General features: G+C 40.9%; 1 protein-coding gene and 1 pseudogene across 1 annotated transcript; both read right to left on the bottom strand.

Annotated features, from left to right (window-relative positions):
- Positions 1-131,851: 131,851 nt before the first annotated feature.
- Positions 131,852-258,417, bottom strand: LOC140453682 (protein tyrosine phosphatase type IVA 2-like). The gene is made up of 6 exons (XM_072548606.1): positions 258,249-258,417; positions 171,291-171,873; positions 163,445-163,537; positions 137,675-137,805; positions 134,382-134,456; positions 131,852-132,346 (listed from the first exon to the last, which is right to left on the bottom strand). Exons 2-6 carry the CDS (start codon positions 171,384-171,386, stop codon positions 132,235-132,237), a joined length of 507 nt encoding a protein of 168 aa, XP_072404707.1. The 5' UTR covers positions 171,387-171,873; positions 258,249-258,417; the 3' UTR covers positions 131,852-132,234.
- On the bottom strand, positions 243,200-246,500 carry LOC140453266 (RNA-binding protein with multiple splicing 2 pseudogene; annotated as a pseudogene).
- Positions 258,418-288,358: the final 29,941 nt, after the last annotated feature.

Raw genomic sequence — 288,358 nt, 5'->3', positions numbered from 1 at the left:
ACTTCCCTCAGTCTCCTAATGCAATCCAACACAAATGGTTTCTTAGTGCTATTGAACAAAGCCTCGAGAAACAAAAAGCCTTTGTTCGAACTCTCCTGAATCTGTTACTTATCAGAGCAATCTTCAGGGCACTGTTAAATTGGGATAACTGCTCCACCACTGCACGCATTTTCAGCTTGTACTTTTATTGGAGAATGAGTCAGCTCTCACTTCACTTAACCAAAAGAATGAACTAGTTGCTGACGAGATGCTGGAACATCCTGCTATTGCTGAAACATGACTGGAGTTATCTCTTGTGTATTTACTTTCCTCTATTATCTGTCATTTGTTTTCAATCTTCACCTATTTTTCTTTACATTTACCAAGAAAATGAAAGCTCAGCACCATTTGAGTTGGGTACTTCTCAAATAACACATCAGCTGAAATGAGGTGAGTTCTGGTTCATATACAGTACAGCATACACATCAGCAAAGTCCTGATGACCTGTTTCTGTACCGCAAGTTCTATCTATTCATAAAAACAAGCAGAAATTAATGTGCAATGTGTTCTGCTTTTATTCCTAATCCAATTCCAAAATCACACGTTAAAATTACAGGTTTTTATTCACATGTATGGAAATGCCATTAAAATATATTCTCTATCCGTGTACTGTACAGTTACATGTCAAATATTCACAGTTTCATCAAAAAATAAATTTGAGCACCTGATAAGAAATGTGCTCAGGTGTCAGCAACTGGGGTACAAACAAGTGATAAATCAGCAAGTTTTACGATTGATTGCTTGACGATTAGTATGTGTTTTTCTATATATTAGTAGTCTCTCGCCTACAAATGTTTATACAAAAGTGCCATTTTTGTATTCTTTACAAAACTTGAAAGGCTTAACTATCTGTCCAAACTGTCATCAATTTGCCAAAATTAAAACAGGGAAAAAAAAGCTTCATGCTCTAAATGATTTCTCATTCAGAATAACAATGTTGTCCATCTACAACATTTTACTACAGACCTCAACCCAGAATCTGAGTTTAACTGATCCATCGCTAATGCAGAGATGGATCAGTTCTGCTAGAATTATAATTAAACAGCAGCAGCAAAAAAATTGTGTTTAATCATAAAGTTTTTGATGATTTTCTGGTAAAGGAAATACCACTGGCAAGAACTAAACTTGTTGAAAGAAAGCACAACAGGAGGGGTATCTACAATCAGTCATTTCCATCACTCCAGTGAAATCTGTTTTTAAAGATAATCCATTTAATTCAAGAGTAAAGAATTTGCTCACTTGAGATAACACTCGCTAGTTTAAGAACTGGACATGCTGGAGGATGTTGCTCCTCCAAAATGTGAGCCTACCTTTCTTCTGGTACTGACAGATCCTACACTTGTAGCATTTTCAGATTCGCTTTCTATCTTGGAGTTTGAACAACTACATTGTTTTCAGCTGTGATCTGATTTGGTGTCACTGTTCAACAAGTTAATGCACACTTGTGGCTGCTTATAAGTAGTTACACATTTCTTTATAAAATAATGTTGGAAATGACATAATTAAAACAAAAATATTTTGAAAACAGAAGAGTGTTGGAGTCTGACTTAGTCTAAATGACTTTCTAATATTTCAGCTTGTTAATTCTGACCACTGCATCACCAGGGTCATAGCTTTCAGGACTCCTACAAAAGTAAAAGGAATACTCAGTGGAGGATATATTGCCCTATTTAAACCAGATGGTCAATAAGGAAAATGAAGGAAAAAACTTATTCTTACGAATGAGTGACAGCTGCTTAAAACAGCACAGGTTAAACAAAATATTAAATTTTTCTACTTTGTGATACGTTCCATTTAAAACTCTTTGCAAAGCATACCAACATTAAATAATAAACAGCAATATTTTAAAAATAATAGCATTAAACAGAACATCCAGCAATTCTTGATCCATATCAAAATGTACTTGAAAACCACTGCGAAAAAAAGACATGGCCCGTTACACATTGATGAGCTCCCTGCCACTGACAATACCTGTTGATCACTCCCTTGGCAAGCACAGAGCCTCAAACACACACACACTCACACAGCCTCTCATTATTGCACAATGTCTCATACACACTGTCCCACATTCAAACACATCCACGTTCCCTCACTGTCAAACACACATACAGATATACTGTATCTGTATATACAGTATATACAGCTTACTGATATAAAAACATTTCCATAGTCATAAAAACAATTGCTCAGATAGACTCATGAGCATAGATGAGTAAATAATTAACTTCTTAATAATAAACTGTTTTTACATATGACTAAACTGAGATGTGGGATATTTGCCTGTTAAACCTTGGAAGCCTGTTCTATTGGAGAAATGCAATCAGCAGTGGTAGTCTGTTGAAAAGATGGGCTGAATTGCCTAGAAAAATAAGAAAATTTGCCAGTGATCCTGGTCCCTGTATAGGTTTCAGTCACTAGTAGCAAACATCTCGATGCTACCAAGCAGTGACAGGTCTGTGTGCATATTTCACACACATTACACCAGCTCAGGTGTAAACAATGTTCAGTCTGAAGCCTATTTTCACAGTACAGATGAAATTACAAAACATAAATTAAGGACCAATAACAGAAGAGTGCTTAGGATTTTTGACACTTCTTGTATATGTTTAAAAACAATTAAAATATCAAGCTCAAAACACAAGTTTTTAAATATCTCTAACTATTTTAAAGAAAAAGAACCAACATTTTTCTTCAATGAGGAATTCAAATTAAAAAATACTGGAAAACCATCCAGGAAAACATTCTCAATAGAAAATTCACAAATGCTGACTTGACATCTGTGACATATCTGGATTTTAAATATATGTCTCTACACCAGCTGGGAGCATTCTCACACCCCCCGTCCATTTACTTTTCTTTCATTACTCCCAGAAGGATTTGACAACTGCAGCATGCCAAAAACTGAAATTTTACCCAGTGTGTGCTTTCGACTGTCTCAATCACCTTTGACATTATTTATATTAGCCAGGCAAGCTTTAAGCAATCAAAGTAACATTGTCTTTAAAATAAAAGAAATCTGAAAATGATTGACAAATTGAACCATTAAGTACAACAATCAAAACTCCCCTAATTAATATCTAAAACAGCACGGCTTCTTTTTTTTACGCAGTCCTGCCAATGAAACTCTTATTTTGTAGAGAATCTCTCCTTCTAAGATCAAATTTGAGTTTAATGGTAATAATAGGTTTTGAATTGGGACATTTTTAACAAACATGGTTTAAAGTACTAAAATAAATTACCATTACAACAAGATAGATCAGTATATTGGTCTTAGTAAAAATGGCTTGTCATAAAGCTTTTAGCCAGTGATTTCCATTGCCTACCTCATTATTGCAATCCCATTTAACACTTGATTTCTGCTGTGCATTTTTTATCTTATTCTTTCATATCACTAAAGGATTTTTATCAAACCTATCCAGTTGACTCATCCAACTACTTTATGATCCTATTTCCTGTCACTCCATTTGCTAAAATGCACTATTGGACCTTACGAGACTCTATCACTGCAGTATGAGAGAACGCCTGAGAACATTGTTGGACCTGACATGTGTCCATGTGTACATTTGTATAATGCTGATGATGGATGGGACAATAGGGAGAGAACGAATGTGGTCTTGGAAGTTGGTGCAATTCTGCATCTATTCCAGTTTCATCATAAAAATTAAACTTAAAGGGAAAAATAGAAGTTGATCTATTTTGAAATGGAGCCTCAACTTGTTCCATTGTCACTTCATCAGAGAGCAAAGCAGGAAGGGGAACTCTAGGTTCTAGATTCAAGGTTCCGCTGTGGCCAAGATGTTGAAAGTTATTGGGTATCTGAGGTGAGTGTAATGGAAGTGGACTAACAGATCTAGGAATATGTTCAGAACCTTCCTGACTTGCTGTGGTGTTATGTTGATCTTCATGTGGACCCATTTGGATCTGAAGCTCAGTGGCTAGACTGCTGTCACTAGTAGATAGAAGACAGTTCAAAACTTCAGCGCAGCAAGAGATTGTGGAGTGCAGTTGGTTACAATCTTCATGTTGTGAAAATACGCTCACTGGTACATTTTTGAATAACTTATCCAGTTCTTTAATGTAGGTTGGCATGTCTTGTGAGTACTGGGCATTCACAGCTCCATCAGCCTCTTGATCATTTATCAGTTCATTCCTTTCTATCTTTGACTCATCTTCTTGTTGAAGCGTTGAATTCAACTGGGTCTCACTGCATAGAAAGTTTTCAGGTAAGATGTCTGCTGGTTTAAAATGAGCTAACAGGTTTGTTTCAATGTTGAACATTTTACTTCTTGTCATGCTCTCACTTTCTTTCCCTGCAACATGATGTTCTAGCTCATTTGTGTCAAAGTTCTCATTTTGTCCATCATCCACCCAGTCATCCAGAAAATCAGAAGCTCCAAATATATTTCCTATCCCATCTGACTCCTGATCTTGTCCAGTCCAGCAGGAGGACTGACATATCTCAACAGCAAGGTTATCTGCTAAGTCAGTAGAGGAGGACTGTTCTTCAGTGGACAATAGGTTTCCAGACAGCAAATCTAGTGGCTTGTCTTGACATTCCCTTGGTTGTGTGAAGGGCAAGGTGGGTAATATTGGCAGGGTGCATGGTTGGGCTCCCCGTTTAGCTGAAGAGTAGTCAGAAAGGTGCTCTTTGTTGATGTTTTCAGTGCATTTTTGTCTACATTTGTTTTCTTGAAAGTACCTATCAGTCCTTCCTCTACATTCATAAAGCTTCCTGAAGATACTTGATGAGTGTTGCTTCTTGGGGAAAGTTAACGCCAGCAACAGATCTGAGTGTGATGATTCCAAACCTGTTAAAGACAATAACAGAGTTTGGTAAAATATTTTCTTCCACAAACTTTAAATCCACTTTTCCTACAGATTGAATAGGACTATTTTTTTAAGAAGTCCACCATGAGTTACTCTATTTCATGTCCAATGAAGTTAAACTGACTCTCAATTGTGAAAGGTGCTAAAATAAACGGAGGTTTCCTTTACTATATTCTCAAGTTTGCTGACACTTGGACATTCTTCTCAGGCATCAGGCACTTAAACCAAAACCCAGTAAAGCGAGTATGACAGAGGATTTAGAGGTAAAAACAATGACTGCAGATTCTGGGTTAGAGTGGTGGTGGAAATGCACAGCAGTTCAGGCAGCATCCATGGAGCAGGAAAATCAACATTTCGGGCAAAAGCCCTTCATCAGGAATAGAGGATTTAAAGGTGTGAAACTAACTTATAACCCCTCAAGTGTGGAAATCACACACTTGCAAATCTTGTTAAAATACTGAACCAAACGTTCCCAGTTACAGTGGATGTTTCCACAAAATAAATAATTCACGGATGTGTTTTGTTTAAGGAACAGCAAGGAAAGCTTTGGAATAAAAATTAGTGAAAGCTAGAAATGGCTGCCAATGACTGAATATACAGGCAAAAAAAGGAAAACTGAGTGATCAGAAACTCGTATCAAAGGAGGTTGAGAAGGGACTGACTCTACGGGCTTGAAGAGTCTGGGCAGTTGGTAGTCAGATTCAGAAGCAGTGACATATGATTGTTGGCACTAGTAATTGTTTTCTGGGAAGATTTCATCCATGGTAGCCATAGAAGAGGAAGTTGAAAAATGGGACAAGATTTTACAGATGTAACAAGTGGTGGAAAGTTTTAAGCACAATGAAACAGTGGACAGAAATGGCCCGCCAGTTCCCTGTTTTAGTAGCTGGTGAGGCTATTCAATAAATTAAGTTTAATTGCAGGATCAGGTTACGCAATCGGTGGAAAAATATTCACAACATGGTACATGAAGGAAACAGTGCAAGAAAAATATAATAACAGACCAAACACAGAGGTAGAGCTCACCTCAAAACTACCTTCACAGTGGAGAGGCACAAAATAGAATAATGCAGCCAGGCAGAATGCCATCAAAAAGGAGAAAGAGTTGTTGTCAGTGAACCAAGGCTTGGATACTAACATTCAGAACCAAGATGAAGGAAAATGTTTTGTTCATTTTAATGGGCGAGGACATAGGTAGGAGAAACTGGTGTGGGGCCATCAGAGTGGAGAAATTAATTGGAGAGAATGAAAGATCATGGGATGAAGAGGAAAATAGAAACAGAAGTAGAAAGGATCTTCCATGAAGTAGAAATGAGTGCAATGAGAGGTGGATGTAGATCCAGCTGAGGTAACCAAATTGAAGCAGAGGATGTCCATGAGGCTTACACAATGGAAGGGATTTAGTGGGATAGGAGAAAGAAAGTTAAGCGTTTGGTAAGACACATGGCTATTATAAACTGTTATAAGATTTATAATAAATTTATGGCTATCACAAGGGGACATAGCTTTAAAGTGAGGGTTGATAGATATAGAACAGATGTCAGATGCAATTTCTTTACTCAGAGAATAGTAGGGGCGTGGTACGCACTGCCTGCAACAGTAGTAGATTCGCCAACTTTAAGGGCATTTAAATGGTCACTAGATAGGCATATGGATGAGATTGGAATAGTTTAGGTTAGATAGGCTTCAGATTAGTTTCACAGGTCGGCACAACATCAAAGGCTGAAGGCCTGTACTGCGCTGTAATGTTCTATGTTCTGTTCTAAGATGGCATGAAGATGTGTGACCCAAATATCAATCTATAACATCAATGACTGAACCAACACACATCTATCTTGAACATTTGAAAATTATGCTTTCCAAAACAACGATACTGGATACAACAGTTGCATTCGTAAGGAAAGGGAGGTTTGGATGGAGAAAACCAGTCTACAATATTTTCACAGAGTTTACATGATCCAGTTTTGTATGATAAAGCCACTAAGTTCTGAATATAAAGGTTCTGAGACAACTTTCCAGAGGAGCAATTGCCTTTTGCCCTCTCTCTGAAGGCTCTCTTGTCAAAACTGTGCAAGTTGAAGACACTCAAAGGCACCATCACCTCTCATGAAGGGTTCCTAAAGATTTTAGAATCTATCTTATTGACTTCAGAAAAGGGACTTGAGTCAGTTTGATGCAGCAAGACGTCCTAGTGTCAACAGTCTATGTATGCTGACAGTGTTCAGCTACAAATTATCATTTGGAATGATCCATGAATAATTACTTTTCTATTCATTCAAGGGTTTGGACCAGCACTTATTACCCATCCCTAGTTGCCCTTGAGAACATAGTGGCAACCTGTATCCTTGAACTGCTCTAATTCATTTGGTGTAAGTACACCAACAATGCTGTTATGAAGGAGGTTCCAAGATTTTGATCCAGTGACAGTGAAGGAATGGTAATATATTTCCAAGTCAGGGTGGTGATTGGCATGGAGCAGAATTTTTAAACAATGGTGTTCCCATGTATCTGATGTTCTTGTATTCCTAGACAAGTAATGGTTGTGAATTTAGAAGGTACTGTCTAAGGAGCCTTGGTGAATTTCTGCACCTTGCAATTGGAACATGCTCCTGCTATTGTGTATTGGCTGCAGGGAGGGTGAATATGAATGTGGTGCCAATCAAGTGGCTGTTTTGTCCTGAATGACGTCAAACCTCTTGAGTATTGTTGGAGCTGCTCCCATCCAAGCAATAATCCATAGGTAATATTCCATCCCACCCCTAACTTGTGCCTTGCAGGTGGTAACCATGATTTGGGGAGGCAGGAAATGAGTTAATCACTGCAGCATTCCTTGCCCTTCACTTGCTCTTGTAACCATAATATTTTTTATAGTTTGTCCAATTCTATTTCTGGTCAATATTAAGCTCCACCATTTTGTAGCTGAAGGATTCAGTGATGGAAATGCCATTCAATGTCAAGGGGTTATTGTTAGATTTTCTTTTTTGGTAATGGTTACTACCTGCAACTTTTGTAGCATGAATGTTACTTGCCTCTTGTCAGCCCAAATCTGGATACCGTCCAGGTTTTGCTGCATTTGGACATGGAATTACTTCAGTATCTGAGGAAATCACAATTGGAATCCTGTAAAATCATCAGCAAACATCCCGACTTCTGATCTTACGATGTAGGGAAGGTCATTGATGACACTTCAGCCTTGGATGGTACCCTAAGGAATTAATGGGATCTTATGGTGATAATGGCCCTACCTCTGAGGCAGGAGGCTCAAGTTCAAGTCCCACCTGCTCCCAAGGTGATAACATTTCTACACAGGTTGACTGGAAAATATTAACCCTGAGAAATTTCTGCAGTGATGTCCAGGAGTTGATATGACTGACCTTCAAAAACCACTACCATCATGCTTTGTGCTAAGTATGGTCCCAAACAGTGGAGAGTTTGCACTGTTGTGATGGGTATCCTTTCCACACTGTAATTAATCTAATCTAATCTAAATACAGATGGGGATATTTGTGGAGCCTTCTCCCCCTCCTCCTGAGTTGTACTATCAATTTTCCCATATATGGGGTATGTTTTGTGTGGATGTGTATTAGATTGTGTGTGGATTGATTTATCTGGCGCAGCCTTCTTCTGCACTGTAACAATTTAGTGAAACTGAGTTTTTTTATATATGTATATATTTGCACAATCTGAACTGTTTTGTTGATAAACTTTGCATCTTTGCTTGAGTAAATTTTATTTGAAATGAATGAATTATTTATTAACTTGTTTTAACTTGTTTCTGATACTGAATTAAATAGTTTAATATCTATACATCACCATCAATTTTAAATTCACACATTTTATGACCATTGTAGCAACAGGAGTAGGAAAGGAATCAATTCACCCCATTAACCTCAGTCATAATAAAGGTTAAAATGAGTTTGGAAAAGATAATGCAACTGAGTTTTTCAAACATGAGAACAGTGTAAGTGAACCTTAACAGCTACAACATTACAAAAACAAAAATCAAAGATTAACAACTATGACAATATCAAAAAGTGAGTGGGTGACAGTCCTGCCTCTGAATCAAATAGTCATGTGTTTAAATCTTACACCAGAAACTTGAGCATATAATCTAGGCTGACCCCTCAATGTAGTGCTGCTCTGTTGGAGGATGTGTTTCAGATGAAAGGTTAATGACTTATCCTATTTCATCTCTGAGGTGAATGGTAAAGCTCATATGGCATTATTTTCAAGAAGAACAGATAGGTTCTCTCCAGTGGCCAGCTCAATATTTATCCCTCAGTCTACATCAATGAAACAGGTGATCTGGTCAGTTATCTCTTTGCCGGTTGTCAGCCAGTTGCTGTGCACAAAATGGCTGCCACAAATGGGTAGTCCAATGGAAACAGCTACATAAATGCAAGTTTGTTTCTCTTCATGAAAAATGTGAGAAATATCTAGTTCTACTTCTCTGGCATGTTACATTTAGTGATACCAATGTTGCAATCAATATAAGGATAAGAATATAATGAATATAAAGATCAATATAAGAAAGGTCTTACCTGGACCACTGAGAGGCGGCAGCCTGGATGGAATTTTCTGTAACGCAGGAAGAGGTATGAGATACATGCTATTAGGTGACTTCCGCTCAAGTACCACAGCACCATACTTCTGCCGGCTGTTTAAATATGAGTAATATAAGGAGTAAGGGCAGACATCTCCTCTAGTAGCAGGTTTAAAACGTACAAGGCACATTTCCTAGAGGACAATAAACATTAGAAAAATATCATTAAATCAATGACAGCGCATTTTATAGAATATAGAACATAGAACAGTACAGTACGTTACAGGCCCTTTGGCCCTCGATGTTGTGCTAGCCGTTTATCCTAATCTAAGATCAGACTAACCTACATACCGTTCATTGTACTATCTTCCATATGCCTATCCAAGAGTTGCTTAAATGTCCCTAATGTATCCAGCTCTACTAGCACTGCTAGCAGTGCATTCCACATACCCACCACTCTCTGAGTAAAGAATCTACCTCTGACATCTCTCCTAAACCTTCCTCCAATTATCTTAAAATTGTGCCCCCTCATGATAGACATTTTCGCCATGGGAAAGAGTCTCGGGCTATCCTCTTTCTCCATGCCTTTCAACATCTTATACAGTTCTATCAAGTCAACTCTCATCCTTCTTTGCACCAATGAGAAAAGCCCTCAACTTTTCTTCATAAGACATGCCCTCCAGTCCAGGCAACATCCTAGTAAATCTTCTCTGTACCCTCTCTAAAGCTTCCATATCTTCCCTATAATGAGGCGACCAGAACTGAACACAATATTCCAAGTATGGTCTAACCAAAACTTTATAGAGCTGCAGCAATCCTCATGGCTCTTTAAGTAGAGTGTATGGTGCTGGAAAAGCACAGCAGATCAGGCAGCATCCGAGGAGCAGGAGCATCAGTATTTTGGGCAAAAGTCGTCAGGAATTTTGCCTGAAATGTTGGTTCTCCTGCTCCTCGGATGCTGCCTGACCTGCTGTGCTTTTCCAAAACCACACTCTCGACTCTGATCTCCAGCATCTGCATCCTCACTTTCTCCTCATGGCTCTTAAACTCAATCCGCCGGCTAATGAAAACCAACACACCATATGCCTTTTCAACAACCCTATCAATCTGGGTGGCAACTTTGAGGGATACATGGACGCAGAACCCAAGATCCCTCTGTTCCTCCACACTGTGAAGAATCCTGCCTTTAACCATGTATTCTGCATTCAAATTCGACCTTCCAAAGTTAATCACTTCACACTTTTCCAGGTTGAACTCCATCTGCCACTTCTCAGCCCAGTTCTACATCCTGCCAATGTTGCAACCTACAACAGCCCTCCACACTCCAGCAACCTTTGTTTCATCGGCAAAATTACTAACCAACCCTTCCACTTCCTCATCCAAGTCATTTATAAACAATCACAAAGAGCAGAGGTTCCAGAACCGATCCCTGCGGCTAATATAATTACCTTCAAAAGGAACACAGGAAGATAAGGAGGAGTAGGTCATTCAACCTCTCTAATTTTCTGTCATTCAATTAGGCCATGGATGAGTTGCACTTCAACTTAATTTGCCTATCTTTATTATAGAGCAATACAGCTGTACAGCATAGAAACAGACCCTTTGGTCCAACACAGCAATGCTCACCACATATCCTAAATAAATCTAGTCCCATTTGCCAGCATTTAGCCCATTTCCCTATAAACCCTTCCTGTTCATTTACCCATCCAGATGCCTTTTAAATGTTGTAATTGTACTAGCCTCCACCACTTCCTCTGGCAGCTCATTCCATACTCGCATCACACTCTGCATGAAAAGGTTGTCCCTCGGCTCCCTTTTAAATCTTTCCCCTCTCACCTTAAACCTATGCCCTCTTGTTTTGGACCACCCCATCTCGGGGAAAAGAACTTAGTTATTTACTCTATCCATGCCCTTCATGACTTTATAAACCTCTATAAGGTCACCCCTCAGTTTCCAACGCTCCAGGGAAAACAGCCCCACCCTTTTCAGCCTCTCCCTACAGCTCAAACCCTCCAACCCTGGCAGCATTCTTGTAAATCTTTTCTGAACCCTTTCACGTTTCACAACATCCTTTCTATAGCAAGAGGACCAAAATTTAATGCAGTATTCCAAAATGTTGGTTCTTTAAAATTAAATCATGAAATGGGTTGTTTTTAATGTGCGATTTTTATATAGTAGAAGGTCACAGAAGAACATAACTATTGCAATAAACAAGAAATAATTGTATGAGCATTTGTATTTTGCTTGTTCTTACATCTTGAAACCTCTGTAAAGTCACTGGACTAGTAATCCAGAGAGTCAAGCTAACACTCTAAAGATACAGGGTCAAACTGCACAACAACAAATGGAATTTACATTTACTTAATAAGATCTGAAATTAAAAAGCTAGTCTCAGTAATGATGATCACAAAACCCATAAAAATCTGTCTGGTTTATTAATGTCCTTTAGAGAAGGAAATCTGCCATGCTTACTTAGTCTAGCCTACATGTGACACCAGATTCCAGAAAAGTGACTTACTTCTAACTGCTCTCTGAACCAGGCTGGCAAGCCAATCAGTTCAAGGACAATTAGGGAATGAGCAACAAATGCTGGCTTTGCAAGTGATGCCCACATTCCAATAAAGAACAAAAATAAGGAACAAAGAGCAACTTAATCACAGCAGGCATATTTAGCCAACTGATAAAGTAGAGAAACAGAATTTATTTGTACAATTACATGAAGTACATCTTGTAAGAGCACCTTGTATGATTTTAAATTGGGTTTAGTTGCTGGGCAGATCTAGTATCACACTATCTTTGGTAAACAGTCAGAAGAAAATACATTTACTACAAAATTAGTGCCTTTTCTTCCAAATTCTGAATTTAAAACTGGGTTGAAATTTCATTAATGCAATAATATTTTATTGAATAAAGGAACAGTTTCATCTAAAATCACTTAGAACTAAACAAGTAAATGAACTTACATTCATTTGAGCTTTTCACTTCAGAAATCTGAAAACACATCATATTCAATGATGTATCATCAAATTGTAATTACTACTCTTGTTTGGAAGTGCGGGTACAATTAGTACACAAGGTCACATGATCAGCAATGTGATAGATGACCAGTAACGTACTTTAATTATTCCCTTGGTTGGAGTGGGGAGGAAAGAGTTAAAAGGTCTATAAAGACAGCATTGCCAAAAGCACAGCACTCTCACAGTTAACAGACTGCATACGGCAGGGCACTGAAGGGGGACTTGAACTCACAACCTCATGACTCAAAGTGAGAATGACACCACTGAGCCAAGGATAACACCTTACACCCCACTGGGCTGAGGAGAAAATAAATTGCTTACCCTTGTAATTGGGAGTGTAAAATGTTGTCACAAAAAACAGCAATTCAAAATCATGACTTAAAGAGAAGACATTTTGAATTTGCATTCAAATGAGCAGTTGGAATTTACCAATTCTCCTCCTTCTGAGCTTGGAATGCCCTCAGGAATGATTGAACCACAAATGTATCCTTTCATACTCAAACAAAAGATGTTTTAAACTCAGTCTGGAGAACTTCAATGTACTCAGTACCTAAATTTCTTTTGGGACAGAACTCTAGATTTCCACAACCTTTTGTAATTGTGCACATTATATAAGTCAATGAGTTTGAGTTTGTTTTTGATTGCTGCAACCTTTTTGTTTGATTAGATTCCCTACAGTGTGGAAACAGGCCCTTCGGCCCAACCAGTCCACACCGACCTTCCGAAGAGCAACCCACCCAGACCCATTTCCCCTTGACTAATGCAGTACGGGCAATTTAGCATGGCCAATTCACCTTACCTGCACATCTTTGGACTGTGGGAGGAAACCAGAGCACCTGGAGGAGACCCACGCAGACACGGGGAGAATGTGCAAACTCCACAAGTCACCCGAGGGTGGAATCAAACATGGGACCCTGGTGCTGTGAGGCTGCAGTGCTAACCACTAAGCCACTGTGCCACCCATAAGAATAAGCGTGGGCTTTGACAAAGATTCTCTCCTTCCATATGTGTCCACTCCAATCACAATCCGCAATTACTATTCCAAAGTGGAATGAGTGGTCTTAAAGCCAAAACAATATGCTTTAAAATTAGCTTGGAGCCCCTGGGCAGGATGAGTCAGGCTCAGAATTGTGAGATGCAATTTTAGCTCAGATACTAAAGTAAATTACTAAGAAAGAAAATAATTAATATCAGGGTCATGCTGCTAGAAACATTGATGGAGACTAGAATCTAGACTCATTTAAAGAAAAGCTTGATGCTATAGTGGGACTTTGATAGTGTTGCCATTCTGGAACAATGAGGCCAAATGGATCAAAGTCCAAAGAACCTGCCTCATTTAAACTCATCTGGAGAATGCATTCCAATTTTACTGAGCATTTATTCATTTATTGTGAGGATATCACAATTCTAATGGAAAACGCAATACGTTTTGATGCCCATTGCTTTGCTTCTTGTGATTCTAAGCTGTCAGTCCGAGATATTTTTGCAAAGCTAACAGTTCTGCTGTTTTCTTCTCAATTAATTTTAAAAAAGTTAAGACATTCAGGTCAGAGGAGAACAGAATAAATGGCTTTTTAAACCTTTTTGACCTCAAACTGGGCATGAAAAAGCTGCACCTGATTAAATTCCGAACAAAATCAGTTTTCTCCTCAAGTTCAATCTGATCCATCTCTCCATTTATAAGTAGCTGTAGGTAATGCAGAATTGAACACTTCATGCTACTTTACAAAAGAATCCTACTCCTCCAACACTGATTTTTGCTAAAAGCAACTCCAAAGAGGTATCCAAGAATCCAGAGTTTGAGCAGGTTAGGTATGGATGCATCAGATGTGACATTGCAGAGTCTCTCTCTGTCTCGGAAGCTAATAAATTTATATTTGCAGTCAACTTTTGGTTATATGTCCTTATTTTTTAAAAAATGTAAAGTTCAATATGTCCATAGCTAATCTGGAGTTTTATAATCTGTGGCCATAACAATATCCAGCATATCTCTCCAGCCTTCAGGGCTACTCTAATCCTACCACAGGAATTTCTTTGTCTTCGGTCTGAATATTCATTGAGAATCTTTGAACCTCCTTGCCACACAGAGTTGTGCAACAAGAGCCTTTGTGCATATTTAAGGCTAAGATATATTGTTGGTCAATAGGGGAAATCAAGGGTTGTAGGTAAAAGGTAGGAAAGTGGACATGAAGAATGTTGGATCCACCATGATCCTATGATTGGTGGAGAAGACTCAAGCGGCCGAATGGCTTACTCCTTACTCTGAGCTAAAAAAATGACTGCAGATGCTGGAAACCAGATTATGGATTAGTGGTGCTGGAAGAGCACAGCAGTTCAGGCAGCATCCAAAATAAGCTTATCTCTCCACGCTTCAGGCTCACTGCCTTTATTCCTGATGAAGGGCTTTTGCCCGAAATGTCGATTTCGAAGCTACTTGGATGCTGCCTGAACTGCTGTGCACTTACTCCTTACTCTGTTAATTTTTATGGATTTACTGATTGTGTGATATTGAAAGAATGTTTCTTCTTATGGGAAAGCCTAGAACTAGGGATCATAGTTTTAAAATAAGGGTTCACCCATTTAAAACAGATCAGAAAACATTTTCTTCACTCAGAGGGTTCAGAATCTTTAGAATTCCCTTCCTCAAAGGGCAGCAGATGCAGAATCTTTTATATTTTTAAGGCGCAATTAGATTATTCTCTTGAGAATCAAGAATCTAAATACTGGTGTGGATATGCAGGAGTGTAAAGTTGAGGTTAAAATCAGATCAGGCCTGAATGGCAGAGCAGGCCCAAAGAACTTAGTGGCTTAGTCTCAATCTTCATCGGTCTGTTTGAAATTCTCTCATCAAAGGAAGTAGCTTCTCCATATCTATCCTACCCAATCCTTTTAACATTTTAAGCACCTCAGTCAGATTACCCCTCAGTGTTCCATATACAAGGGAATACATATCAGGTTATCTCATCTCTTCTCATGATTAAATCTAATCCCAGTATCATTTGGGTGAATTTGTACTGCACCAACTCCAATATCTTTCCTGAATAGTTCCAGGGATGAGAAACTTCCTGGAAATGTGATGAAGGCATGTTCAACGGAGGCACTTAAGGTCATTGGACAATTATTTTGATGAAAATAACATGCAAGGATATGGGGGAAAAGCAGAGAATTGGTACTAGTTAATAATGCACATTTGAATAGCCAACATAGTCCAGATGGGCTGAATGGCTTTGTTCTGGCCCAAATGAACTCAGTACTCCGAATCAGCCAAGGCTGATGTACAGGTGAAGCACAACTTGAACAATTTAAGGTCTCCCCTAAGAGGAAGCAATGGCCTACTGGTGTTATCGCTGGACTGTTAATCCGGACACCTAGGTAATGTCCTGCAGACCCAGGTTTAAATCTCGTCACAGCAAATGGTGGAATTTGAATTCAACAAAAATCTGGAATTAAGGGTCTGATGATGACCATGAATCCATTGTCGATTGTTGGAAAAACTCACCTGGTTCACTAACATCCTTCAGGGAAGGAAAATGCCATCCTTACCTGGTCTGGCCTACATGTGACTCCAGACCCACAGTAATGCCCTCTGGGCAATTAGGGATGGGCAATAAATGCTGGCAACGTCCGCATCCCATGAATGAATTTTTTAAAATTCAATTTCAGCTCCCTACAGTTAAAGCCCAAAATTTAACTTGCATCTTTGGGGTTTTTACTTACACCTGTGTACTCATTTAATGATTTCCATGCATGAAATCAAATTCTTTGCTCTTCAATATTTCTAGTTCCTCACCATTTGGAAAATATCATGATTTATCTTTCTTACACATAAGTTGGAGGTTGAGTGGTGACCTTAAAGAAGTTTATAAATTCATGACAGGCATGGCCTGCTTTCCAGGGAAGGGGAGTCCAAACCTAGAGGGCATAGATTTAAGGTGAGAGGGCAAAGATTTAAAAAAAGCAACTTTCTCATGCAGATGCCTTTTAAATGTTATAATTGTACAAGCTTATATAGAATGAACTGCCAGAGGAAGTGGTGAAGGCTGGCACAGTTACAATATTTAAAAGGCATCTGGATGTGTAAACGAACAGAAAGAATTTAGAGGGAAATGGGCCAAATACTGGCAAATGGGACTAATTTAGGATATCCGATTAGCATGGACGAGTTGGACCAAAAGGTCTGTTCCATGCTGTACATATCTATGATTCTAAGTTGATGATCTCACACTTGCCTGCTTAAACTCTATTGATAGAATCCCTAGTGTGGAAACAGGCCATTCTGCCCAATGGATCCATACCAAGCCTCCAAAGAGCATCCCACCCAAACCCATCCCCCTATCTTATCCCTGCACTTCCCATGGCTAACACATCTAACCTACATCCTTGAACAGTACGGGTAATTTACATAGCCAATCCACCAAACTCGCACATTTTTGGATTGTGGAAGGGAGCCGAAGCACCTGGCGGAAACCCACGCAGACATGAGGAGAATGTGCAAACTCCACATAGACTGTTACCCGAGGGTGGAATTGAACCTGGGTCCCTGGCATTGTGAGGTAGCAGTGCTAACCACTAAGCCACCAAAAGCACTTGCGTGGACCTGTTGCAATTCTTTTCCAGCACATGGACACTAGAGCTTCTGACGGCAGGGACACTGTCAATATACCACTGCATTTATATTTGCTATAGTCTTGTCCATTCATTTTTCAAGCCCAAGGTCATTATAGAATCAAATGTTTTCTTCAAAGATTCATTAATTTAACAACACAAAGTACGTACCAACTGAGAAGATTCAGATTGGTGATAATTGAAACTCTCAAAATACAGAAAGCTGTAAACCTGTGTCAAACATGAAAGCTTAGCCTCAATATCCACAATATTCAATAGTTAATGATTGGGTGACACACACCTGGTTTGTAGGCAAGTCTCCAATACTAAGAAAAAGCTACAAGGTAAGTATAGTCAGTCAATCCTGTTTAATCCGAAACTCTGCACAACTCTTTAGAATTCTCAACCATCCAAATGTTTATCAAGGACTGATTTACAGCGGTGCAATCTCCATTCATTAAACAAGAAGGCTTATGCTGTAACTTTGATACTTAAGCAAGGGAACAGAGCAGTTTTGTAATGTTCTTGTTTTCTTGAAAACTGACAACACTTGTTTTGTCAAGGAAGAAACACTTTCCAAAATGAGCAACTAAAGGTCACAGCTTCCTCAGTTGCCTCACTCCTTCAATACTTCCTGTTATTAATATAACCTAGAATTAGATCCCCTCTGTTAGTAGCTACTTAACTTTCTCAGTCTATCTCATTTATACTGGTTGCTGTTGTAAGGCATCCCCATAATTCAATGTGTTGACCCAAATTTCATTGCAATCTCTTAGTCTACTTTCCCTCAGTGAAAAGAAGGTTAAAGGGTCACTTTATACAATCAGAGTCTAAACACAATAGAATAAGGCCACTCAATCCTTCATCTGTGATAACTCTTTAGATGTGTTATTCAATTAGGACTACTTCTGGCTCTTTCCCAATAGCGATGCAATTTTCTTCCCTCAACATATTTATCCAAATCCCCTTTTCATGTCACCACTGAATCTGTTTCCACCACCCTTTCAGATATTGAAATCCAGACAATAACCCAAATAAAAGTCTCCTCACGTGACCATTTGTTATTTTTCTAATTACCTCAAATCTGTTCCCTCTGGTAACACATCACTCTGAGCATTCACCTATGTCAGTCCCAGCTCCTGCAGATGTACATATTACAACAGCAATTCCTTTCCGATTAGTTTTTCATGATTCCCAAGTGTCACAGTGCAGTTTACATGTTTACACAGTAAATACATCACCCTAGTCCCAGAGGATCTTAGGGCTTCTCTCTCCTTCAAGGTAGACAACTGGTTTAGCCTGAGGATCACAATTCAGGCAAGGGCTGAGCTTGAGAAGGCAGGACTTTCATGGGGACCTCAGCCAGTACACGAATTGAACCCATGCAGTTGGCACGACTCTGCATTGCAAACCAGCTATCCAGACAACTAACCAAACCAACCCTTTCACATAGTACACATTTATTAAAGAGAATAATTCCTCCCTTCTGAAACAGTACAGTGGTGTGTTCCTCAGAACAAGTCCCTGTACATGTATAATGTATAAATGAATGGAAGCAATTCAACCTTGACTGGTACTGCACAGCTTGTGCGTCAGCATATCCTGTATCTATATAGTACACACTGGGATAAAAGAGATAAAACTATATGACTTGTACGTTTCTGAGCATGAATTCCTGTGTGAATACACTACACATCAGGTAAAAAGAAACAATTCACTCTTTCTTGGTACTGGGACACACAGATTATGCAGAATCATTGACACTTGCAATCACAACACTGAGTTTTACAGGTCAAAAATTACCTTTTTCCCAGAACAGTGCAACCTGTCCACAGAATCCCAAATTAGTTCAGGCAGAACACACTTTCCTACAGTGATGGTAGTGGATAAAGCCTAGTGGAAAGAGAGCAGCAATAATTAAGGAGAGGATTGTAACCACTGCAGATGCAGTAAATGGGCCAGAAATAGAAGGCTGCCACTTAGGGAGTAATGTTAGCTCCCTTACCCAGTAAGATTAGTGCATACAACAGGTTAAAATCAGGCCAAATTCATTTACAAGCTTGAGACCTCACCATCCCCACTTGGTGAAACTGTACTGACACTGCAGTTGGCCAAGCTTCCCATTGCAACCAAGTGAGGTCTGCATTCAACTGCAACGGTTTAACATATTATTGGGAAATCCTGGCAAATGTCAATGACACCAATCACAGCACAGCAACTAAAAGTCAGGATAAGTAAAACATTCTGTTACTTGGAGAGGAAAAAAATCATTTTCTCTCTTTCCTCCCCCAGCATTTAACTTACATCTGAAATCATTCCATCAGGTCTCTTGTGCTACCAGCTATCCCTTCAACTCTACCGCCCTAAGAAGTGGATCGAGAGCCAAACTTAGTAAGAACTCAAGAAGTGCCATTCAAATGAGATGTAGCCTCAATATGTCCAAAGCTCCCAGGTACGTCTCCATAAAAAGTCAAAATCAAAATCACAGGCTGGAGAATTCTGCAGCCATTGGCCATGTCACCTGGTTTAAAGTTTGGACTTGAACTTGCCTGCACGTGGCCATCCTGAGCTAATTTTATGGGTGTCAACTCTTTAATTCCAACAGCACAGTGCGGCATGGTGACTCAGCGGTTAGCACTGCTGCCTCACTGTGCCAGGGACCCAAGTTCAATTCCAACCTCAGACGACTGTCTGTGTGGAGTTTGCACATTCTCCCAGTCTCTGTATGGGTTTCCTCCAGTTTCATCCCACAGTCCAAAAATGTGCAGGTTAGGTGAATTGGCCAAGTTAAATTGCCCATACTGTTCAGGGATGTGTAGGTTAGGTGCGTTAGTAAGGGGAAAAATGTAGGATAATGGGTCTGGGTGGGATACTTTCAGATGGTCAGTGTGAACTTGTTGGGCCAAAGGGCCTGTTTCCACACTGTAGGGATTCTAAATTATAATTCTAAAAAAAAATGCTTAGCATGAAAGGGAGTGGTGGCTCCTCTTGGGATTGCAGGATTGTTCCCCCAAAAGCATTACTACTAGAGATTAGAAGGTGAGGGAGAGGTGGTTTCATCAGGCACTGGCAGAGCCTGGGCTGGTAGATGTGGGCTGTTATTGAGAGGGCAAGGGAGTAAGTGACAGCAGTTGTTACCACATGGAGAAAAAGTAGGTTTCCAATGGAATAGAGGGGACCCCATTCCAGCTCCAAGCAAGGCTGACAGGGATCACTTTCACATATGCCCTCTGCAACTCCTGCCTTTCATAAAACACCTGAGAGATAACTTAAGTGGCTATTAATGGTCAATAAATTGACCAAAAAGCAAGTAGGCTACACAATGGCCCTTCTGTCACTAATGAAATAGTAGCAGAGGCTGGTGAGCAGTGGATTCAATGTACCTGCTATTACAATCAAATTCCCCCCAACCACTCCACTTCCATTTCCACTAATTCCACCCTTACAAGAACAGGCAAGGAGTCAAGGATCAATGAAGTGAAATGAAGACTGAATGGAATTTGCTATGACTGAGGATTCAGCATACAGGGCAAAACAAGTGCTGCTTTTAACATCCTTTATCAGCAGCCTGAAGTCGATGAGTTTTCTTCTTTTGTCTCCTAGCCAGGAGAACTGTGATTAATGTAGCTGTTTTCATGAATTAAATAAGTAGGTTGACATGGCAGAAATATAAGAGTGTATCTGAGTGTCAGGTCAATGGTCCAACATGTTCCTGAGATCAGTCATCACCAGAGAGTCAAGTTAACAATTAACTGCTTATTTTTGGGCTGCATGAGGGCACTGCCAGGATCTGCCCAGTGGTGAATGGTCTGCTTACTGAGGACACCATCTAGCAGGTGCTTGGAGACAACTTCTTGGTCGGGGAATACACCCCTCCATGAGGCCTCCTGTTCTCAGCCCACTGGCTACACCCTTACAAATGAAATGTCATGGAACAATGGGCCTTAGCTGTATCTACAGACAATTCTGTGACTTGGAAGCTGTGGCAAGAGTTTATTTTCTAAAATTGTAAACCTCTTCAGAGGGAACTTCAAGATGGAAGTGCCTCCACCTTTAGCTGCCAGGGCTGCCATTCACTATAGGTTCCAGGTCTCTATTACGGTCTGCAAGCTCAGAAATGCCATTCTTAATTTGACAGTGATTTCAGATATGCCAATTAGGAAGTCATCTCTCAGGTGATCACATTCACAGTAAGTTCAGTGTGTGGGACTGGAAATGCTTTTCAGACAAAATGCAAACCTCAATTAATTTTGAAGGTCATAGGGTTCCATCAGGGATAGGTAGAGTGTTATACAAAAGTGGGGGGTTGGAGTTGGGTTGGGTTTGGGATTGAGATGATTGAAATTGTATAAGGCATACAAAGCACTATGCTAATGAAAGATATGCAAGGAAACAAATATTTCCTGTTTGCAAAACTCACCCAGCGCTCCATACATTTCAGATTATGAGATCAGATTCGCTACAGTGTGGAAACAGGCCCTTCGGTCCAACAAGTCCACACCGGCCCTCCGAAGAGTAACCCACCACCCCCTTGACTAATGCACCTAACAACTATGGACAATTCAGCATAGCCAATTCACCTGGCCTGCATATCTTTGGAATGTAGGAGTACCCAGAGTAAACCCATGCAAACACAGGGAGAATATGCAAACTCTTCACAGACAGTCGCCCAAGGCTGGAATCGAACCTGGGACCCTGGTGCTGTGAGGCAGCAGTGCTAACCACTGAGCCACCATGCCACCCTGGATGATATCAGCTTGTTGAACCTTTAAACTCTCCCATAATTTGCAATTGTCAACATAACAAGTCCAAACTCTCAAGTCTTCAAGTGTAAGGCAGTACAACATGTAAACTCTATCACCTTGTAATTGTAATGGTTTGTACCTTTGTGAGATGATCCGTGAGACCAAGCACCGGATATGCTTTCACCAAAAATTGTTTCATATTTGACATCTGGATAAATCCCTTCCAAACAGCATGGGTTTGAGGATGAAATCTATATTAATAATACACATTTTAAAAATAAATATAAATAGTTTGCCCTAGAGGTATTATGTCAAGGCAAGTGATGTTAATTGTTTTGAAGATTTAAAAGTATGTTTGGTACTAAACCACAATTGCTTGCCCCAAATTTTTTAATGTTTCTATATAAAGGTTCTGAAAAACTCCTGTACTTACCATGAACATTGTTGTATCTAAACTGTTTGTGTTATTGCAGCATCAGCAATGGTTAAATTGGTCTATACATACTGATGGATGCCCTAGACTGGAGGTACTCCATCACCTCATCCATAGAAACACTGAAGTGCTGGGGCATTTTTTATGAGAAAGACTAAGATAATGGCCTGAGAGAGGATTACTATTGTAAAAATATTTGATAGGGTAGGTATACAAAGGACATTTCTATCAGGAGACCAGAACTGAAGGTGATAAATATAAGCTCATGGCAGAGAATTCATGAGAAAATTTCTTTACTCAGAAATTAGTTAAAAATGTAGAAATTGCTATCACAATGTGTTATATGGCTGTTTAGATGCACCAACTGGAAGATAGGTAAACACGAGTGAAAACGTAGAAGGACACATTGATCAGTTTAAATGAAGATGGGGAGGCTTGTGTGAAGTATGAACATCAGCATGGATCTGTTGAAGTAAATGACTTGAGTCTGTACTGCAAATATTATTCAAAACTATTCAAATTTTGTAAGTTGAATCTGTGTACTAGAAGACATGCAGAATGTTTCTGATTAAACAAAAACATTTGGCTTTATAATAGGATGTAGTAGTTTAGAGTACACTGAGAACAACTATACTAAACATTAGATACTGTGCAAATTTCCCGTCATTTATATGCTTTGATCCTAATTTGAGGAATGCACTTGACACCAGCAACCCAGGCCCATAGCACAACACATTATTGCAAGACGGAAAGAGTAAGTATCAGGTGACTGTGGCAGGAATTCAGCTTCTCTGCAGGCAGGAATAGGAGGAGAGTTGCGCACAACAAAATTTGTGGCCTACCTAGCAGTCTTTTGAGTGGCTATCAATGCCAACTGCCACTAAAAAAAATGATAAAAATCGCACAACACCAGGTTCTCGTCCAACAGTTGGACTATAACCTGGTGTTGTGCGATTTATAACTTTGTCCACCCCAGTCAACATCGGTACCTCCAAATCATAAAAAAAACTGGTAAGAGTGGAAGGACAGAGTGAGATCAGGGCTGGCTGCAATGTGGAACAAGTGCAAACCTTTCCATAACTTTGCAATACATTCAATCTCCCATTCATATTTCCACATGGTCAGAAGTATTCAGATGGACAAACCAGAATCATTATCCGATTCCCTCCTGTCCAACACCTCTCCCTACTTAGAAGCTGAAACAGATGGGTCTGTCTCTGATGAATAACATCACAAAATATAGTCACTGCATTAGTTTCTAATTCTCTTTTCTACATGGAACAAATACAAATAAGGCTAGAATTTTTCAGTCACCAATTTCTTCAATTCATATCTAGGCTGTAAGTACACATCTAATCACTGATCTATAGCTGTCGTATGAGGTTCTTGATGAGAAAGTTTCCCTCCATGTATGTATCTGTTAGTTTAATTTCTAATTAAACGTTTATATACAATTACAGGGTTTCAAATTTAAATAAGGTGGGTCAAATGTTATCTCTAGAACCCAACAGCAGAGACGTGACAAAAACGATATTGCACAGTTTTAACTTGGTAGAGGTGCCTTTTATTGAGTCGCAGTTTGAAACCACCTGACCTAACTTATGTCCCAGCCTAATTCGATACAAGTGATACAAAGATGATTATTTAACAATTTCTAGCCAGTTAGCCTAAGGGAGCAGCCAAGTCAGGCAAAATAAATATGTGACATAGTTAGCTCAGATGTGTTCATAACTTTTTTTGAATTTAACAGAATCATGGAGTGTTTAATAAATTTTTATCAGTACATATCTAAACATTTTTCAGATAAAGACTAGAGGACACCTCACGTAAATCCTATAATTGAAATGACAGACAGAAGAAACCCTGAGAATGAATTATAGACCAGTCAGCTTAAACAAAGTAGGAAAATAATGGAATCACTTGGAAAGAACAGAATATATCATTTAGAAATGAATAGTACACAAATGAATCATCAAGATGGATTGCAAAAGGAAAATTCTTGCTTAACCAGCTTTAGCATAGTCTTGAGATGACAGATCTTAATACTGCAGATGTAATCTAACTGAATTTACAAGAGGACTTCAATAAGAAGCCCCGTAATAATATAACAAGGTCAGAGAATGTAGAGTTAGGAACAAGTGATAGAATGCTTTGCTGGCTGCCTTCATGACAGAAAACAGAGAATGAGAGCAAAGTACAGTTAATCAGAGTGGCAGTAGGATTGACAGGATTGCTGGGATCACATAACATTTAACATTTATGTTAATATTTACATAAGTAACTTGGACTTTGGAATCAGAGACATAATTTCTGAAGTTATAGATTTTGCAAAAGTGAAGGGAACAGTTAATACTGACGAAGGCTACAAGAAATTACAGGAAGGCATTAATAAATCTGCAGCATAGGCAAATAATGTTGTGGTTCTGTTCGCCGAGCTGGGAATTTGTGTTGCAGACGTTTCGTCCCCTGTCTAGGTGACATCCTCAGTGCTTGGGAGCCTCCTGTGATGCGCTTCTTTTAGAGTGGGGTTTTCTCCCCTTTTTTTTACTTTTATGTTATTATACTTAGTTATTACCTGCTTTATAGTTTTATATGTTTATACGTGGTATTATCGTTACTAAATGTATCTAGGTGTTGGTATGGGTGGGGGGGGTAGGGTACTCACTGTTAACTTTAGCTTTATAGTACACTTGAATTTTTCTATTTTATTATGGGGTGCCTGGGTCGAGAGTGGGGCACTGTTTGGGAGAGGATACGATGGGTTTTCAGATAGGAAGTGATGCCCCCTGGAAGCAAGGGGGAAAATCTCCTTTTACATATGTTTTTCTTTATTTAGAAATAGTTTTTTACTATTTTGGCATGAGTGTATTCAAGAATCTCTATTTTTGTGAATTTTCTATGGTCTATGCTCGGGGTGTTTGGATGGGGTTCTTCCTCCCAGGGGGTCTCGGACTTGCCTGAACGATCATGGTTAGTCATTCGATTAAATGGTGCACCTGGAATGTCAAAGGGAGTAATTCGCCAATCAAAAGGAAGAAAATACTATCAAACCTCAAAAAAGAAAGGGTTGATATAGCTCTCTTACAGGAGACACATTTACTGGATAAAGAACACTTGAAATTACAACAGGGTGGATTTGATCAGGCCTTCTTTTCATCCTTCAGTTCAAAAGGTAGGGGATTAGTTATTCTCATTCGGAAGAATCTCTCTTTCAAAATCTTAAATCAGATAAAAGATGAATCTGGATGGTACATACTGATTAAAGCCCTTATAAATGGAGAGGAATATGGGATTTTGAATCTTCATTGTCCCCCGGCACATCCTTTTAAATTTATAATGGAAGCATTCTCCAAACTGATGCTCTCGGGGCTTGTTACACAATTATACGAGGAGATTTTAATTACATTATGGACCCGGAGATAGACAGGATACCCAAGAGTACTGCGGGTAGATCCCCCAGATCCAGGCAATTGGCAGATTTGAATAAAGAGCTAGGATTAGCAGATGTGTGGAGATGCCTCCACCTGCAAGGCAGAGATTTCTCTTTTTATTCTAATCCACATAAGTGTCACATTAGAATTGATATGTTTTTTGCCCCTTCGACCTTTTTGAATTCCATATTATACTGCAAAGTAGGTAATATAATAATTTCTGATCAAACTACAGTATAAATGGAAATCAAGACTAGGAACAATGAGAGGGCACCCCTGACATTGGCGTATGGATTCTTTCTTAATGAAGAATAGTAAATTCGTAAAATACTTCTCTCAAGAATTCAAAACTTTTTTGGCTAGTAACCCGTTGACGATGTGGGAGACCATTAAGGCTTATGTGCGGAGTCAGCTCATTTCATATTCGGCGACCCAGAAAAAACAAAAGTGAGAACAACAGCATCTACTCGAGGCTCGCTTAAAGGCAGCTGAGACAGCGTACGTTGATAGGCCCTCGGTTGCTAAATTACAAAGGATTACGGCCCTTAGGACAGCCCTGAATACTGCGCTTACCCAAACGGCAAAGAGGGAAATATTATTTGCAAAGCAACAATTATATGAATATGGCGATAAGCCTGGCAGATACCTAGCGTTTCTCGCAAAGAACAAAAAGGCCCCTCAAGCTATCACGTCCATCAGGGAAAGTGCTGGTACTCTGACTTACGATCATAAAAGGATCAACACAATCTTCAGAAAGTTTTACTTTGATTTGTATAAATCGCAGGATTGTGAAGATAGGGCCAGGAAGATGGAGTCCTTTTTTAAAAGCCTGGCCTTTCCGGACCTAACCCCGGAACAGGTGTCGATTCTGAATGCTCCCCTAACAATCCAGGAAGTACTTGATGCAATCAGGCAGCTTCAGAGCGTTAAAGCACCTGGCCCAGATGGATTCCAGGGGGGGATCCAAGATGGCGGCGACCCAACAAGTCTGAGTCTACAGTGTTCCTCCCAAGACTTGGGCAAAGTGGGTCACCCACCTCCACCACACTCACCAAATCATTCAAAATAGTTTTTACTTAATGTAATTAGTTGCTTAGTACTGAATTTAAACAATTGATTTACCTAGGGTGGCGAGCCTCGCAGAAATAATCTCTAAACTCGATGCGAAGATCGACGCCTTTATTGAAGAGTCCCACAGCCGATGGGACTCACTCTCGGCCGCACTACAAAAGCACAACCAAGACATCAAGGAAATTGAGCGCCAAGTCGGAGGGGTGGAGCTAAAAGCCGCGACCTCCGAGACTACAGCAGAATCAGCCGTGGATTGGGTCCTGACTCTCAAGCAGCAAGTCCGGACCTTAGAGAATCACATTGACAACCTCGAACAGTGCCTTCCACAGCTTTTAAATCTGGAGGCTGGATCAGGCCAGGTAAGGGTGGAATGGGCCTACCAGGTTGCAATACGCGGGCCCGGCTCGAACCAGCACCCTCGCCTGGTCCTGTTCCGGCTGCAGAGCTATAAGGAGAGGCAGATGCTCTTAGAAGTTTCTAGAAACTTGGGAAAGATCCCCAAACCATGATTTATAAAGGATCCAAGATTATGTTATTCCAGGACTTTTCCCCAGCTCTGATCCGAAAGAGGAAGGCAGTTGATGAAGCGAAGAAGTGTTTAAGGGATGTAAATATTCAGTACTCCTTGTGCTACCCAGCGACGCTACGCTTTAACCATGAAGGGGTCCATGTATAACTTCGGATCGCCGGAAAAGGCCAAGGAATTTTTGAACTCTCTTAGATAAATTGTAAGAGTTAATTGATGTTGCTTTGCTCTCCCCCCACTCCGGCTTACATCCCCCTTTTTTTATACTAATCCCTTTTTTTTAAACCTTACTGTTTAATATTATCTTCGGGGGTTGGGGAGAGGGATTTATTTATTTGTTCTCTACTTTGCGATTTTCTCCCTTTTTCCGGGGGGTCTAGTTAATGTTGTTGGGGGGAGGTGGTTACCTTATCCTGTTTTATTTCTGTCTTTAGGAGCGGGGTTGTTTTCCCCTGTTATTTTGTATTATTATATTTAATTATTACTTGTTGAGGCTGTAATTTTATAGTTATATATGTTTATACATGGTATTAATATTACCAAATATATCCAGGTGTTGGTGTGGGTGTGGTGGGGGTAGGGTACTCACTGTTAACTACCGCTGTAGTATATTTGAATTTTCTTCATCCTACCGAGGAGCGCCTGGGTCAAGGGTGGGGCACTGGTTGGGAGAGGATACGACGGACTTTTGAAAAGGAATTGATACGCCCTGGAAACAAGGGGGAAAATCTCCATTTAAATACTTTTGTTTTATTTAGAAATAGTTTTTTATTATTTTGATGTGAGTGTATTAAAGAGCCTTTATTTTTGTAAATTTTATATGCTCTATGCTCGGGATGTTCTGGATAGGGTTTCCCCTCCCGAGGGGTCTCGGATTTGCCTGGACGATTATGGTTGATCAGTCGGTTAAGTGGTGCACCTGGAATGTCAAGGGGAGTAATTCGCCAGTCAAAAGGAAGAAAATATTATCAAACCCCAAGAAAGAAAGGGTTGATATAGCTCTCCTACAGGAGACACACTTATTGGATAAAGAACACTTGAAATTACAACAGTGTGGATTTGATCAGGTCTTTCTTTCTTCTTTCAGCTCAAAAAGCAGGAGAGTTGTTATTCTTATTCGGAAGAATTTCCCTTTCAAAATCCTAAATCAGATAAAAGACGAATCTGGACGATATATTCTGATTAAAGCCCTTATAAATGGAGAGGAATATGGGATCTTAAATTTGCGTTGCCCCCCGGCACATCCTTTTAAATTTATAATGGAAGCCTTCTCAAAATTGATGGCTCTCGGTGCTCATCATACAATTATAGGGGGAGATTTTAATTGTATTATGGATCCGGAAATAGATAGGATTCCCAAGAGTATTGCAGGAGTATCTCCCAGATCTAGACAATTGATGGATTTGAATAAAGAATTAGAACTAGTAGATGTATGGAGATGCCTTCATCCACAGGCTTCTTTTTACTCCAATCCACATAAATGTCATACCAGAATCGATATGTTTTTTGCCCCCTCGATTTTTTAAAATCCATATCATCCTGTAAAATAGGCAGTATAGCAATTTCTGATCACGCTGCTGTATATATGGAAATCAAGGCGAGGAACAATGAGACATCCCCCCAGTATTGGCATAAGGACCCCTTTCTGATGAAAGGTAGTAAATTTATAAAGTACTTCGCTCAAGAATTTAAAACTTTTTTAGAAATTAATTCAGGTACAGCTAGCAACCCATCAATGATGTGGGAGACCATCAAAGCTTACGCGCGAAGTTTGATCATCTCATACTCAGCGACCCAGAAAAAATTAAAGGGAGAACAACAGCGTCTGCTCGAAGCTCACTTAAAAGCAGCTGAAACAGTATACACTGATAGACCTTCTATTATCAAATTACAAAGGACTACGGCCCTTAGGACAGCTCTAAACACCACGCTTACCCAAACGGTAAGAGGGAAATATTTGCAGAACAAAGGTTATATGAATTTGGTGATAAACCGGGTAGATACTTAGCAGTTCTTGCAAAAAAAAAGACCCCTCAAACTATCACGTCTATCAAGGAAAATACGGGTATTCTGACTCATGATCATAAAAGGATTAACGCAATCTTTAGAAAATTTTATTCTGATTTATATAAATCGCAGTATTGCGAAGACAGGACTAGGAGGATGCAGTCATTTTTAAAAAACTTGACCTTTCCGGACCGAACTCCGGAACAGGTATCGGTCTCGAATGTTCCCTTAACAAGCCAAGAAATACTTGACGCAATCAGGCAACTTTAGAGCGATAAGGCGCCTGGCCCAGATGGCTTTCAAGTTGAATTCTATAAAGAATTTACAGGAATATTGGCTGGTCCACTTATGGACATGTATAACTATTCATACAGTCAGGGTTATCTCCCGCCTTCGCTGAAAGAGGCGAATATCTCTCATCCTCAAAAAAGGAAAGGACTCAGAAGATTGCACATCATACAGACCAATATTCTTGCTAAATGTAGATTTTAAAATCCTATCTAAAACGTTAGCATTGAGGCTAGAAAGGGTATTGCCACATATCATAAAGGAGGATCAGACGGGGTTTATTAAGGGCCGTAGATCATCCAATAATGTTAGAAGGATTTTGAATGTGATTCAAACCTGCCATCAGGGAAAGATACCAGGAGCAGTAGTCTCATTAGACGAGGAAAAGGCATTCGACAGGGTTGAATGGTCATATTTGTTTTACACATTGGAAAGGTTTGGCGTTGGAAAGGTGTTTACCAAATGGGTCTCAAAACTGTATAGTGACCCCAAAGCAGTTGTGATTACCAATGGATTAGGCTCGGATAGCTTCAGTGTGGATAGGAGCTGCCGTCAGGGATGTTCTCTTTCGCCATTGCTACTTACGCTAATAATTGAGCCACTAGCAGAAGCTATATGGACTGATCCTAATATAACGGCCCCGAGAATTGGTACATTGATATGCAGATGATGTTCTTCTATTTCTCAGTAATCCCCTGATGTCCGTGCCTTGCTTAATCCAAGTTATTAATACATTTAGTGTACTTTCAGGCTATAAAATTAATTTCTCAAAATCGGAGAATATGCCAATGCTATGGCCTTGCTAGTATATCCCATCTATTGGACGGATCCCACTTTCCCTTTCGGTGGTCCCTGGAGGGTTTCTTATATTTAGGCATTTTTATCAACCCAGTATTTGGTCAGTTATACAAGGCTAACTTTGTGCATTTACTGGAGAGGATAAGGCAGGACCTCCAGCGATGGGGAGACCTTCCAATTTCCTGGCTGGGTAGAATAGCACTAATTAAAATGAATGTCCTGCCCTGCCTCCTATACCCTATGAGAATGCTTCCAGTGAGGCTGCCGAGGCTGGCACTACGTAAATTATATGGCTGGTTGGGTTCCTTCATCTGGAATCACAGACGGCCCCTCATTTAGCTGAAGAAGCTACAGTTTCCACAGGCGAGGGGAGGATTGGATTTCCCAGATTTTAGGAAATATCAGTTAAGTTCCCTATTAAGTTACATAGCTGATTGGGTCTTGTCTGACCCGCAATCAATCTGGCTGGATATCGAGGCTTCTCAAGTAAAATGCCCACTTATTAACCTTTTATTTTCAGGCAAGAGGAAAATCATCACGGATCACTGTAAAAACCCTATAATACTAAACACAATTAAAGCTTGGAATATAATGCGGCAAAATGAGGGCAACTCACATAAAACATCCCCCTATGCTCCGATAGCGGGAGCATGGGGATTTCAATCGGGGCTTACAGATGTCACTTTCAAACTCTGGAGATCCAGGGGTATCTCATGTTTAGGGGATCTGTTTAAAGAAGGGGTCCTGATGTCTTTTGAACAGCTGCGTCAGAAATTTGGATTACCTAATGGAGACATTTTTCGATACTTCCAAATTCGAGACTAGATACAGAAGAAGACTACGTTATCAGATAGTCTTTATAAATCAGATAGAGAACATAGAGTGCTATGGCCAATGGGGGTATCTTCCGTCAGCACTATTTATCATTTACTACATGATGAAGTATCGGGAGATATGATAATCAGCTTAAAACACGGGATCAGGATTTGGGACTGGAAATCTCTATAGAAACTTTGAATGACATTTGGGAAAACACCAGAAGAATCACCATCTGCAACAGAACACAGGCCATTCAGTTAAAGATACTTCATAGGGCCCATATAGCACTGGACCAATTGGCAAAATTTAAGGCAGGAGCATCTCCAATGTGTCCCAAATATAAAATAGAGGTGGGCACTCTTGTACATTGCTTATGGACCTGTCATCAGATCCGTAGATATTGGACTAAAGTAGCAAGCGCTCTGACAGAAATCTTAGGAACAGAAATTAGAGTGGACCCTGTATCTCTCCTTTTGGGCTTTTCGAACTTACCCTCCCAGGATATGCACGGGAAGAGATTATTTTCTATTCTCTCTTCCTGTGCAAGGAAAAATATTTTGGTAAACTGGGTGGCTGAGGGCCCCCTGGACTTTCGAATTGGCATAGATTAATCATGGACTGTATTCCCCTTGACTTCCTTACAAATATGGTGCACCGAAAGACCGCATTATTCCATAAAATATGGCAGCCCTTCTTGAATTACATAAATACAGATATTTCAACCATCCTAACAACGGCTTTTATTTAATTGAGATGGCGAACCTGGCTAGTCCGGGGCCCCTTGGGAGAGGAATCCCGCACGAATACGGGTTTTGTTACGATTTGATGTTAATACATTCCGAGCATGTATCTCACTACCCAATTTCTGTGTTATCCGTTGGTTTTTTTTCTCTTCTTTGAATAATGTAAGAGACTTAATTATACACTCTGGTTAGTTGTAGGTTAGATTAATAGTTTAGACTTGGGTTTTTTTTATTTGTAAACTTGTAAAGATATCTATTTTTAAAAAATGGATTTCAGGTTGAATTCTACAAAGAGTTTCCAGGAGTATTAGCTGGTCCACTTATGGACATTTACAACTACTCATATCGTCAGGGCTGCCTCCTGCCTTCATTGAGAGAAGCAAACATTTCTCTCATTCTTAAAAAAGGAAAGGACCCAGAAGATTGCACATCATACAGATCAATATCTTTGCTAAATGTAGATTTTAAAATTCTTTCTAAAACATTAGCACTGAGGCTGGAGAGGGTATTGCCATATATCATAAAAGAGGACCAGATGGAGTTTATCAAGGACCGTAGATCATCTAATAATATTAGAAGGGTTTTGAAGTTTGTCATCGGGAAAGAATGAGTTGCTGGAAAAGCGCAGCAGCTGCCTGACCTGCTGTGCTTTTCCAGCAACACATTTTCAGCTCTGATCTCCAGCATCTGCAGTCCTCACTTTCTCCATCAGGAAAGAATACTAGGAATAGTATCTCGTTGGATGCAGAGAAGGCATTTGACAGGGTTGAATGGTCATACCTGTTCTATACACTGGAAAGGTTTGGCATTGGAAAGGTATTTGCTAAATGGGTCTCAACATTTATAATGAGCCCAAAGCAGCCGTGATCACCAATGGTTTAGGCTCGGATAGCTTCAGTGTGGGTCGGGGCTGCCGTCAGGGATGTCCTCTCTCACTGTTACTATTCACGCTAAACTGGATGGACTTTAAGAGTTCTAGAAGGCAGCCCACCACCATTTTCTCAAGAGCAATTCATGTTGTGCAAAAATGCTGGCCTAACCTTTCCTTTGAATGAATAAAAATAATTCTTAAACTACCTTATACAGCTACCTTATTAAAGATCATAATGTGCATCAAGAAAGGGTCTGAAAGTTTCCCATTTCAATACCAAAAAAAATGTGGAATCTATTTTTTAGTACAGTATATATTTTCAGTAAAACATCTCTCACTGAAAAATACTAGGCTTTGATGCCATAGATTAATTTGTTTCTTTTCTATCTTCTTGTTCTGCCTCTTTGGGGAATTTCAGAAATACCTCTCTCTGAAAGTCATCTCCATGCAGAAGTGCCAATTTTTCCATCAACTGATTTACATTCCTTTGAATATGTGACCTAAAGATCTACAAAGATTTTCAGGATTATTTTTCTTGCTGTGAAAGAGTCCATTCTGACATCGCTTTTACCCAGTCATTTTCAAAACTTCATTCAGAGAGTGGTAAGGTGAGAGTGGAATGCCCTACCTGCTAATATAGTTAACTCAGCCACCATTTGGGAGATTTAAACAATCCTTGGATAAGCACATGGATAATGATGGGATAGTGTAGGGGAACAAGCTGAGAATAGTTCACAGGTCGGTGCAACACATTGAGGGCCGAAGGGCCTTTTCTGCACTGTATTGTTCTGTGTTCTAAAACCCTAAGCTATTTATCATGCCCATCAGTAAGAATGTTTTCTGCACAAATCCATCTGTGCCACAGAACTGGCTGTCTCCTAACTTGTACTTCAGAATGAACACCAAATTATTTCCAAATACTACTCTTGTTGTTTTGCCCCACTTATCCGTTTTCCTCCTGTTCACCTGCAGCCACCAAAACTTCACGAGAAGTTGTTTTTAGTCCCATTTTCTGAATGTTCCATGGGCCTCATTTGATCATGTAATGTATTGAAACTAAAGTCTCTTTCTTGCACAAACATGAGAACTGCTTGAGAAACTCAGTAGGTCTGGCAGCAATTGTGAAGACAGAAACAAAGTTAACATTTTGAGTCCAGTTTGACATCTTCAGAATTGTTCTGAAGAGGTCATATCAGACTCAAAATGACCCATGTCCCCAGGACATTAGTATGGGTCTGTATTAATGGGCCAGTGGCAATACTAATATGCTGTCACATCCACTTAAGTACCAGTACAATTCGTTCTAATTGATCATAATCATAATCTTCAACCTTAGAATTGTGTGTTATTTGTTGTTTTGAAGATCCTGCTTTTCTGCAGTGGGCAGTTCATCATGAATGATAATTTAGGTCACATCTGGAATACTTGTTACCTGTTCACTGAGCATTCCTGGGGTTCAATTCCATAATCTGCTGTTCCAATCCTACCCTCTGCTGTGGTATCCAAATCTACTAAAGATGCTTTCATTCACATTCATTCTGGCTGTAATGCTTCCACTGCACTAATGCTTGCACCCAAAATCTGAACTATCTTGAAAAGTTAAATCAAGAAGTCCTCAATTTTTTATGAGGCTGCAAAATTCACTCATTGTTCCATTTAGGCTGCCAGAAATAACTGCATCCCCAAGGATATTTATTAAAGCAGCACACATCTGATCCAACAGGAACTCTCGCTCTGAGAACCATATCTCAGTTACAACCAGAAGCCTGTCCATATGTGACAACCGAACATAATCCAGCAAACTAAGTGAATTTAAATGAACCAGAGTTTTCTAATTTTTTTTTCAACTCTTTATTATCTGTTAAGGTGCAGATGATATATTCTTCCACAAAACAATTTGATAGATTCTTTTGAATCTTTCAAAGTCTGACCATGCTTCATATACATCCAATAAATAGTTTTCTTGTAAACTTAATCCATGAATTTGCTATAACCCAAACATTTATTAGTTAAAGCCTAAACTTTCATGTAGTGCTGTGAAGTCCTGCTGCTTCTTGAAAATGTGAAGAGATACACGTTAAACTCAGTAGCTAAATAAATCAAAACAAAAATTGGTTTTTATTTCTCCAGGCATGTTATTGGGAAAGTGTGAACTCTTGCAGAGGCCAGGTTCATTTTCAATGGCAGTCTGAGGCACAGAGATCAAAGTATATCAGAATGAAAGAGTTAAAGATGCTAAAAGTGGGAATGTGCACAAAGAACACACCTTTCAAAATGAGATATATATTTATTGAACACACCACTCTCCCAAAATAGAATACCCCACCTGAGATGCATCTCCCAAAATTACAGTACCTTTCCAAAAGCAGAACCATTCTCCTAAATACATCACTCCAACAGGCAACTACTGAAATGAAAGCAGTTATCCAAAGGATTTCTTGCCCAATAAAAAGCAGCACCTAGGCAACAAAAAGTAACTTTTCTAAAAGCAACCATCTACCCTAAACTCAGACACCTACTGCCCTACGAAACAGAATAACTTGCTATAGGTTCAGGAAATCTCCTAAAATATGAAACCTCTCCTAAAACAGGACGTGTCTACAGAATCAGAACATCTCCCAGAATAGAACTAATCTGCAAAAAAACAGGACACAGCTACAGTAATAGAACACAATTCCAGAAATAGAACATAGCTGCCAAAATGAAACACCTCACCAAAAATGAGGTACAATCTGCAGAACATTTCTACAGAAACAGAATACAGTTCTAAAAATAGAACACTGTGCCAGAAATAGAATGGCTTCAAAATGGAACTTGTCTTCAGAAATGGAAATTAGTTCCAGACTCAATGCAATTGCAGAGATTTTGGAAATGAATCACATTTATGTACCACCTTTCATGTCCTTGGGATGTCCCAGAGCACTTCACAGCTGCAGAAGGGAAGAACGTGTATTTACACGGTGCTTTTCATTGCCTCAGGACATCCTTAGCACTCTGTAGCCAATCAATTAAAATGAGTGAATGTTAATGCAGCGATACACATCTTCGGCACTTTTCTGCTGGGTGCCAGACGTCCTGGTGACTGTATAGGGTATTCTAAACTTCAAAACTTCCTTCAACAATTAATCTCAATCAAAAGAGCTTGTCAAGGCAATGTTAAATGACTGACAACCATTTAAGGTCTGTGTGAAACAGTGACCCATCCATTCTCACCTGCTTGAACATTGATCACTGATCACAAGACTATAACAAAAACCTAGGAGAAAGTGAGGACTGCAGATGCTGGAGATCAGAGCTTAAAAATGTGTTGCTGGAAAAGCGCAACAGGTCAGGCAGCATCAAAAGAGCAGGAGAATCAACGTTTCGGGCATAAGCCCTCCTTCAAGAATGAAGAAGGGTTTATTCTTCGGGCATAAGCCCTTTCCTGAAGAAGGGCTTATGCCCGAAACGTTGATTCTCCTGCTCCTTTGATGCTGCCTGACCTGCTGCGCTTTTCCAGCAACACATTTCATATCCCAAAAACCTAATCACTATTAGGCAAAGTATTCTCAGAGTTTATACAGTATTTTTTAAAAAGTCTTATTTTCTCACTGGAAGTATGGCTGGTGTTCCTGGCTCATGACAAAGGACATATAATTGATCATTGATCTATATCTATTTGGCAAGGAAAAGAATACTTAGTTCCCAGGAGATAATCAAAAAGCACTGATTACGGTAATTAAAAAATTACTACTGAAATAATCCATTTCTTACAAAACTGATTTTACTTTCCCATTGAAATCAAAGAAAAATCAGATTACTTCTATAGTAACACCTTACATGCAGCTTTACACTTCAAATATACAAAGTTAAAAGGAGGAGTAGCGCTCCAAAAGCTAGCATTTCCACATAAACCTGTTGGACTACAACCTAGTATTGTGTGATTGTTAACTTTGTCTCTAAGAAGATCTTGTACAAATGCTTTCCAAATCCTTTTACTGAACATGTCCATCCAGCCATTTAGCTCTCTCCTCTTGCACTCTATAGCATCTGACTCTTGTCAAAGCAACACCACAAGAGAGCCAGTCTACATATGTCTCAAGAAAGTACCTAATGTAAATAGTTGCAACAGTTGCATTTGCTTTATTGTGAACTCTTATTAAAGTTAATATTATTGTGTAAACTCTGGAAGGGGTGGGCAAATATTTAAATATGGAACGAAGTTCTGAAAAGAGCCTTTTATAAAGTGGTAACATTTTGCTACCATTAAATAATGTGCTAAATGTATTTGGTAGTGATGGAGAGATGCAAATTAGTTTAAGCTTTATGGATTTTAGTCTCGACTCTTTTAAAAAAAGCCTAAATAAACAGCACAATTTCCTTTTTAGAAGAATTTTTAAAAAATTTCTGAAAAAAACAAATGTGTTGACAACGGTTAAGGAAATAAATTACCAAAGTGTAATGGTTTCAGTTGTGAAAATTTCTAGACTAGGAGTTTTGGTTCAAAATCCGTTATTCAAAACAGAAGCAACGAAGGTCTCAGTTATGAGAGTCAAATAAAAAGGTTCTATAGAACACAAGACCAGAACTAAAAATAAGTAGTTATTTATGTGAGTTTTAATTATATGTAATCTGATGGTGTTGGAGACTAGATGGGATTTTGTTTTGCCAAGTATTTGAAGACTTTTAAACTCTCCTACATAAAAATCATTTGGTTCTTTTTGTGTTATTATTGTTTAAAACAGGAATAAAAAGCTTAACATATGAAGAACTTCTGAAGAACCTCTGTGTCTATGCTCAATGGAGTTTTGAAGGATATGAAGGGATCTATTTGAAACTTACAGAATACTCAATGGCCTGGACAGTGTAGATGGTGGGAAGATGTTTCCATTGGTCGGACAGACTAGGACGTGAGGGCATAAGCTTAGAGTAAAGGGAAGACCTTTTAGAAGGGAAATAGGAGAAACTTCTTCAGTCAGAGTGTGGTGAATCTATGGAATTCACTGCCACAAAAGGCTATGGAGGCCAGGTCATTGAGTATATTTAAGATTGAGATAGATAGTTTCTTGAGTATCAAAGGGATCAAGGATTACGGGAAGAAAGTGGAAGAATAGGGTTGAGAAATTTACCAACCATGATTGAATGGCAAAGAGACTCAACGGGCTGAATGGCCTACTTTCTGCTCCTATATCTTATGGCCTGATAAAACCACATCTGCAGCCTTGTATATAATACTTCAGTGAAAGACCACCATGGCAAATTCAAAGAAAAGAACAAATTATGATTCATCAAGCCAGGTTTCTTTCTAGGGTTTGCTCTTTTCCATATTAACATCAGCTGAGATCACATCTAGTCTCCAACACCATCAGGTTACATATAATTAAAATTCAAATAAATAACTACTTATTATTAGTTCTGGTCTTGTGTTCGACAGAACCTTTTTATTTGACTCTCATAACTCTAAAGCAAGCTCCAGTGAAAACTCTGGCTACTCATGTAGATGGCCAAAAGGCCAGTTTTGATATGCAGATCAAAAGTGCCCTCAATCCTCCATGGCAACCAGTTAATAAACACTCACCATCCTTTCTCAGGATATACCTTTCACTATGCTTTTCCCTGATCCTTCATATATAATCCAACATGGATTAGGATATCCACTTTTCCGAACTAGCTACAAGAGTTTTGTTGAATCAACATTATGAAGTCCATTGGACTATGGCAACTATTTATAAGACCCATCAATACTACATAGCTCACTATAGAGACTGTTAGGAGCACAGTAACCCCAGGTCTATATTCTACACACTCCTTCTTTACACTAACCAAGTCCTTTTGGCATGATTACAGTGGTAATGCTGACTCCACTCCATCAATTATTAACTCTATCAGACATATATACAATATCCAACACACCCCAAGTTCCTCAATTATTATAAAGTTCTACTTTTGTTTATACCTTTACATTTACTCATCTTTGTTAAAAATGTTAACTTTACAAATTTAGATTATCTGGAGGTTTTTCTGTTCTCTCCAAATGTGTTCCCTTTGGAATAGGAAGAATAACTATTTGTTAGGTAGAAGGTAGTTGATTTGAAACAAAAACTGAAGTTGCAGGAAAAGCTCAGCAGTCTAACAGCATCTGTGAAAAGAAATCAAAGATAACATTCCGGGTCCGGTGACCCTTCCTCAAAACTACCTCAGGTAGTTGATTTGGGCCGTCTTCTGGAAGATCTGAGGTCTGTAGTTCTCTCTTCAACCAAAGGGTGTTTAACTTCTGGTATTTCTTTTGGAGAGCACTTCAATGTTAGATATCTATTCTTTATTGCTGTCAATGTAGTAGATGCTACAGCAACTGACAGTTTTCTCTGTAGTCTCTGGCATCTTAACACATTGTTTGTCTTAGTCGCATCTTGCGTTGGGTTATGTGCTGTCAGTGGAATTTCTGTTTCATTCAGACATTACTTTGGGTTGAAATAGATAAACATGTTACTTCCACTTCTTAAATATTTTGGACATTCTCTTTCGCTCTAGGAAATTGAATTATTGTTGAACCCAGCTTGTTCACGCTCTCAATTTCGTTCCCTGGAGGTTCATTATTGCTTTATCTGATAACCTTTATTGTTATTGCTAATCAACGTAACTAACCTGAGGAGGTTCTGCTTTTTGTTGAGGTTCCAGAGACCAGCAAAATCTTCTACTGGCATTCCTTTTGACATCATGGAGCAGATTTTCCAAGGAGTGACAATCCCATACAGACTGCCACTCCACTCCTTCTTTCTCACTGTAAGGATGACCTCTGAATTTCTGCCAGGAGATTCCAATCAGAGATCCTTCAGAAATGTGAATCTGTACAACAAATCTTAGAGGTCCCTTGTAATGCAGGATAGTTGAGGGAAGGCAAACTTCCCATTTTTCAGCTGTCTGTGGTCATATTCTATAACTTAAAGACTCAGCATCACTGTCAGCTACTTTGACAGATTCTGTGAAAGGGTAAGTACATGAGGTAAATGTGAGGTAAAGGTACCATGTGGGTAGGGTCAATACCCAGGTCAAAGACTTCTCGATTGTGAGGTACATAAAGAGTTTTTAACATTTTATGCCCAGAAGAAAGAAAGTTGAAAGTTGCATTGTGGAGAGAAGCATGTTGCCATTTCTTTTCATGATGGCTTCCAAGGGTCTATTTGGTTTGCAGTGCTAGATAAACCAGCCACTAGGGAGCCGTAACAAAAAGAGGCTCTTGTCTTAATAAAATGTAATTTATTACATGACATCAATTATGTAGAAATTACATTAACTAATTAAATATCATTACAAAAGACTATTGGGAACACAACAGCCCAGGTCTGGGTCCTATAAGCTCCTTCTTTACTTGACTAAATCCCCATAATGTCATAGAACAGAGAGAAGTACACCACAGGACAGGCCATTCGGCCTTCGATGGTGTGCTAGCCTTTTATCCTACTCTAAGATCAGACTATCCTACATGCTGAGTGTTGGCAGGTGGGACTAGATTGGATTGGGATATCTGGTTGGCATGGATGAGTTGGACCGAAGGGTCTTTTTCCATGCTGTACATCTCTATGACTCTATACCTTTCATTGTACTTCCTTCTGGATGCCTATCCAAGAGTCGCTTAAACATCCCTAAGGTCTCTGACCCGACTAGCACTGCTGGCAGTGCATTCCACGAACCCACCACTCTCTCTGTAAAGAACTTACCTCTGACATCTCCCGTATATTTTCCTCCAATTCCCTTCAAATTATGCCCCCTCATCACAGACATTTCCACCACGGGAAAAGGTCTCTGGCTATTGATGCCTCTCAACAGCATGTTCACCCCTATCAAGTCACCTCTCATCCTCCATTGCTCCAATGAGAAAAGCCCTAGCTCCCTCAACCTTTCTTCATAAGGCATGCCCTCCAGTTGAGTTAGCATCCTGGTAAATCTCCTCTGCACCCTCGCTAAAGCTTCCATACCTTTCCTATAATGAGGCGACCAGAATTGAATACAATATTCCAAGTGTGGTCTAACCAGGGTCGTTATACAGCTGCAGCATAACCTCACATCTCTTAAACTCAATCCCACTGCTACTGAAAGCCAACACACCATACGCCTTCTTAACAACACTATCAACTTGGCTGGCAATTTTGAGGCATCGATAGACATGGACCCTAAGATCCCTCTGTTCCTCCACAATGCCAAAACCCCTGCCTTGAACCCTGTATTCTGCATTCAAATGCGACCTTTCACAGTGAATCACTTCACACTTTTCCAGATTGAACTCCATCTGCCACTTCAGTGCAATCCTGCATCCTGTCAATGTCCCGTTACAACCTACAACAGCCCTCCACGCTATCTACAACTCCACCAAACTTTGTGTCATCAGCAAACTTGCTGACCCTCTCTTCCACTTTCTCATCCAAGTCATTTATAAAAATCACAAAGAGCACAGGTCCTAGAATAAATCTCTGCAGAACACCACTGGCTACCAAGCTCCAAGCTGAATACTTTCCATCTGTGATGTTTGAGAAGGTTTGTAGCTCTGGTTGAGGTTTAGGTTGTAAGTTTGCTTGCTGAGCTGGAAAGTTTGTTTTCAGACATTTTGGCACCATGCTAGGTGACATCATCAGTGAGCCTCTGGTGAAGCACCGGTGTTATATACCACTTTCTATTTATGTGTTTTGGTCTCTCAATCATCTGGCACTCATACATAGAGAGAAATTGTTTATGCTCATAAATGAACTGAGAACCAGATGGCACAGTTTTCAAGTATTTAGCAAAAGAAAGAAGTATGAGGTTTGAAAGAACTTCTTCACTCAGCAAGTAGTTAAGGTATGGAATGCACTGCCTGAAAAGGTGTTGGAACAGGTTCAACTGAGGCATGCAAGAAGGCATTGGATGATTATTTCAATAGAAATGATGTGCAGGATTACAGGGAAAAGACAAAAGATTGGCACTTAGTTAAAATGCTCATAGAGCCAGTGCCTACATAGTGAACCAAATGGCCTCAATCTACACCATGACAATACTGTGAATTTATGACACCTATAAAAAGTGTTTGCTTTGTTCTCACAAGAAAACATGTACAAACCGATACCTCTTGAATGCTGCAGGATACTTGGTGGGGTTCGGTAATCCAGCTGTATTTTCCATTTGTGAGACACATTTTGATTCTAACAAAGTACGCTCATCAACTGAAATGTCTGGAGCCAAATTCAAAAGATTGGAAGCCATGCAAGATTCTTTTGCTCTTCTTACTCTACTCTTCACAGGTGCAGCCAGTGGAGCTAAAAAGGAAAAGCAATTTTGAAAAAAATTCTTAACTTGCTTCCGATTTCACAAATGTTTCATTTTTATCTGTCCTATCTGGCGAGACAGTCCCATGAAATGTCCTTGGCAAACAGGATTCAAGAAAATCCCAAGGTGTTTTACATATATATGTGAAGCAAGAGGGTGGCTAAGGAAAGTGTACATCCACTCAAGGACAAAGGAGGAGATTAATACATGGGCTAGAAGAAATGGATGAGGTATGTAACGAGTATTTGCACCAGGATTCACAAAGGAGAAAGACATGGTGGACAGCAAGTCTAGGGGGATACATTGATGTTCTGGGGTATGTAGTTATAAAACAGCAGGTGGTTGCTGTTTTGAAATACATTAAGGTAGACAAGTCCTCAGAACCCTGATGGTAATCATCCCAGAATACTGAGGCAGGCTATGGAGGAAATCGTTGGGGCCTTGTACAAAATCTTTATATGCTCTTTAGTCACTGGAGAGATCCCAAAGGATTAGACAATAGACAATGTTGTTCCCTTGTTTAAGAAGGGCAGAGACATAATCTGGGAAATTACAAACTGGTAAACCTTATGTCAGTAGTAGGGAAATTATTCAAGCGGTTCCTAGGGACACGATTTGATCACATTTGGAAAAATATGGACTTATTAGCAACATGGCTTTGTGTAGCAAAGGTCGTGTCTCACAATATTGATCAAGTTTTTTTGAGAAAATGACAAAGATGATTGATGAGGGCAGGGTGGTGGATGCCTACATAGACTTTAGCAAGGCCTCTGACCAGGTCCCTTATAGCAGGCTGATCCAGAAGGTAAAGTCACATAGGATTGGGTGAGTTGGTAAGATGGATGCAGAACTGGCTTGGTCACAGAAGACAGAGAATAGCAACGGAGACGTGCTTCTCTGACTGGAGATCTGTGATTAGTAGCACTGGAATCAGTGCTGGAATCCGTGTTGTTTGTAATATGTATAATTAATTTGGAGGAGAGTAGGTGGCATGATTAGAAAGTTTACAGGAGACACAAAGATTGGGGGAGCTGCAGACACTGAGGAGGATTGCCAGAAGACACAGCAGGATACAGACAGGCTGGAGACTTGTGCGGAGAAATGGCAGATGGAAATTAATCTGGACAAATGCAAGATTATGCATTTTGGAAGGTCTAATGCAGGAGGGATATATACAATAAATGGCAGCATTGGAAGCATTAACATACAGAGAGATTTAGGCGTACATGTCCACAGTTTCCTGAAAGTGGCAACACAAGAGGGTGAAGTGGTCAAGATGGCATATGGCACACTGGTCTTCATCGGTCAAGGCAGAGAGAATAAACATTGACAAGTCATATACACCTGGAATACTGTGTACAGTTCTGATCACCACACAATGGGATGGATGAGGACAGGATACAGAAAAGCATTACCAGGATGTTGCTTAGTTTGGAAGGTATTATCTTTGAGGAAAGATTGGACAAACTTTGATTGTTTTTACTTGAACATCAGACACTGAGGGGGCGATCTGACAGAAGTGCACAAAATTATAAAAGTTACGAATAGAATGGATAGTTGGACACATTTTTTTTCCAATGGATAGAAATATTAATTATTAGGGGACATGGGTTGAAGGTAAAAGGGGAAAGGAGATGTGACAGGCAAGTTTTTTTTTTAACACAGAAGGTCCTAAGTGCTTGGAATATGCTGCCAGAGGAGATGGTAGGAGCAGATACAATACCACTATCTAAGAGGCATTTTAACAAGATACATGAATAGGCAGGGAGTAGAGGGACCATGCAGAGGCAAAAGGTTTTTAAGTTTTGAAAGGTGTCATGTGTCGCTGCAGGCCTGGTGGGCCAAATGGCCTGTTCTTGTGTTGAACTGTTCTTTGTTCTTTGCATTCCCTGCTTTCTGTTATTTGTCCGTGATTCTGCATATTGCACAGGCTGTCAATCTGTTGTTAGCATGTGGACAGGAGGTTGTAGCATGTTTTTTTAAGAGACAGGGCTTCTACTCCCTTAGCCACCAAGATTTTGACATGGATCTGTGCTGTCAGTGTCATGTCCACAACCCCACACCCTTCCTGCCTCTCATTTATACTGGAGCCATGACCATAACTATGGATAAAAACAATGACTGCAGATGCTGGAAACCAGATTCTGGATTAGTGGTGCTGGAAGAGCACAGCAGTTCAGGCAGCATGAAGCTACTTGGATGCTGCCTGAACTGTTGTGCTCTTCCACCACCACTAATTCATAACTATGGATATGCATTCAATGCATGAGTTCACCCAGTCAATCAGAGTTAAGTCACAATTTGACTACATACTCTCCAAACCACAACTCCATATGCTGGAACAAAAGAATACCATTCAGCCTTTCAAGCACTCTGCACCATTTAGTTAGGTCACATTCCATATCTTATCTCTACCCAACTCAGCTCCATATTTTTTACAATCCATTCTCAGTTCTCAGTCTTAAAAGCTCCAACTGACTCTCAATATCTCAATCTTTCTGGGGAGATATTTCTAGATTCCACTAAGATGTGAGAGAAACTATGCTTCCAAATTTGTTGGTTAGCTCAGTTGGTTAGATGATGGCAGTATGATGCCAAATGGTGCCAATGGTGTAGACTCACATACCAGCCATCAGACAGTTATAAACTAAGACTGTGACTCTGAAGTCTAATAATTGGATCTCAGAGTAAAACTGTGCAAAATGATTAACAGATAATGTGAAGCTGTTGATTTCCTACCTATCAGGTTGGAATAAGATCACCCTTTGGTGTTTCCCATGAGGAGGCATGAGTAAGATTAGAGGGAGCTAGGAGGCTGCACTCTCTCACATCATCAGAGTAGCTCTCAAAATGGCATGATGAAACACACTTTCAGAATCACTAAAACCGACAGAATCCAAGCAACCCATAAAACAGGGTGTAATGTTTTTCACTGAGAGTTACACATCATGTCGGGTGATTTATCTGATGTTTCGATACTGGCTTTTCTGCTGTGGCACTTTCAGTTTGCAGTTTTACACACACACACACACACACAAAATTATCACTCAAATACAGAAAGGCAACTCTGGTGGACACATGAGCTACACAGTTCTAAAAGGACTAAATTGTTGTCTTATACCCACTGTGGACTTCATTTTTCAGGCACTGACACAGCAAGACACACAAGCTATCTGTAGACAACAGTAGATTGTTATCTTTTACCAATTCCAAACTGGTTGGGAAATCTGCAGCAGCTACCAATGAGGTGGCATCAGTCAGTTCGAGAAAAGTATAAGCATGATTACATGTTCTGAGAGGTTGCTACTTCTGCTACCTGAACAGATCTGACAATTAGGGTCCAGCAGGTGGCTTCTGTGTTGATGTGTAGTGTCTATTATGCTGTTTTTCTCAGACACTGATAATTCTGCATGACCAAAGGATTTTGGCGATGTGTCCTGCAGGGAAAATAAGTCTATTAGAATCATTTATCATCTTCAATAAGTTTACATGATTAATACTTTTCAATTAATGGCAGGATTTTCTACAACAAGTATGTCATATTTCTTCTCTATATGCTTGGATAAAGATCTAGAGATTTCAAATTGATCCACAATCTGAAGAAACAACACCAAGAATCTCCCAAAGAAAGAAAGCACTTTCTAAACATTAATATTTTTAGCTTCATATTGGTGGTCCTGTCATCTCCAATTCAGAAGGTTAAGAATTCAAATCCCAGTCCAGAACATGAGACACAAAAATCAAATTCAGTATTGAGCAACTGTGAGGGTTGCTGTTTTTCAGATGGGTGTTAAACCCAAGTTTGTCTGCCCTTTCTGATGACAGCAAAATATCACGTGGCACTACTTTGAAGAAAGCAGAAGGGTTACCTTGATATCCTAATCGATATATATTCATCAATCAACACCACAAAACAGATTATCTGGTCATTCTCACCAGAGTTTTCAGTGTGCAAATTGGTTGCTGAATTTCCTATATTACAACAGTGACTACACTTTGTCATTACTATGGGTCAGAACCCTTGGGGTACAATGGGACACAATTAATTTGTAATTGTAAGTTTGTTTTCCTTAGAGAGTAGTAACACAAGCAAAAATAGCTGCAGATATAAATTATGTTTGTTTGGAGAGAGACCCAAGGAATATCACACTTAGAGATGGGAAGGAAACTTCCAACAACAATCTTTCAAAAGTGGGAAAGATAAATTAAAACAGACAGAACTGTCATTTCTTGCAATTAAAAACATAACAAGGGCTGATGACATCCTGCATATTTTGTGTATTTTTTTCCCTCTGAAGGGAAGGACAAGGATTAAAAAGTCAGCTTCATTTCTACTATGGGAATAAACATTCTCTGTGTGCCAGTGGACTATGGAACCCATGTGTACTAGTCTGGATTCAAGTTGAATAATTTAACAGTTGAATAATTATCCCCTAGTCACCCCTGTGTTGCAGGCAAAGGGATTATCTCACTCCGAGTGGTAGCAGTCAGCTAGATAGTTAGCCAGACAAAAGGGGAGAACAAAAATACTTTCTAGCCACCCTGAATGCTTGAATTCAATCACAATTGAAAGATATCAGAACAACAAAATTTCAAACAATCTGCAAAACTAAAGATTTTGAAATTTATATGTTCAACTTTCAATGATGACATTACCAGTAACCACCAGTGCAAGGGTCACTTTATTCAGCGGTCCAACTGTCCAAATGTTTGTGAACAATTCAGAGACTTATACATCTATTTTGCAAACTCTTTTATCTTTTTCATCTCATCTTTTTCTATGTGTACTACATTCCTAATTCTTCTCATGTTCGATAATTTATTAACTTTTTTTAGTTAATTCAAGGATGCTTGGTTAAATTGACTTCTCCTAAAAGAAAGTTCATTGGGGTCTGGGAGAAAGGTATATATCCGAGACAGGATCTGTTTCTAAATTAAGTCTTTTGCAACCGGATTGGGTGGATGAATAAAAAAGGGGAGCCAGTTTATCCCTCCTCAGCAAAGGAACTTAACAGTTTGGGATATCCTGATTAGAACTGTAAAATCTGAGGAACCTCACCTGAGGTCTGGATATAATAATTTCAAAAGTACTTTATCAGTTGTAAAGCACTTTGAGAAGTATAATGGTTTTGACTACATAAATACAAGACTTCCGATATTTATTTTAAACAAATCAGCATCTGGTAACTGTGACTCCCCCACAGTTATAATCACAACTCTCCTTTAGCACTATAATGCTGGATGATACTTACAGGAGTATGCTATTCAGCATGATAAGCATGTTTTACAATGCAGTCAGATCATCTGTACTTCATCTCCACTTGCCTAACTTTGTTTAATATCCCATGACTACCTTGCTGAACAAAGCGTTTTAAACTCTTATGTCATTGCACCCATCCCTACCTCAGTATATCATAAACACAGTACAATCACACACTCTTCCCCTGATATTTCTGGGAAAACAAGATGCAGTCACAGCTTTTATTTTATCAAAGTGACACTTCGGTTGTATAGAATCTTGATCAGACTCTCTATAATCCATGGCTATTGGGGGGATAAATTTCATTGGGTAAAAGTATCAAGAGAGATAGAGAAAAGGCAAGTAAACAGAGTTGAAGTGTCTATTTATCCAGAAGTAAATGGCAGGGCAGGCTTGAGTAATTATTTCGGAGTGGCCTATTCCTGTTTCTGTAAAATGTGAATTGCACAAAGCATCCCACAGGAAATGTATTCACATCTGAAATATTTACTGCAACTTCCCTTCTTTCTTTTCCACACGTCACCTTTCCACAATCTATTCGGAGCAAAAGAGAATCCCCTTAATATCTCTGTATCATACCCAGTATGATGCAGAAATGCTTCCATTACTGAAGGAAGGCATTTACTGTAAAGGCTTTGTTTACTGAAAGAGAATATTACTGTAAGTTGTCTGTTGTGATCAAATACTTTATTTAAACTTAGTGATCTATTTTTAACTATGTTCCAATTTAGCAGCAAGCACATAATATCGAAAAGTATGTTGCATACAAATAATCATATTCTGCAAAAGTTACGTGTGTACATACTTATTACAGCATAGATTCCACATTAAATACAGAGGGAATAATTCTGAGATTTGGATTTGACTTTTTGACCTCAACAGAAGTCTAAATTTGGAGAGATTTGCAAACGATGGTTCTGTCCAATTGCTATACTGTCCAAAGTCAAAATAACATTCAATTAAATTTCGAGGAGATAATTACTTAGTAGTACAGAACTCGAGTATTGCTGGAATGTTGCATTTTGCTATTATCTGGACAGATGTAAGTAGGTCAACTCTCAAAAGAAGCAACAACCGATACTGTATAACAAATAGGGTGCTGACTGATGGACAAGTGGACTTTGACTGGTTAACATTTCATTGTCAAGGAGGAAACTCACATCTCAAATCTTCTGCTTAAATTTTAAAATAGTAAGTAAACACTGCATCAAACAGCACAGCTCTTCAAACAGACTAAGTAATGATAATACTGTATACATTAGGCCATGCCTCCAAATCCTGAAATCACTGTATTGAACATTACAAATGATTCTATGATTTGGTAACACTTACTGAACAAGCTGAGTGCGCCAAGAATTACATTAACAATCAATTTACGATGATTAGTTGCAGGCAGAATATGGGTCACTTACATTTGCTAGAAACTACCTATATTATTACATAAGGTCTGGACTTCTTCAATCTAAAGGAATTGGTCCAGGCATTATGGCTTTTCAAATAAACAAATGGAGATTCCGGTTTCCTTGTGCATTCTGTGTGGCACTTCTCAGCCAACCAGAGAAAACTTTCTTTTTTTAAAGTTTACGCAAAGCTTTACATTGTACCAGAGAACAGTTATTCTCTATTGCAATGTCTTGGTCCCCTGCCAAACACCCTGTATAAATCAGCACCCTGTATAAATTGTTCTCTTTGACACTTCTCATGCCTGTATCTTGATGAGTGGAAGATAAAAAGGCTTAAAGCATATTTCTATTTTAGTTTATGCGATATCGGGCAGCACATTGACACAGAGTGTTACAAATCATATCAGTGTCTGAATATCAAAATATGGGGCTAATTATAAAACCCACAAATAGATGGTTTGATGTTGGATGAGATGTTAAAATTTTTAAAATCTCACTTCTGAGTTTAGCAGAAAGGAATGGGGAACTAGCAGTCACTTACTCCTGGGTGGCAGGGTGGCCTGATTTACGTTGAAACTTATATCAGGTATACAGATTCAATACTGTTGGTTGTGTTTCTCAGGTTTCAGGAAATCAAACAGTTTAAAGATGACAAGAACTGCTTCAAACAAAAGTTTAAGAGCCCTCAAAATACAGTATGTCAGCTGGTGGTGAACAAGTAGTTTGCCTGGCTCACCAGTTACCTTGTTCAGACACCATCACACACCACACCACTGCTTTCCCATCCTCTCTTCACAACTCACTCTCTCATTCAAACCTCTGCACACAAAAGGGCTATCTAGCTTCCCTGCACTAGACATCCTCAGGTGGGCAATCAGGCGCCCTCTCCACAATCTCTGTTAGCTTCAGGATCTTTACTCCAGGCTGTTCCACTGTATTCCCAGCTTGATTGAGGACTGAGCCTGGCAATCATGCTTACTTCTGATAGGGATCCCCACAAGAAATGTTGTAGAGATAATATTCTACAGTATGCAGGGAAGGAAATCTCAGCTTTCCAACCAATACTTCATCCCCTGCTTAATAAATCTGCTAACACTGGGTCCACATTGGAACTGGTGGGCACCAATGATGGTAAGACTTCACTCTTGCTCAGTTTCCTCTGCCAGTTCCCACGTCTGTGTGTTCACCATCTCAGATTGGATGTTCCATGCTAACTTTGATAATTGAGACCCTTTTAAATATGAATAGGAAGGGTTTGGAGAGATATGGGCCAGGTGCTGGCAGGTGGGACTAGATTGGGTTGGGATATCTGGTCAGCATGGACGGATTGGACTGAAGGGTCTGTTTCCATGCTGTACATTTCTATGACTCTATGATTCTTTAAAATCCTTCTACAAACATACGAACAAGGAACAAAAGTAGGCCACTTGGCCTTTTAGCCTGTTCAATAAGATCATAGCTTATCTAATTTTACCCCTCAACTCTACATTCTTGCATAGCCACAGTAATCTTTCAGCCATTTGGTAACCAAAAATCTAACAATCTCTGCCTATAAAAAAAGGCATGCTCCAGTGAATCACAGTAAAAACTGGAGGAGGAAAATCACATCTTCGGACTTGGTACTATAAACCTTCTGGACTTAATACTGAGTTCAACACCTTCAGACTGTGAACTCACTCCTATTTTGTCCCTTTCTTTTAGCTTTATTATTGTATTCTCTGTCACCATGTCCTCTCTTCCCTCCCTCACTCCAGTGGGACCATCTGTTCTTTCCAATTTGGCAGCTAGACACACCATTGTTCTGCTATTCTCACATTCTGATCACTTAATCTACCATCAGCACCCTTTGTCCCCCAGCACTCCACCCCCACACTATTGTGTAAATCCTGCCCCCTGTACACTTTGTCAGTTCTGATGAAGAGTCAACTAGACTCGAAACATTAGCTTGCTCTCTCTCCACAGATGCTGCCTGACCTGCTGAGATTTCCAGCATTTTTTGTTTTCTTCAGGATTCTCACATGTTTCAATTAAGTCACCTCTGACATTCTAAACTCCATAGGATACAGATCTAGGCTGTCTAGCCTTTCCTTAAAAGGCAATCAGCTCAGTGGGCTAGGAGTAACAGGAGTATATTCCTTAATCTATAAACAGTCCAGGATGAGATGACCACTGTAACATCCACTCACCACCATCTTCAACTCAATGTCACATTCATCCACTTCCCCCTTGATCTATGATGAACCCCACCTGATCCCAGATACCCCAATGATACACATCTCAGTCACCTCAATTTCTCAGCCCCTTACCCATTCCAAACTATTTCCTTATGAACTGACTGCGCTCTGTACTCTCAGATCCAAATGTGACTTTGTGATTAAGCCTGCTGACAAGAATGGTGCTGTTGTCATCTAGCAGACTGACCTCTACATTAAAGATGTCGAGTCGAAGAGTGTGGTGCTGGAAAAGCGCAGCCGGTCAGGCAGCATCCGAGGAGCAAGAGAATCGATGTTTACATTACAGATGCTGACCATCAGCTCTTAACTACCTCCTCCTACCTACCCCGAACTATAACCATAGAACATCAGGCTACTGATCCACAATGGTCATTAACCTCTTGTCATCTCCCCTGACAGTGCCTCCAAGCTAAGTCTTCTAACCCTGCACAATTCCCTTCTACCACTTTCTTAAAATCCACAAATAGGACTCATTGTTTCTGCCTGCACCTGCCTCACAGAACTCATCTCATCCTATCTTGGCATGGTTTTTCTCTCCTTTTCTCCAGTCGCTTCCCACTTACATCCATGATTCCTCTCACGCTTTATTTCAATTTCAGAATTACCAGTTTGTGGGCTCCAGCCATCTCTTCTTTACCATGGACCATCCCCCCCATCAGGATCGACTCAGGGCTCTTCACCTTTTCCTGAGAAAAAGGCCTGAACCGACCCAATTTACCACCACTCTCCTCCACTTGGCCGAGCTCGTCTTCACTTTGAACAACTTCTCTTTTAACTCATCTGTCTTTCTTCAGGCCAAAGAGGTGATCATGGGAATTCTCATGGGTCCCAAAAATGTCTGTCGCTTTGTGGGGTAAATGGAACAATCCTTGTTGCAGTCCTACTCCAGCCCCCATCCACAATGATTTATCAATGAAATCATTGGTCTGCTCCCCTCTCTCATCCAGAATTGGAGAAGTTTATCAATTTTGGTGCCAATTTCCACTCAGCTTTCACCTTCATTTGGTCCATTTCTAATTCTTCCCTTCTCTTCCTTGACAACACTGTTTCCATTTCAGGGAATAAGCCACTATAAACCAACTGCCTCACACAATTACCATAACTATACATTGTCACATCCTACTCACTGTAAAGACTTTATTCCATTTCCGCAGTTCCTCCATCTCCATTGCTTCTGATGATGCCAATTTCAACAGGGATGCCTCAGAAATGTCCACCTTCTTTCTCAACCGAGGATACCCCAACACCGCAGTTAACAGGGATCTCAGCTGGGTTTGACCCATCTCCCACACTTCAGCCTTCACCGCCTCTCTTCCGGCCCACAACAGTGATAGGGTCCCCAATATGTCCTTACCTACTGTCTCACCAGCATCCGCATACACAGGGTCATTGGCTGCCATTTCCTTTACCTCCAGTGGGATGCGACCACGAGACACATATTCCCTTTCCACCATTGTCAGGCTGTTGGAAGGATCATTCCCTCCAGGACATGCTGGACCACTCATCCTTGACTCCCAATAACCACCCATGGCACCTTCTCCTGCAACCACAGAAGGTGTAAACCTGCCCATTTACTTTCTCCCTCCTCAGTATCTAAGGGCCTAAATACACCTTCCAGGTGAAACAGCCATTTTCCTGCACTTCATTCTATCCAGTCTACTGCATTCACTGCTCACATTGTGGTCTCCTGTACATTGGGGAAACAAAGCGTAAAATGGGTGACTGGTTTGCAGAACACCTATGTTGTCTCTGCAAAAAAAGCTCAAGCTTCCTGTTACCTGCCACTTCAACATGGAACCTTGCTCCCTGGCCAAATCTCTGATTCAGGCTTGGTGCAGTGCTCCAGCAAAGCTTTGTACAAGCTGGAAAATTGGCACTTCATTTGCTGCTTGGGAACTCTACAACCTTCTGGTCTCAATATTTTAAGACATGGGACATGTCCTTACCTCACTTCGCCACATACCAAGTCTTGTCATCACATTGTCTGCTATTACAGGAGGTTCACTAGGTTGATTCCGGAGTTGAAGGGGTTGACTTATAAGGAGAGAGTAAGAACACTGGGATTATATTCATTGGAAATTAAAAGAACGGGGGACAGGGGGGAATCTTATAGAAACATTTAAATTTATGAAGGGAATAGATACGATAGAAGTGGACAGGATGTTTCCACTACTGGATTAGTGGTGCTGGAAGAGCACAGCAGTTCAGGCAGCATCCAACGAGCAGCCGAACTGCTGTGCTCTTCCAGCACCACTAATCCAGTATTTGATTTTCAGCATCTGCAGTCATTGTTTTTACCAGGATGTTTCCACTGGCAGGTGAAACTAGAACAAGAGGGCATAGCCTCAAAATTAGGGGGAGAAGATTTAGGACTGAATTGAGGATGAACTTCTTCACTCAGAGGGCTGTAAATTTGTGGAACTCTCTGTCCAGTGAAGAAGTTGAGGCTTCCTCATTGAATGTTTTCAAAGTTAAGGTAATCTTTTTGAACACATAAAGAATAAAGGGTTATTGGTAGAGGGTGGGTAAGTAGAGCTGAGGCCACAGAAAAATCAGCCATGATCTTATTGAATGGCAGAATAGGTGAACTTGCCATGTTAAATTGCCCATAGTGTTCAAGGATGTGTAGATTAGGTGCATTAGTTAGGGGTAAATGTAGGGTAATAAGGTAGGGGAATGGGTTACTCTTCAGAGGGTCGTTGTGGACTTGTTGGGCCAAATGGCTTGTTTCTAGACTGCAGGGATTCTATGATTGGGACTATTAGTGCCCAATAAGCCTACATTGACAGTCCGAAGAGTAACCCACCCAGACCCATTCCCCAACCCTATTATTCGATACTTCCTAATGCACCTAACCTACACAACCCTGAACACCATGGGCAATTTAGCATGCGAATTCACCTAACATGCATATCTTTGGACTGTGAGAGGAAACGCATGCACATGCAGGGAGAATGTGCAAACTCCACATAGACAGTAGCCCAAAGCTGGAATCGAAGCCGGCTCCCTGGCGCTGTAACGCAGCAGTGCTAACCACTGAGCCACCATGCCGCCCAATCAGCAGCCATTCGTTCTCCAAGGTTGACTATTATCCAATCCTTTGTCTGTCCAACTGTTCATAGACTCATAGAATTGCTACAGTGTGGAAACAGGCCATTTGGCCTAACAAGTCCACACCAACCCTCCAAGAGTAACCCATTTCCCTACCCTATTACTTTACATATATCCCTAACTAATGTACCTAACTTACACATCTTTGAACAGCATGGGCAATTTAGCATAACTAATTCACCTTACCTGCACATTTTTTTTCTTCTCTCTCTTTAGGCTCAATCACCACCTATTGTTTACTCTTCATCCCCTCCACCCACCCTATCTTCTGCATAAAAAGCTATGCCTTTTCTAACTGCTATTAGTTCTAAAGAAGGGTCACTGGACCCAAAACCTTAACTTGATTTCTCTCCACAGATGCTACCAGACCTGCTGAGATTTTCCAGCTATTTTTGTTTTTGTTGTAACACACATACTCTCTCCATCCTTAATCTTCAAATTCATTCACCAAACCCCAATCTTTGACTCCTTAAATCCGATCTCTGACTATTCCCACCCTCTAATCTTCTTGCTGGTGCACACTTTCCAACTGCTTTCCCACCCAAGATATAACCATCTGTCAATCAGGCTGACTGTTGGCAAGAAACCTATTGAAAAATAATTAATCAAGCCCTAGGAATAATTTAATCAGGCTGTCAAGAAAATACATACTTCCAAGTTTCTCATTCAGAAAACCTGTTCCCTCTCACAATTGGTTGCCCACAATATACTCATTATCCTGGTCATGATAAATCTCAGTTCTCCCAGGCCTTGAACCCAGAGTAGCATCTTTCATACAAGCCTTTCTTATCCTAGCAACAAAGGTGAGATATGTAATGTTTTAACCATGAATTACCTACCATTAAATCCTCAAGGGTTAAGTTCTGATCCAGATCTTTTTCAATTTCTATTTCTCCTTTATGTGTCAGTTTACTCAGTGGCTTTCTTTCGAATTCATCTGATTCTGTTGTAGTCAGTTTTATACTCTGCAAACGACAGTAATTGAAAATGAGGACATATCTAAGCTTCAGCACGTGATTATGGTACATTGGATGTAAATAAGAACCTGTGCCACAGCAGCCAAGGAAGATGAGGATTCAGGAATGGGTTACAGTGCAAAGCTGAGATATGCACAACGGTAAACAATTTATTCCACTACTATGTACTATTCACCCTTATAACACAATATGTGGTCTGAGGAAAATGATTGAATTCCAACTTATTACACTGCAAATCCACTCTGTTTAAACATCCTGCAACTCACTGTACTCATCCACATTAAACATAGTGCAGAAATTACTCTGATGGACATTTGAGTCTCTGACAGTACCCTGTGCTCTAGTGTATTACACTGGCATGCCTGCTATATTAAACACACCACAGTGATACATGATGTTATTCTTGATAAAACTACCAAATCAGAGAGTGGCTCAGGTAGTAATCTATTATCTTTTTAGTTATGCTTTTTAGTTTCACTCCTAGCTGTTCATACTCCCTTAGCAGAACCTCTGCCCTAGTTTTATCTGTGTTGCTGGTACCTACATGACCATGACCTCCCTGTGTAGCACTCACCTAGCTTTCATTACTTACATGTTTGTATTCACGCTTCCTCCATTCCATGAGCTCCAAGGAAGCAAGCTCTGTGGGACTCATTAGAACCAAACACTGAGGTGTGATATCACCTTGCAAAACCTGTCTAAACAAATGCTGTAATAAAAGCAGAAAACAGTGGCATTAATCAGTGAGAACTTCGCAGAAGATATTTTAACAGGAGCGAAGCTGCACAGGAGCGAACTGGAGGGCAGCCTGGGAAGGTGAATGATATAAAAACTTACTTCAGGGATTTACAGCCTTCACTTCAGGAGTGGAACTGAGTGGGATCGAACCAGAGAGCAGCCTAGGAGGGTAAGAGTCTCGATTCTGTGCACTTCAACTGAGTGACGTCAGAGGAAGGCTGTGATTTGATTGGCTAATAGGTTGCCTGCTAAATTTGAATCTGTGTTAAATTGAATCTTTTTAAAATTATTGGTTACAACTTGTGTTGAGATTGAGATAATAAGCACGGATATAAAATCAGTTAAAAAATTAAAAAAATTCCAAATTCATTAAATAAAATAAGGGTGGAGGGTCAAGTGATATGTTGCTCCTGTACGCTGTGAGAGCTGGTGAACCCCATTGTTGTTCCCAGTGACCACATCTGAAGTACGTGTTTATTGCTAGAGGAACTCTGGCATTGATGAGCTAGAGTCTGAGCTTCAGACATTGCAACATATCAGGGAGGGGAAGAGTTATCTGGACGGTGTTTCAGGAGACAGTCACAACCTTTAGACTAACTAATTCAAATGCAGCCAGTGATCAGGGACATCGGGATGTGGCTGTGAGTGTGGCAGGTAGAGGAATCCAAGAGGTAGAGTTGTAGGAACCTCAGCCCTTATCCTTGTCCAAAAGGCTCAAGAGTCTTCCTCCTGTGTGGACAGAAATAGGACTGCAGGGAGAATAAGCCAATTAATCACAGCACCGTGGTGCAGGGAGCCTTATAAGTAGGGGGAGAGAAGAGAAATATAGCTGTAATTGGGGATAATATATTTAGGGGTACAGACACTGTTCTCTGTGACCAGGATCAAGCGTCCCGAAGGTTTTGCTGTCTACCTGGTGCTCGAGTTCAGGATATCTCATCTCGGCTACAGAGGAACTTGGAATGGGAAGGTAAAGATCCAATGGTCATGGTCCATGTAGGTACCAACAACATAGATAAAACTAGGGCAGAGGTTCTGCTAAGGGATTATGAACAGCTAGGAGCTAAATTAAAAAGCAGAACCAAAAAGCTAATAGCCTCTGGAGTACTGCCTGAGCAACGAGCTAATTGGCACAGCATCAGTAAGATTAAGCAGGTAAATGTGTGATTTAAAGATTGGTGTGGGAGAAATGGATTTGAATATTTGGGACACTGCCACCAGTACTGGGGAAGAAGGGATGTGATCCCAATGGGACGGTCTTGATATGAATTGTGCTGGGACCAGAGTCCTACAAAATTGCATAGTTAGGACTAGTTTAAACTAAGTAGGGGGTGGGTGTTCAGTTGCAGGGGAATTTAGAAAACCCAAATTAAAGTAGGAGGTAAGAGTGCAGATCAGCGATGTGATGGATGGTTACCAGACGATAAAGGTGAGAGACAGAACAGGTGATACTTTATACATCAAGCAATTATAAAAAGTAGGGAAATGTACCAGCAGAATAGATTTGAAAGCTTTGTATCTAAATGCATGAAGCATTCAAAACAAAATGAACGAGTTAATGGTGTAAATAGGAACAAAAGGGTACGATTTGGTAATGATTAGTGAGACATGGTTACATGGAGACTAGGTCCTGGAATTGAAATGCAAGGGTACTCAGCATTTTGGAAAGATAGACTGAAAGGAAAAGGAGGTGGTAAAGCGTTGCTGGTGAAGGAAAGCATCAGTCCTGTAATGAGAAAAACTCCATAAGCATAGGAGATCGAGATGTGGAAAAAGTCTGGGTAGAAATAAGAAATAGCAAAGGGAAGAAGTACTTGGTGGGAGTAATTCAACAGGTTTCCAAACAGTCGTTCCGCACTGGCACACAGAATAAACCAGGAAATATTAGAGGCTTGCAAGAAAGGTACGACAACAATCATGGGGATATTAGCATGCACATACAATGGAAGAATCAAATTGGCAAGGGTGGCCTGGATGCAGAGTCCATTGAATGAATTGGATATTGTTTCTTGGAGCAGTATATTGTGGAACCAACCAGGGAGCAGGCTATTCTGGATTTGGTTATGTGTGATGAGGAGAGATGAATTGATGACACCATAGTTAAGGATCCTCCAGGGAGTAGTGACCATAATATGACAGAATTAAAAATTCTGTTTGGGCGTGAGAAAGTGGAGTGCCACAGCAGTGTTCTGGAATTAAACGAAGGAAATTACATAGGCATGAGGACAGATTTGGCACAAGTAGTTTGGGCAGGAAAGCTAAAAGGTAAGACAGCAGATGAGCACTGGCAGATATTTAAGGAACTATTTAATTCCTCACAATTAAAATATGTCCCAGTGAGGAAGAAATATAGTAAGGGAGCTTAAAAATGTCAATAGCTAAACAAGGAGACAAAGGACAATATAATGTCAAAAACTAAGGAATACCATATGGCAAAGGCCAGTGGCAGGCTGGAAGATTGAGAAACTTTCAAACATAAGCAAACAGATACTAAAAACGTTAATAAAAAGAGTTAAGACAAGGTACGAAAGTAAATTAGCACAGAATATCAAAAAGGATAGCAAAAGTTTCTATAGGTATATGAAGGGAAGAGAGTTGCGAAGGTGAATGATGGTCCTTTGGAAGATGAAACCGGAGAGTTAATAGTGGGGAACACTGAGATGGCAGGGATGCTAAATCAATACTGTGCCTTAGTTTTCAAAGTTAAGGACAGTAGTACCATTCCTATTGGAATGGGCAAGTCAGAGACAATAGAAAGGGTACAACAATATAGAACAATCAACATCAATAGGGAAAAGGTACTCAGCAAAATATTAGGATTGAGGGGAGACAGGTCCCCCAGGCCTGACAGCCTACATCCTACAGTATTAAAGGAAATGGTGGCAGAGATCGTGGATCCATTGGTTACAATATTCCAAAATTCCCTGGACATGGTAAAAGTTCCAGTGGATTAGAAAAATGCTAATATAACATCCTTATTCAAAAAGGGAGGGAGGCAATATGTGTGAAATTACAGACCAGTTGGTTTAACATCTGTTGCTGAAAAAGTGTTAGAATCAATCGCCAAGGAAACAATATCAGGACATTTGGAAAGTCAAATCACTGACCATCAGAAGTATCTAAGTTAGTTCGCTGAGCTTGAAGGTTTGTTTTCAGATGTTTTGTCACCATATTAGGTAACATCATCAATGAGAGTCTCCAGTGAAGCATCAACTATCCATCAGAGTCAGCATGGTTTTATGAAGGGCAAATCATGTTACACTAATTTGCTAAAGTTCTTTGAAGATGTAACAAGCAAAGTGGATAATGAGGATCCTATATATGTAATATCTGGACTTCCGGAAGACATTTGACAAGGTCCCACACAAAAGGTTGGATCATATGGGATTAGGGGTAATTTACTAGCTTGGATAGATGACTGATGGACAGAAGACAGAGGGTTAGGATAAATGAGTTTTTTTCTGGGTGGAGAAAGTGAGGAGCTGAAAATGTGTTGCTGGAAAAGCGCAGCAGATCAGGCAGCATCCAAGGGGCAGGAGAATCGACGTTTCAGGCATGAGCCCTTCTTCAGGGCTCATGCCCGAAATGTCAATTCTCCTGCTCCTTGGATGCTGCCCTGACCTGCTGCGCTTTTCCAGCAACACATTTTCAGTTTTTTTCTGGGTGGCAAGATGTAACTACTGGAGTGCCACAGGGCTCAGCCCTTGGACCCCAGCAACTTACAATCAACACTAACAGTTTGGATAGAGGGGTAGAAGGCTCTAAAGCAAAATTTGCAGATGACATAAAAATAGGTGGGACATTAAATTGCAATTAGGAAATAACCTTAAAAGTAGATATAGATAGGTCAAGAAGGTCTACCAAAACGTGGTAGATGGAGCTTAATGTGGATAAGTATGAGGTCATGCATTTTGGTCAAAAAAATGGGAAGGCTACCTATTATCTAAATGGGGAGAGACGTCGGGGTGCTCCGATGCAGAGGGATCTGGGTGTCCTCGTTCACAGAAACTAGCATGCAGATAGTAGATAATAAAGAAAGTGAAAGGAATGTTGGCTTTTATAGCTAAAGGAGAAAGTGAGGACTGCAGATGCTGGAGATCAGAGCTGAAAATGTATTGCTGGAAAAGCGCAGCAAGTCAAGCAGCATCCAAGGAGCAGGAGAATCAATGTTTCGGGCATGAGCCCTTCTTCTCCAGCATCTGCAGTCCTCAGAAGAAGGGCTCATGCCCAAAACGTCGATTCTCCTGCTCCTTGGATGCTGCCTGACCTGGTGTGCTTTTCCAGCAACACATTTTCAGCTTTTATAGCTAAAGGAATAGAATATAAAGGTAAGGATGTATTGTTGCAACTATGCAGACATTGGTAAGAACATACCTGGAGTACTTTGCACAGTTTTGGTCCCCTTATTTGATGAAAGGTGTAGTGGCATTGGAGGAAGCTCAGAGGAGATTCACTAGATTGATACCAGAAATGAGAGGTTTGTCGTATGAAAAGAGATTGCACAGTTTAGGCCTATACTCTTTGGAATTTAGAAGAATGAGGGGAGATCAAATTGATGTGTTCAAAATAATAAAAGGTACGGATAAAATAGATGCTTCCTCTTGTGGGGCATTTTAGAATGGGAGGTCATAGTCTTAGGATAAAGGGTAGGAAATTTTAAAAAGAATTGAAGAGAAACTACTTCTTTCAAAGGGTCGTCAATTTGTGGAATTTGCTATCCCAAAGTGCAGTGGATGCTGGCACAGTGAGTAAACTTAAGGAGGAGTTAGACAGATTTTTAATTGATAATGGGTTGAAGGGTTATGGGGAAAAGGCAGGAAAATGGGAATGAGAAGCATGATCAAATGGCAGGGTAGACTCAATGGGTCAAATGGCCTAATTCTGCTCCTAAACCTTATGAATTTAACAGCAGTTACAACTTACACCATGTTTCCACTGATTAGCCAATGCTATTAGTATCTGGTACTGATATTCAGATCCATAATTGACCAATGTAGATTTTTACAACCATATATCTCTTTCAGGATGGAGCAGAAATTGAGTCCAGCACTGTGGCAATGTAATGAGCAAGAGACAAACAGGTCCAAAGTACAGGGTCCACAAATACACCTGATGAACCCTAAGATTTTCTCAATTTCAGAGATACACGATGGGAGCATTTTTGCCCTATCCCCAATGTACTGATACTTTTACTTTGTAATAAGGTGCTTTAAAAACTTGCAAGAATAATATGGATCAAACTTCCCCTCCCCTGTCTCCTTGTAGGGTAATTAATGGTCTCTCTGCCTTCCAATTACATTGTGTGAGGTCTGCAAGTTTGTAGTAAAAATAATAGTAAAAATTGTTTCAATCCAAACAAGGAAAACCATAAAATTATGGAATATAAACAGGCTCTCTGCCACCTACACCACAATCCTCCCCCATTCCGTACCCTTCTCTGGGCCAGTGCTGCTCTAACATGAACTGTCTCAATTTCTCTGCTCTTCTCACACAAACTGGTTTACCTCCCTCTGGATATGCTATTTTCCATTGTCTTGGATCCAACCCAAACATCATTTAAACCCAGCATTTTTTCTCCTTAGCCAGTCTCTTCTTACTTAAACCTATGCTTTTTCCAATGCCCTACATAATTTCAACAACTTCTGGTTTGCTATGATAACATCCTTCATTTTAATATGGGCATTCAATCCTTCTGCACATCCAGCCCCCATCAGAATGGTCTCAGACCTCTTGCTTCTTCCTCAAACAGAGGTCCAACCAAATCACCATCATCCTTTCTGCCTGATTGAGCTTGATAACAATCTGAACAACTTTGCATTGAATTCCACTCACTTACTTCAAATAAAAGGTGTTGCTATGGCTATCCACATGGGACCTTGTGTTATGAAGTTCAAGGCATGTACTGTACCTTTAAGAGAGAGTGTTGTTTTGTTTTGACAGCTTACAAGTATTACACCTGTCATATGATTAGCTAATAGTCTCAGGGTGTACTGGAAAATTGAAAATATGTAATATTTGGCTGTCAAATAGATACCAGAGTTTGAATGCTATTTTGACAACAACTCAAATTTAGCCAGTTTAAATTATGCCCCACAATACTAAAACCCAATCGAGTTTGAATTTATTGTTTTGTCAACATTGAACCAATGATCCGATCCAAAATTGGTGATATAAAAAAACAGGCATTTTGAAAGTCAGACAGAATAACTGCCATTGTGACAGACTGCCATTCAAAAACATTCTCAATTAAGTGTACCGTTATCATATGAAAACTGTTTGCAATAAAAGATAGAAGACGAACCAGGGAGATCTTCAGCTGGAAGAAGACAGACACTGACAATGACAGCCGCTTTATGGTTCTGAAATTACGTTGAAGTAATTTTAGTAAATGCTTTTTTTATTGGAACAGTATACTGTTACAGAGTAGAAGGCAGATAATAAGCAGTTAAGAGAAAGGGGTCTTAGAGTTGTGAATAGTTGCTGTTTAGTGTTCATCTTTAGAGTTAAGGAATAAAATAATATTATTTTCATTACATATTGGGATTTGGGAGTTCTCTGTCACTCATATTTTAACATATCTGATGAGGGGTCAAGAGATTATACATATGTCAAAGAGGCTGTTTTGAGTGCTTATGAATTGGTACCAAAAGCATATAGACAGTAGTTCAGAAATATAAAGAACTTATGTTGGGTTCAAAAGAATTAAACAGAGTAATTTTGATAGATGGATATGGGCCTTAAAAATTGATAAGACCTGTGAGACTCCAAGAGAGGTTATTCTGCTAGAGGAGTTTAAAAACCTCACTTCCAGAGATGATGATAATTCATGTGAATGAACTGGAAGTTCAAGAAGTGAGAAGAGCAGCAGTGATGGCAGACAATATGCATTGGTGCATAAGGCAAAATTTAGCTTCCAGCAAGAATTTTATCTTATGAGGGATAGAAATTAGGAGAAGAGATCCTACATTACAAAACAAAGAGTAGAGCAAAATGGTAATAGTTTACCACAGGTTAAAAAAGCCCAAGAGTTATTAAAGAAGGGCATTGTGGGAATAGATGTGGTAAAACAGGCTAAGACAGTGGCATTAGTGAAAGTAGTAGAGGAAAGCTCAAGAAAAGATGAGGAGCTGCAGGAGAGTGCACAGCTTAGGCAGGGCTGGGCATGCAGTTAGTGCCTGATCTCTATAAAGACTTCGCCTCTGTGGGTAAAGTTTACTCAGAAAGAACAAGGGGAGAAGGGAAAAAGTTATAATTTTTTGAGAGATACAGGATCTATTCAGTCTCTAATAGTAAGAGATGAACATATTTGCAATCTTTCTGACCTGTTACCCAACAGAGTGGTAATTTGTGGGATAGACAGAACTGTAGTGTTCCCTTGTGTAAGATCAGGTTGGAATGCCAACTTAAGACTGGGGAAGTAACAGTGGGAATGATTGACAGAGTGTCAGTTCCAGGAATACAGTTTGTTCTTGGGAATGATTTAGCAGGATCCCAGATGGGAGTCACATCCTTGTTGTGTAGAAGCCAAAGGAAGACCAGGGAACTGAGGAGTTAAAAGAAAAATACCTTGGAATTTTTCCAAGCTGTATAATAACAAGATCCCACTATTGTAAGTCACAGCACGAAACAAAAACTAAAGAGAAAGACGAAGGAGTTGAGGTTCAGTTAGTGGACACCCTGTTTGATGTAATGGTGCAGGAACAGGCAGAGGGTCAGGTAGAAGTGTTCAGTCCTGAAAGGCTAATGGACTTACAACAGCAAGACAAGACAGTAAAAGATATAGATGCATACTCAGAAAAGAAATCAGAATGTATTCCTGAGGGTTATTATCTTAAAGATGAAATCCTAAGATGTAAATGGATACCACGGTAGGTTAGTGCATACAAGAAATGGGCGGACATGCAACATACTGTGTTGCTGGTAGCATACAGTCAGAAAGTGTTACGGGTAGCACATGAATTTCAAATAGGAGGTTACCTAGGTGTGAGGAAGACTCAGCCTAAGGTACAAAAGCATTTCTATTGACCTGGAATGCACAAGGATGAGGTAAACTTTTGCTGTATATGTCATACATGGAAAATGGAAGGTAGGCCACAGGCAATAATAAAACTAACACCTTTGCTGCCAATTCCTGCATTTGAAGAAGCTTTCACACTGGTTATGATTGACTGTGTAGGTTCCCTTCTGAAAACTAGAAGTGGTAACCAGTGCTTGCAAATGGATGTGTCTCCCAGGTTCCCGGAGACAATTCCATTATGGAGTATTAAGGCAAAAAGGGTCGTAGAGAAGTTAGTAGCTTTCTTCACATGTTATGGACCACACACAGTTACCCAGTCAGCCCAAGGGTCTAATTTTACTGCTGGGCTGTTTAAGGAATTCATAGATATCTTAGGCATACAGCACCTAGGGTCACAGAATCAGGGAGACGTACAGCACAGAAACAGACCCTTTGGTCCAACACATCCATGCCGACCAGATATCCCAACATAATCTAGTCCCATTTGCCAGCACTTGGCCCATATCCCTCTAAACCCTTCCTACCTATATACCCATATAGATGCCTTTTAAATGGTGTAACTACCAGCTTCCACCATTTCTTCTGGCAGCTCATTCCATACATGCACCACCCTCTGTATGAAGAAGTTGCCCCTTAGGTCCATTTTATATCTTTCCCCGCTCATCGTAAACCTATGCCCTCTAGTTCTGGACTTCCCCCACCCCAGGGAAAAGACTTTGTCTATTTATCCTATCCATGCCCCTCATGATTTTATAAACCTCTATAAGGTCACCCCTCAACCTCCGACTCTCCAGGTAGTACAGCCCCAGCTTATTTAGCCTCACCCCCTAGCTCAAAGCTTCCAACCCTGGCAACATCCTTGTAAATCTTTTCTGAACCCTTTCAAGTTTTACAATATATTTCCGACAGGAAGGAGGCCAGAACTGCACACAAAATTCCAAAAGGGGCCTAACCAATGTCCAGTACAGCCACAACATGACCTTGCAACTCCTTAAAGAGTTGTGGGTGGCACAGTGGTTAGCACTGCTGCCTCACAGCGCCAGAGACCCGGGTTCAATTCCTATCTCAGGGGACTGACTGTGTGGAGTTCGCTCATTCTCCCCGTGTCTGCGTGGGTTTCTTCCGGGTGCTCCGGTTTCCTCCCACAGTCACAAAGATGTGCAGGTCAGGTGAATTGGCCATGCTAAATTGTCTGTAGTGTTAGGTAAGGGGTAAATGTATGGGTGGTTTGCGCTTCGGCGGGTCAGTGTGGACTTTTTGGGCCAAAGGGCCTGTTTCCACACTGTAAAGTAATCTAATCTAATCCTCTACTCAATGCTCTGATCAATAAAGTATACCAAATGCCTTCTTCACTATCCTATCTATCTGCGACTCTACTTTCAAGGAGCTATGAACCTATACTCCAAGGTCTCTTTGTTCAGCAACACACCCCAGGTCCTTACTAATAAGTGTATAAGTCCTGCTCTGAATTGCTTTTCCAAAATGCAGCATCCCACATTTATCTAAATTAAACTCCATTTGCCATGACTCAGCCCACTGGCCCATCTGATCAAGATCCTATTGTACTCTGAAGTAATCTTCTTCACTGTCCACTACACCTTCAATTTTAGTATCATCTGCACCCTCACTAACTATACCTCCTATGTTCATATCCAAATCATTTATATAAATCAAGTGCATATCATCCTGAATCCCAGGGAGCTTTGGAAAGGTGGCGTCAGACCCTAAATACCATGTTAAGAGCGTACTGTCAGGATTACCCAAATGATTGCATTGCATTAGTACTGTTTGCCATTAGAAATGCTCCAAACAAATCTACTCAGTTTACTGCCTTTGAGTTAGTATTCAGACATGAAGCGAGAGGGCCTTTGAAATTAATTAAAGAGGAATTGACAGGACCTAAGTCGGAGATCTCACAATTGGATTATGTATCTGAGGCAAGGGAGAAATTAAATCAGGTAGGTGAGTTAACCTCAGGCGACTGACTGTGTGGAGTTTGCACGTTCTCCCCGTGTCTGCGTGGGTTTCCTCCGGGTGCTCCGGTTTCCTCCCACACTCCAAAGATGTGCAGGTCAGGTGAATTGGCCATGCTAAATTGCCCGTAGTGTTAGGTAAGGGGTAGATGTAGGGGTATGGGTGGGTTACGCTTCGGCGGGGCCGTGTGGACTTGTTGGGCCGAAGGGCCTGTTTCCACACTGTAAGTAATCTAATCTAATCTAATCTAAGCAGCACCTGAAGCAGTCACAGCATAGAATGATGCATGGGCAGATAAAAACTCTGAAATCCCATGGTGATGATGTATTAGTATTGTTACCAGTGGTAGGAGATCCATTCAAAACCAGGTTTAGTGGTCCCTATCAAATTATGAAACAGTGAGTCAGGTAAACTATCGAGTAAAAAGGCCTGACAGGAAAAGAACTATATCGAGTATGTCATATGAATATGCTGAAACCTTATTATAATAATGACAAGAAACTGGTGACATAGGTGTTGGTTATTGCTCCGCACAGTGAGGAATTAAATCTAGATGTCCTGGACTTTGATGTGCCTCAAAATATATTAAACCATGAGAACGTCCTTAAGGAGAGGGATAGGTTAGTACAGTATCTGTCTCGGGAGCAAAAAACCCAGTTGAAAAGTTTGTTGCAGCAGTATCAGGATATATGCAGGAATAAGATGGGGAGGACTAATATTGTTGTGCATGAGGTAGAAGTAGGGAATGCTGTTCCGATAAAACAACACCCCTACAGACTTAATCCTTTCAAAGCCACACAGATCTAGAAGGAAGTAGATGCAATGCTCAAAGAAGATATAATCAAACTGAGTCAGAGTGAGTGGAGTACACTGATCATGTTAGTTCCCAACCTGATGGGACTCTACAATTTTGGATGGACCATTGGAACCTCAATACCGTAACAAAATCAGACACATACCCAATACCAAGATTGGAGGACTGTCTAGGGAAAGTTGGACAAACCGGTTACATCACAAAGGTAGACTTAACTGCATGGTTATTGGTAGGTACCTTTATCAGAGTAAGCGAAATAACATTCTGTATTTGTCACTCCAAATGGGTTATATCAATTCAAAGTGATGCCTTTTGGAACGAAGCATGCACCAGTCATATTCCAAAGAGCCATGAACAGAGTTGTGGTTGGGTTAACAAACCATTATCTGGATGATGTCGTGATCTTTAGCAAGTCATGAAAAGATCACATCGTACAGTTGGCAGAGCTCTTTGAACGATTAAGAGAAGCAAAACTGGTAATAAACTTAAAGAAAACAGAATTTGCGAAGACAGAGGTGACATTCTTGGGACATAACATTTGTATCTGTTCAATGTTTTATATATGTGTGTGTGTGCAGAAATTCATATGAATTTCGATTAATGTTATTTCATTGTAACAGGATTAAGAATTAGAAAAAGAAGCCACCTTTTCTTATGATGGTTCATTTTTTCTTAAATGGGAGGTGTTATGAAGTTGAAGGTGTGTATTGTACCTTTAAGACACAGCAAATGCTGTTTTACACTGAGAATTTATCAGCACCTCTACATTTTTGCTATATCTCCTTCCTCTCTCAGCAAGGGCCATGATACAGATTCCCTTCTTCTCACCTTCCACCGTATCAGCCTTCATATTGAATAAATTATTCTCCACTATTTCCACAAACTCCAGTATGATACAACCACCAAACATATCTTCCCCTCACCTGCTTTTTCAACATTCCCTATGGACCATCCAGTACTTCTCAGTCCTCTCGAGGACTTTCTTCTCTACTAAATCTTTCTGTGCAAGTATAAAATGTGGTTTTCACCCCCTTTCTTCTCATTGTCCAAATCCCCAAACACTCTTTCCAAATGAAACAATGATTTACTCATACTGCTTTTAACTAAATATACCATGTTTGCTGCTCATGAAGTAGTCTGCTCTATCATGTGGACTCCAAATGCAAACTGGGCGATTGTTTTGCAAAGCACCACCATTAGCTTCCAATGGCTTATCATGTGAGTTCTCCACCTTGCTCCCATTGACCTTTCTGTCTTTTATAATTCTGCCTGTTATAATGTCACAGTGAAGTTCAAAGCACGTTTGAGAAACAGTACATTTTCTTTTTACTTAGGGTGTAGGTTTTCTCGCTGAGCTGTAGGTTTGATATCCAGACGTTTCATTACCTGGCTAGGTAACATCATCAGTGGCAACCTCCAAGTGACGCGAAGCTGTTGTCTCCTGCTTTCTATTTATATCTTTCTCCTGGATGGGGTTCCTGGGGTTTGTGGTGATGTCATTTCCTGTTCATTTTCTGAGGGGTTGATAGATGGCATCTAGATCTATGTGTTTGTTTATGGCGTTGTGGTTGGAGTGCCAGGCCTCTAGGAATTCTCTGGCATGCCTTTGCTTAGCCTGTCCCAGGACAGATGTGTTGTCCCAGTCGAAATGGTGTTTTTTTTTTCATCCGTGTGTAGGGCTACGAGGAAGAGAGGGTTGTATCTTTTTGTGGCTAGCTAGTGTTCGTGTATCCTGGTGACTAACTTTCTTTTTACTCTATACTCTCCAGCCTTTTGGACTCCACACTAAGTTCAATAATTTTAGACTTTAACTCTTGCCTCCATCCTGTTATTTGTTATCCTGTGCTTTTTTTTCCTGTTTTTTTTCATTCAGCATACTTGGCTGATGCTTGTACTTTGTTTAATCCTTCATACTGCATTTAGATTTTTTTAAGTAGCCATTTGGAAACTTTTGTTTCTTTAATGTATCCACTACTATGCCATTTCATTGGTACACCACTAAATTGTTTCATTTTTTAATTTCCCATGGCCTCAACCTATCACAGATCTGTTGTCAAAGCCTGTTACTGCTATCATCTGGGGACTGACATTTACCTGACAGAGACTAAACATCAATTCTCAGACACTTCTGATCACCCCAGACTATGACCCTCACCAATCAGCACCAAGTCATTACTTCAAGGATTGTCACTGACTTCATTTGCTCTTGACAGCTTTCCTTTCCAGCTTCCCAACTTATCAATCCCCAACTCTGTACAACTAGCCTCGACCTTATTCCCAAAATCAGGACTGTTCTGGCAGACCCATTCTTTCAAGCCTTGTTATTGCCAATTGAGCTTATGGGTTCCAATGTTGGTAACTTTTCGCTCACTGTCCAGCCTCTTCCCACCTACATTCACAATTCTGCGATGCCCAATGGCATTTCAATTATTTCCAGTTTCCAGACTCCATCAGGACAATTTTGAGAGGCTTTTTAAAAATGTATTCATTTTGTGGGATGTGTGCATTGCTGACTGACCAGCATTTATTGCCCACCCTTGTTGCCCTTGAGAAGGTGGTGGTGACCCGAATGGCCTATTCCTGTTCCAATTTTCTTTGTTTCTATATTTCAACATTAACTCCAGACTCCAGCATCCAGTCAAACATGGGCTGTTTACCACCAACATTCCCTCTCGGCAACACAGTAGCAGGTCAGTTCTAGACCTTGAAGGTCTATCCAGCCAGAAAAAAATGAGAGGGAATACTAATTACCACCCATCCCTTCAGCTAACATAGCAGCACTGTGGCGACAAGAACAGGTTAGAGGTTAGGAATCCTGTAGCATGTAACTCACCTTGTCACTACCAAAGTCTGTCCACCATCTACAAGGCAAAGTCAGGACAGCAAAGCTCCAAAAACATTCAAAAAGCTTGACACCATCCAGGTCAAAGGAGCCTGCTGGTTTGGTGCTGCATTCATCATCTTCAAGGTTCACTCCCTTCACCACTGATGCACAGTGGCATCAATGTTAACCATCCACAAGATCCATTGCAGTAACTCACCAAATTTCCTCTGACAATGTCTTCCAAACTGGAAAGCTGACCACCCAGAACAACAAGGTCAGCAGACATGGGGGAATACCACTGAATCAAAATCCTGGAAAGCCTTTCTTAAAGCACTATGGGTATTCTTACACCCCAAGGTCTGTTGCGGTTCATGAAGGTAGCTCACCACAACCTTCGCAGGAATAATCAAGATTAGTACTAAAGTATGGCCCAGACAACAGCAATCACATTGCAAGAACAATTTTCTTTTAAATGGGCTAGCAGACGAGCTTAGGTGCTGCACCCCAGACATAGACCTCAATTCTCCACTGCCTCATATCTCCCTTCTCCCAGCAACCTCAACAAAGGTAGCCAGGAAAATCCAGCCCAGCTTGAGTACATGGCTTATTTTATCACTCATGCAGATGCTTGCTTAAATCAACATGCACAGGCTTAATGAGGAACTCCTACACCCTTGTACTTCAAAGAAGCTAGAATGTAATTAATCCACAATCAAAGGCTGGTGGAACGTCAGGCCAGAAGTAGCCAATACAGTGTTATGTACCCATGTTAAGTATTTGAATCCAATAATCAAAACGTATGTAGCTATGTTGTAGCCCTTACCGTGTTTTTAGGATCTTTAAGGTTGAACATCAAACTCCTGTATTTGTTCTTGTATCTGGTATTAGTGCAGTAAAATAGCTTGAACAATTCCTTTTCAATGTCTGCCGACACAGCTCGCACAGCATTTTCATTTAAATTTAAATCACTGGTCTCTTGCAGCCTGATAAAGCAAATACAAACAAAACCTTCAGAATCTGGTCCTAAATTTAGCAGTTCATCAGTATAGTATTGGGAGAATGCTAGATTGTTACAATTAGGATGGGAGGAATGTGTTGGCAATCAAGTCCCCCTTTTCCAAGAGTCACCATTAGTATACAATTTTGATCCAATCACCAAAATGGATAATTGTTTTCCTTTTGAAACTGCTGTCCAAAATGAAAAAAGCTTTCACCAGATTTCTTTAATTCTCTCGAAAATAATCGATTTATTATAAAATAAAATAAAATCATTTTTAAAAACAAGTAGTAAAATTAGCTAACAAGTAGGCTATAATCAGGAATTTGAACTATATCCCCTGTTAATCACAAAACAACACACACAGCACAAAAGGCAGCACAAATCTGCAGATTTGATATTTAGAAAGGGATAAAGAAAAACACCCTAATTGGCCAGAAGTCTGGAAAACAAGAGATAGATTTCCACAAATTCTTCATGATTCTTGTTGATGAACATGTTGCTGATGACAACCACAGACTAATGGCAAATCTTCCAAGCAAGTTTTGGCTAGAAATCTGGAAACCCTGATTTCAAGTCTTTAGAAAATGATTTCAGTTCAGCTTGTCAGGGTTTACAACACTGTAAAGATATTAAGAGATGAAAACTTTATCAGATTCCCAAATACTTCAAACACAAGAGAATTTCAGGAGAGAGACTTGACTTTTCTGCAAGCTTTGGAGGTTGTTTTCTCTTCTGATTCATTAGGCTTTTGAAACAGAAACCAAGACCAGAAATGTGCTGCTAGATAGCCTTTAGAACAAGACTCTTCCAATTAAATGTTATAACCCCTATTTCATATTACCTAAAAAGCTTTGTTTGACTGTTTTTCCAAAGTCATTTGACTTTCTGTAATCAGCAGTGACTTTAAACCACATTAAACTACTGATCCCATTCCTTAGTAAACGTAGTTTAATCTAGAGCATGTCCAAATAAGTCAATATCTTCCAGTTTTTCATATAGTACATAAATATAGAGATGTAGTCCCAATACAGACACCATCTCTTGGTTGAGATGCTAAATCAAGATCCTGTCTCCTCTATAAGGTGGGTGTAAAGCATTACATGGTCTGATGTTGAAGAAAAAAAATAGTCCTTTGATTCTGCCCAATATTTATCTCCTAAGTAGCATTATCCCAGAAACAGATTATCTGGTCATTATCATATCTCTAGTTGTAAGTTTGCTATGCACAAATTAGCAACTCCACTTCCTACATTCCAACAGCAGTGACACTTCAAAAGTAGTTGCTTGACTGTAAAGAGATTTGGGACTGCACGTGGTTGAGAAAGGCAACATATTAATGCTGCTTTTTTTATATTTTAATGGTATCCTCACCATTTCTCTTGTCTAGTTTCCATCTCTGATTTACTATCCTTACCTAACTGAAATGGAATTGGCCATTTGCACTCTGTAATTAGACAGTAGTTGGTACATGAAACAACCTTACCAGTTGGTCAATAAACTGAAATGTTAAATTTGTGACCTGCTGAATGAGGGTGTTGACAGTCCATCAAAAGAGTCAAAGGGATAGTATAATACCTGAGAAAGCAGTATAATTTTTTTAAGTAATGTTCATTGATCATGCATCAGGAACATCTTGTTAAAGATTTGAATTTGATAACTCTTTTAGACACAAATCAGCATGGATGATTTTTCTCCTCATTTTGTAAACGTAAAAGACAAGCGTAATTGGCAACGGATATTAAAACATTTTACTTCAAGTATAAATTAGCTGAACAGTACTGATGCTGTTCATCCATATCGGCATCAATGGAGTATGACAACAAAATGCAGCCCCTCTCAATTCTTCAGTAAGAAAAAAACTTATATTGTCAGAGGTTTTGTGGGGACAGTGTCTCTACTTCTGAGCCAGAAACTCCAAATTTAATCCTCACTCCAGGGCTTGAGATGTGTTCATTTTGTCATTAAACAGGATATATGTTAACCTACAAATCCTTCCAATAAATGCCAATGGCAGATGAAAAAAAACAAATGATATTTCTAGTCAACCATGTGATGGGAAGAAAACAGGATCCTCTACCATCATTATTCATAACTACAGGACTACAAAACTAAAATGCATATTGTCACATCAACCTGGACTTTTTGGGGGAGGGGGCTTTTTGGTTTAGTTGGCTGGATGGCCAGTTTGGAGCAGATTGCTGCCAACAATGCAGTGTTTGACATCATTCAGGCTAGGGTGGATTTAAACATAGAAGATCTTGAGGGGACCCAAAAGGGGAAATGTGGAAAGGATGCTTCCCCTTTGCAGAAAAGCCAAGGAGTAAAACTGTATGTTCCCCACTCCCTCAAACAAAGTGAGCTAAAAAGCCCGAGAGAAACTGCAACCTATATAGCCAGGATGTGCTAAAGATGGACTAAATTAATAGGAAATGAAATTCAACCCCTCAATGGGAGGATGTCAGATGATCCAGCAGTCTCAGGAGTGGATTGTGGGTGCTGCTGGGCCCACACCTAATCCCACAAAGAAGGCCCAATGGATCTCCGGTACCATGTCTGTTAGGGCCATTGAGCAGGAAGCATTTGGTCACTTTGGGAAGGGAATAGTGATAGGGGTGGTGGTGTTGAGAGGTGGATTTTAAAATACATGCAGGAAACAAGGGTGAAGGTATGCTATCTTCTCAGGAGGAGGGACCCGATGTGCAAAAGACACCCTCCAAACGTAATAGAACAATGCCAACAGCAGAAAGTTAGACAGTTTTCCTTCCTTTGTAAAATACTTTTTTTAAAAAAATGGGCTGCCCACTCCAACCATATTATACTTCAAGCAGTATAGTACTGGGGTGAACTGAACTTTAAACAAGCTCAATTTACCCTTATTTATTTATTTACATACGCTGTGTAGGCTGCCGATTTCAACACCTGCACACCCTCCCTATTACAGGGGGACGTTTGGAAGAATGGTGGGTTGGGCACCTGCCCTATTTAACATGGTCACCCACTGAAAAAAAGACCCAACAAGGTATGTAAATCCAGTTCAGAACTATGGGATACTGTTTAAATACAAGTCATCACCTATGTAAGACAGAGATTAGGAGAATCTTTTTTTCTCAGAGGGTCATGGATCTGCAGAATTGTCTATCCACACAGAGCAATGGAGTTAGGGTCACTGAATATTTCTAAGGTAGAGACAGATAGATTCTTGACTAACAAGGGCATCAAAAGGTACAGCAGGTAGTCAGGAAAGTGGATTGAGGCCACAAACAAGTCAGCCATGACCTTGCTGAATGCTTCTAATTCATATGTTTGCAGACTTGACTGGCTCCTTCGCCCTTCACCAAAGGTCGAAGCTGTAGCACTTTGGGACAGACCGGCCTTTGGGCAGAGAACTATATGAGAAGGATAGTGCCTTTCATGACATTGGGGCGTTCCAAGGTATTTTACAGCCAATGAAGTATTTTTGAAGCGTAGTGTAGGAAGTGCAGCAGCCATTTTGCACACAGCTGAGTGATAAATATTGATTAGCATGGAAAATAGAACATAGAACATTACAGCGCAGTACAGGCCCTTCGGTCCTCAATGTTGCACCGCCCTGTCATACTAATCTGAAACCCATCCCACCTACACTATTCCATGTACATCCATATGTCTGTCCAATGATGACTTAAATGCTATTAAACTTGGCGAATCTACTACCGTTGCAGGCAAAGCATTCCATACCCTTACTACTCTCTGAGTAAAGAAACTACGTCTGACATCTGTCTTATACCTATCTCCCCTCACTTTAAAGTTGCGTCCCCTCGTGTTTGCCATCCCCATACTTGGAAAAAGGCTCTCCCCGTCCACCCTATCTAACCCTCTGATTATCTTGTATGTCTTTATTAAGTCACCTCTCAACCTTCTTATCTCTAGCGAGAACAGCCTCATGGCCCTCAGCCTTTCCTCGTAAGACATTCCTTCCATACCAGGAGAAAGTGAGGACTGCAGATACTGGAGATCAGAGCTGAAAATGTGTTGCTGGAAAAGCGCAGGTGGTCAGGCAGCATCCAAGGAACAGGAAAATCGACGTTTCGGGCATGATCCCTTCTCCATACTAGGCAACATACTAGTAAATCTCTTCTGCACCCTTTCCAAAGCTTCCACATCCTTCTTATAATGCAGTGACCAGAACTGTACACAATACTCCAAGTGTGGCCATACCAGAGCTTTGTACAGCTGCAGCATAACCTTCTGGTTCTGGAACTCATTCCCTCTATTAATAAAGGCCAAAACACTGTATGCCTTCTTAACAACCCTGTCAATCTGGGTGGCAACTTTCAGGAATCTGTGTACATTGACACCGAGATCTCTCTGCTCATCTGCACTCCCAAGAATCTTACCATTAGCCCAGTACTTTTCATTCCTATCACCTCACACTTGTCCACATTAAACTCCATTTGCCACCTCTCAGCCCAGCTCTGCATCCTATCTATGTCTCTCTGCAACCTACTACATCCTTCGTCACTATCTACAACTCCACCGAACTTAGTGTCGTCCGCAAATTTACTAACCCACCCTTCTAAGCCCTCATCCAGGTCATTTATAAAAATGACGAACAGCAGTGGACCCAACACCGACCCTTGCGGTACGCCGCCAGTAACTGGACACCAAGATGAACATGTTCCATCAACTACAACCCTCTGTTTTCTTTCAGCAAGCCAATTACTGATCCAAACTGCTATGTCTCCCACAATCCCATTCCTCTGCATTTTGTATAATAGCATACTGTGGGGAACCTTATCGAACGCCTTGCTGAAATCCATATACACCACATCAACCGGTTTACTCTCATCTACCTGTTTGGTCACTTTGTCAAAAAACTCAATAATATTCATTAGGCACGACCTACCCCTCACAAAACCGTGCTGACTGTCCCTGATCAGATTATTCTTTTCTAGATGGTTATATATCTCATCTCTTCTAACCTTTTACAACCCTTTCCCAACAACTGAAGTGAGACTCACCGGTCTGTAATTACCAAGGTTGTCTCTACTACCCTTTTTGAACAAGGGAACCACATTTGCTATCCTCCAGTCCTCAGGCACTATTCCTGTAGACAATGATGATTTGAAGATCAATGCCAAAGGCTCGGCAATCTCTTCCCTTGCTTCCCAGAGGATCCTAGGATAGATCCCATCCGGCCCAGGGGAATTGTCTATTTTCACACTCTGCAGTATTTCTAATACCTCTTCCTTGTGAACCTCAATCTCTTCTAGTCTTGTATTCATTGGAGTTTAGAAGATTAAGGGGAGACTTAATAGAGACGTACAAGATAATACATGGCTTGGAAAGGGTGGATGCTAGGAAATTGTTTCCGTTAGGTGAGGAGACTAGGACCCGTGGACACAGCCTTAGAATTAGAGGGGGTAAATTCAGAACAGAAATGCGGAGACATTTCTTCAGCCAGAGAGTGGTGGGCCTGTGGAATTCATTGCCACAGAGTGCAGTGGAGGCCGGGACGCTAAATGTGTTCAAGGCAGAGATTGATAGATTCTTGTTGTCTCGAGGAATTAAGGGCTACAGGGAGAATGCGGGTAAGTGGAGTTGAAATGCCCATCAGCCATGATTGAATGGCGGAGTGGACTCGATGGGCCGAATGGCGTTACTTCCACTCCTATGTCTTATAATCTTATAGTTTGGATGCAAGTATCTCTGTATCTTCCTCACCAAAATTTTCATTTTCTATAGTGAACACAGTCGAAAAATACTGCTGATTTTTAAAAAATAATCCAAACGACAGAACTTCTGAAAGGAATGAACTAGAATGTGGTTTAAACCCACTACTTTCTCACTTAAAAAAGGAAATGCTACCCACTTTACACGAGAAATCACTTGTATCAGTGGAATGATACATCAAATTAGCTTGATTATGTACAAAAACTAACAAAAAAACCTTCAAAAAATGACTGTTACAGGTGGTCTTGGCTACTGTGTCGGACTGGGTCATTATACCAGGTCCTCAAGTATGTTTGTTCTAATTTTGTTTTCTACTGCATGAACCTCTGAGTTCCATACATAGCAGTGACTTCTAAACCAGAAGTCAATGCTATGAACAGTGTCAGAGTGATGGACCCCACAGCAACTTAGACAGAATGTTGGTCATTACACTCACCTCCAAATATCAGTCATGTTACAGTACAAAAGAGCTTTCCCAGAGAAGAAACCTGAAGCGTAGGATTGTAACAAGGTCAGCCAGGTGGGCCTCATTGAATATGAGTTCCCTGATTGAACTAGATTAAATAGTGAGAATTAACATCCAAAACAGTAGTTAGCTCCAAGCTTTCCGAAAACCTTTACATTAACCTGTGTGTTTTGGGGTTATCTAGGATTTAAGCAAGGGTGTAACACTTAACTGATAAATCCGAGAAAATAAATTACAAACCTGTTTCAGAAAGAGAACTGGAAAAGTTACTTTTTTTGTGTGGACACATAACACATATATTTCACTATATTTTAGTATATGGTAACGTACCTATGTATCAGGATGTCCTTAAATGATGTGTACACAATAATCCTGATTTCTTCACTGGACAACTGAGGTATAGCTATGCGAGTAGTGGGAACAGTGCTGCTTTGATTGTTCCTTTGTCTACGTACAACATGCTGCTTTCGAACTGAACAGAAGGGAAACCTAAAATCAGAAAAGTCCTAAAAACTGCACAACAAAGAGCAAGACTGGGAACTTCCAGGTTAATACATAAGTACAATGATTCTGTCAGTTTTGCATCTTGGACTAGAATCCAAGCCGAGTAGCAGAATGGAAGTTTCCTTACTGTTGTCCGTACATATAATTCAGTGAAAATTAACAAGTAGCACATTCTGCGGCCAAATGAAATTTATAGAACCCCAGCTGACATTAATTTGGAATGAAACTTGACTCAATAGATCATAAGTTTTACTTTTACAGTTGATTACCACGGTGGTTAGTCACTGAACATATTTACTCGAGGCTGCAAATGTTCTTTTCTTTATTCATGCATGTGATGTGGCCATTTCTACCTGGCCAATATTTATTATCTGTTCCTAGCTGTCCTTGACAAGGTGGGGGTAAGCAGTCTTCTCAAACTGCTACAGTCCACGTGTTGTAGACCGACAATACCCTTGAAAGGGAATTCCGCACAAATTTCAACAAGAACAGAAGGTTATTACACAAAGAAAAATATCAGTCAATTTGAAAAGATCCTAACATAAACAGCAAAATTTTTTAAAAAACTTTTTCCCCTAGAATATCCCTTCTAGACATGCAATCGCAGAGAAATATCATTCCTATTTTAATTCTTTAATTCCGTGCCATAACTGGCTCTTTTGTTTTTCTCCTTAGTCTGCTGATACAGTTTTAAGTCTCTTTCTGATGGTATGAACTAATTTCCAGATGAGAACAAAAATATTTCTTCAAATACCTTACAAACTGCTTTGCTACTAGGGTGAAACTGCTCTTGTGAACTGCAAACCTGATTTTTGTGGCAGGATGAAACTGAAACTTGATTCTTCTGAACTTAACTCCTTAATTTTATTTACCCAGTAGCCTCAGGTAATAATCCTACGATTATTAGCTCTGGGTGGAAGGTCTATGGGCAATCTTCCTGACCCGTCAGCAATCAAGACCCTGAGTAGTCAATTAAGTCACTTCTAAGAGACAATTCATGTTATCACCCTGCTTAATCTGTTCCCAGCTGGCAAGGACTGTGGCAGCCCTGCTCAATTAGCAAACTGGCACAGCTTGCCTGGCATTCTGGTGGGGGAACACCATCCAACCCAACCTGGGGAAGAGTGGCAACTTGGATGTGGATGAGATGGGGATGGCTACTGAATTTCTGCCACTGCTCTTGCCTCCAGCTCTCCTGAAGCTTCCTCTTCCCCACAATCCCCATCCTGCAATTATTTCAGTCCCCAATAAATCACATAGATTGCTTGCTGCTCCAGGTCGCTGTGTAGCCAGCAGCCCCAGACTCTGAAGTTGTGCTGCTGCTCAGTGTCCACTGGTGTCTGATTCTTGGTTGGGAGTGGGGGTGGGTGGGTGGGTCCAGGGAGAAGTATCGGTCTCTCTGGAAGTGGGGCACCACAATGTTCTGGGAAACTGACAGACTTGTTTTCATTTACAATTAGGATCTGGGCATCACTGGCTAGGCTACTATTTATTGCCCATTGCTAATTGCCCTAACCATGGTGGTGATGAGCTGACACTCGATCCAACAGGCAATTCTCATTGGTGGTGGTGACAGTATTTGTTACAGGTCGGCCCCACACTTGGAAGACAAATTCAAGAATCATGGCCCCTTGTCCTAGTGTTAACAAAAATATAGTTCTCAGATAAAACAGAATGTGGAGAAACTCAGCAGGTCAATGGTGAGAAAAATAGAGTTAACATTTTGAGTCCAATATGATTCATTTGTACATAATGTCTTAATTTTAGATCTCCAGAATCTGCAGTACTTTATTTTTATTTTAGGTAATTCTTAAACTGTTTCCTATAACTGAACAAGACCAAACCCATTCATTAAAGGAACCAGTAACAATGCATGCAGTTATTAAGAAGCTTAAAAGCTGAAGTAGCTTCCATTTGTCTGTGAAACCCAACCCACAACAAACCAAGCCGGTGCTAAGGTCTCCAGTCAAAAACTGGACAGTAATGTCGCAGTAAATGAAATATCAATTCCGTGTGCACAGTAATGAACTGCTCCAAAGGAGTATTTCATGATTAGCTGTGTTACCTATTGCTTGGTCAGAGCAGAAGTCCGGTTGCTTGCATGGAACCTCTTCAAGTTCCTGATCCTTTTGGCATTGATCAAGTTCATTGGAACAACTGAATTTTGCCTCAAAATGCTGCTGAAGATTTTAAACAGAAATGAAGGATAAAGAGAATGAAAATTGCAGCAAAATAAAACGTAAGCAGTGAAACCCAGTATTTCTCCAAATCAGATTTCATGTTTGCATGTGAATGCCCAAGCATGCTTATATAGGTAAGGGTGTTGTAATCATCTCTATGGTGACCATCAACTTTGAAAAAGAAACTCAAACTTAAGGTTGATAACTAAAAGGATGAGATGACAAGATCTTAGGTTGAAGATTTTTACGGTAACAAACTAAAAGCATGATTAAGCAGACACTATTAATGCATGAGCTTATTCTTCAAACTTTTCTCATTACTTCTAACACTTTACTTTTACTTTAAAAATCCTACTTCACAGGTATACTCTGTAGTAAGTAGTCATTTAGTTTCTCCATACCCTGTCCAAAGTCATTCTTAGTTTCCAAAGGCTTACTTTCACTTCCTCTTTTCCCAGAACTGTCTTCCAAGGTGAAGGTTGCTTCTGCCAATTTACCTCTTGCACAAGCTTGGCAAATTTTCCAGCCTTGCTTGAAATCCTCACAAACTTTTATTCCAAGCATATACCCTCATATGCAATGATGCAGAGACTTTCAACCTTGACTACTTCCAATCTAGTGATTTCTTGTAAGCCAAGTGAATCTTGCAGTCATTTTTTGGCCAAATCAAATTTGCATCAAGTTTTTTGGGGTATTATTTGCCATGAAGACTACTAGATTTTCTCAGCCCATCTTGTCAAACTCGCTCAGTAAAAAGCTGCATGGCCCCATGGCATCCCTCATGTCAAATTTCTGCCCATCTACTTATGCATGCTCCAGCAACAAACTAGCCTCCTTTCCACCAATGCCATCCTTGAAAGGCCAACTCCAACCCCTACAATTTTCATGAAGTCAGGCCAACTAATCCTTGATTTGAGTTCACAGTTTCTCAAGCAAGTCATGAACCATAGTCTGAATTTGAGAACCTTTTGTAATGTGCCGTCAAAGAACTTACTCATATATCACTTTATGCAAACTCTGGTTCCCTCACTTACCATCCTCCCATATGCACTTTTCAACTAAGAGAAGAAATGCCACCAAATATGAGACTGCTAATTTTTAAACTGGGCCTCTAGCTTCAGATTCCCAGACAAAGAAAACCCCCTTCCAGTATCTGCTCTGTCAAGTTTCTTCAGATTCTTATATATTTCATTTACTAACTCTTCATTCTTCTAAGTACGAATTAGTACAGGTCCAACCTATTCAACCAGCTGTGTGAAGCTTCTCTGAACTGCTTCCAATACAATTTAGACAAGGAGACCAGAACAGTAGTCCAAATGCGGTGTTACCAGTGCTCTGTATTGTGGTAACAATATTTCTCTACTTTTATACTCCACCCCCTTGCAATTCTAAATTTCCATCTACCTTCCTAAGTCCCTAATGTACCTGCTCATCCATACTTTGTAATTAAGAACAAAAGAAGAACATACTTAGATGCATGAATAGGCCATTTGATTACTCAAGCCTACTCCACCTTTCTGTAAGATTATGACTAATCTGACTGTAGTCTCAGCTCCACTTTTGTCTACCATCCCATAAACCTCAAAAGCCTGGGTCAAAAATCTGTCCAACTCAGCCGTGAATATATTCAGTCACTCTGCCTCCACTACTCGCTTGAGAAGAGAGTTCCAAAGACTATTGACAATATAAGAGAAAAAAAATCTTTCAATTAAATGTGACACCTATATTTTTAAAAATGTATCCCCCTAATTTTAGACAACCCTTCAAGGGGCAACATTCCTCTCATTCTTCTGAATTCCAATGGGTATCAGCCAAGCTTTCTACATACCATAATTCTTTCATACCAGTAATCAATCACGTAAGCCTATTTTGATCTGTTTCTAAAGAATTTATATCCCTCCTTAAATATACTGTATACAATGTTCCAGATGCAAATTAAGTAAGGCCCTGTACACCTGCAGCAACATTCCCCTTCTTTAATATTCAAATCTCATTGTATTAACTGGGAATATTTCTTTGCCTTACTAATTTTTTGGCTGCACCTACATCTCTTTTTTTGTGTGATTTTATCCACATTACACCCCACCCCATTCACTTACCTTAACTATATCTCTCTGCAGATTCTTTGCACCTTCCATACAATTTTCTTTCACATCTATCTCTGAGTCATCAACAAAGACCCTTCGGTCCAACTCGTCCATGCCGACCAGATATCCCAACCCAATCTAGTCCCACCTGCCAGCACCTGGCCCATATCCCTCCAAACCCTTCCTATTCATACACCCATTCAAATGCCTTTTAAATGTTGCAATTGTACCAGCCTCCACCACTTCCTCTGGCAGCTCATTCCATACACATACCACCCTCTGAGTGAAAAAGTTGCCCCTTAGGTCTCTTTTACAACCTTCCCCTTTCACCCTAAATCTATGCCCTCTAGTTCTGGATTCCCAGACCCCAGGGAAAAGACTTTGTCTATTTATCATATCCATGCCCCTCATGATTTTATAAACCTCTATAAGGTCACCCTCAGCCTCTGACGCTCCAGGGAAAACAGCCCTAGCCTGTTTAGCCTCCCCCTATAGCTCAAATCCTCCAACCCTGGCAACATCCTTGTCAATCTTTTATGAACCCTTTCAAGTTACACAACATATTTCCGATAGGAAGGAGACCAGAATTGCATGCAATATTCCAACAGTGGCCTAACCAATGTCCTATACAGCTGCAACATGACCACGCAACTCCTAGTCCTGTACTCAATACTCTGACCAACAAAGGAAAGCATACCAAACACCTTCTTCACTATCCTATCTACCTGCGAATTCATTTTCAAGGAGCTATGAACCTGCACTCCAAGGTCTCTTTGCTCAGCAACACTTCCTATGACCTTACCGTTAAGTGTATAAGTCCTGCTAGGATTTGCTTTCCCAAAATGCAGCACCTCGCATTTATCTAAATTAAACTCCATCTGCCACTTGTCAGCCCATTGGCCCATCTGATCAAGATCCTGTTGTAAACTGAGGTAACCTTCTTCGCTGTCCATTACACCTCCATTTTTGGTGTCATCAGAAGCTTACTAACTATGTCTCTTATGGTCATATCCAAATCATTTATATAAATGATGAAAAGTAGTGGACCCAGCACAGATCCTTGTGGCACTCCACTGGTCACAGGCCTTTGTAATATTTTTGGTACCCTTTCTGGTATAACAACATCCTTCCTATACCAGGGTGGCCAGAATTGCACAGAGTATTCTAAAAGTGGCTTCACCAGTGTCCTGTACAGCCACAATATGACATCCCAACTCCAACACTCAATACTGTGACCAATGAAGGCAAGCATGCCAAACACCTTCTTCACCACGCTACCTACAACGCCATTTTCAAGGAACTATAAACCTGTACCACAGCACTTCCCAGGGCTTTACCATTAACTGTGTAATTCCTGTCCTGGTTTGCCTTTAGCCACTTCACAGCTCATTGTCCCAGCTGATCAAGATCTCTTTGTACTCTTAGATAATATTCTCCACAGTTCTTTAAATCACCATCTCTCTCAATTTACCGTCAGAAAGAGCACAGTTCAGTCCTGTATGTGGTTAACAACAGCAGAATCCACCCATGATCCCTTGTGAACTCACTGGCGCGTCTGCAGGATGGATAATAAAGTGAACCACTTCCCAAATATGGAGCAAATGAACGGCCTCTCCCTAGTCTGTATTTGTTGGTATGTCAGCAGGTAGGATGACTGAGTGAGCCCCACCCCACACTTGGAGCAAGTGAACTGTCCATCCTCCAGGTGAACTCGGTGTGCAAAAAGTGTGGATGAATCACTGAATCCCTTCCCACACCCACAGCAGATGAAGGCATTCAGCTGTAGCAGAGGATGTGCTGGAAAATTAAATCCATCTTCACACATTTAATACTCACACAAAGGTGATTTTACATGATATTACAATTACGTATCACGAGCATTAGCTGCACAAAAAAAAGGAAGAAACAGAGCTAACTTTTATCAACAGCACTGGTGATATAACTAGCTTGTCATCAAGATATACAGATCATGAAGATCCCAACTTTAATGCACTTTCTATGTTGAATATCTGACCTCAATGAGAAACTGGGTCATGCAACTGTGTTTGAGCTCAAGCTTTTAAGGTTTGGATGCATCAGCCAAGGTCTCAGCTCCCAACAGCTATGCAAGCATTGCTGGAAAGCAAATGCAATTCATAGTGACTTTGGGTTACGTTGTTAAATGGTCAACACCAGGTCGGTTCCCATGCGTCTCTCCCAATTTTCATTTCAATTAATGATGTATAGAGGACAGATAAATTGATAGCTCTCTTTCCATATTTTACCCAAAATCCTAAATGGTCCCATTAACTTTGAAGAAACTGATATTTACAGAAACTGGGCAACTGTAGGCAAAGAATTTTACCTTTTCATCAAAAGTCAGGTTGACACGAATGTGTGGATAATAGTAGAGTCAAAAATCCTACTAGACCGTGGCTTGCTCTCTCCTTAGAGAGAGATGACTGGTGGTGGTTTAATCTGAAGGTTAAATCTTCAGGCAAGGGCCAAGGGCAAGGACTGCACAAAACACTACATAATAAACAGGAAGACAGCTAACGATCCATATCCATGAACATCAACTAGCCACGAAATGACACGACCAGCTATCCTTAGTAGCCACACACACAGATGACAAGCAACATGAATTCGACTGGGACAACACTACCATTATAGGGCAAGCCAAACAAAGAACAGCCAGGGAATTCCTAGAGGCATGGCACTCATCCACAGACTCTATCAACAAACACATCGACCTGGACCCAATATACCGGCCACTACAACGGACAGCTGGAACTGACAACCGGAAGCGGCAGAGACAGGCCACTATAAATGCCGGAGGAAACAGCACAGAAGCGCTTCACAGGAGGCTCCCAAGCACTGAGGATGTCACCTAGACAGGGGACGAAACATTTGCAAGACAAATTCCCAGCTCGGCGAACAGAACCACAACAAGTAACAAAGAAGATTGATGAGGGCAGAGCAGTAGATGTGATCTATATGGACTTCAGTAAGGCATTCAACAAGGTTCCCCATGGGAGATTGATTAGCAAGGTTAGATCTCATGGAATACAGGGAGAACTAGCCATTTGGATACAGAACTGGCTCAAAGGTAGAAGACAGAAGGTGGTGGTGGAGGGTTGTTTTCAGACTGGAGGCCTGTGACCAGTGGAGTGCCACAAGGATCGGTGCTGGGCCCTCTACATTTTGTCATTTGCATAAATGATTTGGATGCGAGCATAAGAGGAATAGTTAGTAAGTTTGCAGATGACACCAAAATTGGAGGTGTAGTGGACAGCGAAGAAGATTACAACAGGATCTAGACCAGATGGGCCAATGGGCTGAGAGGTGCCAGATGGAGTTTAATTCAGTTAAATGCGAGGTGCTGCATTTTAGGAAAGCAAATCTTAGCAGGACTTCTATACTTAATGGTAAGGTCCTAGGGAATGTTGCTGAAAAAAGGGACCTTAGAATGCAGGCTCATAGCTCCTTGAAAGCGGAGTCGCAGATAGATAGGATAGTGAAGAAGGCGTTTGGTATGCTTTCCTTTATTGGTCAGAGTATTGAGTACAGGACTAGGAGTTGGGAGGTCATGTTGCAGCTGTACAGGTAATTAGTTAGGCCACTGTTGGAATATTACATGCAATTCTGGTCTCCTTCCTATTGGAAAGATGTTGTGAAACTTGAAAGGGTTCAGAAAAGATTTACAAGGATGTTGCCAGGGTTGGAGGATCTGAGCTACAGTGAGAAGCTGAACAGGCTGGGGCTGTTTTCCCTGGAGCATCAATGGCTGAGGGGTGACCTTATACAGGTTTACAAAATTATGAGGGGCATGGATAGGATAAATAGACAAAGTCTTTTCCCTGGGGTTGGGGAGTCCAGAACTAGAGGGCATAGGTTTAGGGTGAGAGGGGTAAGATATAAAAGAGACCTAAGGGGCAACTTTTTCACGCAGAGGGTCGTACGTGTATGGAATGAGCTACCAGAGGAAGTGGTGGAGGCTGGTACAGTTGCAACATTTAAGAGGCATTTGGATGAGTATATGAATAGGAAGGGTTTGGTGGGTTATGGGCCGGGTGCTGGCAGGTGGGACTAGATTGGGTTGGGATATCTGGTCAGCATTGGACGGGTTGGACCGAAGGGTCTGTTTCCATGCTGTACATCTCTATGACTCTAAGAGCCTTGAAACTTAGATTTTAAAAGACCTTTTCCATGTATCTAATCTCTCGTGTAGCACAGATTAGATTAAATCTCTTATTAATAAGAACAGCTAGAGTGTAAGTTAGTAACTATCAAGAACTAAATAGCACAGAAGGGTCCATTCAGCCCATTGCATCTATATTGACTGTTTGAAAGAACTAATTAGTCCCATTTGCCTGCTCTTGGCCCCAAACATTTTGCGCAAATTTCTTTTGAAAGCTACTATTGAAGTTGGTTCTATTATCTTTTCAAGTATTCTAGGTCATAAGAATTTGCTGCATTAAAAAAATTCTCCTATTTCTTTTACCAGTTATCTTATATCTGTCTTCCCTGGTTAGATATCCTCCTAACATGGAAACAGATTAATTCTCTTTATCTGCTAAATCTGTCCTTAACTTTTTCTTCTCTAAGGGGAACAATCATTACTACTTCTTGTACAAACCCCTTTATGGATCAGCACAGAGCCACTGTTACCACTCAAACTGTTGTTCCACGTCACTCTCTCAGATGTATCTTCCAGACACTGCAACAAGCCAGGCTGGATATCTGGGTCACAGGCTTTTAACAGTTGAATCACTGAAGACTTATACACCTGAAACAGAAAATGACAATTTGCAAATCGATCAACATAGTGAAAATGGTTTTTTGAACAAATTTCACCACCAGGACTGCCATAACCATAAAAATGTTATTATAATCACCCACTGAAAAGAAAGAACCCTGAAATTATATAGGACACCACAGGATATGATGCAGAGCTTGGTGTTCAAGCTCCACTGAGGCCTCCTCCTTTCTTTCCTCATTACATCAACCATCTATTCCGCTGCCTGACCTGCTGTGCTTTTCCACACTCTCGACTGTCATCTCTCAAATGTTTACCTACAGTACCCTTCAGTGCATCAATCTAAAGTCCAAATCAAGTTGTTAACAGCCTTAGTCTCAACACTGATTCCTAGTCCTTATGATATCTGCTGCTACTCTAAATAACTGCTTTATATAATAAAAGCAAAATACAATATTGCAGGTGATTGAAATTTTAAACAAACACAGACAACACTGGAGAAATTTGTAGTCTGACAGCATTTGTGGAAAGTGAAACAGAGGTAATGTTTCAAGTTCAGTATAACTCTTCTACAGAACTGCTGCTATCGCGTTCACTCTTCTTCATAACACTGTTTTCTGTTGGAAGCCAACTGGGAATCTATTCTGCAAGTTATGTGCCCGAACACAAGATAATGACATTTTCTGAATCAGGATTGAATAGAATTTGGTTATACCAGAGCTCAGCAAAAATTGAAACAAGTTGAAACAGAAATGAGGAAGTTGATTTACACATACACCTTCACATAAGTGACACTATGTCTACAGTCTTTGACTATCCTTTCAAATGCCTTTCCAGTGGTGTCCAGTTGGCAAATGGGATGAGATTAGGTTGGGATATCTGGTCGGCATGGATGAGTTGGACCAAAAGGTCTGTTTCTATGCTATACATCTCTATGACTCTATGAGTGGGATTATTCTCAGCTGGTTTCGTTCTTATCTACATAACTGTAGCCTGACTATCACTTGTAGTGGCTTCTCTTCCCACTCCCTCAGTATTACCTCTCTTGTCCGCTTGGTCCTCTCCTATTGTGGGATCGTGTTCAAACAATGATCGGAACTAGTGAGTGGCAAAAATAGCCTCTTTTATTCAGCAATCACAGCACAAGTTTGAGATGGCAATCAAATTCCGAAATTAAAAATCACACAACACCAGGTTATAGTCCAACAGGTTTAACTGGAAGCACACTAGCTTCCAATTAAACCTGTTGGACTATAACCTGGTGTTGTGTGATTTTTAACTTTGTACACCCCAGTCCAACACCGGCATCTCCAAATTCTGAAATGCAATTCTGACAAAAGCCACTTTATACACAGTTCTTAAATTTATTAAAATCTTATTATTTGGTTTATCTCTAGTATACAAAGATTTAAAGGGCTTCTATCCTTGGAGACAGGAGATGGGTTAAAACATGTGCTAATTGCTGGCTGCTACTTCTGATGGGATGTCTATCTGATCTGCTTGCATAATTAGGAAGTGTTAGTCCTTTTGTCTTTTAAGTCAGTAAATATTAGTAAAAATGCTAGGTCCATATGCTCTATAAATAAGTTAAAAATTGGACCTATACTTAATAAAAGAGTAAAGGATATTAAACTGATCACTGCAGCTGGGTTGTGAAATGTATTTATTATTTGCTGGTATGAGTTTCATTCATGTATGCAATTTCATGGAAGTGCTGTTTTGTCAGTTACTTTCTTCAAGGGATAATGGCCCAATTAATAGATATTTAACAGGTACTTAATCTACTCAGGTCCAGGAGATGGTTGGTAAATGCTGATTAACATTGTTTCGTGGAAACTTGATAGGGATGGTATTGTTCTGTATGCTACACTTATTCATAGGTAAACACTGCTTGTAGCAAGAGCTGATAAGGTGTGAAAGTGCACTAATGGGTTTGAAAGGGCTGTTTTTAATTTGGATACTACAGGTTCGTGGTTTTTATGAATGAATGAATGAAACCATGTTATATTAAAGGGTAATGAATGAATGAATGGCAACCTGGTGTTAATGAATATAGCGAGCTGGTGAGTGAGTTAATAAAGATAGCCTATAACACAATATCCTGTAACATAATATCTCACAATTTCTTATCCATGTTCCGCATTCCATAATATCAAAGAATGAAGCATTAAATCAGATCTGGAACTCAATATCGCAGAAGGCTATGGAGGCCAAGTCATTGAGTGTCTTTAAGACAGAGTCAGATTGGCTCTTGATTAGTAAGGGGATCAAGAGTTATGCTGAGAAAGCAGAAGAATGATGTTGAGAAACATATCAGCCACTATCAAAGGGTGGAGCAGACTCAATGGGACAAATGGCCTAATTCTGCTCTTAAATCTAATAGTTTTACGTGCACCAATGACACACAGTTCTACCTCGATACAATTCTCTCAACTCTTCCACTATTTCCAAATTATTAGACTACATATCTGACATTTATTATTGGATAAGCAGAAATTTCTTCCAATTAAATATTGGAACTGAAACCATTGTCTTCAGTCTCCACTGCAACACCATTCCCTACATATTGATTTCATTCCTTTCTCTGGTGACTGCCTCGGAATGAGCTGCACACCCAGGATGCAAGACTTCATGTTTTGTTTTGGCCCCAAGATGAGCTGGCAACAATATATTTTCACCATCACTAAAACTATTTAATTCTACTTCAGCAACAATGTCTAATTCTATAAATGCTATATAAGTACATCTTCTTGTTTTTCCCCAAATACCTCCAGCTCCAGCTTAAACACTTATCACATTTATTCACATTGTGCCTCCTCAAGTTGCTTGACTTTGCATTTTTCTGCATTCAATCAACTTTTGGCACAATTTCTCACCGAATTCCACCTGCAACTACAAAATTACTCAGAAGAACGTAGTAGTGTGCTGAACAGCTGTCTCACATTCATATATGACAGGGCTTTACAAGTTATTTTGTCATGCATATTTTTAAATAGTTTTACAATAAAACTAAGTTTCACATCAAAGAAATAAATATAAAAACAAACCAAGTTATCTGCATACACAACTTGAGAAATGTAAAAACAAACAGCAAAACAAAATCCCATCGATTCCCCAACTCCATCACTTCACAGTTACTTAAAAACCTGAGGATTTGCTTTCATAGAGTCCTATAGCACAGAGACAAGCCTCTTGGGCCAAACTGGTCCATGCCAAAATATCCATCCATGCTAACCCCATTTCTCTGCACTTGATCCGTTTCCTTCTAATCTTTTCCTATCCATGTATTTGTCCAAATGCCTTTGAAATGCTCTTTCAATGCCTCAACCAATTCTACTGGCAGCTCATTCCACATGTGTATCACCCTCTGTGTGAAATAGTTGCCCCTCATGTTCCCCTTTATTTTCTCCCCTCAAACCATAAACTGATGCCCTCTATTCCTCAATTCCCCAACCTTGGGAAAAAGACTGAGTGTGTTCACCGTATCTATGCCTCTCATGATACTCTACACCTCTACAAGGTCCCTCATCAGTCTCCTACGGTCTAAAGAAGAAAATCCTAGTTTGTCCAACCTCTCCCTATAACTCAAGCAACATCCTTGTAAATTTCTTCTGCACTCTTTCCAGTTTAATAACACCCTTCCCTATAACAAGGTGACCAAAACTGAACACAATACTCCAAGTGCAGCCTCAGCAATGTCCTGTATATCTGCAACATAACTTCCCAACTTCTATGCTCAATGCCCTGACTGATGAAGCCCAGTGCACCAAAAGACGTCTTCATTGCATTGTCCACCTGTGACTCCACTTTCAGAGAACTGTGAACCTGAACTCAAAGATCCCTCTGTTCCACTACACTCCTGAAGGCCCTACCATTCACCATGAAACTCCTACGTTGAATTGACTTTTCAAAATGGAAGACCTCACACTTATCTATATTAAACTCCATTTGCCATTTCTCGGCCCACTTCCCCAGCTGATCAAGGTCCTGCCGCAATTTCTAATAACCTTTCTCGTTGTCCTCAATACATGCTATTTTAGTGTCATTAGCAAACTTACTAATCATGCCTGGTACATTCTCATCTGATATAGATAATAAATAGTAATGGCCCAGCAGTGATCCCCTGAGCCACTCTACGAGTCAGGCCTCTAGTCCAACAAGCATCCTTCCACTATTACCCTCTGTTTCCTACCATCAAGCAAATTTGGATCCAATTTTCCAGCTTCCCCTGGATTCCATGTGATCTCACCTTCCAAAGCAGCCAAAGGGAGAGGGTGGACACTGCGTTATTACAAGAAATACACTTGGATGATGCAAAGCATTTGAATCTGCAATAGAATGGGAATGACCGGTTTTATTTTTCATCTTTCAATACGAGAATTAGAGGGGTGGTCATTTTACTTAGGAAGAATCTACCATTAAAGTTATTAGAGTGCATTAAAGACACACATGGGATATTTGTAATTCTTAAAGCTCTGATACACGGGGAAGAATACGGGATCTTAAATGTTTACTGTTCCCCCCCAGCCCACCCCTTAATTTCTTGATAGACAGACTTTCTAGACTGGTTAACCTTGCATCTCAGCATATTATTGTAGGAGGGGTTTTCAACTGTCTCACAGTCCCTACAATAGACAGTTTCCACCTATCCACTCCATCCTCTCCTCCTTGACCTATCACCTTCATCCCCTCCCCCACTCACCCATTGTACTCTATGCTACTTTCCCCCCACCCCCACCCTCCTCTAGTTTATTTCTCCACGCTTCAGGCTCACTGCCTTTATTCCTGATGAAGGGCTTTTGCCCGAAACGTCGATTTCGAAGCTACTTGGATGCTGCCTGAACTGCTGTGCTCTTCCAACACCACTAATCCAGAATCTGGTTTCCAGCATCTGCAGTCATTGTTTTTACCTACCAGATTGCCCAAAGGCCTACCGATATCTTCTTTGCAATCTAAACAATTAAGGGATTTGTCTGGTGAATTGTGGTTGGTAGATGTTTGGAGGCACCTTCATCCTACTGGCAGGGACTTTACGTTCTTTTTAAACAAATGCCGTAGCAGGATTGATCTTTTTCTGACCCCAGCAGCATATGTGGGCTCGATTGCATCATGTACAATTGGCAATAGCACTATTTCCAATCACGCCCCAGTGTATTTAATGATTAAGAGTTGGTAGGCTCGAGGCACTGGCAACTAGACCCCATCATCCTCAAGGTTAGCAAGTTTATTGAATTCTTTTCTACTGAGTTCATGGCTTTTCTTAGATATTAATTCAGGCTCAGCCAGTCGCCCATCCATTCTTTGGGAAACAGCTAAAGCCTAAGCTAGAAGGTTGGTTATTTCCTACTCAGCCAGTAAAAAGTGGCATACGGGTGAGCAGCAACACTTGCTCGAGGTGCATCTGAAAGTAGCTGTAAAGGCTAACTTTGACAGGCCCTCGCTGGTTAAACTGCAGAGGATCACAGCGCTTTGGTCTACGCTGAACTCCATGCTCACACAGCCAAGAAGGAGCTTACGTTTGCAAATCAAAGGCTGTTTCAGCATGGGGATAAGCCGGGCAAGTACCTAGCATACCTTGCTAGGAAAAGAAGTGCTCCCCAAGCCATTACCTTGATCAGAGAGGATACTGGAAATGTAACCTACGATTCTAAAAGGATTAATGTAGCATTCTGGAAATTTTACTCTGAATTATACCAATCTGAAAGCTGAGAGAGTGGGCAGGTTAGGATGGAATTTTGTTTTAAAGAATTTGGACCTTCCAGGAGTGACCCCTGAACAAGAGTCTGTCCTCAATGCCCCATTATCAGAGCAAGAAGTGCAGGAGTCTGTGAGGCAGCTCAGAATGGTAAAGCACTGTGTCCTGACAGAATCCCCAGCGAGTTCAATAAGAAATTTATAAGCATATTGTCAAGGCGAATGCTTAGGCGAACATCTCTGTCATTCTTAAAAAAGCGAAAGCCCCGGAGGACTGTGCTTCCTATAGGCCCATTTCACTCCTGAATGTCAACTTTAAAATCCTATCTAAGACTCTGACATTAAGACGAGAAACTGTACTGCCCTCCATCCTTAAGGAGGACCAGACAGGGTTCACAACAGGTCGCAGATCGACTGATGGTGTTATTGAGATTATTTAACATGATCCAAGCATGTCAACAGCAATTGGTACAGGCATTGGTGATCTCCTTAGATGAAGAAACGGCATTTGGCTGGGTCAGGTGGCCATATCATTTTCATACTTTGGAGCAGTTTGGCCTGGGAGAGACCTTCATTAGGTGGGTGGAGGTTTTGTATAGTGATCCTCTTGCTGAGGTCCTCACCGATGGTGTAGGGTCAAACAATTTTAATATTTGTAGGGGATAACACGGTGAGAACATGCTAACTCCACAAATTAATTTCTAATTCAAGATTTATATACCTTACTGAACCTAATTTCCTGGTTGTGGTGGTGGGATTTGAACTCGTGTCTCCTGAACCTCTGGATTACTGGTCCAGTTAGATAACTATCAATAAGAATTACCAATATATTATTAAACAGATACAGTTTCTGGGTTGAGAGAAAGTGGTCTGTTTATCGGAGTGCCTGACCTGCTGAACCTTGCTAACAGTTTTTATTGTTTATCACAACCTGTACTAACTTTGGTACAGTGTCTGTGAATTTAGTACATTGTCATTTACTGCACCAACTATCTTGGCAGCTTTTCTGAATAAGACATTCCATTTGGCACAGTGGCTCAGTTATTCGCACTGCTGTCTCACAGCATCATGGACCCAAGTCTTGGGCGGCTCTCTGTGATTCTCAGGCATATTCTTCCCATTTCTATGTGGGTTTCCTCCGGGTGCTCCCATTTCCACCCACAATCCAAAGATGTGCAGGTGCAGGTTAGGTGGATTGGTCATGGTAGAGAGGGTAGAGAAGTGGGTCTGGATGGGATGCTCATTGGAGGGTCGGTGAGGACTCATTGGGCCAAATAGCCTGCTTCCATACTGAAGGAATCTATGATTCTATGAATGCAGTTTCAACTGTGCTGTGGATCCTCACATAATAAGCTGCAACTTAAGATTCAGTCAAATTCATTTCAACTGGATAGAGGAAACTTTTATCACATTAGCTCATTTGCATTTAAATCCTGATCTGTGAGAAGAGAAATAATGCCGCAGCAACCCGGATCACCTTCAAAAGTAATCAATACAAATTTGCAACATTTACAAGATTTTACTTTTATATTGCTGATTTCAATGGTCCAATGCAGGATTGTAAATAGGTAGCTTTGGTTATTATGTCAGAAATATTAAATTTTACTGTTTCATTGTTAACTTTCTAAACACCACATGCAGAATGTGCCACAACCATTGGTATGTGATACTTCAAACACAATCTTTTTCTCATCTCTGCAGTTATGAAATGAATGATATTGCACCCTGACACTCAACTTGCCAACCATCTATGCTGAATTGTAATAGTTTCCCAATGGAAACTGTTGAGAAGTGTTCCCAGAAGTTGATCCTGATTCAATTTAAGAAAATATTTATGTCTGCTCATGCAATATTGAAATGCCAAATTTCTGCCAGAAGGGTCTCTGATGTATAAAGATTAATGTATAATACAGCATTAGCTGTATTAAAATAATTCCACAAGTGTAGAATTTTCCACCCAGGATCTTATGAGCGTGACATGAAGAGAACAAACTGTAATCTGCCTTCTATTAAACACATAATGTCTTCTAATCATGTTATTCAAACGGACGCAGACAAGCTATGGGCTCCATTGTCAATTAGCTTTAGATATAGCTTTAGATGCTGCAAAATGTCAGCAATCTTCTGTCCTGAAGAAGGATCACTGGGCCCAAAATGTTAACTCCGATTTCTGTCCACAAGATGCTGCCAGACCCGACTTGTTCAAGCAACATCTATTTGTGTTTCTGATTTCCAGCATCTGCAGTTCTTTTATTTTGTTTAAACAGTCTTGAGTAGCTGGCACAGTGGTTAGCACAGTTGCCTCACAGTGCCGGGGACCCAGGCTCAATTCCTGCTTTCGGTAACTGTCTGTGTGGAGTGTGCACATTTTCCTTACGTCTGTGTGGGTTAGCTCCGGTGCTCTAGTTTCCTCCCAGAGTCCAAAGATATGCAGATTAGGTAGATTGGCCGTGGGAAAAGCAGGATTACAGGGATAAGGGGGTGGGTCTGGGTGGTTTGCGTTGGGATTCTAAGATTTTGTCTAGTTACACTGTAGAAAGGGAACAAACCCAAATCTGGCCCACATCTGCCAATTCTTACAACACCAGGTGTCCAGTTTAACTTCCAAAATATAACAAAGAAAATTGGGTAGAAATAGGCTAAAAACAAATATGAAATACAAACAAAATCAAAGAGAAAGCAAACATAAATGGAGAACGACTTACATAGTATACAGGCAAGACTCCATTCCTACAGTGGCCAAGAACACCAGCCTGAATGAGAAAACGTGCATAGTATATTATTTGCAGGATAAAACAACATTGCACTAGTCTAATCAATAACATCTATCCCACCCACCATAACTAATAATCTGTCTTTCCAATTGCAATATAGTCCCACCTACTGTGACCAATAAACCAGTCACAACCATTGTAATTAAAAGGAGTGGTGATGGCGTTGTGGTATTGTTGATAGGCCTTTAATCCAGAGACACTGGTAATGTTCAAAGGACCTGGGTTCGAATTCCACGATGGCAGAAGGTGGAATTTGAACTGAATAAAAATCTGGAATTAAAAGTCTAATGATGACCATTGAGTTTCATAAAAACCATTCTGATTCTCTAATGCCCTTCATCTTTACCTGGTCCTCAGTTACCTAAAACCCCCAGCATTTCTAGTATAATCAATAACCCCAATCCCATCTACTGTAATCAATAACATTTGCCCCACATATTGTAGTGAATAGGTCTTTAAACCAAAGGGGTAGAAAGAGTCAAGTGATGGAAGGATTTTGAAATCTTCAAAGAATAAGTCAAGAGAATAGAACATTGTGCAGATTTTGTACAGTGGTTCAGAAAGCTTCAGTGATAATAGATGGCTATGATTGTCCAGATGTTCCTAGATTCTGATACAATTCCATTGGAAGTTAGCAAATATAACAACACTTGTTAAGAAAGGAGTGTAAGAGCTAGGGAATTCAGGTGGAATCTAGAACTAGAATGTACACTTTAAAAACAAGGAGCTCCCCATTTATGGCTGAAATGGGGAACAATATATATTCAAGGCTGAGTTAGATTTTTAATTGATAAGTGAGTTAATTTGGGCTGGTAGTAAAGTGAAGGTATGACCACAATCAAGTTAGCCATGATCTTATTGAGGTGAAGCAGACTTGCGAGGCTAGGTGGCCTACTCAGCCCTCCTAAATTTGTTTGGTCTTACAATCAAGGCAGGACGGCCAAACTTAACCATTGGAAAAATGATGGTATCTAGTCATAAAAAGTCTTAACGTGGACTCAAAAATTGCAGTATTATCAGACAGAACCATCATGGTTTTATAAAAAGAAAACTGTACCTGACAATCCCTCAGTTTTTATTGAGGATATAAATAGATGAAGAGGAGTCAGTGGAATTAATGTACGTGGATTTAAAAAAGTTTAAGTAGAGTGCCACTGTTGAAATCTTCATTTTTTGATATCATTTTTGGTTTATAGAATCATAGAAGCCCTGAGAGATGAAGGTGACCATTGGTCAAACAAGCAGCAGCTTGTTCTAAAAAGGACAAACAAATGGATATTTATTTATGAGATCAGACCTGGAAGTCATCTGGGTTAATTCTTATTGAAAAGTGTGGCACTGGAACAACACAGCAGGTCAGGCAGCATCCAAGGAGCAGGAGAATCGTCATTTCAGGCATAAGACCTTCTTCAAGAATGTGAAGCATGTGGGGTGGGGGGGACTGAGAAATGAAATGAACAGGAGGATGCTGGTGGGGCTGCTGGGAAGGTAGCTGAGAAGGCGATGGGTAGATGCAGGTGGGGGGTGATGGTGATAGATTGGAGGAGAGGGGGGAGCGGATAGGTGGGAAGGAAGATGATTCTGGATTAGTAATGCTGGAAGAGCACAGCAGTTCAGGTAGCATCCAAGGAGCAGCGAAATCGGCGCTTCGGGCAAAAGCCCTTCATCAGGAATAAAGGCAGAGAGCCTGAAGCATGGAGAGATAAGCTAGAGGAGGGTGGCAGTGGGGAGAAAGTAGCATAGAGTACAATAGGTGAGTGGGGAGGGGATGAAGGTGATAGGTCAGGGAGGAGAGGGTGGAGTGGATAGGTGGAAAAGGAGATAGGCAGGTAGGACAAGTCCGGACAAGTCATGGGGATAGTGCTGAGCTGGAAGTTTGGAACTAGGGTGAGGTGGGGGAAGGGGAAATGAGGAAACTGTTGAAGTCCACATTGATGCCCTGGGGTTGAAGTGTTCCGAGGCGGAAGATGAGGCGTTCTTCCTCCAGGTGTCTGGTGGTGAGGGAGCGGCGGTGAAGGAGGCCCAAGACTTCCATATCCTCGGAAGAGTGGGAGGGGGAGTTGAAATGTTGGGCCACGGGGCAGTGTGGTTGATTGGTGCGGGTGTCCCGAAGATGTTCCCTAAAGCGCTCTGCTAGGAGGCACCCAGTCTCCCCAATGTAGAGTTGATCGCATTGGGACCAACGGATACAATAAATGATATTAGTGGATGTGCAGGTAAAACTTTGATGGATGTGGAAGGCTTCTTTAGGGCCTTGGATAGAGGTGAGGGAGGAAGTGTGAGCGCAGGTTTTACAGTTCCTGCGGTGGCAGGGGAAGGTGCCAGGATGGGAGGGTGGGTTGTAGGGGAGCGTGGACCTGACCAGGTAGTCACGGAGGGAACGGTCTTTGCGGAAGGCGGAAAGGGGTGGGGAGGGAAATATATCCCTGGTGGTGGGGTCTTTTTGGAGATGGTGGAAATGTTGATGGACAGGTAGGACAGTTCAAGATGCAGTGCCAAGTTGAAGGACTGGATCTGGGATGATGTGAGGGTAGGGGAGATGAGGAAACTGGTGAAATTGACATTGATGCCACGTGATTGGAGGGTTCCAAGGCAGAAGATGAGGCGTTCTTCCTCCAGGTATCGGGTGGCTTGGATTTGGTGGTGGCGTTGGAGATGGCCCAGGACTTGCATATCCTTGGGAGAGTGGGATGGGGAGTTGAAGTGATCGGACACAGGGCGGTGGACTGTTTGGTGCATGTGTCCAACTGCAACAAGGTTAGAACCCACAGTCCTCACCTTCCACCCACACTAACCTCCGGATACAATGCATTATCCTCCGCCATATCTGCCACCTACAATCAGACCTCACCACCAGAGATATATTTCCTACGGACACCTATCACCATCAATTCCCATCTGTATCTACCTATTGCCTTCTCAGCTACCTTCCCCCCAGACCCACCCCACCCTTCCATTTATCTCTCAGTTCCCTTCCTCCACCCTCCTGAAGGGCTCATGCCTGAAATGTCAATTTTCCTGCTTCGTGGATGCTGCTGCTTCAGGACTATGGAATTCCAGCATTCCCACACTGCACAGAAAGCTCATTGAAATGCTTGGAGCATTACTCCCATTTCTCCAATTACTAATAAGACAGACAGTTTTTATATCTCAGGAAAGCAAAGAACATGGGGAGTGAGCATGTAAATGGAGGTGAAGTAGAGAATCAAGCATGATTGGTTTGAATGATGGTCTTGAGAAGTTGCACATTCTACTCCTGCATTTGTTTTGATCTTGTAACCTCAGTACTATTGATTGTCGTCAATAATCTAAATCCTGCCATTTAAAAAACTGTCTTTGAGATGTAAACACACTGGTGAGGCCAGCATTTGTTATTCGTACCTTTCTGTCCTCGATAAAGTGTTTCTGAGCTACTTCTTGAACTACTGAACTACTTGAATTACTAGATACATCCTAGTGCATTTTAGTGGCTTGATGGGCCATTTCAGGGGGCAGTTAGTCAACCACATTGCAATGGATCTAGAGTTTCATGTAGGCCACACCAGGTTGAGATGTCAGTTTTCCTGCCTGAAGGACTTTGGTGTATCAAATCGGCTTTTACAACAATTTATTAGTTGCAGGGTCACCAATAATGGGAAACTGGCATTTTATTTCAAATTGTTAATTAATTAAATTTAAACTTACCACTAGTGATTTAAATCACTAGCCATACTAGTGATTTAAATATAAGTCTCTGCAGCATTCATCCATTTCTCCGATCACCGGTCCTGTAACATTACCATGATGCAACCATACCCAAGTAATCAACATTCCACCTACTGTAATCAGTGACTCCAGTGCCCCACCTATTATAATCAATAATCTTAGTCATGAAATAACTCAAAATTTACAATCCAAAATTCAGCTTCCCAGCAGCAAACCGTAGACAAATTAAATAGTGTAACTCCAGGACCTGGTACACAGATGGATTTGATTAGTTTAAATTTAAGTTATTCTACTTCAGTTCATCAAATGATCATGAAGCAGGCACTTGCAATTCTTAGTAATGTCACTTGAGTTATTTGGTTTGCCTTACGTGAGCAAGAAAACAAAAATTACTCCTTTTGCAGTGAAACAATTTGATAAGTAACTTCCTTATCAAGTTACTTCATTTGCAATGGGGGTCAGCTACCTCAGTTGGCTGAATGGCTGGTTTGTGACACAGAGCGACAACAACAGCCTGGGTTCAATTCCAAGTCAGCTGGGGTTACCATGAGGGACCCTCCTTCTCAACCTCTCCCATCACCTGATGCGTGCTGACTCTCAGGCTAAACCAGCACCAGTAATCTCTCTCCAATGAGAGAGCAGCCCTATCATTCCAGTAGAATTATGAACTTTATCCTTACTTAATGTGCAATACCTTCTCTGTCTTGGGTGGCTCCACATTTGTTCGATCCTTCTCCCATTGATGGCTGGTCTCTAGACCTGGTTCTTCATGTGTATATTCAGACATCAGGCCTTTCACATTTAATTCCTCTTCTTCCAAGGAACCACATCCAATAAATACTGATCTCAGTTCCTTTATTCTCTGGCTGCAGTCAGGGTGGAACTTCTCAGTACAGCAATTTCTCTGAGATTCGGCGACCGTACTGTCTAAAACTTCCACTTTTGATGAATCCATTGCGTATACTACAGCCTGCAAGCTGCCTCGGTCTCTCTCTTCAGATGATGAGTTGGATGGGATGTTTTCTGCTGAATCAACTATTAATTCCCCACAAATTCCTTTCATATACATCGGAAATGTATCCGAGTCTGTCTCCATATTTCAGTAATTAAGATATTCTATTGCCTCTGGTTTAATAGATAATCCCTGAGAGTTTAAAAAAGGAAACAATAATTGCAGACGTTGAGGACAATTTATTGCCACAAATATTCTTGTAACCTTTCAATAAATTAATTTGTATTAGCAAGTCTCCAACCTCCCCTTTGGAGCTCATGTCTTACAAACAGCAGCCACAAGATTCAATGGGTCAATTTGTCAATAGGTAGTATCATAAGGGTGATGACTGCCATATTTCACAGACTGAGTTGTTTCAGCAGATGAATCAAACACAGAGAGTACTACAGAGACTCAGCAGATATGACAGCATCTGTACAATGTTTCAAGTAAAATGTAACTTTTTTTTGGAACTTCTTCCTGTCCTGAAGAGTCATACCAGACAGAACATAGAACATAGAACAATACAGCGCAGAACAGGCTCTTCTGCCCTCAATGTTTCAATAGCTGTGAACTATTCTCAGCTCGTCCCCCTACACTATCCCATCATCATCCATGTGCTTATCCAAGGATTGCTTAAATCTCCCTAATGTGGATGAGTTAACAGGCATTGGCATGTAGGGCATTCCATGCCCTTACCACTCTCTGAGTAAAGAACCTGCCTCTGACATTTGTCTTAAATCTATCACCCCTCAATTTGTAGTTATGCCCCCTCGTACAAGCTGTCTTCATCATCTTAGGAAAAAAGACTTTCACTGTCTACCCTATCTAATCCTCTGATCATTTAGTATGTCTCTATCAAATCCCCTCTTAGCCTTCTTCTTTCCAATGAGAACAGACCCAAGTCTCTCAGCCATTCCTCATAAGACCTTCCCTCCAGACTAGGCAACATCCTGGTAAATCTCCTCTGCACTGCCCCGGAACTCAATCCCTCTACCAATGAAACCTAATGCACGGTATGCCTTCTTAACAGCACTCTCAACCTGGGTGGCAACTTTCTATGTACGTGGACTCCAAAATCACTCTGCACATCCACACTATCAAGAATCTTTCCATTGACCCAGTACTCTGCCTTCCTGTTATTCTTCCCAGAGTGAATCACCTCACAGTTAGCTGCATTGAACTCCAATTGCCACCTCTCAGCCCAATTCTGCAGTTTATCCAAGTCCCCCTGCAACCTGTAACATTCTTCCAGACTGTCCAGTACTCCACCGATTTTAGTGTCGTCTGCAAATTTACTGATCCATCCACCTATGCCTGCATCTAAGTCAGTTATAAAAATGACAAACAGCAGTGGTGCCAAAACAGATCCTTGTGGCACACCACTAGTAACCGGACTCCAGGCTGAACGTTTTCCATCAACCACCATTCACTGCCTTCTTTCAGAAAGCTAGTTTCTAATCCAAACTGCTAAATCACCCTCAATCCCATGCCTCTGCATTTTCTCTAACAGCCTAACATGTGAAACCCTATCAAAGGCTTTACTAAAGTCCATGTATACCACGTCAACTGCCCTACCCTCATTTACATGCATGGTCACCTTCTCAAAATACTCAATGAGGTTTGTGAGACATGACCTGCCCTTGACGAAACCATGTTGACTGCCTGAAATCAAACTGTTGCTTGCTAGATGATTATAATTCCTATCTCTTATAATCCTTTCCAAAACCTTTCCTACAACAGAAGTAAGGCTCACTGGTCTATAATTACCTGGGTATCTATAATTACCTAATTACAACATTGACATACTGGTTAAAAGATGACAGAAAACATGAAGCAGTTGTAGCTGCACAACATTTGTAAGTCTCAGGTACAGTCACCAATCCGCAGCGAGGATGCAGAAAGCAAGCTAGCTGCGTGGGTGGTGCAGCCCATTGCGTTCATGGTGATGTTGCTTAAAGTTCCAAGACCTTTCCAAGTCATGTACAAAGGGACACCAGGCTCAAATATACAATAAATCTGGTTCCAAAGACACAACGCGAAGGTACAATATGATGTGACCAAGCAGAAAAGCATATGCAGCACGCTAGCAGCAACAAGGAGTGTGGCAGGGACTTTCATGCAACTGACATGAAACGTTAGTAGCAACACAGACCAGGGTGAAAATTCAAAGCAGAAGAACCTCTAACAGAAAACAAACAGGCTCTCCATTTGACATTGTCTACACAAAGTGTTACATTCACAAACATTTTACCACTATGAACATCATACAGTCCATGAAAATTGGAAAGTGCACACTTAAGGCTTACTCAACATGTGAGCTAGTGCAAACATCCTATAAGACATTATCCAGAAAGATACACAGCATTGGATTAAGAGAAAAAGGGAGGCTTATGGATGATATAGAGAGCTCACAACAGCAGAAATCCTACAGTATAGAATGTGCATATATAAAGGACATTAGGACAGCTAAACAGGAACATGAAAAGATATTGGCAGGTAACATAAAAGAAAATCCTAAATTGTTTTGCAGATACATTAAGGGTAAAAGGTTAACAACGGAAAAACTAAGGCCTATTCAGGACCAAAGACTTAATTTGAGCATGGAGTCAGAGAACGTAAGGTAGGGTTCTAAATGAATACTTTGTGTCGGTGTTCACTAGTGAGAGAAATTATGAGTACAGTATAGAACTCGGGGAGAAGGTCTGTGATAACATTTGAAGACATTAGCAGAGAGAGGAAGTCCTGAGTGGTTAGGCAAGTGGTTCCCCAATGGTGGGGAACCTATTGGAAGCAAACATAGGGGACAGGATGAATCTGCATTTGAAAAGGTAGGGATTAATCAATAACGGACACATGGTTTTGTTAAGGGGAGGTCATTTTTGTCCACATGTCTGAATAACTTGATTGAATTCTTTGAAGGAATGAGCAGGTGTGTAAATGAGGACAATGCCTTTTTTCAAAATTTACTTGTAGAATGTGGGCATCGCTGACTGGCAAGCATTTATTGCTGGTTTCTAATTGCCCTTGAGAAGGTGGTGGTAAGCTGCCCTCTTGAACCGTTGCAGACCATGTCATGTAGGTAGACGCACAATGCCCTCATGCAGGAAATTCCAGGGCATTTACCTTACAACAGTAAAGGAACAGTGATATATTTCCAAGTCAGGATAGTGAGGGAAACCTGCAGTTATGGCATTCCCATATGTCTACTTACTTTGTTATTCTGGATGGCAGGGGTTTGGAAGGTGCCAAGGATTGGTGGTGAATTTCTGCAATATGCCTTATAAATGGCACACAAGAGGGAACAGATGTTCATTTAAAACCAGCAATACTTGGAAAATGAACAGATTGAAGCCTATGAATTCAAAGACGCAGTGGACCATTTGGCCACTCCAGTCTGCTCCACTATTGGATAAGACCATGGCTGATCTGATTGTAGGTTGAATTAGAAGAGGAATCCATGAATCAGACCCAAAGGGATAGGAATACAGAGAACTTCAAAATTCAGTGCCAAAGGGATAGGGGCAGAGAAGCCACGTGGTATTAATTCGTTTGAATAGGTAATTGTTGAATGAAAGCTTATCGAACTAATTTCAAACTGCAAAAATATTGTTCATTTTGAATCTTTTACTGACTGGCCAGACGTCTTGGATGACAGTAACAATGTATGGCCAAGGAGGAGATCACAACACCCAGGAGCTCCTTCTCCATCCCAGTAACAAACTGACCTTCGACCCCGCTCCCTCCCCCAACCCCAACATATTCCATACTCTCTGCCCACCCCGCGCGCTTACCTTAACGGTCGCACCTCCACGTGCCGACTCCTTCCCGCCTCGTGGGCACATGATCTGCAGGGCCAGCCTCATTGGCGGAGCGGGGGGGGGGCTCGGTGATGTCATCGAGCCCTCGGGGCCGCGCCCCCGGAGGTCACTCACAGCGAAGTCCGCGGATGAAGAGATCCCGTCCGCGGGTGAGGGAATTCAAACTCTGGGACCAAAACCCAGTTCCCTGGCAAAATAATCCACCCCCCCCCCCGAGAACACGAATATAGTTCCCGGGAGAATCCAGCGCCCGGGGGCAAGGAAATCCACCCAGGCTAGAGAATCCAGCAAGACTGGAGTCAATGGGGAAAAGGGAGAGGGGGAATTTCTCTGCTGGTTCAAGTCATACCTAGCGCAAAGGAGGATGATTGATATCTCAGTAACCAGGACATCTTGGCAGGAGTTCTTCAGTGTACTGGACAATCATTTGCATCTGCTTCATCATCGACCTTCTCTGCGTGGTATGTTCACTGATGACTGCTCAACATTCAGCACTACTCACAACTTCTCAGGTGCTGAAGCAGTCCATATAGAAGCTTGGCGAAAGTGGGAACTGCAGATGCTGGAGGTCAGCGTCAAGTGTGTGGAGCTGGAAAAGCACAGCAGGTCAGGCAGCATCAGAGAAGCAGGAGGAGAATCGACACTTCGGGCAAAAGCCCTTCATCAGCAATTCCTGCTTCTCTGATGCTGCCTGACCTACTATGCTTTTCCAGCACCATATTCTTGACTCAAGCCTGAACAATCCACGAATGGTTTGGTGACTGTTGCTACAACCGCATGAAATCCTGTGGCAAATAACTTACTCCAAAGGCAGTCCCCCATCTGCAAGGAACGACTGGGAATGCCATAGTGTTAAAGGTTTAGATGGAGAGGAATTTCTTAAGTGTGTACAAGACAATTTTCTGATTCAGTATGTGGATGTACCTACTAGAGAAGGTGCAAAACTTGACCTACTCTTGGGAAATAAGGCAGGGCAGGTGACTGAGGTGTCAGTGGAGGAGCACTTTGGGGCCAGCGACCATAATTCTATTCGTTTTAAAATAGTGATGGAAAAGGATGGACCAGATCTAAAAGTTGAAGTTCTAAATTGGAGAAAGGCCAATTTTGACGGTATTAGGCAAGAACTTTTGAAAGCTGATTGGAGGCAGATGTTCACAGGTAAAGGGACGGCTGGAAAATGGGAAGCCTTCAGAAATGAGATAACAAGGATCCAGAGAAAGTATATTCCTGTCAGGGTGAAAGGAAAGGATGGTAGGTATAGGGAATGTTGGATGGCTAAAGAAATTGAGGGTTTGGTTAAGAAAAAGAAGGAAGCATATGTCAGGTAGAGACAGGATAGATCGACTGAATCCTTAGAAGAATATAAAGAAAGTAGGAGTATACTTAAGAGGGAAATCAGGAGGTCAAAACGGGGACATGAGATAGCTTTGGCAAATAGAATTAAGGAGAATCCAAAGGGATTTTACAAATATATTAAGGACAAAAGGGTAACTAGGGAGAGAATAGAGCCCTTCAAAGATCAGCAAGGTGACCTTTGTGTGGAGCCACAAAAACTGGGGGAGATACGAAATGAATATTTTGCATCAGTATTTACTGTGGAAAAGGATATGGAAGATATTGACTGTAGGGAAATAGATGGTGACATCTTGCAAAATGTCCATATTACAGAGGAGGAAGTGCTGGATGTCTTGAAACGGTTAAAGGTGGATAAATCCCCAGGACCTGATCAGGTGTACCCAAGAACTCTGTGGGAAGCTAGAGAAGTGATTGCTGGGCCTCCTGCTGAGACATTTGTATCCTCGATAGTCACAGGTGAGGTGCCGGAAGACTGCAGGTCAGCAAACGTGGTGCTACTGTTTAAGAAGGGCGGTAAAGACAAGCCAGGGAACTATTAACCGGTGAGCCTGACCTCTGTGATGGGCAAGTTGTTGGACGGAATCCTGAGGGACAGGATATACATGTATTTGGAAAGGCAAGGACTTATTCTGGATAGTCAACATGGCTTTGTGCATGGGAAATCATGTCTCACAAACTTGATTTGAGTTTTTTGAAGAAGTAACAAAGAAGATTGATAAGGGCAGAGCAGTAGATGTGATCTATATAGACTTCAGTAAGGCGTTTGACAAGGTTCCCCATGGGAGACTGATTAGCAAGGTTAGATCTCATGGAATACAGGGAGAACTAGCCATTTGGATACAGAACTGGGTCAAAGGTAGAAGACAAAGGGTGGTGGTGGAGGGTTGTTTTCAGACTGGAGGCTTGTGACCAGTGGAGTGCCACAAGGATCGGTGCTGGGCCCTCTACATTTTGTCATTTGCATAAATGATTTGGATGCGAGCATAAGAGGAACAGTTAGTAAGTTTGCAGATGACACCAAAATTGGAGGTGTAGTGGACGGCGAAGAAGGTTACCTCAGATTACAACAGGATCTGGACCAGATGGGCCAATGGGCTGAGAGGTGGCAGATGGAGTTCAATTCAGATAAATGCGAGGTGCTGCATTTTAGGAAAGCAAATCTTAGCAGGACTTCTATACTTAATGGTAAGGTCATAGGGAGTGTTGCTGAACAAAGAGACCTTGGAGTGCAGTTCATAGCTCCTTGAAAGTGGAGTCGCAGATTGATAGGATAGTGAAGAAGGCGTTTGGTATGCTTTCCTTTATTGGTCAGAGTATTGCATATAGGAGTCGGGAGGTCACGTTGCGGCTGTACAGGACATTGGTTAGGCCACTGTTGGAATATTGCATGTAATTCCTGTCTCCTTCCTATCGGAAAGGTGTTGTGAAACTTGAAAGGGTTCAGAAAGGATTTACAAGGATGTTGCCAGGGCTGGAGGATCTGAACTACAGGGAGAGGCTGAACAGGCTAGGGCTGTTTTCTCTGGAGTGTCGGAGGCTGATGGGTGACCTTATACAGGTTTACAAAATTTATGAGGGGCATGGATATGATAAATAGACAAAGTCGTTTCCCTGGGGTCAGGGAGTCCAGAACTAGAGGGCATAGGTTTAGGTTGAGAGGGGAAAGACATAAAAGAGACCTAAGGGGCAACATTTTCACGCAGAGGGTGGTACGTGTATGGAATGAGCTGCCAGAGGATGTGGTGGAGGCTGGTACAATTGCAACATTTATAAGGCATTTGGATAGGTATATGAATAGGAAGGGTTTGGAGGGATATGGGCTGGGTGCTGGCAGGTGGAACTAGATTGGGTTGGGATATCTGGTCGGCATGGACGGGTTAGACCGAAGGGTCTGTTTCCATGACTTTATGACTCTAAGTTAGGAGAGTGATGGTATACTCTTTGCTTCCCTAGATAAGTGCAGTTCCAACAACGTTCAAGAAGTTTAACACCATCCAGGACAAAGAAACCCACTTGCAGTACCTTAAGTTTTCTCCTCCACCACCGATGCTCAGTAACAGTAGTATGTACCATCAACAATATGCACTGCAGTCACATACTAAGGGTCATTCAATAGACCACAAGATCTGCAGCTACATGGGTGCACCAGCATTTTAGAGTTCTGCTCCAAGTCACTCACCATCCTGACTTGGAAATACATCCACTGTTCCTTATTGTTGCTAGATGAAAATCCTGAATTCCCTTCTTACCAGCGCTGTACCTGCCACCAAGGAATACAACAGTTCAAGAAGGCACTTATCACCATCACCCTATGGAAGGCAATAAAAGATGGCAATAAATGCTGACCTGGCCAGCGATGCTCACATCCTGTGAATAAATCTTCAACACTCCAGCCTGTGGCAGAAGTTACAATGATAGAATGTTTACCCCACCTCCCCTCCCCTCCCCTCCCCCCCATCTGCTCCAAATCATCATGGTTGAAAAGTCTTTTGGAAGCACTATTAAACCAATCTTTCATCTCAAGCAGGCATAAAGTTTTCCTGACATTATGTTAAAGGAGAGGAGGTAGGTTATCCAAAACTTTTCCCAACAATCCCTGACGAAATTATCACATTATTTGTGGGAGTTTACTGTGTACAAATGTTCTTTGATGGTTTATGTATAAATCCTTTCAAAATCCTTTGAATGTAAAGTTCTTTGGAGGTCATGAAAGTACAGTTTCATTTTCTTAAAAATGAATAACGACATCACCTCCACGTCAGTAACAGGTTAGTTGATTAAATTTCACATACTGCTCTGCTGATCTCCTTGCTGTATTGATACTACATCACTGGCTAAAAGTGACTCCACAGAAAACATTTATGGAGCCGTAAACCACTATTGAGATGCACAGACATTATGATGTCTTACCAACCCGATGACGTTCATGTTACTGTGATGGCCACATATTTGGTGGTGTATGAAGGTCAGCAGTCACTTGTGCATTTTGTTAGCAACAGTACTTTGACCTACTTAGACAAAGATAGAGAGTGGTTTTATCAATTATGGCTCTCCTCTGGAGATAATTATCATGAAGAACATTTCAGAGGAGGTATTTACTTTCTATTTGCCTAAAAAATGTTAACAACTCTATGGCCCTGCATTCAGGCATTTTAACAAAGCACAGCCAGGGCAGTGGGTAAGGAGGTTCTGTGTAGAGAGGAACTCCTAGTAAATCCTTCATTAGTTTTGCATTCTGCGGCAATGCTTGCAATTGATCAGGGACAATGGATACAAATTGGCTGGATTTCATGCAGGTAACAGGGATCCTGCCACATGGAGCGGAAGGCAGGGGGATTCCTTGAGCAGGCAGTGGGAATCAGGGCTCAGGTTTGTAGGCAGCAGCCAATTAGATGGCTGTAGTCATGGGCCCCACTGTGGGCAAAAGGTTCTTAAGAAGATGGACGCCTTCACCCCATTCCACAAAATCTGCTGAAATCTGATTGACTCTGCTTGTAGTGGAGGGCCCTTAACCTCTGATAAGAGGCCAGAGGCACTCAATTCTTCAGCCAAGCAGCTCGATTGCATGGGCGGGTCATCTATTACTTTTTCCATGTAAGGAAATGTGGCAGGTCATTTTGAAAGTCTTTTCACCTCCTAGCTGAAACCAGGGGCCGAATCCCAAATAGTGTGACAAGCTGAAAAGCAGGAGCTCTGAGGCAGCAATGGCTGACATGGAACTCTAGCCAAGTGAGAAGAGCTGTACAACTGTGCTCCAGTTCTCACTGAAGGGGGCCACAAAAATTTTCAACTCAAAATGAGTCACAGTGAGAAAATATTTGGGAAGCTCTGTCTGAATTTACCCACGAACAGCTGGTAAATTTCAGCCCAATACAGAATTCAGCAAGGTTAGAAAAGAGAAGATGCATTTATTTTATATTTGTGGAAAGTGAAACCAAAGTTTTGCCTTAACACTGAGCCTAAGTTGTAAACACTGCATGTATTTAATAATGGACTGTCTCTGTGGAAGTATTGTCTTTGGAAGCAAGGGATTGAAGCTACCTCATTCAAAGGTTTTAACCTTCCACTCTGGCAAAATTGCTTCTGTTGAAGGGATTTCTGGAATGTCACTTAATTAGAAGCTCTTGAAATAGTATGCCGTCATTGATTCAGTCTCGTCTAAGAAGAACAAAGATCTGTTTGGACTAGGCAAAGGAAATGAAAAAAATGTTGTTTGAAGTGCATCAAGGAGGTCGAGAATCCAATATCACTTGATTCAGTTTTGTTTTACATTTCCAAACAGACCGGTCTGTTTGAGTGGGGGAGGAAGAAAGCAGTTGCTGTAGTGTTGAATACATCAGATAAAATATTCCGCACTTGATCTGTCATATTATGAAGAAATACTTGAGGTTGGTACAGAAAGAAAGGTTCCTGGGGCCTACTCCTCAGTCGTAATGGGAGCACACTTTGCAACATTGTAGAATAAATCAAAGAATTGCAGATGCTGGAGATCTGAAACAAAAAAAAAATTGCTGGAGAAACTTAGCAGGTCTGGCAGCATCTATGGGAAGAAAGCAGAATTAATGTTCTGAGTCCGGTGACTCTTCATCAGAAGTTAGAAATCATCAGTTGCAATTTAATCATTGCATGCCCTAATGGATAAGGTGTGTGGTTCGTGAATTTATCAGGGGTTGAGTTCAAGTCCTGCTGCTCCATTTTTGAGGTGGCTCAGTGGTTAGTACAGCTGCCTAACAGCATCAGGGACCTAGGTTTGATTCTAGCCTTGGGGATAGTCTGTGTGGAGTTTGCACATTCTTCCCATGTCTGCATGCGTTTCCGCTGGGGGTTTGGGTTTCCTCCCATAATCCAAAGATGTACAGGTTAGGTGGATTGGCAATTTTAAAAATTGCCCTGCAGTGTGTACATTAGTCATGGTTAAAATAACTTTCAATTTCAGTTTTAGTTAACTAAATTCAAATATTACCATCTGCCCTGGTACAATTTGAACATGTTCCAAATCAATAGCCAAACTTCCAATCCAGTAACATTATCATCACACCATTATCTCCACTCTAAATGCCTGATGTGAACATTATAACAAAAGAATGTAGGATTATAGGACATTAGGAACATGAGGAGGTCATTCCAGTCCTTGATCTAGTTTTGCCATTTCATTAGATCAAGGTCGATTTATATTTTAAAATCCAACTACACACCTTGCTTCTGTAACCCTTGTTAAATAGTAAGTTATCAATTCCAGTTTAAAAGTTTTCAAGTTACCCTTCAACAGCATTTGATTACATAGTCCTTTGTGTAAAGAAATATCATCCCCCAAACACCAAACTTTAATTTGGAGTTATGCTTCCTTGCACTGATTCCTCCAATTCAGAGGAAATATTTTTTTCAGTATCAACCCAAACAGCTCCTTTTAATCATCTTAAACATCTTAATTAGATTAACCACTTAATATTCTGTATATTACTTGGTTTCTGATCCAGTAGGATAGCTACAAAATCCTGTGTACAGGGTGATAGCAAGATTTTCTGATGTTAAGAGAGCTGACAGTGAATTTATTAAACCAGCCTGTTTTTATTCCTCTTACATAAGGAAATAGATAATGAGTTTAACCTTCATCAATTCCAACAGTCTTCATGTCTCTTCTTTTAGAGTCATAGAGACGTACAACATGGAAACAGACCAGCTATCCTAACCTAATCTAGACCCATTTGCCAGCACTTGGCCCATTTCCCTCTAAACCCTTCCTATTCATATATCCATCCAGATGTCTTTTAAAATGCTGTAATTGTACCAGCCTCCACCACTTCCTCTTGCAGCTCATTCTATACACGCACCACCCTCCCCTCTGTGTGAAAAAGTTGCCCTTCAAGTCCCTTTTATATCTTTACCCTCTCACCCTAAACCTATGCCCTCCAGTTCTGGACTCCTCCACCCCAGGGAAAAGACCTTGTCTATTTATCCTATTTATGACCCTTATAATTTTATCAACCTTTAAAAGGTCACCCCTCAATCTCTGACGATCCAGGGAAAACAGCCCCAGCCGATTCAGCCTCTCCCTATAGCTCAAACCCTCCAAACCCTGGCAACATTCTTGTGAATCTTTTCTGGACCCTTTCAAGTTTCACAACATTCTTCCAATATGAAGGAGACCAGAATCGCGCACAATATTCTAAAAGTGGCTTAACCAATGTCCTATACACCGCAACATGACCTCCCAACTCCTATACTCAAGGCTCTGACCAATAAAGGAAAGCATACCAAATGCCTTCTTCATTATCCTATCTACCTGCCACTCTACTTTCAAGGAGCAATGAACCTGGACTCCAAGGTCTCTTTTGCAGCAACATTCCCCAAGACCTTACTATTAAGTGTATAAGTCCTGCTCTGATTCACTTTTCCAAAACCCAGCACCTTACATTTATCTAAAGTAAACTCCATCAGCCACTCCTCAGCCCATTGGCCCACCTGATCATGATCCTGTTGTACTCTGAGGTAACCTTCTTCGCTATCCACTGCACTTCCAATTTTGGTGTCATCTGCAAACTTACTAACTATACCACCTATGTTCACATCCAAATCATTTGTATAAATGACAAAAAGTAGTGGATTGAGCACGAATCCTCGTGGCACTCTACTGGTCACAGGCCTCTAGTCAGAAAAGCAACCTTCTACCATCACCCTCTGTCTTCTACCTTTGAGCCAGTTCTGTATTCAAATTTTAACATCCAAAATTTTATATTTTGAATGAAAATGAGAACGATCCATAGAAATGGTAACAAATCATTTTCAGATTATTTCTTAAACCATTAGAGAGCAACACATTCCCTCTCAAGGCCTTGGAAATGCTGAACTCCCAGGGCCTACTTTAGAAGAAATGAATTTTCCAATATTTCCAGCAGGTCCCACCACTGGTTGATTTGAAATATTATCTGCTGCTTTATTTTTATTTCCAATACCTGGCATCCACTGAATTTTGCTTCTGTGTAAGGGAGTTGTTTTGCTATCTGTATACAGAAGCATCAGGGGACATTCTGGTTGCTGCTGTCTGGGAGGTCTGGCCCTAAGGAATACAGCTGCTGGCCCCTGCAGACTAATAAAGTGCCTTTCCTGCCTTCAAAATCACCACCGTTGAGAACAGAATATTTTCCCCACAGGTTTGAATTGAAGTGAACAGTTCAATTCTCTGTTGCTTTTTACTTATATAGTTAGCTAGTTAATCCATAACAACTAAAAGAACTTCCTTGCAAACAACCAATCTCCCTTTTCGGTCCAAAGTTATTGAATATGTTGTCAGCTCCCAAATCCATTACCATCTGTTCTGGAATTTCACGTTTGAACCCCTCCAATCAAATTTCTGTATCTGTCAGATTACCAAAAGGGCTCTAACAAAATCTCAAATGACATCCTATGTGACTATGACAAAGGTAACATTGACCTCATCGACATTCTCAACTTGTCTGCAAGATATATATAATATAATTCACCTCTCATCATTCTTCACCAATGCCTCTCCACTGCCATCTAGCCGGTTGCTACTGCTCTTACCTAGTTTTATTCTTACCTGCCAAATTGTAGATAGAGCACTTAGGGAACTCAGGAGGACAAAAAGGGACACGAGATAGCTTTGGTAAAGAAGGATCCAAAGAGATTCTACAAATATATTAAAGGCAAAAAAGTAACTAGGGAGAGAATAGGGTCTTTTAAAGATCAATGAACCACAGCATAGAACCACAGCAGATGGGTGAGATCTTAAACAAATATTTCATGTCAGTCTTTACCATGGAACTGGCTGGGGAACTCAAGGAAATAAATGGTGATGTCTTGAAAAGAGTCCACATTTCAGAAGATATGGTGCTGGAAGTCTTAAAATGCAAAAAGGTGAAATGTCCTGGGACCTGATCAGGTGTAATTCAGAACATTGTGGGAAGCTGGGAAGAAATTGCAGGTTCCCTAGCAGAGATGTCTATATCATCAACAGCCATCAGCAAGGTGCCAGAAGACTAGAGGGTGGCAAATATGGTACCATTATTTAAGAAAGGCTGGACAGAAAATCCAGGTTACTACAGGTTGGTGAGTCTGACATCAGTTCAACATAAATTGTTGGAGGAGATTCTGAATGACAGGATTCACATGCATTTGACTGACTAGGGATAATCAGCATGACTTTGTGCATGGGAAATTATGTCTCACAAATTTGATTACTGTATATACTCGAGTAAAAGCCGAGTCCCTATTTTTGGTTACAAAATCTGGATTTTCCATATATCTTGTGTAAAACTAGACCCTAGTTCTTCACAGATAATAGATCAACATTTGAGTGAAGGTATTATCCTGACTGTGCATGTCATGATGAAGAAATTATTTTTTGTGCTATTATGTGTTTCGATATACAATTCACACCAACGTTAGGCTGCGGATTTCTTAAATTCATTATCCAATGAACACTATAATTTCCCGTTTAATTTCCAACAATTAACTTTGGCTTGTCCAGTCTTATTAACAGAAGCATGTTAATTTATTTGTATAACACGTTTTCTTTCTAGCCTTTATTCTTTTTTACTTTGACTTCTTTTGTCTTTTTTTCTAAAACTAATATCTCTTTCATCCACGTTTACTCTAAGCTGTTTCAAGGCCAACTTATATAATTGCCCTATCCCTTTGGAGTTCAAGTTCTTATAATTCTATTTTGATTTGATTTATTACTGGTCACACGTACTGAGGTACTGTGAAAAGTGTTGGTTGCTCTCCCGTTGGAATGGGGAGTATAGATGAAGTCAATGGATGGGAGGCTGGTTTGCATGATGGACTGGACTGTGTTCAGAACTCTCTGTGCATCAGGGTAATCTACAGGAGGAGATATTAGGTCAGTTGTCTAAAAGCTTTGACAAAGAAGTAATATTTAAGGAGTGCCCTTAATGGAGGAAAGCAAGGTAAAGAAATGGTGGGACTTGGAGAACATGAAAGCATGTACTCTGTCGTAGAGAAATTTAGATTGGGATTATACAAAAGGACGTGATTGGAGGAGTGTGGATTTATTAGAGGGCTGTGGGCTGGAGGAAATTAGAGATATACAAGTGTAAAGCCATGAGCTAATTTGAAAACAAGGATGAGAATTTTAGAATTAAATTGTTGCTTGACTAGGAGCCAATGTGCACAGGTCGGATAGAAGAATTGGGACATAGTGCCAATTAAGATGAGAGAGAACAGCATAAATTTGGATGATCATAAGGGTAGAATGAGGGACATCAGCCAGGAATGCATTGGAGCTGTTATGTCTAAATCAAAGAAATCAACATGGCTTTGTGTATGGGAAATCATGTCTCACTAACATGTCTGAGTTTTTTGATGAGATGACAAAAAAGATTGACGAAGGCAGAGAGGTGGATGTCATTTTTATGGATTTCATCAAAGCATTCCAACAGGTTCTGCATGGTACACTGGTTAGTAAGGTTAGATCACATGGGATCCGGGGCAGCTAGCCATTTGAATAAAAAATTGGATTGAAGGTAGGAGACAGAGGGTGGTGCATAGAGGGTGGGTTTTTGAACTGGAGGTCTGTGACCAGCAGCGTATAATAAGGATTGATGCTGGGTCCACAGCCATTCGTGCATTTTGGTAAGGCAAACCAGGACAGTCTTACACAGTTAATGCTAGGATTCTGGGGAGTGTTGCTGAACAAAGACACCTAAGGGTACAGGTGCATAGTCCCTTGAAAGTGGAATTGCTGGTAGCCAGACTGGTGATAAGAGTGTTTGGCACACTTGCCTTCATTGGCCAGAACATTGAGTTTAGGATTATATTGTGGTTGTACAGGACATTGAGGAAGCCACTTTTAGAACGTGTGCAATTCTGGTCACTCTTCTGTAGGAAGGTTTTTGTTAAATTTGAGAGGGTGCAGAAAAGATTCACAACAACCGGAGGTTTGAGTTATTGGGAGAGGTCAAGTAGGCTGGGACTTATTTCTCTGGAATGTTGGAGGCTGAGGGGTGACTTTAATCATGAGGGGCATGGATAGGGTGAGTAGTCAAGGTCTTTTTCCAAGGTGGGGGAAGTCCAAAATTAGAGGGCATAGGTTTAAAGCAAGAGGGGAAAGATTTAAAAAGGACCCAAGGGGTAACGTTTTCATGCAGAGAATGGTGCATTTATGGAACGAGCTGACAGAGGAAGCGATGTAGGCAGGTACAATGACAACATTTAAAAGGCTTATCGATGGGTATATGATTAGGACAGGTTTAGAGAGATATGGGCCAAATGCTGGCAAATGGACAATATCTGTTCATCATGGACGAGTTGGACTGAAAGGTCTGTTTCCATGTTGTACACTTCTATGACTACATTATTAGTAAAATTAGTATTCACAATTTGTATTACCATACTGCTTCACTCCGGGCCTCTAGCTTGCTGGCTGTCCTGCTCTGCTCTGGGCCTCCCATTTTGGCTCTTAGCTGCACCAAAGATGTCATCACCCCCACTCTATGGTAAGTTTTTTTAAAAAGAGAATAACAAGGCAAAAAAAAACAGCAGACAGAATAATTACTAAATCATTTTTGTTTCTATTGTCTTCATCCAGTAATTAGTAATTCCGTAAGACCATAAGAAACAGGAGTGGAAGTAAGGCCATTCAGCCCATCGAGTCCACTCCGCCATTCAATCATGGCTGATGGGCATTTCAACGCCACTTACACGCGGTCTCCCCGTATCCCTTAATTCCTTGTGAAATTAAGAATTTATCAATCTCTGCCTTGAAGACATTTAACGTCACGGCCTCCACTGCGCTCCGTGGCAGTGAATTTCACAGGCCCACCACTCTCTGGCTGAAGAAATGTCTCCTTATTTCCATTCTAAGTTGACCCCCTCTAATTCTAAGGCTGTGTTCATGAATCCTAGTATCCCCGTCTCACAGAAATAATTTTCCAGCGTCGACCATTTCTAAGCCATGCATTATCCTGTAAGTTTCTGTTAGATCTCCCTTCAACCTTCTGCACTCTAACAAATACAATCCCAGGATCCTCAGCCGTTCATCGTATGTTAGGCCTACCATTCCAGGGATCATCCTTGTGAATCTCCGCTGGACAAGCTCCAGTGCCAGTATATCCTTCCTGAGGTAAGGGGCCCAAAACTGGACACAGTATTCTAAATGGGGCCTAATCAGAGCTTTATAAAGTCTTAGTAGCACATCACTGCTTTTACATTCCAACCTTCTTGAAATAAATTACAACATTACATTTGCTTTCTTAAACACAGACTCAACCTGCAAGTCAACCTTTAGAGAATCCTGGACTAGCACTCCCAGATCCCTTTGTACTTTGGCTTTATGAATTTTCTCACCATTTATAAAATACTCCATGCCAGTGTTATTTTTTCCAAAGTGCAAGATCTCGCATTTACTCACATTGAATTTCATCAGCCATTTCTTGGACCATTCTCCTAAACTGTCTAAATCTTTCTGTAACCTCCCCACCTACTTAGAACTACCTGCCTGTCCACCTAACTTCGTATCATCAGCGAACTTTGCCAGAATGCCCCCAGTCTCTTCATCCAGATCATTATATATAAAGTGAACAGCTGGGGCCCCAACATGGAAATCTGCAGGACACCACTTGTCACCAGCTGCCATTCTGAAAAAGAACCTTTTATCCCAACTCTTTGCCTTCAGACAGCAAATCCTCAATCTATGCCACTAGCTCACCTTGAACACCATGGGCCCTCAACCTTACTCAGCAGCCTTCTGTGAGGCACTTTATCAGATGCCTTTCGGAAGTCTAGGTAGATAACATTCACTGGATTTCCCTGATCTAATGTACTTGTTACCTCTTCAAAGAATTCGTTATGGTTTTATTTGTTTAGAGATCAATTGGACTTCTGCTAAGGATATAGTGTTTTGGACTGTAGCATGAATTTCAGCCCCTCAAACATAGTATCCCTGTAATAGTCGACCCCATAAATTTAACCTTAAAAAATAGTCTAAAAATTCAACATTTTCATGAGTATGTACGGTAGTTTTCTTTGAACACGTGAGCTGGAAGATAGAACATAGAATGGTAGACAATGTCTACTTGGTATTTAGTAAGGACTTCAAGATTCTACGTGGTAGACTGGTTAGGAAGCTTGGATCACCAGGCGAGCTAGCCAATTAGATACAAAATTGGCTTGATTAAAGGAGGCAGAGTGTAGTGCTGGAAAGGTGCTGTTCAGACTGGAAGTCTTAACCAGCAATGTGCTGCAAGGTTTGGTTCTAAATCTCCTATTATTTGTGATTTATATCAATAATTTGGATGAGAACATAGAAAGAATTGTTAGTAAGTTTGCAGATGACACCAAAATTGGTGGCATAGTGAACAGTGAAGAAGGTTAGCTAAAGAGAAATAGGACTAGTTCAGTTTAGGAAGCCTGGATGAGTTGGTCGGAAGGGCCTGTTTCCTCTCTGTATCACTCTATGACCCTGGTTTTACACATCCCAATCCTGCCACAGGGTCATTGAGATGGCCTCTGCCAGAAGGGCAGAGAAATTGGATAGATTCTCCCTGTAGGGACATGTGCCCACAACATCACGCATTGCATCATTTATACTTGATTTCCATTGCAATAAATGCCAGCATTCTATTTGTTTTCCTAATCATTTGCTGCACCTGTAAATCAATTTTTTTGAGAATCATATAAGGACATCCAGTTGCTGCTGTAGCATCAAGGTTTTATAATCTCTCTCCATTCAAATAATATACCACTGTTCTATTCCTGCCAAGTGTACAAGTTCTCATGTTTCAATATTATACTCCATCTGAAACTTTATTCTAGTTACCTAACCTACCTAAATCTATTTGTAGACTCTTTATATTCTCTTGACAATATACTTTTGTGACACCTGCAAAGTGTGCTGCCATGCATTTGGTGTTTTCATTTATATATGGTATATGTATTGTACATGTAATGATCAGTATTGATCCCTTTGGAACTCCCATTAGCAACAACTTGCCAACCTAAAAGACTCTTGATAATCCCCTGTTAGCTCACCAATCTGATGGCCATGCTTGTATTTTACCCTCTCCATCATAAGCTCTTGTTTTATGTAGTAAATTTTTGATGAAGCACCTTATCAAACCCATTTTTGAAGTTTTAAGTACATCAAGTTACTATTTACCAATCTTGCTTGTTTTCTTCCTGAAAGAACTCTCCAAATTTTCCAAACATTATTTCCCTTTCACAAAAACCACACTGCCTCTGGCTAAGTATATTATGAATTTCTAAATGTTCTGCTCGTTCCTTCTCAATAAAGGAAGCAATGATGTGGAGGTGCTGGTGTTGAACTTGGGTGGACAAAGTTAAAAACACACACCAGGTTATAGTCCAACAGGTTTATTTGGAATCACTAGCTTTCAAAGCACTGCTCCTAGTTACCTGATGAATGAGCAGCGCTCTGAAAGCTAGTACTTCCAAATACATTTGTTGGATTATAACCTGGTGCTGTGACTTTTTAAACTCAACAATGGAGGCAAGCATTGTCTGTACAATAGGCATTAGACTAACTGGCCTTTAACTTCCTGCTTTTCACCTCCTTTTGAACAGGGGTGTTATTTTTGTGATTTTCCAATCCACTGAAATCTTTCCAAAATATATAGAATTTGGGAAGATCACATTTACTGTATTTGCAGTCACTCCTTTTAAAACCTGGAATGAAAGCCATCAGGTCCACAAGACTTAACTGTTAGTTGTAATAAATTCTCCCACCACTTTTTCCGAGAGATTGAAGCTGTTTGAAGTTCTTCATTTATTTTATACTCTTGATGTTCTTGTCTTTCATAGGGATAACAAAATGGCTGTGATATTTCTTTCTTTTATTATTAATTTCAGTCTCTCAATTTTAAGGAAGCGCTTCTCATTGTGGTCCCTTTATGTTGCATGACATTACTTGTGACCTCAAACCTGAAAAAGTTGATGGAGGGCAGAGAGTGTTGCTCATATAGGTATGAGTGAGAATGGGAGTGTGGAAGAGACCAGAGAGTGTAGGGTGAGAGGTGCACTTACCTGCAAGAGTAGGTAGTGTAAGTGCAGGTGGTGTGGGAGGCTACTCACCGATTGCATCAGGGAAGTTGGCTAATATATCAACCTACAGTTTGGGAAACTCTGCTGTCATATTTGTTTCCTTTTTAAGTATTTGCAGAAAGTCTTACTATTTGTTTTTAAATGTCTCGCTATTTTTCTCTGATAGTCTGAATTCTCCCTTTTTAACAAAATGCAATTCTTTGCTGGCTTTAAAATCTGTTCAATCATCTGACCTGTCTCTGAAGTATTCTACACATTTTCCTTCAATTTAATCTTACCCTAAACTCCCTTAGTTAGCCACAAATGTAAATCCTCCTTTCATAAATTTCTTTCTCAATGGAATAAATTCATCACTTATGAAACATCACTTCAAATATCTTCCATTACTTCTTTATTTGTCCCTTTTAATCTATTTTTTTCCATTTGCTTTCACCAACAATCCTATATCCTTGTAATTTATTTAATTTTTAAATCTTTATTAAAAACATTGGTCTTGGGGTCTTCTACTCAAACTGAATGTAAAATTTCAATGTGTTATGGTCTTTGTTACTTATAGACTTCTTCACTTGTGTCCTGCACCATTGCACACTACCAGGTCTAAAACAGCCATCTCCTTGGTTTGTACTAGAGTATACCAATCTAAACTAATGTCTCAAATACATGTCAAATTCAAGTTACCTTTGCCAGTTTGATTCATTTAATCCATATTAAGGTTGAAATCATTTTTTATTGCAGTGCTTTTTAAAAACAAATCACATTTATAATGCGTATATTTTTACAGCAAAGCTACTGTTAGGCCAATAAACACATGAAGTATTACTTTGGCTATTTATCACCACCTGAACTGTTTCTACATCTTTGACTTATGAACTATAGTTTCCTATCCCTACTGTGTTATGGCTGAGAAAGCTAGATTCTTCATTGGTAGGGGAATCAAGGGTTACAGGGAAAACGCAGCCAAGTTGACATCATGGTTCATCAGATTCTGGATTAGTGGTGGTGGAAGAGCACAGCAGTTCAGGCAGCATCCAAGGAGCAGCGAAATCAACTTTTCAGGCAAAAGCCCTTCAGGAATAAAGGCAGAGAGCCTGAAGCGAGGAGAGATAAGCTAGAGGAGGGTGGGGGTGGGGAGAAAGTAGCATAGAAGTACAATAGGTGAGTGGGGAAGGGGATGTAGGTAATAGGTCAGGGAGGAGAGGATGGCGTGGATAGGTGGAAAAGGAGATAGGCAGGTAGGACAAGTCAAGGGGACAGTGCTGAGCTGGAAGTTTGGAACTAGGGTGAGGTGGGGGAAGGGGAAATGAGGAAACTGTTGAAGTCCACATTGATGCCCTGGGGTTGAAGTGGTCCGAGGCGGAAGATGAGGCGTTCTTCCTCCAGGCGTCTGGTGGTGAGGGAGTGGTGGTGAAGGAGGCACAGGACCTCCATGTCCTCGGCAGAGTGGGAGGGGGAGTTGAAATGTTGGGCCACGGGGCAGTGTGGTTGATTGGTGCGGGTGTCCCGGAGATGTTCCCTAAAGCGCTCTGCTAGGAGGCGCCCAGTCTCCCCAATATAGAGGAAACTGCATCGGGAGCAACAGAGACAATAAATGATATTAGTGGATGTGCAGGTAAAACTTTGATGGATGTGGAAGGCTCCTTTAGGGCCTTGGATAGAGGTGAGGGAGGAGGTGTAGGTACAGGTTTTACAGTTCCTGCGGTGGCAGGGGAAGGTGCCAGGATGGGAGGGTGGGTTGTGGGGGGTGGCATGGACCTGACCAGGTAGTCACAGAGGGAACGGTCTTTGCAGAAGGCGGAAAGGGGTGGGGAGAGAAATATATGCCTGATGGTGGGGTCTTTTTGGAGATGGCAGAAATGTCGGCGGATGATTTGGTTTATGCGAAGTTTGGTAGGGTGGAAGGTGAGCACCAGGAGCTGTCCTTGTTACGATTGGAAGGGTGGGGTCTGAGGGCGGAGGTGCGGGATATGGACGAGATGTGTTGGAGGGTATCTTTAACCACGTGGGAAGGGAAATTACGGTCTCTAAAGAAGGAGGCCATCTGGTGTGTTCTGTTGTGGAACTGGTCCTCCTGGGAGCAGATATGGCGGAGGTGGAGGAATTGGGAATAGGGGATGGCATTTTTGCAAAAGGTAGAATGGGAAGAGGTGTAATCCAGATAGCTGTGGGAGTCGGTGGGTTTGTAAAAAATGTCAGTGTCAAATCGGTCGTCATTAATGGAGATGGAGAGGTCCAGGAAGGGGAGGGAGGTGTCAGAGATGGTCCAGGTAAATTTAAGGTCAGGGTGGAATGTGTTGGTGAAGTTGATGAATTGCTCAACCTCCTCGTGGGAGCACAAGGTGGCGCCAATGCAGTCATCAATGTAGCGAGGAAGAGGTGGGGAGTGGTGCCGATGTAATTACGGAAGATCAACTGCTCTACGTAGCCAACAAAGAGACAGGCATAGCTGGGGCCCATACGTGTGCCCATGGCTACCCCTTTGGTCTGGAGGAAGTGGGAGGATTTGAAGGAGAAATTGTTAAGGGTGAGGACCAGTTCAGCCAAACAAATGAGAGTGTCGGTGGAAGGGTACTGTTGGGGACGTCGGGAGAGGAAAAAATGGAGGGCTTGGAGGCCCTGGTCATGGCGGGTGGAGATGTAGAGGGACTGGATATCCATGGTGAAGATGAGGCATTGGGGGCCGGGGAAACGGAAGTCTTGGAGGAGGTGGAGGGCATGGGTGGTGTCTTGAATATATGTGGGGAATTCCTGGACTAGGGGGGCTAGGACAGTGTTGAGGTAGGTAGAGATGAGTTCAGTGGGGCAGGAGCATGCTGAGACAATGGGTCGGCCAGGGTGGTCAGGCTTGTAGATCTTGTGAAAGAGGTAGAACCGGGCAGTGCGGGGTTCCCAGACTGAGGTTGGAAGCTGTGGGTGGGAGATCTCCTGAGGTGATGAGGTTCTGTATGGTCTGGGAGATGATGGTTTGGTGATGGGGGGTGGGGTCATGGTCGAGGGTGCAGTAGGAAGAGGTGTCAGCGAGTTGGCATTTGGCTTCAGCGGTGTAGAGGTCAGTGCACCAGACTACCACTTCGCCCCCTTTATTTGCTGGCTTGATGGTGAGGTTGGGATTGGAGCAGAGGGATTGGAGGGCTGCGCATTGTGAGGGTGAGAGGTTGGAGTGGGGGAGGGGGGGGTTAGACAGGTTGAGGTGGATAATGTCCCAGCAGCAGTTGGAAATGAAGAGGTCGAGGGCAGGTAATAGGCCAGCGCGGGGTGTCCAGGCGGATGCAGTGTGTTGGGAGGTGGGTGAAGGGGTCCTCGGAAGGTGGGTGGGAGTCCTGATTGTGAAAGTAAGCTCGGAGGTGGAGGCGACGGAAGAATTATTCGACGTCACGGCGTGTATTAAATTCATTGATGCATGGATGGAGGGGGATGAAGGTGAGTCCTTTGCTGAGGACTGATCGTTTGTCCTCAGTGAGGGAGAGGTCTGGAGGGATGGTGAAAATTCGGCAGGGCTGGGAGTGGGGGCGGAACCTGTAACTGGAGTGGGTGTGGTGGTGGGGGAATGGGGATGGAGTCATGAGCAGGGCAAGTGTTCCCCTCAGGGTTCTGGGGGGTGGGGATACTGACAGTGGGGTCTGTGGGGGGCGTGTCAGCAGACTGCAGGTGAGTGTCTATTGTCTATTGAGTGACACTGGTGGGGGTGGAAATGGTGGTACGGCAGTATGGGTGGCAGAAATCACTAAGCGTGTGGCATCAGCGATGATGAGGGGTGGAAGTGATGTCACGTATGATGCATGAAGAATTGTGAGGCGTGGAAGTGGTTGTGGAAGTGGCCATGATGGGGGCGGAAGTGACATCAATCAGCGTGGGGGTGGTAGCTGCATCAGCCGCATGGCTAATGCTGTCCGAGTAGTTTCCGAGGCCAGGGGAATCTTCTGGAATGGTACATCCGTCATTCCTATTGAATGGTAGAAGAAACCTGAAGGACCAAATAGACTACTACTGTTTCTATTTCTCATGGCCTTATATTATCCTTAATAAACAGAGCTACCTTCTGGGTGAAATGGTGGTTCAGTGGTTAGCACTGCTGCCTCGTAGCACCAGGGTCCCAGGTTCAATTCAGCCTCGGGAGACTGTGCAAACTCAACACATTCTCCCAGTATCTGCGTGGGTTTCTTCCCACAGTCCAAAGATGTGCAGGTCAGGTGAATTGGCTATGCTAAATTGCCCGTAGTGTTATGTGCATTAGGCAGAGGGAAATGGGTCTGGGTGGGTTTCTGTTCGGAGGATTGGTATGGACTGTTTGGGCCAAAGGGTCTGTTTCCACACTGCTACTCTAATCTTACCTTTTCACTAGCTTTCTGTCCTTCCAAAGTCTCAAATATCCTTAAATATTTAGGCTTCACCTTGCAACTTAGTCTCCAAAATGGCCATCAGGTCATACTTGTTTCCATTGTGCTTTCTCATAAAAAACTCTGCATGCATGCAACATGTATTATTTTTTAAATCTTGGCATATAACATTTTTTTTTAAATCAGTGGAAGTTTGAATTTATTTTCAGAAGTAATCACAATGCCCAACAAAAGTGATAATTTAAAGAAAGCCACAACTTTTAGAAATTAGTCCAAGCTTCAAGCCAGCCATTGCTGCTTCTGAGCTTGCAATCCCCACTGGTGTCACAGCCCACAGATTAGAAAACCTTTGATTAATATCTACCAGTTTGAAAAAAACTTCATCAATACTATTTAATGTAACTTAGTGTCTAATTTTGCTTTACAAAGCTCTTGTGAAGGCCCCTTGGGATATTTGATGACTCACATGTTTATGACATAGATCTAATAATGCAAGTGCAGGAAGCCACTTTCGATACATCCCTTCTTACAGTAAAGTTGGGCAGTAAAGTGGGTGATCATCAATAACACGTCCAACGACTTAACAGATGGAGAGCCGGGGGCGGCGGGGTCAAGAGTTGCTGAAAACATTTTTCCTTTGGACTTCTACTATCTGTGTTTGAGAATGGGAACTGAGGCATCAGTGCAGGCGGCAGAAAAAGAGAGAAAGTTGCTGCTCATTTCCAAATTTATTACCACTTTCCAACAGAAGGTCTGGCTGCTTAAATCAACATTCACTGGCAAGGAAGGCAAAGTTGACATTTTAGTAGATTACTTAGTGTGGAAACAGGCCCTTTGGCCCAACAAGTCCACACCGACCCTCCGAAGAACAACCCAGACCCATTCCCCTATATTTACCCCTTCACCTAACACTACGGGCAACGTAGCATGGCCAATTCACCTAAACTCCACATTTTTGGATTGTGGGAGGAAACCCACACAGACACGGGGAGAACGTGCAAACTCCACACAGACAGTTGCCGGAGGTGGGAATTGAACCTGGGTCTCTGGCGCTATGAGGCAATAGTGCTAACCACTGTGCCACTGTAGTGCTCCTCACTTTGATGGTGTGCACTTTAAGTGTAAATGTTAATTGTCACATCATCAAACTTGGACTATTTGGTGCTTTTCAACATTATAATTAGATATTTTAAAAGTGTAGCAAAGCATGTAGCACATTTTGTAGTTTCATATATTAGCTGTTTGCAGGATAGGTATAGAATTTAAAAGTGTAAATTGTGAAATTATAAAGGCTTGCTGAACCCCCAAATGCAGCTTTAGGCCAGTGTTATAATTTACTTATCACACCTTGTGGGCAGCACAGTGGCACAGTGGTTGGCGCTGTGAGGCAGCAGTGCTAGAGACCCGGGTTCAATTCCCGCCTCAGGCGACTGACTGTGTGGAGTTTGCACGTTCTCCCCGTGTCTGCGTGGGTTTCCTCCGGGTGCTCCGGTTTCCTCCCACAGCCCAAAGATGTGCAGGTCAGGTGAATTGGCTATGCTAAATTGCCCGTAGTGGCAGGTAAGGGGTAGATGTAGGGGTATGGGTAGGTTGTGCTTCAGCGGGGCGGTGTGGACTTGTTGGGCCGAAGAGCCTGTTTCCACACTGTAAGTTATCTAATCTAATCTAAAAAAACCTTTGTTCCAGTGGTGGATATTAATTCCTGTAGCAGCTTAACTTCAATGAAGCATTATGTCACTATTTCAGATTGATGTTATCAAGCTCTGCATTTAGAAAATGATTAATAATGAAAAAGTTTTCTAGGCAGGGTAGTGATGGAAACCTGTGCAAACATCTATCAAGATACAATGAAATGATGTAATGGAGGAAATAAATTTCATTTTCTAACATGAAACAGTTGAAATTGTATGCATTTTACAACTTGAAGTATTATTTTAAAAAATGACACTGAACTGATCTTGGAAAACAAAGTGACAACTAAATACAAATTGAAAATGTAAGATTTGTTTTAACCAACATGAGTAGATCAGATAAAAGGTATGATTGTAACTCTGGGCAAATCAACAGTATCATGAAGGAAGATCGATATCTGTGCCAATATGAAAACTTGCATGCCAAAACATTTAAAAATGCTACAGTATCAAGTTAGTTTTAGGGTACAACAGGACTTAATCAGATGGGAGTTTAATTTAGATATATATGAGATCCTGCATTTTGGTCAGGCAAATCAGGGCAGAACATATACACTTAATGGTAAGGCCCTGGGGGAGTGTTGCCAGACAAAGACTTTGGAGTGCAGGTTCATAGTTCCTTGAAAGTGAAGTCGCAGGTCGATAGGACAGTGAAGGCAGCCATGTGTATGCTTGCCTTTATTGGTATATAAGTTGGGAGATCATGTAGCGGCTGTACAGGACATTGGTTAGGCCACTTTTGGAATACTGCATCACTTTTTGTCTCCCTGCTATAGGAAATGTTGACAAACTGGAAAGGGTGCAGAAAGGAGTTATAAGGATGTTGCCAGTGTTGGAAGGTTTAAGTTGAAAACTAGAGGGCATAGGTTAAAGATGAGAGAGGAAAGATTTAAAAGGGACCCATGGGAAACTTTTTCATACAGAGGGTGATGCACGTAAGGAATGAGCTGCCAGCGGAAGTAGTGGAGACTAGTACAATTACAACATTAAAACGGCATTTAGGTGCGGGTATGTGAATAAGAAGGGTTGAGAGGAATATGGGCACATTTAAAAAGGCATTTGGATGGCTATCTGAATAGGAAGGGTTTGGAGGGATATGGACCGAGTGCTGGCATGTGGGACTAGATTAGTTTGGGATATCTGGTCGGCATGACGGGTTGGATGGAAGGGTCTGTTTCCATGCTGTACATCTCTTATGACCCTATGCTTTTGTCATTCAGGAGTGAGACATAACATTTAACCTGCTACAAATCTAACTTTTACTAAATTCATTAGCTTGTCTCTGTAGCACAATTGTACTTGTAGTAGCAGATTAGGATACTCAATGAATCTTCACATACAGCAGCTGTCACTGCTGACTTTAATTTGTAGTTTCAGTACACCAGTACAGATTCTTCTATAGGAATGGTTCAAAAACTGGCAGTGATAAAATATTGTGAAATCCAGGTCTAACTGAAACTTCAAACACTCCAAAGCTATCAAATTATGCTTCAGAACAACCAAAGCTAAACTGAAAGCTCAGAGATGTAAGAAGGGATAAAACAGAAAATGTTTGAAGACATCACCAATAAATTATTGATATTTTGTGTGTAACCCTACGTTAGGATTCAAGTTAAGAGTGCACCTCTGACAGAATATTAATGTTCTTTGTAGACATTGATCAACAGACATTTTCCAGCTTTTTCCACATTTTGTGCTAGAGACAAGGCAGGACTTCTATTTTAGATGGTCATATATTGGTGTTCATATTATATCAATTCACCCAGCCTGCTCTTCTTGCAGTCCACTCCTGCCCCTTGCTGGGATGTGGAGTAATCAGCATTCACTTGCTCCTAACACAGGTGGGACATAATTCGCTTTGCACTTAGATGGAAAATGTGTTCTAATCTGATATTCATGCATGCACATTTTCACCAGTGTGCACAAATTAAAGATACGGCTCAGGAGTTCTAGTCATTTACCGATTCATAATGAGAGGGAAATGCTTACCAGCACTGTCAATTGAGACCAGAGACCAATTAACAAATCACAGATAGGACAGAACAACTCAGATACGGACATCTTTAAATTGCTGAAGTCATTGGAAAATAGTAAGAGAGACAGAAAAGCAATGTGCTGGCCATTGGTCTGCTTTGCTTTACTATGGCAATCTTGAACTCTTACAGCCTGCATAAATATATGAATGGAAAGCAGAGATGAAATTATGGCAGAAACTTGAAAATGCCATCTGACTGAATAAAGTCGTGTTTACTAATACAACAGTGTTGCAGTCAAGAAAGATCCATTATTTCAAAACATTAACCAACTTATATATTGGAAGGAGTGTACTGAAGGTCTTAACACCAGAGGACATATAAGGGCGTCTGTAACTACAATGAGGAAGAAATGTAAAAAAAAAATCTAACTACAAGGTGAAAGGAATGCAAAGAAATCTGCAACTCCAGGCAGGACAGGTTAAGAAATCTGTAAAATTAGTTACCCTGCTAGGCCATAAAACAGATGACTAGAATCAGCAAATTTTAAGCCATTTCGGAAGGGTAAGATAGCAAAATCCAAGCCAGTATTCCTGCCAGTGGTGAAATAATGGTAGTCATTGTTTATTACCCTTTTAGCATCTTGCACACATCTTTTGCTGACTTTTGACTGCCAACTTACATTTAGAAATTTGAGTATAGTAGCTCTGTAAGGAGTGTGTACTGTATGTAAGCAGGGTAAACTTCAAATTGAAGAATGCTCAGACATGCAGAATCTAAATCTTCCTGAAAGGAATGTACATACTTAATATTCAATGTCAAATCACATTTAGAAATGAAGAGGGGAAGATGGGACTGAGATAATGAAAAAATTCAAAATATTCAACAATAATTAAATTCTGGAGAGTAATAAAACACTTGTAAAGTTCATTTTCAGAGCACGAGAGTTGCATTTTAATTTGGGCTTAGCATGCTGCTAAAAAAATCCATCAGCCCTAACCTTCACTGTGTTTAAAGGATATACAGTGGGCAAAATGTCTAGAAACACACTTTTCAATTACTTAAAACTTCTGGAGGAGTAGGGGCAAATTGAACAGCAATTTTCTGTTGCAAAATCATAAGTTGTCACTCCATAATAATGGTGACTGCTGAAAAACTTACTTTTTCTACCCAAGATATAGGCCAATACCTTCCTGTACCTAAAAACACTTGTGTTTGCAGCCAACCTCATGTCCTACACAAGTCCCAGCAAGCACCTTTTGATTCCTCAGACCCCGTTTAAGAATTAAACTTGTCCACCCAAGGCGGCAATAAGTTGATCATTTTACTCAGTTACAAACTGAATAGATGCTGTATCAATTGTTTGCTTTTTCACTTCAAGTTAGTGAAAATGAACTTTTTAGCCCCATGATAACCAAGCTTTATAAACAATGAAACAAAACACAAAGTATGAGAGCTCTAACACTAAAGACACAATCTCTTTTAATATCGAATCAAGAAAAGCAGAATTTATGCTGAAACATGATTCCAGAAAGACTGCGCCCCTTTTGTCACAGCAGGGGCAGCGTTTCCATAACATTGACTTGCACTTGTAACATTTTGTTTTGCAAAATGATTAAAAAAGAATATATTTGGAACACAATCGATCATTGAAAATATAAATATCGGTAGTTTTAGATAATTACTAAATGATTTTTGGTGCATACACACCAATTGGATAGGCACAGAATGGTCATAGAGATGACATTGTCAGTGACCAGCAATGTCAAGGCGCTATTTTATGATTGAGAACGTTTTAGCTCATTTCAAATCACATGTCTCAAGACATCAATGATCGCTCAAGAACAGAAAACCTCATCATCCAAGGCCCTGCTGAAGTTTTGTATTTGGTGATTGTTAATGTCTACTCGAGTTTCCCTCTGAACACGGATTATAATTTAAAAAGGAATGCAGTCTTTCCAGGACAGAAATCACCAAGTCATTTAGCATAGTTTGTTAATTTTGAAATGACAGAAAATTGATTCTAAATATCAGTTTGAAATAGTGATAGGTCACTTACTAATGTAACTAGTTCACCCTTGGTATTTATTTTAGCACTCAAAAGCATAGATCTGATAACACAAAGTCCACAAGAAACAAAGTGAACCTGGGTATAGGTACTGGGACATCAAAATTCCCTGAAAGTGTCTTGAAGAGGCCCCAATAACTGGACATTTCCAACACTGGCCTGGTACCTGCAGTATCTGGTTATTTTCACCAGTCCAGTAACTAGTTTAGATTTTTTTTAAACTTAATTATCTCCTGATCAAATGTTTGAATTTGTCAAATGCCATCAAGATTTACACAAATAAATTAGATGTCCTTCCAATAACTGGGCATTTCCTAAAGATAAATGCAAAATAGAAATAATTTTCAGGTTACAGGAAATTATTTTCTGAAACAAAGTTGATTTGTAAATGTAATTAAGCTGTCTCTTCACCTCCAGAGGTTCAATTAATTTATTATTTTTTTAAAATACATTTCCCTATTACAACAAACCCACACTTTACAAGTCTGTCCCGGTAAACCTCGAGGAAACATGAGGCCAGCTTCTTAACATTTACCTCTTCAAATAAAAGGGTAAGTTCTCAAAGAAATGAGTGTTTTGGACCACATAAATCTCGTTCAGTTTCTCAAAAGTCACAATGAAATGATTAGCGCACTCTCCAATATAGCAGGGTTTGACAGGCTCTTCAATTAAAAAGCAAAGCATATAAACAGAGGGTGTCTTGAGATTTTCCTTCTAAATATGAGCTATAATTTTCACACAAGAGATGGAAAGTGTGGCTAGATCACATTATCCCACATCCTCTCAGATTAAAAACATGTGGGAATTCCTTCTCCTCCCAAAAATTTTAAATCTAACTCAGTTCCTATGTGATTTCTTTTAGATTTATATGGGGATAGATCCTAGACATGAGGCAATGTAGCATCAAAACAGCATACTAGTAACAAAGCTATCCAGGATTCCCAAGATAGAGTACAGTGCTGCAAAGACAGAGCTACCAGATTTATGACCACATTGGTCAGCTATTTCAAGTCTTCATGTTCTTTAAAGAACAGCTAGTAATTACTGCTGAAGCATGTATTGACAAGACTTAAATATTTTGACTTGCACATTGTCATGATTAGAGTATCAGAATTCCAGGGCACTGATTGTTACAAATTAAGGTGTATTATTTTGGATTGTTTTTGGAAGAATTAGAAATTACTAAATAAAAAAAGTCAAATAATTTCAAAATATACAATTAAATAGTTCTAAAAGTATACAATTGATTCAGAAAATTCTTGAAGAGCTTCTCAAGTAATGGTGAAAAATGGCAAATCACACCAGAAGTACAGAAGATTGTGTTGAGAACCACTTTTTCAAGGTTATTTTAGTTTAACCTTGATAAGAAATGATTGGGAGAAAGAAATTAGGTTGAGTCAGGTTTAACATAACACAGGATCATACTGGACAGACAGGCACAGTTAAAGATTAGCTAGGCTTTAGCTGATATAACTAGTATGCTCCAGTTACTCAGCTCACTTTCTTGTTTTGTTACATCCTGTACAATGGAAAATATCTGCAATACGAGGGTAGACACAAAACTGTTTCTCCAGAATCACATTCAAGCATTTGCTATCTTTTAGGGGAGTTAAATTCAGTTGCACCTTACTCTATGCTGGACACTGCCCACAAACATGCTGCAAATGAACAAGTCATGGCACAAGTATAGAGAAGGGCAGCATGCAGGGTCCTCAAATGTTTAGACACCAGGAAGTCCTTTGGCATTAGTGCCATCTATGGTAACAGGCACTGGTTAATTCATTTTGCATCAGCAAATAGCAGCTTGACCCCACATCTAATAGGAGCATGAAGGAATCACACTTATGTAAAATTAGTACTTACTAAAGTTAGAGTGATAATGCTCTTAAATAGTGAAAATGTTGCACATTTGTTTCGAGTGTCTCTGCTGGATACATTGTGCCTCTGTACACATTTGGCTATGACCGTGATGTATGCTTTTGCATGAATCACATTTATAGAATCAGAAACAGCCCAGTTAAATTTGCAAAATGGGTCTGATCAACAAGTATCAGTGTAACAATGTAAGGCAGCCAGACTTATTGTATGGTACCAGATGAGTAGCAAGTGCTTAAACAGAAATAATATTTGTGGAAGATTTAAAAAAAAACACTATCAGGAGAAAATCTATTTTAAAAAAGATTAAGTCATGATTCAGAAGCAATTTCTCCTCAAATATCAGTGATGATTGGACACAATCAACAAGCTGCACCTTTACTTAACTACCAAAGAGATCAGTTCATCCACAGCTCATGAAATTCCTGTCCTTCCTCCATATTTAAAGTGAAATTAAAAAAAAGGTTTTTTTGGCCTTTTGTTTCATAAAGAGCTGAAAACTTATAATGAGGAAATCAAATAAATTGACATTCTGCACATTTTTGTGAGGGGTTCAGTGCTAAACCAAAACAAAAACATAGAAAATGGCAAACGTTCATTGTAGGCAAATAAGAGTGTAGAAGGAAAAGCAGATATTAATTCATCTTTGTATACAATTCAATGCAACATTTATGGCCAGATGTTAGACATCTACATTCTTCATTTAACCACTTTTTAGATTTTCACCTCCATCTTTTCACTCACCCTAACACTCCATTAGAAATCCAGACACTGCATGTTTTTAGTCTCTCAATCTATTATTGGTTAATTTTTTTCCCTTTTCTATGTATAACAAATTGGTAAAACATGATGAGTCTTTACTGTGTTATGGTTTTCTGTTGTTAGGTTCATAAAATACCATGTAACATTCAGAGGGACATAACGTCTAGATCAATAATCCTTCCAGAAAGAACCTGTAGCACATTGAATTACCGATCTTGTGGGTTCCAATAAAAACAGTCACAGGAACCATTGTGGTGTGGTAATTTACTATTTCACTGCCTTCCAAATCTTGTCCTGGAAAGAGACAGTATAGTGTAACACTACATAGTACTCGGGTTGGGGGAAAAGAAAACCCCACTAAGGTAATATTAGTACACAGGCTGGAGCATTTGCCATGAAGGGACTGCAAACCCAATATTGCAGCACACATTCCACATCTTGGAAACTGATGCATATATTGCAGATTGTCACTGCATAAGAGTTACAAAACATCATCTTTAAATAAAAGGACAGTTACTCATACTCTCCCCCTCCTCTTTTTTGATTGAAAAATTGATTAGAAAAACCTAAAGTAAAGATGTTAATTCACTTGATGCTTCAAGTATAGAAGAAACCTTATGTATTACACCAAAACAAAGAGCTTATTCTCTAAGATTGGCATTGCTCATCTCTGGAAATCAAATACAATACAATTACAGTGCCAGATTCCATCTTTTATTTTGCCTACCTGCTGCAATCAAAGGAATAAACTATTGCATCGAACCATAACCTTAAGAAGTCTTTGTGCATTGCAAGTGAGGTCTACAAAGTGAGGTGACAGTGGGACTTTGCACAGACATAATCTTAACCTCCTTTTACAGAGGTAGTGAATTCTTTCTATACAGACCATTTTAAGATGCAACACTTCCCTGATAAGATCAATCATATGAAAAATACACAATTCCTTCATCACAAAGACAGATTTCTTTTTTTAAAAATTCACTTCAAGATTGAAGGTCCTGTCTTCACCGAATGTGAATATATTCAATTTTCTGTGTTTGCGTCATCAAGATATCTACAGTCCAGAGACAGATTGTTACTGGATGCAGCAGCTTGTGCTATTTGCAGCTTTGAAGCGCAAACGGCATTTTGGCCGATATTTCTCGAGGTAATGTAGTTGCTTTGAGTTAAAAGCTCCACGTCTTTTCCTGAAATGGAGAAAGAACAGAATGGGTGAGTTTCAGTATTTTGACACATTAACTGTATTTATATGTAAGTTATTTAACTGTACATTATAACTGCATCTATCACATATCTTTCAATAATTACATCTGACATTTTAAGTAATATTGGACACAAATGTGTCTGGAGTTTCTTAATTACAGTTGACAGTTCCTTTAAGCAGGACACTTTGGAGACTACAGTGCTTATTTTCAAAGCTCTTTTTGGAAAACGCTCAGAACTTTGGCCAAGAGACCTGTACTCTGGATCCTTCAATTGGCTTTCAATGTTACTGGAGTGCAGCACTCAACATTGGCAAGTAAACAGAATGAGATGACTCAACGGGAGTCTGATTTGTTAAGACTGATAATTTTATAGACAATATTAATACTTCTCAATGATCAGTGTTGACTATGATTGGAGCAGACTAATGTGGACATATGAAAAAAAAACAAATGTACTTTGATATAGCTGCTTTACAGCAACAAGCATAAAATTAGATTCCAATTGCATAGTAAGCAGCAAATCTCCCATGCCCAAGTCATCAAGAAGCAGCCATAGATCTGTAATTGTAATTACGTCATTTACCTGTTTAAATTGTTCCACACAATGGCAATTATTCAGTTTCAAACTTCCAGCATTAACATCAAACATTCCCAGGTTGGGTTGGATGTAGCATAAATCTGTCTCTACACTATTGTAATAAGCCATGAGCAAGTGTGGATTAGATAAACAGTAAATCTCTCTCAACATCTATGTTGCTAAGTGTGACAGCAAGATGAACTATTTTAAAATAGAGAGGTTATGCTGCAGCTGTATAGGGTACTGGTGACACCACACCTAGAGTACTGTGTACAGTTTTGGTCTCCTTATGTGAAAAACAATGACTGGAACTGGAGAGGTTACAGAGGAGGTTCACTAGGTTGATTCCGGAATGGAGAAGATTTTCTTATGGAGGAAAAGTTGAGTAGACTGGGACTGTACTCAGTTGAATTTAGAAGAATGAGGAGGGGGATCTTATAGAAACATAAAACTAAGAAGAGAACAGATAGGATAAAAGCAGGGAGGTTGTTTCCACTGGCAGATGAAACGAGAACTAGGAGGCATAGCCTCAAAATAAGGGGAAACAGATTTAGGACAGAGTTGAAGAGTAGCTTCTTCATTCAAAGTATTGTGGAACCTATAGAATTTCCTGCCCACTGAAGCAGTTGATGCTACCTCATTGAATGTTTTTAAAGCAAAGATAGATAGATTTTTGAACAGTAAGGGAATTTAGGGTTATGGTGAGCGGGCAGGTAAGTGGAGCAGAGTCCATGAAAACGTCACCATGATCTTATTGAATGGCAGAGCAGGTTCAATGGGACAAATGGTCTACTCCTCCTATTTATGTCCCTATGTTTTTGAAGTCTGCTTAGACAAGTAAAATACACTTATCTTTGCACAGACAAAATCCTCAACAAAAAACTTCATAGTGGCATGTGTTGCTATTTCAAAGATTCATTCACAGGATGCAGGCAAGACCAGAATTAATTTTCCATCCTGAATTGCCTTTAACTATTTATAGATTTAGATTTTATTGTCGCTTGTATTCAAGGACAGTGAAAAATGTATAAAGTTGCCATTCTCTGCCTAAACCAGATAAAGAATGGGGGATTTTCCATTCCCCACCACCGTAAGCAAAATATTTGTAAGTGCTGAAATAGGGACACTACAACACATCACAATGTCTGAGGCGTGACTCAATCTTTGCTAGACTAGCTGACCATTCTTAATACTATTTGATCTGAAAGAATCTCAAAGATCTTATTGTGAAAATCTTTGGGATGCTTTTAAACAAAATGGCATTGAGAGTGTGATCAATTAATCCAGTGATTGGATCAAGTCTCATACCTATATGGTGTGCACAATTCAGTTCTACAGAGAGCCCACTGACAAAGCCAGCCTGGAAGAATGTTCGAATGCACACAGTCACTACCTACAGACAAAATATAAAACTGTAAGTATTAATGACACTTTACTTACTGCCTTATAAACTGAACAGCATCTTCATACTGCATTCCAGATTCAATCAATGCTAATGCAACAAGCACTGGAGCTCTATAGTGCAAAGGAAAGATAGATTGAATAATTAGTACTTGTTTAGCAAGACCTTTTTGTGCACCAGTATTTGCTGCACATTTACACACACCTAAGAGGAAAAAAAATGAACCAAACTAAAGCTATTCAACTCAATGAACCATAGAATCACAGATCTGTCATTACAGTATTCAACTGCACACTGCCTGACTTAATCTAGGCTCCTTGATTTACACCATTCAACATTTACATTATGAAGTGTCGTATTAAGGTGCTGTCTTTGTGACTGCTCTTTGATAGGATGTGGAATACATATACGAATTCCAATCTTTCTCAGATCAATAAAGGTTCTCAAAATGACTAGGCTAGATGGGAAGAAATTGCTCCTGTTTGCCAAAGGAACAAGAGTGCCTGGATTTAAAATTATTTGTGAAAGAAGCAAGGGTTGTATAAAAAAAATCTCTTTCAACAGCAAATAGTTAGGGCATGGAATTCACTGTCTGGAATTACCATTGAGGCAAGTTTAATTGAGGTATTCAAGAGGGAATTGGAAAATTATTTGGTTTAAAAACAATATTCAAGGGTATAGGGGAAAAACAAGAGATTGGCTTTCAGTAATAAAGGTCATTTGAAGAACTAGTGCAAGCAAGATGGACTGAGTGGGTTGGACTCATTAAGCACTAAGACTTGTGTGAATTGTCTCTGGTGAATCATCAACAAAACTATTTCCCTCCTAAACAAGAACAGAAATACATTTAACAAGTCTAGTTGATTCTATATTATTAGCAGGGGCTTGGGAAAAATGTTTACACAATCAAGAGCTACCATGCGACATTACAAATTGTGAATATTGATTTTTAAGAAAATGGTTCCTGTTCTAAAAACAAAAATCGACCAAAACTTGGGGTCAGAAATCAACATTACCCAAAACAAAATTCATCAATTGTTATACATCTTCATAGAAACAGTTTTTCTTATTTGGAAATAATTTCTCCATCCATTTCACAATTAGTACACAAAGATTAACCATTACTGACTACTACAAATCAAACACCTAAGAACCCAATCAAACCCAATTAGTTACTCTACACTTAATAAGAAACAACAATCCTTTGCAGAGAGACTGTACAATGTTTGAGCAAGTCAACTGATGCACAAATATATGGGCCCCTCTCTCTTTTTCAGGTGCTGTCTTTGATATCAGTGACAGGATTGTCTCTTCTGTGTACAGTGGGTTGGAACAATCTCAAAAACGATAGCAAAATCCTTGCCAAAACTCTAGACAAATGCTGGCAGGAGACAGTTATTGGATTCTAGAAGCAGGGTGAGCAAATGTGTAAATGGTTGGTGGGGAGGAAAGGGGATGGAGGAGCAAGCAAGCGAGGGGGAAGAGAATAGAATACAGTTAGCTGCTGCAAACTGGGTTTCCATGATGTGAAATAAATGTCTTTTCATGTTGTTGCAAAGCAAGTTTGGATTTGAAAGAAACAAACAGCTGGTGGTAAATTTTGGATAAATGATTGCCTGGCTAATATATTAAAAATCTAATTACCTTTGTTTTATTTCTAAAAATTGAGGTTTTATGAATTTATTGATGTATCACTGGCCATACTGTACCATTATCAACTTTTCTACAGTAATTAAAGAGCTGCCTCCTTGAGCAGCTGTCATAGTTGCAGTATAAGGGCACTCACAGTACTGTTCGGGAGGTAGCACTAGGATTTGAACCCAGTGACAATTGAGGAATGATAGCCATGTGGTCCTAAGGCAGATAGTAGTGTAGGAAATAAAGTTTGCAGACTTAGAAGGTACCAAAGGTGACTTGCAAAATTCCTACCCTGTAATATAGCAATATTCTTTCCTTCAAAATCCCATCCAGTTCACATCAACATTTCCCTCCTTTTAGTTAACTTGGGCACTTTTCTATGCCTTCAATTGGGGGAAGAGTTAAATATATTCAAGACTGCAAGTGTCAAATCAGTAAGCAAACCAAGGGTTCTTGGCAAAATGCGTGCAAGATTGAGGGTAATCCGAACATCCACGAATTCACATAATAGCAGAGCATACTCAATGGGTTGAATGGCCTACTTCTACTCCTAAATCTTATGACCATATGGCACTTTACCACTGATCCACAACCTTACCCCCATCTGACTAACCCAAGGTTGAAGGTGGTACTCTTCCTCCCCATTATACTCAGACTCTCCAAGTTCTCTCCTGTGCTGACACTATACCTCAATTTCCTATTGCAAAACAATTTTTTACTTACCTGATTATAATCTATTCTCCTGTTGTCACTCATTTTTCTCCCTCTTTTACTGCTTTTCTCTCCCTTTTCCAATTATTTTGGAGAAATAAAATGCTTAAAATGAAACATTGTAGAAGAAAAGCTAAAATTTCTCAAGACAAGAATGATGTCCTGGTTTTCCAATTCAATATTCAGATTTACACTTTAGATTTCCACGTACTTCTGTTTCTTCACTCAGATAAAAGTAATAAATTGACTTTTACTTATCATTCAAAGTGCAGTGGCCCTCATGGCTATTCTCAATTTGTCAACTTATTTGGCTTGTGTCAGCTTGTTGGAAGTCGTGGTTAGATCTTACCCATTTGCTAGGTTGGCATGCATGCTCACCAGGCATAATTTACAAATGGTTTGCATTAAATGGGACAGTCACAGATGATCCCCTAACAACCTCAAATTTAATGAAATGGGGAAACTGCCAAAAGCCAAATAAACGAACGTAATATTAAACAGATGTGAAAAATATATGGATGATGTAGCCAACTTCCAGATGGTAGTCAAGATTAGAGTGGTGCTGGAAAAACACAGCAGGTCAGGCAGCATCCAAGGAGCAGGAAAATCAATGTTCGGGCAAAAGCCCTTCATCCAAATAGTAGTCTATAGTCAAATAACAAGTAATAAAAGGAGAGAAAAGAATTTGCCAGGAACCTCTTTTACCCATTATCTAAATTATCAAAGAAAATAGCCACATCTTTTTTTGATAACCGTTAAAAGAATACCTGACAACTTCAACTTTAAAAGGAAAGAAAATTCAACAAGCTGTCAACTTGGCAATGCCAAGGCTACTACCCTGGCAATACCAAAGAGGCTGGCATGTTACCAGCTGATTCTGTTGTGTTTATCTTTTTAATGATCGTCCATAAAGTGTATTGGATGTTGTTATATTTACGACTATGAAAATTTGAATTATTATTGTAACCAATTTTTTCCTTACCGCCCCAATCCTGCCACACAGTGAACAGCAATACAACATCCAGGTTCGTCATGGAATCGCTCTCTCAACAGGTTCAACCAGTCATCCACAATTTGAGTAGGAGGTGGGGCTCCATCATCAAATGGCCAGTCCTAAATGAAACAAATGAAAGACATTAATAGTAAAACTAATACATCACAATAAATGTGGCAAAATTGCCCATGCCAAAACATTTTGTTGCTCTATAGAACACAAGAAATTAGAGATCATTCTACGTTTGAGACAAACACTGCTTCTAACAAGTAACCATCAGGCAGACAAAATAATCTCAACAATTGACAATCACCTAGATGTATCAATCAGAAGCAACATGCACAGTTGGATGCATCTTCAAATGAATGACCCATAAATCTTGAATGGCAGCAGGAGAAACTGCCATTCTGTCAGACATTTTATACTACCGTATTATCAAAGAATAACCTAAAGTGTGGAAACACGGCCCATTGGCTCAACAAGTCCACATCAACCCTCCGAAAAGTAACCCACCTAGACCCATTCCCTACCCTATTACTCTACATTTACCATGAACACTATGGGGCAATTTAGCATGGCCAATTCACCTAACCTGCACATCTTTGGATTGTAGGAGGAAACTGGAGCACCTGGACTAAACTCACGCAAACACGGGCAGAACATTCAAACTCACAGAGTCACCAGAGACTGGAATCAAACCTGGGTCCCTGGTGCTATGAGGCAGCAGTGTTAACCCCTTAGCTGCCCTATTGTTCAAAGGGTCAGCCTAAATTAATTTGCAAAGGTATTTTCTTCATTCTTTGAGGTGCCACCATGAAGATGAATAGTCTACTTGAGAAAAAGCATGTTCTTCACAATCCCACTATTTATGCATTGAATGAAGGGTTATTCAATAAGGCAATAGTGATGTACGTTGAAATTCACACACAAGTCAAAGAGGAGCCCTCATTCATGTCATTACATTATTTTGTATAAAAACAATTTTGAAAGTCTTGAGGCACATTTATATCCCAACAAGCTGCTCCCCCTCCACCAAAATTTTATGGTAGTATCTGGCAAAGCGTCACCAAATCATCATACAGTGAAGCACCCTATTAACGGAACTTCTCGAATATAATTGGCATTACTAATGTCATATGGGGAAAGAGAGCTTCTTTGCTTGACCAGATCAGCCTCATGAGCCCATTTTAGGTCAATCCTCAGCCTATCAAATATACAAAAATTCAGTAAAGTCACAATCGTCAACTTGTTAAACAAACAGGAACTCCACACTATTACAAAAAAAAGCATCAACTTTAAGGTAAAAAGACAGCAGGCAATTTAAGACAACAGATACCCATGGTTCAACTTATGGCAGGATTATAAACACACCTGGCAAATCACTCCCTAACCATTCACTGATTCATGTGTATTAAATTTTGCTCTTAAAAATGAACATGTAAATAAGATTTCAAAAGATTTTAATAAAACCAAATGATATGTCAAGTGATTTTTTTCTTTCAAGTGTCCTTTTTCTTTCTCTCTTTTTTGCTTGAATGCCTTTTATAATTTTTTCATTACTCTGGCTCATCAGTTAATATCCTCACTTTGTGCCCTTGCATGTTTCAGAATCCCTACAGTGTGAAAACAGGCCATTTGGCCCAACAAGTCCATACCGACCCTCCAAAGAGGAACCCACCCAGACTCATTCCCTACCCTATTACTCCACATGTCCCCTCACCATTGCATCTAACCTACACATCCAAGTACACTACGGGCAGTTTAGCATGGCCAGTTCACCTAACCTGCATGTTTGGATTGTGGGAGGAAACCAGAGCACCCAGAGAAAACCCTCACAGACACATGGAGAATGTGCAAACTCCACAATGATAGTCGCCTAAGGCTGGATTCAAACCCAGGTCCCTGGCGCTGAGAGGCAGCAGTGCTAACCACTGAGCCACTATGCCACCTCTATTGTTTGATGTTCCCGATTAAATTCTGTTCTGAACCATTCTACAATTCTGTTATTCAACATTTCTCAGTTCAAGAAAGCCATTTTTACATTAGTAGAGGTGTAGTTTGCTCAGATTATTTTAATAAAGAATGCAACTACGTTATAGTTTTCAGTGAACTGAACCTAAATCTAACACCAGATTCAATTTAGCATCCAGACATGAATGACTAATGTTTCAGCACAGTATTAGGAGCTGAAGAATCAGGGCTATTCAGAATTTTCATGAATTCCTATCCAGGAAAATGGGTAAACAACAAGAGGACAATCTTCACAAAGACGACTGTTAAGGCCACTGGCTTATCTACATGTGAAACTTAAAATGCGGAATGTTTAGCACAACAATTTGCTCCAGTTCAATACTTTGTGGAATGATGTATGGTTAATGTTGGCCATTATCATTTGATGAAGGGACGGTGCTCTGAAAGCTTGTGATTTCAAATAAACCTATTGGACTATACCCTGGTGTCATGTGACTTGACTTTGTCCAATCCAGTCCAACACCAGCACCTCTAAATTAATGTCAAAGGCAAGCTGCAGAATATTGGCAATTTTAAAAACACAATTATTCTTTATTGGTTGTGACCTATTTCAGTAAATCAGTATTTATTGCCCACCTCTAATCACCCTCAGGGTAGTGTGAGCATCCTTCTGGAGGAGTTGCATTCCAAAGTAGTTACACTCCAGAACTGTTAGGGAGGGTAACTTTTCAGACAGGGAAAGTGGACAGGGCATATGGGACAGTTTAATAACCACATCGTTTCCACACCTTTTGTTTTGTTTATGGCCTCTGTTCAGTGCAAGTAGTAGAATGCCAAAGATGCAGTCACCCACCATTTTCTCCTTTATGGAAGCAATTATCTCAGCTGAAGATTGAAAAGATTTTTCTTACAGAATCTTAAGACAGCACAAAGAGCCTAGCTGATGCAGTAAAGAAAATATGAAGGAAATAAGGAACACAAAGGTACAACACTCAAAAATCTCAAATTGTGAAAACATTTTAATATTAGGCTTACATTTTCTGTAAAAACCACATGGGATGGTTTCACAGAAAATTTCAGAGGAATAAAATTTAGGATTTCTTTTAAACAGGCCACGCTCAAGTAGAAAAACAATGAAATCGACTTGATCAGACTTCAAAGGGCATACAGCATGACCACCTCGACCAGACGTAGCAAGGGACAGAAATGCAACATGGGTCATATGCTCAGAAGTTATTATCTCACATGGTAGATTTTCAGTAAGAAATGACATTAAGTCTGTGCTGGGTTTGTGCGCATTCAGGCACATCTCTGCTTCCATAATAGTTCAAATAAATTGATTAAAATCTCCTATTAGTTTTTGTCAATGCAAATCTAAGAGCATTCAATGAGTCATGTAAAAAAGAACCGACTGAGTTGCCATGAGCAGAGGTCCACGTATCATTTACATGTACGCCAAGTGAAACTGATCAAATTCAACTACTCTTGAATTCAGGTACAAAGACTTCTCTGTGGCATCTGACCAGGAAATAGAACACTGTTGCTATTTAAATTGGTGGCACAGAGCCAAGAGGCCCTCAGCTTCAGTTTACCAGTTACACAGTAGTATGCAGGTATAAATTATATCCTAGTGTTAAGACTAACATGGACATATTGGAATAGTAACACATAAACCCTAGGACAGTTGAAACAAAGACACATGAGGCATGGCATTCTAACCAATGTCTAACTAATTTTAGATGTGGTGGTGGTGGTGGGGGGGGTGGAAGAAAGAGAAAGAGACCCGGAAATGACATCACCCACCTTAAGAAACCAAGACCTGTAAAGAGAGAGGTGTGACATACCACCAGTGCGTCACCGAGAGCTCTCACTGATAATGTCACCTAGTATGGTGATGAAACATCCAAAAACAAATTTTCCAGCTCAGCAAGCTAACTTACATACGAGATTTGATTTTCCAATTTTTGATCTTTCTAATAGTTTTAACAGTTTAGAGATTTTGAAAAAGATTTGCAGCTCGGGTATCAGACTGTACTAACAGTGACATTAGATTAGATTACTTACAGTACGGAAACAGGCCCTTCGGCCCAACAGATCCACAATGACTCTCCGAAGAGCAACCCAGCCACACCAATCCCTACATTTGCCCCTTCACCTAACACTAGGGCAATTTAGCATGGCCAATTCACCTAACCTGCACATTTTTGGACTGTGGGAGGAAACCCACGCAGACACGGGGAGAATGTGCAAAGTACACACAGACAGTTGCCTAAGGCGGTAATTGAACCCGGATCTCTGGCGCTGTGAGGCAGCAGTGCTAACCACTGTGCCGCCCACATTACCTCATACTTTACATGCAATCATGAAGGGTGCTTAGTTGACAGTACAGCTAACAGTGCAAGTTCAATCCCAGTATTAGTTGAGATTACCACAAGGGACTCTCCTTCTCTACCTCTTGTCTGAGGTATGGTGACCCTGAGGATAAACCACCACCAGTCACACTCTCTCTCTCACACTCTCTCTCTCTGTGTGAGGGCAACCTATAGTCCTCTGGGGCTATGGCAACTTTATATTTAATATTAGATGTATTACTGTGGAGTGTACTTAAATTAGTTGTTTAACATACTTTATTAACTTTGTTCTTCTCTAACCAGAATGCATCTAAGTTATCACTGATCAATGGGAAATTCTTTACAGAAGCAGCTAGGTAAAGATTTATACATATGCATAAATAATTTTCAACAACCTCAAATGGTTATCGTTGTGAAGTGATGAAAAAGGTCGACGAAGGTTGAGCAGTGGATGTAGTGTATGTGGATTTCAGTAAGGCATTTGATAAGGTTACCCATGGTAGGCTCATTCAGAAAGTTGAGGTATGGGATACAGAAAAATTTGGCTGTCTGGATATAGAATTGGCTGGTCGAACGAAGACAACGAGTGGTAGTGGATGGAAAGTATTCCACCTGGGGGTAGGTGACCAGTGGTGTACGCAGAGATCTATTCTTGGGCCCCTGCACTTTGTAGTTTTTATAAGTGTCTTAGATGAAGTAGTAGTAGATTGGGTTAGTAAGTTTGCCAAAGACACAAAAGTTGGTGGTGTTGAAGCTAGTGTTGAGGGCTTTTGCAGGCTACAAGACATTGACATGATGCAGAGTTGGACTGAGAAGTGGCAGATGGAGTTCAACCTGGATAAATGTTAAGTGATTCATTTTGTAAGGTTGAATTTGAGTACAGGGTAAAAGACAGGATTCTTGGCAGTGTGGGGGAACAGAGGGATCTTGGGGTCCACATACGTAGATCCCTCAAAGTTGCCACCCAAGTTGATAGGAAGTTGTTAAGGAGGCATGTGGTGTTTTGGCTTTCATTAACAGGAAGACTGAGTTTAAGAAATGCAAGGTTTTTCTGCAGCTCTATAAAACTCTGGTTAGACCATACTTGGAATATGGTGTCCAGTTCTGGTCACCTCATTATAGGAAGGTGTAGATGCTTTAGTGGGCAGCACGGTGGCACAGTGGTTAGCACTGCTGCCTCACAGCGCCTGAGACCCAGGTTCAATTCCCGCGGAGGAGTTTGCGTGGAGTTTGCACGTTCTCCCCGTGTCTGCGTGGGTTTCCTCCGGGTGCTCCAGTTTCCTCCCACAGTCCAAAAATGTGCAGGTCAGGTGAATTGGCCATGCTAAATTGCCCGTAGTGTTTAGTAAGTGGTAAATGTAGGGGCATGGGTGGGTTGCGCTTCGACGGGTTGGTCTAGACCTGTTGGGCCGAAGGGCCTGTTTCCACGCTGTAATGTAATCTAATCTAATCTAAAAAAAAGGTGCAGAGGTGATTTACCAGGATGCTGCCTAGATTGAAGGGTTTGTCTTATGAAGAGAGGTTGAGTGAGCTACGGCTTTTCACACTGGAGAGAAGGAGGAAGCGAGGTGACTTGATAGAGTTGTACAAGGTAATAAGAGGCATAGATAGTCTCTGGCTATCTACTCTTTCCCCCAGGGCAGAATAGGCTCTCACAGGAGGGTCATAATGTTAAGGTGATTGGAGGAAGGTATAGGAGAGATGTCAGAAGTAGGCTCTTTACGCAGAGAATGGTGGGTGTGTGGAATGCACTGCCAGTGGTGGTAGTAGAGTCAGACACATTAGGGATTGCAGGACAAGCACATGGACAGTAGCAAATTGAGGGGTGTGTAGATTAGGTTGATCTTAGATGAAGTTAAATGCTTGGCACAACATCATGGGCCAAAGGGCATGTACTGTGCTGTACTGTTTTATGATCTAAAAGAAACTGCTATACAGATGGCTTGGACTCCACAAGAATAGTTTTATATTCCAGTTGTAATTTGACAACATATTTCAAAAATCACACAATACCAGGTTAGAGTCCATTTGGAAGCACTAGCTTTCGGAGCGACGCTCCTTCTTCAGGTAGCTGTGGAGTAGGACCATAAGACACAGAATTTATAGCAAAAGATTATAGTGTCATGCAAGGAAAATGACATATTTAACAAACCTCGATTGTTGTGTCTTTTATCTTTTAGAATAGGTTACAAGTTTTGGTCCATTGATAGTTAAATGCTAGAACTTTTTAAGTCACATTCTCAAGATAAGGTTTTATAAAATAAAAGTGACATCTCAGCTCAGACAATGCCTTAAAAGTGTGAGGTGAGAGTCTATTTCCCAATCTTGACTCAGACTGGTTCTATTTCCAAAGTGGAATTTATAAAATATTGTATGGATTGACTCACGCAGACCCTCTTTCATACACACGCTGTCTCTTGTACATGCACATATACACCCTCCACACTCACCCCCTCACAGACTTCTATCCCATCACACTCCCACACACTTTATCAAGCTTGCAACATACAAAAACACTCTCTCATGTACTTACTCACGCGCACACACTCTCATGCACGCGCGCACAAGTCTACATGGTGAATTTGTATTTGCATAATTAGGCAGTCAATGCAGACAGTTCATCCATATAAGAAGGAACCGCATGGTGAAAAGCTAGTGCTTACAAATAATCCTGTTGGACTATAACCTGGTGTTGTGTGATTTTTAATTTTGTCTACCCCAGTCCAACACCGGCTCCTCTACATCATAACATTAATTTCAACAAAGTATTTTAAAACAACTTAATATAAACATAAAATCTGGAACACATTTAACAAAGCTGATATCTAGCTACTTCACATATCACAAATTAAATCTCAGTATTTATCAAAATGAATGCACTACTGTATTTAATCACAAAGGTGTGTTCAGACATTCATAAAAGGTACACAGCAGAAACATCTGCTTTCAAGATGCCACAGGATTCCTTTATAGGAAATGAATCAAGTTAATTTTGATTCATTGTCTTAACTTGCAACTACATTGCTAAGAAACTGGTGAGAACTGGTACTGAAATTAGCAAAATAAGGGTGACTGAGAACATCGCAATGACGGGGGGGGGGGGGAATGGAGGGAGAACTATTAAGAAATGAGAAAAATATTAAACATTAAAATTGGGATGAGACTAATCTGTAATAATGAGTGTATTTTTGACAGAAATCATTGTACCTTTGGTGCAGAGATATCCACTTCCTATGCCCTTTTTGATTCAAAGCATCACCACTGTGGCCAATTCAGATTAGTTCGTAGTAAATTTTGCAGAGTAAATTCATTCATAATAATCCAATGAGACCTTCGTGACCAATATCACTGTTGCAAGAGATTTCCAATAGTTGCACACAAAAGTTGCTGCAAGACAAGAACCGTTTGCAAATTTGCACAAAATGAGTGAAAGCTTAAGCTGATCAAGCTTAAATCGGAATGGGTTGATCAATTCCGCTGTGTTCAGAGTTCTCTCATGATGCAAATCCTGATGCCTTTTTATAATTTTATAAATATCAATGAAATGCAGTTGCCAGGCAGATTTGAGTTATTGTTAGCTAAGCAAGGAAAAGCAAAAACGATGCTGCACAGATTGCTGTCAGGACACTGGCTGGCTTGATTTTCTTTCTCAATTGCTAACTTGAGCAATTGATTTCATTAATGACTCTTGCTGAGACCCACTTGCAATTTTGGCTTATTAATGGTTAACTTGGATGCCTAGAGACAGGAGTGGAGGTGGGTGGGGGGGGGGGGGGGGTGGGGGGAAAGGTGTGAAGTTTCAAACTCCATTTAGCAGACAACGCTAGGTTAGCAACCCCTCAAATTGAAGATAAATTGGCCTGCTTTTCTAAGTACATTGAGATCATTGATGCTTTGGCAAAACCTCACATTCAAGTTTTGAATGCATGCACTAACTTTAGAAGTCATTTTAAGAATTGGGTTATTTTCAAGACTTGATGACTGAGTTGCGCTAAAGTTTTTACTAAAAACTCAAGGTGTAATTGAAATCATGTTGTTTGATTGTGTTTATTATTGTTACCTGAAAATCATGACAACGTGAGATTGAACACAATTCAGCATACTAATTATAGTAACAAAAAGACCCCTCAATGATGTTACATTAGGATTTCTTTTGTTTTTGTTTCTGAACATCCAGGGATATGGACATTGGTGGTGAAGCCAACATTTATTGACCATCCTTAATTGCCCTAAAGGTGGTGGGATGGAGTTGCTTTCTTGAATTTTTGAAGTCTTTGAGGGGAGAGTACATCACACTGGTCAGGAAAAGTAGTTCCAGGGTTTTTGCACAATGACAATGAAGGAACAAAGTAGTTCCAACTCAGGATTGCAAGGCTTGGTGAAGAACTTGTAGATCATGGTGTTCCTTTTCATCTGCTGCCTTATAGGTGTTAAGGTTAGCAAGTGTTGTCAGGGGAATCTTGGCAATTTACTGCAATGCATCTTAGAAATGGCACAGACAGCTACAATCTTTCAGTCATAAAGAGACTGAACACGAAAGATGATGGACAGAGTACCAATCAAGCAGACTGCTTTTTCCCCCAATGGTGTCAAATGTGTGTATTGTTGAAACTGCAGGCACCCAAGCAAGTGGAGAATATTCCTTTATATACATAATTTGTTACTTGTAAACAGGATTTAGAGAGTCAAGTGATGAGTCACCTACTGCAGAATCCCTAGCTTCTGACCGGTTTCTGTAGTCACTATATTTATACAGCAAGTCAGCTTTTGATAAATGAAACCTCCAGGGCGTTGATAGTGGAAGAGTCAGGATTGGCAATATCAAAGATTGATTGTCAGACTCCCTCTTGTTTGGGATTGTCATTGTTGGTACTTGTGTGACACCTATATTACTTGCACTTATCAGCCCTAGGTATAAAATGGAACAAATTGAATTGGATGCCATCTCTGCTGGATCTGTGTCATGCCCAGAGTTGGCCATGGAGGTATCTGGGACAGAGTTATTTTAAGAGAATATCTGGCTTTTGCTTGACCAGTCTCTGGGACAGCTCTCCCAATTTTGGTACAAGGCCTCAGATATAGTAAAGAAGATGGACAAGGTTGGGGTTTGCTGTTGTCGGTTCCAGTGCCTGTTAATGTTCATGCTTAATTTCCTGCTTTACATTGTGTAGTAGTTTTGATACGGCTCATTAGGCCATTTCAAAGAGCAATTCAGTCAACTATATTACTGTTGGTCTACAGTCATGTAAACAGGCAACAGAAAGACTGCAGATTCTTTCCCTAAAGGATGTCACTAAGGTGAGGAGAAATTTCTTCACGCAGAAAGTGGGGAGTCTGTGGAATTCTTTGCCATAGAAAGCAAAAACTTCTCAGCCAAAACAGTCAATGCTTTCAAGGAAGAGTTAGATATAGTTTTGGAGATACAGTAAAGGGATCAAAGGATATGGAAAGAAGGTAGAAAAAGAACACCAAGTGGATGATCAGCCATGACCATATGAATAGAGAAACACGCTTGATGGACTGGCCCACACTACTTCTTCCTTTATTTCTACAAACCAGATAATTTTCTGTTCTAATCAATATCTGTTGTGGCTGGATGCCATAGGGGGTCTGGATTACTATTGCAGTGACAACATCACTGCCTCCTGAATTCACATTATTTTATTTAAAGTATTCGAGATGATCAGCTTCAAATATCTAGGTGAAAACAAAGTAGAATCTTGGAAAATAAATTTAGATTAAAATGTATTAGGGTGTATAAAAATAACAAAATGGCAGAGCAGTCAGTAAGGTATGCTAAAAAGAAGTCAAATCATTCCAAATATTTTCCATAAAATGTTTTGACCACAATCTTCAATTTATCGTGCAGAAATTTAATACTGGAAGTGAATTGTAGAATTAAAAAGGTCATGTGAAAATGACTACACTTGAGTTTATAATAAGTTCTACACATAGATGTGGAGGGGGGTGTATGGCATTGAGATAGACATTAGGTTATGAATAGCTTACTCTAGCTTCTATTTTCTAAGCTTCTGTAATATATGGCACATTATACCACATAGGTGGTGAAATACAAAGGGCTGTTTATAAGAAAGTGCTATCAACCACAGAGATTCAGTAAAACAGATGTTATACTTCCCAGTGTTCATGGAGTTTAGAAATTTAGTGCAAATTCAAAATGGCAGGCCAAAACATTTAAAAATTGGACATTGGCCAGTTTAAAAATTAAACCTTTCTGAAACCCTAGATACCATTGAAAAAATATGCAGATTGAATATTGAGGCTATAATCCACAAAACAAATGGAACATTTATGGAACAGCGGTTTCTTACCAAAGCCTGAAATCTGGCCTATTGAAAAAGAACAATATGGATTAAAATATCTATGGACTGGTTAATTAAATTGAAAGTGTTGTACCAGTGAAGACCAGCTTGTCAATTTGAATTTCAACATAGTATAGCCTCCAAACAAACAATTCCTCCCTAACTACTCCCTATTAAAACAAAATCCTAATGGTATGCTGTTCCAATAAAATACAAGCCCCACTTAAATAAGAAAACAATAGAATTTAGTCTTTCAAAATTACAGTTGGGAAAGATCTTCCAGAATGCTTCTCATCTTCTCTGCTGACCCTCCACCTGGAACGCCTTTCTCTGTTGAATTCTGTGTGAAACTCCTATATCGATTGTGTGTCAGAAATATTAAGAGTGCTGTAATACCTTTAAACTCTCTAAGCACCATCTAAAAAGGTATGTGAGAGCCATATATTTACTCTTCACATGGCAGTCTCTCTCACCCTGATTTTCAAAATGTCATCTTTTATACCCTTGTGACCTATTAATTTATTTACAATCGGATTGGTCAAAGCCATCAAGTTTAAATTCAATTGAGCTTTGGCATGTAAGGCCTGGTTTAAATTAATTGGCGAATATTCAAGTTGGTTGCCTTAACATCAAAACAAGCCTAGGTTGCCAATCACACAGCCATGTGTTTCAATTTCAATTGATACATATATATTTCAATTTCAGAAACTTCTGTGCATCTGCAGCTGCTTGCAGACTGTTTAAATCTCCAAGCTTTGAAAAGCACAACACCTCCTAAAGGGACCAACATTTTCTCCCCTATAATTTTTACCAACAGATTCTAACCTCCTGCCTTCTAATTCACAAGTACTCTTCACAATTTTGCAACACAGTAAAACAAATGGATTAAAATCCAATAGTAGAAATTTATTAACTTTGACAGCCCTGAATTTAAACATATCTGACATTATCAATAACTATCGTCCAACAGGTTTATTTGGAAGTACAAACTTTCGGATGCTGCTCCTTTGTCAGGTAGCTAGCCGAGTAGGATCATAGGACACAGACTTTATTCTGTGATTTTTAACTTTGTCCACCCCAGTCCAACATCGGCACTTCCACATCACTGCTATTATTAGTTAAAAGTTGTGGAAATGATTTTAATAATTTAAATTCGCTAGTGCATATCCATATATCTCACACACACACTCTGGCCTATAAGTACGCATAGTCCTAAAATTAGCAGAAAAGTTAAATGCTATAGCCCTTGTAGGAAATTTATATATGCAAGTAACTAAGGTACATGAGAACAATGAAGGTTACGAAGCATTTTATTACTAATTCACTCATGGGATTTGGGTATTGCTGGCTGTCCATCCCTCATTGTCCCAGAGAAGGTGGTTATGAGCTGCCTTCTTGAACTGTTGCATTCCATGTGATATAGGTACACCAACAATACCACTGAAGAAACAGCAATAAACATCCAAATCTGGATGCTGAGCTGTTCAGATGGGTATTTAAAGTTTGTGGGCCTCCACATATCTGCTACTTGTCCTTCAAGATGGAAGCACTTGTGGGTTTGGAAAGTATTGTCTGAGGAGCTTTGGTGAATTTCTACACTATGTCTTGTAGATGACGCACTGGTGGTACTGAATGTCTGTGGTGGAGGGATTGGATGTTGTGCCAAATGGGCTGCGTTGTCCTGGATGGTGTCAAGCTGCATTCATCCAGACATGTGGGGAGTATTCCATTATACTCCTGAATTTTGAAATGAGATGGTAGACAAACTTTGGGAGTCAAAGGGTGAGGTTACTTGCTGCAGATTCTAACCTTCTGTGACAGCTACTGTATTTATATGACTAGTCCAATTCAACTTCTGGTCAATGGTAATCTCTAGGATGTTAATGGTGGGTGATTCAATTATGGCAACATCATTGAATGTCAAGGGACAATGGTTAGATTGTCTCTTTAGATAGTATGACATCGGAGTGGTGTGAATGTTACCTGCCATTTTTCAGTGCAAGCCTGAATATTGTCCAGATCTTGCTTCATTTGGACATTGACTGCTTCAGTGTGTTAAGGAAATTATCATCACGTCCCACACCCTCCCACCAGACTCCACCTAACTGGAAATACTGACTCAAAGTTGATAAAAAGAAGTCTTCTTATATTCCTTTACAATAGAAGGACATTCTGACCCCAGTTTTACCCAACAGCCTCCTGCAATAATACACTCTAAAGAATGTTAAAAGCGATTTAATTACATGTACAACACTGTTACATTGCAAATCTGTTACTGCTGCACATGTTCAGCACTAACTTAACATTTCTGAAACTGCAAAGCACAGCTAAAGTGAACAAAAACAATTTCGGCCTCAAAACATTTCTAAGGACCACAATGACAAAACAATTAGCAAAAACTACCAATGAGGAACAAATAGAATGCCACATAAAATCTTTTAAGTGATTGCTTGCTGACAAGAAAACATTTAAACTTTCTATAAAATACTATTGTTGCACATTTGATATCTTACACAAATTGGTTTGAAGTACTGAATACACCTGTTTACTCCTTGGAGTCAGGTGAGAAAGGTAATGACAAACACACCCAAGATTACCTTTGTGGGAAGTCAATTGTCTGCTGTAAATGAAGGGCCATCTCCCCTGCTGACTTGCAGATTTATTTTTGAGAAATACAGAAGAATGTACGTTTACTTATCCAGAATGGATACTGAAAATGCTATTTATTTTTCAGGAAGCAATCAAACCAATTACTTCATTGTCTGACCATGACTCCCTCAAACCTCTTCCCAAATAATCTGTGGCAACAATCACCCACTTTACATGTCGCTGCATTTATCTGCAGCAACACAACAACATGATTTCTGACTCATCTTCAGCAACCCCTCAGAAGCTTATAGTTTCAACAGTTTATGCCCATTATTTTTATTCCTATGCCATAGTTCTCATAAATATCTGCAGTTTTAGGACACTGCTGCCATGAGAAGAGTGGTTTTCACTTTGTTTTGCATTGACCTTTTACTCTTCTCCTGGATAGATATTTAAAATGGAACTCAAATTGAATTTCCCCACCATGATAGAAATTACCCTTACTGTGGAAAACCATGAATTCAATTCAGGATCTGGCCAAACTTCTAGGAGTTTCCGCATTTTAAAAACACATTAGATCAACAGGGATTGAAACACAATTTTTATTGGAAGGGCCAAAACTCAGTCAAAACAATGGGATATTCAATTATCTTTTTATATTATAGCTGCTGTTGCTGGCAATCCCCAACTTGAGCACTGAAATGGAAATAACTGGAGTACCATTGCTGTAGTAACAATCAAAATCAACCCATGGAACACTTTTCTGCAGCATCTCTGGTGATAGGAAAGCCACTGTTTTGAGTCAGTGATATCAAGGCTTGGATTAAGTTCTCTAGCCAATATCACGTGAGCACAGCTGCTTGTTTAAATGGTCTTCCATCAGAAAGGTCTACAGCCAAAATGCCTAGAAATTCACTTTCAGGCATCAGGAGTTCGCTATGATGCAAGTAGGGAAGATTCCATAGATATTACAAGACCATTTCAGCCAAGAGTTTAACAACATTGAAACATCAATGAGTTAAATCAAGAGAACCAGTTTTACTTCGACATTTTTTTCTCCCATCTGATAAACAATAGAATATACTGCAAAAAAGACTCATTAAATGAGAAAGATTTTCTAGGTATCACAATCTTTTGATTTTTTTGCTAAAATTAAGGTTATGAAAACTCAGCCATTACAATTGCATAGAATCAAAGTTCCAGTTCAAGGATTAAACAGCAGAAAATACACTTTAGATGCATTAAAAAAAAATTACTAGGTGCACTGAAACTTTTAGTTGTCCGTTTCATCTGAAATCAAAAGGTTACAATAATTTTAAAGCATCAACTATCCTATCCTGTGGCTGAAATTAAACGAACCAATATAGCAAGCTCTCACTGGTCAGGCAACAAGTCAAGAAAAGGGGTTTCTCCAGCTCTAAACAGGAAACGCATCCCTGAGTGATCTATTTCTACTCCAGTCACTAGTTGAAGTGCATCAACAATTCAGTAATGGCAACAATTGTAGCTGCTTGAACTTTGCTCTGGTGAACATCAAATGACAGCAGAATATAGGTACTTAACATGGAGTGAGCCTGCAGAGCTTGACCATTCACCTTATCAACCAAGAATTTCCATTATCACAGGGAAAGTGTTACATATGCAGAACTACCAATCTAATTGCATGAAACTGGAAATCACCACCACCTGCTCTGGCCTACATGACACCAGATGCACAGCAATGTGATTCACTCTTAATTTCGCTCTCAAAATGTATTAGCAAGTCACTTGGTTCAAGAGAAATTAGGCAACAATTGCTGGCCTCTGCAGAAGTTATAATCTAGTCTCTTACCGTGGAAATAGCAGCTAAGCATCCAATCCTTACTTAAAATATTAATCAGCTCTCAAGTTCAGAACTTCAATTCCTAGTTTGCTATTAGAAGATAACTATATTAGAAGATAACTATATTATAATGCCCTTTGTAGTTGTCCTCAGTACACTTATTTCCTGTTAAACTATTGCAAGGTATTACTCAATACACAAAAACCAAAAACTTGGCTTCATTCTTGGATGACTGGTCTGTTCTTCTATAGTCTTAATTGTACTGGTACTGACTGGAATGGCAGCCACAGCCTTCGACTCCAGGCATCAATGGGACAAAGGTTTCAACTGTCTCTGCCTCTCATTAACATTATATCTGGCAGTGAAAGTTTTAATTGGAGATCTGGTTACTGAATACACTTGCATTATCGTAAGTCACAATATGCTTGCATGCTAACTGCCATGATCAAAAGTCACGTGAGCCGGTCTGGAAGTAGCAGCACAAGTTTGACCTGAATTTGTTCAGGGAAGATGTGTGTGAATGAGGCTCTGATGCAACGAGCAGCCCTTCCTTCCAGTATAAGTATTAAAACCTTAGTTGGATCAAAGTTACACTGAAAAATATTATTTCCTTGTTTTAACCGACCTCTGCAAGTAGCAGCCATTCGTATTGTAAAATGAGATTGCAATACATTTCAGTATCTAACCTTCACTACATGTAATTTGGCAGACATAACTAACATTCCAATTGTTGGACAGACTCTAGTTAGTTACAGAAATTTTCTAAACAAACTGTTCAGAGACATTATTACACACCTCTGGTGCAGGTGGGACTAAGTTTTCCACTAATTGTCAATCATTTGGATAACGTAAATATGAGGATAGATATGGAACAGAAAATCAACAGCCAAGAGAATATTTGCCGCAGCTCAGAGATTCAAAACTATGTTCCAGGCATCTACAAAGATTATTAATTATAGAAATATCATTCGTTGATCTGATTACTGGAGTATCTAAGCAGGTTATCAAGGACCAACTGAATTAGTTTCCAGGCGTACAGTGCTTAAAATTAATGACAAAAAGGCTTATTCCCTGTCCATAAAAGACAGGAAAGCTAAAAACTGACATTAAACACAAATAACTCACATTCTTTCATGATATGGCAAAGGACTTCGTAGCCACTGAAACACTTCTGAAGTAGTCATTGTAGCAACGTAGAAAAAGTGACAACCAATTTGTACCTAACAGGTACCTAATAGGTTCCTCAAATACCAGTAAATTAATAAACTGATTAACCTGTTTGCATTATTCTGGTTGAGAATAAATATTGATCAGAACAAGATGGAAATGCACCAGCTCTTCTTCAAATAGTGTCAGTGGATCTTTTACATCTATCAGGAAGGGCAAGACTGTCAGTATTAGACTAACATACCAGTCTGGATTTCAGCACGTGCTCAAACCTAGTGAGTTTGAATCCTGAAAAATATAATCTAGATCTGGCACCAATTAGGTGTCATTGCGTCAACTCGTCCATACCAACCAGATATCTTAACCTAACTCAATCCCATTTGCCAGCACTTGGCACATATCCCTCTAAACTCTTCCTATTCCTATACCCATTCAGATGCCTTTTAAATACTGTAATTATACCAGCCTCCTCCACGTCCTGTAGCAGCTCATTCCATACATAAACTACCCTCTGTATGAAAATATTGCCCGAGGTCCCTTGTTAATCTTTCCCTTCTTACTGTAAACCTATGCCCTCTAGTTCTGGACTCCCATACCCCAAGGGAAGAGACCTTATCTATTCACCCTATCCATGCCCCTCAATTTTATAAACCTCTACAATGTCACCCCTCAGCCTCCAACGCTCCAGGAAAAACAGCCCCAGACTATTCAGCTCTCCCTATAGCTCAAATTCTCCAACCTTGGCAACATCCGTGTAAACCTTTACTGAACTCTTTCATGTTTCGCAACATCCTTCTGATAGGAATGGGGCCAGAATTGTACGCAATCTTCCAAAAGCGCTCAAACCAACGTCGTGTACAGCCACAGCATAACCTCCCCAACGTCTATACTCAATGCTCTGACCAATAAAGGAAAGCATACCAACCGCCTTCTTCACTGTCCTATCTACCAGCAATTCTACCTTCAAGGAGCTATGAACTTGCACTCAAGTCTTTGTTCAGCAACACTCCCCAGGATCTTACCGCTAAGTGTATAAGTCCTGCTGGGATTAGCTTTTCCAAAATGCAGCACCTCGTATTTATCAAAACTAAATTCGATCTGCCACACCTCAGCCCACTGGCCCATCTGATCAAGATCCTGTTGTACTGAGGTAACCTTCTTCGCTGTCCACTACACCTCCAATTTTGGTGTCATTGCCAAACTTACTAACTATAACTCCTACATTCACATCCAAATCATTTATATAAATGACAAAAAGCAGTGGCTCCAGCACCGAACCTTGTGGCACACCAGTGGTCACAGGCCTCCAATAAGAAAAGCAATGCTCCACACCACCCTCTGTCTTCGACCTTCGACCCAGTCTGTATCCAAATGGCTAGTTCTCTCTGTATTCCATGAGATTTAACCAGTCTTCCATGAGGAACCGTGTCAAACACCTTACTGAAGTCCATATAGATCACGTCTACTGCTTTGCCCTCATCAATTCTTTGTTATTTCTTCAAAAACCGCAATCAAATTAATGAGACATAATTTCCCATGCACAAAATCCTGCAGATTATCCCTAATCAGTCCTTGCCTTTCCAAATACATGTAAATCCTGTCCCTCAGGATTCAGTCCAACAACTTGCCCACCACCGATGTCAGGCTCACCGATCTATAGTTCCCTGGCTGTTCCTTATCACCTTTCTTAAATAGTGGCACCACATTAGCCAACCTGCAGTCTCACGGGACCTCGCCTGTGACTAATGATACAAACATCACAGCAATCACTTCCCTAGCTTCCCCCAGAGTTCGAGGGTACACCTGATCAGTTCCTGGGGATTTATACAACACCCCCTCCTGTAATATGGACATTTTCAAGATGTCACCATATATTTCCCTACATTCTATATCTTTCATGTCCTTCTCCACAGTAAACACTGGTGCACAATACACGTTTAGTATCTCATCCGTCTCCTGCAGCTCCACACATCGGCCGCCTTGCTAATCTTCAAGGGGCCCTATTCTCTCTCTAGTTACCCTTTGGTCCTTAATGTACTTATAAAACCCCTTTTGATTCTCCGTAACCCTAATTGCCAAAGCTATCTCATGTTTCCTTTTTGCCCTCCTGACTTCCTTCTTAAGTATACTCCTACTGCCTTTATACTGTTCTAAGGGTCCATTTGATCTCTTCTGTCTACACCTGACATATGCTTCTTTTTTTCTTAATCAAAATCTTAATTTTTCTAGTCATCCAGCTTTCCCTACATTTACCAGCATTTCCTTTCACCCGAACAGGAATATCCTGTCTCAGGATTCTTGTTACCTCATTTCTGAAGGCTTCTCATTTTCCAGCCGCCTCTTTACCTGCGAACATCTGCCCCAATCAGCTTTTGAAAGTTCTTGCCTAATACCATCAAAATTAGCCTTTCTCCAATTTAGAACTTCAACTTTTAGATTTAGTCTATCCTTTCCCATCATTATTTTAAACTAATAGAATTACGGTTGCTGGCCACAAAGTGCTCTCCCACTGACACCTCAGTCACCTACCCTTACCTTCTTTCCCAAGAGTAGGTCAAGTCTCTGAATCAGAAAATTTTCTTGTGCTTCCAAAGTAGTACAGTATTTGCAGATACATTCTATTTTGCTCAAAAAGCACACAATTTGCAGGCAGTTAATGCAAGCACTCAATCCATATACCACTTTATAAATTCATACTTTGAAAACAGAACCAGTCTGACTCGAGATCGGGATACAGACAGAATCCAACCTCACACCTTTAATACATTGTCTGAGCTGCGATGTCACTTTTTTTTTAATATAAAGCCTTAAGCTTTCTCGAGAATGAGACTTAAAAGTAGTTCTGGGATTTGCATGTTAATGAAACGAAACCTGCAACCCATTCTAAAAGATGAAACACTTAACAGCAATCTAGTTTTGTTCAATATATCTTTTCAGTTGTATGACACTATAAACTTTTGCTTTAAATTGTGTCTTATGATCCTGCTGCACAGCTACCTGAAGGAGGAGCAGCACTCCAAAAGCTAGTATTTCCAAATAAACCTGTTGGATTATAACCTGGTGTTGCGAGATTTTTAACTTTGTACACTCCAGTCCAACACTAGCACCTCCACATCAAACTAAACAGGCAGAGGTTGGGCTCCAGTGTATAGAAGTAGAAAAAGAGGAATATTCAGGAGTATTGAATAGAATGGTTTCTATCTAATATGCTACTATTTCCTTCACTAGCTTTTGCATGCATAGACAAGATTGATAAGCTACAAACATAAATAATCATGTTGAAATATGGTATAGTGATAATAATAACAGAAAAATGAATTAAAGGTGGGGAAGACTAGGTGCTTAATATTCATTGATACAAAATGCCAGAAAAGACAGGCAAGGAAAAAGCAAATCTGTTTTGTTAGATTTGATACGAACAAGGATACGAACACGCTGGTAAACTTCAGGATATTAAGAAAGTGATGGAGGGAAAAAATCTACAGTGAAATTAAAGATTCGTATGAGGAAAGGCTGTTCTCATTGGAGAAAAGAAGGTTTAGGGGAGATTTGATAGAGGTGTACAAGATGATTAGGGGTTTAGATAGGATTGACAGTGAGAACCTTTTTCCGCGTATGGAGTCAGCTGTTACAAGGGGACACAGCTTTAAATTAAGGGGAGGTTGGTATAGGACAGATGTTAGGGGTAGATTCTTTACTCAGCGGGTTGAGTGTTCATGGAATGCCCTGCCAGTAGCAGTGGTGGACTCTCCCTCTTTATGGTCATTCAAGCGGGCATTGGATAAGCATATGGAGGTTATTGGGCTAGTGTAGGTTAGGTAGGCTTCGGTCGGCGCAACATCGAGGGCCGAAGGGCCTGTACTGCGCTGTATTTTTCTATGTTCTATGTACAAGAGCTGCACAAAGATATTGGGAATTACATTACTCTTGTTGAGTTTGATAATGTTAAGGGTGGAGACAAAGGAATTTCTGGAGTGAGTTCTTAAGCATTGTTTTCTTGGTCCAACTAGGAAGGAGACATTGCAGGATCTGGTGTTGAGGAACAATGAACACTAGGGTAAGAAAGATAATTCTCTCCTAAGGTTTAAATTGGTAACTATGAGGAGATTTTTCTAATCTAAAGTAGAATTTCAGAATTGGATAAGAGTTTTCTTCAAAAAGGGACCCAGCAGGGTAAAATGGAAAAAAAACTGGCAGGATAAACTAATGGAACAGCGGGTGATCTTGAAAGAACAGACTTTTCAAGCAAAGATTAGGTATACTGCAATGATGATGAAAGGTAGGGGAACCAAAGCTAGGATGGCTTGGATGACGAAGGAGATAGAAAATATGGTCAAAACAAAAGATGAATCATGTATTTCAGGTGAATTCTTCAAATCAGGCCAAAAATAATCAACAGTGGGAATGAAAGGGAAACTAGGACAGCAAAGATAAAATGCATCCATAAAATAGCAGTTAAAATAAGATATAAATATTTGTTTTAACTGATTCATAGATAATAATACTAAGATAGGAAGTTGGTCCCGTTAGGGACAAAGAGGCTGAGAAATGCATAGTGGGCAAGGCAATGCTAGAATACTTAGTCAATGCTCTGTGCTTTACAGGAAAAGGATGTTGACAAAATAATCAATAGAATCAGCGATACTGCAATTCTTCAATACAAGGACATCACTGCCTGATGTTTCTCGGGGTACAAGTCCTTGGTAACTGATCTTCCCTCCATCATGAGGTCAGGAATAGAAACATTCACTTATGATTCTGTGATGTTCAGCATAATTCCTGACTCGGGTACCAAAGCAATGCATGTTTCTGCAGGGAGACCTGGCAATAAACAGACTTGGCCTGGTAACTGGCAGGTAATATTCACACTACATGTGCTGATCAATGTTCAAATCCTGCAATGAATAAATCATCTCCTGTCTCCCCCGTGAATATCCAAAATTTACAAGGCTCAAGTCAGGAGTGTGATGGAATGCTACTCACTTGCCTGGATGAGTATAGTTCCAGCAACACTGAAGCAGTTCATCACCATCCAGGAGAAGACCGTCTGCACAATTAGCATCCCACCCGCCAACTTCAACAATCAATGCCTTCACCATCGATGCACAATGGTGCCAGTCTATCAAGGCTCCTTCATAAGGACACTATAAACTACCTAAATCTCCACCACCTAGAAAGACAATGACAGCAGACGCTTGGGAATTCCACCATTTCCAAGTTCTCATGCAAGCCACAGACCATTCGGACTTTGAATTACATTGCCATTCCTGCAGCGATGACTGGTTAATATCCTGGAACTCCCTTTTTAACAGCACTGTGGGTCCACCTACACACCAAGAACTGCAGCAGCTTAAGTTGGCTACTCACCACTGTTTATTCCAGCTCAATTTGGGCAATAAAGATTGGCCCAGTCCACGTTCCATGAACTTTAAAACAAAGGTTACAGGCAGTGTAATAGATGAATGGACAAACTGGCTAGGCTTAGAAGAGTTAAGTCACCCAGTCCAGATGGCATGCATCCCAGATAAGTGAAGGTATCAGAGAATTGGAGATTGGCAATGTCACTCCTTTATTTAAGGGTAAAAGGACATTGTTAGAAACTAAGGCTGGCCAATTTAACATCAATAGTGGACAAGGTTTTAGAAATAATTATCAGGGAAATAAAATCAACAGGATATTGGAGAGCTTTAAGTTAATTAAGGTTAGCCAGCTCAGATTAACCAAACTGAACTTTTTGATGTTGTAATAGCCAAGGTTGATGAAGGAAAAAACAACAGATGCTGTCCAACTGGATTTTAAGAAAGCATCTGAAACTATTGTAGAAAAGGCTAGGTATCAAAACGGAGGCTCATGGAATCTATGGAATTCCATGCTCAGTCAAGTAGTTGAGGCTTCCTCATTGAATGTTTGTAAAGCTTAGATAGATAATTTTTTGAACAATAAAGGATTCAGGGATATGGTGAGAGGGTGGGTAAGTGAAGCTGAGGCCACAATAAGATCAGCTATGATTTTATTGAATGGCAGAGTGGGCTTGAAGGGCCAGATGACCTACTCCTGCTCAGAGTTCTTATATTCTCATTGTACAGGAAGGTCATCACCAGCTTGGATAAAGAAAGTTTGGTTTAAGAACATAAAATAACAAGCTGTGGCGAATGATTATTGAATAAGTCCTAAGTAATTTTTAAGTACAGCAAATAGATAAATTTCAGCTACGCTGTGATGCTTGAGAAGAGATAGCACATGAAGTCTTCCATTTGGTCACTTCCTAACTTTATTCAGAACTGAGCTCTCAAATAAAATCACGCTTTTTCTGGGAAAAAGATCCATTAGTGGATTTGTTATATCTCATAAAAACAGAGTTTTAGACAAGGACTGATATTTTTACATCATCAACCACAGGTGAAGTCCCAGAAGACTGGAGGGTAGCGAATGTTGTGTCCTTATTCAAGAAGGGCTGCAGAGAAAAACCTGGGAACTATAAACCAGTAAGCCTAACATCTGTGATCGTTAAGTCAGTTGAGATGATGATGTTGGAGCACCTAATGAAGAAACAGTGCTTCCCAATAAACATTTGGACTATAACTTGGTGTTGTATGATTTTTAAATTTGAGAAGGTTCTGAGAAATAAGATATTTATGCATTTGGAAAGACAGGGTTTGATTAGGAATAGTCAGCATAGCTTTGTGCATGGAAAATCATGAGTCACAAATTTGTTAAGAGTTCTTTGATGAAGTGATCAGAAATGTTGACTAGGACAGGGCAGTAGACATTGTCTATACAGATTTCAGAAAGGCCTTTGATAAGGGTCCACATGGTAGACTGCTCTGAAAGGTTAGATCACATGGAATCCGGGGGAGCTGGCAAATTGGGTGCACAATTGGCTTGAACGTAGGAAGTAGAGGTTAATAGTGGAAGGATGTTTGTCGGACTGGAAGCCTGTAACTAGTGGAGTGCCTCAGGGGTTGATGTAGCCGGTTTCTGTTTGTTATCTATATCAATGATGTGGATGAAAATGGCATGATTAGTAAATTTGCAGATGGCACTAACACAGGAGGTATCGTGAACAGTGATGAAGGTTATCAGAAATTGCAGCATGGAGTCATAGAGATGTACAGCATGGAAACAGAGCCTTCGGTCCAACCAGTCCATGCCGACCAGATATCCCAACCCAATCTAGTCCCACCTGCCAGCACCCGGCCCATATCCCTCCAAACCCTTCCTGTTCATATACCCATCCAGACACCTTTTAAATGTTGCGATTATCCCAGCATCCACCACTTCCTCTGGCAGCTCATTCCATACACGTACCACCCACTGTGAGAAAAAGTTGCCCCTTAGGTCTCTTTAATATCTTTCCCCCCCCACACCTAAATCTATGCCCTCTAGTTCTGGATCCCCCCAGACCAGGGAAGAGATTTTGTCTATCTATCCTATCCATGCCTCTCTATAAACCTCTATAAAGGTCACCCCTCAGCCTCCAGCACTCCAGGGAAAACAGCCCCAGCCTATTCAACCTCTTCCGATAACTCAAATCCTCCAACCCTGGCAACATCCTTGTAAATCTTTTCTGAACCCTTTCAAGTTTTACAACATCCTTCCAATAGGACGGAGACCGGAATTGCACACAATATTCCAAAAGTGGCCTAACCAATGCCCTGTACAGCCAGACCTTATCAGCTGGGGAAGTGGGCTGAGAAAGGGCAAATGGAGTTTAATGTAGATAAGTGTGAAGTCTTGCATTTTGGAAAGTCAAATCAAGGTAGGAGTTTCATGGTGAATGGTAGGGCCTGAAGGAGTGTAGTGGAACAAAGGGACCTTGGAATTCAGGTGCACGTTTCTCTGAAAGTGGAGTCACAGGTAGACAGGGCAGTGAAGGCGGCTTTTGGCGCACTGGCCTTCTTCAGTCAGAGCATTGAGTATAGACGTTAGGAAGTTATGTTGCAGTTGTGCAGGATATTGTTGAAGCCACACTTGGAGTATTAAGTTTGGTTTTGGTCACCTTGTCATTGGAAAGATGTTATTAAACTGGAAAGAGTGCAGAAGAAAATTACAAGAATGTTTTTTTTAAGATTAGATTAGATTAGATTACTTAGTGAGGAAACAGGCCCTTTGGTCCAAAAAGTCCACACCAACCCGCCAAAGCGCAACCCACCCAGACCCATTCCCTTACATTTACCCCTTCACCTAACACTATGGGCAATTTAGCATGGCCAATTCACCATTTTTTGGATTGTGGGAAGAAACTGGAGCACCCAGAGGAAACCCACGCAGACACTAGGAGAATGTGCAAACTCCACACAGAGGGTCGCCTGAGACGGGAATTGAACTCGGTTCTCTGGCACTGTGAGGCAGCAGTGCTAACCACTGTGCCACCATGTTGCCAGGACTGAAGGGTCAGACTTATGGGGCAAGGTTGGACAAGCTAGGCGTATTTTTCCTTAGCGTGTAGGAGACTAACAGGGAATCTTATCGAACTGTATAAGATCATGAGAGGCATGGATAGGGTGAATACACTCAGTACTTTTCCCAGGGTTCGGGAATCAAGGGCTCGAAGGCATCAGTTTAAGGTTAGAGGGGAAAGAGAAAAGGGAACCTGAGGGGCAACATTTTCTTTTTACACAGAGTGGTACACATATGGAATGAGCTGCCAGTGGAAATGGTTGAGGTGGGTACATTAACAACATTTGGACCAATACAAGGATAGGAAAGGTTTAGAAGGATATGGGTCAAGTGCAAGAAAATGGGGTTAGCGTGGATGGACATTTTGGTCAGCATGGCCCAGTTTGGGCCGAAGGGTCTGTCTCCGTGCTCTCTCTCTCTCTCTCTCTCTCTCTCTCTGTGACTGGCAGCATGGGTTTACGCAATGGAAATTTCTTCCTAAAATGCCATATTCTAGCAGGTGTCTAATTTGCACTTGCAATGCAAACACTGAAATGTGAAGTCAATCAAATCCTATTTTACAGTTCAAGTCCTGGTTTGTCTTAATGAGGCTGGAAGTTTGGAAATGTTTGTTTTCATCACTGTTGCCTCGCAGATGTGACATCAGAGTCAAAGTGCCAAAATCTGGCTGATTTCAGCAACTTGAGAATGCTCATTTGTTGCCCCAGAGCCTACATAGTCCATGAAATCAGGGCTTAGACACACTGTTACCAATAAACAAACAAAACATGAAGTTTTGTTAAATCTATGTCCCACCTTGTCTTTTGGCGCATCATTCCCCTTTTATTAAAAAAGTAGTATCACAGGGAGGTCATTCTGACTCCATTCACCTGTAGCTCTTGATAAGGATTAAGCCAGGTGCAGGAAGAGCAATGATCAGCTGATCCTCTAGCTATATAGAAATCATAAAGTTGAACTGGATGGATTACATGACTTTTTCACAGGCATACTTTTTTTCTGGCTTTGTTCAATTACACTTTCAGATTGTAATTCAGTGGACACTCAAATCTCTGGAACAAAATCAAAATTCTACAATTTGCATATCATCAGATGATGTCCAAAACCTGGACTCTGTTTGTAGTTAATAGCTACTTACCAAAACCTGAATGCCTTCTTTTTCAACAGGAGCCTTGTCATAGGTGGCTTCACAAACTCGAACCAGTGTGGTAACACCAAACTTTTTGAGTTCCTGAGAAGGCACAACAATAGTTTGCATTAAAAAGGTTCTTTCAGAAGATTTTTTTTTCCTGTTTCTGCTTTCCCTGATTGGTTGGTTGGTTGGTTTGAATGGTACTTTTGATTTGTCAAGGAGATGGTCAGCTATGGGTAATGAAATAAAGGCAATGTCACAATGGAGGGTGGTCAGTTTTATTATTGTGGAATGCTTTTTTATGGGCTCCCGTACAACACTGGGGATCCAACAGGCTGGGGTTTGTGGTTTGCAGCTGACAGTCTGAGCAACTGCTGGATATCAGTCCATAGCTGTAACTTTGGCATGGTTTCTGACCCCATGAGCATTCAAATTCTTAACTTCTGCTTTGGAAGCAGGAAATACTACCAGTAACTAAAGATTTGCACATTTTTGGGGTGTTTGCACCTTTGAAAAAAAAAATCACATGGTTTACTTTTAAATCACTTTGCATTTTTTTCTTAAAGCTGTTTTTTGTTGTTTCAATTAGGACGTAAACTAAGGAAAAACCGAAGTAAAAATAAAGTTCCGAGTTTACTGAAGCACAAGAACAGCAACAAACCTGAACTATACCTTGATGCTTTTGCCTTCAATTTGACAGATTTTAATTAACCAACAGTGATTGCAAATTTTACTTCTAGTTGGAACTTTATCAGGACTACTAGAAATAAAAAAGTCCTCAGGGTTGAAGAAAATCATATTGCTGCAATTTGACAAATTTTTCCATGATGGCAACTGGATATTTGTGGTGTGAATTTTGCAGTGGCAATTAGAAGCAGAGACCTGCAAGATTGACTAGAGTTTGGCTGTTTCTGCATCACGTGGGGTTGATTCAAGTTAAGTAATTCAGTAATGCTAAGAATTTAATATGTCTTTGAGAAACGTGTATTTAATATTTAGCTGAAGGAATCTGAAAGGCATCGCTACTGTGCTACAATGGGCTCAACGTAAGGTTTTTCAAAAGCTTAGTACTCTCACTGCTTTCATAGAGTCCTACAGCATGGAGACAGGCCCTTCAGCCCAAACTGGGCCATGCCGATGAAAATGTCCATCCACGCTAACCCCATTTCCCTGCACTTGACCCATATCCTTTAAAACTTTCCTGTGTATTTGTCCAAATGCCTTTTAAACTGTTGTTACTGTACCTGCCTCAACCACTTCCGCTGGCAACTCATTCCATCTACTTACAACCCTATGTGTAAACAAGATTGCCCCTCAGGTTCCCTTTTAGTTTTTCCCCTCTAACCTCCAGTCCTCAATTCCCTAATTCTGGGCAAAGTACTGAGTGCATTTCCTATCCATGCCAAGATAAGATCCTCCCTCAGTTTCCTACACTCTAACAAAAGAACTCCTAGCCTGTCCAACCTATAACTCTGACCCTTCAGTCCTGGCAACATCCTTATAAATTTCTTCTGCATTCTTTCCAGTTTAGTAACACCCTTCTTAGAGCAAGGTGACCAAAACCAAACTCCAAGTGTGGCCTCACCAACATCCTGTAGAACTGCAACATAACTTCCCAGCTTCTATACTCAGTGCCCTGACTGATGAAGGCCAGTGTGCCAAAAGCCTCCTTCACTGCCCTGACTCCACTTTCAGAGAACCATGCCCCTGATCTCCAAGGTCTACACTCCTTAAGGCCCTACCATTCACCATGAAACTCCTACCTTGATTTGACTTTCCAAAATGCAAGACCTCATACTTATCTATATTAAACTCCATTTGCCATTTCTCAGCCCACTCCCCCAATTGATCAAGGTCCTGCTGCAATTTCTGATAATCTTCCTCACTGTCCACAATACTGACTATTTTAGTGTCATCTGCAAATTTACTAATCATGCCTTATCCATTCTCATTCAAATTATTGATATAAATAACAAACAGCAATGGGCCCAGCACCAATCCAGGGCACTCCACTGGTCACAGGCCTCCAGTCTGACAAGCATCTTTCCACTATAACCCCCTATTTCCTACCATCAACCATGTATACAATGTGCCAGCTCCCCCTAGATTCCATACAATCTAACCTTCCTGAGCAGCGTACAATGTGGAACTTTACCAAAGGCCTTATGAAATCCATACAGACTACATTTACTGTCCTTCCCTCATCAACATTCCTGGTCATTTCATTAAAAGAACTCTAACAAATTTGTGAGACATGATCTCCCACACACAAAGCCATGTTGACTACTCCTAATCAAACCCTGTCTTTCCAAATGCATGTATATCTTATCTCTCAATCTTCTCAAGTAACTTAACTATCACAGATGTTAGGTTCGCTGTCTACAGTTTGCAGCAGCAAGACGGTCATTTGAAGATTTAGCAAATTTGTCCGTCAATTCCATCACAAAATCTAAAATTGGTATTCTTAGTGTAGACTAATAATTCATTGTGTCATGTCCTCCCAGCAGGTTTTATCTTCAGATACTCTCCAATGTTTTCCAAGTTGGTGATCCTGGTGTGGAAAACAGATTCTGCGTGTAGAGCTGCTCAGAGACAACTCCAGGTAAGACTATAGTCTTCAAGGACATGCTTTGTGCTTTACTGTTTACTTATGAATATGTGCTAGCTGCGGGTTCAGAGACAGAACATCAAGGTATTCAGCAATACACATGACAACCACAACTTTCGTATCAGCAGAAGGGAAAACAAAGTGATCAGCTTGTTCAGGAAAGCTTTTTGAACCTAAGGTTTCAGTTGATGACTAAAACCTGATGACTAAAACATTCACATAACTTGTCTGCAGAGACAATGAAACATGTGACAAAATTCCTTAAGTGTAGCCTTTGGCAGTTTGCAAACATTCGTGTCAGAATGAAGAGGCATATGTCTGCCTGTCAAACTGAAAGTTTAAAGAGCAAGAGTCCTGTCTTTGCTACTCTGCATATGCAACACATGCACTGTGTACCCAACTACTTGAAGCCAAACAGCCGCATCATATTAAGAGTTATAATTAAGTTTGGCGGGTAATCATAATATCTGACAATTGCTTACCAAAGCAATCTTTGAATCATAGAATCTCTAGTGTGGAAACAGGCCATTTCACCCATCGGGTCCACACCAGCTCTGCAAAGAGCATCCCGTCCAGAGCCCTCCTCCCTGTAAACCTGCATTTCCCGTGGCAATCCACCTAGCCTGCACATTCCTGGTTACAGTGGGCAATTTAGCCTGACTCATCCACCTAACCTGCACATCTTTGGAATGAGAGGGGAAATTGGAGGACCCAGAGGAAACCATGGAGACGCAGGTACATTGCACTGTTTGCACAAACTCCACACAGACAAATCGCCTGAGGATGGAATCAAACTCAGGTCCCTGGCATCGTGGAGCAGCAGTGATAACCACTGTGCCACAGTATCACCCTCAAGAGAGTCAGAGTCTGAGTGTGTTTTCATGGTCAAAGTTTTGACCTCAAATTCTGGTGTTGGGAGAAGCTAACCCAGGATTGCATCAGAGGCTGAGAAAATGCAAAGTAAGAAATCCTGAGTCAGTACTTGTTCAAAGCTAAATCATCTGCAATATCTTTCCCATCTGTAGCAACACCTTCCCAGTAAAATCTCATTTATCCAACAGAACGTTATCAAATACCTCAGAAGAAGAGTACTGTCATTTTTTTTACCTCAAAGAAACACAAGATATTTTGTCGGTGGTTGAGAAAGTTCCAGGATAAAACTTCTTCATTTAATACGATTAATTACATTAGCCCTTGACAACAGCAGCATCATACTAGTTAACTTTATATTAATTGTATCTGAGACAAGTGTAAACAGCAACTTTTAGGCTTTAGGATTGTTGCTTTCTTTTAAAAGTGGCTGTTTTAATCACTGGAATGCATGCTTAGAATCTCCAGGGCATAAAGGTTTACTGGAAAAAGAATGGTAAAACAGAAACTATGGGAAATACTGAGCAGGCCCAGCAATATTGATGGACAAAAGGTAGAGTAATATTTCAGGTAGTGACCAGTTGTCAGAACTGGTTCTCACAAAAGCTCGTGAACCTGAACATAACCTTAGTTACCCCCCCACCTCGAAAGAAGTTAACAGAAGTGACTATCTCCAAATCTGGAGTATTGATATACAAAACACGGCCTGGTTAAATCAGGTCCTCATCATGACAAAGTCATGGACTCTGTGTAGTAGTAGAATTGAGATTAGCAAGGCAGCCGAATGGAGGGAAGTGCTTTCTGTGGATCGTGTTCGTGTTCCTGGCAATACATTTTTTTCCTCCCATCAACTGGATTTTTTAAACCAGGATTTGTAAAAATCATATCACCTAAATAAAAACCTTCCATCCATCCAGACAGAAGATGGTTGAACCCTTTATACACGACTTATGTTTTTAAGCAGATGCAATATTTGGGTTGGAACATAGTCACATATAAAAATCTGATTTGCAGATTACACTTCTGTTTTATGGTCGCAGGTTCAGTTTCCAGGTTATCTATTATTGAAGAAGTTCATCAAATGCAATGACATTGAGAGAAAAATGCCTTTAATGATGAAACTCAAATCTTGGGTGATTACACAGCCAACAATTCATTTAAGAAAAAAATCTGGATGTTTGCCACTTAAGTAATTCTCCAATATAAGAAATGATGCTGAGATGCGCTCAGCTTATAGACTCAGTTAAGTGCCAGCATTAATTCAGGTGGTCAGTAAGCATGAAGTATTCATAGAACAGAAACTTTCAGCAACACTGCCAATCTTCTGACACTTTCGGGATGCCTTAAGATGTGGATTTCTTCTTTGGGAGAGTCCAGCACCAGATGACATAATCTCACACTAAGGGGTTACTCAGTTAAAATAGATGAGCAGGATTTTTTTTTTCAAGAAGGTAGTAAATGTGTGGAATTCTTTACCACAGAGGGCTGTTGTGGTTAAGTTGTTAACTATATTCAAGGTTGAGATAGCTAGATTTTTAATCAGTCTGAAAATCAAGGGTTATGGGGTAAAGGCAGGAAAGTAGAGTTGAGTTGGATTATCAGATTAGCCATGAATGGCAGAGCAGACTCAAAATGGTTCTAATATCCTACGTCTGCTCCCTCATTTTATGGTCTTATTATGGACAAGTCCCATTTATATTTGACTGGATTACAGCACAGGAACAGGCCCTTCAGCCCTCCAAGCCTGCACTGATCTACATCCTCTATCAAAACCTGTTGCCCATTTTCTAAGGATTTCTATCTCTCCGCTCCCTGCCATTCATGTATCTGTCTAGATACATCTTAAATGACGATATCATGCCTCCCTCTACCACCTCTGCTGGCAAAGCGTTCCAGGCACCACCATCGTCTGCGTAAAGAACTTTCCACACATATCTCCCTTAAGATTGTCCCCTTGAGATATTAAAGGGTTAATTTGTTCTGATGACATGTCAGGAATTGGATGTCCAGTTTGGGGGGGGGGGGGGGGCGCGCGCGCAGGCGGTTTCTTGTTTTGTAGGTAGGATGTGACAATCTAATCATACTCTGTAAATGCTGTTTTAAGGAAGAACCTAATCACTTTACATTGTAGTGTTTTGATTCTTTCCAGAAACATTGTGTCTTGACTTTGGGGGAGTAGCTGGGGATTGTCTTGTGGACATTACTGACTGTGATGTAAAATCTTGTATAAAGCAAGAACTGGTCCCTTTGTTCCAGGAGCCTCGCTTGATACACTCTTTGCAAGCATTGCAAAGAGTGCAAGTGATCCTCCAAAAGCTCATCCTTGCTTAATAAATTTTGGCTGCTCACAGAAGTTGGTGTATTGTAGTTGCATCACGTGTGTAAGACTCTCAAGAAAAACAACCTATCATCCTTTCGCCTTGAATTTGTGACTCCTAGTTATTGAGTGCCCCACTCTGGGAAAATGCTTCTTGCTATCTACTGTGATTTTATATACCTCAATGGAGGTTCCCCCCTCAATCTCCATCTTTCGAATGAAAATAATCCTAATCTACTCAACTTGCCTTCATAGCTAGCGCCCTCCATACCAGGCAACATCCTGGTGAACCTCCTCTGCAGCCTCTCCAAAGCATCCATATCATTTTGGCAATGTGGCGACCAGAACTGTACGCAGTATTCTAAATGCAGCCGAACCAAAGTCCTATACAACTGTAACATGACCTGCCAACTCTTGTACTCAATACCCCATCTGATGAAGGAAAGCATGCTGTATACCTTCTTGGCCACTCTAATCAACCTGCGTTGCCATCTTCAGGGTACAACGGACCTGAACACCCAGATCCCTCTGTACATCAAAAGATTTTAAATGCCACTTTAACTACATTAAGTGATTGCCTCTGAGGAAAAAGCAATCAAATGGCAGAAATTTCTACTACATAAACTTCGAAAACACTTTATTCATTTACCATCAACTCTCATGAAGTTGCTCCTCATGTTACATTGTTGGCAGTTGTTTGTAGTAGTGAACATTTTTTACCCAGTTCAGTCTAAATTACTTGGTCAAGAGCTGAACATGCAGTGAAAGGAGCTTTGCTCTATCACTCCATTTAATTTCAAGCTTCAATATAATAACCACAGCAAACTGCACCTGCACAATATTTTATACTTCAAAGTAGTAGAGTGAAGACTCATACTTAATCCCCACATTTTGAGAGAAATGAAGTGGGGGGTGGGGGGGGTGGAGGGGGAGAGAGCAGAGGAGAAAAGAGAAAAAAAAGGGAGAAAGAGGACATTTTGCAATAAGTTACTCACTGCCTTAATTAGGGTGAAAATAGGAGTTGATAAAGATCAAATGAGCAATTTTTTTTGTGTTACATGTAAAAACAACTGGTGACAACCGATTGGGTGTTTTTTTTTCCCCCAATGCCTGCTTAAGAGATGGCTAATTGAGTGACATTCACCATCTAACATTACCTACATTAGAAACAAAATCACATCTACTCCAGGAGTTTTAATCCATTGAAGATTGAAATGAATAGTCAAAATGACTTTTAATCCTTTACCAGTTAAATTCCAACCATTTTGCTTCTTTTTGCATTACAGTAATTTACTGTTTAGAAAAGGAGTAGGGACAACAGAATGGGGCTGGGCTTTTACTTTCAAAATTAAACAAATCTAGATATTGGCAATGCTATGGACATTAAGGGCAGGTTGAAAAAAAACAGCAGAATATGACAAACAAGTCAGTATTATAGATAATGCAATGTTACCTGAGGGGGAAAAAAGGTTTTCACTTTGAAAGTGTTGAGGTTAAAATCATACATACTCAACCCACATGTCATCTTGCAACAAGACCACCTTGGCTGCCTCTGAACATTGAATGCAAAGCCTGTTTTGTTTTGTGAACTTCTGATCACTGGACAAGAACATACAAGTACAGAGGAACCTCAATTATCCGAACTAGATGGGCGGGCATTATTGATTATTCGGTTAATCAATTCAATGTCTTTCCTCTGAGGTTCGGAGTTTTCTATTAAGTCTTGTCCCTGTTCAGAAGGTAAGGCAGCATCACAGCTCACGCAGATTCCCCCCCCCCCGTATATGTGCCTAGGATTTTAGCATTGGTTTGCATGGCATGTGTGGGTGAGGCTTGTCACGAGATGGTCATGCTCTGAACTCGGTTTCAAGTACCAAAGGTGAAACAGTTTGTCACAGTACCATTTGGTTTTTCCTAAAGCTTTATCCTCTCTCCTGCAGGGGCATATTTCAACCCAAAAAAACAGGGAATATTGCAGAGTACACTGAAAATATTGCATCAGTTTCCATGTTGATTAGATTATTTACACATTGGCCTGAAGATAACATTGTTTTTACCTCTGTGAACTTGTTGAGGGTAGCATTGGTTGGGTTGTGTGTGATGAGAAACCTCATACTGTTGAAGATGATTTCTACGGGGGCCGGGCGGTTCATTGTGGTTGCAACGTCAAAAAAAAAGTGTATATAAAAAAAAGGGGAGATTCTGAAGCAGCACTTTGTGATCCTTTTCGCTGTTCGTACTTGTGCTTTTAAAATTTCCACTCACACAATTGGACTCAACACAGTTGATGTGAAATCCAATTCAGACTGGCACGTTTTGGTTGGTGTCTCTGAGCAATGGTGCTTCTTACAGCATCCAATTGCACAAAACACAGGCAGATTTACCCCATCCAGGCTAGGTCATTGAAAGAACAAATGTCCTCTACTTCTCACAAACTATCCAATTTTTAAATCCAGTATCCAGATGAATCCCAGTTTGCTGTTGGCACTTTTACATTTAAGATGATTTCCTCGTGGAGCAGATGAAATGGGAGAGACCTGGAGTTCACTTGTCCGCGAGGCGGCCGTGCTGTGCCTGGCAATAGTCCCTGCTGCCCTTCAGAAACTCCATAAATGAGCAACCGGAAATGCCACTGATTTTCTGTTGAAGAAAAAGACAATCACTGAGTAAAAAGGATGACAAGTAAACAGCCCAACCAAAACAATAATCAATTGCTTCTAATGCAATTCATGGTGAAATGCTTTGAATGTTGATACAGAAAAACACTAAAGCCAAACATTAATGCTTTTTCCACACAAAGCAACTTTTCGCATTCCTTCACCATCAGTTATGCATTTACTTTCTCCCCACTCCAATTCCACTACACAATTAGCATTCACTCTCCCCTGCACTCCCAAAAATCTTATGTAATACATGTCCAAACAATTAAATCTCTCTTCAGACTCAGAACTGCCTTTTTCCAGGAGTTCCTGATGGAATTTTGTCATATCTGATGCTTGCACTGGTGAGAGATAAAAAAACTGCAGATGCTGGAATCCAAATTAGACAGGCAAAAGGCTGGAAGAACACAGCAAGCCAGGCAGCATTAGGTGGTAGAGAAGTCGATGTTTCGGGTATCTTCAGTACTGGGGGTTGGTGCGGGGGAGCTGCAGATAAAGAGGTGGCGGGGCAGGGTGGGGAAGTGAGGATAAGTGAAGATGGGTAGAGGGTACAACCTGGTTGGTCAGTGGGAGGAGTGAATCCAATTGGTGGCAGGGAGGAGCAGAAGGGGCTGGGAAGGGAGTCAGGGATGGGAAGGAAGGTTATTTGAAATTGGAGAACTTAATATTGAGTCCTCCAGGCTGTAAGCTAGCCAGGCGTAAGATGAAGTGTTGTTCCTCCAATTTGTGGTGGTGGTTCGTTCTGGCAATGGAGGAGACCAAGGATGATCATGCCGTAAAGGGAGGAGTCACTTGGGGAATTGAAATGGACGGTGAATGGGAGGTCTGGTTGGCCCCTGCTGGCTCAGCTGCAACGCTCAGTGAGAGGCAGGTGAGATAGAGGTTCACCTGCCTCTTTCAACCTAGTCTACTGCATCAGGTGCTTCCGATGCGGTCTTCTCTACATTGGGGAATAGTCCGCCAAGCATCACAGCAGGCAGCTCCCATATCTGCAGCGTCCCTACAACCACCCCAGGTCCTCAAGACTGGTTACACCCAAAACGTCTACCCCTCCACCTCTGTTGCTGCCTGGCTTGCTGTGTTCTTCCAGCATCCTCCCTATCTATGGATGCTTTCACTGAGCTTTTGCCTGTCCACAATTGTTATCTGAGCTTGGCTAGTCAACTTAAGAGGACAGTCAGAAAATATGTTTGCCTTTACTTTTGGCAAGAGGACAAAGTGAGGACTGCAGATGCTGGAGATCAGAGCTGAAAATGTGTTGCTGGAAAAGCGCAGCAGGTCAGGCAGCATCCAAGGAACAGGAGAATCGACGTTTCGGGCATCAGCCCTTCTTCAGGAATGAGGAAAGTGTGTCCAGCAGGCTAAGATAAAAGGTAGGGAGGAGGGACTTGGGGGAGGGGCATTGGGAATGCGATAGGTGGAGGGAGGTCAAGTTGAGGGTGACAGACCTGAGTGGGGTGGGGGCGGAGAGGTCAGGAAGATGATTGCAGGTTAGGAAGGCGGTGCTGAGTTTGAGGGATTTGACTGAGACAAGGTGGGGGTGAGTGGAAATGAGGAAACTGGAGAAATCAGAGTTCTCCTGTTCCTTGGATGCTGCCTGACCTGCTGTGCTTTACTTTTGGCAAGACAAACGTGACAAGATTTGCTTTGTCTCTTAAATTGTATCCCTTTATCTGCCTCCCTTGAAAGCTCTGTGCGTCTTAGCGTTCTATAGGGATTCTCTATTCCCTTGCCCAAATTGGTCATTCGCGATGTGAGCCTAAAAGAGAGAATCCTGGGTGTGAAGAAGCTTTGCAGCAATGTCAGAACCAAGATATAAGGAGTCACAGTCATCGAGAAATACAGTACAGAAACAGACCCTTCGGTCTACCACGTCCATGTTGACCAGATGTCCTGACCTAATCTTGTCTCATTTGCCAGCACTTAGCCCCATATCCCTCTAAACCCTTCCTATTCATATACCCATCCAGATGCCTGTTAAATGTTGTAACTGTACCAGGCTCCACCACTTCCTCTGGCAGTTCATTCCATACATGCACCACCCTGTGCGTGAAAAATTTGCCCCAATAGATCCCTTTCCAATTTTTCCCCTCTCAACCCTAACCCTATGCCCTCTAGTTCTGGACTCCCCCAACCCCAGGGAAAATACTGCGTATATTTACCCTATCCATGCCCCTCATGATTTTATAAACCTCTATAAAAGGTCACCCCTCAGCCTCTGATGCTCCAGGGAAAACAGCCCCACCTATTCGACCTCTCCCTTTCACTCAAATTCTCCAAACCTGGCAGCATCCTTGTAAATCTTTCCTGAATCCTTTCAGGTTTCACATCTTTCAGATAGGTGGGAAACCAGAATTGCACACAATATTCCAAACATAGCCTAACCAATGTCCTGTACAGCCGCAACATGACCTCCCAACTCCTATACTCAATGCTCTGTCTGATAAAGAAAAGCACACCAAATGCCTTCTTCACTGTCCTATCTACCTCCAAGTCCATTTTCAAGGAGTTATGATCCTACACTCCAAGGTCTTTTTGGTCAGCAACACTCCCTACGACCTTACATATACACTAAGTGCATATGTCTTGCTCCGATTTGCTTTTCCAAAATGCAGCATCTTACATTTATCTAAATTAAACTCCATCTGCCACTCCTCAGCCCAATGGCCCATCTGATCAAGATTCCATTGGAATCTGAGATGAGCTTCTTCACTGTCCACCACATCTCCAATTTTGGGGTCATCTGCAAACTTACTAACTATACCTCCTCTGTTCACATCCAAATCATTTTGTTCAATGACAAAAAGTAGTGGACTCAGCACCGATCCTTGTGGCACACCAATGGTCACAGGCCTCCAGTCTGAAAGGCAACCCACCACCACACCCTGTCTTCTGCCTTCGAGCCAGTTCTGTATCAAAATAGATAGTTCTCTCTGTATTCCATGAGATTTAACCTTGCTAACCATCCCCCATGAGGAATTTGTCAAATGCCTTACTGAAGTCCATACAGATCATGTCTACTGCTTTGCCCTCAGCAATCCTCTGTTGGTTCTTCAAAAAGCTCAAGTTTGAGAGACATGATTTCCCACGCACAAGGCCATGTTGAATTATACCTAATTAGTCCTTGCCTTTTCAAATACATGTAAATCCTGTACCCCAGGATTCCCTCCAAACACCAACATCAGGGGTGATTGAGTTTAAGAGTCATGAGATCTTGTTGCAGCTCTATAAAACTTTGGTTAGACCGCACTTGGAATACTGCGTCCAGTTCTGGTCGCCCTATTATAGGAAAGATGTGGATGCTTTGGAGAGGGTTCAGAGGAGGTTCACCAGGATGCTGCCTGGACTGGAGGGCTTATCTTATGAAGAGAGGTTGACTGAGCTCGGACTTTTTTCATTGGAGAAAAGGAGGAGGAGAGGGGACCTAATTGAGGTGTACAAGATAATGAGAGGCATAGATAGTGTTGATAGCCAGACACTATGTCCCAGGGCAGAAATGGTTAACACGAGAGGTCATACCTTTAAGCTGGTTGGAGGAAAGTATAGAAGGGATGTCAGTGGCGGGTTCTTTACCAAGAGAGTTGAGAGAGCATGGAATGCGTTACCAGCAGCAGCTGTGGAAGCAAGGTCACTGGGGACATTTAAGAGACTGCTGGACATGCATATGGTCAGAGACATTTGAGGGTGCATACATGAGGATCAATGGTAGGCACAACATCATGGGCTGAAGGCCTGTTCTGTGCTGTACTGTTCTATGTTCTACGAAGCTCACCAGTTCCCTGGTTTTTCCTCATCATTTTTCTTAAATACTGGCACCATGTTAACCAACCTCCACTCTTCCAGCACCACACCTGTGACTATCAATGATACAAATATCTCAACAATCACTTCCCTAGCTTCCTCCAGAGTTCTAGGGAACACATGATTAGGTCCTGGGGATTTATCCACCTTTATGTATTTTAAAACATCCAGCAGCCCCTCCTCTGAAATAAGTTCCACACATTGGCTGCCTTGCTGATCTTTCGAGGGAAGAAAGTGAGGACTGCAGATTAGATTAGATTCCCTACAGTGTGCAAACAGGCCCTTCGGCTCAACAAGTCCACACCGACCCTCCGAAGAGTAACCCACCCAGACCCATTTCCCTCTGACTAATGCACCTAACATCATGGGCAATTTAGCATGGCCAATTCACCTGACCTGCACATCTTTGGGCTGTGGGAGGAAAGTGGAGCACCCAAAGGAAACCCATGCAGAAACGGGGACAATGTGCAAACTCCACACAGACAGTTGCCTGAGGCTGGAAGCGAACCTGGGACCCTGATGCTGTGAGGGAGCAGTGCTAAACACTGAGCCACCGTGCCACCCATGTTGGAGATCAGAGTCAAAAAGTGTGGTCTAGGAATGAAGAATAGCTTATGCTCGAAACCTGGACTCTCCCGCTCTTCAGATGCTGCCTGACCAGCTGTGCTTGTCCACCACCATCTTTTGACTCTGATCTTTGAGGGGCCCTATTCTCTCCCTCTGTTACCCTTTTCCCCTTAATGTATATGTAGAATCCTTTTGGATTCTCCTTAACCCTATGTGCCAAAGCTATCTCATGCCCCCTTTTTGCCCTCTTGATTTCCCTTTTGCTGTCTATACCTGTCATATGCTTCCTTCTTTTTCTTAACCAAAATTCAACTTCTCTCGTCATCCAGCATTCCCTACACCTACCAGCCTTTCCTTTCACCCCAACAGGAATGTACTGTCCATGGACTCTTGTTATCTCCTTTCTGAAGGCTTCCCATTTTCCAGCCGTTCCTTTACTTGCGAACATCTGCCGCCAATCAACCTTTGAAAGTTCTTGCCTAACAGCATTAAAATTGACCATCCCCAAATTGTCAGTGCTCCCCCACTGACACCTTAGTCACCTGCCCTGCCTTATTTCCCAAGAGTAGATCAAGTTTGCGCCTTCTCCAGTAGATACATTCACATACTGAAGCAGAAAATTTTCTTTTACGCACTTAACAAATTCCTCTCCATCTAAACCCTTAACACGATGGCAGTCCCGGTCTATGTTTGGAAAATTAAAATCCCCCACCATAACTACCCTATTATTCTTACAGATGATAGATCTTCTTACAAATTTGATTCTTTTTCTGCTTTTTTTTTGCGGGGGGGGGGGGGGGGGCGGAGGGAAAGAGAAGGAGGAGAGAATCTATAATACAACCCCAATAAGGTGATCATCTCTTTCTTATTTTTCACTTCCGCTCAAAATAACCTCCCTCGATGTATTCCCAGGAATATGCTCCCTAAGTACAACCATAATGCTATCCCAGATCAGAAACACCACCCCTCCACCTCTCTTGACCCCCTTTCTATCCTTTCTATAGAATTTGTACCCTGGACAGCCAGTCCTGTCCATCCCAGAGCCATGCCTTTGTAATTGCTGTGATATTTCAGTCCCATGTTCCTAACCATGCCCTGAATTCATCTGTCTTCCCTGTTAGGCTTCTTGCATTGAAATAAATGCAGTTTATCAGTCCCACCTTGCTCTCTGGTTTGTTCTTGCCTGCTCTGTTTTATTTGTTCCTTTTCTTAACAGTACCAGCCTCAGACTGATCTCTTTCCTCACTATCACACTGGGGTCCCAACACATCCCACACACCCCTAACCAAGCCCTGGCCTTACCTTACTAGTTTAAATCCTCCCAAGCAGCTCTAGCAAATCTCCTTGCCAATATATTAGTCCCCTTCCAATTCAGCTGCAATGCATCCTTCTTGTCCAAAAAAATATGAACCCTTCTCCCCTATACCAGCTCCTCAGCCACGCATTCATCTGCTCTATCCTCCTATTCCTACCCTCACTAGCTCATCGCACCAGGAGTACTCCAGATATTACCACCCTCCAGGATTCCTTTTTAAATTCCTGCCTGACTTTCTATATTCTCCCTTTAGAATCTAATCGTTTTCCCTTCCTCTGTTATTAGTTCCAATGTATCTGTCCATATCATACAGCAACACATGACTCTTCAGTAACATCCTCAGAAACAGCAATTTAAAATGAGGACATTCAAATCAATTAACTGAATCAACCAGGAATCTAACTCTGATCTTTATCCTTTTGTCAAATGTATACAATTCTGCCATTATGCCATTATGTGACACAGTAGTAGCATCTCTACCTTTGGCGCAAAAGCCCCACCATTTAGTTTCACTGTGGAAGGAGTAATCATGACATGGTTCAACAGACTATATGGCCCGTGAATCCTTCTGCCACTTCCCTATTATTCCAAAGAGAGAAAAAAGGTGCGCCTGAAGAAAGAATGAGCTGAGCATTAGAGTGGTACATATTAAATGGAGTCCAGTGTTAACTTGCTGGCTTTTCACATATCAAGCAATAGATACTCCATAACAGCACATGATAGATCTCACATCATGAGTACAATGTTGCAGTCATTAAGAAAAATCATCTGCATAAACATATTACTATCAAATTAAAAATAAAACATCAGCAACAAAAATATAGCTTGTTATGCTATAGTTTAAAATATAGCTGGAAAATCTGCCCATTTCTGCTGAAAAGTCAAGCTATTCCATAGAGTGGGTTTAAACAGGAAATTAAATACCTGTATTACTTGTCTTTGTTTTCAAAGTAGCAGCAGAATTTGAAGTTTAGTACAAATGACACTAATCATCTGTGGTGGGGCACAGTTTCACAGTTAAGCTGAAGTTCAGCCCCTCCCGGCACCCTAGCTCAGTGAGCTGCTGCACATCTGAAAGGCAGCTCAAGTTCTGCAATTACGTGGCAAGATCTTGTCTTGGTGCATGCATTCCACATACATACCACACAGAACCTTTCAGCGCAAGTTGTAAACTGGAACTCAAAGCTCTTGGCTTGATTCCATATCTCAAAACACCACTACCGTTGGGCTTTCAAAAGCCCCACAAACACTGGCAACAACAGCCTTCTACTCTTACACTACAAATGTGCTTCAGAAAAGGTTATGAGGATCAGTTTTCAAAACATTCTTCACACCAGAAGAAAATTTCAAATTAAACTGGACTCCTCAAATGGGTCACAAAAGTTGAGCTTGAATTTTTACAGACCCTGGGATGCTGTGAGACATATTTGCAAAATGATCGTTTTACTGATTTTTAAAAGTCTTTTATTTTACAGCACGGTGGTTCTTTGAGAGTGAGTCGCAGTAAAGAGCAACAGATTTTTGATACTCCAGTATTTGCATGAAAACTGCTTGGCTAACAGCAATGTTGAGCCCATCTCACTATAAACTGGAAGTGGCTGGACCACAAATTTACACATCAGCGATAAATTTTGTTTTCTTCAATAGCGAGAGCCATACATTGTTTTTCTGTTTTCCTCGGGCTGTCGCAGACTTAAGTGGTTGCGATATAAATGGTCATTTTGCCTCCTCCCTATCCTCTTGCAAATCTAGAACATCCTGATTCAGCTATTGTAACCAGCAATTAAGGTTTTCTCCAGTTTCTAAATGCCAAATTGAAATCATGCAGGAATCCAAAGTAGTTACTCACAAGATTAAATTTTCACGCAAGGTTTTGACTTCAGTTATGTAGATAGATTGGAGAAGCTAAGGCTGTTCAGTAAGAGGAAGTTATGGGGAGATGAGGGGTCAGGACAGAGTAGATAGGCAGAATGATTCTTAATGATAGAAGGATTGAGAACAGATTTAAGGTAATTGAAAAACATAGCAATGGTCGCTTTTTAAAAACATTATTAATGCAGCAAATAGAGTCAGAGTCAGATGTACAGCACGGAAACAGCCCCTTCGGTCCAACTCATCCATGCCAACCAGATATCCCAACCCAACCTAGTCCCACCAGCCAGCACCTGGCCCATGTCCATCTCAACCCTTCCTATTCATTGACCCATCCAAATGCCTCTTAAATGTTGCAATTGTACCAGCCTCCAGCAATATCCTCTGACAGCTCATTCCATACACTTACCACCCTCTGCGCGAAAACGGTGCCCCTTAGGTCTCTTTTATATCTTTCCCGCTCACCCTAAACCTATGCCCTCGAGCTCTGGACTCCTCGATGCCTATCCATGCCCCTCAATTTTGTAAACCTCTATAAAGGTCACCCCTCAGCCTCCAACACTCCAGGGAAAACAGCCCCAGCCTGTTCAGCCTTTCCCTGTAGCTCAGATCCTCCAACCCTGGCAACATCTTTTCTGAACCCTTTCAAGTTTCACAACATCTTTCCGATAGGAAGGAGACCAGAATTGCATGCAATATTCCAACAGTGGCCTAACCAAATGTCCTGTACAGCCGCAACATGACCTCCCAACTCCTGTACTCAATACTCTGACCAATAAAGGAAAGCATACCAAACGCCTTCTTCACTATCCTATCTACCTGCGACTCCACTTTCAAGGAGCTACGAACCTGCACTCCAAGGTCTCTTTGTTCAGTAACACTCCCTTGGACCTTACCATTAAGTCTATAAGTCCTGCTACGATTTGCTTTCCCAAAATGCAGCATCTCACATTTATCTGAATTGAACTCCACCCGTCACTTCTCAGCCCATTGGCCCATCTGGTCCAGATCCTGTTGTAATCTGAGGGAACCTTCTTCGCTGTCCACTACACCTCCAATTTTGGTGTCATCTGCAAACTTACTAACTGTACCTCTCAAGCTCGCATCCAAATCATTTACGTAAATGACAAAAAGTAGAGGACACAGTGCCGATTCTTGTTGCACTTCACCGGTCACAGGCCTCCAGTCTGAAAAATAACCCTCCACCACCACCCTCTGTCTTCTACCTTTGAGCCAGTGCTGTATCCAAATGGCTAGTTCTCCCTATATTCCACAAGATCTAACCTTGCTAACCAGTCTCCCCTTAAGAACCTTGTTGAACATCTTACTGAAGTCCATACAGATGACATTTACTGATCTGCCATCAATCTTCTTTGTTACTTCTTCAAAAAACTCAATCAAGTTTGGGAGACATGATTTCCCACGGACAAAGCCATGTTGACTATCCCGAATCAGTCCTTGCCTTTCCAAATACATGTACATCCTGTCCCTCAGGATTCCCTCCAACAACCTGCCCACCACTGAGGTCAGGCTCACCGGTCTATAGTTCCCTGGCTTGTCTTTACCGCCCTTCTTAAATAGTGGCACCACGTTTGCCGACCTCCAGTCTTCCGGCACCTCACCTGTGACTATTGATGATACAAATATCTCAGCAAGAGGCCCAGTAATCATTTCTCTAACTTCCCACAGAGTTCTAGGGTACACCTGATCAGGTCCTAGGGAATTTATCCACCTTTAACCGTTTCAAGACATCCAGCACTTCCTCCTCTGTAATATGGACATTTTGCAAGATGTCACCATCTATTTTGCTACAGTCGGTGTCTTCCATATCCTTTTCCACAGTAAATACTGAAGCAAAATATTCACTTAGTATCTCCCCCATTTTCTGTGACTCCACACAAAGGCCGCCTTGCTGATCTTTGAGGGGCCCTATTCTCTCCCTAGTTACTCTTTTTCCCTTAATATATTTGTAAAAACCCTTTGGATTCTCCTTAATTCTATTTGCCAAAGCTATCTCATGTCCCCATTTTGTCCTCCTGATTTCCCTCTCAAGTATACTCCTACTTTCTTTATACTCTAAGGATTCACTCGATCTATCCTGTCTATACCTGACATAGGAGAAAGTGAGGACTGCAGATGCTGGAGATCAGAGCTTAAAAATATGTATTGCTGGAAAAGTGCAGCAGGTCAGGCAGCAAAGGAGAAGGAGAATTGACGATTCGGGCATATACCTGACATATGCTTCCTTCTTTTTGTTAACCAAACCCTCAATTTCTTTAGTCATCCAGCATTCTCTATACCTACCAGCCTTCCCTTTCACCCTCACAGGAATATACTTTCTTTGGATTCTTGTTATCTCATTTCTGAAGGCTTCCCATTTTCCAGCCGTCCCTTTACCTGCGAACATCTGCCTCCAATCAGCTTTCGAGAGTTCTTGCCTAATACCGTCAAAATTGGCCTTTCTCCAATTTAGAACTTCAACTTTTAGATCTGGTTTATCCTTTTCCATCACTATTTGAAAACAAATAGAATTATGGTCGCTGGCCCCAAAGTGCTCCCCCAACGACACCTTAGTCACTTGCCCTGCCTTATTTCCCAAGAGTAGGTCAAGTTTTGCACCTTCTCTAGTAGGTACATCCACATACTGAAACAGAAAATTGTTTTGTACTCACTTAACAAATTCCTCTCCATCTAAACCTTTAACACTATGGCAGTTCCAGTCGATGTTTGGAAAGTTAAAATCCCCTACCATAACCACCCTATTATTCTTACAGATAGCTGAGATCTCCTTACAAGTTTGTTTCTCAATTTCCCTCTGACTATTGGGGGGGTCTATAATACAATCCCAATAAGGCGATCCTCCCTTTCTTATTTCTCAGTTCCACCCAAATAACTTCCCTGGATGTATTTCTGGGAATATCCTCCCTCAGCACAGCTGTAATGCTATCCCTTATCAAAAATGCCACTCCCCCTCCTCTCTTGCCTCCCTTTCTATCCTTCCTGTAGCATTTGTATCCTGGAACATTAAGCTGCCAGTCCTGCCCATCCCTGAGCCGTGTTTCCGTAATTGCTATGATATCCCTGTCCCATATTCCTAACCATGCCCCAAGTTCATCTGCCTTCCCTGTTAGACCCCTTGCATTGAAATAAATAGTTTAATTTATTTGTTCTAACTTGTCCTTTCTGACAGCTCATTCCATATACGTACTGCCCTCTGCGTGAAAATTTGCCCCATAGGTCTCTTATATCTTTCCCCTCTCATCTTAAACCTATGCCCTCTAGTTGTGGACTCACCGACCCCAGGGAAGAAGATTTTGTCCACTTATCCTTTCCATGCCCCCCATGATTTTATAAACCTCGATAAGGTCACCTCTCAGCCTCCGAGGCTCCAGGGAAAACATCCCCAGCCTATTCAGCCTCTCCCTATAGCTCAAATCCTCCAACCCTGGCAACATCCTTGTAAATCTTTTCTGAACCCTTTCAAGTTTCACAACATCTTTCCGATAGGAAGGAGATCGGAATTGAACACAATATTCCAACAGTGGCCGAACCAATCTCCTGTACAGCGGCAACATGACCTCCCAACTCCTGTACTCAATACTCTGACCGATAAAGGAAAACATACCAAACACCTTCTTCACGATCCTATCTACCTGCGACTCCACTTTCAAGGAGCTATGAACCTTCCATCCAAGGTCTCTTTGTTCAGCAACACTCCCTCGAACCTTACCATTAAGTGTATAAGTCCTGCTAAGATTTGCGTGCCCAAAATGCAGCACCTCACATTTATCTAAATTAAATTCCATCTGCCACTTCTCAGCCCATTGGCCCATCTGACCAAGACCCCTTTATAATCTGAGGTAACCTTCTTTGCTGCCCACTACCTCCAATTTTGGTGAGACCTGCAAACTTACTAACTATACCTCCTATGTTCACATCCAATCATTTATATAAATAAAGAAAAGTAGTGGACCCAGCACCGATCCTTGTGGCACCCCAATGGTAGGTGTCCAGTCTGAAGAGCAACCCTTCACCATGATCCTATCTTCTACCTTTGAGCCAGTTCTGTGTCCAAATGGCTAGTTCTCCTTGTATTCAGTGAGCTCTCAACCTTGCTAAACATGGGGAACCTTGTTGAACACCTTACTGAAGGCCATATAGATCACATGTACCGCTCTGCCCTCATCAATCCTTTGTTACTTCTTCAAAAAACTCAATCAAGTTTGAGAGACATGATTTCCCATGTACAAAGCCATGTTGACTATCCCGAATCAGTCCGTGCCTTTCCAAATACATGCATATCCTGTCCCTCAGGATTCCCTCCAACAACTTGCCCAGTTAGCTAGTATCTGGAATGCACTACCTGAAAATATAGTAGAAGCAGGTTCAATCAAGTGTTTGAAGAGGAATTGGATTGTTATCTGTGGGGCCCGGGAAAAATGGCAGTCCTGCAGCAATAGATGAACTTCTCCGACAAAGGACCAGCATTACACGGTGGATCAAATAGCCTCCTAGGCAGTAACCATTCTACATTTCCACAAAAGATGTATATAACAATTTACCCCTACTTATACACTAATTCCTGCAAGTAGTTCAGTCGACACTAGTCAACAATCAATTAATTTAATCAATACTTAATTCTTAGTTTAAAATAATCCTACATCAATCAAAGACAGAAGAAGCCTTTTTCTAATAATCTGTCTTTTCTTACAAATTCAGCAGAATTTTCATAAACGACCTTTTGATTCGTGCTTCTCAGTCCACAAAGTGACTTGACTCCTGATCTGTGCTGGTTAGCTGATCTCTGCAGCACTGTCAGCTGAATTATAATTGGCCCCAGGAAAAATAGAAATTGGTCAAAAACTCTGGCACAATTTTATCCTATGATTCGTGATGAGATGATAATATCATGAGATGGAACTACGGTGAATTTCATGGTTCAATAATCAACAGCACATATCCTTTGGAACATTCAGAGTGGTCCCTAAAGGATGTCAGCAACTTCAGGAAAGGAAGGCAAATAAAACCTTTTAAAAAAAGAGAGAACTCATATCCATAAAAGCAAATTACTGCTGATGCTGAAATCTGAAACAAAAAGAGAAAATGCTGGAAAATCTCAGCAGGCCTGACAGCATCTGGAAGGAGAGAAAAGAGCTGATGTTTCGAGTCTACCTGACCCTTTGTCAAAGTTAGTCTCATTTTGAACTCATATTTATGGCAGTTGATTTAAAATGGTGATATGGATCTGCTCTTTTATTTCACACAAGTGGATATGTCAATGTGTCCAGAAAGGGTAGAAAAGAGAATACAACAAGAATATTTTACTGGGAGCAAGTGCACAAATATTTAAGAGCATCTTAAATCTGAAAAAACTGATCTTCCTTTAGAGATACACAGTAAAATTGGAAAAGGTTATAAACAGAGCTCTGAAGAAGGGTCACTGGACTTGAAATGTTAACTCTTTTTCTTTATAGATGCTGTCAGACCTGACTTTCTCCATCAAATTATGTTTTTGTTTGTTTCAGATCTCCAATATTCACAGAGCTTCATTTTATTTATTATATTTGCACGGTCTGGCAGAAAAGTTAACCCCAACATTGAATCTAATCCTGGGTTTTTGGGAGGTAAAGGAAATTGGCAACTTGCACACTGAGCGTGACCACATTCAGAACTTGAACAATTTTTGTTCTTAAAAAGTACAATATAGATGTGAGCAAATATGGGGCAAAACTGCAGGAAATCATAACTTTATTAAAAAACAGAACATTGTAAAATCACTTCATAGACAAATCAGCAGCCTTTCATATTTAGTATTTAAATACTTTATCAGCATTATTCTTCTTTTCCACCAAATAAATTGTAAAACAATTAATGTCACTGATTATCAGCACCAACCTTCATGCGCATTGTTTTACAGCATTTATGTAAAAGGCCAATGTCTCAGGAAGCCTGTTTCAACAAATTCCCAAATCAAGAATTTGGGCCATTTACTGGAATGCCATTTATAACAGGAATGCTATTTTTATGCACTAGAATACTGAAAAATATTGTAATTAAATTTCTCTGAAGGCGGAGATCTATATAGAAGCTATTTGTCAGCACACTCTTGGATCTGAAAGGTGCCTTGCCTCAGCTCCCTTCTGTACGAAGCAACGATTGTAAGCTGACTAATATTGCTGAAACCTAGATGACAGCCTTGAGAAGGGATCATAAAACCGGAACCAAAATTATTCCGATGTAGGTGGTATCACCAATGCCCTGTGTAACTGTAGCAAGACTCTGTACTTGAATCCTTGCTATGAAGGCCAACATGCCATTTGCCCTTTTCACTGGCTGCACTTGCATGCTTACTAATGATTGAAGAGACCTTAAAAATGCCATTGGAATGCCATCTTCTTGGACTGATATGCCAGTTCTTATAATTTCATAGTGACCTGATGTAAAAGGTTACATTGGAATAATTTTTGGTTCCAAGGCTGGAATTGAACCTGGGACCCTGGTACTGTGAGGCAGAAGTGCTAACCACTGAGCCACCCTGCCACCCCTATGATTACATTAGATTAGATTCCCTACAGTGTGGAAACAGGCCTTTCGGCCCACACTGACCCTCCAAAGAGTAACCCAACCAGACTCTGACTAATGTAGAAGAAAGTGAGGACTGCAGATGCTGGAGATCAGAGCTGAAAATGTGTTGCTGGAAAAGTGCAGGTCAGGCAGCATCCAAGGAGCAGGAGAATCAATGTTTCGGACCTGAGCCCTTCTTCAGGAATGAGGAAAGTGTGCCAAGCAGGCTAAGATTAAAAAGTAGGGAGGAGGGACTTGGGGGAGGGGCGTTGGAAACGCAATAGGTGGAAGGAGGTTAAGGTGAGCATGATAACGGTGAGGGTGATAGGCCGGAGTGGGTGTGGGGACAGAGCGGTCAGGAAGGAGGTGCTGAGTTTGAGGGTTGAAACTGAGACAAGGTGGGGGGAGGGGAAATGAGGAAACTGGAGAAGTCTGAGTTTATCCCTTGTGGTTGGAGGGTTCCTAGGCGGAAGATGAGGCACTCTTCCTCCAGCCATCGTATTGCTATGGTCTAGTGATGGAGGAGTTCAAGCACCTGCATGTCCTTGGTGGAGTGGGAGGGGGAGTTGAAGTGTTGAGCCACAGGGTGGTTGGGTTGGTTGGTCCGGGTGTCCCAGAGGTGTTCGCTGAAACGTTCCGCAAGTAGGCAGCCGGTCTCCCCAATGTAGAGGAGGCCACATCAGGTGCAGCAGAGGTGGAGGTGGATTTGTGGCGGATATGGAAGGATCCCTTGGAGCCTTGGAGGGAAATAGGTTGGGGGGGGGGGGGGGGAACGAGGTGTGGGAGCAAGTTTTGCATTTCTTGCGGTTGCAGGAGAAGGTGCCGGGAGTGGAGGTTGGGTTGGTGGGGGGTGTGCACCTGACGAGGGAGTCACGGAGGAAGTGGTCTTTTCGGAACGCTGATAGGGGAGGGGAGGGAAATATATCCCTGGTGGTGGGGTCCGTTTGGAGGTGGCGGAAATGGTGACGAATGATACGATGTATATAGAGGTTGGTGGGGTGGTAGGTGAGGATCAGTGGGGTTCTGTCCTGGTGGCGATTGGAGGGGCGGTGCTAAAGGGCGGAGGAGCAGGAAGTGGAGGAGATGCGGTGGAGAGCATTGTCGATCACATCTGGGGGGAAATTGCGGTCTTTGAAGGAGGAGGCCATCTGGGTTGTACGGTATTGGAACTGGTCCTCCTGGGAGCAGATGCGGCGGAGACGAAGGAATTGGGAATATGGGATGGCATTTTTACAGGGGGCAGGGTGGGAGGAGGTGTAGTCTAGGTAGCTGTGGGAGTCGGTCGGTTTATAGTAAATGTCCGTGTTGATTCGGTCGCCTGAGATAGAAACGAAGGGGTCTAGGAAGGGGAGGGAGGAGTCTGACTAATGTACATAACATTATGGACAATTTAACATGGCCAATTCACCTGACCTGCACATCTTTGGATGTGGGAGTAAACCGGAGCACCCGGAGAAAGCCCAAGCAGACATGGGGAGAATGTGCAAACTCCACACAGTCGCCAGAGGCTGGAGAACCTGGGACCCAGGCGCTGTGAGGCGCCACTGAGCCACCGTGCCGCCCTAGATGTGATTGGTCTTTAGATGCGAGCAATGAACTTTTCCTCAACATTGTTGAAAACAGTTTTTAAAATTCGGAATATCAAATGAACTTGCTGGTGCAGAAGATGATCATTTGTGAAATGATACCACCATTCTTTCCATTAATACTGATAATGATGCTGATAAGGATCCATAAACCAGAGATGAATTATTCTGAATAATTTTTCTGAATGAATTATTCAGAGTAATTTTGAAGCAATTCAGGAAACTATTTAGTTATGTTTGGGCATATACATACATATATTATGTTGGATGAAATTTGCATTGCTTTAATGCTGTATAATAAATTTTTGGGTATAAATTGCATCTGTTAGAGTTGCTGTTTTTAACATTATTACATGGCAACAACCTTTTAAGAGCCAAATTAAACATTTCAGTTTCTCAAAAATAATTTGAGAAAACTTAACTCCTTGACTTTTGGCCTAAGAATGTGAATATAAAACTTTGAATGTTATGTGAAGTGATATAATGGTCTGTAGAGTGCTCTTGGACATCATGGGTCTTAAAAGGAGTTCTATAAGTGGAAGGCTTTCTTTAATTGGTGAGTTGGAATAGTTTCCACCATAAAAACTTACTCAGATTTAAATACAATTATAGGCATGATTAAAATAAAGTGAATTTGAAATACACAATTTCTTTCATGTGCAAAGCATAACTTATTGCTGGAAATTAATGACATATGCAATTTTCAATTAGGTCAGTTATTTTGAATCCAAGTACAGTCTGTCTATAAACTACTAAAGGAACAGCAGAATTCTCGAAAATAGAATTAAAATAAGTTTCAACAAGTTTCAACGTTGTGGTACACGCGAATTTCCGAATGTCATTGAAGCTGATTGACACAGCAGTTCCCAGAGTAATGTTTTGGTTTGTGCCTAATGTGCTATACTTAGTTCTTAGTATCTTGTGCTCAGGAAGCAGCTGACTAAGGAGATGCAGAAGCACTCAGCACAGCTACTCCTATTCCTGGAACAAAAATTTCCTAATATCAAGAGGTTTCTTGAACTAAAATTCAAGCTACTTCAAAATTCCACTTTGAACACAGTGACATTGATATCTAGACCAGAAGATCAATAAATATCTAAACTTTGTCACCATACATGTACTTGCAATTTAACTCCTCAATTTAGAACAACATAGAATAGTACAGCACAGTATAGGCCCTTCAGCCCTCGATGCTGTGCCAAGCTTTTATCCCACTCTCAGATCAAACTAACACTACATACCCTTCATTTTACTATCATCCATGTCCCTAATGTATCTGACTCTACCACCACTGCAGCAGTGCATTCCATACACCCACCACTCTCCGAGTAAAGAACCTACCTCTGGCTTCGCCCGTAAGCCTTCCTCCAATTACCTTAAAATTACGTTACCTCATGAAAGCCATTTCCACACTGGGAAAAAGTCTCTGGCTAACCATTCTATCAATGCCCCTCATCATCTTGTACATCTCTATCTAGTCACCTCTCATCCTTCTTTGCTCCAGTAATAAAAGCCCTAGCTCCCTCAACTTTTCTTCATAAGACATGCCCTTCAGTCCAGACAGCATCCTGGCAAATCTCCTGTGCACGCTTTCTAAAGCTTCCACATTCTTCCTATAATGGAGGTGACCAGAACTGAACATAATATTCCAAGTGCGGTCTAACCAGGGCTCTACAGAGATGCATAGTAACCTCTCAGCTCAAGCTCAATCCCACTGCTAATGAAAGCCAACACATCGTACGCCTTAACAACCTTCAAAACTTGGGTTGCAACTTTCAGGGATCTATGGTTGGGGACCCCAAGATTCCTCTGTTCCTCCATACTGCTAAGAATCCTGTCCTTAACCCTATAACCTGCATTCAAATTCAACCTTGCAAAATTAATCATTTCATACTTTTCCAGGCTGAACTCCATCTGCTAATTCTTAGCCCAGCTCTGCATCTTGTCAATGTCTCATTGCAACCTACAACAGCCCTCCACATTATCCACAACTTAACTAACCTTCGTGTCAATGGCAAACTTACGAACCCATAAGACCATAAGACGTAGGAGTGGAAGTAAGGCCATTCGACCCATCAAATCCACTCCACCATTCAATCATGGCTGATGGGCATTTCAACTCCACTTACCCGCATTCTCCCCGTAGCTCTTCATTCCTTGAGATTAAGAATTTATCAATTTCTGCCTTGAAGATATTTAACATCCCAGCCTCTACTGCACTCTGTGGCAATTAATCCCACAGGCTCACCGTTCTGTGGCTGAAGAAATGTCTCCTTATTTTCATTCTAAATTGACCCCTTCTAATTCTAAGGCTGTGCCCATGGGTCTTAGTCTCCCTGCCTAACGGAAACAGCTTCCCAGCGTCCATCCTTTCTAAGCCATACATTATCTTGTAAGTTTCTATTAGATCTCCCCTCAACCTTCTAAACTCTAATGAATACAATCCCAGGATCCTCAGCCATTCATCGTATGTTAGGCCTACCATTCCAGGGATCACCCTTGTGAATCTCCGCTGGACAAGCTCCAGTGCCAGTATGTCCTTCCTGAGGTGTGTGAGGCCCAAAATTGGATACAGTATTCGAAATGAGGCCTAACTGGAGCTTTATAAAGTCTGAGAAGCACCTCACTGCTTTTATATTCCAACCCTCTTGAAATAAATGACAACATTACATTCGCTTTCTTAATCAAGGACTCAAACTGCAAGTCAGCTTTTAGAGAATCCTGGACTAGCACTCCCAGATCCCTTTGTACTTTGGCTTTATGAATTTTCTCACTGTTTAGAAAATAATCTATGCCTGTACAGGGGAACCTCAATTACCTGAATACCAATTATCTGAAAATCGGATTATCCGAAGGGGTTCTCGAGGTCCCGATAGAAACACTACATCAAAGACATGCTTCCAACAGTGATCGGTGTCTTTTGTTTAGAGTGATGAAACAGGTATCGTCTCCAAATGACCGACCTCCCGCCCTCTCTCTCTCCCCATACTTTCCCTGGAGTTCTACAGAGGGGTGCACCCTAAACTCCCCACCGACCCCTGCTTCCCAGGAATAAGCTCTCCAACATTGCCCTGTGCAGGGCAAACGTGGAACCTGTCAAAAGGTTCCAGTAAAAAGTTGTGTGTGAGCGTTATTTGGAGACTTACCTGACGAAGGCAGTAGCAGTCTTATGATTGATGTGCAGTCCGGATGCCGGTGGGGGGGGGGGGGGGGAGGGATGGAACGGGGGTGGCGGAGGGGGGGCTGGGGCTCGCGCGCTTGTGTGTGTGTGTGTGTGTGTGTGTGTGTGTGTGTGTGTGTGTGTGTGTGTGTGTGTGGGTGTGTGTGTGTGTGTGTGTGGGGGGGGGGGGGGGGGGTGCAGGATTGGGGGTGGGGGTCACACAGACTGTGTTATGCTGCAGTCTCTTGAATGAGGACCAGACTTTAAAAACTCCGAGCCCCAAAAGGAAAGACATTTAATTGATTTTCCCAATAATCGATTATCTGAACAAAATAGTGCCTGCTCATCTCGTTCAGATAATCAAGTTTCCGCTGTATTCTCTTTTCCAAAGTGCAAGACCTCGCATTTGCTCAACATTGAATTTCAGCAGCCATTTCTTGGACCACTCTCCTAAACTGTCTAAATCTTTCTGTAGTTTCCCAACCTCCTCAACAAAGTCATTTATGAAATCACAAAGAGCAGAAATCCCAGAACAGATCCCTACAGAACACCACTGGTCACTGAGCTCCAGGCTAAATACCTTCAATCAACTACCACCCTGTCTTCTGTGGACCAGCCAATTCTGTGTCCAGACATTAAACATTACATACAATCCTTCACACTTTAAATGGCTCTTAACATCTGTGTATAGCCATTTCATTTACCTGCACTCACAGGCACAGCTACAGAATATACAAGGATGGTAGCTCAATTATGTAGTTGGACCAGTAATCTAGAGATCCGAACTAATGTTTAAGTGATGTACTCAAATCCAACCAAGAAGCCAGGAGAAATTTGATGTTCATAAAATTGGAATAAAATGTTCATCTCATTCATTATGATCATGAAACTACTAGATTGTGGGAAAAATCATCTAAATGTCTGGCCTGTGTGTTTGACTCTAGGATTTGCAAAAGATGTAGATCCTGTTAATGCCGTTTGAAATAGAGCAGCAAGTCACTGGGCTTTATCAAATCATCGACAGCAGGTGAACGTAGTAATCAAATAACCAACAGCAGAAGCAGCAATTCAATTTCCCTTCCCACCCCTTTTCCGCCTTCTGCAAAGACAGTTTCCTCCGTGACTACCTGGTCAGGTCCACACAGCCCCCCACAACCCACCCTCCCATCCTGGCACCTTCCCATGTCACCGCAGGAATTGCAAAACTTGTGCCCACACCTCCTCCCTCACCTCTATCCAAGGCCCTAAAGGAGCCTTCCACCTCCATCAAAGTTTTACCTGCACATCCACCAATACCATTTTTGTATCCATTGCTCCCGATGCAGTCTCCTCTAGGGAGACTGGACGCCTCCTAGCAGAGCGCTTTAGGGAACATCTCCAGGACACCCGCACCAATCAACCACACCACCCCATGGCCCAACATTTCAACTCCCCCTCCCACTCTGCTGAGGACATGGAGGTCCTGGTCCTCCTCCACCACCACTCCCTCACCACCAGATGCCTAGAGGAAGAACGCCTCATCTTCCGCCTCGGAACACTTCAACCCCAAGGCATCAATGTGGACTTCAACAGTTTCCTCATTTCCCCTTCCCCCACCTCACCCTAGTTCCAAACTTCCAGTTCAGCACTGTCCCCATGACTTGTCCTACGTGCCTATCTTCTTTTCCACCTATCCACTTCAGCCTCCTCCTCGACCTATCACCTTCATCCCCTCCCCCACTCACCTATTGTACTCTACACTAATTTCTCCCCACCCCCACCCTCCCACTAGCTTATCTCTCCACCCTTCAGGCTGTCTTTATTCCTGATGAAGGGCTTTTGCCCGAATCGTCGATTTTACTACTCCTCGGATGCTGCCTGAACTGCTGTGCTCTTCCAGCACCACTAATCCAGAATTCAAGGTGGCAGCCTACTACCAGCTTGAATAGAGGTGAGCAACAAGTGCTGGCATGGCCTACAACACAATTCCAGGAGGTACTGAATATACAATATATTTCTAAATTGTGCACCTCTATGCTTTCCATCCCCATTTCCTTTTACAAATTCTCATTTATAGGAAGAGGGAATGGGTATGGGTGGGTTGCTCTTCGGAGGGTCGGTGTGGACTTGTTGGGCCAAAGGGCCTGTTTCCACACTGTAATTAATCTAATCTAATTTATAGTATATACATTACATTCAATGTTAAAAATGGTTACCGGATGCAACTATCAACCTGAAAGAAAAAAACTCTAAAAAGGAACAAAAACAGAATCTTGTGAACCAGAAATAGTGATAACAAGGGACTTAACCAGGTTACATCCCAGTTGATATTAACAGAATTAAGTGCAACAGTTTGGAAGTAAGATGAAGCAGAAACAGATGCTATTCTGAGTCAGACAATGCTGGTGAAAATTACCATTGATAACTAGATTGAAAATAAAAGGCTCAGAGAGGAAGTGAGAAGTGTACCAGTCAAAGAGATAGTAAGAGCAGAGACTGGTTGCTAACATAAAAAGGCAACCCAGAAGACAGAGGTACTTCATATGTCTTTACATTTGTCTTTACAAAGACTGATGTTACCAAAGTCACAGTGAAAGAGGAGTAACTGAAATAGGTAGATGCTGGTGTAATGTTAATGCTGGTGAACTTGGCCATAGAGCCAAGCAAATATCCTGAGGACTAAGTCCAAATCCCACTATGACAGCTGGAAGAATTTAATTTCAAATTAAATGAATCTGGAATTGAAAACTAGTTGCAACAACGGTAAACATGAAACACTCTCAGATTACTATAAGAACCATATCTAGCTTACAAACACCGTTTAGGGAAGGAAATCTGTGGTTTTACCTGGTCTGGTCTACAAGAATCCATATCCACAAAATGTGGTTGACTGTTAACTGCCCTCTAAAATACAAGCCCCCAGTTGCCCTGAACTGAGTGAGGGATCATAAATGCTCATTTTCCATTAAAACAAATGTAATAACAGATAGAATAAAAATGGATAAAAGCAAATGTGACAGAAAGACTCGTTATAGTATAAATTTAAGAAGCCACTGGGAATGTATAGGATCTACCTGAGGATACCAAGGCAAAATTGCAAACAATCCTTCCATCCAAAGCAAGTATTTTCACCCTACCCACTCTGTCAAGGCCTTTTCAAGGAGAACTGGTACTTCTTGGAATTTTTTCAATCCTCCTTAGATACAGGAGTGTGTCAGAGGACTTGACCATTGAAATGTTACAGCCTTCAAAAAAGTCTGCAACTCCAGGCCAGTTTAACCCCAGTGGTGGAATGGCTTTAAACCCGATAAACCAGGTCAATAAACTAGCTAAGACATATGGATTAATTAAGAGAAGCCAGCACTGATATGTTAAGAAAAATTATGTTTAACTAACTTGACTGAGTTTAACGAGGTGAGAGAGGGTTGATGACAGTAATGCTTTTACATGGAATTTTAAAAGATGTCTGATAACTTGCCACAGACATGCTGGTAGATTGAAACTGCTGAATAAAAGGGGTAGTGGACTGTGTAGATACGAAGTTGTCTGAATCACAATAAACAGAATACCAATGAACAATTTTGTTTTGGACTGGAGGATGATAAGCATTGGGGGTTCCTGGGATAGGGCCGACATTTTAGTTTAGTTATTTAACCTGAGTATATAGGGCAACAGGTCAACATTTACAGATGAAAAAACTTGAAAGTGTGGAAACAGAAGAATAGTGATAAATCTCATGAGGACAGATACGGGGATACAATTTAATGCAGAAAGGTGTCAAATGCTACATTTAGGTAGGATGAATAAGGGATATATCAAAGGACACAGATTAAAAAAGGGTCTATGCACACAAAGAACTCAGGTGGCAGGATAGGTGGGAATAACAGAACAGTTGAAAAGTCATATGAGGTTCTGGGTTTCATAAATAGGCATAGAACTCAAAGCAAAGTTAGTTATTTTGAAAACTCTGTCTTCAACTGGAATATCACATGCAATTCCAAACCCTGCACTTGAGGAAGGAAGAGAAAACTTCAGATAGGGTGGGGAGAAGATTCTGTGAGAATGGTTTGAGGAACAAGACACTCCATTTTTGTGGATAGACCAGAGAAGCTTGGACTTTTCTCAAGTAATGGTCGAGAGACTGACAGGTGCTCAAAATTATGAAAGGCCTTGACAGAGTGGGTAGGGTGAAACTACTTGCATTGAATGGAAAGATTGTGAACCAGAGAATACCAACTTGAAATGATTAACAAAAGATTAACTGTAACCTGTGGAAAATGCCAGGGTTTAAAGACCTGAAATTCGTTGTCTGACAATGTGATTGAGGCAGATTCAACACGGCTTTTAACAATTAATTACATTTGCACCTAAAGAAAATAGATTTGTGCAGAAAAAGTTTGGACGAATGGGACAAGCAGAGAACTAGCACAGACATTACAGGCCAAAAAGAGTCTTCACGGTTCCTCAATCACTACATGATAACATGACTAGCAATTTACATTGTTAAAAATCACACAACACCAGGTTATAGTCCAACAGGTTTATTTTGAAGCACTAGCTTTCCGAGCAACGCTCCTTCATCAGGTGATATTTACACGTCAGTGCAATTACACCTTGCCTCAGTGGTGGTAATGGATCTTTACTTTTGCAATGTCAGCCTAACTGATATTCAGTTGCAAACAGTAAGACACTTTGTGCTGAGCTTCTTGCCAATTTGAGTTGATTTTCTCACTGTTTCAGCAGAAGTACATTATCTAGTTAGGTATAAGTTCAGTATTAGCAATGATCAAAAGCATAATATCGTCCATAATCCATGGTGCTTTGATGAAATACAGAACAGGATGTCCTGAGCTCGCAGACATCAACTGTAGGAAGCTTGAGGGCTCAGCAAGAAAAACTGTTTCTAAAATCTTTAAAACCGAATCCAACAAACTTTGTAGATTTACGAAAGATAGCTAAAACGCTCTAATTCAGAAATAAGAAAACTCTTTGCTTTTGTATAAATTAAGCTCATTTCTGAGAACCTCCCCCCACGCAAATTGTTTGCCACGAAGTATGTTTTCAGTAACTAAACACATTACTCTGTGTAATTTAAACACACTGGGATTCCCCCACTTCAGGCAAAAGTGAGGACTGCAGATGTAGAAAATCAGAGTCCAGATTAGAGTGGTGCTGGAAAAAGCACAGGAGGTCAGGCAGCACCCAAGGAGCAGGAAAATCGACGTTTTGGGCAAAAGCCCTTCATCAGGAATGGATGAAGGGCTTTTGCCAGAAATGTCAATTTTCCTGCTCCTTGGACGCGCCTGACCTGCTGTGCTTTTCCAGCACCACTCTAACCTTCCCCCATATACACAGTCTGTTCTGATATAATGCGATAATTCCATTCCCATGCGCTCCTGCGTTATAAGAAAATCACCTAATAGCAGTACCATTTAAACCAACGGGACCAGAATCGCATTATAGCCAATTCAGATAAGGAGAGTTCATGTTCTACAAATAATGGGCTAAATTCCTGAGTCACACAGAAGAAACGAGTGTTATAGCAGAACTGACTGCATGCAGCTGACTTTGTGAAAGCTACATATGATAACATTTTTAAAGCTGTAGTTAAAATTTTAGGTGTATTAGGTTTTTGAAAACAAGAAGAATAAGTTGGCGTAATGATACCTGTTAACATAAACAAGAGCTTTCATTCAAAAGAAAGAAAATGTAATCTGCCACATCAACTGCCCAGTCATTATGGATCACAATATTCATCACTGTATTTAACATTAGAATCATAGAAACCTACAGTGTGGAAGCAGGCCATTCAGCTCATGGACTGCACATCAACCCTATGAAGAGCATCCCACCCAAGCCTACCCCCCAAACCTATTCCCATAACCCTGCATTTCCCATGGCTAATCCACCTAGCCTGCACTATCATGGACACCATGGGTAATTTCACATGGCCAATCCACGTAACACACAAAATTCTGGACTGTGGGAGAAAACCCAAGCCACCAGAGGAAATGCATGCAGACGTGGGGAAATTGTGCAAGGGCACACAGTCACCCAAGGCTGGAATCAAACCCAGTACCTGGCACTGTGCGGCAGTGGTGCTAATCAGTGAACAACCATGCTGCCTGTGTTTTGTTTTAAACTCAAATTAGTTTTTAAGGATTGCTTCTTGGATTGACACTATAATTTCCATTTTCATGTCAACATCACAGTCCAAAAATAGAAGATTACTATCTTGAGGTTCGACTGCAACCTCCTGGGTTAGTTTGGGAGATTCCCATACAGATCTGCTTGCTACACAGCTTTAAATGGTCAGTTTCCACTTTCTGTTAACAGAGATTGTGGAAAGACAGCTGCCAGGGCAGGGCAGGTGGACGAAGGTTGTTCACCTGCTCAGGATACGGGAGAAACTTATGTATGAAACTCTAGTTTGCATATTCATTTAATGACCAGAAGGTCTGGCACACTTAAAAGCTGCACTAGGATGGGGTTAAAGGAGGAATTATTGTCAGTGACCAAACATCAAAAGTACAACTGGTCTTTCACTTTCCTCTTTTGAATTAGAATACTTTACCACCCTAGTCTAGTTTGGACAAGACTGGAAACTAAGCAATACAAGCTACTTGTGCATGACAACTCAATGCTGTCAGTTCTTTCTTCACAAAACATTCAAAAACATTTTTGTGAACAAACACCCAATAGCCTGTGTGTTATAAACTCAACTCTAAGCACTTTTTAAAAATTAAAATGTGCAAGCTCCAGCTTCCTAAGGAAGGGAAGAGTTAATGCAGTTCCCAATAAATGCATTAACCCAGTTATTAAAAGAAAGGAAAAGCTGCAATGAAGAAAGGTCATTTTGCAGATCAGGAGCCTGACACATTTTTGGCATACTGACAAGCACAGGTTCATGGTATTAAGCAACATTTTCCAGTTATTTGACAGAATCTGATTTAATGCTTCAATGGAATTGGAGCTGGTGTGGGAGGGCAAAGAGACAAATGTACAGAATAAACAGCAATGAAGAACTAATTAGGATACTTCACAGATCAGAACGTGTTGATGTCTTATCACTGTTAAAGACTGGTGTTCTCACTGGTGCTAAGGAAGGGACATTGAGAACATAATTCTCTCAAGAAGTTGCAAAAACATTTTTTGTTGCTTTATCTGACAGCAATGACCCATACAACTTTCTAGAAACTTCACATTGTTAAACTGGTAATAAGATCGATAAATGGTGTATGATTTATCATGCAAGTGGTAATTAGCACATCAAAACCACATTTGAAGTTTCAGATGTTTTCTAGTTCTTCTGGCTATGTTAACACCTAAAAGAAAAGACAGTTTAGATTAATCTATTTATTCCAAATTTCTATTCCAAGTCAATGTAAAATTCTTGATACTTTGGGTGAAATCCATTTGACTCCTTGTTTTGAGCCCAACAAATACAGAATGCACGAAGCATAAGTATCTTTGTATTGAGGCTTAGAAGAGCAGTATCTGACTGAAGGCACTGGTCTGGTGACATAAATGAAAGCTTTTGCACTTCAAGTTCTACCTGTTGCACTTCACATTCCAGTTTTGTTGGAGGCTATTAGTACAGGGGCAGAGTACAACCACAATTAGGAACACAGCACAGCAGTTAACTGTTCTATTAATTCCCCAGACTCTCGTTATCCAATCTCACTGCAGGAAACCTGACCCTATGCATATCGTAAATACAGAACTATAAAAAGGAAGAGAAGGATTAGACCTAAACACACACACACAGAAACTAAATAGTAGAGCAATATCCTATAAATTGCTATGGATATTTACATTAGAACTAATGTTGATAGCTTAGCATTATCACAATATAGCTGCTATATTGTGGTTTCCTTCACGTTAACTTCATCTTATTACTTCTATTCTTTACTATTTCATGGGTTGAGACTGTTACTGGCAAAGCATACATTTGTTGCCCACCTCTAAATGTCCTTTACCAGGAGACTTGCTCGGTCATTTCAGACAAACAATTAGTCTGTCCTACATGTGACCCCAGGCAAACAGACTAAATAAAGATGGCAGATTTCCTTCCCTAAAGGACATGTATTTTTAATTCATTCAGGGATGTTGGCTTCATAGGCTGGGCTGTCACTTGTTGCCCATCCCTAATTGCCTTAGTGATGGTGGTGGTGGGCTGCTTTCTTAAACCACTACAGTCCATTTGATGTCGGGAAGGAGTTCCAGAACTTTGATTCAGCAACAGTAAAGGCTCAGACTTCCAAATCAGGATGGAGAGCAGCTTGGAGAACTTGCAAACTGTGGTGCCCCCATGTATATCCATTCCCTAGTCCTTCTGGATGGTATTGGTTTGGAACGTGCAAAGGAGCTGTGGTGAATGAGTGTTGCAACAATGAATATTCACCTCATCGCCATCATTCTAGAAAAGTAGCTTCCACATCCACTTTTTTTGAAAACTGATTTTAAGTTCTACCTGCAGCTTTGCAGGAATTTGAATCCATGCCCCTTCCACCCAGAGCTTGAATGTGTCTGGGCCTCTCACTCACTAGTCAAGTAATATTACTACTGCCTGCCCTCAAGCAGAACGCTTGCAGTTCATACAATTTTTAATTCTCATATTTGAAAACCTCCCATGGCACTATTTGCACCAAATGAAAAGATACATTTCAAGGGCAAGAATATTACATGTAAAACAGAATGTAGAAGTGCATCCCTTGAAGGCTAGAAGAGTAATTGTCATGAGTTCTTGGAAGATGGGTTTACCCAGAGATTCTGGGCCATAGATTGCAAACAGCAATTAAAATGATGTCATGTTTGGTGGCTCCAGGACTTTTGAGAGTCCATAGCAGCTTAAATATGCAGTTTTTAAAGACTATTTTGACATCTTTAAGAGCACCAAGTCCCAAGATAGAATCTGAAAACTTCCAATTTTTACAAAGATTATTTAAAATAATTTCCACATATCCACTTCGAATAAAATTGTTTACACCTTGTTCTAACCTACTTCATGCTGCACTGCAGCTTTTGAAAAGCATGAGCCAGAGTTGGGAAGCCCATCACACTAAATATTTTCTTACAATACAGATCATTCTGCTATGACACGATTGACAAACTGGAGACATTGCTTCTAAAGTGCGAATTTTTAAACGTGTTGGCTATAACGCATTTACATTGCCTATTCTTTGAAGCGATGGTTCCTAAGCACGATTTTGCCGTTAGGTGGGGTTGCACAAGATTGCAACTATCGTGTTATACAAGAACTACCTGTATAACACTCTTACTTGAAAGTACTAAAAGCTCATTTGCAGATCACCACCCAGAGACACTCAAAGCTTTTTAAAAGCATTACAAGTATTCAGCTCATGAGAAAAACTACTACAGAGGAACCTCGATTATCCGAAGTACACAGGTGGGCAGTATTTCATTCGATTAATCGAATGCCAGATAACAGTTTAGCCGAGCACTGGGACCAGGCAATCTTGCCAGATAATCTGATATTCGGATAATCAAATGCCAGATGACCGGAGGTTCCTCTGTAGTTCATTCCAGTGCACAAACTTTGAGAAAGCACTGTATTTAACATAGCTGAGTATAATGCTATAGGCACCTGTTTTAGAATGTATGCATCGACCTATTGAATCATGCACTCAAGTCGTTGCTTCATTAGCTCTTTAATTGGCTTAACAATTTATTTCAGCACAAACAGCAATGATATTAGCAATTATTTCAAACAAGGCTACAAATAAACAGCAGTATTCCCAGCTGGAATGGAAATACAGGAGAAACTGGCCTAATCACATCTATTCAAAGTGGAATTTATTTTATGTGCATAATTTGTACGCAACTATCTTCCCTTTCTTGCACTTTGCTGGAGAAAATCACCCTAACTTTGTTGATGCAGTTTTAGTAGAGTCCTTTTGCTGTACTTCAGACACTCTTTACATGGTCTGTTTTGCTGTAGTGTGCTGTTTAAACAGACTTTGCTGGGAAATTGTTTACTTTGAATCCTGTTGCAAGTCCTACTCCACCTCCAACTCACTGCCCAACACAGGCATCAATAGAGACTTTGTTCTAACATTATGGGGTAATTCATCCTCAGTTTTTTTTCCCCCCAGGCGGTGGAGTCAGTGCCCCAATTAAAACACTGGAGTCACAAATGTGGATCTTAGTGTAGAGCATTCCACAACTTAACCATTACGGAAAGAGATATAGACAACGTGCAAAAATAGTATAAAAATCATCCCAAGTGTACTTCAGGTCTGCATAACAGAAGAGGTATAACTTAATTATGATGAGCAGAGCTATTGGCTTAACTTACAGATGGAACTTTTAAATGTATATTTAGCTAGCAGTTTCTTAAATTGAATAAGAAGTGTGTGTGCTTGGTTAAGTGCAAGTACCAAGTTAAAAAAAATGAACTAAACAAAATTTTGAATTTCACACAACAGAATCATTGTTTAAAGAAATGAATATTTCAGATTCCAACAGCAACCAATTTGTGTTCACAACCTAGCAGATTCTTAGATCACAGAATCCCTACAATGTGGAAACAGGCCAGTCAGCCCATCAAGTACACACCAACCCTCTGGAAGAGCATCCCACCCAAACCCACTCCCCTACCCTATCCCTGTCACCCTACATTTCCCATGGCTAACCCACCTAGCCTACTGGACACTATGGGTAATTCAGCACGGCCAATCCACCTAACCTGCATGTTTTTGGACTATGGGTGGAAACTGATAGAGACATGAGGAGAACGTGCAAACGCCACACAGACAGTTGCCAAGGGAGAGATTGAACCTGGGTCCCTGACACTGAGGCAGCAGTGCTAACTGAGCCACCATGCTGCCCATCAGATCCTTGAAGGATTCTGGACAAAACTGTACCAAGTCTGTATATCAGCATTTTAAAACTGAAGCAGAGCTTAATTTTAGCAGTTATATTTAACTTCCAAGTCTCTGACTCTGTTGAGAGTGAGAGTTCAGAGTCATAATGGCATATGCGGACATGTGGCCCAAAATATATACCAATTCTCAGTACAGTACTCATCACTCTCACTCCCCCATTGTATTTCCATGGCTCTAGAACTTACTTTTCCTCAAGTGCCTGTCCAGTTCCTATTAATGTCATTGATTATCTCTACTTCCATCATTCTCAACCACAGCACATTCCAGGCCATTACCAAGTTGCTATGAAGCACAAATTTAGACCTCTGGAAGATACATAACAGCACATCATAACTGATTGCTAATTGTTGCACTTAAATTTTCTAATTCTCAGTTACACACCAATTGTCAAAAGAAATAGCATTAGCCTAAAAGCCAAAGTTTTCAAAGCCAAAGTGGTAATATTTTAAAGAACCTTAAATCAGCAGGGTTGTAGTTACACAGGTTGGCAAAGAACAAGCTACAACTTGTCTGGTGGTGCATCCTACCTTCTGGTACTTTCAACTTTTACATAACACAAATGCTGTAACAGATCCAGTCTTTCTACTTCTTATGCTGCCAACTGCATTTCACACACAGTACAGGACTATTATTGCAGGATTCCACCTTCATCTTTCTCGAAACATCCATTAAAATGATACACGTTGTGAGTAATTAAATCTCTCATTTAGATGACATTCATCGATTGTGACCATTGGTGATAGCTACACTTCACATACAGTTTAGTGGAGGTTGACTTGGGAACACAGGAAAAGAAAAATGCTTCTCAGCCACTCAAGGCTGTTCTGATCTTCACCTCAACCTCATTTCTAAGCCTTGGCATCGTATCCCTTGACATCTGCATCCATCAGAGACCTAACCAATCTTGAGATTTCAAAACTTTAACTATCTCAGCATTTGGTAGAGAGAGTTCCAAACTTCTACTACCTTGTTCCAATGTGTTGAGGCTATAATGTTAAGAATTATCCCAGAGTTCTGGACTTTCTTAGTGGAATAAACGTATGTGCTTTGTCACACCCTCAGTAAAAACCACTAAAACCTCGACTGATTGCTCCTCAGCCTTCTACAGTATTGTAAACTGTAGCAAGAACTTCAATGGAACAGACACATTGATGAAGTATGGGCGGATTGGTGGCAGTTGAAGTTCAATGCAAAGTGTGAAGTGATACATTTTGATAAGAAGAACATACACAGTAATAAAACAAATTAAAGGGCACAATAATTACAGGAAAGCAGGAGCAGAGGAAGGTAGGTTAATAGGTGCACAACTCAAAAGTGGCAGGACTGGTGAAAGCAGTATTAATAAAGCAGGCTTTAATAATAGGGGCACAGGGTATAAGAGCAAAGAGTCTATACTGAATTTCTGTAAGACACTAGCTCAGTCTCAGCTATAATCTTATATCCATTTCTGAGGATGGGGGAAGAATGAAGGAGACATTAACACTTTGATGTTTTGAATAATACACTTCAAGCCTAATTACTCATTTGATTCAAACAAAACATTTTCAATTCACAGGAACTGCATGTTTTGTTGTAGACCCAGTTTAGTGAGAGGATTTTGTTCTGAACTTGTCATGTTATCATTAACATTCATACCTGAATGTAGCTTTATGGGATGGGGCTGATTTTCAGATGAGTTGAAAGACAACAGTTTGTGGGCAGCACAGTGGTTAGCACTGCTGTCTCACAGCGCCTGAGACCCAGGTTCAATTCCCGCCTCAGACGACTGACTGTGTGGAGTTTGCACGTTCTCCCCGTGTCCGCGTGGGTTTCCTCCGGGTGCTCCGGTTTCCTCCCACAGTCCAAAGATGTGCAGGTTAGGTGAATTGGCCATGCTAAATTGCCGGTAGTGTTGGGTAAATGTAGGGGTAGGGGTGGGTTGCGCTTCGACGGTTCGGTGTGGACTTGTTGGGCCGAAGGGCCTGTTTCCACACTGTAATGTAATCATAATCTAATCTAGAATGCAATGATATTGGACAGTGTGCAGAAGAGGTTTATGGGAATGTTTCCAGGGATAGGGAATTTCAGTTATGAAGACAGATCAGAAGAAGCTACAAATGTGGTTTTTGGAGATGAGAAAGCTGAGAGTAGTTCAAACCGAGGTAATCGAATTCATTAGGAATCCTGGAGATTCAGTGGTAGAAAAATTTCCGCTCATGAAAGGATCAAGGACAAGAGGGCACAGGTTTAAAAGTAAAAGAAACAAAAAAAGGTATATGAAAGAAAAAAAAAATTGTGTTTGCAACAAGTGTCAAATACGTTGCTGTGTTATTGTGGCAGAAAAATGTTCAGCTCAGAAGGGAATCAGCAGGAGGATGGCACTATTTTGGAGAGTTGGTATAGGCATAACAGGCTGAGTGGCTTCCTTCCGCACTACAAAAATAACCTGTGATTCTCTAATGTATAAGTAACCTATCTCCGTAACTGTTCCCTTTGCCTTTAAACTTCTGTATCATTCGTAGTCAATCTTCACTACACCCCTTCTGAACCTACCATTCCTTTTCTGGTGCAGTTTTAAGAACTGGATGACCGTGCCCACCCAGTAGCTAATAGGGAAAGATTTGTTCATTTGCTTACTTATTTGTTTCCACTGTAAACATACTTATTAACATATCTACTCTGCAAATAAATAGTATCATCTAAACTGTCTCTAGTGTATGAATAGAATAAAGTGAACAGTGAATCTGATAATTCAAATCACCACATTTGTATTGAGGAATATGCAGATGGGAAGGGAAATAGTTGCTGCATTGGGAGCTGACCAAATGACACATTTCAACCAATAATTTAAGTCCCAATAAAACTGCACCAAAAGAAAAGTAAAAAGATATTTTATGTTATCATGCTGAGGTCTTTCACAGCAGATTCCAACTGTTCTGCATCTCTTCCTTCACATTGTGAAAAGACAATATTAGAACATAGAACATAACCGTGCAGGACAGGGCTTTTGGCCCTCGATGTTGCACAGATCTGTGGAACTAATCTGAAGTTTATCAATCCTACACTATTCCATTTTCATCCATGTGTGTATGGAATGACCATTTAAGTGCCCTTAAAGTTGGCGAGTACACTACAATTGCAGGCAGTGCGTTCCACGCCCCACTACTCTGAGTAAAGAGACTACCTCTGACATCTGTCCTATATCAATCACCCTCAATTTAAAGCTACGTCCCCTCATGCTTGCCATCACCATCTGAGGAAAAAGGCTCTGTCCAACCTATCTAACCCTCTGATTATCTGATAGGTCTCAATTAAGTCACCTATCAACCTTTTCTCTCTAGCCTTTCCTCGTGAGACCTTCCTTCCATACCAGGCAACATCCTAGTAAATCTCCTCTGCAAAGTTCCAAAGTTTCCACATCCTTCATACAATGCAGTGACCAGAATTGTACACAATACTCCAAGTGCAGCCACACCAGAGTTTGTGCAGCTGCAGCAGGAACTCATGGTTCCAAAACTCAAGTCCTCTCCTAATAAAAGAGAACATGCGCCATCTTAACCATATCAACCTGAGCGGCAACTTTCAGGGACACAGATCTCTCTGCTCATCTACATGACCAGGAAACTTACCATTAGCCCAGTACTCTTTCCTCCTATTGCTCCTTCCAAAGTGAATCACCTTACACTTTTCTGCATTTGCCATCTGTCAGCCAAGCTCTGCAGCTTACCTATGTCCCTTTGTAGCACTATCCACAACTCCACCAACCTTCGTGTCATCTGCAAATTTACTAACCCATCGTTCTACGCCCTCATCTAGGTAATTTATAAAAATGATAAAAAGCAGTGGCCCCAAAACAGATCCTTGTGGCACACTACTAGTAACTGAACTCCAGCATTACCATTTCCCATCAACCACCAACCTCTGTCTTCTTTCAGCTAGCCAACTTCTGATCCAAACCACTAAATCATGCTCAATTTCATGCCTCCATATTTTGTGTAATAGCCTACGGCAGGAAAACTTATTAAACACCTTACTGAAATCCATATATCCATCAACTGCTTTACCTTCATCCACTTGTTTGGTCACCATCTCAATAAGGTTTGTGAGGCATGACTTCACAAAACCGTGCCGACTATCCCTAATCAACTTATTCCATAAGACCATAAGACCATAAGACCATAAGACATAGGAGTGGAAGTAAGGCCATTCGGCCCATCGAGTCCATTCCGCCATTCAATCATGGCTGATGCACATTTCAGCTCCACTTGCCAGCATTCTCCCCGTAGCCCTTAATTCCTCTAGACAACAAGAACCTATCAATCTCGGCCTTGAAGACATTTAGCGTCCCGGCTTCCACTGCACTCCGTGGCAATGAATTCCACAGGCCCACCACTCTCTGGCTGAAGAAATGTCTCCGCATTTCCGTTCTGAAATGACCCCCTCTAATTCTAAGGCTGTGTCCACGGGTCCTAGTCTCCTCGCCTAACAGAAACAATTTTCTAGCATCCACCTTTTCAAAGCCATGTATTATTTTGTACGTCTCTATTAGATCTCCCCTTAATCTTCTAAACTCCAACGAATACAATCCCAGTATCCTCAGCCGTTCCTCATATGCTAGACCTGTCATTCCAGGGATCATCCGTGTGAATCTCCGCTGGACACGTTCCAGTGCCAGTATGTCCTTCCTGAGGTGTGGGGACCAAAACTGGACACAGTACTCCAAATGGGGCCTAACCAGAGCTTTATAAAGTCTTAGTAGTACATCTCTGCTTTTATATTCCAACCCTCTTGAGATAAGAGACAACATTGCATTCGCTTTCTTAATCACAGACTCAACCTGCATGTTTACCTTTAGAGAATCCTCGACTAGCACTCCCAGATCCCTTTGTGCTTTGGCTTTATTAAGTTTCTCACCATTTAGAAAGTAGTCCATTCCTATATTCTTTTTGCCAAAGTGCAAGACCTCGCACTTGCTCACGTTAAATTCCATCAGCCATTTCCTGGACCACTCTCCCAACCTGTCTAGATCCTTCTGTAGCCTCCCCACTTCCTCAGTACTACCTGCCTGTCTACCTAACTTTGTATCATCGGCAAACTTCGCTAGAATGCCCCCGGTTCCCTCATCCAAATCATTAATATATAATGCGAACAGCTGTGGCCCCAGCACCGAACCCTGCGGGACACCGCTCGTCACCGGCTGCCATTCTGAAAAAGAACCTTTTATCCCAACTCTCTGCCTTCTGTTAGATAGCCAATCCTCAATCCATCCCAGCAGCTCACCTCGAACACCATGGGCCCTCACCTTGCTCAGCAGTCTCCCGTGTGGCACCTTATCAAAGGCCTTTTGAAAGTCCAGATAGACCACATCCACTGGGTTCCCCTGGTCTAACCTACTTGTTACCTCTTCAAAAAATTCCAACAGGTTTGTCAGGCATGACCTCCCTTTACTAAATCCATGTTGACTTGTTCTAATCAGACTCTGCTCTTCCAAGAATTTAGAAACCTCATCCTTAATGATGGATTCTAGAATTTTACCAACAACCGAGGTTAAGCTGATTGGCCTATAATTTTCCATCTTTTGCCTTGATCCTTTCTTGAACAAGGGGGTTACTACAGCCATCTTCCAATCGTCCGGGACCTTTCCTGACTCCAGTGACTCTTGAAAGATCTCAACCAATGCCTCTGCTATTTCCTCAGCAACCTCTCTCAGAACTCTAGGGTGTATCCCATCGGGGCGAGGAGATTTATCAATTTTAAGACTTTTTAACTTTTCTAGCACTATCTCTTTCGTAATGGCAACCATACTCAACTCAGCCCCGTGACACCCTTTAATTTTTGGGATATTACTCCTGTCTTCCACTGTGAAAACTGACGCAAAGTACTTGTTAAGTTCTCCTGCTATTTCCTTATCTCCCATCACTAGGCTCCCTGCATCAGTTTGAAGTGGCCCAATGTCTACTTTTGCCTGTCGTTTGTTTCTTATGTACTGAAAGAAACTTTTACTATTATTTCTAATATTACTGGCTAGCCTACCTTCATATTTGATCCTCTCATTTCTTATTACACTCTTTGTTATCCTCTGTTTGCTTTTGTATCCTTCCCAATCTTCTGATTTCCCACTGTTCTTAGCCACTTTATAGGATCTCTCTTTTTCTTTAATACATTTCCTGACTTCCTTTGTCAGCCAAGGTTGTCTAATCCCTCCCCGGTTAATCTTTCTTTTCTTGGGAATGAACCTCTGTACAGTGTCCTCAATTATACCTACAAACTCCTGCCATTTTTGCTCTAGTGTCTTCCCGGTTAGCCTCTGCTTCCAGTCTATTTTAGTCAGTTCCTCTCTCATGCCCTCATAATTACCTTTATTCAACTGTAACACCATTACATCAGATTTCGCCTTCTCCCTTTCAAACTCCAGACTGAACTCTACCATATTATGGTCGCTACTTCCTAAGGGTTCCCTTACTTTAAGATCTTTTATAGAGTCTGGTTCATTGCAAAGCACTAGGTCCAGAATAGCCTGCTCTCTTGTGGGCTCCATGACTAGCTGTTCCAAAAAGCCATCCTGTAAGCATTCCATGAATTCCCTTTCTTTAGATCCACTAGCAACATTATTTACCCAGTCCACCTGCATATTGAAGTCACCCATGATCAATGTAACCTTGCCTTTCTGACATGCCTTCTCTATTTCCCGGTACATGTTGCGTCCCTGGTCCTGACCACTGTTAGGAGGTCTGTACACAACTCCAATTATGGTTTTTTTGCCTTTGTGGTTCCTCAATTCCACCCACACAGACTCCACATCATCCGACGCTATGTCATTCAATACCATAGATTTAATTTTGTTCTTAACTAACAAGGCAACTCCACCCCCTCTGCCCACCTCTCTGTCTTTTCGATAAGTCGAAAAACCATGGAGGTTTAACTGCCAGTCCTGACCCCCCTGTAACCAAGTCTCTGTGATGCCTACTACATCATAATCATTCACTATTATCTGTGCCATTCATAATCATTCACTATTATCTGTTCCTTTCTAGATGGATTATAAATCCTATTTCTTATAACCTTTTCCAACACTTTTCCCACAACCGAAGTAAGGCTCACTGTTCTATAATTACCAGGGTTGTCCCTACTCCCCTTCTTGAACAAGGGAACAACATTTGCTATCCTCCAGTCTTCTTGCTCTATTCCTGTAAACAATGCTGACATAGATCAAAGTCAAAGACTCTGCAATCTCCTCCCTGGCTTCCCAGAGAATCCTAGAATAAATTCCATTCGGCCCAGAGGATTTACAGATTTTCACACTTTCCAGAATTGCTAACAACTCCTCCCTGTGAACCTCAATCCCATCTAATCTAGTAGCCTATATCTCAGCATTCTCCTCAACAACAATGGAAAAAGACAATGTGAATACTGATGAAAAATATTCATTTAGCACTTCTCCTATCTCCTCAGACTCCACACACATTAGAAATGGACTCATTCGCTATGTGACCATTTTAAGCACAGTTTAAAAGAGGAAGCCATTTCTAAGCATATTGGTTCAATATATTGTTTTTGAGAAAGGTCTTCGTTAGACCAGAGAATTTAGCGCTAAGGGTGCTTTTTCAGGATTGTACAAATTCAGATTTGCCGCAGATATCTACCAAGACTCAGTGATACAAGACGTCTGCTGACTTGCTCCTTATAGAAGTCTATACCCCCTCCCTTGTATCTAAGCATAGCAGTGTGATTCAGGATTCTGAGAATGAAACCACCTCGCTCTCAATCAGAATTTGGCATGTCATATTTGCAAATTTCTTTCACATCTCCAAAGTAGGGATCGATTAATACAACTGAGTATCACTTTGCCTATGTGAACTGCTTTATTCCAAACTAGGTGAAAAATGCAGAATACACTGAAGAGACTACTGCAGGCAAAATTCTGTTATTTTGCTGTGAATACTTGATGTTAAAAAATCTCTTAAGTGTTGACAGCCTTACAGTGTGCAATGGCTAACCATTTTGGCTTTGGTCTTGTTTTTTAAAAGCCATTTGTTTTTCTCTGCTTGTCAACAGTAGGTGTTAGGTGCCTCTTGAATGTCCAGACATTGTTAATCAACTGCCTGAAAGCCAAGACAAATGTCAATAACCATTCACTTACTAGTGAACTCACAACATTTTTATTCAAAACACTTTTCAAGAATAATTTATGCCATTGTCTTTTGATGGGGAAAATGGGCAAAGAGTTTGAAACTGCAACAAAAGACCAAAAAAAGTCTCCCACCTACTTTCAGAGAGACTGCATTTTAGTTTTTTTAAAATTCACTTGTGCGAGGTGGACATCGTTGGCTGGCCAGCATTTATTGTCTGTCCCTAGTTGCCTTTGAGAAGGTGGTAACGAGAGTCTTTCTTGAACTGCTGCATTCCACATAGTAGACCATCAGTGCCCTTAGGGATGGAATTCCAGGATTTTTACTCCGAGACAGTGAAGGAACAGCAATATATTTCTAAGTCAAGTGAGTGGCTTGGAGGATACTTGCTGGTAGTGGTGGCCCCATATGCCTGCTGCCCTTGTCTTTCTAGATGGAAGTGATTGAGGATTTGGACTGTCCCGTCTAAGAATCTTTAGTGAACTTCTGCATCTTGTAAACAGTACACATTGCTGTTACTGACCATTGGCAGAGGGAGTGGATGTTTGTGGATGTGATGCCAATCAAGGGGGCTGCTTTGTCTTGAATACTCTCAAACTCAGTGTTATTGGAGTTGCACCAATTTGCATCCAGGCAAATGGGGACTACTCCATCACAGTCCTGACTTGTGCCTTGTAGATAATGGAGAGGCTTCGGGAGTGAAGAGTTGAGTTACTCGTGCAGTATTCATAGCATCTGACCTCCTCTTGAAGCCACTATGTTTATATGGTGAGTCCAGTTGAGTGTCTGGTCAATGGTAATCCCAAGGATGTTGATAGTGGAAGATTCAGTGATGTTAACACCACTCAATGGCTAGCTTGTCTATTATTGAGAGATGGGCAATGCCGGTCATTCGTGTGGTGCGAATGCGACTTGCCACTTGTAAGCCCAAGCCTGGCTATTGTCCAGAACTTGTTGCATTTGAACATGGACTTCTACAGTGTGCTGAACATTTCATATTCATTCATCAATGAACATCCCACCTCTGATGGAAGGAAGGTCATTGATGAAGCAACTGAAGATGATTTGAACTAGGACACCACCCTCAGCATCTCCTGCAAAGATGGCCTGCAGTGGAGATGACTATCCAACAACCACGACCATCTTACTATGTGACCCTTGTGACTCCAATTAGCAGAGCGTTTGCCCCAATACCCACTAACTCCAGCTTTGCTTGGACTCCTTGATGCCATACTTAGTCAAACGTGGCATTGATGTCAAAGGCTATCACTCTCACCTCACCACTGGAATTCAGCTCTTATGTCCATGTTTGAACTAAGGCTATACTGAGGTCAGGAGCTGAATGGCCCTGGTGGAATGCAAACTGTGTCACGGAGTATGTTGTTGCTGAACAGGTGCTGCTTGATAACACTATTAGATTAGATTAGATTCGCTACAGTGTGGAAACAGACCTGTCAGCCCAACAAGCCCACGCCAACCCTCCGAAGAGTAACCCACCCAGACCCATTTCCCTCTGACTAATGCACCTAACCTATGGGCAATTTAGCATGGCCAATTCACCTGACCTGCACATCTTTGGACTGTGGGAGGAAACCGGAGCACCCGGAGGAAACCCACGCAGACACAGGGAGAATGTGCAAACACCATACAGACAGTTGCCCGAGGCTGGAATCAAACCTGGGACCCTGGTGCTGTGAGGCAGCAGTTGATGATACCTTCCGTCATTTTACTGATGACGTAAATTTAAAAGGATAAATATAAATTTGAAATTGAAATCCTGATGTATTCCTTCAAAAAAAAAAGCTCTTGTGGGGAAAAGTGATTTTAAAATGCAAAAGTCAGTGAGACACATTTATGATTTTAAACAAAACATTCAAATATAAAAGGTTTTATTGGGTTCTCTCAGGATAAATTACTGAATTTTTTTTATTAAATGCACTGGTTTACTTGTTACCGAACATACAGGCTATTTAGCCCAAACAGCCCAGTAATGCTCCAGTGTAGGCTCATTCAGTCTTTCATTGCCAGATTAATCCAAGAACAAAGAAAATTACAGCTCTGCAACAGGCCCTTCGGCCCTCCAAGCCTGCGCTGATCCAGATCCTCCATCTGGACCTATTTTCCAAGATCTTTATCCTTCTGCTCCCTGCCCATTCATGTATCTGTCTAGATACATCTTAAATGACGCTATAGTGCCCGCCTCTACTTACCTCACTTCCATTTAACCTGCTTGCTTAGCATCTGTTAAGTGCATTAACCACTCCCTACAGTACTAAGTAACATATCTTCAGTTTCTAGGTACAGAATTTTTATTTCCTCAATTGATTTCAGGATAACTACATTCTATTCAGTTCTACCCTTCCCTCCATGCAGAAACATTTTGCATTTGTTCCATCAAACCCTTGATTAATTTTAGAAGGCCCCCCACTAAGTAACCCCTTAAGCCATTTTAAGAACAGAAACATAGCCTTTCCTGACAGATTATAACCAAACATTTTGTGATGACCTTATTCAACTGCATTGCTACTTACAGTAGTGTATTTGTCCTCCCAGATTGCCTTTCTCCTCAATCCTATTTAAATTTCTATTTTTCAAGAATGCAACCTCGTCATCTTTCTTACTAATGTGTAATACTTCACTCATCTATGTTGAAATTTATATGCCAATTACAGTAAAATAACTACGGTAAAATAAATATAAGCATGCCTTCGAGCAACTTGTTACAAGCTTCCTCAACATTACACTTATCCATATAAATGAAAAGTCACTTCAAGTAAGCTGTAAAATGCAAATCAAATCTAAAGAGTTAAAGTTTTAAGGTCCTCAGGTCAATGTGCAAATTTCAGGCTCACAGCCATCTAAAACCTGCATTTATACAGCACCTTCCACAACCTCAGTACAGTCAGTTCTTCTATAATGCGATGGTTGTATCCTTGGGCACTCCTGCATTATAGAAAAATCACGCTTTAGAAACAGCACTTAAAGTATTGGCACGGTCATCGTGTTACAGCCAACACACTTTTTAAATCTTTGCACTTTTAGAAACAGTACTCCAATTCGTAATCGTGCTCGTGAATTCTCGTTGATGAAACATGCATTTTAACAGAACGACCAGTGCATCATAAAGCACTTTACAGGCAAAGGACCTGAAAAGGTAGTCACAATAGCAATCACAACAGCCAATTTACACAAATCAATAAGATAATAGGTACATAAATTGATTGAAGAATAAATATTCAATAGGATGGGGGAGAACTCTCCAGCTACTCTTCAAATGGTGTCATAGAAGCTTTCATGCAAGAAAGTCTTGAGTAATACTTCTCTAAAATGGAAGCACATTAAGTACCACCCAGATTAGATTCTACACTCAAATCTCTGGAATGGAACAGACTGATAATCTGACTGAAATTAGATGTGAGGCGAAGTTGAAAACAATATTTTCTCCTTGCTGTATGGAACCAAATCATTTGTTTTTCTTCTTTTTCATGGGATGTGGGCATCACTGGCAAGGCTAACATTTGTTACCTGTCTCTAATCGACCTTGAACTAAGATGCTAAGCCTATTTGAAGGCAGTTAAGAGTCAAGCATATTGCTGTCGGTCTGAAGTCACACGTAGGGCAGACCAGACAAGGATGGCGGATTTCCTTCCTTAAAAGGACATTAGACAAAAATTAAAGATCAATAACTCAAAGATTCATTACTCAAAACTTCTACATGCACAGAGAGAAAATCTCAAATTTCATGCACATAATAAGTCATCACTTGGAACTATGTACTTTGAATTCAGCATTCTTCATGTTGTGGGCATACAAGAACTAAAAATATATTTTCCAGTGCAATCAAACAATGTATTTAGTACCCACCAAAACACAGGTATAAATGCAAATTTTTAAAAAGCGTAGTTAGCCTGAGAAGCTTTGATTATAAAACTTTCTGGTATAAATTCAATTCACCATAAATCATGCCATGACTGCCACGATACAATGTGAATGCTGATTGTTGGTCTATCATTGTTTTTGGTTATGCTTTTAGTTATGCCTTTACTAACACTTTTGAATTTCACGATCAACTTTCATAATAGAAACTAGTCAAAACTTAACAAAGTCCTACTTTTGACTAAGTTTCATCTTGTACTTTCAGAAAAGTTACATTTAAGAACTAGCAGTAGACAACCTACAACTATTAAAAAAAATCATTCATGAGCGAGACCTACCCCACTTCCAGAGAAATAATCAGTAATCACTCAGAGTAGAGATACAATCTATTCAAAGAGTCTGAAGTTCCAGTGACTTTGTTGGCACAGATTCTTAATTACTTATAAATGCACAATGGACACGCCAAGCCACAGAGACCCTATTCATACAGAACAATTCACTGGCACTAAAATAGTAAAATTACAGGGTAAACAGAGCTCATCACCAGTACAAAAATAGCCTAGGCAGACTGAATAGAGTGAGGAAATCTAAAAGAACTGTCTGAGCCGCCACTGTGGGCTGATGGAATTTAACAGCAGCAAAACGTGAGCCAGAACTTCCAGTGAAAGCAGTTTGCAATGTCTCCCATGACCATTGTTAGTGCCAATAAAAATTAACTATTTGTAAGACGTAGAAAAAAACCCCAAAATTTATCAAAGTCTGAACAGATTTAAAGACTAAAAACCATTCTTAGTACAGGAACATTTATTTTTACACTTTTCAGAGGGAAACAGTCCTCAATCAAATTTGTCTCTTAAAATAATCATTGCGTTTTAGGCCTTTCTGCTGCAACACATGTTGAAAGACAACAGAAGCTAAGGTTTTCTCATTTGAAATTACTCATCAGCAAGATTAAATACATTTGTATTCAATGCACGGATTTTCAAAAAGAAAGGGACTTTTTCCTTCCCTGAGAAGGTGGTGATGAGTCACCTTAAGAACTGCTGAACAGAAACCATTATTGTTAGAAAGAAAGCTCGAGCAAAGCAGGCGGGTACAAAGAGATTTGAACACAAAATCACAAGAAATAAATACTGATTTTGAGAGAATTACAGTGTACATCTCCTAGAATGAAATAAGAGTTTAAACGATTAAATTATCAGGACAGGTTCTGTAAACGTGGCTTGAGCTTTCCTATTAAAATGATTAAAGGATTCAAAAGGGTACAAGCACAATGCTTCAATGGGGAAATCCAGAATAATGAGTCATCATCCTAAAATTGGAGGTCCACAGTGAAGGGGTGATATTTGTTAAAGACCAGGCCTAGCTGCCTCAAAATGTATTAAGATAGTCTAAACCTTAACTTTTTCTTATTTTAAAATAAGTGTAAGGTGTTGTGTTCTGGATGCAATTTGATTGATCAGACTGCCAGAGTTGAAACAAAACACACCTTATACATATACTAATTAAAATACAGACAAAAAAAAATTGGCTTAATTATAACTCAATTGAAATGCTTAACTACTAATTAACTGTTCCAATATAGTAACAATCTATAAACACATTCTTGACAAAGACAAATTCAATAGACAATAGGTGCAGGAGTAGGCCATTCTGCCCTTCGAACCTGCACCACCATTTAATATGATCATGGCTGATCATCCTTAATCAGTATCCTGTTCCTGCCTTATCTCCATAACCCTTGATTCCACTATCCTTGAGAGCTCTATCCAACTCTTCCTTAAAATGAATCCAGAGACTGGGCCTCCACTGCCCTCTGGGGCAGAGCATTCCACACAGCCACCACTCTCTGGGTGAAGAAGTTTCTCCTCATCTCTGTCCTAAAATGGTCTACCCCGTATTTTTAAGCTGTGTCCTCTGGCTCGGCACTCACCCATCAGTGGAAACATGTTTCCTGCCTCCAGAGTGTCCAATCCTTTAATAATCTTATATGTCTCAATCATATCCCCTCTCAGTCTTCTAAACTCAAGGGGATACAAGCCCAGTTGCTCCAGTCTGTCAGTGTAAGGTAATCCTGCCATTCCAGGAATTGACCTCGTGAACCTACGATGCACTCCCTCAATAGGCAGAATGTCTTTCCTCAAATTTGGAGACCAGAACTGCACACAGTACTCCAGGTGTGGTCTCATCAGGGCCCTGTACAGCTGCAGAAGAACCTCTTTGCTTCTATACTCAATCTCTTGTTATGAAGGCCAGCATGCTATTAGCTTTCTTCACTACCTGCTGTACCTGCATGCTTACCTTCATCGACTGGTGTACAAGAACACCCAGATCTCTCTGTACTGCCCCTTTACTTAAATGGATTCCATTTAGGTAGTAATCTGCCTTCCTCTTCTTGCCACCAAAGTGGATGACCATACATTTATCCACATTAAACTGCCATGCCTCTGCCCACTCACCTAACCTGTCCAGGTCACCCTGTAATCTCCTAACATCCTCATCACATTTCACCCTGCCACCCAGCTTAGTATCATCAGCAAATTTGCTAATATTATTACTAATACCATCTTCTATATCATTAATATATATTGTAAAAAGCTGCGGTCCCAGTACTGATCCCTGCGGTACCCCACTGGTCACTGTCTGCCATTCCGAAATGGAGCCGTTTATCACAATTCTTTGTTTCCTGTCAGCCAACCAATTTTCAATCCAAGTTAGTACTTTGTCCCCAATACCATGCGCCCTAATTTTGCTCACTAACCTCCTATGTGGGACATTATCAAAAGCTTTCTGAAAGTCCAGGTACACTACATCTACTGAATCTCCCTCATCCATCTTCAGAGTTACAGCCTCAAAAAATTCCAGAAGATTAGTCAAGCATGATTTCCCCTTCATAAATCCATGCTGACTCTGACCTATCCTGTTACTACTATCCAGATGTGTCATAATTTCATCCTTTTATAACAGACTCCAGTATTTTTCCCACCACTGAGGTCAGACTAACTGGTCTATAATTTCCTGCTGTCTCTCTCCCACCTTTCTTAAAAAGCGGTACAACATTAGCCACCCTCCAATCCACAGGAACTGATCCCGAATCTAGCGAACTCTGGAAAATAATCACCAATGCATCCACGATTTCCCGAGCCACCTCCTTCAGTATCCTGGGATGTAGACCATCAGGCCCCAAGGACTTATCAACCTTCAGACCTAACAGTCTCTCCAACACCAAATCCTGGCAAATATAAATTCCCTTAAGTTAAGGTCCTTCAGCCACTGTTACCTCAGGCAGATTGCTTGTGTCTTCCCCAGTGAACACAAGATCTGAAGTACCTATTCAATTCTTCTGCCATTTCTTTGTTCCCCGTAATATATTCCCCTGTTTCTGTCTTCAAGGGCCCAATTTTAGTTTTAACCATTTTTTTGCCCTTCACATACTTAAAAAGACTTTTACTATCCTCCTTTATATTATTGGCCAGTTTACCTTCGTACCTCATTTTTTCTCTGCGTATTTCCTTCTTAGTAATCCTCTGTTGTTCTTTAAAAGCTTCCCAGTCCTCCATTTTCCCCACTTACCTTTGCTATGTTATACTTTTTCTCTTTTAACTTTATATGTTTCTTAACTTCACTCGTCAGCCACAGCCACCCATGCCTCCTCCTAGGATCTTTCTTTCTTTTGGGAATGAACTGATCCTGCAACTTCTGCATTATACACCGAAATATCCACCATTGTTACTCCACTGTCAGCCCTGCTAAGGTATTGCACCATTGAACTTTGGCGAGCTCCTCCCTCATAGCTCCATAGTTCCCTTTATTCAACAGAAATATTGTCACTTCCGATTTTACCCTCCCCCTCTCAAATTGCAGATTGAAGCTTATTGTATTACGGTCACTACTTCCCAATGGTTCCTTCACTTAGAAGGTCCCTGACCAATTCTGGTTTATTGCACAATACCAGATCCAGAATTGCCTTCTCCCTGGTCGGCTCCAGCACCAGCTGTTCTAAGAATCCATCTCTGAGGCACTCCACAAAGTCTCTTTCTTGAGGTCCAATACCTTCCTGATTCTCCCAGTCTACCTGCATGTTTAAATCCCCCATAACAACTGTAGTAACATCTTTGCGACAGGCCAATTTCAGCTCCTGATTTAACTTACATCTGACATCCAGACTACTGTTTGGGGCCTGTAGATAACTCCCAAGAGGGTCTTTTTACCCTTAGTATTTCTCAGCTCTATCCGCACTGACTCTACATCCCCTGATTCTAGGTTCCCCCCGCGCAAGGGACAGAATATCATCCCTTACCAACATGGCCACCCCACCCCTCTGCCTGTCTGTCCGTCCTTACGATAGCACGTGTATATTCATATTGAATATTCATTTCCCAGGCCCTATTTCCCATGCAGTTCTAGCAGCAGGAAGTGAACCCCAGCTTTTCGCTGTTATAGAGAGAGGACTAAGTGCTTCCACATCCAGCTTCATGATCCCAGCAACTGAACGTTAAAGCTAAAAAAGAAATCCTGGTTCTGTTGGAGCTGGATTCCCTCCATTCAGGCTGTTTCTATTGTTCTAACATAAAACCCAAGACATCACAACTGTTTACTTTATTGTCTTTGGAGTAGACTGGTCTGCACCTCATCTCAACCTTTCTCCATCAGATTAGGACAAAATACACCTTTTAAAGTTCAAAGTTTGTGAGAAGATTTGTAGCTCGGGTGCTCGTTGTGGTTCTGTTCAGAGAGCTGGGAATTTGTGTTGCAGACATTCCGTCCCCTGTCCAGGTGACATCCTCAGTGCTTGGGAGCCTCCTGTGAAGCGCTTCTGTGATGTTTCCTCCGGCATTTATCATGATTTGTATCTGCCACTTCCGGTTGTCAGTTCCAGCTGTCTGCTGCAGTGGCTGGTATATTGGGTCTAGGTCGACACAAAACGACACGACCAGCTATCCTTAGGAGCCACACATTCAGATGACAAACAACATGAATTCGACTGGGACAACACTACTATTATAGGACAAGCCAAAAAGAAAACAGCCAGGGAATTCCTAGAGGCATGGCACTCATCCACAGATTCAATCAATAAGCACATCGACCTGGACCCAATATACCAGCCACTGCAGCGGACAGCTGGAACTGAACCGGAAGTGGCAGATACAAACCTCTATAAATGCCGGAGGAAAGATCACAGAAGCGCTTCACAGGAGGCTCCCAAGCACTAAGGATGTCACCCAGACAGGGGACGAAACGTCTGCAACACAAATTCCCAGCTCTGCAAACAGAACCACAACACCTTTTAAAGCCACAGCATTGTTACATATTGGACAGCAATTTTTTCCAATAAGAATGTTCAAAGACAAAACTGTCTGAATATTTCATGAGACATAGAATCATGTAATTCATTATAGCTTTTATGATTTGTATTGAGTGCAAATATTTCTAGGTCACTTCAATTGGGTGGAATTATTAGACTTTGAACAATTAGAAACATTAGTTTTCCCTTTGCTCATCTTTGATTAAAGATTAATACAGTGGACTGTTGCAGTTGTATTAAAATATCAGATTCACCTCAGCATTTCTGACACAATAATAGTTACGAACATAGAAACAGAGCACGCCATTCAGTTGGTCACGCCTGCTCCAACATTCAATATAATAATCGCTGATCTAAACTTCATTGCTTTTCACTCACCCTACTCACATAACCCTGTATGCCATTGGTAATCAAAACTTAATCAGTCTCTAATTTAAATATGTTCAAAGACAGGGCTTCCATAGCTCTCAGCAATAGAATTCCAAAGGTTCACAACTCAGTATGAAAAAATACTCTTCTCATCTCAGACCTAATTTAGCTCAGACATTATTTTTAAATTGTGTGCCCAATTTTAGTCTCCTCAACCAGTGGAACATCTTGCTTGCATCTAACTTGTCAATCTCTTTTTGTACTTTAGAAGTTGGAGACAACCTCTCATGTTTCAAAACTGTTGAAAATACAGGCCCAGTTTTCCCAATGTCTCTTAATAGGACAGTCCATCACCAACATATATTTTGCACATTCCCATTTAGCTTTGTATCGCCTGCAAATCTGGAAATGTTACATCTCATTTATATTTTGTGAACATCTGGGATTCAAAGCACTGATCCGTGTGGTACCCCACAAGTCTCAGTTTACCAATGTGAAAATGACTCATTTATTCCTAATCTGTTTTCTGTTGATGCGTTTACTACAGGATGAAGTCCATACTGACAACAGAATAAGACCTTGCTGTATTAGGTACTTAAAAAGTAAAGAACTATGGCTGCAATTTGCAATTTTTTTGAAAAAGGGTGTTCCAATTTTAAATTACCACCGTACCACTTCTTCAAGGGGAATCAGGGGTGGGCAATAAGCGTTTCCATAAGCTAATGATGATCCCATGAATGACTATTGACCTGCTGAAAATTACCTTGGCTCCAGGCACCAGCAAAAACAAAACTCCCATTAAACATTAACAATTTACAGCACATTAACTAAAGTTTGCTTTTGATTTACAGATCAATATACAGTCGGTTCTGCTCTAATGAGTGTTTCTTCAAGACGAATCGGCTTTAATGCGATTGAAGAATTTCGACAGCTGTTTGTAGAATGCAAACGTTCCTTACCTGTATTGGCTATAATGCATTTCCGATCCCATTAGTTTAAATGGCACTGCTGCATGATTTTCTTATAACGAGAGATTACGTAAGAACAGAACTTTTGTGTTAAATCAGAACTGACTGTATAATACATAGAAGTGGAAATGTTTAAAAAGAATTTAGTAAAATGTTATAAATTCATGGACAGCCAAATTCATGTTGAGAAAATATTTTGCAAAGTTTCCACTTGGAGTTATGTTCAGGCCCCATAACAGCAACCAAACAGCAAGGTCGGCATAAAGGCAGTCATACTGGACTGAAGACATTAAATCTGTTTCTTTCGCCACAGATGCTGCCAAATTTTTCAAGATTGCTTATTATATAATACAAAAATTCACACCATCATTTTCTCAAGGACAACTAGGGATGGACAATAAATACTGACCCAGGCAACAAAACTCATTCTATAAGCAAATGAAACAAATTTCAGAAAGGCACACTAATAATCATGGGAAATTTCAATCAACATATTGAATGGAAAATTCAGATAAGTAAAGGTAGCCTAAATGAGTTCATAGAACGTTTTCAGAATTGTTTCTTAGAAGATGATCAGAGAACAAGCTATACTGGGCTTGAAATAGTGCAATGAGACAGAGTCAATGATCTCATAATGAAGTTGTCCTTATACAGCAGAGACTATAATAAAATATCATTGTCTCACACTTTCTTCCCCTCAAAGTCAAAAGATTATTTTTTAAAATTTCAACAAGATCAGTCATGAGGGGACGAAGGTAGAGCTGGCTGAAGTTAACTTGCAAATTATATTAAAGGTAGGTCAATTCAAATGCAGTTACAGATATTTAAGGGGATACTTCATAACATACAGTATACTGAATGTGAGAGAAAAATTCCTAATGACAGATCCACCATCCATGGAAATGTTAAAGATAGCATCAAACATTTTTTTAGATTGTGCAAAGACAGGTACCAGGTCAGCAGATCAGAGTTTTCTTAAAACACCAAAGAATAAGCAGAAAACAAAGTTAATTACATCACAAAGTAACAAGGTAATTAGAATATGAGAGAAATTTAGCCAGAAAAATAAAAACAGATACTAAGTCTTTCTATGAATATTTAGAAAAGTCTTAACAAAATGGCATTGGTCCTATCAAAAGTCAGACTGAAGAATGAATAACATAAAAATAATGAAATTATTCCAACAGTTATTTTATATCAATCTTCACTAAAGAGTAAACAAGAAATCTCTCAGAAGTAGTGATAAATCAGGGAGTGAGAGGGAGGAACTCAGGAAAATCAATCATCAGAAGTGTTTGAGAACAAATATGCTGGAGCTGCAGGCTGGTAAGTGCACGGATCCTGAAGACTTTACCCTAGAGGCCAGTGAGATAGTTGATGCATTGATTTCAATTTTCCAAGTTTTTCCAAATTCTGATTTTTTTCTTGATTTGGGAAGTCCCACTGGAATTGTAAGTAGTATACAGTCTTACAGCACGGAGACAGGCACTTTGGCCCAAGTCAGCCAAAATGCCCATCCACTCTAACCCTATTTCCCTGCACTTGACCCATATCCTTCTAAACCTTTCCTATCCATGTATTTGTCCAAATGCCTTTTAAATGTCATTAATGTACCTGCCTCAACCACTTCTGCCTGCAGCTTATTCCACATGTGAACCATTTTCTCTGTAAAAAACATTGCCCACCAGGCTCCCTTTTATTCTTTCCCCTCTAACCTTACATTGATGCCCTCTCGTCCTCAATTCCCCAACCCTGGGAAAAAGACTGAGTGCATTCACCCTATCCATTCCTCTCATGATCTTATACATCTCTATAGGATACCCCCCTCGGTCTCCTACAGTCTAAAGAAAAAAATCCTAGCTTGTCCAACTTCTCCCTATAACTCAGCCCTTTGAGTCCTGGCAACATCCTTATAAGTTTATTCTCCACTTCTTCCAGTTTAACAACATGCTTTGTATAGTAAGGTGACCAAAACTGAACACAATACTCAAAAGTGCAGCCTCAGCAATGACCTGTACAACTGCAGTATAATTTCCAACTTCTATAGTCAGTGCCCTGACTGATGAAGGAGGCTTTTGGTACACAGGCCTTCACTGCCCTATCTGCAAATGTAATTCTGTTTTGCAAAACAGGAGGCAAGGCAAGGAAACTACAGGCTAGTTAGCTTAACATCAGTCAGAGGGAAAATGTTAGAAACCATTATTAGAGAAATTTTAGCAGACTGCTTGGCTAAGAGCAAGGTTTTGTAAAAAGAAATTTACTTTTGACCAATCTATTGATTTTTTGAAGAGGTAACATGCTGTGGATAAAAGGAAACTAGTGGATGTAACATACTTAAAAGTCTTAGCCTATTATAGTAATATATTGGCATGGAGAGAAACAAAAACAGAAAATGTAGGAAAAGCTTGGCAGGTCTGACAGCATTATGGGGAGAAAAATAATTAATGTTTCATCAGTTTACATTTTCAAAAAATCACTTTTCACTCACACCCATTTAGTATTTAATTCTCTCCCAGCTTATCACCTGTAATCTGTCTGCTTCTCCTCCCTTTCTCTTTCTCTGGGTACTATCTCCATCTATTCGATTTAGTACTCTACCCCTACAACTCGTCATCAGTATAAATACCATGTCCCAGGTGCTTTCAATTCTAACAAAACATTAATTCTTCTCTCTCCATTGACATTGCCAGACTCTCCAAGTTTCTCCAACATGCCCTGTTTTTGTTTCAGATGTCTACCATCCACAAGTTTATTTTAAAGTAGGAAAGTTAAGTTGTGAAGGGAACAACTTACAAAAAAAGGATACAAAAAAAAGTGGGCAAAAGATATGACAAACATGTGCAATTGCCCCTTTGATTAAAAAAAATTTAAATAGCAAAAGATTGCAGAGCTCTGCAAAGTAGAAGAATTTGGGTGCTTTTGGCTTAAATCAGAAAAGATTAGTATGAAGATTAAATTAGATTCCCTACAGTGTGGAAACAGGCCCTTCGGCCCAAGTCTTGAGGTATCCCAACCCAATCTAGTCCCACCTGCCAGCACCTGGCCCAAATCCCTCCAAACTCTTCCTATTCATATAACTATCCAGATGCTTGTTAAATGTTGCAATTGTACCAGCCTCCACCACTTCCTCTCAGCTCATTCCATACATGCACCACCCGCTGCATGAAAAAGTCATCCCTTAGGTCTCTTTTATGTCTTTAGCTCTGGACTCCCCGACCTCACGATTTTATAAACCTCTATAAAGATCACCCCTCAGTCTCTAATGCTCCAGGGAAAAACAGCCCTTGCCTATTCAACACTCCCTATAGCACAAATCTTCTAACCCTGGCAAGAGAGTCTTTGAATTCTTTTCCAGAAAAGGAAGCAAAAGGTGAAAGCAGAGACCTTAGAAGATAGATTCTTGTTAATCAAGGGTTCGAAAGATTATCAGGGTAGGCGAAAACATGGATTTGAGGTCACAATCATGTTGACTGGCAAAGCAGGCAACGGGCCAAATGCCTACTATTGTTTCAAAACCATATTTTCAAAGACATCTCACTTCCTGAATGCATTTTATGCTAGGTCTGCCACCCCCAAACACCCCCTACCATGCATTCATTCAGTGGCACTTTTTATGAACCTTCACTTCATCCCAATCACTCACTCATTACCATGTTTGCAAACAGTTTTGTAGCAATACAGAGCTGCCCTGCTGCCCCACAGGCCACTTCATGGTCAGATTGTGATGAATTAAATTCACTATGCAAGTAGTTCTTCTATAATGCAATGGTTGTGGTCTTATGCAACCCTTCATTATAGAAAAATCGCGCTTTAGAAACAGCATTTGGCGATGTATTGTAATCGCATTATAGCCACCACACATTTTAAAAGTCTGCACTTTAGAAACAGTGCTACCAATTTGTTAATGAAACACGCATTATAGCAGAGAGACCTACACTGTAATTAGTTAGCACCTGGGAGTTCTGACCTCACTAGTCCCTACACTACAAGCCCGCTGAACTCTGGAGATTTAAAAAACTGTTTACAGGATCTCAGAATCATCCTAGGTGTTGCCACAAAAATACCAGGGGTGGTTCCCACTCTCAAACATAAAAGGCATTCAGGTTGTAAGTTTGCTCACTGAGCTGGAAGGTTTTTTTCAGACATTTCATTGCTATGCTAGGGATCATCAGTGACCTTCCAGTGAAGCACTGGTGTTTTGTCCTAGTTTCTATTTGTGTCTTGATCCCTTAAGGTGGGTGATGTCATTTCTGATTCTGTTTCTCAGTGGTTGGTAATAGGGTCCAAATCAATGTATTTATTAATGTCATTCCAGTTTGAATGCCAGGTCTCTAGGTATTCCATGTGTGTCTCTGTCTAGCCTGTCCTAGGATGAATATGTTATCCCTGTCAAAGTGGTGTCCTTCTTCATCAGTATGTAAGGATACTAGTGAGAGTGGTTCATGTCTTTTGGTGGATGGTTGGTGTTTGTGTATCCTGGTGACTAGTTTTCTGCCTGTCTGTCCGAAATACTGTTTGTTACAGTCCTTGCGTGGCAATTTGTAAATGACATTTGTTTTGCTGGTTGCTGGCAAAGGGTTGATCAATAGTTGTTTCAGTGTGTTGGTAAGTTTGTGGACGACCATGATGCCAAGGGGTCAGAGTGGTCTAATAGTCATTTCAGAGATGTCTTTGATGTATGGCTTTGTGGCAAACGTTTCTGGGCGCATCGTGGCTGCTTGTTTGGGTTTGTTGTTCAGGAATTAGTGGACTGTGTTTATTCGGTACTATTCTTTTTGAAGACGCTGTGTAGGTATTTTTCTTCTGCTGCCCAAAGTTCCTGGGTGCTACAGTGTGTTGTGTGGCCTGTTTTAAATAATGTCCTGATGCAGCTCCGTTCGAGGGTAGTGGGGTGATTGCTTGTACAGTTAAGTATCGGATCTGTGTACTGTTTTCCTGTAGACGCTGGTCTGCAGTTCTCCATTAACTGTTCACTCCACTGTGACATCCAGGAAGGAGAATGTTGTTGTTCTAATACTCTTTTGTGAATTTTGCGCCAATAAGGGTATTGCTGATGTTGCAGGTTTTCTCTAATTTGTTCCATTTTGTGATGGCAACGGTACCTCAGATACCGACAGGCGGCGAAACTCCTGACTCCACATCTAGAAAGCCAGGTCACAGCCTCATTGAAGAAACTTCATAAACCAGGACAAATTAACAAAACAGATCTCCAATCAAAAAAATGAAACCTCACTTCTATGGACTGCCTCAAATAGAGAAAACAGGGGTACCCCTCAGACCCATAGTCTCACTACCTGGAACACCGACATACACACCAGCAAAGAAACTCCACCAAAAACTGAAATTCCTAATAAAAGACTCATGCCACTCCATCCAAAAATTCCTGAACACCAAAGACACCAAGATAGAAGACGATGAAATAATGGTCTCGTTTGACGTAATAGCCCTAAAAACATCAGCCTGGCCAAAGAAACACTGACTGCACTACTAGAGAACCAAGGACACAAACACCAGACAGCATCAACCTCATCAGCAAGGACAACATCCTCAAGCAAGCAGACCTGTGCCTCAATACCCACTTCACATTCTATGACAAGACCAACAAACAAATTAATGGAACACCCACGAGATCACTAATATCAGGGTTCCTAGCAGAAACTAATGCAGAGACTCGAACGAACAGCCCTCCCCACGATTCAACCAAAACTTTGGATGCGCTACGTGGGTGGCACCTGAGAACACAAATTAGAGGAACCTACAAAATCCTCAACAAAACACTTACTGGCATAAAATTCACACACCAAAAAAAAAAGTAGGAGAACAACATCCTCCTTCCTGGATGTCAGTGGAATGAACAGTTAATGGAGAATTGCAGACCAGCGACTACAGGAAAGCAACACACACAGACCAGATACTTAAACTACTGAAGCAATCACCCTAATACCTACAAACTGAGCTGCATCAAGACATTATTAAAAGAGGCTACAAACACACTCCAGCACCCAGGAACTACAAGCAGAAGAAAAATACCTACACAGCATATTCAAAAAGAATGGGTACCCAATAAACACAGTCCACCAATTCCTAAACAATAAACCCAAACAAGCAGACACGATGCGCCCAGAATCTCTAGCCACATTGCCATACATCAAAGACATCCCTGAAATGACTATCAGACTACTCCGACCCCTTAGCATCAAGATAGCCCACAAACCTACTAATACACAAACTGCTTATGAACCTAAATGACCCTATACCAACAGCCATCAAAACAAATGTCATTTACAAAATACTATGCGAGGACTGTAACAAACACTACATTAGACAGACAGAAAACTAGCCAGCAGAATACACGAACACCAACTAGCCACCAAAAGATACGACCCACTACCACTAGTATCCTTACATAAAGGCAAAGGAGGACACCATTTCGACATCCATCCTAGGATAGGCTAGACAAAGATACGCACGGGAATACCTAGAGGCCTGACATTCAAACTGGAACTCCATCAATAAATACATTGATTTGGACCCCATTTACCAACCTCAGGAAAAGAATCAGAAATTATATTACCCACCTCAACAGATCAAGATACAAATAGAAAGTGGGACATAACACCAGCTCTTCACTGGAAGCTGATGTAACCTAGCAACTAACATCTAAAAACAAACTTTCCAGCTCAGCTAGCAAACTTACAACCTGAACCTCAACCTGTGCTACAAATCTTCTCAAAAAACACAAATAAAAAGCTTTGTACATGTGGAGCAACAGCTAGCCTAATACAGGTTCCACCCCAGTACACGTGTAGGGAACCAACATGACAGGATGCAACATGAAAGCTAGGATGCACAACACCATATCACACCCACAAAGTTTTCTTGTGCACTATTTATTTGTGAAATGACAAGCATATCAAATTAGTTTCATTATGTCTCTGTTCTCCCCACATCCTCCTAGACTTTTATCTAGCTAGCAATTTGTCCACATCTAATTTGGTTATTCTCTGATCAAATCCTGAGATTCACCATAATCAAAACCTGCTGCATGAAGACATTTACCAAGGGAAAAGGATGACTGCTTTTCATGGAATTTGTTGAAGTTAGCATCTGTACTGAGGAACTGAGGTAAGGTCACAGTGTCATCCCATTCCCACCTCAGTCGAAGCAAAACACTCAGACACACAGTATAGTTTTACTTCCTCCATCTTTATTTCGGGCTCTGGAGGGAGAGAGAACGCTCGCCCATGTACACAGAGACATGAGTTTGGGGTCTTCTCTTGAACAGCAGTTTCTTAGATGAATTATATAGTCATTTGCAGGGAGGAGCATCCAGATAAGGCAGCATACATATTGATTGGCTGACCGTTACAATCAGCAAGCATCAACTGTAAAGATTAAGCCATCTGCTGTTACAGAATGAATAACTGGCTTCACATGATGAATATTTCTTCATCTTGTTAAATGGCTTTACATAATTAATGCTTTTCCACCTTGTTAACCCAGAACCCTTGTCTCCAGCACCCCACTGTTTCCCACAAGATCGGAGTCATGCTTAGCTGAACCTTTGCTTCACAAAACTCAAAACCTAACTCTTTTCCTACCTGCTGATACTGTGTACACTTTCTCAACCAGACCCGAAACATTAACTTTGATTTCTCTTCATAGATGCTGCCAGACCTGCTGAGCCTTTTCAGTAACTTCCGTTTTTGTTCATGAAAACTGCAGTATTGTTGTAAATCCTTTTCAGTGTTGTAGACCTCTAGGTCTCTAAAACCTGAACTAGTTGACAAATGCCCTTCTGGGATTGGCACTGTAGTGGCAGTGAACTATTATGTAGTCAAGTCCAGTAGTGTTCTCAGGCTAACAAGTATTGCCTTACCAGTGGCATATACAATGCAAAAAAAAATTCAAAATTTGTTGCCAGTCATTACTATTTCAAGAACAGTAACCATCCTTGAGTATGTGGTGCTAATCTAATGGCCGCTTTGCCTAGATGGTGTCAAGCTTCCAGTGCTTTTGGAGCTGCACTTATCCAGGCAAGTGGGGAGCATTCCATCACACTCCTGACTTTTGTCTTGTAGATGATGGACTGGTTTGAGGAATCAAGTGGTGAGTTACTCACTGCAGTGTTCCTAGCGTCTGACATGCTATTGTAGCCACTGTATTTATATGCCAAGTCCAGATTAGATTCTGGTCAATGGTAACCCCAAGGATGTTGACAGTGGGGGATTCAGTGATGCTAAGACCATTGAATGTCATGGGGCAGTGGTTAGATCAGCATGCTGAAAAAGCAGCTCCCACATTGTACCTTTCGATTTACTGGTGAACAGCCTTCAAGACGTGATCATTTGAAGAGTAATCATTATTTCTACATACCAGAAAATCACAGGATACATAAAAATACAGAACAAATAATCTGATCCTACACACACACTAAAAATATCAGTTCAATTAAAGGAAAAATTAAAATAATTATAGTAAGACTAATGGTAGGTATTGACAAATTTCACTCCAACACCTCTTTGAACATTGCCCAGTTAACACATTTACTTAAAAGTAGTATATAACGCTCTACTCACTGACCAGGCATCTCCACTCACATCAAGGTATCCACTTGTATGGGATCTTCAACATGGGAAAACATTCCACAGAAGCTCACTCAAATATAAATTAGATTTTTAAAATGCCTAAGCAAAAGGAGATACTAGGAGGGTGTATGATTTGTGACTTTAAGAGGTGAGCTTTGTCCTGGTTTCTTTTAGAGAGATTGGAGGCCAGGTATCGACCAGTCTACGTGAAGGTAAACAACTTGTGAAGACTTGGGTGTGCTTTTTTTTAAAAAAAAGGGTTGGAACAATAGAAAGAAGGTGAATAATTGTGGTCAAGCTCCTACCCGCAGAACCAGATGTTTTTTTAGTTTTAACATTCAGCAATTACTATTGGGGTCTCAAAGAAGTGGCAGCTATTTTTCCCTCTCGCAGATACAGCGGAAAGCTGGGCTTCTCTGCCTGCTATGGAAGTTGCATGAGAGACAATCACTGTCCCAAATTTGCTTTTTGCTAAGAGTGTATTTATGGAATGTTACTATATTGGAACAGTTAGTTAACAGAGCAATAGATACAGTAACTACTGTTAAGTTTTCCAAAAGTTATGCCAATTCCTTCTTTAGTTAAAATGCAAGAATAGAAAAAAAAAAGTGTTTGAATAAATTGTAATTTGCTTAAGTAGTAAGTTGAGAAGTTGACCAATCAAATTGCATTTGGAATACAGCACTTCACATTTACCCGTTTAAAAAGAGAAGAAATCTACCTTCTTCATATATTTTGAGGGGGTCTGGTCTGGTCCATAACAAGGGCGATTAAAAATGGAGAAACAGGTAAATTCTAAGGAAAGTCTTAAGATAAGCATTAAGAAATGTGAGTTTTAAAAGGATTGTAGAGATGAAGGAGGTTACATCAGAGAGGGCAATTGTAAAGAAGCATCTGAATACCGGAATGAGAATTATGACATTTTTGACATTGGTGAACCAGGACCTAATAAATGATAGTGAAAAGGTCATGCTGGAAATGCAGGTCTTTGTACAGGTGAGGAAAGAAGTGGCAGAACTATAGATGAGTTCAAGTTTATACAGGATAGAGGATGGGAAACAAGACAGACAGCACAAGAATAAATCAGCCTGGAAGCAATTCAGAAGCTTGAACAAAGGTATTAAAAGATGAAGGCAGACATAGAAATAGGCATTGTTATTTCGGCTGCCAAAATGGAGAAACTGGCAGAACCTCGAGTTCTAGCTCAACAAAAACCACAATCAAAAGCATGAGTTAGACCTGTAGGCCATCTCCATACATGCCATACTGTAAGAAGTTTTGCCCTGAACTGCAAGTACTAAAGAAGAGCCTGCCGGCAAAACCTTTTATTACAAACAAACTCAGGAAGCCATATCTTAAGTTTATTTAAAACTTAGTTCTATGAATTACCAGATCACAAATTAATAGCTTCAACTATTACCAACACTGATGCTTTTATACATTCAGTTTGAGCTATTTAAAAAGGGACAGAGGCATCCTTGTAACATGCTTTGTATATTTACTTAGTTTACAGAGCAAAGTATGTAAAGTTCAATTGATAATTTGCCACACTATTATAGATCCAGCCCAAAATTAAACACATTACTGGTAAACGCTAAAATTTCAAAAGAAATATGCTGTCAAAATTAACATTATAACAAATGTCATATCTGACCACAGGGCAATCTTTTACTATGGCCAACATGACCACAATGCAGATAGATAATTTTGGCAACTAAAACCAGAAATTGCTAGAGAAACTCAGCAGGTCCAGCAGCATCTAACTTTTTGGGTCCAATGACCCTTCATCAAAATGTTCAAAGGGAAAAAAGGTAGCTGCCTTCTATATTTTCAAAACATTCTGCAATACAGTTCTGCACGGAAGGTGCTGTGAAGACTGCATGTTTTATACTTGTGATTTCCCATTGTAGAAGCAATTCACAACTTTTACAGCATCAGTGGCTGGGGGTGAAGGCCAATTCGGTCAGCAAATGCATGTCTGCTTCCAGTTTCTGTTGATGCTGTTCAATACAGCACTGCTGTCAAAAGGTGATTGCAAAAAACTCTCTCTCAGCAGAACAGATAACCTTAAAAGGATATTGCTTCCTTTTATAGACTGCCAACTCACTATTAACTGGAGAGCATGGATTGATTTTAAAGCTGGAAACAAATCCAACATCGACTCTCCCTTAAACTTATACACAAATGCCCCAACTGAAACAGTACAAATTTGTTTCAGTTGTTAACTTCTAGTACAATTTAAATTTGGTTGTGTGTTACGGCCACTATAACTGGCTCAATTTATTTTAAAAAATTAAGAATGAAAGTTAATTAAGCCTCAGTGCAAGAATATTTTTAAAAATGCCACCTCAGTGCTACCAATTCCCTTCAATTTTTTTTAAAACAAGTACAATCTTTGCAGAATGAGCTTGTGCTCTGTTAATCTAGATGCCAACATGATAGGTGGCACAAGATTGCTTCAAACACCAATTTCCATCCTCATTCTAAAAAAAAGCTGAGGATTGTCACCATCAAACAATGTCAAAACAGTACAGTAAGGTATTCCACTTTTGTTTTGGTATATCTAGGTAAATGCTTGGAATAGAGTGGACAAAAAAAAAGGCAATGTTGTTTTGCAATTGGCAATCTGTAACTCCTGAACTTAACAGTGTCTGATACAGACGCTTCATATTCAAAATGATGTTATATTTGTCAACACGTGATGACGATATTTAGAACGATACAATTATTTTTCCCCTCCAAAAGGCAGCATGACTGGACATTTTTATTGCCTGATATTTTGATTCCAAAATGGATCCTGGAGTTACTGAAAAATGTTCCAAGTTATATATTCAAAGACAAAAATTATAGCTCTATTGTATATGTTTAATTGGAATCGGGGTATTACCCAGTTTTGCTTCACAGTGACTAACTGTGGCTTTGATATTGCACTGGTAACAACCTGGCTTGTCACTCAGAACATCTGTGCAATCACACATGTAGGCTAGCAGGACTTAACCAATTAAGGTTACATTCTCAATGTGAAACCTTCATGCAGCAATAAGTACTGCTAAGAATAATATTAAGATTAAACTGTAAAGTGAAAACTAAATACAAGATCTTGGAAGACAAACAAACAAAATGCTGGAGAAACTCAGGAGGCCTGGCAGCATTTGTGGAGACTAACAGAATTAACGTTTTGAGTCCAATATGACTCTCCACAGATGCTGCCAGACCTGCTGAGTTTCTCCTGCCTTTTCGGTTTGTAAACTGCAAAGTAAGGGTGGTATTGCTGCCTCACAGCACCAGGGACCCAGGTTCGATTCCAACCTCAGGTGACTGTCCATGTGGGCATTCTCCCAGTGTCTGCATGGGTTTCCTCCCACAATCCAAAGATGTGCAGGCTAGGTGAATTTACCATGCTAAATTGCCCATAATGTTAGGTGCATTAGTCAGGGATAAATATAGGGTAGGGGAATGGATCTAGGTGGGCTACTCCTCGGAGGATCGGTTTGGACTAGTTGGGCTGAAGGGCCTGTTTCCATACTGCAGGGAATCTAATCAAATCTAAGTTTTTTGGCATGAACATTATGATTTGATATGAAAATTATAATAATTAAATTTCCCCTGAATGATCTCATTAAGTCTTTACTTCTAGACAGCCAAATGAATTTAAAAAGTTTTCCAAACTTCTGCAATACTGAAGTTCAAATACTGTTGAACAACAGTTATGCAACAACAGAATGCAAGCAAGGATGTACATTAACAACTACCCAAAAATAAAGTTATAGAAACCAGAAACTAGACAAATCAGCAAAACCTGGACCTGTCATGATCATTCTTCCTACTTTCGTTTGGAGTGAGCAAAAAATGTATTTAAAAATGCAACCATTTTTAACTGCGGTAATTTAAAAGGGCTAACTAGTTCACAACATGCATGGAAGTTCCTATGATTGCCATGTAGTTGTGCAAATTAGAGGGAATATTGCAAGGTACCTTATTAGTCTTTGCAAGGTAAGCTTGACTCCATGACCTACTCAAAAAGGATCAATTAAATCGACAAACACAACAGCTTGGATGGTTTTTAAATAGGGATAGTCAACCTGTGTTCTGTTTTCAAGAAGGAAGGGCAATTGGTTAAAGGAGTGAGAGCAACAGTCAAGTTTTGAACAAACTGAAGTAGGATATAGCCTGTTCATGTACCAAATAAGAAATTCTCTCTCCTTTCCCAATTAATACAGCACAAAACAGTGTTTTTGCACTTTTATACAAGTTTTTCTTGTAACAATTAGAAGTTCCAGCTAGAAGACGATGCTGGGCACAGATTGCAAACATAATTCCATACAAAATAATTACCACACAGGAATACCTTGCACAACATGTGTTTTGTATTCTAAGTAGAGTGTTACAGCAGGAAGCTACAACATTTGGGAAACAAGATCCACATACAAAGTGACTTGAATATTAAAGCATCAAGTAATATGAGTAAAGTATTTGCGGCAATCTTAACAGAGAAACTAATTTGAAGTATGTTTGAATTGGGACTGTGGCAAGTTACTTTTTAGTTATAATGAAAACTTGCAAAATCCAGGAGATAACAAAGCAAACGATAGCTCAAGTGCTTTTTCTCTTTTGGCTTCAGTAACAACAATTCCTTGGCTCTTTGTTCAAAGTAAACTACTCAGTGGCTGCACACTAAATCCAACACATGCTGGTGAGTCATTTCCCGTTTCTGCTAACCAGGCCATGAAAGTAGCACCATGATATAATCTCCAACAGTATCACACTCACTCCTGCCCAAGGTCACCATGTGCACAAAAACTAAATTTCTAGTGGCAAGTTTCACTCAGCACTTAGTTTAGAAGATTCAGGCAGTTACCATCTTCACTGGAGTGCGACAACTAGAAAAAATGTTTAAACTATACATCAGGGATTTGAGATTAACCCTTAAACAATCGGTATAGCTTCATTCTGTCCTTCAACGTGCCTTTCAACTATAGAATTTAAGAAACCACTCATGCAGCTGTCAAATGAGTCAGAGGTTAATTTCCATAGCTCTGTCTGAAGTTATGGAAAAATGTACAAAATATATATATATATATGGCTTTGAAATTTTGCAAGTGAGGTTTGACTAATGCAATTAGAGGATGAAACCATGGTAATACAACTCTGCAAACCATCGAATGTCACTGCTTGTACAAGTGTTTGTATTACAACTTAACGCCACACAAAAACAGTAACCAGAGAAACTGATGAAACTATCACCATGATTTAATCAGTTAAATCAGGTAGAGCCTGCAAGTCATACCAGGCACCATAACTTTCCAGTTATCAAAGTACACATAGTGGGCGGCACGGTGGCACAGTGGTTAGCACTGCTGCCTCGCAGCGCCGGAGACCCGGGTTCAATTCCCGCCTCAGGCAACTGACTGTGTGGAGTTTGCACGTTCTCCCCGTGTCTGCGTGGGTTTCCTCCGGGTGCTCTGGTTTCCTCCCACAGTCCAAAGATGAATTGGCCAGGCCACATTGCCCGTAGTGTTAGGTAAGGGGTAGATGTAGATGTAGGGGTATGGGTGGGTTACGCTTCGGCGGGGCGGTGTGGACTTGTTGGGCTGAAGGGCCTGTTTCCACACTAAGTAATCTAATCTAATCTAATCTAATTACATTGAAAAAATATTGTTAATGCAGGAACAGAGGGCCATCATCATCACTACCTTCAGGTGTAGTTGTGGTTGCAGAAGTAGATGGCTGTGGTTGATTGTCGTCTGACTGTTTGTTGGGGGTGAGTTCAGAATAAGAGATATGCAAGTAGAGGAACAGATTAGAAAGGCAATGGCATGTATGAGAGTAATGCAGTCCGACAGGAATTATGCAGGGCTTATACAAGAATATTCTTGCCTCAGAGGGAGAGCAGTCTGCATTCATTAGTTTAATGTTTGAGATGAAGCTGCTCAATATTTGGTACTGTACCTCTCACATGCTCTGACAGCAGCTGACATCAGCACATGTGCAGAACAGCGCGGAGACTTCAGTGCTGACAATGCATGCGCAGAACAAAGTGTGCAAAACGATCGCTGATGGAATCGCACTATTGCGAAGAGGTAAGCGTTCTCGAAAATACCATTCCCTAATTCTTCAGTGATATCATAGCCAAATCGAGCTACCGAAACACACTTTACAGGAGAACCATCTGTAACTGATAGGAGATTTACAGCAGACTTAAGGAGGATATTATTTTGACCAGAGTGGTGGATATCTGGAACTCACTGCCTGAAAAGGATGGTAGAGGCAACATTCAAGTAGTAATTAAATGAAAAGCCACATTATACAAGGTCACAGTCCAAATGCTGGGAAATGGAATCAGACTAGATAGGTACTTTAATGAGTGGCGTGGACAGAATGGGTCAAAGGGCCTCTTTTCATGCAGTAACACTGATATGTCTCTACTTCATGACTCTATGAAGCTGTGATCGAGATTTTGAAACATTCACCCTCCTCAGTGATAAAACTCATTTCAGTCTTTAATAGCCCACCCCTTTTCCTGATATTATGCCACTTGGTTCTAGAGTCATCAGCTAGCTAAGCTGAAGAATATTAGATTTGCAACATCAGAATAGCTGAGCTTTAATTCCACGTACTAAGACAGACATCCAGATAAAAAGACATGAAGTCTTGGATTAAAGTGCATTATCTACACTACAAATAACAGCTCCCCCACAAAATTTGAATCTTTTAACACCTACACAGGTTTGGAGATTGTTAAATAAAAGCTCAACCATGGAGTCAGGCTTATTACTCAATAGGCATCATAACATCCTTCTTCATCTAACTCTGGATTCCTCAGGCATTGAAAAGTGTCCACTTCAACTCATAACAGCTCAAAGGAACGCCACCCAATATTTCTCTACCATCTCAAATGCACGACCAATCCAATGGCCTCAATAAATACTTTAACTTTTAAAACTTTTCATATTGATCTAAAAAACAGTCAAGCCATATTTACTTGCCATCCAGTACTTTACTTTGTTTTAAGGCATTACGGTCTCTGGTAGCTTCTTGACTCTGAAAGTGGGCTTTCATGCTGTAGGAATATAAACAATGTCTTCCCTTTATGCTGGCAAATTTCCCTGGCAGCCACTGTGCCAACCAGAACTAAGTATACGCAAATTAAATTTAACTACGCATACTCAAGGCACCAGCATTTACTGCTGCTTTGCCACGGAATCTGTCCCACAAAAATAAATATGGATCCCACAGCACAAAATGCCACAGTCAATATTATAAAACTGTTTTCTGAAGTGGGTCCACAAAATAAACACAACATAAATAAAATGATCTTCATGCTCACTGCAGTAATTTAAAGGCTTCCTATGACTCTTGTCCTATGTGATTTCTTCATTAAATGTTTGAACTAAATACGTATAAGGCAGCATATAAGTGACCAATAACTTAATAGGCAAAGTTAGCATTTTTATCTTGGTAGGACAAAGTGAAAGACAAGAAAGAGAATACTCAAAATACACTTTACACCAATATTCTTACATTTAATGAGAAAAACTAAAGAGCCTGAAACACAAACTAAAGCTAAGCACCTCTGATGCATTTTTATAATTATTGTACCAACCAAGTTTAATGCTCGGCTCAGTGAATTAAGATCCTTTTCTTCTTACATAGAATGCAGTGCTTAAGAAGTCTTGACAAATGGAATCACCATTTGCTGTAACAGGTCCTAGTCACTCACTCGCTACACATTTTTGATATAATTGACAATCAAATTACAATGGATTATTATCACTGGTGCCATGACAAAGATTTTTACAACAAATCTGGAATATCAAATACAGTTTATGTTGAATTGCATTTAATTTATTTTGTGGACAAGAAAACAAAACATTGAACACTACCAATTTGTTCAGAATACATTTTACCTCAACGTAATGGTGATGTTATGAATTCAGAGTTTGATCTGTAAAACCTTCAATCAAAAAGTGAAGTTTGAGTTTTCCTTGTAAATCACAACTATGGGTGCAAGCTTCTATTGAAACTATTCCAAGTTAAGTTTGTTTTATTTTGCTGCATATCCCTGGTTACTCTTAAGGTAGTGGTGAGTTACTGTTGCAGTCCGTGTGCTGCAGACAGACCCACAATGCCTCTAGGTAACCAATGCCAAGATTTTGACCCAAATACACTGAATGGCATTTTTATGCAAATCAAAATAGTGAGCAGCTTAAAGGGGAACTTGCAGATGTTGGCATTTCCATGTATCTGTTGCTTTTGTTTTTCTAAAAGTGATCATGGCTTTGGAAGGTGCTGTCCATGGATCTTTACTGAATTTCTACAGTGTATCTTGTAAATTGTACACACTACTGTCACTGAATACCTCTGGGTAGATGGAGTAAATATTTGTGGGTGTGGTGCAAATCAAGCAAGTCCTGATGGTGTTAAGCTTTTTGAGCATTGTTATTTTGTATTCATCCAGATTACATGGACAGTATTCCATCACACTCCTGACTTGTGCAAAGTAAATGGTTGACAGGCTGTGGGCAAATCAGGAGGAGAGTTACTCACTGCAGGATTCCTAACGTCTGACCCCCTCTTGTAGCCACTGTACTTACTTGACAATTTCTGGTCAGTGATAACCCCTGGATATTGATAATGGGAGATTCAGTGATGGTAGTGCCATTGAATTTCAAGGGATGATTATTAGATTGTCTCATATTGGAAATGGTCATTGCCACAAAAATGCTAGGCATCCACGTGACATCCCACTTTTCAGCCCAAGTCTGGTTATTTATCAAGGTTTTGCTGCATTTGAACATGGACTTCTTCAGAAACAGAGTTGTCAAAAATGATGCTGAACACTGTATAACTATCGACGAACATCCCACTTCTGACCTTATGATGGAGGGAAGGTCATTGATGAAGCAGCTGAAGATGGTAGGCCTAGAATATTACCCTCAGGAACTCCTGAGAGATGTCCTGGAGCTGAAATGACTGACTTCCAACAACCACAACCAATTTACTATGTGCCCTGGATGACTCCATCTAATGGAGTCCAAAGATGTGCAGGGTAGGTAGATTAGCCATGGGAAATACAGGGTTACAAGGACAGGGTAAGGGTGTGGGTCTAGGTGGGATGCTCTTCAAAGGGTCAGCATAGTCTCGATGGGCTGAATGGCCTGCTTCCACATTATAGAATCCATACAATGGAGAGATTTTGCCCCTAATTCCCACTGACTTATTTTGCCTTCTTTCATTTACTATAATGCTTAATTACAGAAATAGAAGTGTAACATATAATTTTTTTGACAAGTTAACTACCTAGTCATTAAATTGTGATGTAAGCTCTGATCATTGAAAGCAACAACTATGACTCAAGTAGCATGCCGAAAATAGTTTGATGGCAAAATATGCCAGAACTTACAAAACAAAAAAGGTAAAGTTTCCTTCAATCCCTGGTGTGAACCACTATGCTGCGAAATAAATAGGCGCATGCTGCTGGAACACAGTTACATTTTTTCACTGATAATTAGACAATTATTCCAACTGGCATTAAATAATTGTGTTTATTTGCCAATATGAAAATTAACAGTTCAGATCTTTGGGCCAACTGTCAGTTATCTCAGTTGGATGAAATATGTTAGTTCAAATGCAGGTCTCTACTTTGAAGAGATAATATTAAATAGCTGTTCTGCTTTTGGGATACAGCTGGATAAATAGTATCTAAAGGAAGAGCAACTGAATACAAGAGGAGCACTGATCACTGAAATTGAGCCTAATACTTCAACCATCATGGGCAGTATTGAACAGTGGGAACAGCAGAGAAATCTGTAAATATCTTCTAACCAACCTGTTCGGAGGTGCTATTACACATCTATGGAGCAGGTGGGACTTTAATCCAGGCCTCCTGGCTCAGAGGTGGGGACACAATGAGTGCACAACAAATTCCCTTTGAGAAATCTGTATTCTTGGATCATAATCTGCATGAAAACAGGGCTGGGCCTTAAAAATCAGTAGACATGACATTCAATTAACTGGCTAGCCAAAGTAGAGGGGACTGAAAACTCTTGTGAAATGCCTGACTAAACTTTCAGCAGATTTGGAATACAGCTAATAAGCTACCCCCAATTTTAAGTTTGCAAATCACAATTACAAATGCCTAACAAATTTCAGCTGCATATTTTGCATGAATAAAGTTGAATTTTTAAAAAATATACCCATTAGCAAGCTACACAAAACATTACCAGCTAGAAAAGAAGTTTAATTCCCACTGTTTATGTTCCAATAAAATTCCTGGATTGCCCTTGAAATGTATTTGTGAAAGATTTCCTTCACAGTTCTTCAGGCACAAACAACAAAATGTCCCTAGTCTCCCAAGATTTACAATTGGCTTTTTCTATACCATCGCACACTGCTTGATGACATATGTGTATGTGCAATCTGCAGTATGATCATATGATGACATATTACCTGACTATTGCAATATCTACAGGTGCCAAAATTATTAGGCCAAGCTCTTAGAACAAGTACTGTCTTGAGGGAAGGTGTGGTATTTATCCCTCAGAATTCATAAGAACAATCCTTTAAAAGGATTTGGAGATGTCAGTGTTGGACTGGGGTGTACTAAGTTAAAAATCACATAACACCAGGTTATAGTTCAACAAGTTTAATTAGAAGCACTAGCTTTTGGATCCTTCATCCAACCAACTGATGAAGGAGCAGTGCTCAGAAAGCTAGTGTTTCCAATTAAACGTGTTGGACTATAACCTGGTGGTGTGAGATTTTTTACCTTTAAAAGGAAATTAAGTAGGCAAACAAACAGGTGTTTTTAAACAGCGCTTGAGTTCTAGATTACTTTCATTCCTTGTATGGGAATTACTAAATCAGGATACACAAGGAAGCTTAGTTCTTTCCAATACGATAAAATAAGAACCTCGTCTTCCAAATAACTGAACACAATGGCTTGGTCTAATTAAAGACTCGCTTTCAGCCATGAGGTTTCTGGCGAATAAGCTTTCCTGGCTGAAAGTCTATGTGATGATAGACTGTAAGTATCATTATGCAGTTCCTGCTTGTACTAGGCAGTGTCAGTATCAGTATTAAATACTTAGAGTCAGGATTATAATATCATTTCACTTTGCCTAATTAGTCACCTTTGTAGCATGTTTTGAGTAGGATTCAGATTGTCAGAACAAGTAGAGAGAGACAAAGAAGAGAGTGATTGTCAGAATGCATAGACAGAGAGACTGACTGGAAGGGTGGGGGGGGGAAAACTAAGAGTGTGTAGGGAAAGAGAGAAAGACAAAGGGGAGGGAAACATGGAGTCACTGACTTGTGCAAATGTCTGTTTCACACAAGGACAGATCAGGTCCAGTTGTGTTTCTCAGTTCGTTGTCAAAAAGTTGACCATCACTCTTAGTGTGAGCTCAAAATGAAGACTTCCTGATGAAGGGCTTTTGCCCAAAACGTCAACTCTCCTGCTTCTTGGACGCTGCCTGACCTGCTGTGCTTTTCCAGCACCAGGCTCTCGACTCTAATCTCCAGCAACTAGTCCTCACTTTCGCCTCCTCAAATGAAGAATGGTCAGACAGGGAAGGCACTAAAGAACTTCACAAATGGGAGACTAGTTTTATCTCAATCAACCGTACTGGTTATTGCTCTTTAGTTTAAAAAATGTACCACAGAGACACTAAGCAACATGGCTTAAAAAGGCAATAACTTTTTTTATTACACAAGTTCTTGCATACAGCTTTTCATTGTCAGAGCAGACCTATACTTAAAATTTCACTGAGCTTTAAAACTTAAAAGGCTTTGAAAGAGCTACTTATTATTCTTAGTGCCACGCCATTTTCCCCATAATCCAGCATCTAATTCGATTTTAAAGTTATTTAAAATTGATTCTTTTTTCACTAATTCAGGCAGCACATTCAAGATCACAACTAAATACTCAAGTAAAATTCACATTTCATATCTGTCCTTTATTGCCAATTATCACAGAGTCTACTGCCAACAAAATTGTTCCTCCAGCTTACTCTATCAAAATGCTTCATGAGTTGATCACTTCCTTAACTTTCTCTAAAATCCAACTTCAATTACTCCACATGTTCTTAAACTGTGGTAGCATTCTAGTAAATATTCTCTGCATCTTCAAGGTCCTCTACAAAGAGGCATCTGGAATTAATAGAGATTTATTGTAACATTCATGTTTCACTAAAATTCAGGAACCCAAAAGCTTTTTAAACTGCTTTCTCAAATTGCAATATATTCACCTAAATGTGTGCCCATAAAGTCCACGTTTCTTCTCTTACACCTCCCCTTGAGGTTTGTATCCTTTATTTCATATTGCCTGGTCTCATTATTCCCAAAAGTTATCACTCCACTTGTCCCCAAAAGGACCCATTCTTGGCCAATGCCTGTCATGGCCATGTTTCTTTTAAGTCAGTGAGTGACTGGGAATTATTTTTAAAAGCTGTTGGACTCTGTGGGGATTATTAAAACAAATTTCCCTTGAACAAATCCAGTCTTTCCTTAATTAATCCACACTTGTCCACGTACCTGTTAATTTTGTTCTGAATTAGAGTTTCTGAAAAGTTTCCTATTACTGAAGTTAAATTGACTGACTTGGGAAATATTGCAGCTTCTCTGGTGTTTCTATGGATCTTCCATTGAATACCACCACACACCCTCCCCCACAGGGTTAATGTGCATAAACAGTGCATAATGTTTACTTCACCTTCATAATCCACAAACCCCAAATTGTAAAATAAAGCACTGAAGTCATTTTCTTGTCTGCCATTTCAATGGTACTGATTCAATGCCAACAAGCAGAAAGGAATGAGGGAATCAGAAATAGATTTAATTAGGTGGTATGTTAATTGATGGAAGTTTTCTTAAAAAGACAGGAACCAGTTCCTAACCATAAATGTCTAGTCCAAAATGGGGCAAAGACTGAAAGTATGAAGATTGCTGACTGTTCATACTAGATCATTTTAATTGAAAAGAAGAAATCCAAAAACATGCTATCCCATCAACCTTGCTTCTTCCATCAATTCCTGAAATTTGCTCAATTACCTAGGTCATGGTGGACTGCCTGGAGTACAAAACAGAGGACTTTAGTTCAGACATTTTTTTGCTGTACGTGATAGAAGAACAAGCCTTAAATAACTCTGCTTCGCCAGACCAGGCTGAAAATAACTGAGGGGCCAATAATTATAACCTTTTGATGTCTAAACTAGTGCAGCCACAACCCAGTCCAACCATTTTATATGTAGGTCTTATGTAATGTTGTCATGGAGCATCACAAAACTTTTGTAGCCAGGTTAGATCTAGTCTTTTAGCTTTTAACGTTTTGTTCTATCAAGTACAAAACTGATTGTAAACTCAGAGCATAAGAACTAGAAGCATGACTCCAATTCAGCTCCTCGAGCCTCCTCTACCATGTGATACGATCATGGCCAATCTCATTTCCATCTCAACTGCACTTTACTGCCTGCTCTTCATAATCCTTCCGTCCATTCCTAATTAGAAATCTCTATCTCCCTGTTAGGTTCCCTTCTTGAGATTCTTACATGCTTGATACAGCTATAATACACCAATTTCTGTGAATAGTCGCGATTCATTTCGGCAAGTACAAGCTTTTGGAGGAACACTTAACACTCTTGGTAAGTCTTGCAGAATATGTCAAGCTAGGCCCCCTGAACAAGGGAACTGTCCTCCCTTTTTACAGGCATTTATATCACAGTCAGTCATGTACACAAGACACAAACCCTGGCCACTCCCCCACAGTAACATGCCACCCAAAAAACAATGTAAAGTGATTAGATTATTTCCAGAAATGAGATCAGGCTATCCCTTAAAACGGTATGGGATTAGATTGTTTTCCTGTCTTGCAGGTAGGATGTGACATAGTTCTTCCCTCCTCCCCCCACCCCCAGCTAGGACATCCAATATTTTTACATCCCAGCACAAGTTAACCCTTTAACATCTCATTCCCTCCTTTTACCATTCTAGGATAACCAACTAAATGAGGATGCAAAAGGTGCTACCAGCTTATTTGTAAGAATTTGACAGCCAGTATTTAAGTTAGTTATTGACACATAGCATACAATGATTGTAACAAGAATTACTAGTCCATACAGTCAACAGGATCCTCACATAGAAAAAAAAAAGTGTTCACTAGTCAAGTTCTTAAATTCCATATTCCTTAGTGACAATTCCACCCCCTCCAAGTGGAGTGAAAATGAGCCAGCTATGCAAAATCTCCTTCAGTAAAGTCCAACCTGAAAACAAAATTTCTCCATGGAGAAATCTGAATTCTTGGATAAGTGCAGTTAAATACTTAAAACTGACAAGACTTCCATCTTCATGGAGATACTTCAGATGGAGGATACCAGTGCATCGGAGCGTGATGTGCGGCAGCTGCAGCTTCAGCAGCAGGGTAGGTGAACACAGTATGTGGAATGGCAGGGGTCAGTTCTGTTGTGTACAGTGGATAGGGAGTCCAGGCCTCTGGAGGTGCAGGGATCAGTGCTGTTCGTCAGGGTCAAGTGCAATGAAGTGTGCTCCCAAGGCACGGTGCGTATTTGTGGGGCTAGTTGTAGCCATCAGTTTGCTTTTGGCCACGTTAATGTTCACCTTTGCAAATTCCAACCAAAATGTCTGAGAATTTTCGGGATCAAGTCGAATGCCATTAAATGCATTCTTGACTGCTTCTGCTCCCATTCTGCTGTCAAATGTAACAAAGCCAACTGGCTGTTTTGGTGTTAGCTTGATCAGTGAACCTTCATATCCCTTAAATGATCGAAAGACAAGGTAAAGCAGATGTAGTTTAATATCCATAGGAAAGCCACTGACAAAAAGCATACAGACCTCCTCTTCACCACTGTTAGCTTCATCAGATGATGAATAAGGATGAAGGAGGTAAAACTACACTGTCTCTCTGAGCATTATGCTTCGACTGAGGGGGAAAGCGGGAAGACAATATTGGCGTAGTCGGCAAACAATCCAGATAGTTACGATCACACAGTGTCAGCAGCTGCCCGGAACATCAGTGCCTCTCGACGGACGGGCCCACAAGGTGTTCAACTTTGGCCCCTCTCGATATTTCTGTGTGCCAGAGATGGCCCCTCACTCGATTGCTCTTTATCCGATGGATTCCTCAAACGCTAATTAGTCTAGTTGAGAGAGAGACGGTTTTGCAAGCGTGCTAGCAGATAGAGGTTAGATTCCTCTGCGCTGCACTTGGCGGGGGGGGGGGGGGGAGAAAGAGGGGTGTGAGATTGAGGTTCGGGTCCTCTGCGCAGTACTGGGGCTAGTGTTTAATTGGGGTTTGCGTTGTGTGTATTTGATTGGGGTGCATGTCCTCTGTGTTTAAGTGGGGTTCAAGGCCCCGTGAGGATGACAATAAGATGCCTAACTTCCAAAAACTACAACCAACTTCGTCTATGTCAGGCATGATTTTAATCACCGGACAGTTTTCGTCCTGATTGATTGATTTGCTTGATGGACTGCTACTTCGGGCAAAGGTAATTCACATCAGGTTTCATAGTGAACAGAAAATCAACCATTTATTGTAGACAAAATTGGTTTTCAACAGAGGCAAAAATTGGATAAATTTATTACACAGTTGTAGTGTTTTAAACCCAATACATGCACAAATTATTCATAAGACAGACAAATCAGATGATTTGACACAAATATTGTGGGTGGAAAGAAAACAAGTTCTACAGATCAATAAACCCAGACCATAAGGTGGAGGTTATTTCCTCAAAGCTCTTTGATTTTAGCAAGGAAGAGGAGAGGGATGTTTCTCATACCACTCGTTGCACTGCACTCACAGGTCTTGAACTGCAGCTGGACCAATTGTAGGATGCCACTAGAAAGAATTTTCCCTAACTTAAGTGTCAAATATTCTAGTTGCAACTTTGTTGGGAACCTTTTTGCCAAACAGAAGCTTTTGTTCAAGCTGTCCTAGCCTCCTGGTCTAGAGGTAGGTTCACTGTTACAATGCCACAACAGCATAGGAGGCAATTTTCAAGGGATATTATTACTATACAATGAATCCAGAAACTCGGCTAACGTTCTGGGGATCTCGGTTCAAAACCCACCACGGCAAAAGTGAGCACTGCAGATACTGGAGATTAGAGAGTGTGATGTTCAGAAGCACAGGTCAGGCAGCATCTGAGCAGGAAAATCGACGTTTCAGGCAAAAGCCCTTCATCAGGAATCATGCCTCATTCCTGATGGAGGGCTTTTGCCCAAAACGTCGACTTTCCTGCTCCTTGGATGCTGCCTGACCTGCTGTGCTTTTGCAGCATCACACTCTCAACTCTAGTCCCACCAGGACAGATGGTGAATTTTGAATTCAATTTTAAAAACCTGCAATTAAGAATTTACTGAACCCGTATCACTGTTAACCATTCAAAACTCCGTGGCTCACTGATGCCCTCCAGGGAAGGAAATCTGCCACCCAGTGTAGAGTTTGCACATTGTCTCCATGTCTGTGGGTTTCCTCCAGATGCTCCAGTTTCCTCCCCGACTCAACCATTACCATCTGAAATAGGGCTAATCCCCTGTCTTAAGAGTACTGGCACTTCTCAATATGGGGTTTTAACCTCACAAAGCCACCAAACAGAACTTTTGTTCGAAATGTCAATTCTCCTGCTCCTCAGATGCTGCCTGACTTGCTGTGGTTCTCCAGCACCACACTCTCAACTCTGATCTCCAGCATCTGCAATCCTCACTTTCACCGAGAACTACTTTCATACCAAGCACCGTAAGCAAGTGACAAGAGCTAAGCAGACGCAACCAGTGGATCAGATCTAAACTCTGCAGTCCTCCCATATCTGGTTGTAAATTGCGGTGGACAATTAAACTCACTGGAGGTGACTCCACAAATATTTCCAATGAAGGAAGAGCCTGAAATAAGGCCAAATCATTCACACAATCTTCAATCAGAAGTGCCAAGTGGATGATCCATCTCCCTCTCCTCCAGAGGCCCCCAGTATCACAGATGCCAGTTTTCAGCCAATTCGATTCACTTCACATTCTATCAAGAAATGGTTGTTGGCACTTGATACTTCACAGTCTATGTGTTCTGACAACATTCCAGCAATAGTACTGAAGACCTGTGCTCCAGAACTCACCACTTCCTGAGCTAAGCTCTTCCAATACAAGTACAACACTGGCATCTGTCCGACAGCGTGGAAAGTGTGTCTCCTGTACACAAAAAGCAGGACAGCCCAGCCAGTTTAGTTTTCTCTCAATCATCAGTAAAGCAATGGAAGGGGTCATAAACCGTGCTAGCAAGCAGCACCTGTTCAGCAATAACCTGCTCAGTGACACCAAATTGGGTTCCACCAGGACCACTCAATTCTTGACCTCATTACAACCTTGGTTCAACATGGACAAATGAGCTGAATTCCAAAGGGGAGGTCAGCCTTGACATCAAGGCCACATTCAACCAAATGTGGCATCAAGAAACCCTAGCAAAACTGGAATCAATGGGAATTAGGAGGTAGATTTTCCACTGGTTGAAGTCATACCTGGCACATTGGAAGACGGCTGTGGTTCTTGGAAGTCATCATCTCAGTTCCAGGATCTCTCTGCAGGGGTCGAGGTCCAACCAACTTCAACCGCTTGATCAAAGACTTTCTCTCTATCATATGTCAGAATCAGGGATATTCATTGTGATCACAATTGTTAGCACCATTCACGACTCCTCAAAATACTGTAGTCGTCCATGGTTCAACTACAACATGATACTGACAAAAGACAGGCCTGGGCTGACAAATGGCAAGTAAAGTGTGTACTACACAAATGCCAGGCAATTATCATCTCCAATAAGAGACCATCTAACCACAGCCCCTTGATATTCAATGGTATTAGCATCACTGAATCCCTTAATATCAATATCATGGGGGTTGCCATTGACCAGAAATTCAACTGGACTCACTACATAAATACAGTGGCTAGATCAGCAGATCAGACGCGAGGAATATTGTACTGTGGTGATCACCTCCTGACTCTCCAAAACCTATCCACCATATACAAGACACAAGGCAGGAGTGTGATGAAATACTCCTGACTTGCCAAGATGGGTGCAGCTCCATTAACATTCAAGAATGCGGACAACATTCAGGACAAAGCAGCCCTCTTGATTGGCATCGCTTCCACAAACATCTATTCCCTCTATTACTGCCACTTAATAGCAGCAATGTGTACTTTAGGTCATTGTGCTCTAACGTGCATTGTTAACACAAATTTGCTATAACATGATTGACACACTGTTTCTAAAGCACGAACGTTTAAAACGTGTATTGGTTATAACGTGATTCTGGTCCCATTAACTTGAATAGTGCTGCTTTGCATGATTTTCTTATAATATGACATTGCACGAGAATGGAACGACCGCGTGATAGCAGAACTGACTGTATCTACAAGATGTACTACAGAAATTTACCGAAAATCCATACACAGCATCTTCAAAACCTATGACCACTTCCACCTAGAAGGACAGGGGCAGCAGATATATTGAATACCACCACCTGCAAACTCCCCTCCAAACCACTCTGCTGACCTGGAAATATATAGCTGTTCCTGGGTGAAAACCGTGAAATTCCTTTCCTAATGGCATTTTGGGTCTACCTATAGCATGTGGACTGTACCAGTCGAAGTAGGCAACTCGCTACCACCTTTCCAAGGGCAACTAAGGATCAGTAATAAATGCTAACCAGCCAGTGACCAGGTGCATTAAGGAAAGTCTACATGCCAAGTAGGTACGCTTATCCATTTACAATGGATTTGCTGTTAACTGACCAGGTGGGAGTCAAGGTCTGAGATAAAGGCCCATTTACAAGAATGTTTGAAGGGATAATCATTGTTACACATCTATAAAATGAGCAACTAATTTTAAAAATATTTGCGTTGACAATACATGTTTCTTGCATTCTCGGCTAATTTGTTTGGCTGGGAAAGTTAGCTTCAAAAATTGAGGTGTGAACCTTGCACATCATCCACAAATTTTCAAAACTCTCATCTTCATTTTCAAAAATTATAGCCTGTACTTCCCCAATTTAAGCATCTCCTCCAGATTTTTCCAAGAAGTCCATGCTTCACTAAAGCTACACATTTAAGCATGGGCCCAAAACTCCGCAATTACCTCCTTCAGCTTCTTCACCTCTTTAGCTCACTTCTCATTTAAGGCACACTTAAAACTATACTTCATCCAAGCTTTTGGCATTTTGCCTCGTTTTTAAGAGGTTCATACTTCAGAGTCATACAGCACAAAAACAAACAAATGAGTCCAACTTGCCCATGCCAACCAAGTTTCCCGAACTAAAAGGATCGGTACTGGGTCCACTTTTGTTTGTCATTTATATAAAGGATTTGGGGATGAGAATTTCGGGAGGCATGGTTAGTAAATTTGCATACAACACAAAATTGGAGATATCGTGGACAGTGAAGAATTTACCTAAGATTACAAAGTGACCTTATCAATTGGATCAATGGGCTGAGGAGTGCCAGATGCAGATTAATTTGGATAAACACAAGGTACTGCATTTTGATAAAACAAATAAGGACAGGACTTACACAATTCATGGCAAAACCCAAGGTAGTGTTGTAGAACAGAGACCCCTTGGGGTTCAGGTACATAATTCTTCGAAATTTACAGCACAGGAGGACAAGCATTTAGCTCACTTGCCTTCATTGTCCAGACCTTTAAGTATAGGGATTGAGACATCATGTTGAGTTTGTACAAGATGTTGGTGAGGCCTCTCCGGGAGAACTGTGGGCAGTCCTGATTGTCTTGTTATAGAATTGAAGAGGGCTCAGAAAAGATTTACCAGTTGAGAGGAAAAAGATTTAAAAAGGAGATCAGGGCAAGCTCTTTACAAAGAGTGGTTACAGTGTGGCCAGAACTGACAGAGGAAGTGGTGGATGCAGGTACAGTTACATATAAAAAACATTTGGATAAGTACAAAAATAGGAAAGGTTCAGAGGGATATGGGCCAAACACAAGCAGGTGGGACCAGTTTAGTTTGGGAACATGGTTTGTGTGGCATAGTTGAACTGAAGGGTCTGTTCGATGCTATATAATTGTATGACTCTATAACTAGTCCTACTTGCCTCTTAACCTTTCCCATTCATGTACTCCAAATGTCTTTTAAATGTTGTAACTTTCCTGCATCTACCACATCCTCTGGCAGTTCATTCCATATACGAACCACCCTCAGCATCAAAAGGTTGCCCCTCAACTCCCTTTTAAAATGTTCTCCTCTAAGCCTAAAAAACATGCCCTTGAGTTTTGAACTCCCCTACCCCATGGGAAAGATCTTTGCTTTTCAACTCATCTATGCGCATCATGATTTTATAAACCTCTATAAAAAGGTCCCCCTACAGCCTCTGACACTCCAATGAGAAACGTCCCAGCCCATCCAGTCTCTCATTATAATTCAAACCCTCCAGTCCTAGCAGCATCCTTCTAAATCTTTTCTGAACCCTCTCCCATTTAGCAATATCCTTCCTACAGCACGGCGAGAAGAACTGTCCGAAAATGGCCTTACCAATGTCCTGTACATCAACCTGATGTCCCAACATATTTGTTTGATTATTTTATTATATTAAAAGATCCACACAATAACAGATGATGGACCATGGCAATGATACTAGCAATTTAGAGGCTGAAGTTAATGTTCTGGGGACACAGGCTAAAATCCCACTACTGCAGTCTGTGGAGGTTAAATGGAATTAATAGATCTGGAATAAATACTAGCCTTAATAATGGCAAACATGAAATTGTTGACTGTCCTAGATGCTCATGTGTATCCCTTTGGGAAGGAAATCACCTGGTCTGCCCTCCACGTAATGCAGCCATGTGATGTCTAAACTAATACCTAGCAGGCCAGTCAGGACAACTGGGTATGGATAACAAATGCTGGCCTCACCAGTGATGCCTAAATCCCACAGCCCAATTTAAAAAATACAAGATTCTAAGAGACAAGAGGGGGGCAGTTCATAAGTTAGGACTTTGTGGTGACCTTGGCCAGTGCAGGATGTTGGTGTCTTTCTGCAACACAAAACAAACCAGCCATCTGAGCTTAAAAGTACACAAATACAAAGCAATTACTAAACATTCTTTAATTTTTATCATTCCTATAGCCTTCCAAAAAGACCATATTTTAGGTACTCAAATATTGCCGTTGGGCAGACTTAAATCTTCTAAATAGTGGATTTTTCAAAATGAGTTTAATAAGAGCTTATCTCCACCCAATCTAACAAGCTCCATCTGACAGATGAGACAGCAGGCAAAACCATAATGTTGCTAAATGCAGTTGTTTTGTTCTTACTGAGAGATGTTAATCTGTTGTTCAAAGCTGTATCAGCAACAAAAGATTTAAAAGCCACTTCCACTTCTAGCAGTTGGGTTTGAAATGTTTGAAATGGGTCAGTGAATACTTAAAAATAAATTGTGCATGAATCTACAAGGTGTACACTTGCTAGAAATTAATCTGTATGGTTAACGTCAGAAGGCCTGGTAAAGTTCCAATCTCTCCTCACAAACTCAAGTATACTCAGTCAGTGAAAGATTATGATACAAAAGTTGGTGACCATCTTTAACTATTCCACAACTGGAGCTAACACTACACAGTTTAAAAACAGGGTTTTTAAAACAGGGTTTAAAACAGAGTTTCAGTATTACAATAGCTGGAAATTCTTTGAAATGCAAGCATGACTTCCTAAAAATTATCTAGAATACCAATGGTCCCTCAACCTTTTCTAATCACTGCGATGCATGCTTAGGATCCAAAATATGATTTAGTTTTAAAGATTATGCTTGTGTGAATGTAATGCTCCAAGCTAAATTACTAATTGAAATTATAGGCATAATGTGTCACACTGAATGTCAAGTCGTCTCTTAGATTTTGAATATACATTTTATCAGTACTTCAATTGTCACCAAGGTTTCCCTTTGATTGAACAATTTATCCCACTCATATTTTGGCTCTGTCTTAGTTAGGTAAAACTGGATAAGGTCATATTTGTAGAAAATAGCAATGAAACTTTTCCTGAGGCAACACTTAAACACACAAGAGATATAGAAGTTACATTAACCCTCCTCACAAAAACTTTGATTATGCTAGTACCTAAAATAACATTTAAACGGCTATATTAGAATAACACATAACTGTCAGTACAGGTGATTCATTAAAGAACATCTTTAACCTATCAGATAGAATGAAGTCTGATTATGATGAGATTGGTTTCTGCTCTTATTACAACACTTGGAGGAAGCCGTTTAGTTTCACCATTTACCAGCTTCAGCATGAAACCAGCCTATTCTCCCTAAGAAATAGGCAGCCATTAGTGCCAGGACCTGTGGTAGAATGCTTTACATTGTAAAATGCTGTTTTGCATGGCGTTTATGAGCATCTGTGTGCTGTTTTCAATCTGATTACAAATTACTTCATGCAAGTTATACCAGAATGAGTAAAGCAAGCTACAAACTTATAATAAACAAACATGATCAATGTACATAAGTTATATGGAAATTTACATGACAACATCCTAATATCAAAAATGCAGAATTAGAAGTTCAGTTCCTCAACTCTTCCACCCATGCAATCTAGCTACAAAGATACCTCATTTATAAAACTTTAAAGGTTCTACAAAGTTTCAAAATACTATTTTCTTTTCAGTGATCCATTGCAGACAATGGTTTACATTAAGCCAATAGCAAAAAAAATTTTTTTGCAACAAACAGCAAAATAAAAGTGTCAAGTCATAAGTTTTAAGCAGGTGGTAATCCTAAACAGGTAATTCTAAAATAGATTTTGGTTGCTTTTATCCAGAAAGTTCCCCCAGGAACATGCTGCATCCTTTTTTTCACTCCCCATCTCTTCCCAACCTCAGCCTTACTTCCCTTCACTAAAGGGAAATCACAATTACTGATCTCATTTCTAACCCATGAAAGAATAGCCAAAGCTAAAAATGTGAAAGGTCATCAACCTGAAACATTAATTCTGTTTCTCTCCACAGATTCAACCTGATCTGAATTTCTTTTGTTCTTATTTCAATGCTAAAACACCTCGGTTTAAGGAAGGGATCTCAGATCTCATACATATCCTACTATTCATTTTTCTGTATTTTGTCTTTCTGTATGGAAAAAGCCGTTATTGACAGCTCCTACTCTCTTTCCTCTAAAAACAGAACACATTAGAAGAAGACAATGCATAAAGCATTGGAAGATCATTTTCATACAATCATTGGGTGGAGCTGCAGTACAGTCTGCTGAAATAATGAAGTGTCCAGTACACAAGACAGCAGTTCCCAAACCTGTGCTTCAATGTGCAGAGAACCTCCTGGCAGCTGACAAGCATTAAGCTCCCAAACACTTTGGTCAGTAATATGCCATTAGCTTGAACCATCCAAAACCTCTGAATCCAGCACTGTGCATCTCCACACATGTTAACACTGACTTGTATGCAATGTTATAGTCAGAACTTCTCTCTCACCTCAATTTTACTTCATCTGTGCTGATGTTAATTTTTTTTGTTGTAGAAGTTCTTGTATCATAAAAAGCACAGGAAGCTAACTGCTTGTCAAGTCTCTCCAGTGCACGAGGTGTGTAGTTTTAGAAAAAAAAGAGACTACTAGAATTGAGGTGAAAATGTGTTGCTGGAAAAGCGCAGCAGGTGAGGCAGCATCCAAGGAACAGGAGATCGACGTTTCAGTCATAAATCCTTCTTCAGGAATCACTACTCCTACTAAAATTGAGTGTTTGGTTAAGAAAATGAAGGAAGCATATGTCAGGTCTAGATAGGATAGATTGAGTGAATCCTTAGAAGAGTATAAAGAAAGTAGGAGTATACTTGAGGGGGAAATCAGGAGGGCAAAATGGGGACATGAGATAGCATTGGCAAATAGAATTAAGGAGAATCCAAAGGGTTTTTACAAATATATTAAGGACAAAAGGGTAACTAGGGAGAGAATAGAGCCCTTCAAAAATCAGCAAGGTGACCTTTGTGTGGAACCACAGAAAATGGGGGAGATACTAAATTAGTATTTTGCATCAGTATTTACAGTGGAAAAGGATAAAGAAGATATAGACTGTAGGGAAATAGATGGTGACATCTTGCAAAATGTCCAGATTACAGAGGAGGAAGTGCTGGATGCCTTGACATGGCTAAAGGTGGATAAATCCCCAGGACCTGATCAGTTGTACCCTAGAACTCTGTGGGAAGCTAGAGAAGTGATTACTGGGCCACTTGCTGAGATATCTGTATCATCGATAGTCACAGGTGAGGTGCCGGAAGATTGGAGGTTGGCAAATGTGATGCCACTGTTTAAGAGGGTGGTAAAGAGAAGCCAGGGAACTATGGAACGGTGAGCCTGACCTCAGTGGTGGTTTGGAAAGGCAAGGACTGATTAGGGATAGTAAGCATGGCATTGTGCATGGGAAATCATGTCTCACAAACTTGATTGAGTTTGTGAAAGAAGTAACAAAGAGGATTAATAAGGGCAGAGCAGTAGATGTGATCTATATGGATTTCAGTAAGGCGTTCGACAAGGTTCCCCGTGGGAGACTGATTAGCAAGGTTAGATCTCATGGAATAAAGGAAAAATTAGCCATTTGGATACAGAACTGGCTGGTGGTGGAGGGTTGTTTTTCAGACTGGAGGCCTGTAACTAGTGGAGTGCCACAAGGATCAGTGCTGGGTCCTGTACTTTTTGTCATTTACATAAATGATTTGGATGTGAGCATAAGAGGTACAAGTTAGTAAGTTTGCAGATGACACCACAATTGGAGGTGTCGTGGATAGGGAAGAAGGTTACCTCAGATTACAACAGGATCTGGACCATATGGGCCAATGGGCCGAGAAGTGGCCGATGGAGTTTAATTCAGATAAATGTGAGGTGCTGCATTTTGGGAAAGCAAAGCTTCACAGGACATAAAGACTTAATGGTAAGGTCCGAGGGAATGTTGCTGAACAAAAGAGAGCTTGGAGTGCAGATTCATAGCTCCTTGAAAGTGGAGTTGCAGATAGATAGGATAGTGAAGGCGGCATTTGGTATTCTTTCCTTTATTGGTCAGAATACTCAGTACAGGTCGTCATGTTGCAGCTGTACAGCAAATTGGTTAGGCCACTGTTGGAATATTGCGTGCAATTCTGATCTCCTTCCTAACGGAAAGATGTTGTGAAAGGGTTCAGAAAAGATTCACAAGGATGTTGCCAGGGTTGGAGGATCTGAGCTACAGGGAGAGGCTGAACAGGCTGGGGCTGTTTTCCCTGGAGCGTCGGAGGCTGAGGGGTGACCTTTATAGAGGTTTACAAAATTATGAGGGGCATGGATAGGATAAATAGACAAAGTCTTTCCCTGGGATCGGGGAGTCCAGAACTAGAGGGCATAGGTTTAGGGTGAGAGGGGAAAGATATAAAAGAGACCTAAGAGGCAACATTTTCACGCAGAGGGTGGTACATGTATGGAATGAGCTGCCAGAGGCTGGTACAATTGCAACATAAAAGAGGCATTTGGATGGGTATATGAATAGGAAGGGTTTGGAGGGATATGGGCCAGGTGCTGGCAGGTGGGACTAGATTGTGTTGGGATATTTGGTCAGCATGGACAGGTTGGACCGAAGGGTTTGTTTCCATGCTGTACATCTCTTATGACTACTACTCATTTTCTCTATTATTCAGTTCCACCTTGACATTCATAATGATATAAAAAGAAAAATAAGGCTAAGGAGCCCTTGTTATTAAACTTCATGTGACCAGTTTTCTCCAAGAGATCCCTCTGACTGCTGCCAATGTTCTCAGGTGGTATCTTTTTGTCATCATGTTCTTAATTCAATATTTCAGCTCTCAAGGCTATTTCAAATATGGCTCTTCACCTTATGTTACACCTCAACTTGTACTCTTTGGAAAAGCATTTTAGGAGGATTTGAAACAGGTCATCAACAAAATCTTTATACTGCTGGGATATTTAAAAACAAAATATGGTTTGAACCTTCACCTTCTCACCAAAAAGAGAAATCCCCAAAACTCTAAAATGTCAGTGTGACAAATCAGGTATCATAAGGGGTTACCAGCCTATACAGTCAATGTGAGGAAGTGCAAGTGTGCATGCCATTTGGTATCCTATTTGCAGGCTCCCCAAAAAAAGTAAAAACTTCCATAATAAAGGAATTCAGAAGTGTCAGTATAGACTTCGTATCAAGCGTTTCTTGCTTTGTACGAATGTTTTGACCATGGAAACTATTTTGCACCTTGCCCCCAGTCCCTCTATATAGATCCAACCTTTATCCCATATGTAATCTTGGATTAATTTATACAGTGACAACAAAAATGGGGTTCTGAATTTTAAATATTTTGGCAGGGCAACAACAAGAAAAACTCAAATTGGTTCTTAAAGTTAAACTGGAGCTGCAACTTCTTAACACAAAAATTCATCAAAACTTGTAACCTTCATTACTCATGGCCCTACTAAATAAGTAAATGGAAATAGTTTACAATGAAGTCAAAAGGTAGCACAGCAAAAAAAACTGTCAATTATTTAGAGTGAAAATAATTCATTGAAAGATTTGGAACAATTGAAAGGCACTGCAGCAGTGGTAGATATGCTTTATTTGATATGATAGCAGTTATACAGTATTCTATCATTGTCAATATAACCACATAAGGAAAACAGGCTATGAGATATTCCCCTTTGGTAAATGATTACCAGATCGAAATAAATACAATTACATTCAGGGAAAGTCTTAAGTGGCTGCTGCTCATGAGTCATAGGGAATCAATTTACTGACCAAATCTTTTTTAGCAACTACACATTTCTATTTGATAAACTTAGATCAACCTAAACTACTCATCTTTTGCAAATGCAGTTTCACAGTAACATGCAGGATGATGATCGTTGACAACTGCTCAATGTTAGGAGGAAATTAGCTCACCTCAGTTTACAATATACACTTTATACCCCACAATGCAAAAGAAAAATAAAGACAACAGCATAATCTTGGAACATAGATTAGAAAGGTGACAATTAAACTACTTTGCTTTCTGTAAAAATCCTTTAGGACATCCTGAGATTATGAAAGACATTATAAAAATACGAGATTTTTTAAAAAACCAAAAGTGTTTTATGATCACATTCCATAAACTCATCTGAACCAGGTATCACTTCGTAACCATTCTCTACTATACTCTCATTTTAACTCCCAAGAGAATGCAGTTTAGTGTACTATTGCTGAAGTTAGTTCTATTGCGAATCAAATCCTGCTTTTATTTCTCTGCAATTCTGGATTCTCTGCCTATTTCAGTACACCATTTCACACAGAGACTGGCCTCACTGTGAAATGCTGGACTATAATTATAGTCCCATTAACTGGAAAGAATTCAGGCTATGGAATGACCAGGTATACCAGGTCGTACAAAAACAGATTAATTAGAAACAGGAGCCCTCTCATGGTGCAGAGATAGTGTCCCTGCCCCTGAACTGAGACACCTGGCTTCAAGTCACAACTGCTCCAAATGTGTGTAAACACATATCTGATCAGGTTGGTTAGAAAATATAGGGCTATTGCTACTGAACCAGGAACTTTAGGCTTGAGTCCCCGATTAAAAAATCTCTTCTGATCTATGTGAATCAGTGACACAATCACTACTCTAAAAGGCACCAGTTTTATCCACAAAACAGTCCCGTTTAAAAATTGAAAATCATTTTACATCTGGGGTTGCAAATATTTACTGTTTGGAATAAAACAGATTCTGTAACAAGACAGAATAAAGCAACCAGTAGCACCTTCAAGCATACTAAATTTAGATACACTTCAAACTGGTAGCTTTAAAATGACACTATCATTACGTCCTTAAAATATACAGTTAAATATCTTCTCAAGTTTAAGAATGGATCTTTTCAACATTAATTTATGCCTCCATTTGATTTAACATAGACTTCCTCACAACAGTTAACTCCCAGTTATAATTCTCATTCCAAATCATTTCAACACATTTCCCCATGGATTAGTGTGTCCTCATTGTGGGTTTGTACTTTATTTTGCATGCACATTCAGATAAAATTTCTCTAGACACCACTGCATATTTCCCTTCTCTGTTCTGGGCCAACATTCAATGAACATGCTTTCCCCTATAAAGATAGTGTCCCAGATTTGACACTTTCAGGAGCTCACTTGTCACATGCATGCTCACTCTCAGAGTATGACCTTGACCCTATACCCACTACTTTCTTTCATTACTTAATACAAAACTCTTTTCTTCGCTTGCATCATTGATAGATTTCCTCTACACTTTATTCAGTGCAAAAAAAAAGTATAAACCCACTCTTTAAATATATACAACTTTATTACACCAAACATGGAGGAAACCTATCCAATCCCTGTATTTACGTCTCTTCCTCTACATCAAATGTCATGTCTCCTGCTCACACATACCCGCATGCTCCTCTTCAACAGTACAGACATTTCACACGTCGTCCCACATAAGCTACAGCATAGGAATTGCTCGTTACCTTTCTAGCAGTGTCAAAAAGTGTGGTGCTGCAAAAGCACAGCCGGTCAGTCAGCATCTTGGGAGCAGGAGCGACGACGTTTCGAGCATAAGCTCTTCATCAGGAATGAATGACCCTGCTCCTCAGGTGCTGCCTGACCGGCTGTGCTTTTCCAGTATCACACTTTTTGACTGATCTCCAGCGCCTGCAGACCTCACTTTCACCCTTCATAGTGGGCAAATGATATACAACATTAAGTTAGCGAGTAATCCTTGGAACTAAACTTTATCAACTGGATGCAGACACGAGTGAGGAAACCTGAAGGATGTAGAGCTTTGAGAATGATCTAAAGTCACCAAACAATTCCTGTCAAACACACTACGCTCGCCGCGAAGCTTTCCTGAAAGGTTTTTCCTATTTCTAGTTCGTTCTTAACTCCTCCTTTGCTATCCAACTCTCAACCAGCCACAGAAATTAAATACTGTATTAGCTAATCCACATCCTCTTCCCTCTCCATGGCCAAGCCACAGCTGGTGATCATTCACCCCTCCCCACCCCACCACCTCCTGGTAACACGGAACACAATCTGGAGATGGACTGGAGTGAGCTATGATCAAAATTAACTCCACCCGACCGGTTGTGCGGGAGGGCTACCATCCCTCCGCCTGACTCTCTCCGGGCCTCCAGCCCGCGGCTCGCTCACTCACTCACTCGACACCCGCGAATTGCGCTTCTCGAGCAGCCGCCACCCTCCACTCCCCGGAAGCCGATAATACGGGCCTGCTTCCCCCGGACTGACCGGCACCCCCCAACGCCGCGAGCTCGAGGCTCCGGACAAAAGTCCCAGGACCGACCCACCCCCACCCCCTCAAACACGGCCACTTGTACGGCCGGGCAATACTCACAGTAACCAGGCCAGTCATTGAAAACCGCTGAGCACCGTGCCGTTCCGAGCAGCGATTCGCACAGCGGCCACCTCGCGCACACTCTCTCACCGCTCAGGAAGTCTGGCGGCTACCAGCGGGCCCCCGGCGCAGCCCGAACCCGCCGCCGAGTCCTCCCGAACGCCTGAACCGCGCCCGAGTCTTCCCGAGTCCACCCGAACGCCGCCGTGTCCTCCCGAACCCACACCGAGCCGCTCCCGAGTGGTCCCGAACGCCTGGACCGCGCCCGAGTCCTCTCCGAGCCGCTCCCGAGTGGTCCCGAACGCCTGGACCGCGCCCGAGTCCTCTCCGAGCCCTCTAGACGGGCTCGTGTCTTCGCAAACGCTCTCGGAAGCCGGCAGTGCGATGTTAGTGGTTATCCCTCAGACTGCGCCTGTGTTATCTCGGGTAAAGTGGGGAGGACGCTTCAGCATTTGGTGAAAGGGATTCGAGTTTAATTGCCGATATTCGTTAAACTTACCTCAGTGTTACCTATGAGCGGGGAGCACGGTATAACGGGTGTGGCTGTGAGAACTGCCCCGTGGTAACACCATGGCGCCCGGTATTTCCGAGTGCAGGCCGCTCGTGCAAATGGCGTTGGTTGATTCCCGCCTAAACACGTGCTTTGGCGCTTGGAGCAGCAGGTGAGACTTGGCTGAAGGTGGGGACCATGATGGGAATCAATCACCTGGAAGACTGAGATGAACAACTGAAAGGCATGTGGATTGGAACGTGAACAGGAAGCGTTTAGAGGGATATGGCTAAATGGGACTAGATTAATTTAGGATAGCTGGTTGGCATAGACAAGTTGGATCAAAGGGTCTGTTTCTTTGCTGTACATCTCCATGAACCCACTTGTGAGAAGCACTCCCTGTTGTCCTCAACACCTTTGAGAAGATATTTGAAAAGTCTACTAGAATGGCACTGTGGATCAGGGCCTGCAGCCATATGGATGGGTTTGAGAGGATTCTTCACCTTCCAGCAGAGGGATTCAACATCAATTAGAGCAACTAGAGAGAGAGCAGGGCACCTTAAAGATCAAAGAGGTCCTCTTTGTATTGAACCTCAAATGAGTATTTTGTGGCAGATTTTACCATGGAGAAAGAAATGGAGGCGAGTGAACATGGAAATAAATATTGATATTTTGAAACCATTTCACATTACAGAAGAGGAAGTGTTGGAGGCCATAGAAACGTTAAAGATGGATACACCTCCAGGACCTGATCTAATGTGTCCCAGGATGTTATGGAGAGTTAAGGAGGAAGTTGCAGGCTGCCTTGAAGAAATATTTGTATCACCTATAACCATGGGTGAGGTGCCAGATGATTGAAGAGTGGTGAATGTGCCTTTGTTGAAGAGGGTATGTGAGGAGAAGCCCGGGAACTACAGACGTGTGAGGCTGACTTCAGTGGTGGATAAACTGTTGGAAGAAATTCTGAAAGATAGGATTTATGTACATTTCGAGAGATAAGGAATGATTTGGGACAGTCAGCATGTTTTTTTGTTTGCTATGGAAATAATGTCTGACGAACTTGATGCAGTTTCTTGAGGAAGTAACCAATGGTGGCTCGCTGGTTACCACTGCTGCTTTACAGCTCTGGGGACCAGGGTTCAATTCCAGCCTCGAGCAACTATGTGTGGAATTTGTACATTTTCTTCATGTCTGCATGGATTTCCACCAGTTTCTTCCCACAATCCAAAGATGTGCATGTTAAGTGAATTGGCCATGCTAAATTGCCCATAGTTTGCAGGCTAGGTGGGTTGCCATGAGGATTGCAGGGGTGGGATGCTCTTTCGAGGGTCAGTTGGATTCAGTGGGCCGAAGGGCGCGTTTCATGCTGTGGGCATTCTATGAAGATTGAGGGCAGAGGCATAGACATTGTTAACTCAGACTTTAAGAAAGCCTTTGACAAGGTTCAGCTTGGTAGACTAATTAGTAAAGCTAGATTACATGGGATTCAAGGTGAGCTTCCAATTGGATACAAAATTGGCTTAACGGCAGGAGACAGACTGTGATTAGATTAGATTAGTTACAGTCTGGAAACAGGCCCTTCGGCCCAACAAGTCCACACCGCCCTGCCGAAGTGCAACCCACCCATACCCCTACATTTACCCCTTACCTAACACTATGGGCAATTTAGCATGGCCAATTCACCTGACCTGCACATCTTTGGACTGTGGGAGGAAACCGGAGCACCCGGAGGAAACCCACGCAGACACGGGGAAAATGTGCAAACTCCACACAGTCAGTCGCCTGAGGCAGGAATTGAACCCAGGTCTCTGGTGCTGTGAGGCAGCAGTGCTAACCACTGTGCCACCGTGCCTCCCTTGCGGAGAGTTGTTTTCAGACTGGAGCCCTGTGACCAGGGATGTTCCACAGGGATTGGTGCTGGGTCCACTTTTGTCATTTATATAAGTAACTTAGCTGAGAATATAGAAGGCATGGTTAATAAGTTTGCGGATGGAGCCAGAATTGGTTATACAATGGACATTGAAAGATGTTTTTTAAGATTACAAAGAAATCTTGATCAATTGTGTCAATGGGCTGAAGAGTAGCATATGGAGTTTAATTTGGATAAGTCCGAGGGATTGCATTTTGGTTAAACAAACAGGAGCAAGACTTCTTTACAATTAAAAGTAGGGCCTTGAGTAGTGTTGTAGAGACCTAGGGTTCAGGTAAATAATTCTTTGAGGTTTGCATCACAAAAACAGAGTGGTTAAGAAAAGGTTTAGCACGCTTGCCTTCATTGCTTAGCCTTTTGAGTATAGGAGTAAATTTGTTGTGTTGAGGTCATATAAGATGTTGATAGGGCCTCCTCTGGACTACTGGTACACTTCTAGTTGTCTAGTTAAAGGAAGGATATTATTAAGCTAAGAGGGTTCAGAAGAGATTTGCCAAGACATTGCTGGGAATGGAAGATTTGAGTTATAAGGAGAGCTTGATTAGGCTGGCACTGTATTCACTGGAATGTAGGAGGTTGAGGCGTGACCTTGTAGAGGTTTATAAAATCATGATGGGTATAGACAGACTGGGGTGGAAGATTTCAAGACAAAAGGCACATTTTTAAGGTGAAATGAGAAAGATTTAAAAAAGATATGAGGCAATCTTTTACACAGTTATTTGCATATGAAATGAACTTCCAGGGGAAGTCATGGATGTGGGTACAGTTACAACACTTAGAAGACATTTAGATAAGTAAATGAATAAGAAATGTTTGGAGGGATATGTGCCAAGCGCTGCAGGTGGGGCTAGTTTGGGATTATGGTCAGCTTGGAAAGGTGGACCGAAGGGTCTGTTTTCTTGCTATGTGACTCAAATGACTGTATCATCAATTATTCTAATAGCGAAAATAGAGACTGTTTCCACAGGTGACCTTTCAAATGTTACCCTCCCTTTTGCTCTAAATATATTGCTAACGTCTGTGTGAAGAACGCTAAGGCATTTTTCAACCTTGAATATTCTACACAATTGCTTGTTATTTCTTATCATTTGCTGCCATCCTTCCATTGCTCCTACCATTCAAATGTCATTTATCCACCTTGGAGACAGGAGGTTTAAAAATTAGTACAATTCAGTTGCAAAATTGTCCTGTCTCAGATAATCTCCAGTCACTGTTAGCCATATAGCTAAGGCACAGTTATGATAATCCATTTGGAACAAATGGAAATCAATGAACCTGGAGAGGAAAAAAGTTTCAAAACCCTTATATTGGAAACATTGAAGTAATCTTTTTGACCAGTATTATGTAACCACATAGACATAACCTAAAAACCCAGAGCCAAAGAGGGAAGATATTTGAAAGGGTGACCAAATGATCGGTCAAAAGTGGATTTTAAAGGGGGTCCTAAAAAGTAGGGAGGACAGGCAACTGATCCAAGAGGAAACTCGTATGTATCATGGTGAAGTTCATGGAAACATAACCACCAAAGGTACACTGAAAAGAGGGCATTCTAGAGATCAAATTCAGAGTTTAAGGTTGCATTGCAGGTTAAATTTTCAGAAGGCACTTGATAAGGCACCACATGCAAAGGCTACTTAATGAGATAAGATAATGTTGGAGATAGAATATTGGCTTGGACAGAGGACTGTTTAATTAATAGGAGGCAGAGAGTTAGGATAAGGAGGTTCATTCAGGATGGTGTACCACAGGGATCAATGCTAGGCCATAATTATTTACTTCCTGAAGAAGGGCAAAACATCGATTCTCCTGCTCCTTTGATGCTGCCTGACCTGCTGCGCTTTTCCAGCAACACATTTTTTTAGCCATAATTATTTACTGTATATTAATTATTTGTAGGAGGAAAGTTAATGTACTGTGGCCAAGTTTGCAGATGACACAAAAGTAGCTTGGCAGTAAGGATTACACAAAGAGTCTGTAGACAGATATAAACAGATTTAAAAGACTGGGTAAAAACTTGGCTTAGTTAGTATAATGTGGGAAAATGTGAAGTTATACTATTTTGTAGGATGAATAGAGGAGTGGTATGGTACTTAAATGGAGAGGGACTGAATAAGTCTATAACACAGCGATTTGAGATTCTATGTGTGTGAATCACAAAAGCAAGCATCCAGTTCAGTGGGTAATGGGGAGCCAAATGGAATGTTGGCCTTTATTTCAAAGGAACTAGCATATAAAAATATGTAATACTGAACAGATTTAGGTCCTTCATCTAAGGGAAGATACACTAATATTGGAGACAACCAGAGAAAGTTCACTAAGCCGTTTCCTGGTACGGAGACACCATCTTATGAGAAGTTGTGTAATTTGGGTCTGTACTCATTGGAGAGTGAATCTAATTGAAAAATGCAAGATTATTAGGGAACTTGACAGGGTAGATTCAAAAAGGTTGTTTCCCATTTGGAGAGTCTAGAACCAGGGATATAATCTCAGAATAAGGAGTCACATATTTAAGACAGTGATAAGGAAGAAATTCTTCCTCCGAGAGTAGTGAATCTATGGAATTCTTAACCACAGACAGCTGTAGAGGTTGCTTGTTAAGGATATTGACTGAGATTTTTAATCCGTAAGAGAATTGAGCGTTATGGGGAAAAAACAGTGAAGTGGAGTTGAAGATTATGTAATGAGCCATGATCTTCTTAAATGGCAGAGCAGATTTGATGGGTTGATTGGCCTTGGTCTGCTTTTATATCTTCTAGCCTTAGATTTTCCAGTTTTGTACGTTCTTGTTGAATGTTTGCATGCTTCTTCCCAATATACTTGCATAAGAAGGATAGGTGGGTAGAGCTAATGTTAGTAATTTGTCTAAATTTCCAGAAAAGATACCTTGAAAATGAAGAAATGGTGGTTCAAAGATGTAGTGTTGAAGTGAGAGCAAATTATAAATATAAGGGACTCTGCTCCAGAAAGTTGTCAGCCATGTGTATTGTAAAGATAGTTTACAAGGTGGGGAGGTTGTCCACCTGGGCATGGGGCAATATATATACTTTGGAAAGAATTGAAGGATCAGGAAGAACCCAGTAGTATCAGTAGGTAGCTGTGTCTAATGGGGTCAGAAAATTATGTTTAAGTCTTATTCCGAAGACTTGTGCACATAATCTACACTGACATTTAAGAGCAAAAAGAATGCTGCAAGACCAGAGGTAACCTCTTTTGAATAAGATGTTAACCAAGTCCCCATCTGTCTTCTTTAGAGTGTCATAAAAGTTGAAGAAGATGAGGGTATTTATTTCAATGTCTGGCCAATACTTGACAAAACAAAAACACAAAAAGACTGCAAATCTTGGAAATCAGAAACAAAAACAGAAACTATTGGAAATTCTGCAGAAGGGCGAATGGACCCAAAAACGTTAACTCTGATTTCACTCCGCAGTGCTGCCAGACCTGCTGAGATTTTCCAGCAATTTCTGTTTTTGTTTCTAGCCAATACTTAGTCCTTAATCATCTTGAACTTGGGTTACTTGTCATTATTACAACACAAGACCAGAATAGCATAGATGCTGAAAACCTTAAATAAGAGGAGAAGATGCTGGAAATTTTCATCAAGTGAGGCCTTTCCTCATTGTCGCTCTTCCTATTCAACAACTTACATTCAAGAAAATTTATTTTCTGTTAATTCTCTGTTGGCCTGCAAACCTATCAAATAGCGTGCTTCAGCGTAATACTGTACCTGTCAGTTGCATAAAGTCCATGTTCAGCAAGACAGACTAGTCCCTTGATGCATCACTCAATACATAAATGCACCTGTTTGATTTCCACAGCTCCCCTTCAACATCACACTTCTTAAAAGTGGCTTTGGAAACACTTCTCTTTTAAATTTTTCACCTTTTTAAAGGAATGATTTTTGTATTGATTGACTTGTATTCCCACAAATATGTAGCCTGGAGACCAATGAGGGCATTTACTCTAAAATCTTGATCTCAAAGTTTCTCTTTGAAATGCTTAGCCACTAATCTCATTCTAGCCATATTCTTTTTCTGTGTTGTACAAGCTTGTGATAAGATTTACTGTCCTCTAACTTGTACTTCAGAGCAATGACTAAATTCCTTCAAACTCTCCAACTCTATTTGTTCTTTTATTACATTATTACTCTTTTCCTTTTATTACTTTATCGTAGATTGTGTTTGTCACCAATCTCTACTAATCATAAAATTCTTAAATTGTTCTGCAGTCATTATTCTCTCACAGCCATAGTCAAGCTACAGCCTCTACTTCATCTCCTTGAGTTTCAGGGCTGCTGCTACAGGATCAGTCCTCAAAATTACCAGTACATATTGTTTCCTCGTGCCAGAGTCGCTCCCAGAAGCATTTTCTTGCTTTCCACATTTTCACCTAATTTTCCAGCCCATAGCTCTTAACTGTTGCCTATCACCTTGGCCATGTAGCCATGTATACATTTACTGGGACTTTCAGCAATGAGAGCAGGAATGAGGCTTTGTAAAGAGTGCAACAGAGACAAAGCAGGCACAGCAGCTTCATGAAGAGCAGCAAAGAGAATAGAATAAGCAAATAATGTGAGACAATGGTGACAGCAACTTCATAAAGATAAGTAGATTGTGAGAGAAGGATAGTGGCACTGGGAGATGTAAAAAAAACCTGTGACAGAGGGCCCTTTCAACTTGTTTCTACATGTCTGAAATGTGTGATGTCACAGGAAAATGGGTGATTGATAGGTGCTCGTTCTGTGTCTCCTTATTGGCCAAATTGTTGAACTCAGGTGATGTGATTACAGCCAAGATTACAGTTAAGGATTTTGCTGTTAACATGTTTAAAGACCTAAATTGATTGCCTGCCCAGTCATCTCTATTTTATGTAATTATAGCATTTGAAACTTATGGGCACCAATGGAATCCATGGTGACCACAATTGCAGCAAGTGTTGGCTGTTTGAGGAACTTTGGTTGAGAGTTAATGAATGGAAGTCCAAGCTGAGAATGCTATGGAATTTCTTCTCCCAGAGGATCGTGAATGTCTGGAATTCATTAGCCTAGAGAGTTGTAGAGGCTAGAGTACAAAGTATTTCAAAAGGAGGCAGTTTTTTTGAAATATTGGGGAGTTGAGCACTATGCGCAGCTGCACAAAAGAGAAATTGAGGTCTGGCAGATCAGCTATGATCTTGTTGAGTAGAGCCAGGCTTGAAGGGCCAAATAATCACTCCTCCTATTTCTTGTGTTCTGATGTGATCTTGGTGAAGCACACACAATCCTGAGGGGACTTGATAAAGGGATATTTTCCCACAAACAGGATTTTTTTTCACTTAGAGTTATTGTTACATCGAATTTGCTTCCTCAGAAAGCATTGGAGGTTGGTCCATTGAATTTATTCAAAAATGAGCAAAGTAGAGTTTTGACAACAGAATCAAAGAAACTGACTGGCAGAAATATGGTTGAGACCACATTTAGATCAGTCATGATCTTATTGAATGGCAAAGCAGTCTTTATAGGGCTCTGAAGGTTATTCCTGCTCCAAAGACCTATCCCTGTACCTATTTTAACCAGTTTGTTCTTATTACTATCCAGATGCAACTACTAACCAGCACTGTGTAATTAAATGGACCTGTACTGTTGTTGTTAGACTGAAGGTTTTTGTAATCAATATAATTCCCTCAGACTAATCAATAAGAAATAGGAACAGTAGTAGGCCATTTGGCCTCTCAAACATGTGCCACTGTTCAATAAGATTATGGCTGAGTTGACTTTCCTCATGTCCACTTTCCTGCCATTTCTGCATAACCCTTGATTCCTCTACTGATTAAGAATCATCATATTCAACTTCCAGACTTTCTATATTGGACATCAGTTTGAGAACCCTGTTGTTTTCCTTTGGACAATTTATTATGTAATGGTATTTTGAGTAAACTGTAAACCACTCGTTAATAATTCCCTGGAAATTCCTGCGGTTTATTCATTTCGAGAGGGAGATTTGGGGAGGGAATCCTAGAGCCTGGGGCCTGACCTGTTCTATGTGCAAGGTACAAGTAAAACAGTCATAAGATTATGTATATTCAGAGTGCTGAACCTCCTCTGAAAATTTCTTTTTCTCTTATTTCCTCCACAGATTGTTTCTGTCTGTTTACCTGTGGGAGGACAAATACGCAGATCAGTACTGAAGCTAGAAATAGTCAGTATACTGCAGATAGTGACATTTAGCAATGTCAGTTCACCATGAATGATAATTAAGTATAAAGTACCAATGTGATATCTAAAGCTGTCAGCACACCTTTCCAGCAATCCTATAGTGGTGGCAGCTTCAGCTGCAGCTCTACCTCCTATGCTCCCTAAGATCTGAACAGTCTTTTACAGTGCGAAAAAGCAGGCATATTGGAGTGTGAGGACTCAACGATTACTGCTGATGGAGTGTAGACATTGAAGAAGGAGACTGAGGGACAATAACTTGGGAACTTGCCATGTTATCTGTTAAAATGGAGATTTGAGGAGGAGACTGGAGCAAAAGCTATGTGTGAGACAGCAGAGAGTATCAATCAAATCAGTGATGTACAAAAGAATAAAGGAGGTGAGACAGTCATGACTACCATTTAAGAGTTTCCAGACAGTCACCTTCCTGGACCTTTATGAGGATATTGAACCTTTTTTGTGTTAATCTACAGAGTTGGGCACCACATTCAATCCTGCTGGCCTCTGCAATTTGTAGCTTTACCTACTTGAGGCTAGCTGAATTGCAGGCTCAGTTATAGCATGAATAATGAGGGCTGTAAGAATGTTTTATATTTTACTCTTTAACGGATGTACTGCTGGAGCTTCAGGGTGACCCAGCCTGCCTCAGAATCCAGGCACCCTTCTCAGCTTTTCCTGAATCGCCTGGCCCAAATTCCAATTCAGCCCACGCCTCAGGCTGAAAATAGGAAATGCAGGCAGCTGTTTTTAAAGGGTTGATTCATGGAGTCAGAATTTCTTGTGTCTCTATGCAATTCAGGGTACAACATTGGAACCTGGCTATGAAAAACAAGAAATGCCTCGATCTTAAAAATACTTTGTAAAATATTCAAACTATTGTCATTGTATGCTACCTTTGATTAGGCTGAACACTAAATATGAAATGCTGTTGAATAAGGTGACAATATGTAGTGAAGAACATGCAGTGAAGGCATTAGCTACCTGTCGAAGACAAACTTAGAATCTAGTTGATTTCAATATTCGATAATGCTAAAATTGTTCTCTCTCATGCTGTGCTCCTGTGCTATCACATTCCCATCACATGCTGGAAATTCCTGGTTATTTTTATCTTAACAAGCACTCAAAATAATGGGGTTAGTGCTTTCATTTTCCATTTGAATATTATGGTCAAATTTACAGATAACTCTGACCATCTAGCATTCAGTTAACAATGCAAACGTACAACACAGAATCTGCAGTAGAGAAAAGAGGCCATTCAGCCCATTGCATCTTTGATGACTCTTGAAAGAGCTATCCAATTAGTTCGACTCTCCTGCTCTTGTAGCCTTGCAAATTTCTCATTTTCTAGTATGTCTCCAATTCTATTGAAAAGATACAGTTAAATCTGCTTCCAACACCTTTTTAGGCAGTGGATTCTAGGCAATAACAATTTGCTACATAAATCTCTTCTGGATTCTATCTCTAATTTCTAACTCTCATGTCGGTACAAACAGTTTTTCCCCATTAATACTATAAAAGCACCTCAGAATTTTCAGTTCTAAAGAAGGATTACTTATTTTGAATCATTAACTCCACTTTCTCTCATTAGATGCTATCAGACATGCTGAGTTTCCCTGGCAATTTCTGTTTTTGTTTCAGTATTTCTATCAAATCTTCTCTTAGCCATCTCTGCACTATGAAGAATAGTTTCAGTTTCTTTACTGTTTCCTAAATCTGAAGTCCTTTACCTCTGGAACTATTTTGGTAAATGGTTACACTTAAGTACACTTTTCAAAGCCTTGATATCCATTTTTCCTGAAGTGTTGTACCCTGAATTGAACACAATGCTGCAGCAATGTCTAAGTAGTAATTTATAAAGTATCAGCAATATGGCATTGCTTTTCTCCTTGACGCCTCTATTTAGAATTCATACCATTTCATTTCTTTTTGCCTTATTTTGTTTTTCCTTACAAAATGCAATACTTGATTTTACTCTGGTGACATAGACAGATGTGTGACTGTGTCTCTGTCCTCTTAACATCTGTTACTACGTCCTTATTAGTTATTGTATTTTCAAGTCTTGTCACCTTTAAACTATATAAATAGCCAAACACTCAAACTTAAGAGCAAGATTGGAAGCCTGAAAATTTCTGGTAAATAGCCTTGACATTTACAGTAATATCAAGACATGTCAATTCAGGCAACCTGATTAGAGATGCAGAGTTTTTTGTGTGGCTTTTGTCTACATTCATTAATTTTAGCTGCAGAGCAACTCCAGTAATATTGGCAACATAAGAATATGGGTCAAATAGAGCTTTGCGATTATTCACCATGGCAACACTTGCTGAATGCGGTTGATCAAACATCAGGTGGGACAGTTTCCAACAGGCATCGTTCTGCAGTTACAATCATAACTAAACTATTTGTATAGTGGAAATTTACAAGATTCCTCAGGGTTACAGTTTAAACTGTGTATATACTTTAAGCATTTCATCTTATGTCCACGTTCCTGTACAAGGACATTAAATTAACCCCGTAGCTGACGTGCTAACATATATTTGCTTTCAGGGGAGTTGCTCACCCAGTACAAGAACAAGCTGTCCATAATTATCACATTTTCCTTTAAGTAATCCATTATGAGAATAAAAATAAATAAAGTTCTGAAACCAGAGAAATTATGTGGAAGTTTTGTCAAGAAATTAATAAGGGAGCAGGACGGCCTCCCTTATGGAATTGGCGGATCAATAACGAATAATAAGTCTCAACACTCTACCACTCCTCCGTTTGAGACAAAAAGAAAATCGACTTGTTGACCAAGCTTTTAGTTACCAGGTGTCATATTTTCAGATAGATATGATTCAATGTCATGATGTAAGCACAGAAACAGACCCTTCAATCCAACTCGTCCATGCCAACCAGATATCCTAAATGAATCTAGTCCCATTTGCCAGCATTTGGCCCATATCCCTCTTAAACCCTTCCTGTTCATATACCCACCCAGTTGCCTTTTATGTGTTGTAATTGTACCAGCCTCCAATACTTCCTCTGGCAGCTCATTCCTTACACACACCACCTTCTGCATGAAAATGTTGCCCATTAGGTCCCTTTTAAATCTTTCTCCTCTTACATCTATACCCTCTAGGTCTCCCCCACCCCAAGAGAAAGACCTTGTCTATTTACCCTATCCATGCCTCTCATGATTTTATAAACCCTCCATAAGGTCACCCCTCAGCCTTGCCTCCATGGAAAACAACCCCGTCTATTCAGTCCCTCCTGAGAGCTTAAACCCTCCAAACCTGGCATCATCCTTGTAAATCTTTTCTGAACCCTTTGAAGTTTCACAACATCCTTCCAATGGGAAGGAATTACACACAATATTCCCAAAGTGACCTAACCAATGACTTATACAGCCACAACATGACCCCCCAATTCCTGTACTCAATGCTCTGACCAATAAAGGAAAGCATACCAAACACCCCTTCACTATCCTAGCTACCTGCAACTCAATTTTCAAGGAGCTATGAACCTGCACTCCAAGGTCTCTTTATTCAGCAACACTCCCTAGGACCTTACCATTCAGTGTATCAGTCCTGCCCTGATTTGCCTTTCCAAATACAGGACTTCACGTTTATCTAAATTAAACTCCATCTGCCACTTCTCTGCCCATTGGCCCATCTGATCAAGATCCCATTGTACTCTGAGATAACCTTCCACGCTGCCCACTACACCTTCAATTTTGGTATCATCTGCAAATTTACTAACTATATCTCCTGTGTTCACATCCAAATCATTTATATAAATGATGAAAAGCAGTGGACTCAGCACCAATCTTTGTGACACACCACTAGTCACAGTCCTCCAGTCTGAAAGGCAATGCTCCACCGCCACTCCTACCTTTTGAGCCACTTCTGTATCCAAATGGCTAGTTCTCCCTATAATCAATGTGATCCAACCTTGCTCACCAGTCTACCATGAGGAACCTTGTTGAACGCTTTACCGAAGTCCATATAGATCACATCAATCACTCTGCCTTCATTAACCTCTTAATTACTACTTCAAAAAACTCAATAAAGTTTGTGAGACATGTTTCCCCCACACAAAACCATGTTGACTATCACTAATCTGTCCTTGCATTTCCAAATACATGTCCATCCTGTCCCTCAGGATTCCCTCCAACAACTTGCCCACCACTGATGCCATATTCCATCTGATATAGTTTTCCTTACTCGCGTAACCAGTTTATATCCCTCTGCAGACTCCGTGTCATCCTCACCATTTCCTTTCCATCTATTTTTCTGTCATTTGCAAACTTGACTGTAGTACATAAAGGTAAACAATAATGAAGTGGCTACACTAAAAAGCCATGGGCAGATGCGTTGAACATATTTCTGAGCTTCCTACTCCCATGGCCCTCAGTATACTTTGGAGCCACTCTCTCATATTAGAAACATACCTTTAGGAAGCAAAAATATAGCTCTTTAATAAAGTGTGTGCATACAAGTATATTATCTGTAACCATTGCCTGAGCAAGAGTGAATGAATCAAACTTTTTTTCCCTTTTTAGGTTAAGCAGAAAGAGAAAGGGAAGGCTCCAAATGCTGATCACTAGGAAAAGAGGGTAGGTATTGGCGCCAGTGAAGGAATTGGATTGAACTAACATTTTCATTCATCTCTGCTGGGATGCACGTTAAGGTGACCTTGGCACGTTACACATGAAAGTGCATGGACCAGAGAAGGAGGGTGCGTGTCTGTTCAGCTAAGTATCTCAAAACCAGCAGTTGAGTTGCTGAACCTACTCACCCACCATTCAGTCAGTCGGTCTTCACCCAGTCACTCAACACACACCTGCCCACTGCCACTAGCCCACCTGACTTTTATCTCTCCACACCCCGACCTCACCCTTGCCAATGTTTCATCTAACCATTATTTCCCTGCCCTACTGAATCCCATCGACCTCTCCAAACTTCATCGTTCAAGATGCCATCCCAGGCCTGCCCTAAAAGTAGCCTATGACTCCATCATCTTTACACCTATTGAACTCTCAATGTCCACAGCCATCTCTGATAGCCTAATTGACATTCATATTTTCCCCAAGCCATTGTCTCCGAAAGCCTCCCATCCTTATCCAGTGCACTCAGTACCATGGCTTGGGGCCTTGGGCTGAGTTACTTCACTCACATTGTGCAGCCATGATCTTACTGAATAACAGCAAAAGCTAAACAGGATTGCAAGGCCTACTCCTGCAAAATAAAATGTTCATAGTTGCTCTCTAGACTGGTAATGAAAGACTTCATAGATGAGGTGTTGAGGTCTTGAACCCCTTGAATATTTATTTTATTTGTAAGGACACAGGTCCATGTGGGTGACCATGCCCAAGCAACTGTCTACATTTTAAACAATCCCAAGAAGATTTGAATTCCTGGGTGTAATAGCAGAGACAGTCCTCATATAGGACCTCCAGTGCACACAGTACATAGCCTCCAGTACACATGTTCAACCTCATCATTGGACGGTGCTTTACCCTGGTTCATCCTTAAGGTTTTCATCTACATTTGGTCAAAGTCTGCTCACGCTGCATGGAAAGAGATTCTTTAGTTTGAATATTTGTGACCATTCTTGGAGGCTTGGGAGGAAATGGAAGGTGGAAAGAGGAGAATATGTTGTCATGATTGAATGGCCTTACTTCCACTCATATAGTCTTATGATTCAGCTCGAGCTAACCACCTTGTTAAAGGTTTTGTGAAGATCTGTAGCTCGGGAAGTAGTTGGATTCGTTGTTGGTGTATTTGCTGAGCTGGTAAGTTTGTGGGCAGACGTTTCATCCTCTTTTCCAGGTGACATCATCAGTGCTGTGTTGCCTCCTGTGAAGTGCTGCTGTACTGTTTCGCATTGAATTGATGTGATTCCGTTTGAGCTGTTTCCGGTTGGTGTCGGTTCCGATTTTTACCTTGCAGCAGTCTGTATATCGGGTCCAGGTTAATGTGTTTGTTGATGGAGTCGGAGGATGCGCACCAGGCTTCCAGGAATTCCCTTGCTGTTCTTTGGTTAGCCTGACCTAGTATCATTGTCCTGTCAAACTTATGGTTCTTGTCCGTGTGTATGGAAACCAGGGAGAGTTGGTTGTGTTGCTTAGTTGCTAGTTGGTGTTCATGGATGCAGGTCGCTAGCTGTCTGCCTGTTTGCCCTACGTAGTGCTTAATGCACTCGCTGGATGGGACTTTGTAAATTACGTTTGTCCTACACATACTGGGTATTGGGTCCTTTATTCTGGTGAGCTGCTCTCTGTGTGGCTGTTGGTTTGTATGCTGTCAAGATCCCTAGTGATTGGAGCAGTTTAGTCGTCAGTTCCGAAATGTTTTAATATATGGGAGAGTAGCTGTTGTGTTGGGGCATGTCTTGTCTTCTTGGTGTTGCACATGAAGGTGCCTAATTAGGCACGATGTAGGACAAACAAGTAGACAGCTGCATCCAGGAACACCAACTAACAACTGAGCGACATAACCAACTCTCCCTCGTATCCATACACACGGACAACAAGAACTACAGGTTTGACTGAGACAATGATACTAGGTCAGGCTAACCAAAGAACAGCAAGGGAGTTCCTGAAAGCCTGGTGCTCATCCTCTGACTCCATCAACAAACTCATTGACCGGGACCCGATATACAAACCACTGCAGTGGAAAAAACGGAACCGGCATCAACCGGAAACAGTTCAAACGGAATCACATCAATTCAAAGCAGAACAGTACAGCAGCTCTTCACAGGGGGCAACACAGCACTGATGATGTCACCTAGAAAGGGGACCAAATGTCTGCACACAAGCTGACCAGCTCAGCGAACAGACCAACAACCAATCTAACAACCTTGTTTCATGAAACCCTGTGATACTTTTTTTGTACATGAGCTGTGTCTGCCACTGGCATTAATTGTTCCACCCTAATTTCTTGAAGTGGTGATAACGGGCTCTCTTTTTAAGTCACAGAAAACCTTTGTAATCAAATGATTTGTTTCTGAGTGAAGTTAAGACCCAGCTATGCTGTTGGTCTGTGGTCACTTTATAGTCAGATTGTGTAAAGACAACAGGTTTCCTTCCTTAAGGTGTAGCAGTTTGTTTTTAGGGCAATCCAACAGCTTCAGGATCATGTTTACGAACTTCATATAACTTCTCAACTTTTTTCTTTAATAATTCAAGGTCTCAAATTTCCATGGCAAGATTTGAAAAATGCTGTCTGGAAAACTTGACCAGATTATCACTCTTAATCTCTGTGCTTTAAAAAGATTCCTCCAATTCAGTGAATACTTGTTTACAGACACTTAATGGTTACATGACAAACATGTCAGCCTTCAGCCCAAGGCAAGCTTCTGACTTTGCACTATGATCCTTTCCTTCATAATTACAGGAAGGCTATCCTTTTCAAATGGGTAATGGGAATTACATTTTCTTTGGCTCTCCTTGAAGATTTTACTCTATCACATGGCACCCAGTCGGAATCTTGTACATACGTTCTTGTTATTTGGGAGTCTATCACTGTGTCGTCAAAAATGCTATCGAACTTCACAATCTGCTTTGTAAAACTCAGTTTGGTTTGGGTCATTTCGTGTGAAGAAATATTCATGCCACGCAAATGCTAGGCAGTGACCATCTCCAATAACAGAGAATCTGGCTCTCTCCTGTTGACATTAATTAGCATTACCAATGTTAATACCAGAGTGATAATGATGATTAAATCTGTTTCAGGTATGTATGGACCAGGATATTGAGGATAACATCATTTCAATAGTGCCATAGGATATCCTGTGTCTCCCTCAGAGGACAAACTGGGACTTTGTTTAATATCTTATTCCAGATTAGTGCACCTACGGTGGTGCAACATTCTGTCACTATGTCGAACTGAGTTAATTACTCATTTTATGGTGCAGCAGTAGTGGTAGAACCTCTAGGCCAGTTAAAGCCCCACTTGCCCCAGATACTTATCATATGTCTGAACAGCTTGATCAAAAATATCTATTTAATACTCATGTCTTGGGAGCTGCTATCTGGTTGAAAGGCAAGTACTAATGCTGAGCCACAGCTGCCAATGAGGTTGAATTTCAGATCATGTTTCAATTGCTACAAAAAAACCTAATAGTTTCATTCTCTTTATGTCAATTAAGGTTTTGGGATCACTGCCGCTTTTCCCTACCAGTTAGGGTATGAATCTTTGTACAGTACTTTGAACTGTGCTGTTTTGTTGCCACCTTGTGGTTGGAGTTAAAAATCACACAACACCAAGTTAGAGTCCAACAGGTTTTTTTGGAAGCACTAGCTTTTGGAGCACTGCTGGTGCTCAAAAGCTAGTGCTTCCAAATAAACCGGTTGGACTATAACCTGGTGTTGTGTCATTTTTAACTTTGTACACCCCAGTCTAACACCAGCATCTCCGAATCATGACCTTGTGGTTGATGTGTGATGTAAAGGTAGAATGGTGAAGGAATTCCAATGACAGGTGAATTTGGATAACAAAAAAAGACAGTTCTCGTTACAGGTTTTAAAATTAGGCGTTTTTCAGGTTTTGATTTAATGTCAAATTCAGGAAAAAGAATTTGACTCAAGTGTAGAGAAAATTGGTGAAATATGCGTAATGGTAAAGTCCTGCGGAGTATTGGTGAACAGAGACCTTGGAGTGCAGATTCATAGTTTCTTGAAAGTGGAGTTACAGGTAGATAGGATAGTGAAGAAGGAGTTTGGTATGCTTTATTTGTCAGAGTATCGAATATAGGAGTTGGGAGGTCATGCTGTGGCTTTACAGGACGTTGGTTAGGCCACTTTTGGAATGTGGTGTGCAGTTCTGGTGTCACTCCTATCAGAAAGATTTACAAGTATGTTGCCAGGGTTGAAGAGTTTGAGCTGTAGGGAGAGGCCGAACAGACTAGGGCTGTTTTCCTGGAGCGTCAGAGGTTGAGGGGTGACCTTCTAGGGTTTGTAAAATCATGACGGGCATGGATAAGGTAAATAGACAAGATCTTTTCCCTAGACTGGGTGAGTCCAGAACTAGAGTGGGTGAGAGGGGAGAAATGTAAAAGGGACCTAAGGGGCAACTTTTTCACACAGATGGTAGTGTATGCTTGGAATGAGCTTCCAGAGGAAGTGGTGGAGACTGGTACAATTACAGCATTTAAAAGGGATCTGGACGGGTATATGAATAGGAAGGGCTTAAGAGGGATATGGACCAATTGGGACTAGATTAGTTAGGATATCTGGTCACCACGGATGAGTTGGACTGAAGAGTCTGTTTCCATGCTGTACGTCCAGAACACTCACATTTTATTTGGAACATTTCTGTTTCATTCACTCCTTGGATTTGAGTGTTGCTGATTGCCCACCCTAAATTACCTTCTCAACCTGCTGCAGTGCATATGATGTTAGTATACACAGTGCTTTTTGGGAGGATTTTTGACCTGTCTACAGTAAATGAATGGCAGTACAAGTGGCCATGTCTGGCGAGTGGAATTTGCAAGGTATTTCTTTCTGCTTTTTGTTCTTTTGAGATGGCTGAGGCCATAAGTATGGAAGATGTTGTTCAAAGAGCCTTAGTGAACTGTTGCAGTTCATTTTGTAAATAGTATGCACTTTGTACCAGTGGTGGAGTGAGTGAATGTATAAGGTGGATGGGGCGTGGATCAAGTGGGCTCCTTTTAAGTTGAGTGCAATTGAGCATCTTGAACGTTTTTGGAGCTGTATTCATCCAGGCAAGGAAAGACGTTTCTGTGGCCAGCAGAGAAAAATCAGAATGGTATGTTGCTTCCCTGGTGCCAGGATCAAAGATATCTCAGAGAGGGTGCAGAATGTTCTCAACGGGGAGAGGGGCCAGCAAGAGGTCATTGTCCACTTTGGAACCAACGACATAGGAAGGGAAAAGGTTGAGATTCTGAAGAGAGATTACAGAGAGTTAGGCAGGAATTTAAAAAGGAGGTCCTCGAGATTAGTAATATCTGGATTACTTCCCGGTGCTACAGGCTAGTGAGGGCAGGATCAGGAGGATAGAGCAGATGAATGCATGGCTGAGGAGCTGGTGTATAGGAGAAGAATTCACATTTTTGGACCATTGGAATCACTTTTGGGGTCGAAGTGACCTGTACAAGAAGGACGGATTGCACCTAAATTGGAAGGGGACTAATATACTGGCAGGGAAATTTGCTAGAGCTGCCCGGGAGGATTTAAACTAGTAAGGTGGGAGCCAGGGAGATAGTGAGGAAAGAGATCAACCTTAGATTGGTACAGTTGAGAACAGAAGTGAGTCAAACAGTCAGGGCAGGCAGGGAGAAGGTAGGACTAATAAATTAAATTGCATTTATTTCAATGCAAGGGGCCTAACAGGGAAGACAGATGAACTCAGGGCATGGTTAGGAACATGGGACTGGGATATCATAGCAATTACAGAAACATGGTTCAGGGATGGGCAGGACTAGCAGCTTAATGTTCCAGGATACAAATTCTATAAGAAGGATAGAAAGGGAGGCAAGAGAGGCGGGGGAGTGGCGTTTTTGATCAGGGATAACATTGCAGCTGTGCTGAGGGAGGATATCCCCGGAAATACATCCAGGGAAGTTATTTGGGTGGAACTGAGAAATAAGAAAGGGATGATCACCTTATTGGGATTGTATTAATGACCCCCTAATAATCAGAGGGAAATTGAGAAACAAACTTGTAAGGAGATCTCAGCTATCTGTAAGAATAATAGGGTGGTTATGTTGGGGAATTTAACTTTCTGAACATAGACTGGGACTGCTGTAATGTTAAGGGTTTTGATGGAGAGGAATTTGTTAAGTGTGTACAAGACAATTTTCTGTTTCAGTATGTGGATGTACCTGCTAGAGAAGGTGCAAAACTTGACCTACTCTTGGGAAATAAGGCAGGGCAGGTGACTGAGGTGTCAGTGGGGGAGCACTTTGGGGCAGCAACCAAAATTCTATTAGATTTAAAATAGTGATGGAAAAGGATAGACCAGATTAGATTAGATTACTTACAGTGTGGAAACAGGCCCTTCAGCCCAACAAATCCACACCGACCCTCCGAAGAGCAACCCACCCAGACAATGGGCAACTTAGTGTGGCCAGTTCACCTAACCTGCACATCTTTGGACTGTGGGAGGAAACCGGAGCACCCAGAGGAAACCCACGCAGACACGGGGAGAATGTGCAAAAGTTGAAGTTCTAAATTGGAGAAAGACCAATTAGACAAGAACTTTCAAAAGCTGATTGGGGGCAGATGTTTGCAGGTAAAGGGACGGCTGGAAAATGGGAAGCCTTCAGAAATGAGATAACGAGAATCCAGAAAAAGTATATTCCTGTAAGGGTGAAATGAAAGGCTGGGAGGTATAGGGAATGCTGGATGACTAAAGAAATTGACGTATTGATTAAGAAAAAGAAGGAAGCAAATGTAAGGTACAGACAGGATAGATCGAGTAAATCATTAGAAGAGTATAAAGGCAGTAGGAGCATACTTAAGAGGGAAATCAGGAGGGCAAAAAGGGGACATGAAATAACTTTAGCAAATAGACTTAAGGAGAATCCAAAGGGATATATTTTACAAATATATTAAGGACAAAAGATAATCAGGGAGAGAATAGGGCCCCATAAAGATCAGCAAGGTGGCTTTTGTGTGGAGCCACAGAAAATGGGGGAGATACTAAATTAGTATTTTGCATCAGTATTTACTGTGGAAAAGGAGATGGAAGATATAGAAAGTAGAGAAATAGATGGTGACACCTTGCAAAATGTCCATATTACAGAGGAGTATGGGCTGGATGTCTTGAAACGCATAAAGGTAAATAAATCCCCAGGACCTGATCAGGTGTACCCTAGAACTCTGTGGGAAGCTCAAGAAGTAATTGCTGGGCCTCTTGCTGAGATATTTGTATCATCGATAGTCACAGGTGAGGTGCTGGAAGACTGGAGGTTGGCAAACGTGGTGCCACTGTTTAAGAAGGGCGGTAAAGACAAGCCAAGGAACTATAGACCAGTGAGCCTGACCTCAGTGGTGGGCAAGTTGTTGAAGGGAATCCTGAGGCACAGGATGTACATGTATTTGGAAAGACAAGGATTGATTAGGGATAGTCAGCATGGTTTTGTGCGTGGGAAATCATGTCTCACAAACTTGATTGAGTTTTTTGAAGAAGTAACAAAGACGATTGATGAGGGCAGAGCAGTAGATGTGATCTATATGGACTTCAGTAAGGCATTTGACGAGGTTCCCCATGGGAGACTGATTAGCAAGGTTAGATCTCATGGAATATAGGAAGAACTAGCCATTTGGATACAGAACTGGCTCAAAGGTAGAAGACAGAGGATGGTGGTGGAGGGATGTTTTTCAGACTGGAGGCCTGTAACCAGTGGAGTGCCACAAGGATCAGTGCTGGGTCCTGTACTTTTTGTCATTTACACAAATGATTTGGATGTGAGCATAAGAGGTACAGTTAGTAAGTTTGCAGATGACACCAAAATTGGAGGTGTAGTGGACAGGGAAGACCTCAGATTACAACAGGACCTGGACCAGATGGGCCAATGGGCCGAGAAGTGGCAGATGGAGTTTAATTCAGATAAATGCGAGGTGCTGCATTTTGGGAAAGCAAATCTTAGCATACACTTAAATCATACACTTAATGGTAAGGTCCTATGGAGTTTTGCTGAACAAAGAGACCTTGGAGTGCAGGTTCGTAGCTCCTTGAAAGTGGAGTCGCTGGTAGATATGATAGTGAAGAAGGCGTTTGGTATGCATTCCTTTATTGGTCAGAGTGTTGAGTACAGGAGTTGGGAGGCCATGTTGCAGCTGTACAGGACATTGGTTAGGCCACTGTTGGAATATTGCGTGCAATTCTGGTCTCCTTCCTATCGGAAAGATGTTGTGAAACTTGAAAGGGTTCAGAAAAGATTTACAAGGATGTTGCCAGGGTTGGAGGATTTGAGCTATAGGGAGAGTTTGAATAGGCTGGGGCTGTTTCCCTGGAGCATCAGAGACTGTGGGGTGACCTTACAGAGGTTTACAAAATCATGAGGGGCATAGATAGGATAAATAGGCAAAGTCTTTTCCCTGGGCTGGGGGAGTCCAGAACTAGAGGGCATAGGCTTAGGGTGAGAGGGGGAAGATATAAAAGGGACCTCAGGGGCAACCTTTTCATGCAGAGGGTGGTATGTATATGGAATGAGTTGCCAGAGGAAGTGGTGGAGGCTGGTACAATTGCAACATTTAGAAGGCTTTTGGATGGGTATATGAATAGGAAGGGATATGGAGCGATATGGGCCGGGTGCTGGCAGGTGGGACTAGATTGGGTTGGTAAATCTGGTCGGCATGGACGGCTTGGACCGAAGGGTCTGTTTCCATGCTGTACATCTCTATATTCTTGAGGCAAAAGTGAGGACTGCAGATGCTGGAGGTCAGAGTCAAGATTAGAGTGGTGGCGGAAAAGCACAGTAGGTCAGGCAGCATCTGAGGAAGAGGAGAATCAATGTTTCAGGCAATGGCCTTTCATCAGGAATCATGTTCTTGAGTTCTGTCTTGTAACCGGTGGAAAGACTTTGGACAGTCAGGAAGTGAGTTACACATCATAAGATTCTCACCTCTGACCTCTCCTTGTAGCTTTGGTATTTGTATGGCTGGCAAAGTTAGGTTCCTGGTCAGCAGTAACTCTCAGGATCTTGATGGTGGAAGATTCAGTAGGTAATTTTATTAAATGCCTTGGAGAGATGGTTAGATTCTCTCAAGTGCAGATGGTCATCGCTACTATTCGTATTATACAAATTTCTTCTGACATGGAAAATGGGTGTCATTGGTGTTAGACTGCCTGTCCCTAATTGCCTTGAAATGTTTGGTTCTCTGGGCATTTTCCGGGGGCAGTTAAGAATCAACCACATTTCTGTGTTCTTGAATCTTCTGTAAAGAGTATCCATAAATCAGGATATTTTTTAACACGATCAACACACCATTAGGCTAAATTAAGACAAAGAACTGCGGATGTTGGAAATATAAAACAAAAGCAAATGTTAGGGAAGGCATTGTGGTATTATCGCTGGACTATAAATGCAGAAACTCAGCATTCTGGGGAATTTGAATTCAATATATTAACAAAAAGACTGACATTAAGAATTTGCCGAAGACCATGAAACCGTTGCCGATTGTCAGAAAAACCCATCTGGCTTACTAATGTTCTTCAGGAAGAGAAACTGACAACCTTACCTAGTCTGGTCCACATGTGACTCCAGACCTACAGCAATGTGGTTGACGCTTAACTGCCCTCTGGGCAATTAGAGTCAGGCAGTAAATCTTGGCCTGGCCAGAGACGCCTTTGTCCTGTGAATGAATAAAGAAAAAATAACACTCAGCAATTTGGTTGACCTTTTAACTGCCCTCTGAAATAACCAAGCAGGGCTCTAAGTTCCAGGGCAGCTAGCGACAGGCAATAAATGCTGGCCAGCCAACAATGCCCAATTCCCATAAGGGAATTAGTCTTCAGGTTGCCCATACGAGTTCAACACATGGCATGACATCGAACAATTCTTCTGCCGCCTTCGCCTCCGCGCCTACTTCTTCAACCAGGTTTCCCGCCCACCCTCTGAGACGCCTTCTCCCGCCTCCAACACACCCCATCCACCTGGACACCCCGTGCTGGCCTCTTACCTGCCCTCGATCTCTTCATAGCCAACTGCCGCCGCAACATTAACCGCCTCAACCTCTCCACCCGTCTCACCCACTCCAACCTCTCACCCTCAGAACGTGCAGCGCTCCACTCCCTCCGTTCCAATCCCAACCTCACTATCAAACCGGCAGACAAGGGAGGCGCGGTGGTAGTTTGGCGCACCGACCTTTACACTGCTGAGGCTAAACGCCAGCTCGCGGACGCCTCCTCCTACTGCCCCCTTGACCATGACCCCACCTCCCACCACCAAACCATCATCTCCCAGACCATCTATAACCTCATCACCTCAGGGGATCTCCCATCCACCGCCTCCAACTTCATAGTCCCACAACCCCGCACCGCCCGTTTCTATCTCCTGCCCAAAATCCACAAACCTGACTGCCCCGGCCGACCCATTGTCTCAGCCTGCTCCTGCCCCACCAAACTCATCTCTGCATACCTTGACACGGTCCTGCCCCACTTAGCCCAAGAACTCCACACCTACGTTCGGGACACCACCCACGCCCTCCTCCTCCTCCATGATTTTCGCTTCCCCGGTCCCCAACGCCTTATTTTCACCTGGACATCGAGTCCCTATACACCTCCATCCCCCATCACAAAGGACTCAAAGCCCTCTGCTTCTTCCTTTCCCGCCGACCCAACCAGTACCCTTCCACTGACACCCTCCTTCGACTGACTGAACTGGTCCTCACCCTGAACAACTTCTCTTTCCAATCCTCCCACTTCCTCCAAACCAAAGGAGTAGCCATGGGCACCCGCATGGGCCCCAGATCTGCCTGCCTCTTCGTAGGATATGTGGAACAGTCCATCTTCTGCAGCTACACTGGCACCACCCCCCATCTTTTCCTCCGCTACATCGATGACTGTATTGGCGCTGCCTCGTGCTCCCATGAGGAGGTTGAACAGTTCATCCACTTTACCAACACCTTCCACCCCGACCTCAAATTCGGCTGGACCGTCTCAGACTCCTCCCTCCCCCTCCTAGACCTCTCCATTTCTATCTCGGGTGACCGAATCAACACGGACATTTACTATAAACCGACCGACTCCCACAGCTACCTAGACTACACCTCCTCCCACCCTGCCCCCTGTAAAACTGCCATCCCATATTCCCAAATCCTTCGTCTCCGCCGCATCTGCTCCCAGGAGGACCAGTTCCAATACCGTACAACCCAGATGGCCTCCTTCTTCAAAGACCGCAATTTCCCCCCAGACGTGGTCGACGATGCTCTCCACCGCATCTCCTCCACTTCCCACTCCTCTGCCCTTGAGCCCCGCCCCTCCAACCGCCACCAGCACAAAACCCCGCTGGTCCTCACCTACCACCCCACCAACCTCCATATACAGCGTATCATCCGCCATCATTTCTGCCACCTCCAAACGGACCCCACCACCAGGGATATATTACCCTCCCCTCCCCTATCAGCGTTCCGAAAAGACCACTCCCTCCGTGACTCCCTCGTCAGGTCCACACCCCCCCACCAACCCAACCTCCACTCCTGGCACCTTCCCCTGCAACCGCAAGAAATGCAAAGCTTGCGCCCACACCTCCCCCCTTTACTTCCCTCCAAGGCCCCAAGGGATCTTTCCATATCCGCCACAAATTCACCTGCACCTCCACACACATCATTTACTGCATCCGCTGCACCCGATGTGGCCTCCTCTATATTGGGGAGACAGGCCGCCTACTTGCGGAACGTTTCAGAGAACACCTCTGGGACACCCAGACCAACCACCCCGTGGCTCAACACTTCAACTCCCCCTCCCACTCCACCAAGGACATGCGGGTCCTTGGAATCCTCCATCGCCAGACCATAGCAACACGATGGCTGGAGGAAGAGCACCTCATCTTCCGCCTAGGAACCCTCCAACCACAAGGGATGAACTCAGATTTCTCCAGTTTCCTCATTTCCCCTCACCCCCACCTTGTCTCAGTCAAATCCCTCGAACTCAGCACCGCCTTCCTAACCTGCAATCTTCTTCCTGACCTCTCCGCCCCCACTCCAGCCTATCACCCTCACCTTGACCTCCTTCCACCTATCGCATTTCCAACGCCCCTTCCCCAAGTCCCTCCTCCCTACCTTTTATCTTAGCCTGCTGGACACACTTTCCTCATTCCTGAAGAAGGGCTCATGCCCGAAATGTCGATTCTCCTGCGCCTTGGATGCTGCCTGACCTGCTGCGCTTTTCCAGCAACACATTTTCAGCTCTGATCTCCAGCATCTGCAGTCCTCACTTTCTCCACCATATGTTCCTCTGCTCCAGTTTTGGCAGGGTACTATAATACCCTAAATTTAGACAAACACCGGACTGTTGTCAAGGGCAGTCATTCTCACCTCATGTCTGGAATTCATACTTTATGTTTGTGTGGGCTTAGACCAAGGCTGTAATATGGTCAGGAGCTGACTGACCCTTGCATCTACAGGTTATTCCTAAACACTGCTAAATAACACTGGCCCAGATGCATTGTGATGATAACTGAAAATAAACTGTTGGGTAGTAATTTGCCAGATTATATTTGTACTGTTTTTTGTGTGCAGGATATACCTGGGCAATTTTCCACATTATTGGTTTGATGCCAAAGCTGTAACTATATTGGTGCAGCCAAATCTTTTAATTTGCAGCAGGAATGTTGTCACAGCTTCCGGTTGTTCCTTCATATCTTGTGGAGTCAATTAAATTTGCTAGACTGGATCTGTAATGTTTCAAACTGGGGACTAAAGTAAGGGCCTACAATTGATGACAAATACTTCTGGCTGAAGATGGTTGTGAGCGCTTTAGCCTTGTCTTTTGTACTGATATGCTGGGTTCCATTATCATTGAGGATAGGACATTCCCAGCTGTTTAACTGTCTGTATCATTTATGACTGCAAATGGCAGAACTGCAAGATTTTAACCCGGGAATGTACATAAAGTTAGGACTGGCTTGATTTGCTGATAGTTCCGTCAGTAGCACGTAACATAGCACTCATCCAGAGTAAATCTCATTACCTCAGACATGGTGCATGAGGCAAAGATGATACAACAATATGATGCCACAGATTTGAAGGAAGATAAAGCAGCATTCCATAATTTTTCAAAACCATTGATAATAGGTAGTGTAAACAAATGTTTTCCAAAATCCCAGCCTCTCTACCAAGACACATGGACACTTTTTTTAAAGTAAAGGTATCATGGTGTATGCAGCTAAAACAAGTCAATTGGGTGAATATGCATGATATAACTGGCTACTTAAAAAGATCCAAGTATCTGATGGCCTGACGATCCTCAGTCAGCACATTCTAAACCCATAACCACTTCCATCCATTTGGACAAGGGCAGTTGACCTAGTAGAACACTACTGCTTGTATGTTCCCTCCCAGCCACTCACCATCCTGACTTGGAAATATATTACTGTTCCTTCACTGGTGCTGGGTCAAAATCCTGGAATTCTCTCTCTAATGGCATTATGGTCAACCCACAGCAAGCGGACTGTGGTGGTTCAAGAAAGCAGCTCTCCACCACCTTTCTCAAGGGCAACTAGAGGTGGGCAGTAAATGCTGGCCAGCCAACAACACCCACATCCCATGAACGAACAAATAAATCATCTTTCTGTGCCCAACCTCACATCTGAGGAGCTGTCTGTAGAAACCGTGGTTAGCATATCAGACCAGGGAAGCTGAAATAAAAGCACTTTATAAGGGTGAGGGAAAAGACCTTTTTAGGAGAAAACCCATTGTGTAGCTCACTGTGGCCCACATGGATATATTTGACAGAATCCTTGGAGTCACTAGAGTCTTTAACTGTTCATGTTTAGACAGGAACTGTCCTCGTAGATCCAGGATATGCCCAGCTGTCAATGGGTAGATTTTAAGGAGCATCTTAATGGAGACCTTTAAAATGGAGAGAATTCCAAGTTCCTACATGAAATCAATGTACGTGATATCCAAATTATCGTACTTTCTTTACAATCTTCAGAGATAATATAATGTCAGTGAAAAGAATGTGCTCACACTAGTTCACATTAAAAATGAATTTTCCCACTTTGTAAAAATACATTCACGGCATGTGGGTGCTGCTGGCTGAACCAGTTTTTTTTTATTTACAGGATGAGGGCATTGCTGACTAGGCCAGCACTTATTGCCCATCCTTAATTGCACAGAGGGTAATTTAAAGTCAACCACATTGCTGTGGATCTGGAGTCACATGTAGTCCAGATGAGGTAAGAGTGGCATTTTCCCTCCCTAAAGGACATTAGTGAACCAGATGGGTTTTTCCAACAATCATTCATGGTCATTGTCAGATGTTTAATTCCACATTTTAAAAAAAATTAAATTAAAATTCCACCATCAGCTATGGAGAGATTTGAATCCAGGTTCCCCAAACATTCCCTAGGTCCCTGGATTAACAGTCCAGCAATAATACCACAAGGCCATTGCCTCCCCATGACTATTATGTATTTATTACTCATTCTGAACTGCCTTGAAGAAGACATTTATGTATCTTAATATTTTTCTATAAGTTTGAAAATCAATAAAGTATTCGGAGAAAAAGAAAATACTGTTCAATGATTTTTTTCTTCCCTTGTTGCTCACAACAGTGTATATGAAATTACCTTTGAATTCCTAGAGACCCAATGGGAACTCTGGAAGATTGGCACCTCCAGTAACTCTCTGTGGGTGCTTGGGTGTCTGTTAAATGTCAGGCAAGTATGCCTGCATTAGTGTACATCATTGGGATTGCTGTGTGACAAGGTTGCACAACAAGCCCTGTGATGTTCAGCATATTAGTGTCTTAGCTTTTAATAAGATGCAGAGTGATTTGTAAATAATTTGTAAATGCATCCTTGGTTAAACGGCTGGCATTATAAATATGCGCACACACCCCATCTGGATCTGACTACTCTACATTAGTGAGTTCTTTCAGTTCTCTCACTGTTTAACAAGCTGTTGAATAAACATTCAGCACCAGTGCTGTATAGAACATGGCTGAAGAATCAGAGTTATAAAGCATGAAAACAAACCCTTGAGTCCAACTTGTATCTGCCAACCAGATATCCTAAACTGATCGAGACCCATTTGCCAGCATTTGGCCCACATCTCTCTGAACTCTTCCTGTTTATGTACTCAAAAACATGTTTTTTAAATGTTGTAGTTAAACCTGCCTCCACCATCTCCTTGTGGTAGCTCATTTCATACCCATACATGACCCTCTGTGAAAAAATTGCCCCTTAGGTCTCTGTTAAATCTTTCCCCTCTCACTTTAAACCTCTGCCCTTTAGATTTGTACTTCCCTATCCTGGGGAAAACACCTTGGCTATTCAACCTATCCGTGCCTCTCATGATTTTATAAACCTTAACAAGGTCAACTCTCAGTCTTTGAATCTCTAGGGAAAAACACAGCCTATTCAGCCTCTCCCTATCTTTCAAACCCTCCAAATCTAACAATATCCTTGTAAATCTTTTCTGAACCCTTTCAGGTTTAACAATATCTTTCTAATAACAAGGAGACCTGAATTGAACACAATATTCTAAAAGTGGCTTCACCAATATCCTGTACAGCCTTATTCCAAGGTGGCACTGAAACAGGGAAAATCTTTGTGAGATCTCTGCAGTAGATCTTATTCTCACACTTCTGCACTTTTAATCCTCAATTCTAAGTCTGTCAAAACAACTAACATATTCTTAAATCGGTACGCTGCCCAACAGATTCAAGAACAGCTTCTCTGCTGTTTATTAGACTTCTGAATGGATCTCTCTAATTTCAAATCCAAAGTTGATCTTGCTTTTTGTGCACCTTCTTTGCAGCTGTAACTTTATTTCCTTGCTCTGTTCAATCACCCAAAGATCTTTGTACATTATGATCTGCCTGTACTGCACACAAAACAAAACTTCACTGTGCCTAGGTACATGTGACAACAACAAACCAAATCATAGCCTCAACATGACTCAACTTCTATACAGAGAAACCTCAATTATCCGGCATTTAATTACCCGAATTTCAGATTATCCAAATAAAATTGCAAGATCCCAATGCTTGGCTAAACTGTGTTATCCGACATTCGATTATCTGAACAAAATATTCTACACATTCTACACTCGTGTCATTCATATAATCGAGGTTCCTCTGTACTCAGTGCACTGACCAATGAAGGCAAGTGTGCTAAATACTGCCTTAAACGCCCTACAGCTCCACTTTCGAGGAACCGTGCACCTGCACCCTTCGGACATTTTGTTTGCCAATGCTCTTCAGTACCCTACCTTTAAGTGTATAAGTTATATTGCACCAAAATGCAACACCTTGCATTTATCTAAATTAAACTTCACCTGCCACTCAGCCCATTGGCCCATCTGATCAATCTCCCAATGTACTCTGAGATAGCCTTCTTCACTGTCCTTGACACCATCAAATTTGGTGTCACCTGTAAACTAAATAATCATAACTCCTATATACTCATCCAAATCATTTATATAAATGACAAAAGACAGTGGACCCAGCACTGATCCTTGAGGCACACCACCAGTCACAGACCTATGGTCTGAAAAACCACACCCTCTGTCTCCTTTCTTAAAGCCAATTTTGTATCCAACTTGTACCTAGCTCTCCTTGGATTTTCACTGCTAACCAGTCCACCATTTGGCTTACTACCATATTGACGTCTACCTTTCTAACTTCAAACTTCTTTGCACCTCTTCAAAAATCTCAATCAAGTTACTGAGACATGATTTCCCACGCACAAAGCATTGTTGACTATCCCTAATTAGTCCTTGCCTTTCTCCCCTTTGAAGCCTTCTTCTTTTCACCCCATCTTTGCAGCACCCTCCCTAACAGCATGTCTCTCCTCCCACCATTGTAGCCTTTCTGGCCAGG

Source organism: Chiloscyllium punctatum, chromosome 27 (assembly GCF_047496795.1).
Source record: "Chiloscyllium punctatum isolate Juve2018m chromosome 27, sChiPun1.3, whole genome shotgun sequence".
In the NCBI taxonomy this organism is placed as follows: domain Eukaryota; kingdom Metazoa; phylum Chordata; class Chondrichthyes; order Orectolobiformes; family Hemiscylliidae; genus Chiloscyllium; species Chiloscyllium punctatum.
The sequence above is the reverse complement of the archived record's forward strand: the minus strand, read 5'-3'. Positions and strand labels throughout refer to the sequence as shown.

Excerpts from the sequence above, each read along its gene's own strand:
- LOC140453682 (XM_072548606.1), bottom strand. The coding sequence starts at position 171,386 with ATGAACCGCCCGGCCCCCGTAGAAATCATCTTCAACAGTATGAGGTTT. Across the intron at positions 137,806-163,444 it reads AAGAAGGCATTCAGGTTTTG|GACTGGCCATTTGATGATGG; the intron begins GTAAGTAGCTAT and ends TGTTTCATTTAG. Across the intron at positions 134,457-137,674 it reads TGTGTGGCAGGATTGGGGCG|AGCTCCAGTGCTTGTTGCAT; the intron begins GTAAGGAAAAAA and ends TTTGCACTATAG.